The 271,949-nt window shown below is 41.0% G+C and overlaps 16 protein-coding genes and 1 long non-coding RNA gene across 29 annotated transcripts in view; 8 read left to right on the top strand and 9 right to left on the bottom strand.

Moving 5' to 3' along the window:
- Positions 1-283: 283 nt before the first annotated feature.
- ramp2 (receptor (G protein-coupled) activity modifying protein 2) lies at positions 284-5,109 on the top strand. Of its 3 annotated transcripts, none has more exons than XM_010737106.3 (6): positions 284-522; positions 1,073-1,135; positions 1,226-1,255; positions 3,071-3,103; positions 3,269-3,446; positions 3,559-5,109. In XM_010737106.3, the coding sequence occupies exons 1-6, from the start codon at positions 447-449 to the stop codon at positions 3,806-3,808; spliced, it is 630 nt and encodes a 209-aa protein (XP_010735408.1). In that variant the 5' UTR covers positions 284-446; the 3' UTR covers positions 3,809-5,109. The 3 variants fall into 3 exon arrangements, with proteins under 3 accessions (XP_010735408.1, XP_010735406.1, XP_010735409.1); XM_010737104.3 differs by having other exon boundaries at positions 1,070-1,135; XM_010737107.3 differs by lacking the exons at positions 284-522; positions 1,073-1,135; positions 1,226-1,255 and adding an exon at positions 1,287-2,837.
- A 6,775-nt stretch (positions 5,110-11,884) lies between these two features.
- Positions 11,885-13,621, bottom strand: apnl (actinoporin-like protein). 2 transcript variants are annotated; one of them, XM_010737103.3, is made up of 3 exons: positions 13,520-13,621; positions 12,834-12,947; positions 11,885-12,747 (listed from the first exon to the last, which is right to left on the bottom strand). In XM_010737103.3, exons 2-3 carry the CDS (start codon positions 12,935-12,937, stop codon positions 12,309-12,311), a joined length of 543 nt encoding a protein of 180 aa, XP_010735405.3. In that variant the 5' UTR covers positions 12,938-12,947; positions 13,520-13,621; the 3' UTR covers positions 11,885-12,308. The 2 variants fall into 2 exon arrangements, with proteins under 2 accessions (XP_010735405.3, XP_019114218.2); XM_019258673.2 differs by having other exon boundaries at positions 12,834-12,956; positions 13,520-13,591.
- A 607-nt stretch (positions 13,622-14,228) lies between these two features.
- On the bottom strand, positions 14,229-16,383 carry LOC104923907 (bryoporin). Its single transcript, XM_010737102.3, has 3 exons — positions 16,255-16,383; positions 15,783-15,891; positions 14,229-14,942 (listed from the first exon to the last, which is right to left on the bottom strand). Exons 2-3 carry the CDS (start codon positions 15,884-15,886, stop codon positions 14,513-14,515), a joined length of 534 nt encoding a protein of 177 aa, XP_010735404.1. The 5' UTR covers positions 15,887-15,891; positions 16,255-16,383; the 3' UTR covers positions 14,229-14,512.
- Positions 16,384-33,735: 17,352 nt separating this feature from the next.
- On the bottom strand, positions 33,736-141,259 carry LOC109138490 (uncharacterized). Of its 3 annotated transcripts, XR_003463332.1 has the most exons (10): positions 141,159-141,228; positions 122,747-122,783; positions 121,371-121,441; positions 120,597-120,689; positions 46,083-46,143; positions 45,786-45,954; positions 44,843-45,078; positions 43,535-43,615; positions 38,671-39,028; positions 33,736-36,022 (listed from the first exon to the last, which is right to left on the bottom strand). It is a non-coding gene; the product is annotated as an uncharacterized LOC109138490 (long non-coding RNA). The 3 variants fall into 3 exon arrangements; XR_003463331.1 differs by lacking the exon at positions 122,747-122,783 and having other exon boundaries at positions 141,159-141,259; XR_003463333.1 differs by lacking the exon at positions 122,747-122,783 and having other exon boundaries at positions 44,938-45,078; positions 141,159-141,259.
- Positions 52,576-66,727, top strand: c1ql1l2 (complement component 1, q subcomponent-like 1-like 2). The gene is made up of 2 exons (XM_010737101.3): positions 52,576-53,184; positions 64,835-66,727. The coding sequence occupies exons 1-2, from the start codon at positions 52,576-52,578 to the stop codon at positions 65,012-65,014; spliced, it is 789 nt and encodes a 262-aa protein (XP_010735403.1). The 3' UTR covers positions 65,015-66,727.
- On the top strand, positions 141,213-144,623 carry ccdc43 (coiled-coil domain containing 43). Its single transcript, XM_019258727.2, has 5 exons — positions 141,213-141,456; positions 142,578-142,671; positions 143,280-143,415; positions 143,586-143,641; positions 143,861-144,623. The coding sequence occupies exons 1-5, from the start codon at positions 141,283-141,285 to the stop codon at positions 144,046-144,048; spliced, it is 648 nt and encodes a 215-aa protein (XP_019114272.1). The 5' UTR covers positions 141,213-141,282; the 3' UTR covers positions 144,049-144,623.
- Positions 144,619-150,299, bottom strand: moto (minamoto). 2 transcript variants are annotated; one of them, XM_010739618.3, is made up of 8 exons: positions 150,171-150,299; positions 149,789-149,887; positions 149,092-149,267; positions 148,712-148,816; positions 147,117-148,566; positions 146,559-146,693; positions 145,951-146,128; positions 144,619-145,868 (listed from the first exon to the last, which is right to left on the bottom strand). In XM_010739618.3, exons 2-8 carry the CDS (start codon positions 149,849-149,851, stop codon positions 145,681-145,683), a joined length of 2,295 nt encoding a protein of 764 aa, XP_010737920.3. In that variant the 5' UTR covers positions 149,852-149,887; positions 150,171-150,299; the 3' UTR covers positions 144,619-145,680. The 2 variants fall into 2 exon arrangements, with proteins under 2 accessions (XP_010737920.3, XP_027141163.1); XM_027285362.1 differs by having other exon boundaries at positions 150,167-150,271.
- An 864-nt stretch (positions 150,300-151,163) lies between these two features.
- Positions 151,164-153,580, top strand: LOC104925888 (frizzled-2). The gene has a single exon (XM_010739628.3). The coding sequence runs from the start codon at positions 151,325-151,327 to the stop codon at positions 152,957-152,959; it is 1,635 nt and encodes a 544-aa protein (XP_010737930.1). The 5' UTR covers positions 151,164-151,324; the 3' UTR covers positions 152,960-153,580.
- A 9,214-nt stretch (positions 153,581-162,794) lies between these two features.
- On the top strand, positions 162,795-173,321 carry mylk5 (myosin, light chain kinase 5). Of its 2 annotated transcripts, XM_010739640.3 has the most exons (17): positions 162,795-163,307; positions 164,842-164,979; positions 165,528-165,680; positions 165,900-166,073; positions 166,519-166,554; positions 167,686-167,813; positions 167,919-168,072; positions 168,160-168,471; positions 168,561-168,669; positions 169,020-169,223; positions 169,333-169,550; positions 169,633-169,756; positions 171,641-171,793; positions 171,876-172,005; positions 172,102-172,189; positions 172,301-172,441; positions 172,781-173,321. In XM_010739640.3, exons 1-17 carry the CDS (start codon positions 163,175-163,177, stop codon positions 172,984-172,986), a joined length of 2,601 nt encoding a protein of 866 aa, XP_010737942.3. In that variant the 5' UTR covers positions 162,795-163,174; the 3' UTR covers positions 172,987-173,321. The 2 variants fall into 2 exon arrangements, with proteins under 2 accessions (XP_010737942.3, XP_019114289.2); XM_019258744.2 differs by lacking the exon at positions 162,795-163,307 and having other exon boundaries at positions 164,851-164,979; positions 165,524-165,680.
- A 3,398-nt stretch (positions 173,322-176,719) lies between these two features.
- On the bottom strand, positions 176,720-177,726 carry LOC109138481 (complement C1q-like protein 4). Its single transcript, XM_019258663.2, has 3 exons — positions 177,347-177,726; positions 177,138-177,272; positions 176,720-177,046 (listed from the first exon to the last, which is right to left on the bottom strand). The coding sequence occupies exons 1-3, from the start codon at positions 177,600-177,602 to the stop codon at positions 176,760-176,762; spliced, it is 678 nt and encodes a 225-aa protein (XP_019114208.2). The 5' UTR covers positions 177,603-177,726; the 3' UTR covers positions 176,720-176,759.
- A 993-nt stretch (positions 177,727-178,719) lies between these two features.
- LOC109138480 (complement C1q-like protein 2) lies at positions 178,720-179,379 on the bottom strand. The gene is made up of 3 exons (XM_019258662.2): positions 179,298-179,379; positions 179,092-179,226; positions 178,720-179,000 (listed from the first exon to the last, which is right to left on the bottom strand). Exons 1-3 carry the CDS (start codon positions 179,377-179,379, stop codon positions 178,720-178,722), a joined length of 498 nt encoding a protein of 165 aa, XP_019114207.2.
- Positions 179,380-180,116: 737 nt separating this feature from the next.
- On the bottom strand, positions 180,117-182,920 carry si:ch73-141c7.1 (coenzyme Q-binding protein COQ10 homolog, mitochondrial). Its single transcript, XM_019258676.2, has 5 exons — positions 182,650-182,920; positions 181,992-182,144; positions 181,455-181,647; positions 181,221-181,322; positions 180,117-180,586 (listed from the first exon to the last, which is right to left on the bottom strand). Exons 1-5 carry the CDS (start codon positions 182,751-182,753, stop codon positions 180,437-180,439), a joined length of 702 nt encoding a protein of 233 aa, XP_019114221.1. The 5' UTR covers positions 182,754-182,920; the 3' UTR covers positions 180,117-180,436.
- A 1,246-nt stretch (positions 182,921-184,166) lies between these two features.
- On the bottom strand, positions 184,167-190,357 carry hsd17b1 (hydroxysteroid (17-beta) dehydrogenase 1). The gene is made up of 7 exons (XM_010739661.3): positions 190,175-190,357; positions 187,517-187,645; positions 187,215-187,376; positions 186,955-187,134; positions 186,694-186,787; positions 186,418-186,601; positions 184,167-185,009 (listed from the first exon to the last, which is right to left on the bottom strand). Exons 2-7 carry the CDS (start codon positions 187,611-187,613, stop codon positions 184,854-184,856), a joined length of 873 nt encoding a protein of 290 aa, XP_010737963.1. The 5' UTR covers positions 187,614-187,645; positions 190,175-190,357; the 3' UTR covers positions 184,167-184,853.
- Positions 190,358-208,345: 17,988 nt separating this feature from the next.
- Positions 208,346-220,136, top strand: stk17al (serine/threonine kinase 17a like). Of its 2 annotated transcripts, XM_027285544.1 has the most exons (8): positions 208,346-208,470; positions 208,593-208,715; positions 212,000-212,212; positions 215,956-216,100; positions 216,801-216,927; positions 217,030-217,078; positions 217,414-217,593; positions 218,327-220,136. In XM_027285544.1, the coding sequence occupies exons 2-8, from the start codon at positions 208,603-208,605 to the stop codon at positions 218,616-218,618; spliced, it is 1,119 nt and encodes a 372-aa protein (XP_027141345.1). In that variant the 5' UTR covers positions 208,346-208,470; positions 208,593-208,602; the 3' UTR covers positions 218,619-220,136. The 2 variants fall into 2 exon arrangements, with proteins under 2 accessions (XP_027141345.1, XP_010737973.1); XM_010739671.3 differs by having other exon boundaries at positions 208,372-208,715.
- Positions 220,137-229,067: 8,931 nt separating this feature from the next.
- On the bottom strand, positions 229,068-242,202 carry atp6v0a1a (ATPase H+ transporting V0 subunit a1a). 4 transcript variants are annotated; one of them, XM_027285546.1, is made up of 22 exons: positions 242,082-242,202; positions 240,830-240,994; positions 240,301-240,379; positions 240,076-240,173; positions 239,857-239,985; positions 239,044-239,126; positions 238,606-238,732; positions 238,440-238,522; positions 238,265-238,358; positions 236,164-236,376; positions 235,002-235,152; positions 234,646-234,785; positions 234,347-234,513; positions 234,168-234,258; positions 233,934-234,052; positions 233,604-233,820; positions 233,403-233,510; positions 233,209-233,316; positions 232,575-232,619; positions 231,929-232,046; positions 231,660-231,831; positions 229,068-230,116 (listed from the first exon to the last, which is right to left on the bottom strand). In XM_027285546.1, the coding sequence occupies exons 1-22, from the start codon at positions 242,199-242,201 to the stop codon at positions 230,023-230,025; spliced, it is 2,721 nt and encodes a 906-aa protein (XP_027141347.1). In that variant the 5' UTR covers position 242,202; the 3' UTR covers positions 229,068-230,022. The 4 variants fall into 4 exon arrangements, with proteins under 4 accessions (XP_027141347.1, XP_027141346.1, XP_027141349.1 ...); XM_027285545.1 differs by having other exon boundaries at positions 232,575-232,592; positions 240,830-240,993; positions 242,048-242,171; XM_027285548.1 differs by having other exon boundaries at positions 242,050-242,158.
- Positions 242,203-244,087: 1,885 nt separating this feature from the next.
- Positions 244,088-261,512, top strand: cavin1a (caveolae associated protein 1a). The gene is made up of 2 exons (XM_010739704.3): positions 244,088-244,941; positions 258,847-261,512. Exons 1-2 carry the CDS (start codon positions 244,441-244,443, stop codon positions 259,597-259,599), a joined length of 1,254 nt encoding a protein of 417 aa, XP_010738006.1. The 5' UTR covers positions 244,088-244,440; the 3' UTR covers positions 259,600-261,512.
- Positions 261,513-262,566: 1,054 nt separating this feature from the next.
- Positions 262,567-271,949, top strand: part of stat3 (signal transducer and activator of transcription 3 (acute-phase response factor)) — a 13,002-nt gene continuing 3,619 nt past the window's right edge. For both annotated transcript variants that reach the window (XM_010739724.3, XM_010739716.3), the window contains exons 1-20: positions 262,567-262,805; positions 265,681-265,819; positions 266,491-266,734; positions 266,852-266,944; positions 267,069-267,150; positions 267,251-267,351; positions 267,599-267,750; positions 268,102-268,260; positions 268,679-268,771; positions 268,948-269,007; positions 269,096-269,125; positions 269,247-269,340; positions 269,431-269,478; positions 269,588-269,671; positions 270,790-270,888; positions 271,061-271,196; positions 271,290-271,342; positions 271,436-271,530; positions 271,672-271,811; positions 271,898-271,949. The exon at positions 271,898-271,949 is cut by the window's right edge and continues 170 nt beyond it. In XM_010739724.3, the coding sequence (XP_010738026.1) occupies positions 265,692-265,819; positions 266,491-266,734; positions 266,852-266,944; positions 267,069-267,150; positions 267,251-267,351; positions 267,599-267,750; positions 268,102-268,260; positions 268,679-268,771; positions 268,948-269,007; positions 269,096-269,125; positions 269,247-269,340; positions 269,431-269,478; positions 269,588-269,671; positions 270,790-270,888; positions 271,061-271,196; positions 271,290-271,342; positions 271,436-271,530; positions 271,672-271,811; positions 271,898-271,949 (1,943 nt within the window). In that variant the 5' untranslated portion in view covers positions 262,567-262,805; positions 265,681-265,691. The remainder of the gene's footprint in view (positions 262,806-265,680; positions 265,820-266,490; positions 266,735-266,851; positions 266,945-267,068; positions 267,151-267,250; positions 267,352-267,598; positions 267,751-268,101; positions 268,261-268,678; positions 268,772-268,947; positions 269,008-269,095; positions 269,126-269,246; positions 269,341-269,430; positions 269,479-269,587; positions 269,672-270,789; positions 270,889-271,060; positions 271,197-271,289; positions 271,343-271,435; positions 271,531-271,671; positions 271,812-271,897) is intronic.

Below are 271,949 nucleotides of genomic sequence, written 5' to 3'. Positions count from 1 at the left end.
GTTTCCATTCAAGTGACACATGCAACACATAAAAAAGTAGTTGTCAGATATTCAGATACCAGCATGATGCCTTTTAGTCCACCCAGGCTCACATGCCATTAGTCCACTTGGTGTGTGAACCCATTACTGACATCTAAATATTGTACGTACTGATAAAAGTCAAATCAAAGGTAAAGACAGAGAGAGGGAGAGAGGAAAAGAGAGGGTGGGGCTCTTTTCCAACTTCAGGAAGAGGGGAGGGTGGGATGAGAGAAGATAAAGAAAGAGAGAAAGAGAGTGATGGCGGTGCACCAGTGGACCACAGTAGTGCTAACCTTTTTTCGGAGGGTCTCTGTTCCATTGTGGGAATCCGCCCATCCTAGGAAATGTGGGCTTCCTGTTGTTTTAAAGAGCCTTCCTGTTAAAAGGTTGAGATATGTAATACCTACCAGGGAAGAAGGACACAGATGGACACATTGCCAGGCAAAATGAGAGCCACTAGTTTCTCACTTTCTGGGTGTTTTGTGACCCTTCTCATCTGGGGTAAGTAGAGGATTTACATTGTCTATTTATTCACTCTTATGGTATAACTTCTTTTACTTGCCCTCTATCTCACCTCCTAAGAGGAATGCTTAGGGGCTTTCAGTGACTGAGTAGCTTTTAGAAAGGAGCTTAGCGAATCTCATGATTTGAGTTTTACACTTTAACAGTTTGGTTAAAAGGTCATAGAATGAGTTAAATTAAGCAGAGACAACTGTTTTTTATTTAAAAAATGATTTTATGTTAGTAGTTGCTGAGAATACAAGCACCAGACTATTATTTATTTTATGATCAAATATCATCTTTCATTCCTGTGAGAGAGGAATGTGTTGAATACATTAAGATTTGCAGTGATAAAGGGAGGATGTATTGACCTGTTCACTCCCTAAAGCTTATCCTTGTTATTTCCTTTCCCTCCTACACTACTACTGAGTCTGAACTTTGTACAAAATCATATTTGAGTTTGATGACTCCTGTTACAAATGTGAATGTTGTTTTTTGTCTTTTTATCCCAGTATTCAGTTCTCCCATCATTTTATTTCTCTCATAGCAGGATGCACGACAGTGATTTGTTTCGTTGATGAAAAGTTATTGGTGCAACCAGCTACAACAATAGGTATGTGCACTTTTTTCTTACATTACTGTGTAAGAAAAAATATATATCATGCATTACCGCCAGTACTAACCTGGCTTCCTTTCTCTGCAGGGTATCACTCAACAGAGGTGACGATTGCTAGTAAGTTTACATCCTTTTTCTATTATTTAAACAGTCACCTACATGTCCTGAGAAGTAAAAGTTTTGTTTTTGATTTCATTTTAACTTAATAAATTAACAGAAAGACATGATTTTACAGTTACATATTGTGATTATATATCTGTGTCCACTGGGGGATTGTTTTGGATCACTTCCTTAAACTCATTTGCCTGGTCTGGAACTGACAAACACAGAAAGCAGAGCTCAGAGATTGTGGTTTCTGCCAAGATCTCCTTGTGAGTATTATCATGAGAATCCAAGACAAACTCCTGGGGAGGTCTCTACCAGTGAGGGGTCAACAGCAGTAGACACGAGGCCCATAATGGTTTGGGGTTAAAGGTTAACTAAAACCTCATTATGAGCACCCCCCACCTGGCTCAACTTCCTGAATTTGTTCGTCATTCACCCCATGCAACGTCTGTGATCAACGTATGAACTCCGAGTTGTGAAACAACTGGAACTTTGGAGCAGCGCCCCTTTCACTGTTCCTCATCCTGTGCCTTCCTTTTTTTTCTTTCCCCTGACTGTCCCCCTCCTTCCCCTGCCAACTCCCCCCATCTCTGAGCTCCTCCTTTGCTGAAAAGACACATTTCCTGATGTCATTACTAAATCAAAATGCTGCTCGGCAAACAGATGTTGTGAGAGGCCCAACATGTGGATTTAGTGACATAAATTAACAAGTTGGTCGTGAGAAAACATGGACCATACATTTCATTTTTCACTCAATCAATGAAACCATCTCTCTCTCTCTCAGTACTCTTTAAGTGTAGTGATAGTGAGAAAGTATCTTACAAATGTAACACAAGCTCCTTGTGACATGAAAAACAAAGGTTTCCCACACTTGTGGTGGAAATATCAGTGTGTTTTCTTTGTCTGTGTAAAGACAGTTTAGCGTTTTAAACAGCTGGTCAGCTCTGACTAATAACTTATTCCAGGTTTGGTCAAAATAACCTAAATATGAAACCATGGCTGTCTGCACAGCACACCCTGCAGAGTCATGATTACATCCACCCCAAAACGCTAAGCCCTAAATGTTTACTTATGTTTCCTATTTGGCAGAGGCAGCCCAAAAGGCAAATAAATCACATGCTGTGAGCTGGCCAGGCCTTCGACTGTGAGAAACTGAGACTAAAAAGCAGAACAAGAGTTAAAGAGTAAAGGGTTTTCAGATGTGAGTCCAGCCCAGCTTGGGTGTGCTCCCTTTTATTTGGGAGAATGGAGAGGACAATCTTTGTTGCCTCCACCCCTTTAAAAAAGGAAGAAAATCTAAAAGAAACGTGTGTTGGAGAGGGGAAGAGCTGCTGCCAAGGCACTGGGCCGTCAGACAGATCTTCGAAGAACATCTGCTAACCGCGGGTAACACTGTTTGGACATCTGGTAACCGAAGGTTACACTGCGTCTCTTCCATCCTGTCGGGTTTCCTGTTATGCCTCGCTGTACACAGTCTGAGAAGTTTAGGTTTATTATACATGGTCATCAGTTGGGGAAAACGCACCTTTATTCATTTTTTCTGACATGAAGGGAGCGCTTGGCTTCATTGGGGTATTCCTCTACTTTCTCTCCGGTGAGTGTGTGGTCTCCCTTCTACAGCTGCAAATGCCTGCCTCAGTACTAGGCATGTGAAGAAACTTAAAAGCTACAGTAGAGAAAACTGCTTTTTCAATAGAAGTTTGCTAGGAAGCATGTTGAACTTATTTAATAAGCTGAATTTAACAGGCCTGGGTTATTATTATGTTAAATGCCAGTAATCTACATTACTGTTTGATGTGAAGCTCCCAATGTTTTTCTCTGTTTTAGATGCCACTCAGGGAGGGCATACCTTGCCATTTGGTAGGTGACAAAACTTTATAACTACACATAATCATAAAACCTGATATTATTCTGTGAACAGAGAATTGAATGAGTACTTCTGAATTTAATTATTTTTTAATAATTTTGTAATCTGTGTCAATGTTTCTCTCTTTTCGACTTTTCCTCTATCTTTAATTCACACAGCCTGTGGGAATAATTCTCAGAAATGTATGGGCTATTGCAATATCTGTCACGATCTTTTCGGTGGACCAACCAAGGAATGCCTTTCTGGGCTGTTGACATTTCAATGTCTGTCAGTTTATGAGAGTGCAATGAAATCACTAAACAGCACTGACTGGTGCATTTGGGGTAGCGTGAGTGGGTAAGTACTATATGTTTAAGTTTGCAGTTAATAATTTTAACATCAAAAATAGCGTTCAATATTTGTCAGTGTCTGAATAATCATCCGTACACTTTCTGTCTCCACACTGCAGTTTGTATAGTAACCTAAGCCTTTGCACAGAGGATATATCTGACTGTCTCCTGATCCCATGGCCCAACTCTCTGGTGGAAGAGACCTTTGTGAGAATCCATTCTGAATTTTTCAAGGATTGTCCCACAGAGGAGCTAAGTGACCCTCCACCAGTCATTGTCTTTGCCCTGGTGATAACACCCATCTGCTTGATCCCTGTCATGGTTAGCTTGGTGGTGCTCAAGACCAAGAACGGGGATGGCAGCTCCTGAAAAACCTGGAATCTCTTCTCACAGTCCTCAAAATATTGTATTTTTGACCTATGCTCTCCCTCATATTCCAAGCCGAGGACTATAGCTTGTTTACATCTACACCACTGCTGTGCTTTCATCTCATCATTGACTTGGCAGAGGACTGAATCTTTCTTTACCTGTGCTTCACAACTCTGAGGAGATATCAGCCACAGAGGAAACCTATCGACGAAATGACACTGATTTGGAGTGAATGTCATAATCTGTGGCATCACAATTACAACAACTCCTGTGATGTTAACAGAGACCTACTGTGATTATTATAAATTCCTGTAACATACTGTGACAAATGTTATATTTTCAACCACCTGACTCGAGATCTGAACATTTATAGACTGGTCACATCCAATTTGCACACACCATTCAGAAAGCAGAGCTTGATTTTTACTGTAGAACCCAGTATTCAGGGTTATGATAACAAAAGCTCTGGAGCTTGCAAAAATAAAGGCAAAATATATTTGTGTTGACGCTCCGCATTATGTTGGACAGTGTTGATAAAAGACAAAGTAATTTTTATTGCTGAATTTTTTTGCTGCCGTTCACACTTTGCTCTGCTTTGAGCCATGAATTAGACAATGTATAGCATGTTTGCAGAGGACATGTGCAAACTAAACTGTTTTAAATCTGAATAGGATACAGGTATGTGTCCATGTAGGATCTATGAAACGATTCTCTATATGTGTAATGAGAGGACAGGAAAATGAGTGTAGTTGGATGCATGGATCTGGTTATGTGAATCATAGCATTTGTAAGGTTTGGGGTCAGAATTTACAGATGGGACACAATGAGTGGGTACACCCAGTATGAGAGATCTCTTTCCTGGTATTGTCTATTTTTAAACAGCAAATCCTCCAGCACTTTCCTCTGTCTGAACGACAATCCTCATGGTCATATGATGAGCTAACTAAAGCAAAGTTTATCTAAAATCTCCACCCAATTCAGACAAAGAGGAAAGTGGAAATGTGTGCGCAGTATAGTGATGAACACTGAGCGACGACAAGAAGATAAAAGTGGTATCTTTCGCCTGAATTATGATAATGATGATATGTATTGTTCAGTCTTGGTTGACGATAAAGCCATTGTAAGTGCTTTCTGAGTTCAAAAAGTGTATTTATATACTGTGTAATATTTCTGCCATAGTCAGGACTTCATGGACTTACTGCACAGTCTGAGAGAACACATTCTGCCTGCTCTCACACCATGTACTGTATGTATTTTGATATACCTTTTTAATATTTTATACAAATAAATCTACAGTTAGATTTTGGTCTGTTGCTTATTTCTTTTACTCATTTAGACTGTCAGATAAATTAAGAGAAACCGGTTCTTCAATCATAGCAGGAAAGAAGCGGGTTGTGTTCAGTTCAGCTCATGTTCACAAGGATACATTAACAGAGTTGCGGCATCATTTTGACAAAAGTACCCTTTAACCTTTGCCAGTTTTTGATTAAACACTCTTTTCCCTTGAGTCTAGTGCATATGGCACTGCTTTGAGCCTCAGGTAGTATTTCGCTGTATCTTCAGTGAGCAGCACAGTATTTTTTGGTGCACTTACAATGAGGCGCAAGTGCTGATGTAGTGAAGAAAGCAGTGACAGCAGTCATGTATCACACCCTCATCTGGCAAACACAACACTGCAGGGTGGGCCTGTGTTTGTGTATGTGTGTATGTGTGTGTCGGACAGGGCTGGGTGGGAAAGTGTGTTTGGTGACCTTCTTCCTCTCTAGATGTCGGGTCATCCTCGTCCCCACCCCCTTCTGATCTAAATCCAATTCCCTCCCTCTCCCTCCCCCTCGTTGTTACAGTAAACTAGAAATCATTTGTGATGCCATTATAACCAAGGCATGATTGCGCAAACAATATTCATCATATTTTATTAATCACATCATGTGCATGCATTCTGTATATTAATACCTAAGGTCAATATACAGTGCAGGAGTTAGTTTTCAGTCAGGAAACCTTGCCCTCTAGTGGTTATATATGATAATACAGCTTTGTGACTCGGGAGCAAGTTTTCATAGACCTCATTAGCTCTTACCAACATGACTAATGTCTCTAAAAATGATCAAATCAAAATGACTCACCTTATTAAGCAACAGCTGTATCACTATAACCCCCAGCTGCTGTTTATGTTTGTATATTCAGCATAGTTTGACCATCAAAGAAACTACTGAACAAAGTTAAGAACTAACTTTCTTATCTACTCTATGTTCTGTAACATGAAGTTCACGTCCATAGTGTTCCTAATCTTTAAAATAGACTAAATTTAGATAAGTATATACCCCCACCCCCAACAAGAAGTATGTCAGGGACAGAGCAAGTTAGGTAAAGGGTACAAATCTAACTGAACTGCCTATTAGTAATTCCTTTTTCTGTTATAATAGTTAGTAGATGTATAATAGTTATAATAGATGTTTATTTGTGACGGAATATTTCTAAAAACACAAAGTCACAAGTCACTGTTATCTTTATGTAAGTGACAGCACAATGGGCTTACAACAAACTTGGTGTTCTTGGATAGATCTGGGCATTTCTTTGAAACAGTACTGTAAAGTAGGCGTCACCAGGAATCCTTCAAAGCATATGAATCCAAGAGGTTATTCTCCAGACCCTCAGCTTTGCTACAGCACAATTATGTAACATCATGAGATGCCTTAACTTGCATTTCAGCTGATATGAACATAATCCCATGGGCCTCAGTTTCAATGATCTCTGCTGACACTGAAGTGGGCTGACTTGACGCTGTGGGGCTGGAATTACTCACTGTGATGGACCAGGGAGCAAGTCTGCTGTACTCCAGATATATTCTGTTATATAAAATGGTTTTGATTGACAAATTAGGAACATTAGGGGAAGTCAGGAATACTTTTGAACATTTTAACTTTTTAATTTTATTTTATGGTCATGTTTTATTGCTTCATTGCTGCCTGCCACAGTGTCTGCTCCACTGGAGGCATCAAAATGAGACATTTCTAATCCTAAACATAGTGACTTAGATTAAGTTTAGATATGAGAAAATATATGACACACCCAAAAATACATAGAAACCTTCCTCTCTGCTCATACTTGCGAGGCGCAGCTGTGTCTCCAGTTGCAGGGTGGTGGGTTTTGGCTCTGGAGCCTCTGTCAGGACTTTTGGGCCTTCTCACCGTGGGAGCCGATGATGTTATGTCCCAGAGATCTGGCAGAGTGGTTGGAAGGACAGCGGGTAAGGGCATCTGTGCATCAACTGCTGGTTCCTTTGACAGACTTAGTAGCGTGGCTGGGGACTTTGGCTGTGGAAATAATTGAGGGAACTGACAGTGTCAGCTTCACTGCTTCATATGACGGAGCATTCAGCAACACCTGGCCAGAAAAAGTCAGCTTTCTGGAGCCTATGCCATGTTACTGATGACTTATTGATATCTTATTGCATTTATAGATCTCTTTATTCATAAAAATCTTTATTTTGCATTACATGTTTATCTCATGTTCTCACTATTTTATTAGTTGCTGTAAACTGGAGTTTTGCCCGACTTGATGAAAATTAAAAGATTGCGTCCACTGATGCGAGTCATTGAGTGTGACATGAGTAATTACTTTGTTGTGCAAGATCTAAGCAGCTGGCACTGCTGTGTCAGAGCTGACCCTTCAGCTGGATGACACCACGCTGGCAGCAGATGACTGTACATTCAAGTAGGTTTGACATCAATACTGCCGCTCAATCAGTCACAATGAACTCAAAGAAAAACATAGCATGAACAACCGTGTTCCACTGCCAGCTAAAAATTGGAGTGACAAGTGGCAGAAATATCCTTCAATGACGATAGGAAAGGAGCAGGGCTCGCACCAACCTGTGAAGGTGAACATTATTGGTTTTGATGAAAATGCTTGTAGATTTGTCCCTGAAAAAGACTTGAATGAAGAGTTGTTTTTTTTGAGAAACAACTAGATGAACTGCATTGATATGCATTACTGGCCGGGCCACACATGTGTTTAATCATTATCCAGTACTTGACCTACATATTATACCACATCTGAAATAGTTGGCAAGTAAAGATCTGGCAGATCTGGGTCTTTTGGATCATCCCAGGCAAACAGAGTGCAACCAAAGATCACCACTGCAGACCTGAACCTGTGTTTATAGACTCTCTCTAAGGAATATTGTAAGTCTCTAGAAAGTTTTTACTCATGGTTAATTTAAATCTGCAGTAATTAGTTTTTCCACCACTTGGTGGCAGCGGAAACAAGCTGTGGATAAATGTAAATCCAATATTCACTCTCTTTTAGCTCTGTTGTTGGTCTCTGTGAATGCCTGAGGGCATTATCTGACTCTTTAACTGCTAAATGCTCCACTATATTCACCACGTACTTGCCAACTGCTGTTTGGTGCTGGGCAGCTCGCACACTGGGGTTTTTAAGTGCTTCTATGACAATGATAGTAAATGAAAGACTAAACCAAACAGTGACATTGCACATCAAAATATGGACTCAGTAAGCTGAAAGGACTTAACATACTCTGTCCTACTTTGTGCCGTGGTTAAGGGTGATGTGTTTTTGACATTTTAAAGCACAGTAATTATCACAAGATTCACCAACTTTACAACATTAGAAGAAGCCATGTGACTGGTCTTCCCCTTAAGTTATCTCTATTGCTACATGATACACTTCTGTGTCGTTCTGCATGATGAGAAGTTCCAAAATAACAAACTAACATGATGAGACAATTTCCAAAGCCTGCTCGGAACAACATGACCTTCGACCCTCACATCTCAGGAATTATGAACAGTCTGCGAAATATGACCCGCAGAAAGCTTAAAGAAGAAAACAAACACGCAGAACAATGCAATTCCAGCTCAGCTTAAAAAACATCTGACTTTATTGTTTTACCCTTGTAGACACTCTGGAGGGGGACCTGACTGAGACTGAGGCCTGTAACTGAGCTTGGATGACGGGGCTGCAGGCGGCCGTTGTCAGCCTGACACACATCAGGGAAGACACAGAGTGAACTGTTCAAGAGTGCCAAGCCCTGCTGGGTGTCAGGACCTGTTTGGAGCCAGGAATAGCAGGGGGAAGACACAGGGATAGTCACATTAATACAACTGTCTGATAATAATGATGAGGCTTAAGGGCAGAAAGACAACTTTTCCACTTAAAAACTAGTCTGTTCTGGGTTCTTGAGCACTCTGTATGCATTATATTTTATTGTCACTGTAGTACCCATGTAGACCCTAGAAAATATTTGGAGTGTTTTATAAATAGGTTTAAAATGTCCCTTTTTTCTGAGCACATTTGATCTGCAAATAGTGATAGATATCAAAGGTGGCCTCTAGATGGCAGTCTTTGAGAGCAAATTTAGTAGTTAAAGGAAGTCAAAAACTGCAGATTTTAAGTATACAGTACTTCTATTCACTTTGAGAGAGAAGAATATGCAGCTGTTTGTGTCTTTGGTTATGTCTTAGACCTCAGATCATTGAAATTATTTTTATGCTTGTGTTTGGACACGCCCTGTTCGAGTAAATAGATACAGTTCATGGGCATGAGAAACAGTTCTCATGCCCTGTGTGCTTAGTTTCAAAGCAAATAGAATTACTTTAATTCAAACAAACATAGAAGCTTCACATTTAATACAATATATATTTAATGAGCCGACTCTCCCACTTAATACACTTTGAGCTATGTGTTTATCAACCCAGTTTCTTTAAGAATGTGAAAGATTAATATGGATTAATAATGTTCTTGTTGTTTTTCAGACTCTAAAAAGACACAGCAGCTATACGGTCTTGATAACAGCTGGTGATGACAAGAGGGAAAAGAAATGCTGCTGTGTATATTTCACTCTTCAGCCCTTATAGTGTGAACACTACAGTAGCAGTTCAACTGAGTAAATTATAATTACAATAATTAATAAGTATCAGGTGAAAATGCTTTAAGGTAGAGACGTGTAGACACACATGGACACAGGCTGCGAGAATGCCATGATATTTGCCCTGATGTTGCTGGTTTTCCAGGCTCTCTCATCTTCTTGCTGTGAGTTTACTTAAAAGCTTACTGTTTTAGTGTGATCAGCTGGTTTTTAGGGCAGGAAAAGACATGCCAGCGTGTTCAGTTAGGTGACGGCACCTCCACTCATCCACCTCCCTTTCCTCTGAACATGCTGAAAGGGTTTTGACAGAAGCTTTTACCATGACAAACAGCTAGATTCACTCCACAAATTTCAATCCACAAATGCTGAGCTTCTTAAGTTTATCTTCATTGGAAAATAAATCTTTTGTTTCCTGTTTAAGAAGTCTAATCCTGCTCTGTCCTTGAAAGATCTTTTTCAGACTTACTAAATCCAAATCACATAATGCACAAAAGAATGTATTTGATATAATATATCTCATCTCTGCACGTGCAGCTGCAGGTGTATACCTGCACTCAGAGGTGCTCATCAAAAAATCATGCAAACACATATACTGTACGCGCAAGCACAGACACAAACACAAAAGCACTCACACCCAAACACACGCTGTAAACAGTATAATACAAAACATAAAAGACGACTTATATGCAGGTGTAGTAAACATTGAAGGAAAATATAAAAGCAATGTGTGCAAAATTATCCTCATTTTAAAGCCGTGACAAACAAAAGTTTCTGCTTAGTGTCCCCATCTGTTTATAGGGACCATATGTCATTTCTCCAATACAGTACTCGACAATGCTTCAGGGATTGAGCCTAGTTTATGCCTATATTATGGCTTTTATGCAAATGCAGCGGTGACAGTGAGAAAAAACCTTTGATCTGGGCGCCTTTGTGGCTGGATCAGTTAATGCAGCGAAAGCATCATGAATCTGATGGGAAAACAGAATCAGGAACGCAGTGTTGAGATTGTAAATAGAAACGTGATAACTTCATCTGCGATGTAAATTAAGAGCTGATATACTGCCTCCTGCCTTAGAACCTCATATTCCCCTAAGGTTAATGACTGTAGCTACACAAAATTGACTTTGCCATTACTGCAAAACAAGTTGTTTTCTTTTTTTGAGAGCGAGATAGCACATCAAGATTGTCATTTGCCTCCAATTAAAGAATTATAAAGCTTTTAGTAAGTGTAATGAGTTGCAGAGCAGTCATAATAACAGGGTCTTCACCTAAATTCATTCCTTTCTCATTCACCACTATCTCACAGTTCCTGCTATGATTATAATCTCAAACCAGAAAAAAAAAAGGAAAATAGCAAATGTATCTTTTCATTTTGTTTCTATTTTCTCCTTGTGTGTACTGGTTCAGAAAATGAACCAGTGAATGTGCTTTGAACAATAACCACATAACTGAAGATGTTTTAGTGTTCCCTCTGGTTCAGCCAGGATGGCAAAGCAGGCCTTTAAAACCTTCTTTATCGCAAACTGAGGATACAAACACCGTTCAACTGAGTCTCTTAAAAATGATTTTAATAACACAAGGTTTTATTTAGCCACAAATTGAAATGATTTTTTATTTAGATGTTCATGGAGACATTTGTTTGGATATATTTGTCACAAAATTGATCTTTAGCCAGTTTATGGACAGTTACTGATTTGTTTATTAGCTACTCTGATTTTTCTTAAACTGTTATAATCCAGGAATCCAGAATAAGAGTCAAACATTCATCATGATATCACAGAGAAGTAGAAAAGCAAAAATTTGTCGTCAGATGTTCTAAAAAATCACTCACAATGTTAATTTTGAACCAAATCTCAACCATTTTATTGACATTTTGCATCACTAAAACAGATTGATGCATGTTGAACCAACTTCTAGAAAATATAGATTGAACTTAAAATCACATGATCTTTGGTGTGCTTTAATGATTGACATGGGAAAGGTTGTGTCTTTGTGCTGCTCTCTTATAGCCCCTATGGAAAAAACTGCAGCAATTTCCCTCAAAGTGATCCATTACCATTATCCATTATCAACATACACGGATAGTATGCATGCACAAAAAGCTCAATTTGGTATTCACAAATTTAAATCTCATTTCTTTTTGAGCACTTCCGCGCTTTTCTGAACTCAATCAACAGGCATACACAAATAGCTCCAGCAAAAAGATTTATTTTATTCATCAGACTACAGTGTCAAGGTAAATACAGAGAAGCTCTCAATGTGTTTTATTAAGCTATGTGCCCTCGTCCTCTGGTGAGTCATCTTTTGATTTTCATTTCTAAAGGTGCCATTTTAAAATGGGATGCTATTGAAACAGACAGAAGCTTCAGCTACAAATGGGGGATATTTATGCCTGGATTTATAAACAAACTAAACTCTAAACTTAAGCAGATTTACTGAAGGGTAATACCCAGGTATACAGACACATGTCAGCAACAATACATCTGTTAAATCGTGCGTGTTGGCTGTATAAGAAACAATCTGCCAGGTAAAAGCTTGAAATGGAGGGATGAATTCTGCTGCAGGGACCCATGACAGAAATACTAGTTAGGACGGGTCTCTAGTGCGCCTGCTGGCTCAATGTGTGAAAAGCTTATCCCACACCTCCACCTTCATGATGGCTTTTCCCATTGGACACATGGTGGCCTTGATATCTAGGTAGTTGCCCGCGTAAGTGATTCCTGACCCATTGGCTTCCTCCCTGACAAACCCATGCTCTTGCTGATTCTTCTCGTAGTACATTTCTTTAAACAAATCCTTATCACAGTTACGACCTTTTTTATAGATACCCACTGCAAACCAGTTCTTGTACAGATTGTAGTCCCAGGGAACTGAGAACATGATGGCCAGAGTCTCAATGTAGTCGTTGCGTGACCGCTCGAAGAGATCGTAGGTCAGTACACCAATGCTTCCGGTTGCTTTTCCACTGGACTTGGTGAAAGTGCAGACCTCTGTCTTTAGAGGACGCACTGTAGGTTGAGGTGGGTTAAATGTCTGCCCATTGTCCAGGTACACCCTAACCAGCACACAAATAGGAACATTCAATACACACACACACATTTTTTTTGGATCAAACATGACTTCAACACAATTAGAGCTTACCTTGGTTCGATGAGGCAATAGTTGTTTGTGATATTTGAGATTTCAATGGTAACACTTCTCCTGCTTGCCACATCGGCTGCGACAGCTTCAGCTGACTCCGTCATGTTGGAATGGCTGTGAGATCCATGTGTAAAACAAAGGTAATTTAGATGTTAACCAGCTGAACAGAACAACATAACAGCTGTGGGTAGCACCTCCCTTCACTCTTAAACACACTGGGAATCATGAATATCACACTTATTACAGCATAAAATATGCTCCTGATCTCTGCTTTGCTGACATGCCGTATTGGAATTACACTGACCTTCACAAGCGCACATAGACTGGGTATGAATGATGCATTTCAGAGGCTAATGAGATTTCAAAACAGTCGTGAACAATCAGAGAATAGCTGCAGACTCTCTTTGCCTCATTAGAGAGTGTACCTCTTCAATTACAGCACTAAGTAGCATGCAATAATGAAGTTAGAGTGAAAACACTAGAGAAAATGATCCCCCCTTTTATCAACAGATATAAAATACAAATCAAACAAATGCCCCATCAGGCTTCTGTATGCTGCTACAAATTGCTTCTTCTTCTTCTTTTTTTTTTTAGAGACAAATTAATGAGCCATTTTCTGTACTGCCTCTTAGAAAATAATATTAAAATAGTAATATTTTTTGCTCCAAATGTTCAAAGTTACTAACCTGTTGAGAACCTCTGTCGGTGCTCCCAAATCCCAAAGTGAGAAAAGTTATCTCAAAGGGAGGTGCCGGTAGTTTTTTTTTCCACAACAAGGATGTATGCCAATACCCAGGAAGCCCTCCCACTTGCCCCAGTTGGGCAAACCACACCCTATGTCAACACACATTCACATGCACAGAATAAGAACAAATATTTCCCTTATTTTCTCCTGTGGGATGAAACTGCCGCACCCTAGTCTGTGGCGGAGTGTTTCCAGCAGTTTTCTATTGGACATGTTAGGTAAGCCAGGAACATCCACTCAGCGCACTCCTACAGGATTGTGGGCGCATGGATGTCTGACTGACTGTCTGACTGATGTGATATCATTCCTATGGCATTGTGCAATGGAGAAAAAAAACCCAAAACAAACTGAACAAGTTAAGACAGACATCTCTGTAGCTACTCTTTTTTTTTGTGTCTTCTGTTGATTCCCCTTGCATTACACGTACCACACAAAAACCACACACTTCAGAGCAAGACTGAGAGTCTCACAGCCAGTGAAGACCAATATTGTTATCATGCCGATTAAAAAAACATCTATGCAGATATTCCATCTGTTGCCACTCATTAGAATTGGATGGATCCAGCTAAGAGATTAAAAAATGATTACTGTTCATCAGTAATAATGAAAGCATACTGAGTGAAAACATATAACACACAACGCAACAAGCATTGGGTCTGAATATTTTATTGCCATAATCAAAGAAAAAGGGAGTGTGGAGTATACATAAGCCCCAGAAATAAGCTAATGGAGAATCAATGAGCTGGCTGTCAGATATTGATATCTTTCAGCAGACACAAAATACAGATGACAGCAAAATCAGTCTTCCTCTCCTCTGGATGTTTCTCTAGACGACAATATGAAACAGTAGTCAAATTAAATGAAATTTATTTATCCTGTTGGGTACAGAAGCAAGAAACTACATAGAGGAAGAACACCAGTAGACTCTTCTACACTATTGACCCATTTTATCATAGAGCTCCACCTTAACAATAGCTTTGCCTGTACTGGACATTGTAGCCCACAAATCAACATATTCAGATCTATATCTCATCGCAGAGCCACTTGTCTCAGAGCGGGTGAAGTTACTGAGGTCTTTCCCATCATACATCTGGCTGTACAGATGCTTGTCACAAGCATGGGACTGCGCAACCACACCCACGGCCAGCCGGTTCTTGTACAGGTTGTGGTCGTAGGGCACGGAGAACATGATGGCCATGCGCTCTGAGCAAAACCGGCTCTTCATATTGAACAGGTCATAGGTCAGCAAGCCAACAGCCCCCGTGGCAGTGTTGTCATCCTTGGTGAAGGAGCACACTTCAGTTTTGGTGGTACGAACTGTAGGCTGGGGCGGGTGTTGAGAGAAGCCACTTGACATGTACACCCTATACAGGAGAGGAGACAAATCCTTACCATCACTACCAGTCAGTTGATAACTTTTATGTCACACCTCCCAGACTTTTGATGAAGGAATATACTTTTGTAAGTTTTGTGGAGATTGTCAGTACACTTTTTGAGTGCTGAGCTTTCCAGGGTACCTGAAGTACCTTATGCTGATGGATGAAGTGTGACTGTACAAGCACTGCTGTGGACTTCTAAGCAACAGTGAGTATACCTGCATGCGATGTGCAATGAGGCAGTGAGTGTCACTGCATGATGGATAGGTGGATGTTCTCAGCAAAGTGATGTCACACATGAAAACCACCCATCCAAGATATGGTCTGTCCTGCCACAGCTAGATAAATGTAGAAGCATGGTAGAAATTCCAACAGACATGGGTATTTTAATCGATTTTATTGTTCTGTTTTTATTAATTTTCCCTTTTTTATTGATGAGAAATGACGCCAACCAAAACTAATAATTTATTCATGTTAAAAAGATGCTACACTGACATTACACTATGAAATGTTTATATTATATAAGGACATGCACTCTTATAGTATCAAACTGCTGATTTAGAGCTGTAATTAGGTACTGGAATGCAAAAATAAGTAAGCCTTATTTACAGCTAAATTAACAGATCTCTTGTGCAAACACAGGGCATGATATGCACAAAACAGCATTGATAAACAGACTCAGGTTACGTGCGCTGACCTTCAATTTGGAGATGCATTTTATCCAAAAGAAAAAATGTATCTTTATCTTTGCATGCACTGAATGTGGCCATTCACACATTTTTATTGATTTCATATGCATTAAATTGGTAAATACTTTTGCAGACTTACTTGGGGTTGATGAGGCAGTAGTTCGCGCTGACGTTGGTTATTTCTATGGTGCAGTTTCTGTTGGTGGTGAGAGTGGCTGACACAGCTTCTGCTGTTTCTGGCATCTTGGCTGCAAGAGGAACAGGACTGAAAGCTTCGAACTGTATATTCACTAATAGGTCACCATTGAGCAGGTATTGTGCAGGAAAAAGATACTTTTCTTTTCAAAGTTTAACAAACTTGAAGAAAAGACCTCAGTATTTAGGTCATATTGAGTCAAATATTTTTAAATCAGCTGCAAAACTCCTGAAGAGAGTTTATCAGGACATACTCTACAATATGTGTATATTAAAGGTGAACTCTTAGCTCTTAGCTTAAATGTATGAAAACTGTTCTTATGTACTGAGAAAAAATGTTTTTTTCTACACAATAACCAAGATCACAGTTATAAGTTATAATCGTGCTATATATAAATAGGAGTAATTATATTCACCTTTTGGAGTTAAACACGTAGGTTGTGCTAGACAGAAGCGTCAAGTTGCTTTTTCTCAGATCCAGAGAGGTGGCGAGAGTCTTCCTTGTGTGATTGCACCTCTATAGTTCCTGTTCCAACACAAGCACGGGCGTGTCCACCGTGAAATGAATATACACCATCCCCTCATGGAAAAGTCTCAAAAAGACGCACTTGGGCCAGTGAGTATCCCATCATCAGAAAATATAACCAACATTATCAATAATGCTAATTAGGTGAACTAATTCATGTATTAATCATGCTTTGTGTCAGCATATTTGCCTTCACCTTTGTATCGCGAAGGATTAGGGATTGAAGGTGATTTCAAGAAAATTATTTTTTAGTATAACTTTATCCAGCACCTTATCTACTCTGTAGGCGGAACTTTAGTAGTTAGGTTGATTTATTTAGCCATGTTCTCACCTGTTTGCCCTCATGGCACTTTTGTATTTCAGCTCATTATGTATGCATTTCATTAAGATAGTAAAACATTTCATGTCCGGGCCTGCCGGAAAGAAACTGTCTGCTTGTTGTTGTTATGAGTGATAGCGGCAGATTCCTGAGAGAACCTCCCTGTTGCAAATTTCAACATACTGTCTGACTGCCTACTCTGCACCCACTGGAGTGTGAAGTAGAAGAGGAGACACTCCCTTCTTCCAGGAGCACCTTACAAAAACAAAGTGTTAAGTGACACAGCATGATACTGCAGTGTTTTATTTATCCATAACATCATCGTCTTTCCAATTAAGTATGATTTGCAAACTTTTTGAGTATTTTGAGATGTGTCTATTATTCTACCAACCAATTTCAATTATATTATGGCAGCTGTTCTTTTCCATACATGAGGAGCCTGGAACTTGATTTAAATCCTTTAATTCCAATGCTTGAAGTCACCAGATGGCACCAAACATACATTTGCAAAAATACATTTGCACTACACAGACTTTGTCAGTTAATGCTTGCTTTCTGATGGTTAGCCAGTGACCATGGCAGGAAATCTCGGACAAACATTACATATGCAGCATGCCCTTCGTTATGTCCTGTGAAAGGGGCATGCTGCATTCAAATAGTCATAGGTGTTGCGCTCAAGAGCTCAATCAAGAGCTGAATAAGATCAATGGAAGAGAACAAATTAGAGCTGATATAAACAGATTGATAATAATCTGTCTAGAATTATTTTTTGCGTTCAAATGTAATTTTTTTTTTTTGTAAATATTGAGAGAGGTGTCTCACAGGCCCAAATCTCGCACAGTGTCTTTTGACCTTAAGGAATTTAAAGGCAAACAATAAATAATAATACTAATAATACAATAAATAAATGAATGAATCCCTGAACTTCCCCATTCACACAGAAAACTATCATCAGATCTATGTCAGAATAGATTCAGATCTCCTCCTTATTTTATGAAGCAGGTTTGTTAAATTTAATCACGCTGTAGAGTTATCTTTGCAGATTCTGAGAACAGTAAGAGGCAATTAAGAAGGTGACAAAGGACAGAATGTCAGCAGTCTCCATTCATAGGTCGCTGAGGCTTCTGAAGTGTTATGATGACAAAGATAAATGTACACTAAAGATGAAACCATATTTAATTATAGCAGCTGCAATATCAGTATCTCAGCCTCATGTCACTCACATCGCTTTCTTAGTCTGTTGCTAACGCTGACAGCGTTACCTTTACAGCCCTTCTCAGTCTGTTTTATATGAGAAAAGTGAGTTTCAGGTTAATGGCTTGCTGAAACCAACATTAATTTTTGTCAGAATCATATAATACATTACAGCAGCCATCACCAACTCCAAATCTGAATTAGAGCTGAACAAATTCGATGAATATTACTGAACACACTTTCATTCAATTTACTACTTTTTCTATTCAGCCTTTATTCCACTGTAAAGTGAAATGTTATGTTATGTGAGCTACCATGGTGGCTAATGGACTGCTAATTTGTTTTGGTTTGTTTCATAGCCTGTGATATAAAACGATAAGTCCTGTACACCTCTGTAGCAACAAGAAGTGTTGTAGCTGGCAAACAGTTAACTTTGCCACTGTACAGCATTTGCTCAATTTAAAAAAATTAACAAACCTGTCAGTCAGCAAACTCATTAGCTTATCCATTTAGCAAAGTTTACACACTTTATACAAATCAATGGAAGGATTGTACAGTATTGTTGGCTCCTGTCTAGTGATTGTCTGCAAACCATCCCTCTGTTGTGTTTTTACCCTGATGGAGGAGGTTATGGTACAACACCGGCTAATACGCCAGGATTGTTTTCTCCACTTTGGTCTCTCCAGCTCTCAGTCCCCCCCCACAAAGATCAACACTGTCAAGACGATTTGCTTGTGAATTTGTGTATAAAGGTTCATTAACTTTGTTTATTTAACTTTCGAGTTTATTATACGCCTGACTATATGTGCCAACTGAATTAATTGGGAAGATATTAACACATCTTTGCAAGACTTTTGGGGTCGGACACAGCCAAAACCTTTAGCTGCCACCTCACGATCTTAGCATCGGGAAATGGCTGACTTTTTTCCATGACATTGTGTTACTTGTGCTATCCACTGCCTGAATTATTAAAGCAAAATCCTTCACTTTGGAGATGTGATCAGATTCAGCAGTGCAAATAAAGAAAACTGCACCATGGACAGAGGAACAGTATACATTACATGGTTGAGCAGTCCATTGGAGACCATTGGCAAGGCTTTTGGGGGTGCTATTCAGAGGGATGTAACCACAGGGAAGGATGGTGAAAGATCAGGATGGCAGTGGGTTTTATGGTTTTATTTAATATATTGTATTTTGTCATTTTCTGTAAATAATGTTGCCTCCTGGTGTGACAAGCCAACAATTGGATAACTAACTGATATATAGCTATCCAGATTTATGGGTAATTAGAAGCAGGTGGAAGTAGGAAACGTGTCAGGTAGCAGACTGGGGACACCTGGTGGGCAGGTGTGGAATAGCATGTTTGAAACAGCAGGAGATGTTGGTAAACAGCGAAATGAATCACTCAGTAGAATCAGATGCAGGAGGAGCAGGGGATGGGGAGGATGGAGCAGCTGTTGCCACGGCAACGTCAGTAAATCATTCACAAATAATTCTGATAGCATGTAATAATATGTGTTGAAATATGAGACTGTCACAGGCTTTCTAATCTGCTTTATGATATTTGTCCTCAGATCAGGTGCAATTGTCAGAAGTTTCCATGATTGATTTACAGCACAAAGAAAAGTGTAAAAAATAAAAAAATAAACAAGACAGCAGCCTCCTCAACTCATCTGTATCAAAGAAGTCAAATGCTACATATACCTAATATACCACTGAGTATCAGCATGTTAATACCCAAAGGTGATCATTTGCACTCACACTGATTTATAGCTGAGTTATTAACTCAGTCTCACTGAATTAGTTTATAATTTTCAGTTCATACACTTAGGATTTGACACTCTTTTTTAAATAATAATAGTGTGTGTGTGTGTGTGTGCGTGTGTGTGTGTGGCTTACAATGTGTACATATTTGTAAATATTTGTTTTTCATATGGATGCCTACCAGCTCCATCAGACTCACAGTCAAGCCCTGTCATCCAATGCTTGATGTCTGATTTTGTTTTGACCTTTTCCCAGAATCATTCTTTCACGACTAAATGTGATATCGACATTATGGAGCTGTGGGATGTAGAATTGGCCACTTAGGACGTGTGAAAACAACCATGATCGTAAATTGCTCCTCCGGCGCTTGCTTAAACAGATGTGCCAGACCAATTTTAGATTTATATGACTTTGTACGTGTAAATATGTATTAAAAAAGGGCCTTACACTTTTAAATATTGCACAAGTTTAACACAGTGACCATTCATTACATTAAAGATTTAAAAGCATCTTATGATTTGATTGATTCCATCCCATCAAACCTTTTTTCAGCATACAAAGTCAACTGCCTTGCAGTTATGATGTGCAACATTACTGACTTCTTTCTCTCTCTCCTTATTTCTGCTGTCATACCTGATGATTATAGTTTTCCTGATGCAGTGTTTGTCGCATTTTAGTATCCTTTTATAAAACAATGCACATCCGAAGCTGCCATCTTATATATCTCATTCATGATGTAAAATGTGTAAAAGAATCTATAAAGAATCATTCACTCCAGTTCATCGGCTGTCAAGATCTTTCCACAATTTTTGTGTTGATGTAACATTTGAAGTTGTGTCCGATATTGCATCACTGACAACGAAAGAGTGAGTTGGCCACTAATTCGATTCCCAGCTCCCCCCAGGCCACGTGTCAGAGTGTCCTTTGGCAAGACACTGAACCCCAAAGTACTCCTGAAGGCTGCACACCATCGTTATGTGAGTGTGTGTGTGTGTGCGTGAATCAGCATTATTAGCTTTCTGATTACCAGTTGGCACCTTGCATGTGACTGTCTGCCATCAGTGCATGTGTGTGAATTGTTGAATATGACATGTTGTCCATTTAACATCTATCAAACACACACACACACACACACACACACACACACACACACACACACACACACACACGCACGCACGCACGCACGCACGCACGCACGCACGCACACACACACACACACACACATGAAGTAAGAAACTGTCATTTTGATTGTGCTGTTTTTCTAATCACAATTTCTGGTGATTTTACAAAAAAATGTTATTATTGTATTATTGTATATTATTCATACTGCTTGCTATCAGAAATAAGCATTTCATGTGTGTATTTGTGTTTGTGTGTTTTCTAATTATTATTTAAAAAAGAGTGCCACAGTGTCAAATCCTCAAGTCATTGTGGTTTATTTGTTTATTATATTGTTTGTTACAAAGGTTCAACATAACTGCCACCATAATGTAATATGTATGAAACTGAGATATGGTTGTGGTAAGTGTCTGGGTGTCTGCCTTTTTACACTGTATGGACTGCATAGCTGTATGAAGGTATAGATATAAGTGTTTATTAATGTACTGTATTTGTCAACAACTATAATTCCAACCTATGAAGACATATTTGACATTATTAAAACTTTGTCTTACTATATGCTTGTTCATTATGCTTTCATACATTTTTAGTGTGTTTTAAACCACTGCTAAATATGGAAACCTAAAGTGTTTCTGTGTTAAGTGTTATCTACAGTAGAGTAATGATCAGCATTTAGTTTTTTTTTGTTTTGGTTTAAAGCCTGAATGTTTTCAACATGTTTTTTTTTTGTTTATTGTTTATTTTATGTATCTTACCAGATCCCATATGTAATTTTGCCAAATAAGTGGGACCTAAAAGAGTTACAGCAGCTTAATTTAGTACTCATACTTTGGCAAGAAACCCAGACTCAGACATAAACAAACGGTGTGTTCTGTACTGTACTTTAAGACTGGAAATGTCATTTGTATGTTTATTGATGCACAATAAACAGAACTTCATTTAAGGTTGATTTCATCAGCATTTGCATTTGCATCAGCTGTATTCAACTTTAGGAGAGACAAATCGGTTCTATAAAGTTTTAATCAGGGACTAGAATCATTTTGTTGGCTGAACAGAATTGGCCCACCACTACAACAGAGTGTGTCTGCAACATGTCTGCACATTTTTACATTTTAAACAATGCACAGGCTGACAAACAAACAAAAAGATCAAATAATTTCTATACCTTTAGAGGGCATCGTACAGTTACCAGCTGCACATTTTCCATGTCAGTCTTTCATTTGTCTAGAAGACAAATCCATGATCATTACAATTAGATACTTTTTTTTTTTTTACATCCCATGAAATGATCACTTCAAATTGTCTGATGAAACCCTGTATGCTAAGTCAGATTTTCTAGGTCTCATGATTTAAGGCAGCATTGCTCGGGATGTTACGACGTAGGGCAATGTACAGTTTTCCAGAAGAGGGAAAATTGAGGACAATCAGTTAGGCTAGAGGGATCCAATCACTGAATAGAAATACCTCCTTTTTTATACATCATATTACCACTGCATAAAGTCTTACAATTTCATCAGCCTTGAGAATGGGAAATTCTGATTAATCCCTTTAGTCATCAAAATGGTCTTCAAAGGTAAAGGTTCGCAAACGTGGGATAATGGGTGGGGGTGTGTGGAGGGGGATTATGCAAACTTCACAGTGATTAATTTTGGCCTGAGACGTATCTCCACTGATGGTAGCCGGGAGAGGAGCATATTGATTGATTGCAGCAGGGGGCGCGAGGTTCTGCACATTTACTTTTTGATGAATAGGCTGTCAGGGCCACGAACAACCAAATATGGCTCCGTAAATGAATGTTTAAGCGATTATGGTATAAGTGTAAATATTACACATCCATTAAGGAGGATTACATTTGGTGCCACTTTGAAGAAGGGAGGAAATAAAAGGGACAAGCCCGCAGAATATCCCACAGCTGTGGGAGTAGGTGCATGGACAAATGTGGTTTTAATCTGCATGTATAATGTTTTAGAATTCTAAATAGGGAAGTCCTTGACATTAATCTGTGTGTCTATGTGTGTATGTGCATGCGAACAAGTGTGTATGTTAATGTAGGCTGGTGTGTGTGTTTTCAAGAGGGCAAGGACTGAAGATGGGGGCTTTAAGTTGACAGAGCATGCCAGTGCATCCACCCGCTCAAATTACCACATGATAAAACGCATCCGGGGTGTTGCACTGGAGGTGAAAGTGGGAATAAACGCCTGCTTCAAAGATGATTTGTGCTCAGCGTGGATTAATTCTCCCACCTAAGGAAAATCAATACCACCGTGTGCAATAGGAATACATTTGTGTCACCTCGTGGGGACAAGGAAGTGAAAACACAGCTGAGAAGCAGGTTTAGACAATACTCATCAAAATGACTAAAACCCAGCCAACAACTAAACTGGTTAGAAAGCTCATTCTGGAAAGCTGCCAGTAATTAAGGACTCTTTCTCTGTTTGTCTCACTGAATCTTTTTCCATCTCACAGCTCAATGTGAATTAAATATTCTTTTTTTTTTCCAAAACTGCACTTGTATAATCTTTAACTTTTGAAGCTTCAGCATTTGATCACTCAAAATATGCAAATATATTCAGCATATTCATCTTTCGCTTTTCAAGTAAGCACTTTCCATCTCGTTTTTGTCCCGCAATCCTTTACACTCGACCCTCGTGTCAGTAATCTATATAAATAGGAGACTATTTAGCTTGATCTGGAATTATTGGAAAGCATACAGTGCATGTGCATGAACTCACACGTGGATGCATGTAAACACAGACACAGTCATCGGCACGTCATGGCCAACACAAAGCCATTCTGATTTCAAACACAAACAGAATTTCCATTGGGAGAAACCGAGTGCGTGTCAAAAGACTGAAAGGAAAACAAATCTGTTATCCTCATTGTGGGCTCGTTCTGCCACAATACTGCTAATTAACAAATGTGAATATTTAATGCTTTTTCTGTCCGTTAACAGCTTGTTATGTTTTCTGAAAAACATCTTGGCTCTTTTGCCCTTTAGCCACGTTATCTTTCAAAGACATTTTGGGACAATATGTGTGCATCATGTAAACATGCTGTACTGCAAAGTTTGCTATACATTTCCATATCTCCAGGCAGAACGTCCTCATCCTCACATTGACTACATGATAAACACCATGGCGTCTGTTTGCCACCGATCTTCTGAAGAGAAGACGGACAGGAGATCAATAAGCATCCCACCCTCCATCCCATCTGTAGGCATTGGCTTTTCTTAACCACTATCCCTCCACCCAGCCCTTCTCTTTCCCCAAATTGTCACTCTGTCATCACATCCTCCAACAGCCATCGTGCAGCCTCTTTGATAGCTCGATCCTCTGCCTTTCACTTACCCTCCTCACACACACACACACAGACAACCTTCCTCCGCTCCGTCCTGCTTTATAAGAAATATAATCCCATTGATCCTAAACCCGATGGGAAGTGTTGATCTGTAAACAGACGAGTGCTCAATAAGAGCTGTCCAGTCCTCTGGAGAGGAGATGGAGGGATCGTAGGTGTTGGGGGTGCAGCTGGTACCAGAGAGGTGTGCTTGTGAGAAGGGCTGCTGTGAGAGGAGAGACGGTGGTGGTGGTGTTGTTGAGGGGGCGAGGGGGTTATATCTGTGTGTCTTAGCATCATTTATCAGATTTATTGCTTTCTTTGTCTTATTGCCGGGTGCCATCGCCCTTCACCTGGCCCTCCTGCTCCCAGTAAACCTCGTTCCCATCCCTGCCGCAAACTCACTTCGATAAAACTATGTTGTACCAATGCAATTAAAAGTCCACAGCTCAGGGTGGGCAGATGAAAGGTGTGACATTTTGCTTTTGACTGACGATGAATTCGGAGTGACGGGCCAGGCAGACACATCCAGGCACGGATATGGATTTATTTTTTTCCCTTATGTTCCCACACTCCTCACAACCCCTCCTCCTGCCTTCCCTGCCGTCTTATTTTGCCTCTTTCTGAGGTGTTGGGGCCTTGCTGTAAGGGAGTGTGCCTCACACCCTACCTCATCCTAAATCATTACTTGACAGTTTAAAAGGGCACAGAGCAATGGATGTGTTTTTTCTCTGTGTTTCCATGGTTATTTTCTTTCTCTTTAACCCTTTCTCTTTTGTTTCTTTGATGAAGTGAGTGGGTCTTTCTGTACTTGCGCTTCTGTGTCAAGGTCATTTGTCACTGAGAGAATGAGGAACAGCCAGATGGAGGTTGTTTTTTTCTGTTTGTTTTTTTTTACACTGGCTGGTGTGTGAGAGCTTTGAAATTAGGATTGTTTTGGACTGTTACATTTTTAGTTCAGAGTCAGAGGTGTCATTTCAGTCCCTCTGTACTCCAATACAGGATTTACCTCTTCCATCTAAACTGAACTTAACCCAAACCATCTCGAGCCACAGATGTGGGACGCCTATGCAGTAATGGCTTTTTGTGGTCAGGCTATTGATCTAGGGCAGAGGAAGCTGCAAAGTGTTACTTGCATGGTGAGAGTTGAAATAACACTCGGGAATGACCATAACATTCAGTAGAAAAGTCAACTTCCAAGTGAGTTATTGAAAATTGCAGAACTCACACAATTAATTGCATACTCATTATGCATCCAAATTAAATGTATTCACAGCCAGAAACTGCTGTCATGAAACACTGTGCATTGTTAGACTACGATAACAAATTCAATGTCATTTCTTTCTTTTTTAAAGTGTCCTCAGATCTTGTTTACTGTACCTTGATAACAGTTTCCAAATGATCAATCAAGACAGACGACGTGACGGCCATAGGAATTTACATACATATATATACATATATATACATGCATTATATTACACATTATATAATGTAGTGGGTGCAGTAGTGGTCTAACAATGCTTTGATGATGAACAATCTAAAAAAATAATTTTGATTAGTTGCACAAAAAAGTTGTAGGAGAAAAAAAAGTTCTGGTCTGAGACATTGATCCACACATCGGCACATTCATGGCCACACCAACAGTATTGATCGGAACAGTCCAGAGAACCAACAGAGACCTTAATGTCAAAGGCACATTCTTTCCAGTGACCTGTAAGGGAAACGCTACAGTTAAAGGTGGCATCAATACTGACATCTTGAACTCTACTAACATAGGTCCCTAACAGAGTGTGTGTCTACATCTCTGGATTCTTTAATCCAAAACCAATCAAGCGTCAACCCTGGAAGCACCGTGTGAAGCAGGTGTGCTGGTTGAAAACATCCTCATTACAGTGAAACTGTGACAGGCTTCACACACTCTTATGTATGTCTGCACACCTCTCTCTACATCTGCTCCATAATCAGCTGGATTGGAATTTAAAGAGTGACACTGAGCATACATTCTCACCATGAGCATGCGTTGAACACCACGCCACACATTCAGCCCAGTTCTTCGTCATAGTCCTACACAGGTGCCAGGCTTCTTGAAAATGTCACAAATACTCCAAACATGTTCCATATAGAGAGATCAGCGGCTCTCATTCTACTTCGAAATGGGGTCAGTGGCGGCCCAAGGTGTGTGCTTTGCACATGTGGTGAGTTGTTATTTCCAGTTTGACCTATAACCTGATTCACAATGGGCAAGGAGTAGCTTTTTGATTCACAATTAAGCACTGATGAAAACAGTCTGTGGTATACACATCACATAGGCACAGTGTAAGCTGTATGCACGAGACATGAATAGTTTCTGTGTATTGAGTTAATGGACAAATCACAAGTGACAAACCATCCATCAGACACCAACATGACCAGTCAGGATCATTGATCCACCAATGTTCTTAGTCAGCAATAATCAAGTGGCTCTAAAGGATTTCAAGCTTCAGATCCAAACACACTGTCACACTCTCAGAACAGAAATTCATTTCCATATGGGAGGAGGATTGCAGAAAAATATTCTTTAACAGAGACAAAGGTTGAAAACACAAGAGACTGATCCAAGAAGTGTTGGCAAAAAGCAAACCTGACTCAAAAACAAACAAATGCAAGACTATTATTACATGATTAAGAACAAGAACAATTATTATCATTTAATGTGAGAGGTTTATCAGACATGTGTTTTGTTTGTTTTGAAAATGACTCAAGCTTTTTGCGAAACTTGTAAGTTGTCCAGAGAAGATTATCTCACATAGGAGCAAAAGCCAAAAAAAAAAGAAAAAAAGAAAAAAGAAAAAAATAATAAACAGATTTTCTCACAAATCTGAGCTCATATTGGATATTTCATTATTATGGGTGTTGAGCCAGCTGTAACCTTTCTTTATTGCTGTTTTATTGTACTGTCTTAGATGATATTGTTTTTCTGCTATTACTATTAAGCATGACATATTGATGTCTCTTGCATTTTTTGGTAAATTTCTTACTGGCTGTCCTGCATTTAATGTGTGGAAATCAGCCCATTTGTGTGCCCTCTGTCTCTCAGTGTTGTTCATTTGGTGAGCAAGCAGGAGTAAACGCCTTCTTCTCTTTCTTTGACCGTGAAACCTTTAATTCTAAGTCAAATATGCACAATGGGGATCTGTGCAAAAGCATGGGAATGCAACAGCCTTTTAGTGCCATCATCATTTCAATCTGTCTGTATTGCTGGTAGGATTTGGTGATGCACACTTGGGTCTCTTTGAGCTGCAGTTAGAAGAAGCTTTGTGCCAGTGTTGGTCCTGGGATTCGTCCCAAGTATAATCAATATAGTGTACATAAACTTTCATTTCCCACAGTGATGTTGAGTGTAATGAATCGTGTCAATTCCAGTAAATTAAAATGAGTTTTGACAAGAACACATTTCACCTCTTTTTCTTTTTTCTTTTCTGCCATGTCATAACCTTAATAGCAGCGTTCTTCTTTTTGTAACTAAAATACAGTATTAATTCATCCAAACGCTGTGTGCGTCAGAACTCTAACAAAACACAGAAGAAAAACTATTTACGCTCCAAAAATGAGAGATCATCTGCTCACTCTTGATCTTTGTAGTAATCACCTCCTGCCCTGGTCAGGCAGACATCAAAGTCAACTTAGAAAGTAGACAGATGGATAATACATCTACAAACATATTAGAGCAACATATGGTCTGAAGTGAATATGTGTTATTTTAGTATTTTCAACTATCAACCAACAACGTTATGGTAGTCATACTGTGATGGCCTGTTAGCTCATTTTTATTTGTGTGTTTCTTTACAAGACCTACGAGATAAAGCTGTTGCAGGCATGGCGAGAGACCCAAGGAACAATGCAGTACAAATCCTCATGAAACACAAGAGTGAGTACAAATAGGGGAAGGTCAGTTTGATAGTCTAAATGAGAAGCTTGTTTTTGCTTAGGTTTTTATCAAATGTACCTTTATCCATCTTCACAACAATTGCTAAATATTTACACAATCTGTTTCCAGGAAGTCTTTTATGAAATAAAAAATTAACTATGAATTTCTTTTTAGAAAAGAGAAACAAAAAAGATCCAGATACTTAAGTGTTGCCTACAAACGTTTGGCATGGGAGGTTTATCCTGTCTGCAACATCACTTTAAACCAATGATTGATGGTGAGAGGTTTGGTCTAGCCTCTCTTTACAACAACAAAGGTGTTCAACAAAGAACACGAGGAGGTAACCTCTACACAAACGCCTGAGGCAAAAGAATAAATATGCACTGCCTTTTTTTACTCACTTACCTTTTGATTTTTTTTGATTGTCCTTAGTCTTCACTACACCTCCCTGCAGGCTTCTGAGCTTTAACTGAAGGTCTTTGATGCTGCGGGCTTTACTTAATTGTTTTGTTCACTTCAGAAAAATCATTAAGTGCTTCTGTGTGTGCGTGCGTGTGCCAGTGGGTGTGTATCACTGGCCATCTCTTCAGCCAAAGGAAGCTGGGGAATAATCTCAAATTGATCCATAGACATCCAGTAGAACTCCCAGGCTGTTTTGGCACCTGTGCAGATGGCAGACCTTAAAATATCAGTTTTCTCTCAGAGGTGAGAGCTCGAGAAAGTGAAGCACCAGGCTCCATAATAAAACTCACACCAACACGTTGTCATAGGAAAACCGAAAGCGAGAACATTGTGCAATGTGGTGCTCCGGCACTGTATGACATTGTTGGAGATCTTGCAGATTGTGCAGACTAAGTATAAAGAGAATGATATAGAATAGTTAGAAAATAGAAATCTAAATTATATAAATTATACAGTATAAACATTTACTGTAAGGTCGTTCTATTTCATTCATTGACATTGCTTACTACATTGTATGCAAAGGATTGTCTTTATCTAGGATTGTTTCTATGTTAGAGTTGTTCAAGCTACCATAAAAAGAAATGTTCAAAGCTGTTCTTTAGGAGCATTAGGAACCGTGTATGTTAGCAGGGATAGGATCCATTCTCTGCTGTTACTTAGCTGCGAGGTAGTATTGAAGGAGGGGAAAGTGCTGCAGACTGTGGCCTGTGTTTGACAATGGCGATACATTGGTCTGAATTGTCCTCTGGCATCAGCCTCAGACACCTAACTTGGCTCCAAGTCTATGTTTCCTATTCAGGTCTAATAGGCAATCTGTCCCTCCCTACTATCTTCACCGGCGTGATGGGCAGCTAATTAATCACAATTGTGCAGGGTTTTCTTTTTTTTTTAAACTTCTCTCACCTTCCATCCCTTTGTCCATGTGTTGTCTTTTCATCCACAGAAGCAATATTGCTCCGTCAGTTGGCGTGTTGTTCCAACACTTTGGTACAATGAAAGTGAAATATCTCGATAAATCTGTGATGGATTGCCATAAAATTTGCCTGCAGTCATTTATTCCCAGAGGAAAAATCCTATTATGATCGTCTGATCTCTCATCTAGTCCCACTAACATGTCAATATTTACCCTCATTTTCATGACAGGATTTCTTCATATCTCAGACATAATTTTGGCATTGTTATTTTTCATATATTTCTTCCAACCAGCGATTAAGTTTTTTGGTGTGCAGCAAGCATCAGTCTCTCTTCTTTTGTACTAATTACACTGTATTTATGAGAACACACGCCGCAAAGAAGTTTTAAGATTACACATTCTTGTGCATATATGTGTATGAATATACCAACAAATTACTGACCTGCATGTACAGACCTGAATCACTGTAGAACCTCTTGCAGAAGAGATACCAGTGTTGTGATTATTCAGGTAATTTCTGTCTGATAGTATTTTCTTAAAAAGGCGAACCACAGAATGCTGTTTGCCGCTTAAATAACAGTGACACAAGACAGACAGTCAGGCAGCCTGCGTGACAGAAAAAGAGAGGTAGAGGATGCCAGAAAACAGAAAGTGAGAGAGAAAGTGGGAGGCAGGTGGAAGAAGGGAAGAAAAAGATGGGCAGATGAAATTACACCTGCAGGTCTGTTAGCTTTAGCAGCCGGAGTCTAGCAGTGTGATGTCCCATAACATACCCCAAGGGTCCATGAGGAATAAAGAGTGAGTAAACCTCACATATCAAAGTTTCTTTTCTCTCACACTCCTGTTATTGCTCCTGTGCCTCTCCCTGACAGCCCTGTGATTCATTTCCTCCTGCCTGAAAGACGGGAAATGAATAGAAAGCTTGGATATTGTCAGGCGCTAAATGGGAAAGCAGTTGCTCTGGAGACACAATGCAGGTGCAGGTAAGAATGGTGAGTTCAGTTTAAAATGCCACTCAGTCCCACTACACAGCACACAGCAGCACCTGTCTCACACGGCTGGGGAAAAAAGGAGGGGCGTTTGATTGGGTGTATAACATTCACACATCAGCATGGTTTATGTTTGAGTGGGATATTCATCTCTTTGCTGTCAGACTGGAGGATCCTGACACTTTGTTATACCTGCACCTTGGAATCAGAGGGGCCTTTTTTTCCCCCCACATTTGCATTTAATAATAAGAATACAACTGACCTCAAAGTTGAACCTCTTTTGATAAAGAACAAACTGGAAACTGGTCAAGTCTGTGCGTTGCCTACAAGATGAATCTGAGATTTTCAGGCGTGCATGTGGGTTGAGCGTACCCACAACACCTCTAATGTTTCCTTAGCACCTGCTTAGATGTGCTCGGCGCTGAATCAAAAACACATACATTTGCCCACATGCTTAAACGCTCACATAGCAGGAAATGAACACCGCATCAATGAGGCAGAAATGTAAATGTGCATACTAGGGTTGAGAAGTGGGAGTTATCTAGTGAAAGGGCGAAGGTCATTTCTGCGTGGATCCCGGTTGAATTCCCAGCACAAAGAATAAAAACACATCATTATTTGATAAAAAAAAACGTAAAAGATAAAGACCTAAGAAGATAAGTCAACATCGCCTCCGTATTTTAGCAAAAACAATCAAATCACAGAGCTCCGATTTATGTTGTGTGGTGCCAGTGGTGGGCAGAATTATATTCTGTTTATGCCCCAAAACCACATGATCAAATTAGCTCTCTAGTGCCGTAGTAATTAAGAGCAAAGGAGGAAGTAAGATGACATTATTTTAGAGATCAGGGTGCACGAATGGGTTAACAAAACATCAGACTTTAACACAGGAGAGTGTTGTTCATTTTCCCATTCCCAACCGAGGGTCTGTTTTGTTTTGTTTTTAAGTCACGATCGTTCCCAAACCTTATTAACTACATCTTTATTATTGTAACCATGACTGCTGCTTCCCAGCTTTCTGAATTTGTCGCAGCCACTTCTCCTCTATAGAAATGGCAGCCGAGGCTCATACGTATCATACTGTAGTACTTTGAGCCATCTGTCATACCCAGGGATTAAATTGCAATTTGTTATGAAACAAAGAGACTAGGCCAGCTAATCAAAAATTTTTAAATTCAATAATTAATCAATAGTCAGTGCAATTCATTGCTCTCCATCTTGCATTGGTGTTGTAATTAAACGTTGACTGAAAGATTTAAAATAATGTGTGCCTATCATGTCCATGTATTGTCTGGTTGCAGCTGCTGGAAAGTTTTATTTCATGCATGCACATATTAACGCAGATTCAGGTTATCTTTTCCGAGCTGCAGTTTATATACACCGTTGCCCTTTGGTGTTTAACATAATACATAGTTGTATTTCACTCTTACTTCGCTGTCAGGCACAAAGTCACAGAACACAGCCCACACACACACAGCGAGAGATGTAGGAATGTCCAGTTAACTTTAGCGAGAGAGAGATGCACTGAAGTTAGTGCATCAACTTACATGACTGTTATTTGTTGACATAAAATGTGCAGCGGCGAGAACACAGGGTTACCTGATTGCTGTTCCCACAATTCTCTCTCTCATAATGTGTTTTTTCTTTTTTTAATGTGACCAGAAGAATAGTTCAGCTTCATCCTCTCACTGAAGTTGTAAACACTGATACCTGCTTTGAAAAAAGCTGAGCCCTGGACAGCCACAGTCCAATTTAACCCCTGCTCATACCTTTTTACAAAGAGAGACACTGAGGCTATAATTTAATTAAAACTCTGAAATTCTCATTTATAGTGAAGGAGATGTGTTTATTGTTTGAAAAGAATGAAAGTTAAAGGTTAGAATGTGTCTCAAAGCTGTGATGACTCACCGCTCAAGGCTTTGTCTGTACTTATAGGATAATGAGCCATATGTGAGGTCATCAAGCTTTGAAATGTGTCTGAGTAGGGTTGTAATCCAAAAGTACATCTGACATAATCAGGATTAACATCTAAAATTCAGGGGGGAAATTGTTAATACTATAAGTATAGAAGACATATGAACAGATGTTGTCAAGCCTTGTTAGAATAATAGATTTCATGTGACTTTGATGTTTCCATACATTATTATTAGGGTGAGCGGAAGGCCACACAGTGATAGGCTGACAGTAATATACTCTGACAGGCATGGAGCATACAAGGGATGTCCAGAATCTGAACCAAGGGCAGCACTACAAGATGTGATCTCTGACTGGGTGGATGATGCTGTTTGTGTTGGCTGGTTCAGCACGGTGTGTGACCTTCTCTCCACATGTGTCCTCCATTGGGTCTCACACTGTTTGTAATGGTACTGTTTTTTCTGGGGTGTGCTGCTCAGCATGTCTGTTCCTGAGGCGGCTACGTGCTGGGATTTGGACTCGTCTTTGATGTGAGGGAGTGAAAATGAATGTTTGTAAAGCTAAAAACAAATTGCCAATCTTGAGTTCTGGTCCATAATTTCTGGAAGTTGAGTCCGGCTCAACTTCTCTGCTGCAGGTCGTTGCATTTTTCATTGCGTAGAGTTATGCACTTCTACCAACATGGAGCCCAAAGTTACAGGGCGCAGAGTGGGAATGAAAGTCAGTGTAGCATCAGCAAATGATCAGATAATGTCTTTAACATGAGTAATGGAATTAGATCAGAGAGCAATACGTCTTGTATGACACACAATCCAGTGCAAAAAGATATTTTTGTCACATAAAAAAGCTGATAATTTACATCTAGAAATTATGTTTATGTAGTAATTCATTAAGCAAAATCTACCTATATAGTTCTATATCTACCTTAATGTTCTGACTATTAATCCATCTAAGTATTTGGAAAGATTCATAGTTAAATGGTAATGCGTAGTTCTTGGGAGTATGGCTGGTGGGATGTTTGTCACTGATTTGGAGCAGCGCATTTTTGGCATCTCTCAAATCGTTCAATATTCCTTCTTTTTTTTTTCTCTCGGCTGTCCTTTATTGGCTGAAGGTCGCAAAAAACAAAGCTGTTTTATCATGACAGCTACTACTCAATTTTGGCTCCGCTTTGAGTAAAGCTGGCACATTTTAGGATGCTGAAATACATGGCCCTTGCAGTGTCAATTAAGGCTTTCATGGTCACCACAGGCTGGTTTCTTCTAAACTAAATTATTAAATCAGAACCCAGTGCACCATAAATTTGTTGAGGTTTTTCTTTGTAATTATTTTGTCTGCAGAATTACTTAATTCGCAAGGACTTAAAAAAGAAGAAAATGCCGTTATCTGTCACAAATCTGCAGTAATGTTTAATAACTGCCAATAAGTAACAAATATTCAAATGTAATCATAATCAATCACAAGCAGGTTGTTGTTCTAGGGATAAAAATCATCATCAAGTTTCCATCGACCATAGAGCGAGAGCAAACTTTTACAGTTACATACTAATTAATTCAGCTGTAGGATCAGTGATTCCTGGAGGGATTGTTAAGAGTCTCGTGGCAATCATGAAGACAGAGAAATCAGGGAAAGAGGATATGAGTTGATGGATTTATTGAAACGGGAGATGAGCAGCGGTTGTAATTCAGTGGTGAAAAAAAAAAAAAAGCTCTTGTGTCCCATCTCTGTTCAAGACAATAGAATGAGAGATGGAGCCCAGAGAAAGAGCATGCAGGGAATAGATGCAGCGTGCATGACAAAAGGTTTGTGTAATGATGTCATTATCAATTACTAACCTCTGTCACCCTTGGGTGTCATGCCTGAATTTTCATCCTGAACAAAAAGACTCAATCAGAGACATACATCACAGAACTGGGCAGATTTTACTGCCGCTGTGCTGCTAATCGACATTTGTTTGTTGAATTTTTAATCAAACGAAACATGTAATAACTACAGTATACTGAAGTGTGCATCGACACTTTTAAACTACGGTACTGCACTGTGAGAGAGAGAGAGCGTGCATTATTGCTTGCGACACTGGAGATTACATGTAAGTTTTGTCTGTGCCAGAGCCTGCTGCTGCAGAGCCGGGCCGAGACTAGATTTAAAAGTCTTCATGCGGCGATGTAGAATTAAACATTGCATGCACGCCATCCCCAATCTGTGCCCCTTCAAACATTCCAAGAGTGCGTAATTAGTCACGTGGATCTGTCTTCTCTTTGGGAGACATGACACACTGAACACACGTGAGGCTAAAGTTGGGATTACTGGATATAGACAAAGTGTCCCACAAAGAGGAAGGACAATTATGACAGCTTAAATCCCACAGCATGTCCAAACGGCTGTCGTCACTTGTCCAGAATGTTTTCTCTCCAAATTTGTCGCTACTGCTGCTTTTTTGACAATCAAGCCACCTGTCAATTACCGTAAAAATACACGCAGGGAGATGACAGAATACCCGGTGGAGACACTGCAAAAAAGTTATTCTCTTTCAAGCAGGATGCATGGTAGTGAGGATTTATGACAACCCTCTGAAGAGGAGAGATCAAGATCTGTGCTTCTGGTGCCACAGAGTCAGAAGAGTCAAGTACCCCCCTGTAGACAAGCCATATGGCCTAGGAAGAGTTTCATGGGTGAATATGTGTGGTAGCAAGCACCATGCCAGTCCCTCTGCTGATTTCTCATTATCGAGGAATAAATAGAACAAGACAACAAAACAGTGGCCCTGTTGTGTCATACTCATTCTGACATCGGTGTGAGACAGATGGTACAAACTAAATGGCAAGATTTGAATAGTTGGGAAACTGGGCAGACGCGCTAAGCACAACAAACAACAAACTGTGATGAAGAGATTCTGCCTATCCTGCCTCTTTTCTTCATATTTTGTGAATAACGGTTAAATTTCCTTTCTTTCTTTGTCACCTGTTTTATGCTGCATAACCAAGTGTCACTTTTAACAGCAATCATGACTGCGCCCGCACTAGTTCTCGCTTTATTGCCTGTGCAAGCAGAGCAGTGTGTGTTTGTGGCAGTGGCGTGGGAGGCTGTAGGGGAGTCACAGGGAACAGCAGATGCCAGGTCTCCTCCAAGGTGGCTGACGGGCGGGCAGGCAAGGCAGACAAGCACAGGATGCAAAAAGCTGAGGCAGAAAGGCTACCTGTAAATATAGCACAGCAGCTCAGAAGCTTCGGTTTCCATTAAATAGCCATGTATTTCCCAGCTCCTGGCTTTATTGCACCGCTGCTTCGGGAGTGGGAGCCCAGGAGGCTCTTCAACATTATTAGCAGCTCACAGTACATAATCCCACAGCAGATTCTCATCTATCTTCAGACCAGACTGAGATATACAGAGAGAGAGATGAGGAGCAAGAACAGGGAGGGTGGTTTAAGAGTGAGCAAAAGAGGGAGGGAGGGTGGCAGTTGCCAGTCTTTGTGAGCTCAAGTCATTGACGCAAAGAGACAGAAAGAGAGGCAGACATACATTGTGAAGCCTCATCATGGTGTCAAGCTTATTCAGTGACAGACACCAGATGGTGGCCTGTCTCCAGAGGTCCAGTGTGTCTCACTAAGTCATGAGGCCAGACACAGTGCCAGGGCCCTCCTCTGCCATTCCTTTAAATCTGCGTCCCCAATGTCTCGGCCTGGTTCCACTTCTGACGCTTGCTGGACACTCAGGTGCTGTTTGGGGGATTTCCTGTTCATCCTGAAAAACAAAATATATAGCTTTAACACCTCCAAAATCCCCCATCTTCATGTCAGAAAAACATAACTGACTCATCATCATTTATGCAATACAGGAGAAACACACTAAATGCTAATGCAAAAACAAAAATATGAATATCTCTGTTCAGTGTTTCGTAGACATTTACTATGTTTTTATTGAGGCAGGTAGCCCAAATTGTATGTGAATTTATGAACAAATGAATGAATACGGGAGTACATTGGTGTCCTGTCTAACTCACCACCAACATACGCACTTCAGATCTGATCAAAAGAAATTTTAGTGAGCTATGATTTCTTATTGACTCACAAGAGGGGATGAAGTGTTACATCTAAAGGCGCAGGCATCACAGAGGCTTTTATATTCCATGTGTTTTCTGATCAGCCAGGTCATGTGTCATAGTAGTTTTTAAAGCGTTTGCTGTCATTTGGGTTAGAACGCGTAAGCGTCTTTCACAGACGCTTCAAAGCATTTGATATGCAAGTGTTATTTGAGTGTAAAGAAACTAGATGAAAGTGAAGGAGAAGGGAAAATAAAATGGCCGTCACATGAGTACGTGACATATTCTTGAAATAGACGAGCCATCAGGATTTCAACATCTCACAATTAGGCACTGTACACACCAGCTCATCGCACACTGTGTTGCTGACATCCTGTGTCAGAAGGTGAAGATACAATCTTAATATCCTTCAGCGAAATGTCTCATTAACATTGTTAACTCATGTGGTCGTCACGATCAGCCTGTTATTAGATAATGACTAGATTAGAAGCAGCGAGGGACAAGACGCCTGAGAACACACACACACGCATGGCATCACAACATGCCTCATAGCAAAGGCCTCTCATGTACGTCGGATGAAGAAAAACGATTTGTTGCTATGGCACAAAAAAAAGCACCTCCTCATCCTCAGAGGACTCTCTGTGCACTCTGTGATTATATGCCACTGATGGCACAAATAAACGGTGTCAAACCATCAAATGGCCCACTTGCTGACTGTTTGCTCTCCTCCGTTTAGTTTGTCATGTATAACCTGTAATCTTGCCCACATGAGTTCGTGCTTTTGTTCTCTCCTGAAATTCAAAGCCGTTTATATGCGGAAGTACTGGAAGCAGGGTTTATTTTCAGTCACTACTTTTGAAAGGAGTTTTAGCTACAGTATCATAAATGATTATGGGCAATCATAGTTCATTTCCACTCAAAGCGCTTTTTACACTACATATCTCATTCACCCATTCACACAAATTCATACGGCATTTGGCTGCCACGCAAGGTGCCAACTGCTGATCAGTTTTAGGAGCCAACCATTCATACACATTCACACACCTTCCGGAGCAATTTTGCCCAAGGACACTTTGACATGTAGACTGGAAGGGCCGGGGATCGAACCACCAATCATTTGGTGGACGACCCACTCTACCGCCGAGCCACAGCCGTGTGTTTCAGGAAAAAGAAAAAACTATACCTCTAATCATGATCACCTTTTCTCACCACAGCACGAAAGATAATTATAAAAAATCTTTTCACAGCTCTAAAGCATGAACATAGTTTATATGCACGTTGGGGAATGACACCCGTGGTCCTCCTCAGGGAATGCACATTAAGCCTTCTGTATGTGCATGTCATTGTTTTGCATGTATTTTGCCTCCCAATTCCCCCGTGGCAAAACCTCTGTCTGCCTCAGGCTGGCTGTTCTGCTATTCCGCTTGGCACGATCACTATCACCGCTCACCACTTAGCATCTGCCTAGTAGCATCCCAGCAGCATTTCACGTCCTCCCCACTTATCCAACTTCTCTTCCCCTCCCTTCAACGCCCTCCTCTTGCTCTCCCTGCTCATTTTACCCGCCCCTCCACTCACCCTTCGCTCGCACTCTGCAGCAGGCCTCTCTGCTGGCTGCTGTGACATTTGCCATTTAGACGAGTGAAGAGGGACAAACCCTTATCCAATCGCTGACCTTTCTCCCCCCCGCCCCCCTCTTCCTCTCTGGTGTTACTGACGCATTCAGTGCCAAATTCACAATGAATTTCAGAGACTAAAAATAAAAACCCAAGATTTCCATATATTACTGATATAAACATATATATGTATATATATTTCCGCTTGTGCTTTGGGCTTGTTTGAGCTGAGTATCTCTATCCAGTGATGTTTATCTGATAACCTGCCTGAACACAGTACCTAACTGCCTTACTTAATGCAGGTAACTGCAGCAGCAGCGGTAAAGGTTAATGAATGCTCATTGAATGCCACATGCCAAGGGCCGCTTTGGGGCATTATGTATTCAGCTTATTCAGTAGTTGGCCTACTGATGATCTACTGTACATTTTCTGTCCACAGCAGAGCTACTAGAAATATCCTCTTGAGACGGTATAAATATCTCATTATGTCCGGACTACATGTGAAGGACAAGTGCTTAAAGTTTAAACCCTCAGCATTTTTTTCTCCGCCATATTCTAACAACACCTTTACTGCCAGAGCGGTTAAACAGGCTGACTATAATCAGGCTGACTGACATTACACAACAGGTTGCTGCTAATTTGAGTGGTAGAAAGGCTCAAGACTTTTCAGTAGAAGCGTGTGCCAAGATAAGGTTTTACCTGACATGTCAAAGCAGGAGCCATCCAACAATCACCTTGTCAAAGCTGTGATCTCCTTTTCCTTCCCCACAGCAGCAGCAGCGGCAGCAGCAGCAGGGTGCTGGTGACACATATGGCCAATTATAGGTGGAAGTGGAGAAGATGATGTGAGCTGAAAGCTTGTTCACACGTGGCGGGTGTCCAGACGGCCAACGGCTGCATGGTGGAGGGCCGTGGGAGAGAAAAACTCATCAATAGCTCAGCTCTCTTCTCCTCCTCCTCCTCTTCTTCCTCCTCTTCTTCTTCTTCTTCTTCTTCTTCTCAACCTCCATTCTTCCGCAGATCCGTGGAAAATCAAAGACTACTTTTAGGCCGATCAATACTGCCCCTTAACTTCCCTTTATTACTCCGCAGCTGGAATAAGGGTTACAGAGGGAGATGCAATATTCAGTTCATAAATCATGCAGTAAAAAAATGTCAGGGGGGTAATTGTGGTTTTCTAACACCCTTTAAAGGGAGGCAGATTTTATTAGTGGGTTAACGTCGCCGGGCGACCCTCATTCCTTCTCATTATGGGCTCATGGAGGCATCATCAAATCTTAAACGTTACAACACTTATCAGCGTACACTGGCATCATTTCTCATATACACACCTATAAGCTGAACATGCAGATACACAAACAAGTGAGCGGCTCTAAACATGACGTACTCGCACAAGAAATCCTTTGTTTGTTCCTAATACATGGCAAGATTGTCTTGGTCAAACTCATTGTCTGTTTTTTTTTTTTAATTGTAAATCATTGATTTGTTTTGTGTATTACCTTTTGCACAGCTAGTTTCCTGAACAAATAAATAGCCTCCTTTCTACTCCAAATAAATAGCACAAATACCTGGAATGACCGCCTCATTAAGGTGCTACAGAACACTGTTTTCTATAAGTCTTACTCCGCTCTTTCTGCTTCCCTTCCCTCTCTCGCCAATGAATTTAAATTGGCCAATAATTTTCCACCATATCCCGCGAGTTACAGCGTTTTTGTCACATCTTTTAGTGATTAAATGGATCGATTTCTGTTCTCTGTGGGTGATTAATCCCACAGGGTTAGAGAGATTACAGAGAGGGAGCCACGGGGAAGCCTTATAAATGGATTCACACAGAGAGACTTCCATTCATGGAGCTAATGAGATTGGATTACAGGACCGGGGCTTCAGAGAGGAGAGGGAAAACTCACAAGAGAAAACTCATGTCCAATGGGATCAGATTTAGGAAAAAAGAAATGGGTTTTATGATGAGAAACATCTTGGCGTTAAGAGTCACAGGCAAACAATGACCTCGCCCGGTGAGATGTCCGAGTGACCCTTCTTCTTTCTCTTACTGGGACAGAAAAAGTTAACACCTGCTTGACTGGTGGGGGTTCATACCTCAGCGTTTATCTCATGTGATATTCTTGCAGTGAAGTCTTGCATATGATTGATCATAGTCATTAATGCAAGGGATCATTGCAGCATGCCACTGTAGCTGCTACAGTCATTCGAGTGTCCCACATAGCCCAGCTGTTTTAGGCTGCAGTGAGGGCTTTTGGATGTTGGGGACAGTGGGTGGGGCCTTAAAGTCAAAGGCTCATATCTGTCCTTCACAGCTGGACACAGAAGCAAGAGGGGAGGCTGTGACTCTTGTGGTCCAGAGGACTGGAACTCTCCCTCAGTCTGGCGATCTGTGTCACGCCCCAAAGCTTAAAACCTCCTCTAAAGCTCTGGATCCCAACAGGAAACAGGAGGCAGGAGGTGGACGGACTAGAGGGGAAGGTGGAGGAAGCAAAGCGTGTCGTTGAGTTTTAAAACACATGTATGACCCACAGGGGAGATCAGAGGCCCCAATCAAAACTGGAGGTCATCCGTGTTACTGGGAGGGAATAAGAGGCGAGGCTGGCTGAAGCCGGTTACTCCAGGTCACCGCACAAGCGATAGCCCCATTTCATCTGGAGTGTATAGACTAAATGCCCACAGAGAGTGACAGATTACAGAGCCGAAAAAGCGCACTCTTTAATCTCTCTCTGGTCTCTCAATGGGTCTGTGGGTCTGACAAAATGGCATGTGTGTGTCTGTATGTGATATTTGCTGTGTTTTTCATAATGATTGTCTATTTTCTTTAGACCACACTTTGTCTCAGCTAGGAGGGTAATACACACACAATGAACAATAAATCAGAAGGAAGCGAAATGAGGAACTAATATTTGTTAGCATAAGGTCATAAATAAATCAAATCCCAAAGTTTGTATATTTGGTTAATATTTAATACTGTTGGAAAAGTCAAAGAAATACAGACACTGTATTTCCACAAGGCAAGTTTTTACTTTGTGTACATGATATTAGACATATCATAGGACTAATTTATTCGGTAAGACTTCAGAGCATGTTTCGTATCGGTCATATTGCTGTACTCAAATGTGTAGTGACAGGTCATGAGGGGACGGGGCAATAAAGATGCAAACAGGACCCTGAGGTCACGTTTCATCCCAGAGCAAAGGGCCGCTGCCGATAGGAAACTATGAGCCAAATAAAAAAAGAAAACAAGCGACTGGGCGCTCCCAGCAAGGAGTCACATACTGTCCCCAACCCACCCTGTCTGCTGCAGCCTGGTCAGGATACCCCTCACATCACTTGGGGACATCATCACATGCCTACACACTCACAAACAAAGACAAATGCTTGGTCTAGTTCAGAGGATTTCAAACCTCCCTAGGCGGGCATGGAGGGAGAGATGTGATCTGCCATTCACGTCAAAATGTGTACTTCTTCTTGGAGTCAAAACTTCCAACGAATATTAATGTATTTGGAACACAATATATTGCTACATAAGCAACAATCAAATGAACGTAACGTAATGTAACGTAACGTAATGTAATAAAATATAATATAAAATAATATAATAATATAATGCAATGTAATATTTGTTTTGTCTGGATTGCATGGGTGTGATTTTACACACTTGATGGACAGAAACCAAACAACTGTCATCGGATTATGATTTAAATGTTGGGACAGAAGTGTGTGTATGTGTTTGTTAATTGATATGAACAGGTAAATAGTGACTTCAACAATATGAGTAATGATGGAAGTAAACAAGGGGAAAATGAGTTTTAAAGGTAGGTGTGTAATTTTTAGGGGGCTCAATTTATAGAATAGAATTAATTTATGGCAGAAATTGAAAAATGTATTTATAACTTAGTGTATAATCACCTAAAATATTTTTTGTTGCCTTAGAATGAGCCTATTATATCTACAGATGCTGTAACTGCCATGTTTCCACAGTAGCCAAGAAAATACAAACTTAACAATGTCTCTTTCACACGTTTAGCAGCCACTGTAGTTTCTCTTTAATGTTAGGAAAGAGAGGGTGTAGCACGGGGCATGCAATCAGCAACTGCACGCAGGATCCCACTAAATCCCACACACAAATTGTCTTGAAATGTGCAAAGTGACTTTAAATAACTCATTCACATTTCCGCTTTTTTCTTGAAAAAAGAATATTACTGCAAAAACACACACAGAAAACGTTTGCTGTGAAATAATCAGAAACAAACTTTGTGAAATCCCCGAGGTACGACACTTAGAATAAAAGAAGAAAACTAAATTAGTGAAGCTTTTATGACTCATATGACTCAGAAATCTGGGCGAGCTGTGCTTGTGTGCTAACCCAGGGTGATTTTTTGGAATCCAGTCCAAGGTTAGTTTTGTGTCACACACTTCTGACGTCAGGCGAGTGCAGTTATGGGGGCTAATTATGGACCAGCACAGGGGGATTTCTGCCTCAGATGAAAGCTGCTCACATGGAGGGGTTAGTCGTGCTGCTGACTCTTTGAAAAACTGTCAGTGTGAGTGAAATATATATATATATATATATATATTATATTATTATATATATATATATACACATACATATATATCTGTACACTCCATATATACACACAAACTAAGTGTAGCCTATATTTTTTGCAGTGCAGAATGTCTCCAGGTAGAGAGGCGAGAGTTTTCCCTCAGTTGCAGAAGCCATTAGTCAGAATGGAGGTGATTTATGGGTTGTCTCCTTGCAGAATTTAAATTAACTGCCATGCTGTATGGAGGGAGGAGGGAGGGTACCGCTGCTTTTTGGGCTGCTCCCCTTTGCACTCCACCTCTCACTCTCCCTGTCTTTCTCTCCCACTCTGTCTTGCTTTCTCTCTCCCTCTCGCAATCTCATGGGAGAAATTTGGACCGTTTTCTGGATCCAGGTGTGCTGTCAGGTGGTCAGCTCACTCATGGAAGATTTCACTGGAAAATATGCTCAGCCAAGCCAAATGAAAACATTTTTTTTTTCTTAGAGGGAAAAAATTAAGCAGAAATCTGAATCACAAAAAAAAAAACCCACATACAACGCCAAGGTCAGCAGTTACTGTGCGGAGCGTGCCGTCTTATGGACCGGCATATACTGATGCAGGCGTCCTGAAGCTGCAGTAAAAGCTCTTAAACCACAAATATATACAGGTACATTGTTTAATGTAAATACTGTTAACATATACACAATTCCCATGCTTATTTTTAATGATTAATAATAAATGTGTGCCCAATTGTGAAGATAGAGCATTACTAATCATGGGTTTCTCATTATTTCAGGATGTGCTCTCGCTGCTCCCAGATCCATATTAATGAATTTATATTAATGATGTTTTGTACTGTACTCCTTCTCTCCTCCCTGATGGCTGTATGATATATAACTGAGCTAGGAGACAGGCCTGCAGTGTGACATAGGAGCTTAAGGGACAGGAACTTCATTAGAGTTCATCAGACATTCCCACCACGTTGCGCATGATTCACTGAGAAGACTTCATATACATAAATACATAGTTATTACATAATACTTAATGCTGTGCAGATGGCCCATACCGTGAGACGGGAGCTGCAGGGTGCGACGAGTAGCTGGCTGGGGTTTGAGGTTGGAGGTTGGGGCCCACAGGTAATTGGCACCTGGAGGAGGGATGAGATGGAGGGGTGAAGAGTGAGGATGACTCCACTTGACATCGCACTGTAAGCAACCCAGAGAGTTTTACATGACATATTAGTGCTGTAGATAGATAGATAGATAGATAGATAGATAGATAGATAGATAGATAGATAGATAGATAGATAGATAGATAGATAGATAGATAGATAGATAGATAATTTTTCATTATGCAGCTCCTTCCTGTATATAGAGCCTTGACCTTTTGTGTACTTGTGCAATTTTGTTGCTGCTGAGCTAAGAGAGGGGTGCAATTATTACCTTATAACTTGGTAGTTTTAATATTAATATCAGGGTACATTCATCATTTTTGCATAATTTACAGTCGTTCACAGGTTCACTATGTTTTACCTACCGATGTTATTTAAGGACAAAAAAGAAAAGCAACTAAAAACAAACACTTTGAGTATGAACATTATAACCTGGGCTGCATAATAACAACATACAAAGTGGTATGTTGGCTACATAAGATAGAGGGGGGAAAAATGCATGAATGCATCTGTGTAAATATTTTAAAGGGAAAAGTTCCCCATGTTAAAAAACAGGCTAAAATTGTCTTTCTTGTTGAGAGATGAGAAGACTGATGCGCTCTCATGTCTGGAGCTATCACCAGCTAACTTATCCCAGCATGAAGAGTGTGAACAGCTGTCCTGATTCAGTTCAAGGGTAACAACACCTGTCTACCATCCTCTCTGAAAGCTCAATGATTAAAATCTTCATCTTAATCTGTGCAAAAACCAACATGAAGTGTAAAAATGATAATTAGTTGCAAGGCAACTGGTCCTAGCCCAGAAATAGCTTGGTACATGACCCCTAATAAAATGGAGAATTGTCGTTGTTTTTATGCTTAAATTTCTGCACTGATTAAACAAACAAGATAACACTTTAATCAGTTAGTTTTAGAGTTGCTGGTAGGCAGATTTTGTTGCTTTCACTTAGCCCCCACCTTCCAGTCTTTGTGCTAAGCTTAAGCAGCTGCTGGCTGGAGCTTCATATTTAATGTACTCTCAGCAAGAAAGCCAATAAGTGTATTTCCCAAAATGTCAAACTATCCCTTCAAGCTTATGTTGATCCTATCACTGTAATTGTAGTCAGTCAATTAACACAGTGTTGCTGCTTATTAACCCTTTCCCTGCGCAATCCTTAAACACAAGATATACAGTACATGTTTTTTTGTGATAAAATCATCTCACTCCCAACGCTCTTCATCTTCTCCCTTCACTTCCCCTCTGGAGGTGTTGTCTGTTCCACAGAAGCTTGATCCTTTTTCCCCCAAGACAGAATATACCTCTGTGGTTTCTCTGCTGCAGCCCTGCCATGCTGGGAGCAAGACCAGGCCACAGAGAGCCTTCACTGGATTCCAGATGAGGTTTTGACAGCCTCTTGTCTTCAATGCTTGGATGAAGGAAACCACCCTGTGGGACTTCCCCTGGGTCAGACAACAAGAGGAAAAGAAGGAGAAAAAAAAAACACAAAAAGAAAGCAATACACATACACACACACACACCTCAAAAATATCCTCACATTTCAACAACAAACATTTCTCAAACAAAGATATAATTACATCACTCAGTCTTCAGTATGAATTATGCAGTGATGCGTGTGTTCAGAAACAAATATTTACCCAAGTTGTTTAATCATAGCTTATCAGAGGGATCTTAAAATGTTGAATTAAATACGATGAGTGTTGCGTTCCAAAATACACTTGTGCAGGGAAAGCTTTCACACTCTCAGGACTAAAATAACAGTTCGGTAATGTTTTTCTGTACTACATTGCGCAAACACACACATGTGCTAATTAAAACAATTCATCTTCACAAATGTAATCAAAGCACCTAAAAAAATGGTACTCCCTATGGATAGACACACATTTTGAATTACATGACAATGAAGAAATATTAAGGATCTGGGTATTTTAAGCTTTTGACACATAACACAAAAAACATTTTTTTATTTTTTTCAGTTAAGGGATGAGTAGAATCCTGGTATCAGAAATAAAATACTGAGAGTAAACTTCAATTCATGAATATCTTACACTATTAATGATAAGTGATAATGGCTGTGTGTAGTGCTTCAAAAACCTAAAGCACCGACAATAAATACTGCAAATATGCTGCATCCCTATAGATTTCTGACCTTCCTTGTAGAGCTTGTAGATTTAAATCAGATGCAAGTGGAGGAGGAAGGCAGATTGTAGAGCGATGTGAAGTGTTTGGTGGGGAGACGAGTTTTCAGCTCGCTTTCATGCTGTGAGTGGCACTGCAGTCCTGGCCGAGGTGGAGAGGTCAGCCTATCATTTGGAAGCCTGGAGGGAGAGAAGTCAAGACGGAGTGAAGCCACAGCCAGCTCGCTGCAAGCAAGGCAGACTGAGGGAATGCACAACTTGCCCCCACACATACATAATACAGCATATCAGCACAATCATTATGATACCTGGATATATTAGCCAGCCCTGCAGCAGGTCAGTGAAAAAGCAAGCTCACTTCTCTTCATTCTGCAGATAGAAAGACAAAGCGTTAAACAACAATGTCCCCGGAGCTCTGCTGCTCAGTCGAGGAAAAAAAGAGACAACGTGTAAACAGAGACTAAAGATCAAGGCACGTTCATGGGTGACAAAATTCAGCTACACTGAACATCTTCACTAAACTGTCTGAACAGCGTCCTACTCTTGGCTGATAAGCGTGCCTGTGAAATCAACTAGTAAATATTTTATAATCTTGCATAGAGATCACGCAACTGTTATCAGCTCATCGCACTGCAAAGTGCATGCAATAAGACCGATTTGACTGCACATGTGACATAACATGCAGAGTGGTTACAACACATCAGGGACTACCGTGCAAAAGTGAACCCCTTAACATGAAGGAACACTAGGCTGACTTTGGCTTTTACGTGGACAACATTTGGACATAGTCCACATATTATGTGGTGTAAAAAAAAAACGCAGTCACATGCTTTAGTAAACAAGACAGATGTCAGGCTTGATAGGACCATGGATGCTGTAGTGAGAAGGAACACATGGCCTCAGGGTATTCTGTGTATACGTGTGTGTGTGCGTGTGTGTGTGCGTGTGTGTTGCTCGTTTCCTCTGGAGTCATGTCCTTCACTGTTTCTGCATTCACCTGGATATTCTGTGCATTATAGTGCGCGTCAGCAAGAAATCACTGAGGCAGAGAAGGCTTAAAGCAAATACATATTAATTTTCTCAGCACATATATAAAACAACACCTCCCCAGACTCAAAGATTGCCCTCTTCTGCGTTCTCTGTTTCTCTTTCACTGTCATGAACAAAAACACACACACACACACACACACACACACACACACACACACACACACACACACACACACACTTTTATTCCACAGACTCTTTGCTGTGGGCAATTCCCCTCCGAATTCAACCTTTTTCCTTTCCCATTTTCCTCTAAATGCACAAATGCACCATCTCCCCTTTACTCTCCATCTTCAATTTTGACTTCCTCTGCCTTGCCTTCTTTGTTTTGAAACCCAACCCCCCGCCACTCCTCCGCAACCCCCCCCTCCCCTCCCCACCTCCAAACCACCTCAGTGGGTGCCAAAGCAGTCACAGCAGTGGCTTGATCGTGGCACTTATGAAAGGAGCTCTTTGATAAGCCTCGGCCAGGAGCAACACAAGGGAAGCAATCAGAGACACAAACTCAACTAGAGATGAGGCATCTACTGTGTTTGCTTGTGTGTTTGTGATGTTGTTTTGTTTCTTTGACCTGTTAAACTTTCCTCTTGAAAAAAATCAAATTCCTGAAAGCCTTTTTTTTCCCTTCTTCTTTTTGCTCTTCATGTTTTATGGTTTTCCCTTGCGCACTTCTGAAACTCTTGCCTCCCTATCTCTTTGTAACCAGGGAGAACAACAAAGCTATTAAAAGTGTTTGAGGTGTGTTTGGATGTGGCTGATGCCTGGGCACAGTGCTACTGACATTGTAGTTTCCTGTTCTTGCCTTGTCCTCACATCCGCACACTTATTGTATTTCAAAAGCTTTTTCTGTCCTGACAGTCCAGTCAGCTGGGCTGCACGAAACCCGTTACAGCTCTCTTTTAATAACAAGCAACACAGGAATTACAGATGATGCTTAAAATCATCCCTTTGTTTAGATCTAACTTTTGTTGGTGGTCATGATAATTTACTCACCATTACGGCTGCTTTGGTGTCATTTTTGTGCAGTTTTTCAAATGATTGTATCCCCATGCTGCTTATACGCATGAGTGATGCTCAGTTAAAGCGTGTTGTTCACCTTCAACGTGTCTTCTTCTCTAACAATATGTGGACAGATGGATTTCAGAGTCTCACATGCACTCCAACAAGGTGTTCTCGTCAATGGTTGAGTTTGAGTGAATAAATAGTTAAATGGAATGAAGACTAAGTTGATGTAAATGGAATCTAGAACTTGAAAATAAATAAGTTTAAACCAATTTGAAGGAGCAGTGTCTTCATTGCTGTTTGCAACCCACTCACCTCCCTAGCTTGTCCGTTCTGGGCTATTGTATTTAACATAATGGACTCTATGGAAAAGGACCTGAGGCATCTGTCTCATTCTAATGTAACAAAGTCATAACATACTGATTTTCAGGTGATTATATACTAACAAGAACACAAACACATTTATGTGAATATTATAGTCCATTTCTGCCATATTCTGTAAACAGAGCCCACAAAATCTTACACAGTAGACATTTAATTTTTCAAAACACTAAAGAACATATATGTGAGAAGAATATTTACTTACAACTTACAACTTTTAGGGTGAATGACATTTTTAAAGCGACATTATATAACTTTTCTACCTTAAATAACAGCTTCAAAATCATTTTAACGCTACACTGACTTGTAATAGGGTGAATGGTGCCTCTGGCATTCCCACACGTTCTCACTGGCTCACATTTTCACTGCTGGAAGGAGGAGGGGGGGGGGGACGCTGGCAGAGAGCGGTGTCTGTGTTGTGCCAGAACCGGACGCCGGTGAGCAGGCGATGTAGTCAAGCTCAGAACCGGTGAAGAGACCGATGACACTGATAGAGGAAGATAAGTAGAGCAAAGAAGGGTGACCGAGCAGGAGGCTGTGAGACAAGAGTAAAGCTCGGACTAGCTTTAAGTCATTGGTGAGAGCTTCATTAAATAAAATACTAGTTTGGGTTGGGCTCGTTGCTAAGTAGCAAAGTTGTCAACTCGCTAGTTTTTGATCATAAATAATGCAATCATAACGAACGCATGTTTACAACTGTCCATATTTATGACAGCAGGTGAACTGCTCTCTCAAACTTGGGGTGCCAAATTGCAAAAAACAAAACAAAACAAACAAAACAGATCTTATATAATATTGCTTTAAAGTAGCTATAATCAAAAAATTGTTGGGTCACACAACTATGTGCATGTGAAAGGGGTCGCTCACAGTGACAAACCCAAAAGGACTTGACATTCAACTCTGGGGGTTTCCTCAGGTCTTTAGAACATTTTAGCATCTTTCAGCTCATTGTTTTGGTTGTACAAAATTACAGTAAGTACTAGTAGGAGTTGTTTGAGACCAAAAACTATCAATCAATTACAACAATGACAACAACTGCTGAAGTTAACAATTACAAAAAACTGTCCCTTTTTTCTGTTTTGTAATGCTCAGTCCATAAACACTGCAGTCCTTATCACAGCTGCCCAGTTTGGAGTCTGGGGAGGGCAGTAAACAGATATGTGCTTCCTCCATGATACATAGTGTCACCAGATACCTTTTTTTTTTTTTTTAAAGTGTCAGGACTGAGATTCATTGTGGTGTAACACATGGATGTTTCCCCATTGAGTACTGCCACAATGGACCAGTAGGAATGACTAGTGCAACGTAAAGGTTGAATCTTTACCTTGTTACTCACCTGCCAACAATGCAGAACGTGTTCACTTGACGCATCATATCCGAAGTGCCACAAATAGAAGGCAATTTTTTTGTGGTGGGCAGGAACTCTGCACCTCCATGTCACTGTTTTAAAACTATGACATTTATAAGACAATGCAAAAATACATCTACCACATGCAAGGATTCAGGGTTTTAAATCACGTCACTTTCATTAAAATACTGACACTGATGGATTCTTTCCCTATAAACTCCAACAAATCAAGCAAAACAAACCAGCTGATATAAAGCTCAGCTGTCACAGCAGTTAACTTCCTCTCCGTGTTGTACCTCTTGCTTTGCTTCTGCCTCTCTATTGCTTGTCTCCCCATCTTTCTCATCTCTCTTTCATCGCTACCGCACTGTTTGTCCTCTCTAGTGTGCATTGATCTCTGTGGTTCAGAGATTTAGAGATTTGGGGCACAGTGATCTGACTGGCAGTTACAGCAAGCAGGTGTGAAGAACAAACAACGGCCCCCTGAACAAACCCTAAAACCAATTTAGGGCTTGTGTGCTTCCTCATATAGGCAAACTCCATGTCTGTTATGAGGAATACAACAAAACAGGCAAATATGCATTGCAGGCACACCTGGTGTGCCAGTTATTTGAGTATGTCTCACAGACTCTGCTCAGTGATAAATTAGACAACCAACTGGTGATGCCATAAGTTTGCAACTGAAGTTTAATGATGATGAAGAGAGAGAAATGCAGCAAAATAACTGGTGATATGTCAAGTGTAGTGGTGACAAATAGTCAGGCATCTTGCTCGTTGATCCATCTCAATCCATCACAAGAGCTTGGTCCAGCTTACGCACAAACCGTCCTATCTAAGCCAGGAATAATCAACCATTTGACGTGGAAAGCCAACAATCTGCAGATTTTTATTCCAACCAATGACTACACCAGCTGATTTGACTAATTAACACAAGTTTTGGCAGTGATGAACTGATCAGTAAAAACACCTGGTGAACTAAAAACCCGTAGACTCAGAGACCTCGGAGCTGACCTCACCCGTCAGGAAAGAAACATACAGATAAAGATGAAAAAGAGAGGACACAGAACATGTTCACTGATTCAAACAGCCACTCCTAAAACAGCACCAGATGCTTACTTTTCAGACACGATTGTAACAGACCGAATATAACCGATAATTTCGGTTTTTGTGACCTTGAACTGCAGCACACTGGATGGTGTGTGGTATTGAGCTACCAGATGTATTGGCTTGAGTTTTATGATTCAAAGCCAGAGATATCAGTGCAAAAGAAAAATAAATAAATAAAGAAAGAAATGCCCGCCTCTGCTGTTTTTACCATTGCCTCTGTGAGGCTGACATGAACACTTTTCTCCAAATTAGCAGCTCATATTGACATGTGCCATATTCTCACCATCCAACTGGATTTATTTGTCCATCTTGTGTTCTGAGCTGTACAGTATTAGACCAAAAAAAACACAACACATATTTCACACGACGACTGTGTTAGTTTGCCGTCTACGGACTTTGTCATTTGCTTTCTTACTTTACCATTCATCACTCCAAGGGATGAAAATGTCAAACAAATGACATCACTGCCGCATATAGATTTTTTCCCCCCTACCAGGACCCTTAATTTGATAAAAACCATGAAATCAATACCTAAAAAAAGACACCAATAAGAAATGGTGTCAGCGCATTCAGATAGAGAAATAGGGTTATTGACACGGGGAAAAGGCAAAGAGGGGAATAAAATAACAGCAGAAGAGCAGCCTTTGACAGAAGGATAAATTTGCTGCTCTCACCTTTTAAGTGGTCCTATGTGACGTGCCACCAAAAAAGGTTTTAGAATAGTTCTTCTACATGAGTGGCTGCATATTTCATTTGCATCATCTACAAGCTTATGAGTTAATTCTTGGCATTAACTTTTGTAATTAGCACCTTTTTTTGAGAAGCTGCACACATTTCCTGGCACAGCAGATTTAAGTGTTGTCTTGTGTCTGTGCACATACAGTCTATGCATGAATCTCTAGAACCCACCTCCAGGAAAAAAAAAAAAAAAAAAAAAAAAAAAATGTCTTTCCACAGCTCCATCTTTATTTTTAGAGGCTGGATGCTGATAAGAGAGAGGAGAAAGCAAGGGAGTGAGAACCGGCATCAAAAGTGGGGAAAAGGAGGGAGAGTGGGGAGAGAGGAAAAGAGGAGGATGAAAGAGAGGGGAGCAAGATGGTCAGGGTGGAGGGGGGGGGTTGTGTTAGCTCCTCCGTGGTTCAGGAGAGTGGTAGAAAGAAATGCAGTGTGATGAGAAGTCCTTCCTCTGAGTGAGCCGGAGAGAGAGAGAGAGAGAGAGAGAGAAAGGGACGTAACCACACCAACCTCTCACTGGATGGGGGAGCAGAGGGGAGGTGTGGAGAAGAGGGGAAGGGAGGGGAGGAGAGGGGGGGCTCCGCTGCTACTGCCGTATAAAAAGCCAAGCCTGAGAATCCGGCACCACAAACTCACCACACATACATACACACACACACACACACACACACATACACACACATACACAGATCCACTGGCTGCTCTCTCACACTCACCCACTCTCATCATTTTCTCTCTCTCTCCCTCTCCCTCTCCCTCTCTCTCTCTCTCTCTCTCTGTCTCGCTCCCTCTGTCTCTCACTCCATTCCTCTGGGCTCTGCATCCTTGTTGCTTCTTCTCACAAGTCAGATTGTGTTTGTAAGTACGCGCTGAATGTCTCCTTGTGTATGCTTGAGTTTCCTTAGGTCTTTATGTATGTGTGAATGACTGGTTGCCTACTTTAGTGTGACTGAGCAGAGCAGAGTGGAGTACCAAGTGTATGTGGGTCTCTGTCTCACCCTCACACACTTGCCGGTCCTCTTGCAACTCTTTTCGGGATCTCTGGGTCCCTTTCCTCGGTGACAGGCTCCCCACACCAAGCAGTCACCATTTCCGCCCCCGGGAGACCCACGCTGGCAGCGCAGCCCCTTCCCCGACTCAGCATCGGGAGGAAGACCCTGGTGGCGGCTGCCGTAGGGGTTATGCTGGTCCTGGTGCTGGTGGTCCTCATCCCCGTGCTCGTCAGCTCTGTGGGTACAGATGCCAGCCACTATGAGATGCTGGGCACCTGTCGTATGGTGTGCGACCCCTACCTGAACAAGGGCACTCCGGCCAGCAGCACCAGCTCCACCGGTCTCCAGGCTGAGGCAGAGGCACTGAGCGACCACAGCAACGTGCTTCCACCCTCCACCTTACTGCAGGGCCCACAGGGGAAGCCTGGCAGACCAGGCAAGCCAGGACCACCCGGACCGCCCGGAGAACCGGGGCCACCAGGACCAGCGGGGCCTCCTGGTGACAGAGGGGATCAGGGAAGGACTGGGATTTTGGGTCTGGGGGGGAACGGAGCTATCAGCACGGCCACCTACAGCACGGTGCCTCGGGTGGCCTTCTATGCAGGGCTTAAGAACCCCCATGAAGGCTACGAAATCCTCAAGTTTGACGACGTGGTCACCAACCTGGGCAACAACTATGATGGCCTTTCGGGCAAGTTCATCTGCAGCATACCGGGCACATACTTCTTCATCTACCATGTGCTGATGAGAGGAGGGGATGGAACAAGCATGTGGGCAGACCTCTGCAAAAATGGCCAGGTTAGTCCTGTGAAACTTTTTCTCACTTCCTTTCCTCAGCATCCCTGACTCCTCTGATGCTCACTCTTCTCCTCTACGCTCTCTCTTTCAAAATCCAAGTTGCAGGGCAGCTAATTTTCCAGAAAGCCAGTGAGTAAAAAGTGACATTGCGAGGAAAGCGTGCGCATCTGCCGTGCGCCTCCAAAAAGCCCAGAGCGCACAGCTGTGGCACCTAGCGCGCCCTGGAGATAAAGATGTGTTGACTGGTTGCAACCCGCGTCCCCTCTGTGCATGATGCGTCCTGACATTGCCGCGTCCCGCGGACCGAAGGACGGTCACAGTTTGAGCTGAACGGGGAAGTGCGCGCTGATCTGGTTTGCCTTTGCACTGTAAAATTTGGAAGCCGATGAGGCGTGCGTTTTTTCTCCTCCTGATAATTATCCAGAGGAATTTAATGACAGTTTGTGCCGGTGGGTCGGAGTTTATGGTCTTTTAAAATAAAAAAGCTGGAGTTGGAAATGTTTGATGTGGTCGCCTGACATTTATCAAGTGTTAAGAGTATTTTTACAAGCGATTATACTGTTGTGTAATCTTTTATTATTATTATTATATTTTATTATTAGAAATGCCAGTGTGTGCATCTAATTTAAGTCTCAGATAACTTTGAGACTATGTGAGCTTCGGCAGCTTATCTGCGCTGGAAGTGTAAAGAGAGGAGGGGAGGGAAATATTAGACATTTCGTTTTACAATAATCAGACTTGTCCATACAAGCTCACCGGATTACGCAGCCTGTCCGCCGGTCCATCTATCTTTGCAGTGTGTTAAACGCATTAGGACGTCTACGTGATCTATTCTCGGCTTCTTTGATGCATCATTATAATGGGGCTCTAATTTTATTTTGCGCCCCGGAGGGTCTTCTCAGGTTGGTAATGTGCGCCAGTGTAAGTTTGCAGCTTTCCGATCAGCCGTCAGATCTCTTATCTTCAAAGTGAAATGCGTTTTGCTTGTAAAAAAAGAAAGAAAAAAAGAAGAAATAAATATGGATGTTAACACAACAGTTATTGCAGATATTGTTTGCTTCGTTAAGGTTGCGACTGTTTCTCTACCACACAGTTTGTCTCCAGTATGACAATAAAAAAGAGTAAAAATGTAAAATCAGCAAAGAGGTCATCTAATTTCAGTGACAACAATTTGAAATACTTTAAAAATGTAATAAAAGCTTGTGAGAAAGTTTAGGGAATACCAACATTGCATTTCACACTTCTTTTCTGTATAACTGCACACTCAGACTCAGACTGCAGCTGCACTTTATTTCTTGCCACCATAACCTTGTCCTCAAAGTGTGTGGTGTGTATGTATATTAGATTTTACTGTAGTAAATATACTGGGTAACAGGAAATGCATTATTTAAAGTGTATTTCATTTCAACATTTGGAGATTCATCAGCATCAGCTCACTCTACAGTCAGACACACCACAGCCCTGCAATATGAATTAAATCATAAAAAGTAAAAATCCACCAGATCTGATCCTCCAACTGTCATCATTGCCCAGAAGCATCCCTGACCTCTTTCATATCTGTTGGCTGTGATAAAATATTATTTTTGGCTCATTTTCATTTTCTTCTCATGTTGTTGCCAAGTGAATTATATATATATATAAAAAAACATGTCAATTAATGAACACAGAGTTCGATTAAAGCAGAAAGCTGTTGGGGGTCTTACATTACAAGTGCTGAGAGACCATGATATATGTACCTTGGAGATAAAATAACAGTTGGCACCAGCTCAGTGGCGTGAACCGGCAGTCTCACCAAGGCAGCTAGAGGTTAATTCTTTTACCCTCGCCAAGTTCACACCCAGCCAGAAAAAGTGAGTTACAGCAATCGCCTTCTATATATAATGTCTCACTCAACAGTAATGTTTATGGGTGGGCGTAAAAGCATTGATATATAATAGGGGAAGAAGAACATATGTTCCTATAAAACGCCGTCTGTTCTCGCTTCATTGTGCTCCCAAGAGGAGGGTGCGGAGGTACTTAAGTTAGACGCACACAGTGTGTATCTCCAGAGACCCAAGTAATGTTTATAAAGTGGTAACTGCCTCTCTTTCTCCGTCTCCCCCTGTCCTATGCACAGCTTATACATAAAGATGCAGTCCTCTTGCTGTGGTGTTTATTAGGTTGTGTGCTTGGCTGATGGAGAAGGCCCCAGAGTCTTAGTCTGTGTAAATGACTGTGAATGGTTATAAATGTTGGGCCAACTTATGCTACATCATTGATGAAGTGCTGAGAGTCAAAGTGAAGCTCCTACACTCACAGTGGTGCTTTACTCAGCTCATTAAGGCTGCAAAAATGCTACATTGTGAGATGGCACAAAGAAGGCCAGGGAATTGCAGACAATACTAGTATTTTATCATCTTTTGGCTTTAGTGAAGCCAGCAGGGTTTCCAGGCCCTGCAGTGCCGCCTTCCTCCAACATGTGCTCCTCCCACTCCAGGGGTTCTTACAAGCTGTGTCTAACATCACCATCATCCATGGGTTACTTTATTTCTTTGCCTCTTCTTTCCACTTCCTCCTTTTTTTTTTTTTTTTACTTGGCAACACAAGGATCGCTACACTGTCCCCAGAACTTTGACACTTTTCAAAGAGACCAAAAAGTAAGCTTCCTGCTAAACAAGCAAATAAGAAATCTATTTTCAGCACAGCACTCTTTATCCGCTTTCCAAGTTCCTCTCCACACACACTCTTTTGGCTTCTTCATTGCCTTTTCTTTCACACGCATGCCAAATATTCCAACCGATCCTAAACTCTCCCCAATAAATCAAGAGAGAGACACAGCAGAGACAATGAAGACAAATTCATTGGACGCAGTAGAACGGGGAGAAAGAAAAGAGGACAGAAAAGACATAGATATTGTGCTATTGTGCCATCGAGTCTATTTAATTGTAATTAAAAAGCTTGAACCAGATCCAGGATGTGTTTGCGCTTCTCCTCTCATTCCCTTCTTAATATTGTTATTAATCCGCAAAACCGTTTCAGAGTTAATTAAAAGCAATGACTTCAGCGTCAGTCTCTCAAGAGGACCATAGTGAATAATCACTCTGTCTCCTCCTTTAATAAGCTTCAACGTCCTTCGTGCACATGGCTCTTCCCTAGCAATTACCAAGTCTCCTTCTCGCGTACACACACATTCACACACTCGCACGCGCGCACGCTTACACCCCCCCCCCCCCCCCCCCCCCCCCCCCCCCCCCCCCCTCCCCACTCCACCCTCCTAACCCACTGCCTCAACCCACCCCAACTGTGCACTGCCCTCCATCTCTCCTCTACATCCGGAGCTCACTTTTCTAAAAAGGTGCAGAAAGTTTTCATCTTAAAAGGGAAAGATTCCAGATTGCGCCATCACAGGTTGCACTTTCTAACACGCAGTGCCATCAATATTCTTCATTGCTCTCAAGTGATGCATTGCACTAGAATCCTTTTTCTTAAATTTTGTTTTTGCGCTCACCTCGCTTCAACGAAAAGATTATTTTTTTTCACCCTAAAGTGTTCAAGCTCAGGTTCAGTCACGTGTCATTTCCCCGTTAAACCATTTTCCATCATAAACATCTTCTGGTGTACATGAACACAAGACTGTCTATCCTGTTGCTCTGTATCCAGGTGAAACCCACGCATTGTGTTTAGCATGTGGTGGTGTCAATCCCAACATTAAACATAGGAGCAGAGCCATCTGGATGAGGGTCTGCTCTCTTTAATTCAGTTATTGACATATGCGCTGAAGAAAGGTGTGGATAACAAAAAGGAGATTCAATTCAACAGCTTATCGCTCAGGATGGGTTATGGTCTTTATTGATTTTTTTTTTTTTTTACAAGGCAAAGGCGGCAGATTTCTGGCATTTTTTAATCCAAAAAATTAAAGAAAAAAATGTGAGCGACCTTTTGCAAGCACTAAACATGCGAGTTATCTCAACACGGATACAGCAACACTTAGACTTGATTGATTTTAACATTCTGGGAATGTTCAGACCTGCTATTCTTCATCGTGGTCTGACTTCAGCACTGAGAGGCCTCTGTGTGTCTGCCCAGTGTAACAGAGAGACTCTGTCTGAAATAGACAGGCTGGGTTTCAGAGAACCACCCTCAGTCCCTCAGCCTCTTTGCCTGCGGTATTGATCCCCTTATGTGAATGCGTGCATGCGTGTGCGTGCATGTACGTGGGTCTCTTTCCTTCTTTTTGACAGACCCATTTCTTTCTGTGTGATGTATACCGTGGCATTTCTTCTATAATCAGCCAGAGAGGTAGTGGAGGCGGACCTTTGGCCTTGATCTGCTGTGTAATTGGACATTGGATTTGACACTCTGCCGAATGGAACATTAGAGCTGGCCTAATTAGGTGCGAGGGCTATCAAATGAAGATTGGCCCATGTTGTTAGGAAATACCACACAGATTGGAAATGTCAAGCTGACATCACGCTGTCATCTGCAAGCACAGGGAAGAAAATCTATCAGTTATTGGTGAAGTTTCAAAACTTGCTTGAAAGCTGCCCACCACTTGTCTGTAATGATTTTATCACTTGAAAACATTTTGAACTGAGCTCTTCAAATAGAGAGCCATTAGAGCCCAGGGACGCACACACACTCCCCATGTTGGCATCTCAGACTAAGTATCTCATGAAATACTGCTATAATGTCTCGTGTATTGTGAGAGCAAAAACATACGGTCTAAAATTGGCTATGGATTGTCTCCTGTGGCTGGCTGACTCAAGGATGCTATGGTGTTGACTCACAAGGCTTCTTCATTATAATGAGGGCCATATGGGAGACAGACAAGTGCTCCTGGCCCTCTTATGCAAACATCCCTCTCTTCCCCTACGCCCCTGACATTTAGCCGTCCCCCTGAATTCAGTTTTCAGTGATCCCAACAATTATCCCGTACTTCTTCACGGGGAAAAGCAGCAAGTCATTCAAATGACTCACTGCTACATAACTCAATGCGTTTAATACCTCCTGCCGCCTCCCCTCTTCAGATGATTATGGGTGAGACATCAACAACCGCTCCAGTGAGAAAGGATGAATCGGCTGTTGTATGAAAAATCCACGTCATAGCAAAGCTGACAGTCTGCCTGTCATCAAACACATACAGAAACTCACTTTACTTTACCTATTTTTTTATTTTATTTCAGAAAAAGGAAAGGAAAAAATTGCAGTGCCTCTGGGTTACTAGAAAGCACAACTGAAAAACAGGCTTAGTGTGAACAAAGGTTGAAAATTTTGCAGTGAAAGTCTCCCCTCAGACAATGCTGCGAGCAGCGACTGTGGCTTTGGTGCCAGAGGTAGACAGTGCTGTGTATTGCAGTAATTAACTGAGTGTGATGAGACGCACACAAGAAAGAAAGAAGTGGCTGGATTGCAGGTCAAAGTTGATGGCTCTTTTTTTCCCACCACTGTTGTCCTCCTTCTTTCAGGAGAGGCAGCCCTGATTTCATACTCTTTGTTGCCACTGTCTGAATTACGGCCTGTTGAAGGCTTCTACAGTGTTTGGATCAGCGGCACATGTGATAAACGAAATGTCTGAATCAACTCCCACCATTAATGCAAGCGACTTCATAAACAGCCATAGGTTGGTGCAGTAAAGTCAGTTCTGTTTCAAAGGAGGCTGAGCAGGTACAAAGAGAACAGCTGGTGAAATTAATTCAGAAAGCCGTTTTCTACTCTCGTCTGACAGATGGCAAATCTCCGGTTACCATTTCATTCCTCTTATCATGTTTTCATTTAGTTTCCTCTGACAAATAAACCCGCAACACATGGGAGACCCGATGCTTTCTGACATGACAATTCTCTTGCAACCCACCGTAGTTCCCTGTTCTCATTATTTCAGTAAAACTGCACCCTGTGTGAACGTGTATGCACAAAATATGCAAGTTTATGTCTCTCCCGTGTGTGTCTGTATGTGTGCTGTAGAGAAATGTTGGACCGGGCAAGATGTCTAAGCTGCTATTAGGCATGCAGCTCACGGCTGGAATGTTCAAACACAATTAGGCAGCAGTACACTTTGATTTAAAGAGGACCAATAGACTCGTTGATCCAAAATGGAGGATCAACATCAAGTCAACAAATCCCTGTCAGAGAAGCTACGAGACATGTCCTTGTCACAGTGACAAAGCCTCTTGTAAGATCGCTGTCCTGGTGGGACGTTGCAGGCTCCTGCTGCACCAGACACAACAGATAAAACTTCAAACTGTCGTGACTTTTATAAAGAAGCAATCCAGCCAAACGTATAATCCTGGACATAACACGCCTGAATGAAAATAATGTAAACTATTATTCAATATTATATCAATAGAGGCCTACTGTAAAAGAAATGACATTATTGTTGTGTAGTGAGATTCACATTCACAGTTGTTGAGTGCTCACGTATTATCTATTAAGCCCGAGCGCAGGCTCGAATTTGCTGAATATCCACTCAGAATTTTATTCAATCACAGCCATCACGTTGATGACATGATGGGATGCAAACACGCACGAGCAGCCACAAGGAAGACAACATCGCATGACACCTCATTTACCATGGCACGAGCCAGCGCTTACAGCCTCATGCTTTGTTTGTCTTGTCAAAGTTCCTCTACATATTCCGAGTCAAGGTCACGCACTGCCAGTTGGCTGTTTGTCCTGCTCATCTCTTGCTATACATCTGCCATACCCTGGATCCGAAACACTGGCTTTTATCCCTAACAAGTTGTGTGCACTGGAGACAAAGAAAGAAAAGGGAAAAAAAAGCTCAAAAAGGAGCTCCCTGATCATTATTTCAAAAACAGTGAGAGGTTTTATTCATGCATGCTTATCATTGAAAGCGAACGAAGGAGGCCTTGACTGCAGCAGTTAGTCTCAGAAGGGGATAAAAACCATTAAAGCAGAGAAACAAAACAAAGCAAAAATATCATTGTGGCAGAACCAGAAGGATTTCATGGAGGTTTCTTTCACCAGGGCTTTCCTTATTCTGTGTCTACTAAAGGGCAATCTTATATTTGTATTGTTTCCCTCCTCTTCCTTCCAAAAAAAACATTAATTGTGCACTTAAAGAGCAAATGAAGAGAATAATTTAAGCAATATTACACATCTGTGACATTGCCTGAGGTTTCCAGGTTCTGTGTGAACACCTAGAAGGCAAATATTTTGATAAAGTTTCATTAAAATCCCAACTGACAAATCCTCCTGAGCCATCATCACCTGCTCCTCCACCAACCCAAAGCGGTAACCCTCTAATAGGATGGTGTTGACTTTGCACGCTCAGGGCTCATCATATCATATTAATATGCACTGGACGCCGGCATCTCGGAATCAGAACAGGAGGCTTTGTTTGCACATTGATATTAGCTGTGCACGATTTAATCAGGAGGATAAACAATAAAAAAATAAAAAAAAGAAAGTACAATATTCCATATATTACTTCTGCATCTTAAAACCTCTCCTCAGAATTTCATTATTCAGATTACACTTTATAGCGCTCGCACATTTCACACCAACGTGACTTTCTCAACGTGAAATTTGAGACGCCCTCCAAACCTTCACCTTTTTTTTTTTTTTTTTTTTTTTACACATAAAGAAGGTGATTTGGAAGATATAATAAAGTTAGTCTTGTCTCTATGCAACCTGAGGGAGGTCATTAACACCGAAATGTTGCTGTAAATAAATTATTCTCTGCACAAATATAATTTTAGGTGTTGTGCCGTGCTCGATGTTCTTTTAAATTCTTCTGACTCACTATGAAAGTTTTGTTTTCACATACTCTTATTCATTTCACTGTCCATCACAATTGAGGTTTAAAAAACAAAACAAAAGACTGACAATAAAGCTGTTAAAAACACTTACTTAAGAGGTGTCAGGTGTGATCCTCTCGCCTCCACAATTCAATGGTGTTGTGAGGGAAGTGAAAATCATTCAAGGAATCGAGTGTCTGATGGTTAACAGGAGGACTTCGTAGGAATTCGGGCTGAGAATATTGGGCTGTGCCGAGAAGCACACAAAGAAAGTACAATTTACAAGAAGCAATTCAGATTGTGTAACTTTTGAGAAATGTTTTGCAGTCCTTGTATTTAATGCCGAATCATAGAAAATCTGTTTTAATGTTGGTCATAAATAAGCTGAATAGTTCTTCGTCTCACCAATGGACACTGTGGCAGCATGGACAACATTGATTTCTGGGGATTACTAGCAGAAATGTTCTCTCATCTCTGACTGAAAGATCTGCAGTGTTACCGGCATAGTGTTTCATGCAGCTTGGTTTATCCAGGTTCAAAATAAGGTGTCACAGATATGGCACCTTACCACTTAAAAGCTTTTTACAGTTGTGATGCAGGAAAGACTCACTCTAGCCTGTCTGTCTGTCATTGTGGTGCTTAGGAGAAAAGTACTTACATCTTACATACTTCTCTTAAGAAATGTTGTTTCTATAATAGTTTTTTTTTTTAATTATTGCACAATTACCACACAAATTTAGAGAACTGTTTCTCTTTCCTGTCATGTACTCTTAACAGTGACTCAAACCACTGAATATCCAGTTTGAAAGCTTTACATTTGCTATTTTAATAAGACTTTGCACGCCTCTGCACATCCTCTGCACACTTTTATATTTCCAACAGCAGGTTGCTTAAAATCAGCAAAGGATGAGCTGAGGGTTTAACATTATCACTGATAGCTATTGTGCCAGAAAAGACAATAGGAAGGAAGAACATCCTTAGTACAATTTAGCCTCATTAAAAGAATCCATAGACAAGACATTAAACATAGTGGATGACTAAGGAGTCACATCTGTATGGAGTAAAAATACACACAAACAAAAAAATTTAAAGAAATCTTTAAATTGTGCAAAATTATATAATTTCCGATTTTATTATCCGAATGTCAAGAGACCCGCAGCTCTAGACTTCCTGTTAGGTTTGGCAACGGTTATGCTCTCTATGCAGGAGCTCTCTGTCAGTAGCTGGCCTCTCCTCACATTTGTCAATATGCCTGTTGTGTGTACTCCTTAAATAGGCCAACTAATTATTGGGCATCCTCTATGCCGCCTGTTGGGCCAGCTTGTCGACACCCGCTCGAAAAAGCCCCGATTTAAAGCTGTGTGGACAAACACAGAGCCAAGGCGAGGGCCAGAGTGGACTTTAGAGACCCGATAATGGGCCTCAAGGAAACACTTCAAATGTACGTAAAATATTGATTTTGATTCAACCCCACTGACCAGAGACTGAAGTGACTAATTGGCTTATTTAACCAGTGGCTACTTTAAAGGATGTACAGTACATTCCGTTTTCATTTCAGAGCAAATAATGATCTTTTCGTTCGATTCTGTACCATTTAAGTTACAGCTGGCGCGGTTCTCCTTGTTAGTAGCTTTTTAATCGCACTGATGTACAGTGCAGACTGTAAGCATTTAGAAAGTGGCACATTTTTTATTGTCATGCACGACCAGCACATTGGGCTTCAGATGAAACATTGCCTATTAGGTTAAAGTACCAGCTTTCAGCCAGTGATTGACAAAAACACTGATCATGAAACCTCCTTGTTTGTCTGTCCTTATACTGCTCACCCAGTGTGAATGTGAACACTTCCTCAGAGGTTTAAGCTCATAGTCACTGTCTGAAGAGGAACCGCACCAATTGTACACAAATCATCGTCTATTTACAGGTCTGGAGAAATACAACTACATCATGTAAAAACATTTTTATAAAGCCTTTTGTGGCTCCGGAGGGAGCTGCACAACAGAGCTGTTACCAGACCTCTGTAGCTCGCTGCTCATCGCTGCTTGAGGCTTGTTGCTCGAGGCTATACTACACTGCTGCTTGTATAACACACCCGAATGCTGGTGGTTGGGTTGCACTGTGGGTAATGTAGGCACTGGGTTTTAACAGGAAGAGGGAATGCATGTGATTAAAAAAAATAGAATTTCTTTTACATATCAAACCCAAAGTGCTGGAATTCAGACAAAACAACAGAAAGTGCTGTTATGTCAAAGCCCAAATACTTAACAGACTGCCCTGTACATAATAATAATAATGTTTCTGGGGCATTATATTTAATCAGGCCTATTTGCTTGGCAGACAAAGGCACACACTGTATGCTGGCAACATCCAGTCTCGACCTTCACTGTGTGTCGCCGCTCATTTCTCCTAACATTCCTCTCGCATAGCTTAGATTTTATTATGCACTGTATTTGGCAAAGAGAGGCTTACTGTACAAACACTTACACGTCTTGAAGATACAGCATATTGTAATAGTCACTCCTAATGATAATACGCTCAATTAGTCTCTGCCACACAAACACACACGCGCACACACTTGAAAACACAGCTATTGTTTCAGTGCCCATTTGGCACTGCAGCTACACTTTCCTCCCCAGAGAGAGAGAGCGTGTTTGTGGTGGAGGTCTTAATTAGCCAGGACAGGTTATTTAGAAACTGTTCCAAACGTCTTATAGCCAGACTGGCAGAATATACATGCACACACACACACACACACACACACACACACAGACACACACACACACACAGTCAGACATAGGCAAACATAGAGATAAACACCCCTGGAATGAGTCTGCATAATATAAAAAAAGAAATCTTCTCATCTCATCACTCCTTGCTATAAGTTATAAAATATTTTTGCTTATATTCAGTGTCTGTCCTCAGTGTTTCTTTTTTAAATTGTATTTCCTCCACAATGAGAAGGCCCTGGAGCCTGCCCTGTTGCTGAGTTTCTGAGTCTTTCTCTTTCTGTGGACCCTTTTGTTCCAAAGTTGAATATTAGGTCTTCTGTGAAAGACCACTGGCTTGATTGAAACCATAAATCTGTTTGACAGAAAGACCCGAGGTGACTGACCCTCTGGTCGATCCTCTAGGTTTAATATCAATATGAAGAACTATTTGTGCCATTGTCGTGTCCAGTAATTCATTTAACTCCAACATGAAAAATTTTGTGAGATTTCCAAAACAGTACACTGAAAACTGAGTTTTTACTTTGATATTCCCTGACTAATACATTCTCCTTCTGTGCACAAAGCTTATTCTCTTGTGGCAGCAGCAGCACGGCGAATTATCAGACTGGTGACAGATTTTTTTCAGGTTCCTTCATCACCTCTGCCAAAAAGTTGTTTTTGTTAGTTTTTCTGTTTTATTGTATTGATTTTGGTCTCATTTGTCTGTTCGCTAGTTAATTAGTAAAATATCTCAAAACCTTATCAATAGGTATCACTTTCAGGCCATAAAGAAAAAAACAGATGTTACTAGTTTTTTTGGTGATCTGATTTAAGGCATGGTCCAGGATTTATTTTATTTTTTTTTATCATTGGAAGATAGTCAACATATTCACAAATGCCCTATTTTCTCATAAACTCCGAGACTTTCTCTAAACTAAATAAATAATAAAAACTGGTTTTTATCTAACCAGTGAACTAAAATACAAAGCTCAGAAAAGATTGTGTAACCTTGTTAAAAACATGTGAGAGCTTTCAGGCTGTAATGGAGAATTGAACAGTGCAATACAGCATCTGTCTACCTGTATAAGCAGTATGAGAGGACGACAACCTAATCCTTATGAATTAATTAAGCTGATGTATTAATATGTTCTGTAGCTAACAAGCTTGACTGTTCTCCTACGTCTTCATCTGTCCCTGTTCTTGCAGGTTCGTGCCAGCGCCATTGCCCAAGACGCTGACCAGAACTATGACTACGCCTCCAACAGCGTCATCCTCCATCTGGACGCAGGGGACGAGGTTTACATCAAACTGGACGGAGGCAAAGCCCATGGAGGCAACAACAACAAGTACAGCACCTTCTCTGGCTTCATCCTCTACGCAGACTGAGAACAGACAGACACAGAGACAGTCAGACAGGAAGAGATTGAGAGAAAGAGTTGTACGCCGGGGGGTGGGGTGGGGTGTGTGTGTTAAAAGCTGGAATGCTTTCTAGTTTTCCTAATTCTCTCCATCATCACGGACACCTCTGCTTCATATCCATCAGCAAAGACATCCAGGCTCTGTAGCCTGAGCCTGGATGCAAAGCTCCTGAGGACGCACTGAGAAGGGCCCAGGCGGGAAGGTATGTGAGGAGATGGGCTGTTTTTTTTTTTTTTTCTCTGCACACCTCGCCACTGCCGACGTGTCAGAAGCTCCTCGCTTTCAGTGTCTCCTCCTCTTCAGCTCTGCTCCATTGCACAGAAATATCAACAAAAATGAAAACCCTGCAAACGTGGATGATCTCACCTCTTCTCTCCACAGTGGCAACAGTCAGCTGTACTGTCTGGACTGTACTGAGTGGACTCAATTGACTGAAACTTGTAGTGTTGTTCTGTGCAAATTTTCCTTAGATTGTGTTTTTATTTTGTAGACATGCATAGTATCCTACACAGATGAGATTTAAAAAAAAAAAATAATGAAGAAGAATATATTTGTCCCTTGTGAAGATATTCTGTCTGACTGAGAGAGCGGTTTTGTGAGATGTTATATGTGACACAGCTCAGAGATCTAACAGCTGGAAAAGAATTCTTTAAATCAAGACTGTCAGTATTTCATGGCAGTGGGTGTTTTTCTTCATCGCTGGGAACAGCACGGTAACTATATATTGTTCATGTGGAGAATAACAATACATTCTGCACTATACCTTCCAATGTATCTGAAAAATGAAACATCTCATTATAGATATTATACTTTCCACAAACAACGCTGTTTCGCACACACACACACAGTGTCCTGCTGCTGTTCGGATTAAAAGTAGAGTTCAAATCGTCTCTTCGATGTTCTAGTTTTATGTAGACGCTCTACGCGACACAAGAAGCTTTGTGACCAAGCAAAATCTCCAGATTCAGAGGTAACCTAGTTGAAGACCTCACCTGTTCTTTCTTCTTCTTCTTTGCTGTGCCGACCCTCGAGCCCTCTTGTGAGGTAACAAAAAAAAAGAAAAAAAAAAAGTGGCTTCTGGTAGCTGAGGGAGGGAAAGTGTCTGAGATGGGGCGAGAAGTATGAGGTGAATGAGATGGTGTGGAGGTAGAGGGGAGGGGGTTCAGGCACAGTAGTGAGTGGGCAATTTTTCTGTTTCAGTGTCTCTGAGCTTCACTGGATGTCATCCATTCATTAGCCGCATATTCACTGAGACACAGGCATTATGGTAATATTTACTCAACATGGCGGCCTGACAGCTTGCTTGAGAATGAAATTGATTGGATGAGTGACTAGGTCTATTATGACTGCACGTTTGTGTGTGTGTGTGTGTGTGTGTATGTCTGCGTGTGTGTTTGTACGTGTGAGTATGTATGTGTCTGTGCATACCAGTGAGTGTCTGCATTTTAGCATGTGCCGTGCCATAGCTACATCGTTCCTTTTCAGAGTTAATCTGTGCTACAGCCAATGACAGATATTCTACTCAGCAGCCAATGAGATTGTGCTCTGTAGGGTGGGGAGCCTCTATAGATATGATGAGAAGAACAAACAGCTTGTAAATGAAATCTATGACATGTTTGTCTATCTTATCTTTTGGAATTGTTGAATACATTTAAATAATAAATGGGATTTTTTGAGTGACTTGTCTTGCGAGAATTCTTGTATCTCGAATAGGCTAATTCGGGAAAACGGTCTGTAAAGGATCTCATTTGTTCTGTGAGACTAACTAGCTGCAGTGCAAACAACATGAGTGAAAATGTGTGTTTCTTTCTCTGTTTAAACTACAAATTTTAACAATGGCCTGTCAGTGCAAACATTAAAAAAAGATCCTATCAGCAAGTCCCTCATCTCTCTTTTCTCTCCAAAAACTAAAGTATATTTAGGATGATGTGCGCCGAGGGAAAGATGTCTGTGTTTATGCTCCCTCCTTCGCTTCCCGAAGTGATCCTGTGAGCTTCTCTCCATCTGTAAAGGTGTGCTCGGAGATAAAGGCCTTCCAACTTTAGAGTAAAATGCAGTTCTCGAATGCTGATGAGTCCTTAAGGAAATACAGCCTATTCCTCAATCTGCAATCACAGCGTCTTTTCTCAGATTCTCATCAACAGAGGCATGATATACCCAGTGAGGAAGTGTGGATGAAGGAGAAAAGACAGGGGGAGGAAAGATTGAGCGAGATAGAGGAGGAGCAGTATAAGGTTTGACAAAGACAGATGGAGACAGGAGAGAAAGAGTAGGCCACTGAAAGAAGTAATGGGGAAGAAATAGATACAGAGGGAGGGTAAAGAGAAATATAAGGAAGATAGACAGAAGGAGAAGGGGGCCGGTGAAGATTTGGGGTGGAGAGGGAGGAGGGTTGGATTGTTTTCAGGGTAGAGTGATTCCCCGTCGCGGCTGTGTGAGGTGTCAGGAGAGATTAGCTGCCGTGATGCTGGAGGAGAAAGCTCGAGATAGCTTGGATTGGACAAGTGTCAGGGAGTGGACATTCCTCAGACCTGGCAGGAATGGGATGTGACAATGGCTGTTACGTTGGTCTGCACTACTTTGCTATTAAGGAAGGCAGTCACCCCTCTCTGTATCATTTCATCCATTTCCCTCCAGTAAAAAACAAACTAATGCATAGTGGTGGCAATAAGAGATGTGTGCGCCTTGTTTAATGGTTCTACAATCTGTAAATCATTTCCGCTTTAATTTTCAAAGAGATCATTACTAAAAACAGGTCCATCACTGAAAAGAAGCATCTACCAGCAGCGTTTTAGTGTTTGACACCAGGTCAGGTTTTGTTTGAATTTTTTTGCGGTTTGTACAAAGCAGCACAAAATGAGAAGCGGCTGCTGTTCAACACAAATGGACTTGAAGCTGTCAGAGATTCTTGCAAACACAGATGGTGAAAGAAGTAAGAGGGGCAAAAGGAAAATTGATTTCCTGTTTCATCCTTTAAAAAAAGAAAAAAAAAAACGCCTCCGGTTTGCAAGAAGCTCGTGGAAAAAGTGGGTCTTGTGCTGTCACAGCTCGGCTCTACGAATAAAGAGGGTTTGGGTCGAATCTGTAAAAATAGTGGGTTAGGGAGTGATAGATAGACTACGTGCACAATAAATGAAATATGTGCTGTGGTGTATTTGTGACAATGAGAATCTTAGCAGTGCCAAAAATAACCAAAACACTCTGGTGTGTTCAGAGACGAGATCTCTACTGGACTGAATGCTGACCCAGTCTTATAAAGTTTATCATTACTTTTTCATGCCATTAGACCCCCCCCATTACCACCACTGTGTGGCGAAACAAACAATGACACACGATGGATGCAATGAGGGGAAAATAAAAACCCGATTAACATGAAAAAATTAAGAATGGATAATGATCTGGGTGACATGTCACACAGTCAGCAGTCTGTGGGAACGTTGAAATGTGGCCAAAAACAACTCCAGAGACTGGAGTATTTCACTCATAACATACCTGACAACTTCCTGTAATGGAGAGACAGAATTGTCTCACTAAGCTGGGTGATCCATTTGTTTGTCTTGTCTTCAGCAGTCAATCAAAACCTCACGTCAGAATTCTTTCTAAATCTGTTCAGAAACAGCTCCTTAACATTTCAGCAACGTTCGTTTTTTTAAGTAGGTTTTTTTTCCTGTGAATGCACCTGGCAGATGTTCAATGTTTGCTTATTTGCCACTCAAGAAAGGAGCAAGGAGTGATGTCTGGATTAGTTATGTCATCTGCATATTGTCATGACAGAAACTGGGCCCAGGTGTGTCTCATGCTGCTAATGGGGTGCTGTTTTATAAACCCCACACTCTGCAGACAAGAAAACATTGGCAGCATCCAAAGTCACTCCTTATTTACTATGTAGTGCTTTCTATTTACTTGTTTATATTTATTTGAGTGTCTGAAATCTGAGCGTGAATTTTACACATTATATCAAGCTGTGATGCTTCAAACAATGGAACAAAAAAAGGAAAATTACCGTCATGCAACTCTACACCTGTCACTGTTGATGCAACACGATCATACGCGATAGAGTAAAGTATTTAGTGTCTATTAGAGATTCAGAGTTTATATTTTAACTCACTGCAGGTTTGGTCAAATTTAAAAGTTGGTCAAAGTTGAATGAGATGACGGGCAAAAAAATATATAGCTACCAAATCCTGTAAATCCTGCTAATTAAAGTAAGGTGCTGATTAATGCGATCTTGATGGTTAGATTTAATTTTATGAAGCAATTTTAACAGCGAAGTCTCACAGCAGCAGCAGCAGCAGCAGCCTGTGAGTAGTTTAGCTGGAGAGTACTTTGCAGTGATAACTTGTGTTTGACATGCATGCACCATCATTGTCTTTCCATGTTCAAAGCCTGACCTTTTTTCTCTCACTTTCTTTCTTTCACCTATTTTTCTTTTCTTTTCTCCTTACTATGTCCTGCCTTTAACCCGGTATGACACGCACAAAGGTTAAGAAAGCAGACAGCTGTTAGTGGACCGGTAAGCCTCTTCCTGCCGCCCCAGAGCCACTATACGCACACACAAGCATAAACGTACACACAGAAACCTCTGCATGATAGCACAGTCACACATTAACACTGTCAACCCTGTTCTGTTTGCTCCTGCCACCGCACATGATTCCCTTTGTCAGTTTGGGTTGCGGCTGAGGAGGAAGCCTTTCCCAGTTGTCCCTGGATGGTCTGAAGCTGCCAGGCCAGGTGTACTCTGCAGTCACTCCCTGAGCTGGGGGAGCCGGCTCGCTATCTCCAGGCCAACCCTCGGAGTCTGTGACACTGTGACCCCCCATCCTCGCCAGTCTACTTCCTTGTATACACTTATTTAGCAGTGCAACAACATATTTCTGGCTGCAGCAGAATGAAAGTTTACTTACAGAACTTCAGACACCTCTGACCCTCATTTCTTTCTCTGACTTCAACTGGCTACAACTGCTGTCTAACACACACACTACTCCTGTTGTACTACCGTTTCTTCATAAATGTCTGATCACGGCCTGCGTTGGCCCTTACTCGCTCCAGGCAGAAACAGACAGGATGCAATGCGGCCAGTGTTTCTCACTATCCTCATCTCCTCCTCGCTTACGGTGAAAACACCATGCTATCCTCACATGTTGGAGCATCGCATCTCTAGAGAACTCACTGTAAAGACAGATGAAAAAGCACAAACAAACATCCAACATGCCTTTTTTTATTCCCCTTCAGCAGGCTGAGTGCATTAGTGACCTTTTAAAGCGCTGTCTCCCTAGTGCTTTATACACACCCCAAAGAAGAACACACTGCTAATAGGGGTAAAAAGCTGACACACTTTAAACAAAGATCAAACTATTTCTTGGTTATGAGGCAGTGCTCGCTACATTAATGGTATTCAACTGTGTGGCCAAGACAAACAAACATCTCTGAAGATAAACAGCAGGCGAATGTGTAAATGCTTGTGCAGAATGAGGACCGCAAATATGTAAAAAAAAAAAAAAAATCTTTTTATCTGCAGTGTTAAGTGTTGCAGTCACTTATTGTTCTATAATTTTACATCTAACACTGCATATCTATTCCATCACCTCGAACATCATCCACGACTTTTTCATTCACCTGTTTCACATTTAATTTTTTCATACAAATTAGACATAAAAGGCCGGGGATTCTAAAGAAACAACAGCTTTGCAGATGGAGAGAGATGAGGACACCGTGAAGACAACCGTATAAAAACAGGTTCAATTTACTGTTCGGTTCAAGGAAAAGACAGGGGTGTAGAGTACATTGGAAAAGTGGCAACTTGCAGAAATGGAAGTATTTGTTTTCTTCATCTACAAAATGACCTTATTGGTTAGAAACGTGGGAGGCAGTAAGCTCACACCATGTGACTCTAATTGCAGCGAATCTGTATGTGTGTGTGCGTGTCTGTGCTCGTGTGCGTGCTCGTGTTGTGTGGAGCGCAGTGGTGTTTGCGTGAGCGGACATCAGACGGAGCTACAATGCCTACGGCAGGGAACCGCGGCGAGGTGGATAAGGTCAGAATTGCAGAGGGCAAATGTCAAAGAGGAGATATTACCCTCTACATTACTCCCACTCCACCAGGATAGGCCATTACACAGTGTATTTCACATATTAGCATACAGAAACAAGATATATTGACAAGTAAGAGAAACAGTCACCTTAGCTGGCAAATTAAGATATTGTTAATAATATATGAAGCCTCAACAAGACGTCTGACGGAAACAGCTCTACCCGGAAATAAGTAATCACACCAAACTTCTAATAAAATACAGAAGCCTCCAGATTCTTGCATAACTTTGAGCAGTCGGCTTGTACTGAGTAATAACTCCCCAAATTTAGCTCATTTTGCTCTCTCCTGCTGCTTCTCACAGTCTGATGGATGTGTGGCATGCTAGTCATGCCGCCTTGTGTCACCTGTGCTGCGGCTCACTCCGGGCAGGGAGACAGAGAGAGAGCCATGGGAGGTCTGGAGGAGGCCAGAGAGGGGGAGAAATAAGACATCTGTGATTAACACATACAGACACGTGTCAGTGTGGAGCATTCGCTGGGAGGCGCGCTGGGAGAGACGCTCACACACAACCTGCTCCTGACAGCACAAGTTTAAATAAAGACACAAATAAAAAAGGATGAGAAATATCTGAGGAGGCCCATACCACATAGAAATGTTAGCTCCGGCAATACAGGAGTGGAAATGAATTAATCAATAAGTGAGAAATACTTTTCATGCTGAAATGAAAAGCATGCAGCTGTCTGCAGATCTCACACCTCCCTTTGGCATGTGCTGTAACAATGACTGATTTAGAAACATGAAAGGACCTCTGGAGACATGCCAACTTAAAATGGTTTGGGGTTTGAAACAACAATTGCATTATTCTTTTCCGGATACCATATGTTCAGATTACACAGTACTCGCTTTGCTTCGTCTCTTTGCATACTTATGAAGACTGCACTGTAGCTGCTACAGGCAACTTTAACAAACGCATCTATATGTCCCATCACACCCTCACCCTCCTCTTCGGGTGTCTTGGAGAAACTATGGTGGCACTGGAAAAACAGAGAACGGTTAGTTTGTCTGTTCTGTTCTGGAAACATGGTGATTCAACATGACAGACTCTGTGTAAGAGGACCCACTCTCCTTAGATAAAAGGAGCTCCAACAAAAACACAATGAAAACACGCTTCTGAACATTATATTCCATGTCAATAGATCCTAGGTTTGGTCTTCATTCCTATCAATAATAACAACACAAGTTAAGTTATGATCTGGAAAAGCGATGACATTCATCACGGCATCACATCAACACGATATGTTTAAATGATTTATAAACAAAGCGAAAAGATTAAGTCAAGCGTGAACTCTTGTACTTCTTCAGTCTATTGCTGCGTTGTGCAAAAGCTTCAGCAGAGAATCCACTGTAGCACCCAGGCATGATGGACCCCACTCAGAACCCTATGGAGATTAGGAAGGAGAGGGAGACAGACTTGTGGTGTACGGGACGAGTGCAGAATACAAGAGTGAAAGAGTAGGAGAGGACGGTTGAGGTGTGGTCCTGAAACTCTGCTAAAAAGCTTCAAAATCAAACATCATACAGGTTTTAAACAAACCCCCAGATCATCCAAGTGAAAACTAAAGTGGTCAAATTATTACCCAAAATGTCTGTTGGAAACATCCATTACAGTTTACATAACAAACCTCTAGATTAAACTTTGACCTGCTGTTCTTGCTGTATCTGCGTAGGCACACAGTTTCTGTGCAATAAGAGACATAACTGACAGAACCAATAAAAAACGATGGCCAAGACGGCAAAACTAAGAACCAAGTTGTAACAAACCAAAAAATATCCTTTAAGAATCACAATTAAACGCCTGACCCTAACCCCTAACCTAAACATGACACATCACAATACACCTGCACAAGTAGGCAAGGCTGTATTGTCTGCTAACTGGGTATAATCAGACTAGATGATTGTTGCAGCTCCACTGGGCTGGATTTACAGACAATTGCAGAGGCAACAACAAATGTTAAACATCTCCTTAACCGAACATATTAACCTGATGATAAACTGGGAATAAGACATTGTCTGAAATAAACAGAGGAGGTAATAAGCCCCTGCAAGGTGAAGGAGACCACGTCGGGAGGACTGAAGGGCAAAGGAGGCCAAAGAGAGAGAGAGAGAGAAAACTAAAACAACAACAATACCCCTCACCTGCATCTGGCTTCCAGCTTCCAGTGCTGATCCTGATGTAAACTTAAACTGTTAAGAGGACGCTTTGAGGAGTCTTTGTCTCTAAGGAATTGCACAAGCAGAAATACACACACGCACACACACACACACACTTGAGGGAATGGTTCCACGGAGAGATTCAGTGAGCCATCTGCCAAAATTAGGCCATGAGCCATGAGCCCACAACTTCACTGTTCTATTCAGTTTTCAATTACTGGGCTAGAGGCTTAAGCACAAGGTCTGCAGACATGCATCTGAACACAGACACACATGAATCGATTCTTCTTTTTTCCACACGTGCATCCAGTATGTGATAAGATGAATGCAAACACAAACACGAGTTATTCATAATGTTTTATAATGGATAACTAGGTAACATGGTACCACTACTTGTTTTGATTTTATTTTTATTTTTTTTAATTCAACACATGTAATGTAGATGCACAGTGAGAGATGCAACAGCTTGAGTGAGAAATGAGCTCCCGGGAGTAATAAACACATGACAACATTGATCTACGTACATGCATACACGTTGTTTAGCTTACAATAAATTCATTGGCAAACACATGAAGACGCCTCTGAGAGCTGCCTCACAGTACCCAGTGTCAGCTCCGCCCCTCCCAAAATGTCAGAGGCATACATAGCACGGAGGGTGTGAGGTGATAAACGCGCCCGACTGAAAATGTCAGAGTGTCACCCGTTGCCGTGACAGCCAGCAAAGTTTGGCAAGGACTAGAGGCTTTCAGGCAAAGGCCAGATTATTTGCTATGGCTAATTGAGTCTGTGGTTTCTAGTAGGACTGTATACAGACGTGGGCTATAAATAAATGCTGGAAATCTGCATTTCTTTGTATTAATTAAAAAAACACAAAAAAAACACACAAAAAAAAACAAAGAAAGAAAGAAAACAGCACTCCTACATAACAAGAGTCTGCCAATGACAAGTAGTCATTCAGAAAAAATGAGTCACAGACACCAAAGCAAGTTGTTACAAAAACAGACTGAGACATATTTCAGAATCGGGGTGTTGGTGAGGATTGGAGAGTTGTTTAGAGAGTAACCTGAGGGAAGTGGGCAGATGGAAGGAGGTGAAAGCTATTTAAGGGAACATTCGGGGTCTCTGCGGTCCTTCGTGTTGATCAGTCATCAGTAAGCCCACCCTAAGGCCGCAGTTACATGTAAAACCTTTTAATGCAGCTTGGTTAGGCCAGCCAAGGTCATACAAAGTTGCACTATTGAAACTACAAAGTTGAAACTGGTTCAGCTACGTTCAATGACATCTTTTTTAATGTGCTGTATAATATTCACACCAGTGAACAGAAATATAGAAACACCTGTATTATATGATACAACACAGCTAGCTTGAGTTTTTGTTGAAAGTACTATTTTTGATCAGAAATAAAGTATGATACATCTTGAGGCTGTACTTTGTGGTGTTGTCGTATATTATTTTGCAAAATATACATGCAAAACTTTATTTACACATATGGATGTTTTAGTTGCCAGGATATCTCAAAAGCTAAACAGATTTTAGTGACATTTGGTGGAAAATTACTTACTTACTGATTAGTCGACAAAACCATCTCAAGGGTCCTCTTACTCGCTTGTTCTGGAGCTTTTGACTGTGTAACATGGTCTCCATCTGCAAATGTTAATCAAGCTGGAAAATTATGAACTGACATGCAGAAGCATTTTGTCCCCGTCCAAACATGTATATTGGCATATAGGCCCCTGACAATTTCGGCAACATTGATTATAATCTCTGCAGACACTCAGACATTTCATTTAATTTGGTAACACAATCCGAATTTGGTAACATATGTGGATGAACCAATAACTGTTTTATTTAAACTGAATTCAAATAGTTTGATAAAACTTTAACCTGCATTTCACTAAGAGGTAAAATAAACATCTTTATTTCTCCTTTGAGCATTAAAACACAAAAGAATCTGTTGTAAATTAAAATGGAAATTATTTTCCAAAGCATTTATTTTTTTCCAAATGACAAAGTGTATTATTTAGAGTTGGTGTTTGGTGCTTTCTGGCTGGGTGAAGCAGCTGCTGACTGTGTTCCTGGAGGCAGGAATGAGTCTCACAGTTGACTAACTATTATGGAAATGTGATAAATTACAATAGTTGGCTGAAACCTTGTGGTTGTCAACAGTTACAAATGTTATGCTACATTCAATGTGCGATATCACTACCTAATTTGAAAGCTTAAAGGCAGCTTTTGGAAGACTGAACCTCAGTTTTGGGGATTTAATTTGCAGTTGTATTTTATGTTCAGGTTAACATACACAATCTGTTTGACTGACAATACATGAACCTGACTGATAACTGTGAAACATCATTAAAAATCCAAACCAATGACATGCTTTGTTTTGTCACAAGTTCCTTAAGCTTTTACCTACATGCAGGATATTCAACAAGTACCAACAAGGTAATGTATGCATATAAACATTTACAGTGATGATTGTATTTATGGGCTATCACAGAAAGGTCAGCAGACATATTACAGAGAGGTTATATCAACAAGAATAACGACAGGCAAACAGGCCATAACAGATGGATGAATATTAGAGTTGTATTTGCAGACTGTGACACTGACCAGCTGAGGAGCAGCAAGATAAAATACTCTTAATTTGCAGACTGTAGCTTTAATTAAAACTGTAACTTTGTTTCCTCCAGGTACTTCTATATCCTCTGCGTGATCCTGAACAGGATAGCCTGATGTAGAAAATGGACGTGTGTACTTTTTTACCTCCTAGAGAGAATTTGGTTTAATTACCTTCAGATTATTATTATTATGCATCATCTTCACAGGGAGAACAGCCATGTTTCTCAGATGTGGCGCCCTAAGGCTGCAAATAGAGGTAATGAATCTTCATTAATTGGCTGAGGATCTTTTATAGTAGTGTACTGCACGTCCCTGGACACTGATTACTGCATAATATCCCATGCGATATATTTCTTTATATTAAAAGCCTCTGCTATGAAACATGTAAACATTTGTGCATAGGTAGAAAAGTTATTGCTTTCGCACTGTCCTCTTTGTTTGCATGAAATTCAGGTGATAATCCTGTTAAAGCCCCAATTTATAATTCATGTGCTCTTTAATAGTTCAGATACACGTGAGTCCTGAGAAAGTGTGGACAGGAAAGTGAAGACCTTGCAGACCTTGTGCTGCAGCTTTCAGAAGCTTTTGCAAACATGAGTAATAAGAAATGCCTGAAAATGTAAAGCTTTTGACGGAAGAAGTCGCGGAGCAGCACGCCTCACTTTGCATTTAAGGAATATTAATTCCGATGTCTATAAGTAACTCATCAGTTTTACAGCATGTTGTGATACCATGATCACAACCTTTAATACGAGCAGAACACACTGTTTTTTCACATCATAGGTATGACACCTTAAAAGGTGTGTGGAATGAGTTCCTGTCAAACTTTAGTTCAATTTAGTTCTTGAAATACTTAAAGAAGAATTAAAACATTTAGTTTGTATCTAACAGTGAATTAGAAGTTGGCTGGCAGCACACTAACACTTCATCACAGCTATAACATGTAGCACAGGAGAGAAGATTGGAGCAGAGCATGATTAGAACTTCATACGAGCTACAAAACCATGGAAAAAGCGATCAGTGGGTTTTTCTTTAAAAGCAGCACCTTCTCACTGGCACAAATGGGGTGAGTGGGCTATATGTTTTTCTTTTTCCTCAGGGGAGAGTAGTCTGGATTTTTTGACAGCACATGGGAGGGTGTTTTTCTCCTGATTTATGTTTATTTCCACTCTATACCTTGCAAAGTTGTGAGCAGTGTGCCAGCACATTGACTTTTGAACCTTTTTACATATCAACAAATTTATTTTTTCCCCTCAGTCCAACAAATATACTTTTAGTATAATTCCAGCGAGTTCTCTTGACTGGATTGGATTTTTTTGCTTGTATTGCTCTTATCACAATGAGTAAAAGTCGCGCTGACAAGATGTTTTTTTTTATCCCTCATATCCCTCTAGCTGTTTGCTCATTACTTGATGTGAGTTGACTCAGCCCAAATAGAATCAATTATGAGGATTTGTTTGCTTTGTTTACTTTGTTCTTGGAGAATAGACAAATGCCCAAAGCTCCACCACTCTCCTGGTTAATACGGGTCAGTGTTAGTGTAAAGACTGAGCTGGTATAAATCCAGAGGTTATGAAAACCCTCACACACAGAAACAAGCAAACAGATGACTGATATTCTGACGCAGTAATTCTGACATCGTACGCACACCAGCTTGTGCAACACAGTCAACGCAACCACCCTCCTCATCCACAAAAGGTCAAGCGTTGACTTTGACAAAGGCCAGATCGCTTTTCACTCTCTTCCAATTCCCTTCCCTCCGATTACTTTCATAGCCGATTAATTTCCTGATTATATTCTCAGTTAATTGATTAATCAGTTTATAAAAAAAAATGACAGAAAATTGTGAAAAATGCCTGTGTCAGTTTCCAGGTCACGTCCCAAATGTCTTGTTTTGTCAGACCAACAATCAAACAGACAAAGATATTTAATTTATAATGATATAAAAGAGAGAGAAGAACACTGAACACTACTGTGTACTAACTCAAATTATTAATCAATTATCAAATTAGGTGTTGATTGTTCTGTCCACAGACTAATTGGTTAATGGACTAATCGCTGCAGCTGCACTTTAAGTTTGATGAAATTTGCAGATTTATGTTAGGGGCTTTTCCAGTATAAGAAATCAGTTGGTGCGACAAGACGAAAACCTGTGTTGGCATCAAAGTCTCCAGGGGATAAATGTCCAGTGTACCTAATGCTCTAACTCTGCCTGGCTTTTACCAGCCTGTGTTTCTGTCCAGTCCACTGGCTTCTTCCAGGATAAAATCTTTTCTCTCTCTCCTCGTCTCTCCTGGGCTGTTTTCTCTGAGGCGCCACGGGGGAACAGTGAGACCAAGAGTGAGCCTCCGAGAGCAAATTATGTACATTTAAATGAACCGTTTCCTTGAGTCTGCTCAGCTCAGCGCTGAGAAAGAGTTCAGACGGAACGGAGCTGGAACAGGAGGTTGAGAGGATGTGTGTGTGTGTGTGTGAGTGAGAGAGAGTGTGTGTGTGTGAGTGTGTGTGTGTGTGAGAGAGAGAGAGAGAGAGAGAGAGAGAGTGTGTATCGGGGATACATACAGTGCAGCCCTGAGTGTAAAACTTGAGTGGACCCCAGGCCCTCGCTTAGCCTTAATAGCTTTCCTGTCCACCTCCTCCTGCCGCATTAGAGTTACATTTCCACTCTGGGGGGACGTTCCTTCTTTTATATATTTATTTATTCTATTTCCTATCCTTGCCCAAATGCACAGACTTCATCCACACAGTCACTTCACAGAGGTGGTGCTGCAGGGCTCGCTTCAAAAGCTGCCTAAATGCTCCTGCAGGGGTCTGGCAACGATGGAGAGACAGGGAAAGTTTCAGCAACCATCAGTCCTGCTCAGACACACACGCACACCCAGGCTTGCTTGCTCGCTCGCTCGCTCGCACACACACACACACACACACACACACACACACACACACACCTGTGGCTTTGTTTCACATTCAGACAATGCATCATGGAGCCTCCTTTGTTTGTCAGGCTGTTCCATTATTTACCTCCTCCCCTTTCCCATCCACCTGGGCCTTCTGATGCCATTTATCATCCCTGAGAAACCTTGCGTCCGCTAGAACTTGAAAACCTGATGAATAAGTAAACTAGTTCCTCCACACTGCCACACACTTCCTGTCCTTTTCACAGGAACAAAGACAAAGAACTGGGATGCAGTGGTGCAGTCACAGCTCAGAGTGGACTCCACACGAAACTAGACCACTTCACTTCTCTCCAAAAAAAAAAAGAAGAAAAAACAACAACAAAAGAAACTATTCACTGACCTCCAAAAGAAACCTTTTTGATTCTAACTGCTTTCAGATGTCATTAAAGTCATTAAGCTATACGATAAGACAAACTTAGAAATGGTGGTAAATTGGTCCCATGTGAGATTGCACCACCACTTAACTTATCCGCTGCTCATACACTATCTGTACTGTAGTTTAGACTCCACGTACAACCCCGCCGTGAGCTTCAGTCTTTAGCTCCAGCTTTCTCCACCCAGCTTCCATACAGTCTGCCGTTTGCCAGCCTGCCAGCCAGCGCTGTCTAAGCATTCCTGTCTATCCGATGAGCTGGAGTCAGCCAAATAGTGATCTGCTGTTAGTTATTCAATTACTTCACCCGGCTGGCCTTCACTCCCTGGGGTTGCTGGTGGGGGGTACCAGAGAAGATGGGTGTGCTGTATGCTGCTGCCTGCTCCCTGCGGGGAGAGGCGGGGAGGCGTCCCTGCAGTATCACGCTCATTTCCCGCCATAATAGAAGAGAATTAGTACGGATTTAGCCAATTAGAAAAACAAGAGTCAGTTGTCATGTCATTTCCCTAACTGCAGCCAACCTCTTTCCTCTGATTTTTGGTCTTGTGGCTTGCGGTGAATGTGCGTGTAAATCCCTGCGAGTGTCTGTGTGTGTGTTTGAAGTAATTGATATCGTGAAAGTATTCCCATGCGGACTGTAAGCTCCGAACAACTTTTAGGCACACTAATACCAACAAGGCTCTAAGCCGCAGGCATACCCTGGATGAAATATCTGCTGTGTCTGCCAGGAGACAAATCTATTCTCTGCTTTCAGTAAAATACTGTCTATGCGGCAATATCTTATTTGTAGGCTGAGACCAGAGTCTCACAGGGACCAATTGAAGCTAGCTCTTTCCATCCCTGTGCTTTGTGTGCTAATTACAAGGGTCAAAAAGACTGATGGCTAGAACAGAGAAGGTTATAAGATGAGGTTATCACTGTCCAACTCCTTCTCTTCCTTCCTTATTCTACCACTTTTTCCCTTTTTGGTCTCTATTTCAGGCTTTTCTGCTTCTCCACGGGGTGCTCGTGGATGAATAGACCATCTCAGCTGACTAGAAATATCAAACCCATGCGCTGATAATGGCTGACATGGGTGAATTTCCATATCCTCTGGACGTCATGCCAATGTTTGTGCTCCAGGTAGCACCAGTGGATGTACATGGAGGTCATGTGAAGGATCTGCCTTCTCACCCGCTACCCTTCTGCCCCCTCAGGGGGTTTTTGCTCTCACTATATCTTTATGTTTCATGCTCTCTCCATATTTTTTTTTCTTTATGTTGACAGAAGAGTAAAGCTTCCTCTTGTGCTGCTCAAACCCAGTGGGGATAAAAAGTATGGCATGAAGTGTCACACCACGCTCTTGCACGTGGTGGTTCAATTAACGCCCAAATATTAACTGGAAAGATCTTCACCCAGCGCGTCGCAAATACAAATCAAGCAGCACGTTACAGCTTCCTTAAATTTATAACCTCCTCTTAACCTTGTCTGTATGAGAGGGAGTTAGAAAGGAGAGTCAGAGAGACAAAAAGTCAGACTCAGTTTTTTTTTAACCTTATCTTCATACTTCAGAGATGTTTCTGCCTCTGCTGTCTGAACGCATTTCACAGTCGGCATTTTTCTTTTCTTTTTTTTTTCATCTTTGAGAAATCAGCTGTGTGTCAGCAAACACGGTGCAGTGTTCAGTGTTATACGGTCTAACCCACCAATTATATCAGAGTTTTATAGCTGAGATATGCAGATTGCCGAACATTTACCCTACACACATACCACTATGTATTTTCACTCACCCATGCAGCATAAACTCAATATTCATCATCTCAAACAGCACATATTAAACTATTAATGCAACGCACGCCCTCGCCCGCCCTCTGAATAACCTAATTAGTCTTCAAATGAGATGTCGGCTGGTCTCTCATATTGTCTCATTTCACAGAAATCAGTGGGGGTGTCCACTGAGACAGCAGCTGTCTTAAGAAGTGCTTAACTAGACCTCAGCACCATGAGGGATCATTCATAGTTACACACACACACAGAAAACACACAGAGAGATAATGATGAACATACATTCTTCAAGAGCAAATGCAAACATGCTACTGGCACACACGCCAACACACGCTCAAGCTACAAAATGCACAGGCTGGGTGGGTGTGTGGGTGGGTGGGTGTGTGGGTGGTGGGGGGTTTCCCAGTCCCCCAGAGACAAGCTCGTGCCCTCAGGTGATAATTAGCACAGCAGTTCAGTGACCTTGCTGAGGCTCAGCCACGAGAAGAAATAGCCTTGAAAGTTTCAGCCTGACATATTGTTTCCCACATACAATCCAAAGAAATTTAAAGAGTGAGAAAACATGAAGAACGTATTCGGTTTGTTATTGATTATAGCAGAAGAAAAGAATAAAATATGCAGGAAGAGCGTCAGCATTTCAATAAAGAGTCAAACCCACCAACAGACAGTGGGAAACCATTTCCCCCACACGTCCTTTTAAAGTTTTGTTTTGATTCAGATTGAACAGCAGATACTGGTCATAAGGATATGATTATTGATGCTACAACTTATTAGGAAAGAACTGACAAACATTCACATGTTCCAGCTTCTCAAATGTGAGGATTTTCTGCTTGAAATGTGGAGGTTTTACACAAATCAAGCACTTTGCAGCCATATCAATGCATAACACAAGTATCAATTAAAAATTAAAATGACAGTTATCATAGTTAGAGTTTAAAATTAACTATTAAAACTATTTTCTGTCAATCAACTATTGGATTATTTGTCTAGAGCTCTAAAGAGAATTACCCATATAAACCCAGTGACATCCTCGATTTATCTGTAGCTTAACTGTATGTGGTGCTACATGCATATACGCTACTTAGAATAAGACCTGTCAATATATTTCCATAATCCAACCAGTAAATGAAAAATATAAAGAGCATTTTCTCCAAACAGCATTGATATTTCATGGAAACAGTCAATCAACTACTTAATAAATAAGAAGTGTTGTTTTATAGAAAAGGCTGCGTTCGCTTCACTCATCAGTCAGCCAGTTGAGTTTAAGTCTACAGAGCTGCTGCATGATCGAGCATCAGAAACCATCACTATCACTCATGATCGCCTGTAGCCATCGCTGCAACTGGGCACGTGTGTCTCCCAACACCCCCGAGTCCCTCGGGGTCACCTCCACCCACCTCTCCTCTCCACTGCAGAGCTTCAGCTGTTGTGACAGCCCTGCTGCCATGGGAGCATCTATTTTGGCGTAGACCTTGATCTTGGATGATTTCACATTCAACCCTCAGTCTCTGATCAGATGTGCCCAGATACACCCTGGCCCAATCAACTGCAGGATCTGGAGTATGTGCAGACCCCATGGTCTCTGATGGGCCGAGGTCTACGCTTGAGATGAGTCCTCTGACCAACTGTCTCAGTAGGATGTAAGAGCAGTCCACCTGCTGCCAACTTCCTGACAAGCACAGATTGAGAATCACTGATTGGCTTATGAAAATGACTCTGGAACAATGGAGATAGCTAACTAGTTAGCCTACCATCACCAACACTGATCTCCTTTTCTCAGTGAGTCACCCTCGTCAACACACACATACACACAAATGATCAAACTCTAGTGTTACTGCAGATGTCCCACCCTCCACAGGCGGATAATTACAGTGTTAGTGATGGGGTGAGGTGGAGGGTGGGGTGTGGGACGACTGGGAAAGAGGAGGGGTTGGGTGGGGGGGGGGCAGCACAATGATTCATCACCACAGCGCTCAACGCACACTCCTCCTCGGCAACATGCCCGCTCCAACCCCCCGCCAGCAGTTTGGCAGCATGCCCGAGAGTGACAAGGTGACACTGGCTCTTTTTTCATGCGCTGCAGCTCCACGCCAGTCCAATCAGGCCGTGAGCAGCACCTCTGCTTCACAACAACACACCAGCCACTGACTGGCAGGAGGAGAGGCGAACCAGCGCCGCGATCAGACATAAATCATTCGCTCGTTGACAACTGCCGCCAAATGTTGATTGCTTTCTGGTTATCTTCAAACCCCTTGTTTCATTGTCTGTGTTCATGGCAACATATGTTGAACGTATAACAGACATTGGCAACACAAATGAATACATTTATACAGCAATGCAACATCTACTCTCTACTGTAATTGAAGTCTTGTGCAATAGCACGTATTGTAGTGTGCTCACACTTTTACTAGAAAGGTTGCCATGTATAAGGAAGCAAAACAAGGGGGTTGCATTAATGTCCATTGTATCTGAAATGTGATATGTAATCAAGAGCTGACCGTCTTACCAAATTGGACATTTATTACCTCAACGCTTTCATAGCTGTTCACCAATGACAATCATGAATAGTTTCAATTTTTGTTCACCTGTTCAACAATCAAACCCAAAGATAAGCTCCACTGAAGAAAGAGCTGGCCCCACTTCTTATAATTCAACATGGGACAACTGGGTATTCATTCAACACCCTGCCATATGTTAATGTGTCGCTTTCTGGGCTCTACAGTCTGTGATTTAAAAGAAAAGACAATTTTTGTAGCTCAAAATTATTCACCAGAAAGAGAAAAATTATGATTTTCCTGGCCAGTATCTTATTTCATAAATTTAAACTAATAGATGATTTAAGTGACATTTTATTGTCTCCCAAAAATAGATACAAGGTGACACCGTAGTTCAGAAAGAACAACAACAACATCAACACTGCAATGTCTTTTGAATACAAAGATTCCTAATATGACATTCACCATGACTCCCTAATGATTCTCTCTAATGCGTCTCTGAAATGCAGCTATTGACGATGGCACTGTCACTTTACCATGAATTGTTTCAGGGTTGACCTAGTACTGAACTTAGCTTCTCTGTTTGGCCTCTTGACAGCTGTATCTCTTACTATGTGCATCACGATAATGATCAAACAACCGAGACCACATCCCACATAAAGAATGATGATGATGCTTATGCTCAGAGGATCATTTTCATAGCCAGACATGGCCGAATTATTCACTTAAATTACCAGTTGAATCGTGCAGGTTTGAGACTTACACACTGCAGTGCTAAGACAACATTTAATATTTGACTAAACTCAACAGAAGTATGGGTTATACTGTAAAATGGATAGTCACTCACAGCAGACGATGAGTCAAACTTCACAATATACTGTAACTTACAGTAGTTTTCCTGCCGATGTGTCACAGACATAAAGACCTAAAAGTGAGCTTATAATGACGAATCCTGAACTTGTATGACCTCAGTTAACATGGCAAAAAGTATGTGAATATGAGTAAAACAAGTGGCCCAAAAGTGGGCTGTGGTAATTATAGGCAGCTAAAGAGGAAGTCAAGCAACACTATTATAATGCAACTATGTCTGCCATGACCAAGCCATTTTTGTGCCAGACTTTAACCAGATGCTGGTCCAGTGTTGTCACATTTGTAATGGTTTTGAAAGGCACAGAGAAATTAAATTGTTCTGCCATTCTGGGAGGCAAGTCAGCTTTATGTGTTGGTCTAGCATTTTTCACAAATGACGTATTTTGTCGTTTAATTTGGAGGACCTGTCGTCCTGGAGAGATGTAGCAAAGACAGGTGGTACATTTTCCAGAAAGAGCTGGAGATAAGTGGGCTTCACGAGGGAGTAACAAATGTAAGGGATTGGATAGTATGTTTTTAATGCATCATTAGTCCTTTTACTCACTCTACCACCTCATGTGGACTGTAACCCAGGACCGCAGCAGAGTTAATGTGGGTTATGTTATGAGGATGTACTACCAGATAATCTGTGCCCCCCTTCAGTCCTCCTGACAACATCTGAAATTGGCATTTCCCCAGTTTCACCTGCTGCCCTTTTATTATGCAATGTTATTACTGTGCTACTGGACAGTCATTCACTGTCTTGCTTCTTAAACCCTCCATTACTGCATTTCTATTTTTCAAATATGTGTTTGTGCATGATTTCAATAAAAGCATTTTTACAGGTCACCAGTGGTCATGCTTTTACAGCGGTTCACTTGATCAATTTTTACAAAACGGATAGTCCAAATCACTCAGAGAACACCGTAGCACTGTCAACCATTAACTACTCAAATGTCACAGACGATGATCAAACCATCAAACCCGAAGGCTGAGTGTCTGAAACAAGCTTTTCAGTGCACAGTGCAGTATTCACTCTTTCAGGACATGGAATAACACACATTAAATGAATATGATGAATGAATAAAAATTATTTAGATTTAACAATTAGTTCAATTCCCTGTTGTGTATTTAAAGCATACATCCAGTTTTATTCTTTAACAAATCATCTTTTCTTGTAGCACAAAGTCTCTTGAGCACAATTGGGCAAAAACGACGTGTTCACATAAATTCTTCTATCACGTCACAAACCCTACAGAGGTTATTTTACTAAGAAAGACTAACAACGTGCTCAACACTTTTAAAACAGCGAATAAAAAAAAAATCCTTCTGCCACTGTTAAAAACTTCTAATAAATGCACATGAGAAAGAAATGTCCCTGTCTTGACTAGACACTCTCTTAAATGTTCAAGGATACTGTGTGTGCATTTCTTCACAGCTCAAACAGCACTAACTACTTCGTTCCCACCCAGGGATATACAGTAACAAAGGGTCAAAGCCTTCCGAAGTGATCAGATACTGCAGCTCCTCCACCATAAATGGACACTGCAGTAATGCAGGACGGATTGATTTCTACGTATCGAAGACAAACAGTGTTACCTTGTGGGAGGCATTGTTTTTCTTCAGGCTGATGCTGATTAAAAAGTGTAGAAAAGAGTGGATCAATTTGCATCTGACAACCCGGAGGTAAGCAGAAAATGATAATGAAGGATTTAATTGAACCTCCTGCGCACAGGAGAGGAAATAGATAAGGAGCATGGGAAACAATGCTGTATAGAGTGCTGAAGTCGAAGTGCAGAGCATTATTTTTATAATTAATACACTTGGTCTAGGTGCAATTTTATTGTCTAAATGGCAAGACAAACCTAAGTGGGCAATTTAATTATGGTTTGTCTAAATAAGGACAGTTCAGCCACACACACACACACACCGCCACACATCGAAAGCCAAATCTGCGCGAACGGTGGGAGGTGTTGTAACAGTTTGCCAACAGGAGACATTCACGCTTTGGTGCATCTGGAAGGGTGCTAGCTAACGCCCATGACTTCCTATCCCATATGAGAATTGTGGATGACTTTGTTCGTCATTAGCCATTCACACAAACCACCGCCTCTGCAGGTGAGCCACTGCTCCTCCGTCTCCCACCGAGATCTCCTCTCTCTCGTGTCTAGGCTCACACCTTTATTCTCTCTCTTATCAAACCCACACATCACAACACAGTATGCGACCACATGACATGTCATCTGCCGATATACCTCTGTTGTCACAGGCAGCAGGTGCTGATTACTAAGGATGTCACCCATTGTGCCCTGTGGTATCACACAAAAGGTATGTGATCACGACAAGCTCAGAAACTCACAGTGTGTGCCCAGTCCAACTGGGAGACGCAGGAAACGTTCTGGCAAACAGACGACTAATTTACAGCCTCACACGCAGGTAATACTGTGCGCTAATCGTTTGCCGTGTCATGTCTGTCTGAACAGTACGTGATGTATAAGGCAGGGAGGGTTTCTTTAAGATCCTGACACATTAAAAGCAAAGGAGGGTTTGTGTGCAGTCACACCAAAAAAGTGGCACAGCTCAAGTTATTTCTACATCCTTGCAAAATAGTTAGTGGTGGTGGACTACTTGCAGGACCTAAAGCAGCTCCACTTACTGAAGAGGAAAGTTTAACTGGAGTGGCATGTTATTCTGTAAAAAAGGGATATGTTGTATAAAATTTAGTGGTGCAATGGTTAGTATGATAGCTTTCTCCATTTTTGTTACCTAAATGGGCTCCACCGTCTACTTGGTTGGCAATTGGTCAGCAGCACAAATTCAAACACCACAGACACAAACTGATCACAGCAGATTTCACTCTGAAACATTGCTAATATTATTATTATTTAAGAAAAATAAAATACTGAAAAAAAAAAAATGCAAGCAGAAGCGCAGACATTAATACTGAGATACTGAGGTGCTTGATTTCGAAGAATGTGAATAGATTTAAATGCAGACGTAAAGTTTTGTTATGGACAATGTGTTTCTTAATAATATTTAAAATGTTTCCCCTTTCATAGAAAGATGTAAAAGTACAGTTATTATAATCAATTAATATAGAATAACGTAATGAATATTGCTCAACAATTAATAATTGATTAATGCTCTCTTGCAGAGCATACAATGCAAAGCGTTAACTGGAGGAACTAGAATCTAGTCAGCCGGACAGATCATAGCGTTACAATAGATTGGTACGTGCTGTAATAAGAAGCAGATATGATGGCGACGAAAAAAGAGCATGAGATCAATATCCTCTGATGTGAATCAGTGGATATTTTTGAGTGTGACCAAACTTTATGCTGGAGCTGGTGAGTGAAAAAGTTGGTGTGACATCAGCAGGGGTGTGCTCAGCACCATTGCACATAAAGCAGCCAGTAGCCTGTGCAGTCGGCTGTGGCAGGAACCAAAGAACTCTGCAGAGAGTGGTCTGATGAAGCTGTCCATGGTGTCGTCTGCTGTCACTGAAGAAAATGTGGGCGGCTGCTTTCCTTTTATAAGAGCAGCACCTCGAAGGGTTGAAGAGGCTCATTCTGACTGTGTGAGCCTGAAACTGAGTAGATATAAGCAGACTGGTAAGGTAGAGGTTCTTGTGTAGAAATAGAAGAAAAAATATTGATTATTATTAACAGATATTAGATTAGATTATTCCTTTTTCTTTTACTGCTGTCTACTCTCCTACCACCCTGATCTGTGCGATGCAGAGTCGATGATTTAGATCCAGTCATGCAAGTCGAAATCACTGATGTACCAATGTCTAATCAGCACTGGCATGTTAACGTTACCTTTTGTTTTCCTACCGTTGTAGTGAAACTGACTCGTGTGTCTGTGTGTTTTCAGGTGTGGAGAAAGTGCAACATCACTCATTAAACGCTCTGCACTGTGACATTGTGATAAAGGTCCAGCCAGTTGCAGTCCTTTAACAGAGTCCAACAGACTTTGCCAAATGTCATTATAAAAGCTGCAGCAGCCGACTCCATCCTGCTGTTGTGTTTGTGCAGGCATCAAAGTGAAGTTCAGATACGCATAAGCCATGTGCAAAAGGAAAGAAAAGGATTAAATTACTTGTCCCTTCTGGATGTGACTTAAAGGGCTAGTTTTAGTATACGTCATATCCTTCCAACAGGCTACGGGCATTTAAAAATCACACATCTAAAGTCCCACTGATTTCTGTGTCTGTAGATGCTGCCACCACCACCTCTTTCAAACTGTGTACCATAAAGAAAAAAGAAAATGTTCAGGAAAATAAACATCTGTGTCATTCTCATTTTTATTTATTCACTTCTAGGGAAGACAGTGGTTAATTTCTTTGATGGGACTGTTATCGTCGCTACAATTTCAAGAACAGAATGACGATTCATGAGGAACTAACTGAGTACAGTTGTATCTATATATCAGTCTGTCCTCCTTGACGTATTTTAAAGGACCAAAGTGTTGGATTTAGTGTGATCTAGCGGTGTGGCTTATTGCACCCGCTTACTTCTTTTGCTCCTTCCACCGTTAAGGGAAAACTAAGGTGGCCGTAATAACTGTGAAAACCACGAAAGGCTCTGTCTAGAGACAGTGTTTAGTTTGTCTGTTCTGGGCTACTGTAGATGGTGGTTCAACATGGCGGACTCCATGGAAGAGGACCTGCAGTGTCTGTAGATATAACGTTTATGTCCTAGTCAGTGTTTCAAACCCCACTGGGCCTGCCGGGGTCTGTTTCAGAGGCGTCCCAGAAGCGGTCCTCTACTCGCGTGAACTACGCGGCTGTTCCAAGCTGGCTGAAAGCCAGACACAGGAACGGCATAGAGAATCCGGTGTTTTCTAAATAAAACACCCAGTGCAAAATGCCAATCATAAAAACAGACAAAAGGGAAACAAATAAACTACACATTAGTTAGTTGGAGATAGCATATTTACACATTTAGAAGCACCTAAACCAAAAAAAAAAGACCAAATCTGAGGAAGTTAAAGTCTGCCAGACTAAACGCCCCGCTTCTGAAAGTGTCGTGGCCGTGACTCTGCCATGGCAGAGAGGTGACCTGTGGGAATTCAGGGTCATTCTAAGGTAACAAAAACATAACAATTCTTACTTTAAAACACTGCACACTAATATGCATATTATATTCCATTTCTGTCATATTCTGTAAATAGAGCCACCCAAATCTGATCTAATCCTCTCCTTAACCAATTTTCATCTCTTTAATCACATGCTATTATATACTTAACTTGTGGAAAACCACAGTGCAGTTGAATAATCAAGAGTGACGAGGATGAGATTTCTGTATGTTTGAGTCTGCGCTGTATTCCCATTCCTGCATTTAAATCTTGGCCAAAGAGCCACAGCTCAAATCCCCAAACACACTCCGACATCCAGACAATTCTTATATTTCATTAAGTTTTGATTTCAAGTGGCAGAGCTGTAGATATTGAGGTTTATCGCCATTATTCATGAGAGAAGAATGCATATAGCGCAGCCAGCCTCAGCCAAGCAGAGAGAAAACAAGAGCTAGAGAGAGAAAGATAGAGAAATAGAGGGCCAAGAGTGAGGGCCCATTTTCATTTTAATCAGTCAGCTTGTTGGTTCAGTTGGCTATGAGCACTCTACAATCAAAACCAAATGGCAGCTCCTGGCACAGAGAATGGGGCACAGAGACTTTTAGGCAGAGAGATGAGGAAAGAAACATACAGAGAGGGTGTTTGGGAAATCAAGGTTTCATTAAGATGGCCAAATATTAAATCTCGGTGATGATCAGCCACTCCAACAAACGACGGCTGAAGACAAAAACCAAGACCAAAACCAGAGGTTTCTCTTGTTTGAGCACTACAGTGTCTGTGACAATGACTGAACACACTGCAGGAACAGACAGGAAGAGAAGTGTTTTATTACTTAAATGAAGGGCTCAGATAAGCCAGGTTCTTCACTGTCTATTTGAATTGCTCCATATGGTTAATAGCAGGGGCAAAACAGATCTATGAATGACATGTTTAGAGTCATAATGAAGATAAATGGACTCCTTCAACTACTATGTCTGATAACCCCTGATACTGATAACAGCTTCATTATCCATTCTCCTCTTCCTTCCTCATCTACTCGTTTTAGACAGAGCCACAGGTCCACAGGTCCCAGGGTGACGTCTGTATCAATCACCACGCTGTGATCTACAGAACGAATGTGCAGGTCATGCTACCCAGCCACTTCGACTACATGTTAAACAATTAGTGGAAAAAGCTGCCTTTGCACCCGTGCTTAATTGGGAAAGCGTCAAGCTCCCCAGCTGAAAGCAGCCTGACATATTACCCAGATTACTGTCTCACTTGAAGGCTTTCCCATTACCTAAGGCATGTCTCCCTGTCTCTTTCCTCTTCCTCTCACCCTCCTTCTCCCATCGTTCTCTCCCCGTCCTGCTCCTCCACTCAGAGATGGCTCTTTGCTCCTCCATGTCAGGACTGCCCTTTTATATACCTGAGAGGCAAAGATAGCATACGGAAGAAATGTATGCACGCTATTCCTAGCCCTCCATGATATCTCGTGTGAATTATGGACATTATTCTTTTCACTGACTGGCGTTTGTAAAAGTTACTGCTATGCTACAGACGACATCCAGATTTTTTTGGAAATTAAATACGTGAGAACACGGCATTAAAGGAAAAGTTCAACATTTTGTGAAAAGTGCTAATTTGTTGCTGAAAGTTTGATGATGAGATTCATACAACTCTGACATCTGTTCACTAAATATGAAGCTGCCTAGCTAAGCACAAAGGCTGGAAACAAGGGGGAAAACTACCATGGCTCCGCCTAAGGGGAAACAGAGAGACTGGTGTCGATCTTCTTCCTTTCCCACCTCCTTTAATAAACAGACTTTATTACTATGGAAGCACTAATAAGACTCAGAACATTTCATATTTGTTTATTGCTTCACTGTTGGTAGTAATGTAATCACAAAAAAGTGGCTAAATATGCCAGTCTTGGTTATCCAAAGACAATTCTTCAAGTCGACCTCCCATGTGTCCATTCATTTCCCCCAAATCTCTGAAGAAAATGGTTTGTTTATTTACAAGAAAACTCACATATACAAATTATGCAGCAAATAAAAAAGTTACTCTATCATCCCATTCTGAGTTCAAGTCTGTCAGTGTGACAAAAGTGTGGATTTTGCAGGTCATACTTATGAAACTATTCACAGATCGAATTATGACTTCTCTTTAATTCCACAAATTATCACAAACACAACAGCAATAACTCAGCTGCTTCATGATAATCGGAGTCTCATTCACATTTGATCAATTTTGCAAAACAACAAACAAGCTCATTTCTGTCACAGCCCTGGGTTTATTTTGCATTATCCATGTTTCCATCAAAAGTCCCATCTCACCCTAAACACACAGTGCCACCGCCTGAAGCGATGTCCCGCCACGATAAACATTTTTAGACTTTGAACTCTTTGATAAGCAACACAGCACAGTCTCTGAAGTCTGATAGCCATTTATGTAACAGGGTTTAAACAAAAACAGGCAAATTTCTGGAACAGCTGCATAAAATCTGTGCTGATCAAGATGAATTTGAGGCAAAAACGCAGATACTCCTGTACTGATTAGATAGAATTGTTTTCATGGTGTAACATAATCCAGCCAGCCCCGAAAATTTCAAACCAACTCTCTCAATACATTTGAAAGTGGCTCTCTGAACTACTAACTGTCATGCTCTGGACGTTTTCAATAACCTAGCAACGGTCTTCACAGTTCACTATAGTGGATGCTGCACAAGCTGTTTCATATTGTTTGTTAAGTGTTCAAGATTTTAATTTGAAGAATGAACACTCAAGGCCGAGGACAAATAACTGCATACAGAAGATTCAGGACATGCATCACTACAAATAGATCTTGAAAAACTTACTAAGTGCTTACATGTACAGAGATCTCAGAGGATGCTACATAAACTAAAAGGACCTCGAGTCTCTTGGTTTAGGTGATTTTGTTAAAATGTCCCTTTCCATCCCTGATAACTGTAAAAAATAATTTTTTATTTTTGTTTTTTCAGCTCGTGCAGTTCAAATCAACTAATTTATTGATAAAATTCTCCAAAACTTCAACAACAACAAAAGCTACAACAGACCCAGTATTTGCAAGGAAAAATGTTTATCTTAATAATAATCTTCTCTGTCACATTCAATTTTGAGTGAAGCCTACCATTTAATACATGGTCCTCAGGCTACTCACTAAGTAAACTCTCCGATGTCTCAAGGAACTTTCTTCTGACTTGACACTTTGAAGGGAGGCGAGCTGATAGAGGATAGGAAAGGCTTGAGGTTGAGTCGGACAGACTGACAGTTGACGGACACTTCTTAACCCCTCAGGGACTCACTGCATTTGTCTACTTCAGCTTGTTGTACAAGTCATTGCTTTTTAATCTTGAAGTCAGACCTAATGTGCTTTCTTTTTCGAACACAGCAGGAACATCAGCCTAATGTTTTCAGACATGTTTTCACACACGTGATATACTGCATACAGCATAGGATAAAAGTTATGATGAGCTTGGGCCGCAAAACATCTGAAACATCATCGAAAAGACAATTTTGGGGTAAAATAAAGTTATAAATACACACAGACAGCGTGTGTGTCCTCTTTCATGTGAAATCGTTCTTTTGAAAACTAAACCTACCCCTTTAAAAACACTGTATATCATACAGTGACTAGGTGGTGCTTACCCATTCACTAATACCATGAATAAAAAATGAACTAACAGGATAGAAAGAGGTGGACAGACTCACATAGATGTTGCACGGCAATAATTTCTCTGGACAAACAAACAGTAGGAAGAAAAAAAATGTTGTCCTTGCTCTATAGTTTGGGAGATGGGACCAACGACAAACTTTCTCCTGTCATTAAAAATCAGAGCATAAGACAATAACAACGCTTATTTAAGGAGTTCCTGTCTCCAACATGCTGACTCAATCCGTAAGAACATCCTCTGTCTACTAAAACTTGAAATAAATATATTTAAAAAAGATTTTCCCTAATAAAGAAATCATAAAAACAGATACAGTTGAGTTTTTCTGCAGCTCCATTTGAACCTTTCTATAAAAAGAATCTGCAGGAGCGCTGACACAGGTCAGCTAGGAAAGGTTTGGTATGCAAGATCTCATAAATAATTTGTCCTCTGCAGTTCTAATAGTATGGAAAGTAGCTGATTATATTTACATATATTTAAATACCTACTGTTTTCATCCTTTATCACCAGCTGACACTTAATTTGATTGTATTTATGTTTACACTTGCTATTGCATGTAAAATGTTTGTTAACCTGTAAAACAACAGCATGTGCAAATTAGATGTATATAAGACTTTTTCCTTGGACTCAAACATGGAATTAGAGTAGAGCTAAGCTGTCCCGAGGTGTTTGAACATTTCTAAGCCGGGAACAGTGTGGCCTTTGCACTGTCAATTAAAAAAACATTTTGTAAGTCAGCATGAAAAATCCAACAGTGTTGGACCACTTAATGTCTACTACATTCGGCTCATTGCACACATTCTCACAAAATTAGCCTTATAATACCCACGGTATGTATTCATCTAGTTTTAAAGGAGCATGCGGCAGTTCAATATGCTTCCATCGTCAACAAATTAATTTAAAGACAGGTTGCATTTCTTAAATAGTGACATTTTTTTGCCTCTTATCTTGCCTAGCAAATAGTGTACTTAGAGCAGATGGAAGACAAGTCCTGAATAAATGTCAAACTCTGAGCATTTTCTTGGCATTACCCACTGACCCATAGAGAAGCCCCTCTCCCAAACATTTCCCTGTAATGTAGTGCTCAGCCTTTCACAGGAGCCATCTTCGGAGAGTGGGACTGTTAACATGCTGGAATGAACATCAAATTCCTTTTAGGGAGCTAAAAATCTCCAATGGTTCCATAAAAGCCTGTCCTTTTTTAATGATCTGAATCTATTTTTTAAGTATTATTTTCACAGCGACGTAAACCGAGCCCAGTGTAGGAAATATTTCAACGCTGAGCTCAAATTATTTTCCTGCAGAGTTTCTACATGCCAAAGTGTGAAGGACTTTGGCTAATGAGTTTAGTGAGGGTGTGAAACGTGTATCCTCCTCCAACAGAAAAAGGGCAGGACCAGACCTAGCATCTGTAGAATCTGCCTCAAGATCCAAGCAGCACATGTTATTATTTATTTAGTTCACCAATTAAGGACTTTTCTGGTGAAAGACACAGAAAGCCTGCACATTTCTCCTCCGCCTTATCTTCTTGTTGTTAGAGTGGCAGATTGGCACAGTTACTACTAGCAGCAGGTTTGTAAGTTGGCTTAATTAATATGTGGAAATGGCTGTGGTGGGTAATGAGGGATTTACACACGCACAAGTTCCTCCTCAGCCAATAACCCCTCTTTGGTCTGACAGCCAGCCAAGAACAAACACACTATCATTTGTAGTCTATGTGAAGATGTTTTTTCTCTCCTTGTGAATATCAGAGGATTTACAGTATGTGTATCTCTCAGACGTCCACACAACTGACCTGGCGTTTTTTATATATACTAACGCACATAAAGTTTCGCCATGTGAAAAAAAAGTTTCTGCAGGGTAAACAGAGAAAAATACTCCTACTGAACTTCTGTATCATAAGTTTCTGTAGTGGCAAATGTTGAGCTAATCTTTAGCTCAATCACCAAGGCAACACAAGGCAGCAGTAACAGCAGTGTTTTACTGTCTACCGACACAGACTAAACACACCACAGAAATAGCAATGGACGGTAACTGAGCTGTCTGTGTGTGTGTGTGTGCAATGTTCACTAATCGATTATCAGGCGGCGGCAAATAAATCTATTACTGTAAAGTGCTCTTGAACAGCAAGGATGAATTTCATCACTGTGTATGCAGGATAATGTGGGTGCTTGACAGCAAGCAGAACCACCAATAATCAAAGTGAAGTCAACACTGCAGACTACAGACTGACATTGTTGTAAATATAGCTATTGTGTAGGTGGTCAAAACTGCTTGCAAATGAATAACAAGCACAGACATGACCCAGAGGAATCACACAATGAGCATGAGGCTACTGCAGCATGAACATGGTACTGTAACAGCTCACAGGTCCTATCTGTCACTGAATGTACTGTAGGGGTGTGTACGAACAACAACTCTTGTCTATGAAGTGTCTCTGGAAAAAGAAGGAGAAACAGGAGACAAAGCTGATAACAAACACAGAACTTTATTGCTGGGAATCCCTTGTGGGCAATGGCATCACTCAAGCATTTAATTGGATGGGAGTGACATTTGCAGAGCAGGGTGTCGGAGCATTTGTGTCAGTGCTGAGGCGCAACTTGCTGCCATACACATGTATCGTGCTCCACTGACTCAGGAGGGGCAGTTTTCTTTCTCAGAAAAGAAAACTCACAGTCACACTCGTCAGAGTCAAACACATATGCGCTCACTTTTCATTTAATGGCCAGCTCATGGAGACATCAAGAGGCGTCTGGAATAAAAATCAATAAGCGTGATCAATCGGCCTACACGTCTCAGCCCCCCCGTGTTTGAAGACACTCTTGACTCTCAACTTCACACAAATGTCACAAGGCCCATTAATCAACTTAAACTGATATTTAAGTGCCCTTGACTTATCTGCTGTATCATTCTGTAATTATAATCCTCGTATTCAAGATGAGAGGGAGAAAATGGCAAATGGTTATGCAATCCGCGCCTCTCTAATTCAGACTGGCTCTATACTGAAAGATTTAAGATGACACTTTGCTCCATTATTCAAAAGGCAAAGACCATCCATATAGCACTGATGTTTAACCAGGAGAGACTAAATGCATGGACAATATTCATTTCTGCCGCTTGACATACAGAAAAGCCTCTTTCATAGACAGAAACAAGACAACTATGACTGGAGAGAAGAGGACAAGAAAGGACAGCGATGCAAAGGTATGTTATTAAATTCAAATAAAAGGTTTGACATTATTTGTCGCACGCTCGCAGCATGATAAACATTATGACTTGATTTGTTTTAAGGTCTCAGGCAGCTCTTCGTCTGTGAAACAACAACTATTCTTGATGGAAGACTTCCTGTCATAAAGTGTAAACAGATCATTAAATGATGACAGGAATGCAATCCAACACTGTCAGTTTTGGCTCAGCGTAACATCGACATATTCTGCAGCACCTGTTTTTGTGTAAAGACTTTTTTATACTAATTAATATAAGAGATCAAATAAAGCTACAAAATAACGATATATTCAATTTAAGTTGTTTCTTAGTTCAATGTGACAATCCAGAGAGGTGAGCATTACTGATTGGTATTTTAAGTAACCTTCACCAGTAATCATGGAAGCAGCCAGTTGAGTCAAGTCCAGGTAGCAACTCCCTCATGACTACTGCTATTTTAATCTTCTCTCTAAAAAAAAAAGAGAGAATAAAACGGGATGAGACAGAGGGAGGCAGCACAACAGAGACAGCAGCTGTCACAGAAACACACTGTGTAAGTAATGCCATTTATGACATTTACTGAGAGAAAACACTGTTATATACTGGAACCTGTGAGATCTGACACATGCCGTGTGTGATGTGAGAGAAACTTTGATGCCTTTTACATATGTATCATGATGATATCATCTGTGGAGTTGTTGTTGTTTTCCCTTTTTTTTTTTTTTTACATCTCTCCTGCACTCAACAGACACAGCTGAGACCCTCAGGATGTATCTCATAGCTCTTGTCTTAATAAATCATTGCTTATGCTCTATGGATGGCTCAATGTTGGTCGTTCACAACTGAAATATCTGTAGGAACTGATCAGGACTGAGACTTGCATTTTAAAGTCAACATCAGAATTCTTCTTGCAAAACTGCAGAAACTAAAATGGTAAACATTAACTGTAACCTTTCTATCTCAAACATCTTCTTTTTGATGTTACACTGAATTATAATGGAGTAAATGAGGCCTCTGTCATGTCTGCCCTTTCCCTCTGGTGTCCTCTGGATGCTCCAACTCGACTCAGTTGAACTAGTTAAGAGTCTGTCCATGCTGCTTGGACTGCGTGCTCAAAGCAACAGTGTAGTGTTGTTATTTACATCACTGGCAAAGGTATTTTGGATTACCGGGAAGAAGACTGGGACAAGGGGGACTCGAGTGGGGAGTGGGCATTGTAACCTAGCTCAGCAGCGTCTTCGGGCCATGGCATTATTATTATTGTCTGTTTATTGGAATCGAATGAATCACCAAAACTTTTAATTCCAGTTCCTGTAATAGGAAATATGGAAGTTTGGATGTATATGTCTTTCTGTGAGTGTATGTGTGTTTGCAGCTGCTTGACTGTCTCAGGCTGTGTGATTACATAAAGTCTGCACGCCAGCTGTAACCGACATCGCTTTATGCCTGGATCTAATAAAGCCAGGCTCATAGGCTCAGTGTGTTTCCTCTAGCATGCAGCTTACCAGGGTGTGTATAATACCTTCTGTACAAGCACCAAATGCTTCTCCTTCCTTCCTGATCCCACATCACCTTAACTCAACTTCCCAACTCTGAAGTTGGCCACATGAGAGCTTGTTCACGCCACAATGAGAGGAGCGCGGGGGCCACAACAAACATACGAACAAACAAGCGACAGCAGAGTATATTACAGTACAGCAGAGAGGTCAGTGTCCAGGATTTTAGAAATACAGGGTTCATTCATGAGTCAAGATTTTTTAGATTTTATTATTCAGTTAAAGAATTGTATTTTATTTTATATTAGTTAGTTTACTTTTAGTGGCCTGATTTTATTGGATTTATTGTGGTGAACTATTTTTAACAGTATGTCAAAAGTGTTTTTTTAATAAATAAAGTATATTATTATTATATTATTATATATTAGTATACATTTTAGATGGTGTTTAGTTACTGTTCAAAGGTTTGTGTGACTTTGAAATGCTGAACGTAAAAATTCTAAAAACTCAAATACAAAAAACACAGAGGCCACGACTAGAATAGAATAAATACTTTATTAATCCCTCGAGGGGAAATTCTTCTTTCACTTCACCTAATTGTTTTAAGATTCTTCAATCTCACCTTAACCTACCTCAACATCCAGTATGAGCTATTTCCTCTATGTCACAATATATAGCTGCTGGGAAAAAAAAGAAAAGAAAGAAAACATCTCCCTGTCATCACACGGGTATGTACCTGCCCTACATCTTTTACTGCATCTCCCCTCCCCTGTGCTCCTCCTCCAGCCCGAGCATCTAAGCAGGTGGAGATGATCCTATTGAGGGATGACAGACAGCCTGCCCTCTCCGAGCAACCAGTCCCCCAGGCAAAGTGGAGCTCTTTTCATTGTATGTAATGAAGCATTACCTGCAGCACCACTGAACAGGGCACACTGTTAGGGAAAAAGGCAGAAAGTGGTAGATATTTTGGAGCTGTCATAAGTGAAGCCGTGCACTGCATTCACACTATTCAATATAAACAAGACAATTACTTCAGCAAAAAATATATACCATCATATAGAATAACACATTTTTCTCTTGGTGACAGAAGAAACCCAGAGAGAAAAAAGCAAATGAACCGTGTGGTTATTGTAACCAAATAGGCCAAGTGGAAGATATGAGTTCAATGATTTATAAATAAGGACGTGTACTTTCTCACTTCCTAAATGGGTGGCGGGAGGATGGCCAGGGAAGGGAATGAAAGCAGGAGAGAGGGAGAGTGCTGCAAACGTTTATCCCTCCATAAACACAGAGTTTCACTCAGCTCGCACATGTGGAATTGCTTCTCTGGTCAGTGTGACGCACTGATGGAGATAAACCATTGTGACATCACGCTTACATTTGTGGCGGCTCAACATTCTCCTCCGTCTCTTCTCTCGTCCTCTCTCTGTCTCCGACCTCTCAAGGGCAACTTGCCACTGTGAATAAAGACATGGCTGTTGTTCTCCTTATTTCTCCCTCTCTCTCTCTCCATCGCTCACTGCCTCTCTCACCCCATATCTTGTTGACTCTCCGCTGATTATCAATGCAACACCTCTAATAAGATCCATCAGCACAGAGCTTTCCCACCCACTTCATTTGCACGCGAAGGGAGAATCAAAGACAGCAAATAATTTGGGATAAAAAGAAGATGGATGTGCCTCCCTGTGAAAAACATGCTTAGGAGAACCCACTGCAGGAGATGGAGAGGAGACGACCTTTGAGTTACGGGACTTGTTAGAGCCATCCGATTCTTCACTCAGCAGACTTTATTTTCTAAAAATGGACAATTACCTTCACCAATAATGAACAGCACAGAAGAGATGTAACATTTTGAAGGTGTCACATTTGTATTTTACTATCAGAAAATCATACTGAGACATGTAAATGGAGGACCACAGGGAAATATCTGAAACGATATCAGCACTTAATAAAGCAGTGACATGAAGTAGAAGCTCTTTCTCTTAACAATTTGCACCTGCAGCACCCGGCACACAACACTCTGACCCTGAATTTCCGGTTAACAGAATTAAATCAGGATATTTCTTTTTTTTCCCCCCCAGCATTCCAGTGGGTCAAGTATTCCACCATGATTAAGGCCCACGTCTGTATTCTTTCACCTGAAGTCACAGCGATGCAAAATTGCCACATGACAAGCACATGATGAGCCAGATGGACAATGGTGACAAACAACATTTTCTCTCCTCGCTGTCGATGGGAAGACAGGATGGGTTCAGCTTGGTTTCTCACCACAGAGCTGATCCCAAAAATGACATGCCATGATGGCTCGGTGTCATCCTTTGTGTGACTATTTTTAAACGCAGGATGGCAAGAAGTGAGAAATATTGAAGAGATCTCCACATACTGCCATCAGCATTCACAAAAAAAAAAAAAAAAGGAGAAAAAACAAACTTGCCACCGTGGCAACTAATCTGTCTTATTGTCAGTGTGAGCACATCAGTACACAAGCTGCTGATAAACATGCAGTGACAGCTATCAAGAAATGTCTGAATATCTGCACTATTTCTGCTTTAAAAATCAATAACACATTGCTCCGCAGCCTGCAATGTCCTTGTATATATTTTATAGAAAATACGTTGGCTCATCTGACCTCATTCATTGCAATACGAAGTCAAACAGATGCCACGGCAAGTGGCAGAAATTCTTTGGTCTCCTAGCCTGCAGACGACTCACACAGTCTACAAGTAAGCCGCTGTTGGATCCAAATTGAGAGGCTGTTAGTGGCTAACGGCATCATGAATAGATAAGAGCAAAAACCTCTCAGTAGCTGTAAGGACCAGGGTCAGTAGCTTCTCAGTAGCGTATGAGCTGGAGGCACTGACAGAAGGAGCTGAAAAACACGGCTGACATCATGGCTGGAGATACAGAATCCACGCACGTGTAAAATAGGCTGCGGCGTGTACAAGCTCAGGAAGCAGTGCAAATGAATAATATACTTCTGGGATGAAGGTTATCATAAATAGTGCGGCTGGCGTTGTTGGTGCTGGTCCACCATGATGGGTCTAGCGGTGAAAAGTGCATCCCCCACAAGGCCCTGTGACATGGACAACTGCTGAAGGGCTGTCCCCAACAATCACATCTTCTAACAAAAGGCCCGGGCCAGAGAACTAAAAAACACAAAGGGCAAAAGCCTAAAAATAATTACTAAGTCTGTAGAGAATCACTGCTAAATACAGAAGGCATGAATGATCATCATCAAGGCTTCAGATAAAACAGAAATAGAATGAAAGGGGGGGTATGGGGGTACAACACATATCCTAATCTAGTTTGTTTTTAATGCTTCTTGTTGAGTCTCCTTCACCTATCTCTCACAGCGTCTGTTCTCCAATCAAGCAACGACCTCTTCTTAATTAAAAACGTAATTTTCAAGCCTCTGAAACATCCAGTGCTTTGGCAAACTAGTCAAAACAACTATTGTATCTCTGCAGCCTCCTGTGGGCCACACTCGCTATCTTCATTTCTCTCACACCAGCTCCACTGCTCAACCCCTCCCTCCAACCTAACACACGCATGCATCCCCTCCTATAACCTAACCCTCCTGTGTTTGCCCGTGGACACTTATCATCGATGCACACAACATCTTTTCCTGCATCCCTATCGATCCCCTTATTGAAACAAGCCTCATTTGCAGTCTCCTTCTTGACATTTTTTCCTCTCCCGTCTCTTTCTTTTCCAAACTCTGACAGGCTGTGCAGATTTTGGCAGTTTGCTGTTCTCCCCTAATCCTTCGCCAGACTTTCCTCCTTCACAAATATACAAGGATTTCAGAGAGAATGCATTCAGACATCAGATGGTCACAAAAACATTCCTGCGTGTGATATACAGTTTTTAAAATTGTAAAAAAACTTCAGTTACGGTTCAACAAGGTGTCTTGGTATTGAAAAATAATGGAAAAGCAAAGCCTGTATTCTATATTGTGACACATGGGAGTATATTGTCGCTCAAAAAATGAGACAAAAAAAAAATCACTTTTTGAAATGTCTTGAAATATTGAATTGTTTTGAAATATACAATATTAATAGACACTTGACAGCCAGTATTTCATGGCCATTGTAAAGTATAATGCAGTGGTTCCCAACCTTGGGGTCAGGACACCCTGAAAAGACAAACTGAAAGGGTGACGAGATGGTTACCAGGATAGAAAAGAAGAAAATATATATTTCTTCTGCAACAAAACAATTGTTTTTTTTCACACTTTCCTCTAACCTTTGTTTTTTTTCTGAGACATAGTGTATTGAAACAATACAAATAAAAAAACAAGGACACAAAACACTTTGGTCATAACTGGCGTATGCAAGCGTTGAAATGCAGCTGGGGATGGGTGCAAATGAGACACAGATGTCATGTCTGTCGTGTTGGTGCACTTTGGTGTCAATCAACACACTAGAGGACAAAGCATAGTTAAATGTAAATACTGTTGGATAAAGTGAAGCTGAGCAGGCCACACTGGAAATTTGTGGCGAGTATTCAAAATAGAGAGAGCTGATGGTGCTGACTGTGAATCTTCAGTATGAGCTACAGTAGTTTTTTTGTGTGTTGTTTTGTTTTTCTAGAAAATAAATGCTACAGCTTCTCAGGAAACAGAGCAGAGTTCATACTTTTGTTTACCAGCAGCTGAATATTGTGACGTGGAGGTTAGCCCAGAAGTCATCTACAACTTAGCAGTAAAGAAATCTCCAAACTCCCCACTGACAGAATGGTAGTCATAAACGTGTTATTCAGATCAATTTGTATAATTTATCCATTTGAAAGTTGCAACAGATACACAAAAAGAAACAAGTTCTGAACTGCTGTTTGTGGTAGGTAATAAGGAAAGAGGAAAAAGTACTTCAGTCAGAATACTCTGAGTAAATGTTAATGTGTTACAAATAATTCTGGGGTGACGGGGGTCTGATACAATAGCTTTCCTCTGTATATAGCCTCATTAAATTCACCAGAAAACAGAACAAAACTCAAATGATTATTAATAAAAGTTGCTTTGGACAATGCAGCTGGTGCAAAAAGCAACATTAGGCTACAGAAATGAAAGAACTGCCACTTAAAGAGCAGAATGAAAAATTACCAAAGCAACAACACAGAGATGTGTAAAGTCCACAGCGGCTGCAGCCACAAACACCTTGTGCACTGCAAAGTCCTCAGTAATTTGCTCTTGGTTCGACCAGCTGATAGAATAATGTTGTCTGCTTAATGTTAAGCTTCTGTGTCTCACTAGAACTAGTCATCCTCTCTGTCCCACTGCTCTTCTCAAAGTATTCAAACACTCTGAGCTGAAAAAGGCTCTGTAGTCATAACTGTGACAGAAACTGTCAGGAAACAGCAGAAGGGCCGTACGCCATGGAGACTTCATCCATATTTCATAGGGGAACTGGACTGGACCTCACGCATCCCCTGATGCTCGGCCAGTAAAGTAAAGTTAAATTACTGGTTTTAAATATACTATAAAAAGTATACAAAAATGACTGTTACACTTGATATTATAAGTCATAATCTATGATTTACATACATCGTAACATCAACAATCAGTCATGACATTGATCACAGGTGCTGTTGCCTTAGTTGGGAAAAAGTGATTACTGTATATATTCAAGAACAATACTGCAATGGTAACTAGATGATATTATATTTTGAGTAATCTCAGTCAATATTGTAACAATGCATTTCCATCACTGTAGGGTACTGGAAAAATACAATTTACAGAGCTTTGAGACGATCTAAAGAGCTGCAGCTCCATCAGTACATTTAAAACCAAATGAAAAAGTCTGCTAAAAGATACTCAGCTCTGTAGCCACTGACATTGCGGGTGTATGTTGTGTGCTATCGTGTGTAACTTTGTATTTTGTATTATGTGTCCTGTGTGTTGTTTCTGTTTGTTATTGTGTTGTAATATGTTAAAAACTAATTTGGTTCAACTGTCTCAGATGTTATAATAAAGCAGAAGAAAAACTGATGCTGGGAGCATCTACCTTTCCGGGATTTCAGGATTGTCTGTGTAAACAATCTGGACATTGACAAATCATCGCCTTTTAGGTATTTAGCTTAAATACGCTTAATGCTCCACTCTGTTCGTTACTGTAGCTGCGTCTGTCTGACTGCTGCAGCCAAAATTAACACTATGAGCAGTAAACAATGAGCTGAAAGAGGCTATAAAGCTAAATAGCTATGCAGGGAACTGCAGTCAGGTAACAATTGTCTGTTCATCACTGCAACTGTTTTTTTCCCCCCAGTAAATGTAGTAATGTGATGCATAGTTAATATAAAAATACAGTTTTTAGCTTCTTATAACACATATAGGAAGATGAAACATATTTGGATACTGTGTATAAGCCGAGTAGTGGGGACACACTGAATTTAAAGGTAAAATCTCTTTTTTTATTCTTAAACTACAGCATCCTGGATTACCTAAAAGAGGGGGCATTGGAAAAAGCACTAATCTGCAAGCTGAAACACATTGTCTAACATCCTAAATCCCACTGCCAAGTCAACCAAGATACTTCCTCTGGAGGATAAAAGATATATATATTTTTTTCCACAGTTGAGATGCCATACCCGTAGACTCAGAACAGCAATGTCCTCCCTTTTCCTTTTCCTCCTCGCCTTCAGTCTAATCCAGAAAATGCATATTCAGCCAGAGGAAACAAAGCAGCAGAGGAAGAGAGATGAAGCGAGTGATGTTGCGACAGAGAGAAAGAGAGAGAAAGAAAGAAAGAAAGAAAGAAAGAAAGAAAGAAAGAAAAAGAGAGAGAGAGACTGAGAAAGAGGAGAGTCCTGCATCTCAGGCCCTCTAGAGATCAATTGTACAAACTTCTCCATGAGTGCTCTCCCTTGCCCTTGTACACTCTGAACTGGACAAATCAATGGCCAGGCATCTGTGTTTGTGTGTGCATGTTATTTAGACAGGCAAGGAGCTGGGTGCGACAACTTCGAGGGTGGGAGAGGAGGAGAGAGAAAATGAAGAGAATAAGAGAAGCAGCAGTAAACGATAAGAAATTCCTCAGATCAGATATTCTTAAATGTCACCGAGCTGAAGTGTCTCTCGATGGTGTCGTGTGGAATATAAAGGCTTCTTGGCGGTGAAGATGGCTCTCATTGCATTCATTGCTGTGTTTCACAATGGGTATTGCTCTTTAACATGCAACAAAAATGTTGGGTTTTTTTCAGGCGTAACCCCCTCCAACACACACACACAAACACACACACGCACACTGCTCATCCCGCTCGTCATTTTCAATGATCACGTCCTAGTTCGGGAAAATGCTTTTATTTGCAGTGGAAACATGAATGTCGTCAAGTTCCTGCATGGAGCCTCAAACAGCATTAAGATTTAAGCACATCTATCACATTCCTCTCACAACTGTATTGTTATTGTAACAGAGGAGAGGACCCATTGTCTGTATCCTCCCACACACTTATAACACAATGTGATTTATGTCTTATGAGTTAGTAATGATGATGTGACTATTTATTTCTGCTGTGCCCCCCCACTTTGAATATTCTCAATTCTCAGTGAACCCCTATATGCATATGCTTTTGTTGTTGTTTTTACTTACTCTTTGGTTACATACTGCTAGAAAAAGACCATGGGGGATGGATATATTACATAAACTTCTTTGTGATTTTTTCACTGAAGAAAGCAGACGATAGAGCAGAGTGTCTCCTTTATTAAGGCCCCCTCACACTGGGTCTTAGTGGGAGATTTTGGCTTCACGCCTCCCTGCCACAGTTACAGCAAATCGGCTTTCTGTGGCCATGACAGTCATTAGCCTTGCCCCTGGCAGTAATCCTCTAGTTTCTGTCTCTAATGGAAGCAGGAAGGGTTAGTAGCATTCACTCCGTTACTTTGCCTGCTGCAGGGCCCCATAGGGAACCTACAGGCTCTCAAAGCCGAAGCCCGATGCAGCTCCTGCTCCACAGTACGAACCAACGCCTAAAAACACCACAGGCCTCTCTCACAGTTGACGCGAGTTGTTGTTTAAACAAGTTTTGGACAGAGGTAAGTAGATTAATTTAAGGAGTGAACTCAAGTAAAGTTTGGGGTACTTTTCCATTTCCATTTTATGTTACATAATACTTCCACTCCACACAATAATCCAGAAAAATCTCTAATTGCCTATTTCTTACAAACCTGCTGCATTCATGGCTACAGTGATGTAATAGCTGTTATGTTTTATTGCATGTTTAGTCACTGCACAATATTAACAGCTTTGCCCTGTGTTCTGGATCCACTCAGAAATTTGATTTCTTCTTTGGCCTATGCTTTAACCTTTCAACAAGTTTTATTAACATTGGGCCAGTAGTAGCAAAGTATAATCTCTTTGGCAGAGGTAATAAGTTTATTTTTCAGAAAATTCAAAAACAAAAATCTTTCACAAAAAAGCAACGATTAGAATAAAAGATTTGTGCAGCAGAGCTTTGTATTTTCTTTCTTTTTCTTTCTTTCTACTGACCCTTGGGAGAGGCCTCGGTTGGAAACCAAAGGACAGTGGTGTTTACACATTAGTATTTTACAATTTTACTGCAGAATGAGTACTTTTTATTCTAATAATAATATATTTAGTTACAAAACTAATACTTTTTATTCTAATAATAATATATTTAGTTACAAAACTAACTGATTTTACTTAGGTAGGATGTTAAATGCAGGACTATACTCTGTAACAGAATATTTTTACATTACATTACATTGTTGGAAGAGTATTTTTACTTAAGTAAATCTTCCTACTTCTTCCTCAGCTGCCTTTGGAAAACTAATGAAGCATTCATTAAACGTGCTCAATTTTGTCTCAGATGTATCTGCTGAATGGCAATTGTTCTTGTTGTTAACTAGAGTTAGACATCTTAGAGAACCCAGAGAAAAAAAGTGATAAATGGAGAGTACTCCAACTCGGTGACGAATGGCAACCTGACCCAAAAATCTATCATTTTTACAGTGTAAGCAGTAAAGTGACAACAACTGAGAAAAATTACTAATGCAAGAAACTGCTGATGCTGTCCATGCTGTAACATTAGAGGCACCGCTTTGATGAAATCAAGAAATAGTCTGACCTCAAGCTAGAACGGAGTAAATGTTGATGAGAACTCAAAACAGGCTAACTGATGTTTATTAGCTACAGATGGAAGGCCGAACACTGACCGAGGGAACAAAAGAATAGACTGTCATCATCAGTCAGACACTGATTTAATTTAAGCAGCATATCCATCAGAGCTCAGACCTGCAGGCTATATACTGATGGTGTTGATCTGAATTGTAGCACATGACAGGACCTTTTATGTCTCCGGTGTCCAAGCAAGTCCACCAGCTGTCCATGAAACCTCAGTGACATAGTGCAAATTGCATGCAAGAGAAGGGGTCCGTGAGTGGGTCAGGGCTGTCATCATCCATGCCATCAGGCCATAGTTTCTATCACCTATATGTAAACCTTTAGTTTGTTTTGGCTGTGTTCAGCAATGGGATGAGAGCGATCAGACAGATTTTAAATGGAAAAAATAAAATTCTTGCTGATACGGGAGCTAATATACTAAATCTTTGAGTGCTGACATTACTCACTTGCTCTGAGCTGCTTACCACAGTTTTGTACATCGTGGTTCACTCTTTTTGGATGAACTTTGTGGTGACACTACCACAAGCATTTTCCTCTGCAACATACAGTACCAGAAAAGAACAGTTTTCATATCAGCACATATTGGATAACATATATATCAATACCAATGTGTCTACAATGGGCCAATATCAGCTGACTGGGCTGTACTATTTTTTGCTTTTTTATGCTTTTATTTTGGATAGCCAGCAGAAGATAGACAGGAAACTGGGTGGATAGATAGTGGATGATATGCAGCATAGGGCTGGAGGCTGCACTAAGCCTTGTTATAAGGGGTACCCTATCAGGTAAGCAAGCAGGGTGCCCCAGAGACCTACTTTTTCTTCAAAAAGTTTTGGTTATTTCACATTAGATATTTCTGTAGGCCTATACCTTTTTTCACTGATCTAATGTAGGCTAGCACCAATCCGGACACACTTCAATTGAAATGTGATTGGGTTGTTTGATGACTATAAATTAAATCTGATCAACCCACAGCCACACAGTCCGGATGAAGTACATTGGCGTTGGAGTTTTTGAGCATTAGATTCTCAATGTTAGTCAGATATTTGCTCTCTTTTAGCTCTGTTTTTGGTCTCTACCACCCTCCGGAATGAAATATCTGTCTTTTTAGCTGCAAAATACTCCACTGTGTTCACCAGCTAGCGTTGCTAACTGTGTCAGCCTCCTGTCTGGTGCTGAGCAGGGAGTGTACAGTGAGCTTTTAGAGCTCCCTGCTGCAGCTGAAAATGACACTACGAGAGCAGTGACTGAAGCAAAACAATGAAATTGGGCCAGGACAGCAAAACAATTGAGTTGAGGCTCAAGATAACGCACAGAGCTGAGGGGAGCTGCAGATTAAGGGGATACAGGCGATATTTTGTTATATTGTTTTTACATTGTCATTTGATGTGTCCTTTGTGGCCTTTGACTCTTTTTGATTTGTGTCGGTTCCACTGCAGAATAACGGAATTTGATATATTATAGTGCCGCCTTCGTAATATCATCCACCACATTTGGGAGTTTGTGGTTGACAGATGGCTGTGATATGTGGTCCACTCACACAACTCTCTCTCTGGACTGTCCAGGAAAGTGAGAGCAGACAGCACTAGGACATGCGAGGAATGGCTGTAAACCTTTTTAGTCATCTGCTGAGTTCAGACTGGAGGATTTCAGTCAAGGATTACAGTAAAGCACATTCAGGGATTCTTCACCTTGTACAGACCCTAAACAATCAGTTCCTCTCTGCTCACAGCTGATCAACTTAATAGCTTTGTCAGATTTGAATGCATGCTCATGAGATTTTGTATCATAATTCCTTATTTTGATAAATCAGTTGGGCACGTGTATACAACTGAAAAGAGTTAACTATGACTGTGTTCATATTACTATTAATTACTTACTGTTACTACACGGCTACTACAACTATTACTACTGCTTACTATATTAAGCAACACCCAAGTCACACACCACCAAATACTTCAATTATTTTGTTGAAACTGGATCATATTTGCACAATGTCACTACCACTTGCACAATGTCACTACCTCAACATAGTGTTATACTGTTGTTGTTGTTCTTCTATTTATTGTATATACTTGTTTTTTAAATTTAAATTTGCCTTTACTTTTATATTTTACTATCTCTCTCTTCTCCTCTCTCCTCTCTCTCTCTCTCTCTCTATATATATATATATATATATATATATTATATATATATATATTATATATATACACACACATTACACATATATACACCACACACACATCATATATATATATATATATATATATATATATATATATATATATATATATATATATATATATATATATATATATACACACACACACACACAACATATCACACACACAATATATTATTAAATAAACCAATTTCGTTTCATCCCATGTTTTTACATGTGCTGTAATGACAATAAAACTCCTTGAATCCTTGAATATTTTAATGGAGAAAGTGGTTTCCCCTCTGATGTACTTCAGTTGCTCTGCAACAGCTCTCTGATGGACAATAAAGTAAACTGCTGTGAAATACAGACGCTGTTAGCTAATGTTAGCTTAGTTTGTTAGCTGGGCTGCCCGGACTGTGAGCTCTGAGCATTGGGGGAGTAATTGTTTATACCGCAAGCGTTTTGGACCACCGGGAAGAGGAGGTTCTCAGGTCCGGCGAGAGGGAAATGCTGAGTCAGTATCGTGCCAGAACTGGAGCAGGCAATGTAACATTGATGGAGGAAGCTAAGAAGAGAAAAGGAGCGTGACCGAGCAAGAGGTCGCTGGACAAGAGTAAATCTGGCACTTTGGCAAAATAAAAAACCCGAAAGACAACAAATTGGGCGTCTTGCAGTTGGACTAGTAAGTAATGTTATCTGGCTGCTATCTCTTGTTTTGCACACCGGCTTGATGCTTTACTGTTGTCGATTTGCTGATTTTTGACCATAAGTAATATGCATAACAAATCTACAACAGTGGTAATGCTCTGAAACTAGGTGCACTAAATCGCAAAAATACTAATACACGTAATGTCACTTTAACATCAAAGTAGGTATAAACATATATTCAGTGTTTGAGTCTGAGCTTGGACTTTAATCATAAACCTACCTACAGCCTCTTCATTTATTAGCATAAAACATTTGTGCCTTCCCAACGGCTTCTGACATTCCCCTGTGAGACATGTTCAGTAGATAGAGCATGAGTGCACGTTCCTGTTTTATCCCCAACTTGATGAGCGATTAGACAAAGCCTTTAACTGTCAAAATGCTCGTTCTGCCCTTTAAGCATCCAACAGCAGAGAGAGGACCTTTATTTTGAATAGAGATTCTGTCTGAGGAGATTACAGACAAACAGATTGTAACTGATACATGCACACACTCCCCATCCCCCGTGCTTGGATCTGTGGTCCATTCATTAATTCATTTATTTGTTCATTTAGTTCTTTGTTTGCTCCTTTGTTTTTGTTGGCTCATTTATTCTTCTGTTTGTGCGTTCATTTGTTTTATTGCCAATTCATTCATCTGTTTATCTGCCACACATCCTGAAACAACACTGATCAGATTTTGATGAAACTTATAGTGATGCATCTAAGCTTTGTGTTGATCATACTACCCTAACCATCCCTGATCTCATCATCTGCAAATAGAAGCTTAAATGGGCAAAGATTTTAGTTATTTATTGGCCCAGTAGAAGAGTTCACCATTTGTTGAGAATGACATATCTAGTGTTGAAATGTTTGTTAGTAACTGTATTTTACTGTCTGCACTTCTTGGTCAATGTTATGAAATTGAGTCATTCTTGTTGTCCTTCTTTTATGCTTTCTTTCTTTCTTATTCACCGTCATATCTGAATGAGCTTTGCAGTGGGGTCACTCCTTCCTTTTTCATTCTACACTGTCACATGCATTCAGTATTTTTCGCCTCTCTTTGTTCTTCTTCTCTTTATATTTCCTCGCACAGGCTCTATGAGAAACAAGTCTTTAAGGTTTGAAAGGAACTATTTGTTGTATTGTGGTATCTGCTGAATGCCACAGGCCTGACATTATCGAACAATCTCATGGCAAGAACAGGACATACACAGCTCCAGGCAACACCACATGTGAATACATGTGAACCCAAACACATACTCACTGAAACTAGGGTAAAAAGTTGCTCCAGAGAAGTGACCAGGGCAAGGACAAAGTGTGGCTGTACAGAGCATCAGAGATGAAAGTGGCTTTCATGGATAAAAGAACAAGCATATTACAGAAGCCACGAGATCTCACCTCTCACCCTGTTGGCTTTGACAGCCCAACTCCAACCCACTGCTGACTACTCATAATCAATCACATCTCAGCCTAGGCCCTCAATTAATCAATCAATTAAAAACCCACACAAAGCCACAGTAGTGTAATCAATCAATCCAGCCTCTGTGGAGGGCCGTTATTGAGAGCCAGGCATCAGATCTATAGGTGCCGGTCCCCAGATAATACTGACTTTAGTCACATGCCTGGGTCTGTAATGGGAAGCAATAGAGAAGAATACAGAGGTGAGACAAAATGCTCAGGTGTGATCCACTAAAGGGTAGAGAAGAGGCTCTCAACTCTCCCATGATACACCACCAGCAACTGAATATTCATGGTGAGGAATCGGGCACCATGGAGGCACTCAGTTATTCATTATGCTTCTGCAAAAAGAAACACACCATTGTCCCACTGCGATGGAATATTAATAGTTCCCATTAATAAAATATCCCCCTCCCCATCTTAAGTCCTGTCTTCAACTTTCTTGGCCATTGCACATATCGAGACCTGGGACATTTGGGATATGACCATGGAAGTAAGCCAGACAATTGTCATTTGGCATATCTGTACACCCCCCAAAAAAAATGTATGTACTTTACATCGTTACCATCTGGTCCATAGTGAGAGGAAGTGTCTTGTTCCTCATTTGGCCAAAGCCTTCTATGTGAAAATAGAAAAATAGTGTGGGAGGGGATGGCAAGAACAGCTCTATAGCTGTATACTCAGAGGGGATGAATGTTTAATTTAGAGCAGCCTGAAAGTATGCTGACATTTCGCCATTGTTAGGAGAGATGAATACATGGGACACTGTCTGACGGAGAAATGGAAATGTGCATCAAGGCTGTTAAAAATTCAACTTCTCCACCCAGACATGCAGATCTAGGCTCAGAATACAGTGGGCGACTTACCATGTTTACTACTGTAAATCCCCTTTGATTTAGTCAGTGGATGTTGTTGTAATGTCATAATCTTCATGTAACTCCATGCCAGTAACAAGATGCATGTTTATGTGATATGAGCACTCCTGCATTTGCTTTTACTCACCCGCTGAGCAGCAATTCCATCTCTCCTCTCCGAGGCCTTTGACATCAAGCCACTCACAAATTATCCTGGGACCTTAACCTCAGCAGTAATGTTGCATAGCATGCAGGACTGCACACCAGCAAGATAAACACCACCACGAGGGCTCCTCCACTGTATTTATTGAAAACAAGGGGGAAAACACAAGCTACAAATGCCGGCGTACTACAGCGCACTGGGACTGTTAGTTCCCTGACAACACCCAAGAGCCTTTGGGGCGAGAGTGGTAAGCACGTGGCGGAGCAGCGACGCAGGGCAAGAGGGTGAGAGAAAAGAGAGAGAAGAAAACAAAGAAAAGCCAGAGAGAAGGTCAAGTACCTGCCCCTCCTGTCAAACACTTCTTATAACAGCTGAGCTGTGTCCAGCAGGGTGGCTGGCTGCTTTCAGGGGCTTTCATCTTGCAGAGGTGACGGGTGATGAGAGCTCCTCTTCCTCACATTTAAAGTCTGTCACAATACATCCTCGCAGTCTTGGTAACTTCAGGACACCGCTGGGCTGCTTGGGCCTCTGGGAAAATGTTTGTCTGCCGCTGTGACAAGACGAAAGGCGGCGCAGATACTTAATAAGGGACAGTCAGTCTCACATGTCAGTCCCATCTTAAGAACCCCTGTTGTGGATGTTATTTGTTCTGTTAAACTCCAAACAACAGCCTTTCTTTGCACTGGAGGGTTTTAGGATACAAATCAAAGGGGAAATTTAGCTGTTGTTTATGCTGCTATTCTGCTGTCAAGTGGTTTCAAACTGATGTGTGTACGTGCAGGCATTTGTGCTGTGCTTTTGTGGAAGCAGAACTATCGCTGGGCTCACAGGCCTTACACCTTGAGGCAGGAGAAACAACTGGACCGATGGTGTGACCGGTTCACCACAGAATCACAGCCCTGGATCGGAAACAGAGAAAGAGGCTCTGACTCAGACTGAGGTTTTCAGAGTTGAAAGAAGTGTCTGGCAGTCAGGGAAACATTCAGACAAAGACACCAGAAAAGAATGAACTCCTGCCTGACCACTGAAGCTGCAAACCAGCAGACTGTGACTGACTGACAGACTCTGAGCCGAAGATGGCGTTGCGGTCACTGCGCCACACCAAGCCAACTGGCTCGCTAAAACAGGATCTGTTTTTCCAACTCCATGGGGACTCAATGAAGAACTCCCTGCCATCCCTATATCTGCACCCCGCTCAGGGCTAGCGCAAAGAGAGAATTAAGAACAGGGTTTAGTTTTGGTGGGATGTGCTTTTGCCACGTCAGCCAACTGAGTTTAGTTCTCAGAGGTAGCTCCAGATAGCCTCATCTTTAACCCTCCAATCCTCCTGCTCCCCCATTCCAAAGACAGAGTGTCAGAGGACATATGGTTGGAGCCAGAAGCACCTGGCAGACCCTCCAAACCAGCATGCAGACTGAAATTGTCACAACAGGGGCTGGGAGCAAGAAGAAAGGCCGCAGATATCTCCAAAGAATGGTCTGGAATTTTTGGGCTTACTGCCACTGAGAGCACAGGGATGAGAGGATAATGATGGGATAGCTGGAGGGGAAAGAGGTAAAATGGGGAAAGAAGGAAGGAAAGAATGGCGGCTTTGAGGATGAGGAACTAAATCTGACAGATATTAATTATATGTGTAGATATGTAGATTTTTTAACAGTTTTCTCTCAACATAAATGACACATTTCCATCTGAAAACGTGTTGGACGGCACACACATCTCGAATTTTGAAATGTCGTGGGCATCATCAAGGACTGTTGCTCACTGTGGTTGGATGGTTGCCATGTTGCCATGGTAATGGCAATGTTGCTATGGTAATGTTAACATGGCCACTTCCTTTAAGAACCCAAACGTAATATAGAACAAGGAAGAAACCAATGGAAAGCCTGCAAAGAACGAAATATCATCACTTACATGATCCGTTATTGAATTTTCTAGCCTTAGGTTACACAAGGTCACGTGTGGGCCTTGAGGTCCTCGGCAGTATTAGTTGTTTGGCTTTGATTGGGAACAGTAGGTGCCAGTCTATCTCAATACTGTGGTGGCCAGGGTCGAAGAGACCTATTGCTGCCTTCCTAGTCATAATACATAGCTTGCTGAACACTTTCTTCCTTCCTGACCTCACCATTGACCTTTGATTCCAGAAATTTCGCCACAACATGATCGATCCACGAATGAAAAGCATTTCAGTTCTGTGACCACACCACTTACTCTGTCTGTCTATGTACTGTCGCTAATGAGGGCCTACACACGTTTGTTTCATCTATGTTACAAACTGTGATTCTGTAGATCCAGCCTTCAACGTTGAACGCTGATATTTTACTTCAGTGGCGGCTCTTTCTGTTTGTAACTAAACTCCTGTCTAGCTTTGACAGATCAATACACAATAAGACTTTGGCCGTGTTTGCTTCATTACTTATTTCAGTGCCATGTAGCAGTCCATTGTGCTCTAACTAATAAGATGGATGTCTACTAAATGAACTTTGTTAGAAGCGTTTCCACCCTCATGTTTCAATTTACCAGTTTTTCAGCATTCTAAACAGTGAGAGGTGTCAATACAGAAAATCACAATGCACATCACTCACTAAGGTTTCAACACGGAGCGGCTCCTTGAAAGATGACTTTCTTTTTCCCTGCAGTGGTTAAAATTAAGAAAATTGATTATCAATATGCACACTCATAAATGTGCACACTCTATATCCTCTTCTGTCATGCATCATCAGCATCATACCCTGCTGTTTAAAATAGATTACTGTGTGTACTTGTCATAAATGATGGATTGTCATGAACTGGATCCATGCTCTCACAGAGCATTTTGCCAATGAGCAGGGAGTGACAGAAGGAATAGATAAACACAGTGAAGCTGACAGAGGAGGCAGCCGGACAATGTGGATTACACTGCGGACAGAGGAAAAAGATGTTGCTGTGTGTCCTCCATCTTTGTTGGCTTATGCTTGTAAGGCAATAAATGCTGCCATACACACACGATTTTACAGTAAACCTGTTGCAAAAACATCAATTTGATTTAGCAGTAACATTTGTAAATGGGGGTTTCAAGAATCGACATAGTCAAGTCAGACAACAGTGTCTAAATATGCACAAAGATATATAACATAAGAAAAATGTCCTCATATGTCTATCATCCTCATAAGGGACATACATGCTTTGGGGGATTTACTAAGGGGTGGGTACATTATTAATACTTATTATTATTTATTTATTCTAACAAAGTCTGGGTTTTTGTGTGTACGTTTTTGAGTAAAGTCATGGTAAATGGTGTAAGAATGAAACCAAAAGAAAAGGAGTCAAATCAGCAGCTGCAGCAGAGGAGAAGCTGCTGGTGTGTCAGCGCCCGGCGCAGAGCAGAGCTTCAGAGAGGAGACGCTCTGCACTCAGCTGTCACTCTGGAAAACACACATGCCCTAAATGTATACGTTAGCTGGCCAAGTGGCGGGGCATTTGAGGCCATATGTACATAAATTATCAACTGGATTAATGCATCACCCAGTGCCAAATCAAATGTGGCACGCTGGGTCCGGCTAACATGATAAATGCTGTTGTTTAGGACAGATCCTCCAGCAGTGTCTTCTGCAGTCACTTAGCGATTTATACCTTCAGTGAGGCCTCTTTGCTGTTTATGACAATGATCTCTGTAACAGTTGTTTGTACAGTTGTGACTGCTCAGCAGGAGAGCCTGAGTGGACTGGTTACTTTATGCTTTGAATGATGATACAAAGAAGCTGATTGTGAAGGACTTTGCAGGCTCACCTGCCGTTCAAACAGGTGAGCACAACTCAATGTGATGATTGTAACTCTTCAGCAGAGGTGAAGCAGGAGAGCGTCAACATCGCTGAACATACTATTCATGTTTCAATCTTTTTCATTAATAAAAAAGAAAATGTAGAAAATATGCAAAAGAAAGAAAAAATACTTGCTCCACACAGACAGTGGCTTTTTTCGGCTTCCCCTTTACATAATAATCATGTGATGCTTCTTCTCTTTAGTCATCTGCCCTCTCCTCTCCTTGGATTTACTGAATATTGGCTCACATCAACCTTTTATGAGCACTAAAAATGGGGAGCCCTGTTTCCTCAAACCCAAGAGTCCTCTTAATAGAAGAACATTTTTATAACGACATGGCTATCGTCACTTGCAGATTGCCTCTTACTGTTTGTTCCTTCCCAGTCCAAGGACCACTGCGTCCCTAGACTAGGTTTGTGACTGTATTTCTAAACAGAGTGACAAAGGCTATGAAAGTCTTCAGACTGAAACTTTTAAAAAAGGAAAGCCCTCGTTGTTGAATTCTGTTCTTCTGTATCCCTTTTTTCCGTTTCTACAAAACGCTTCACTTGTCACCACGGATTCCCAAGCTCCTTTAATAAACGCTGCGAACGAAAATATCTGGCTTTGAGTGGCAGAGTGTGACTGTTTAAAACTATTGGGATTCTGGTGTAATCCTACTGAAGAAGCAGGCCTTGCCCGACTTTAAAGTCGCCTTGTCGCTCCACATTCAAGCAAAGAACCTGGAGAAGAGAGGCTACGGCTTGTGAAGAGAGGCTCTCGTGTAAGGAAGAATCAAGTGTACATTTTGGCTTTCTAGGGAACCAAACGCTATCTGATACATGTTGAGTGGAGAGACCCATATGTTTTGGTAAGGCCTTGAATCTGACATTAAGCTTAAAATAGAGTGAAATGTGGGTTACTTCCACTGAGGGGGTCCCACGGATGAAACTTTGAGGACTGTCAGTCAGTAGTTGCAGCTTGCATCAAGTGAACAGGTTGCTTAGGAACCGATCAAGGAGAGAACACTCATCGTCAGCACGGCTCATTAAACGACAGTGAAATTCTACAATGCGAGGGTTTTTCAAAGCAGGGCAGAGACCCGTGACTCAAGGACTGAGAATGGTCAACAGGTTTAACTGAATGCAGCTAGAGATCTCTGTGCAGTGAATTGCCTCCATTTTAGTTGTTTTTCACGCTAAAGGAGGAAAAACAACTTTCCCAAACTTTCCTTTTCCTTTTTTTTTAAGTTCTCTCATTCCTTTGTCTTTTTAGCAGACAGCTGTCTGAGACAAGATGCTGCTTCCACTGGAGACCTCACTCTCTTCGCTCACACGCTCGCTGGTTCCTAGTTGCCATGGAAAAGCCCAGAAATGGGGCAGATAACAGTTCAATGAGGGAGCAGAGACTTTGGAGGGTCTGGAGGGAGGTAGCAAGTTTCTAGGGCCTGTCCTGTCAAACCATCAAACTCTTTTGATACGTGAAACAAAAAAGGAGGACCAAGTGAGAGAAAAAAAAAATCTTGAAAAATTGAAAATGGGAGGATTTATTGACTGAAGTAGGATTTGTGTGGAGAGTTAACGGCATTAAAAAAAAAGATATATACATTTTTAAAGGAAAAGCTATCAGGGAATATTGTAAGACCCAGGTGTAATTTTAAGTAACAGATTGAAACCCTGATGAAATATGATCAAGACAGTCAATATCTTGCAGCCAGAGAAATGACTCACTGAAATACAGAAGAAATCGTCATTATATCCTGTCCCTGGTGTAAGAATTAACAGTCTATTATTAAAGTATTAATAATTTCATAAGTACAGTGTTGATGATTAATTACACCACGCAGTCAGTCAGAGCAAGTGTAAATTAGGCTGGCTGGCACCAAAGGCCTATTTATCAAACTAACAAATCAAAATGTAATCATAAAAAACAGAAAAGGGCGACGTTTTCAGAGGAAACTTTGAATGTGCTTGCTTCAGCTGAAAGATTTAGCTTCAATAAATGTCAGAGTATCTTTAACATCCTACAGCCGTGGTGGAGATCTAACCTGGGACCTTCTTACTGTAAGTTAAAGCAACAAAGGACAAAATTACATGCATTCCCGCTGAAGCCACGAGGGGAAACTGGTAACAAATTGAAAATTAAACCACCACCTTCAGAGAAATGACTTAACACAAGACTTACTGATTATAAAAGGCTGCCCACAGCCCCAACGTAGGAAATAAGACTATGAAATATGCAAACAAACAGATATGGATGAATAAATAAATACTTAAAAGTCTTGACGCTCTCTGACACATCATAGGGGACTTGCTGGTGACAGCCCCACCTCACTTTTTACAGAAGGTTTTGAAATAGGACTGTCAGGAGAGGCCTCTCAGAGGTTCTTGAGTAAAACACCTGACTGAAATCAAATTCCCTTTTATTTCCCTGCCTCCCAGAGACTGAGGAGCAAAGACTATGGGACTCCATTGTCTGTTACAAGCACACAGCACCACAGCACAGCTGGCATTCTGCTCTATGAAGTTTTTTTTTTAATTTTCACTTCACTTCTGACGCATTGCTGATTTTCCTAGGGATCACGTCAATATTAAATGCGTCTAGTTCTCTGATGTCTTTCTCCTTTTTTTGTTAATGCAGCTTTTCTTTTGTCTCTTCAGTCTCTGTGTCTACTGCTGGTAATGTACACAGACCAACATGTACAGATGAGACAAGCTGCTGCTGATGTAAGATGCTTCACTTCTGATAGCAACACTAAAACTTTCATGAACTGGGTATAAGTTGAAACACTGTTGATGATGAATGACGAATAAACAGTACCAGACCAGAAATGTCAGCAAAGAATTATCCATATGCCTGAAAGTGGACGTTGTGTGGATGGAATGAATATATGAATCAGATTGTGCTGTACCAGAGACGGTTCAAGTTACTTAAGTTTTATTAAGTTTTTATCGATGATCTTTGATGAACTATGAGACAGAAGAATCACTCATGATCTGTGCTCACTTCTCCTGTTAGAGTCAATGAACGCAACACCGCTGTTAGTCTCCTTAATGGAAGTGGCTTAAACCACCTGACACAGACACAGGAAATGGCTCTTCAGTGACTTGTTTCTTTTCTTAGCCGTCTCATCCCCCACTCCCATCTGTTCTCACAATGGCGACACCTTCTTTCTGACACACTAAACAATAAAGATATGCATTGTTTTTGTGATCACCACTGTGCAGCCTTACGGAGCCGCTTGCATTACTGTGGAAGCTTGTTAAAGTATAAAGCGTAAGTCAAGACCTCACCTAAGTGTAAAAGAGTTTGTGAATACCACGCAGAAAACCTGAAGCACTGACTCACACTACACACACACACACACACAAAGTCTGCCACTTTGTAGTCCAACTTCTGGCAATGATTAAGATGAGAAGAGGTCAAAGAGGATGGGTAGGAGGATAAAGTTAGATGATGAATGACGTGAGAAGAGTGAGTGCATTTATAGCAAGGAGAGATTGATTCTTCTAAGACACTAAGGAGAAACGGGGCGGCTCCAGCTCTGACACTGAAGATCCTTCAATTCCGGCTGTGTTCATCCCTCCTTCCTTTACCAGGCCAGCAGACGCCATTGATTGACATCATCCGTCCATCTCTGTGATTACAGCATGTCGCCTTTCCCTCCTCTGTACTATCTGTCTTCAATCTAAGCCCCAAACACAGCCATCTGACGGGCCTTCTCTGCCGGCTCTGTCCGAGGAGGAAAGCAGGCATCAAGAGATTGTTAGAGAGAAAGGATGTGTGCGATCAGACAGGCTGTGACACAGAGCCTCTGAATTTGTCAGTTTGTCACAAACACTTACACCTACAACCACTAGACCGTCTCCAACACCAAAACTGCTCATGCGACCACAAAGATCGTGTCAGCTGTAGTCTCGCATATAGGGGGGGAAAACAGACGTGAATAAAAACTCAAATAATATACAAATAATTTCTCAGCAATCCCAAAAAACTCCTTTTTTATCCCCTTTTCTCTTACTGTTTAAAACAAGTGGAGAGGCCCTTAAGTGATGACAGAGAGCACTGGGGGAAAGAAAAAGAGAAAGAAAAAGAAAGTATGATGAAAGACCGTGGACGAGAAGAAATGGCAAGACACAGATGAAAGGAAAATGTCACACTGGGTTGTCATGGGACCATCTTACAGGCATGCATGTCCGGCAGGCTTGGTTTTCCATGTGAGAAGATGATGGAGTGCACAACAATGGCCTCTGAGGAGCAGCCATGCTCTGAGGGCAACAACCAGTAAGGAAGCCAAATCCCAGCAGTGCTAAACAACACTACTACCCTCTGGATTTCTGAATTTTCAGGCCGTTCTGACTGTCCAAATAAAACTTGTCCTTGATTTTTTTATATATACTTTAAGGTGTCTTGTAGATGCCTTTCCCTTTAAAATTACATAATCAATAAAAATTCATTCTGATTTTGCCTCAGAATTTCTATAGTTATTTTTTTCATAAAAAAAAAAAAAGATACAGGATCATAAATCAATAAGAGGGTGTGTTTGGCAGTGCATTTACCTTGATGGACGGGTCTCTTGACACTCGGCCTCGGTGGTTGTGGTGCTTCTTTCTACCTCTGCTCTGCTGCTATCTCACGCTGTGGTCAAGTAACTGACAAAAAGAGGGCACAGAGTGTAAATCCAAACTTAAGGCTTCAAAATGTACATTTAGAGAATTATGGGTGATGTAAAACAATGTGTCCATATATGGACAGTGTAAGTGTAACTGGATCATATCTTATTGAAAAAAATCTTTTTTGCTTTCCCTCTGATGTCTTTCACCTGCTCCGCATCAACTCTTGGTGATTGACAGAGGTTCCTGATGGACAATAAAGCAGTAAAGTAAACCGTCACCAACTGTAGCTGCTGTTAGCTAATGTTAGCTCAGATAATTGGCCGGGCTGCCCAGACTGTGAGCCCAGGGGAGGGAAGTTACCTCTAGTACAAACAGGGGTTAGTGTTTGTACCACAGGCACTTTTTAGCAATGATAAGAGAAGGATTTCAGGCCAGGGACACTGGTGCGGGCAAGTAGGTGGCAGGTGTCATGCCAGAACTGGAGCTAGGCAAGTGATCAATGTAACCAGATAGATATACTTTATTGATCCCAAAGGAATTTCAAGCATCCAGTAGCAGTAACATACATTGAGTTACAGAGGTAGTCAGACATGGCAATGACATCTTTCTTCAGACAGAAGAAGCTGAGAATTCTCAAATCAATTCTTGCTTTCTACAATACCTGTGCGTGACGGAAACAGGTATTGTTTATCATAAAAGTACTTGCAGGCAAGTCACCTTTGTCGAGATTTCCACAGTTACTTTCTTGCTATCTTCTTTGAAAGAGGAAGTAGAGAATGGTGTGGCCGCTGCAGACAAAAAAGAAAAAAAGAAGACATTTTACCTCTGCACCTCCTTCTGTAAACTCAAACATCATCGACCAATGGGAAATCAATGCACTGACTGCTGCTGTGAGTGTCTATGAAATGTTTGGAGGCGCAGTCCAAAAAATGCACCCACGTGGCTTCAGACTCAGACAGACAGGAGCAAATGAGGACACACACACACATGCACGCAAACCTATCCTCACATAAACACACACAGAAGGACAATTAAATAGGAACCAAATCAACAGGGTGTCTTTTAGGGAGATTTCTTCATTGCTAGTGATTTTTTTCAGGCCCATGAGATAGTCTTCTCTAAGTGTTTCCATATTAAGAGAAAAGACACAAGAAACCAATTTCAATCCAGGGATAAAAACTAGACACAGAAAAAGTTTTAGGGAAAAAGTGTTACCTGTTTCACTTGACTTTGTAAGGCTTTTCTCACTGTCACACCAGGGTAAATGGAAGATACAGCTCTGTACTGTAACACGTCGACTGAAATATGACTCATATATTTCTGAATACCATCTGGGTGTTCTTAACATAACCCCAACCATCTGTGTCAGCGCACGAGTCCCTGACAAGAAATTCGACTTACAGAGGCAAATATGATTGAGGTGAAATTTAACCTCAAAACACATCGACACTGAAGAGAACAGAGGTAAACAGTAGAACAAGGGATAAATAAGTGAGGCAGAAGAAGAACAGAGAGAATTTCATTGGAAACAGTGCAGTGATACACTGAATAACACAACACTGGAGAAATAGGCTATTTTCACAGAATAAAAGCAGTGTAACATACAATATGACAGTATAAGGAATGGGCCATGTATAAGTGACGTCATCCACAGGTTACTGAAGCACCGTTTTGAAGCTGAAAATCTGTGATGCGAAGCCATGTTGGCTGTACTGCCTCTTCCGCCTCACAGCTAATCTAAACATCAGCAAAGACGTGGATCATTGATGGACCTGAAATGACGCCTGGGTGGTCCAATAAGGCATCTGTACCTACCTACCTGTCAATCAAAGTGGACATGCTCTTAATTATGCAGAATTTTAAGCCTTAACATAATTTGAATGGGTGCGTTAAAAAAAAAATCACACTCAGTACAGTCATCATGAACGTTGAAATTAGTTATAAAGACCAAAAACGTTTCTTTAGGGGTAGGAGAAAAAAATCGATTCACATAAGTATCAGGATTTTTTTCTTTTTTAAATCGATTCTTTTGTTCAACAAATTTAAATGCTTCATTTTAGTTTATTTAGGTTGAAATATTTTACTTCAACTACCTGGTAACGTGACGTCGTATCCGTTTGCAGGAGAAACCTAAACAGAATGCAAAGAAGAAAGATAGAGAGAGAAAGAGAGAAAAACCTCCATCAGCACATTTTGGATTTTTTGCTTTGAAGGGAAAAGCAGAACTGGACACGTCGAAAGCTATTTGTAAAGTCTGTAATGCACACGTCGCATACTTCAGAAACACGACAAACGTTACTGCCCATCCGGCAAGACACCACCCTGAGGTAAATGCAGAGCTAACAACCAAAAGATCTGCAGCAGCAAGCCAGCAGACACCCAAAGCAGCATTGTGCATCCACTGACTGAGCAGGAACAGCTAAATAAGCTAAAAACTTGAGAAAAATATATTTTTTTATATTGTACATCTGTTTGCCTCTTTTACATGCAGTCCAGGCTTTGAAAAGAGAGTCTAAGTTCACTTTATTATGCAGTATGTTAATTTAAAGGCTCCTATTTGTGTTGTGTGCAGATAAATGTAGCAGTTTACATCAGAAAGTCTACACTTTTAATTTGTTCTGTTAGAAAGGTATAACCCTCAGAAAAGTATACATATTTTTATATACTACTTCTTTTATATGCAGTCCAGGCTTTTGAAAAGAGAGTGTAAGTTCAAATGTAGCAGTTCAAATGGTTCAACTATATTGCTGCTAAATAAATCTTACAAACTGACTCACATGTGATGTGCATTTTGGGGGGAAATATGGCTCCTGATATAGTCTGTAGACATCATCATGATTCAACTTTTTCACATGGTTTGGTGTTAAAAAAAAAGTTAACTAAAAATCTCAAAAATCGGCAACATCGATGAATTGCAATTTAAATCGAATCGGCACCCAAAAAAACCTAAAAGAATCAAATTGGGAGAAAAGCATATCGTCCCAGCCCTACTAGTAAGCTTAGCTTGGTTCTGTCAAAATGATAACAAAATACAACTCTAAAGGTCTAAACCTCTAAAAACTACAATTTGTCTTTTTACAGGGGTTATACGCTGGGCAGTGGTAGCTATACCCACATCTCAGTCTCGGATAGAAAGTTTTTTTTCCAAAAATACTGAACTACTCTACTACTGCTTTAACAGAGGGTATAAGAAATAACACTGTTAATACAGGATTGAAAACTCATTTATTTCCCTCCAAATATGACCATCAACCTCACAGATGGTGCTAAGCTATGTATTACATGCGGTGGGAATATTCACAATTCTTGAACAAGTCATGAGTAATTCATTTTCTCCGGTAAGGAACTCTAAGCTGTTAGGGATCATCTTCATTTTGCTGATGTCATATAGTACACACCAAGATTTTACCGTCTCCACTGTGAATAAACAGCTTGAACACAGACCAATTAGATAAGTAAAGATTATTAGAAAGATAAGCCAGGGTCACTAGCTGTGGCCTATTTGCCTGTCTGGTTGTCTCCCGAGCTGCTGCCTTCTGTTGTCTCACTCTCACTCATGCTGTTCAGTTCTTAATTTAGCTTTCACTGAGCCCAGTAAGATTACAATGGCCTACAACAGGGCATGGTGTACTTGGTGTGCAGTGCTGTACAAGCAGGTAGTAGAAGAGGGACAGGGGGGGTAAATCAAGATACATCCCTGGGTTGATAGATGCTGAATGGAACCGATAGAGAACATAGAGCAAGGTCGGCATCCATTAGCCATGCCTTGAAGTCACAGACAGATAACTCCACAAAAGAAGGGTCAGCCGGTGCTGTTGCCGTTAACACCTCCGTCTCACATTGGATATTTAATGGCGTCTCACAGCATAACACGGACACACGCACATGCACAGAAGCATGTAGACATGCAACAAACGTGTGTGCATCACACATATGGCTGGCCTGGTTTCCTGTATTGATGCCATATATTTGGACCATTTGCTTGTGTGTGAAAAAACAACAGCTGTAAACATACGATGCAGCCATAATAAATATGCATTGGGCCAGAGAAAGTGATTCTAAAAATGTATTGTCGAGCTCTACTTCCCCACGTTGTGTCAAAATATAATCGCCAAACAAAGAATCCAAATTAAACTCTGCTGTTTATTAATTTATTAAGTAAGTATGCTATTCACACAATTAAAATGTACAGTAACTAAAACAGTACCCACAATTCAGTTATGAAAACCATTACTGTATGGTCCATGTCAATTCATAAAAAAATGTCAATGAATAAATGTCAGAACCAACTTCTATTTTGCATTTGTTTCGAATGTGATGCTATTTTTTCATAACAAATGATAACATCAGCTTAACAGTTTGTTGTATATCTCAGAAGATGTCCCCCTTTTGCATGTGCTCCATCCAGCATGGACTACATAAGTTTATGTACAATCACGATGATACGTGTTATCTTGGCATTCCAAAGAGCTTCTTGTGATGTCTCGAAACACTTGGCTTTCTCAGTCTTTAAATGTTTTAATGGGGTTGAGTTCAGGTGACTGTGGAGAAAGGTCTATGACAGGTCTTTAGTCTTTAAGTAATTCTTCCAAAGCTTTGTCTGGGATCCTTATCCTGATTAAGTATGAATCTTTCTCCACAAATATAGAAACCAGAAGGTAACGCATGTCTCACAAGAAGACAAGACTTGAATATTCCTACCACCATGTTTCACTGTGGGTTTGATACACTGCTACATCACTCTCTCTCCTGTTCCCTTACTTACATATACTTTCCAGTTATTGCAATAAATCTCAAACTTGGATTCATCAGTAAACAGCACTTTTATCTATTGTGAAATGCTGGTATTTCTTAGTCCACCTCAAGTGTTTGGCCTTGTTATCCCTCCTGAGAAGCGGTTTAAAAACTGCTACTTGTCCTCTGAGACCACTACAAGACAACTTTCTTTTGACAGTCCTTTTTCTGATTGGAGTCTTGCGTTCTTTATCCTTATCTCTAAGGAAACTAAGCTTGACGTATTGATCTTGTGGTCACTTTTGGTCTGTCTCATCATGCTTTGGATACAACTTATCCAGTTTCTACAAAGCGTTTTAGAGTTTCATGCACTGCCCCTTTAGAAATTTTTAGTATAGCCATGATTTGACACTGAAAAAAATTCTCTTTGCTTAGAATAACAATTTGAATGTGATGTGAGACTTTCATTTAAATCCTCAAATGTTCTGATTAATTACAGGTTCTCTGAGAAAATATTAGAGATTTTTTTATGTGGTACCAGACCCCACTGTACATATATGTATTTTTTAAACAGATATTGATCCACTGCATCTAAAAATCCTGATATGACACAAAGTTTTCACTTTACACAGACAAAGCTCTTCCCATCTGACAGGAGAGCAGGTCTTGCACTGACAAAACAATAGATGCTTCTTAGCTTTAAAAGGCAGATTTGGCGTGTTTTAATGCCCGCAGTCCTCCAGGATCCCAAACCTGCACAGCAATGACGGCGCCAATGTCATGCTGTCACCTGAGCTGAGCCATTATTACACAGGCATTCTTAATAGCCCTATAGATTAAAGTCCAGAGGAACAAGACACCAACAGATTAAAAAAAGAAAGATAGGAAAGGGGATGATGAATTGCCTCAGATTGCCAGGCAATCATGCATAAATTACTAGGATGTGCTTAGGTATAATAACCAGCGCTGTTTTAAGTGATCACTCACTCTTGGGATGCTGTTGTGTAAGGAGGGGTGGGTGGAGATGTAGGGGGTAAAGAGATGGGTGGCGGGTAAAGAAAGGAGCGGGTCGCGCCTGTCTACTCAATCACATCACCGTCAAGGGTATCGCCCTGACACTGTCTCCACTCGGTGCCACGAGCATCCCCACAAATCTCCTGATAGACAGATGCAGCAGTCAAACAGCACCCTCATCCCCCACAGCCGGGGCCCCCAAGGTTCCCCAGGCATGTCTCTATGGCCCCACATGCTGCCACCGGGAGCCCCGGCAACAACTGATTATTCAGGATGTAGGCTAACAAGAATCTGCCATGTGTATCTCAAAACAACATGTTCTGGTTGTGAATACATCATGAAGCAGGGGGGACAGGCTGTCTTCTGCTTCGTTCTCCCTGGATGTGCTGCACTTTGAGTTGCTGAGTAGATTTGGGAGTAGAAGCTTCAGGTAGGAGGATTCAAACCAAACTGTTGATTGTATAGCATTTGGGTCCACATAGCACATGTTTAGATTGTAGAGAGCAATATGTGGAAGATTCACAGGGAGATACAGCTGCTTCACCATGTTAACCCTGAAGAGATGGACATTTTGTGCCATTCAGTTTTTTCAAGCCATTTTGGCTGTTTTGAATGAATATAGCTCATATTTGCCCTAGGATATTCATTTTTTAATTTCTTTTAGAATATTTGTTTCATTTCCTTAAATTAGCCTAAAATGGCTAAGCTACAAAAAAACTGACACATTTGTTCTTAACGACAAAAAATGTTGAAAACCACTGAAAATGCCATTTTTGATCCCACGTTTAACTTAACATAAACTAATGCATTAATTTATGTTAAGATTAGATTTTGGACTACAAGCTTTCAATTTTCATTTTTTTCTATTTGTCCACCAGAACGTTACTTTTTCCCGCAGCAAATTCTTTTGTTTTCTGCAAGGGCGCCTTGCTACTGAAATGATAAGTGTGTCACTAAAGATTTGGCCTTTAAAGGGTTAAAATCCAAAAAATATAATGAATATTTGTATATATATTTTAGGCAGAAGTAGTTTCGACTCATTTAAAGTGGAAAAAAAATATTAATATATAAAAATATTTATATATTTATTTATATATAGTTTTGGGGAAGCTGATATTTTTTGTCATTAGGGGTAAATGCGTTTATTAAAGTTTATTAAAGGACCTTTTCAAAGTTAATAGAAGGTCCAAAAAGTTTTTAAGTATTGAGGCGAATGTGCACTTAGCAAACCGTGATCAAAATATTACACTTGTCCCTGATCAATTATTAATTTTGATGCTACATAAAAAGAATACGTTGACTGATAAGGAACTTGAACAATCCAAATTAGGAAGACTAAACATTAGATTTTTAAAAATGTTTTATTAAGTGGCCAGCAGAGGTAAAAATAAATAAATAATAAAAACAGTGTATCTTTAACTCAGAAGTGGATGTAATCAAGCCTGTTGTTGCAGGCAGCCACATACATGAGCTCTGTATCATCACATATAACAATCACAGTAAAATAGGGAAAACAAACCCTATGTATTTGAGTATGTTATTATAATTATTAGTATTATTATTATTGTGTAATACTTGTCAAAATGCCATTTATGGGCATATGATAAACAAGTCCTTATTGTTTAGCTGTTTTACAGCATTTTCTTTTAAATGCCAGTGGCCAGCCATAAGTTCACAAAAAGTATCCTGACATGCTGCCATGGAGCACCAGAGCAAAGATTACCCAGCACACATAGATGCTTTTAATATGTCCACTCATCTCTAGATGGGTAAGCTGATCAGCAGCTCAGTCTCATTCAATATAGATGGAGTTTTTTTCTCCTGTTCCATAATGTGTACCTTGCCACATCAGCGCTACAGTGTGCCATCTGCAACAACTCAAACAGCCAGTGAGCTTGGCAGGAGTTCAGGCTAGCCACGGTTCACTCTCCACGCAGGGGGCCTCACAGGGACCATCTCTCAGACTGGTACAACACTTCAGGGCCCAGGCATTCGTCTCCCTTCACCACATCCTTCTTCATCAGCATCACTTGGTGTGCTCCTCACTTAATACATGATACTGCAGTCCCTGGTTCTTTAAATCCCTGTATCTCTCTCCCTATGATTGCTTACAGCCAAAGTGGTGTAGTAATGCTACAATGCTAGCACAGCAGGGAGTTTGGGGAGCAAAACAAACTTAGGCCACTTAACTCAATAGTATTCACAATGGCAAATTAAGCAGAAATATAAAAGTGGTTGCCAACCATCCCACCCAATCAAGGACATGCACACACACACACACACAGGCAGAGCAGGAGAGTGTGTTTCTCCTCTGTGACTCATTATATGCCTGATAATAAACTACAAAAGAAAATGTACATGAATGGGCAAAATGGTGAAAGGATACAATGTACATGGCACTTTGTCTCCATCATATCCTATAGACCACGGTGCAGAGTGAGAAAGGAGGATTAATAGTTCAATTTTTCTTTCCATTAATCTATGAAGATGCTATAGAACATCTCCCTTCCTCTGTGTTTTTTTTTTTTGTATATCCCCAATGACCCTGAGTTCAAAGTAAAACTACAGAGCAGTGTTTGTGTTGGTACAGATGAGGGCTCTCACCAGTGGTATGTGAAGGAAATGAGAAGGCAGAGATGAAGTCTGTCAGCCCTTGTCTCTAAATAGCAGGTGGCAAAGAAACGGAGAGAACAACAGAGTATGTGGGGAAGAGACGGGGGGTCGTTAAGGCAGGATAGCCGGGGCCTCGGGGATGAGTCAGGGACTCAGAGAGCCCAAGTATAAACATACAATCAAACACCACATGCGTGCACAGAGGGCTCATCTGGCACTAACAAATTTAGTGCACATGACTGCAGCCTGAGGTTCATCTTAGCCTAACTACGTAGCTTAAGTCGGTTAGGCAAGGTTTACTCCTCTGGAGTCTAAATGGATCACACCAAAGGTGTAATGTTACGCACAGAATGAAGGGCCACTAACCATGGAACCAGTTGCCAACTCTTGGACAGCTAAGGCGCTGTGGTGTACTATCCAGGTTTGGCTGCACATATGTGCAGTGTTGCCATCGCTTCTCTCTGCAACAATCACAAATACTCCAGGCATGCACACAAAGCATGCAGCACAAAGTGGCCGCTGACCTGAGAGGTTTGAGCACGCCTCCGGGACAGAAACGGTCACTATCTGACACATGTACTACGAGCATATAATGCACCAAAGTACACACTCAGTGACCCAGACAAAGGACACACTGGATCTATGTCTGTTTTAGGTGGCAGTTCACTACTGTACCATCAACCTTGGAGAAAGGAACTAATAAAAGTGCGCTTTTGTACCCTTTCCTTGTCTCTATTTAATTTGTCCTTTAAATGAATTTCCCCAAGGTGCTGTGTCTGATTAGACCTAAGAATAATGCAGGAATAACACAAGTATTCCACTGGTATTGTGTGTAACGTTTGCAGGAGTTGATTCTGGTAGGGAAAAAAAAGAAAAAAAAGGAAAGCAGGTTAGAGCACAAACAAAGGAATCATGCCTGCCAGGAAACAATGGTTTGGAAATCAAATCAAAAATAGGTTTCATCACAGCACTTTTGGTTTTGGTTTAGGTTATGATTGGCCAGCTGCATCGCCGCAACACTTCTTATTGAAAAAAGAATCAATGAGGTTGGATTTAATTTGCAGTGCACTGTAGTCTCAAGTCTCTGCATGTAGGATGAGATATCGAATATTACAAGTGTCCTGCCTTCCTTTGGTGTTCTCCACAAGCCACCGACAGTCAGACAGTGCTGGGAATCAAACCTGTGCACAAGCTTCGACAAATAGAGAAGGTCAGGTGGCTAAAGAAAAAGTAGGAGACATAAGCAGGTAAAAGATTGATATACATCTCTTTGTGCTGATTATTATCTAGGTCCAAATAGGCCAGATCAATAAAAGCCCGGAACACAAAAAGCCTCTCTTCATCCAGAATAACAAGTAATAAAGGCAGAGCGAGCGAGAGATATTTGAGAGAAGGGCAACAAGAAGAGCAAAGGGCAAGGAAGAAGGACTCATGCTTCGAAAGGGTGAGCTCGTTAAAAAGAGACGACATAAAAAAGCACTGGAGGAGCTCGAACACTCTCCCACAAATGTATAACACACATATTCATGTGACAGGCGTTCGTGTCCCTGAGTATATTTGGAGAATGTGTCCCTGTAACATCAATACAACTGGATGGAGAGTGTCCATTCTGCACGTCGTCCAATAGACCGAAGCTTGCACTTGGTGGACAGAAGAATGGAAAGGGGGGAAGGAAAGAAAAACAAAAGCGATTGATATAAATGATCTGCCGGCCACGAGAGGCCCCCAGGCAGGGGCGAGCGAAGGTCCGCTCGATACCAATTGATCGTGGGAGGCCCAGGCATTCGTCTTAATTCTGACTAATTAGGGCAGTGGCTGACGAGGAAGGGGGTTAGAGGGACAAGTTGTTGAGGCGTGTGTGCGTGCGCATGTGTGTCTGTGCGTCAGCGGGACCTCCCAGATTACAAAATCAGGCCACCATGTTTACAAAGCGTGGAACAAGTGGAGGATTAAGAAAATCAGTTTAGGAAACAACAACCGTCACCACATTAGTGTTGCTGCCAAAATAATTCCCCAGTCTCCAGTGGGTTGCCTGACAGGCAGGATGGGAGTAAATCCTCTCACTTTTCTTTTCCTTTTTTTTTTTTCTTATCTTGTTTGTGTGAGAACTGCTGATTATCTTCTGCCAGCACAAGTCTGGCCTTTGGTAGCCAAGAGGCAGCAGAAGAGAGATGCTTTTCTAGCCTCACACATTCCACAGATAGACATCAAAGCCGTTTAATTGGCAAGAAAGAAAAGTTAGGCTTAAACACTGGATAAATTGGGGGGAAAGAATGATTTAGGTGCATGACCATCAATGCGGGAAACGATAGGATGTAGGCTCCTGGTGGTGCGGGTCTAAAAGAGACAAGACTGTGGACACTGTGCAGTCCAGTAGTAGATAGTGGGAACCTGAAAATGGGCGATGTGGGCTGGGACATGTCTCAGAGTCTAAACGCAAAGCATTTTCTTTTATGAAATCACAGCATCTGGGAGCAGATGCTGCGCTGCTGAGAACCCAGCTTAGATTCAGATTTCTATCTGTCACTCCCCGAGGATGTTGGCAGCGTGAAAGTGGAAGTCGGCGGGTGGGAGGTATCGCCATGAACGAGGGGCAGCGGCTGGGACAATTCTACCTGACTGGAGATCACAATCAGACGACAGAAACACACCAAGGTGAAGGTCGGATGAGGCGGCCTCGCACAGGACTGGCCGCACAGACAAAAGTGACAAAATATCAGTGAGTAAAAGTAAAAGTGACAGACAGGCAGCATATCTGTATCAGACAAGATCCCATTGTCGAGGAGACACAAAAAAGCTCAGACAGGCCGGGCTGACCTGCGCCCTTTGTCACTCACTCTCAAAGGCCAGGAGAGACTGACAGATATACTTGAATATCAGCTACCCGCTCTTGTTCTTTGACACATAAACTTCACTGCCCTTTCCACCTCCGGCACCCCGTTCCCTGCCAGCTATTCATATCCCCGCCCGCCTCGCTTGCGCCAATGCCCTCCCCCCTTGGGCAGTGATCTATCAGGAGTTTACGAACAGAAAGCACACAAACTTACGGTGGGTGGTTGGATATCCTCAACCAGACTATAAATACCACATCGGCTCCAGTCGCAGTGTCATTCCACTCACATCAAATTAACCAATCAGGGTGGACATGTCCCCTGAATTCTCAGCTCGTCAACTCAAGTGTGATGTCCTAATGACTGCCTGGCCGTCGATACAGGTCCACATAACAGTGGACCCTGAGGGGGACAATTAGGGAGAGTAGGAGATGTTTTCCTTGATAAATGTTGTCACTGCTGGTATTGGTACTAATAAGCTGTAATGTGCTGTTGTAGACTCTGATGACACAAAGTGTAACAGCACAACAGTTGGACAGAAGGGTGAGCCTTACAGGGCTTTACATTAAAGTGACACAAATACTTTTATTAAGTCAGAAGGGTCCGATCAACACATATGTATGTTAGTGTTGTGATGTGATTAGGCCTGCGTGACATACTGATACTTCAGCAAATGTGAAAAATTGTGCAGAGGAGGAAGAGAGAGGAAGACAAATGTCATTACCCAGTCCCAGCAGGAGGTTTGTTGTGATTATTGCAGCCCGAGCGGCAGCATCTCCGAAAACAACGTGATGACATTGGTGGTGGTGATGAATAATTTCTACTCCATTAACATGTTTGCAAAGAACTTGTTGTAGCTGGGCTTGATTTTATTTGATGTAAGCTTGTAAGAGTGCTTTAGAAAGTGTGGCTGCAAACGGGTGTTCATGGAGGGAGCAATAATGTGCTGTGTGGCGAATGGGTCCTCGCGAGAGATTCAGATTGTCCCCTTGGAAATATGTCTGTGTACAAGAACTCATGTTTATTACAAACGGTGCCATTTGCTATATACGCCCTTGAAAAGTCAAATTCCTCTCTGTTATGGTTTTCAGCAGCAATTTATAATAAAATGATAATGATGCATAATTTTACATAAACTGTAAATTAACTATTCAATTAAGGGAATCATTTCGTGTTTTTCTCTCTTTCTTAAATTGATGTTGTTCTATTTCATATGATCGCTATAGTCCGTTATGACAGTGTTCAAGGGGGCACGTTATATCTACCTTACACCACTAGGTGACTGGCTATATTTGCAAGCTTTGTCATGATTTGTGATTTATGCAGAGAGTGATTATTGGTTGATCTATTTGATTAATCAGTGCGCATTCGAATTTATCAACACTGAAAACTGTCCAAAAACCCAAAGACGTTTAATTTACAATAATATGACAGTAAGCAAAGCAAGTCCTCACATCCAGGAAACACTGGTTATGGCACTTTCCCTTGATAAATGGCTTTAATGATTAATCTATTGTCAAAATGTCACAGGTACATTTTCTGCTGATCAAATTATCAATGAATCACCTACTCATTAAAATGCTGCTTGACGGCTGGAGTGCGTGTTCTGTTCTATCCCCAACCAAACAATGCATAAAGAAGCCTCCTTATTGGCTGGAAGCAGAGAGACCAGATAAAGAATTGGAGACAAATCATCATCATCATCAAGGACACTGTGAGAACACAGGTGGCGTGAGACTGCACCACGCTGCCTGATATGTGAGTGAGTGACGGCTACCAGTAGAGCAGGGTTGACTCAGCCCATCAGCAGACGCGACACCAGTGCCAGTCTGAGGAGCCAACCAACATTCAGCACGAACGGCTGAGGATAAGCCTCGCCGGACTGCTCTCCCTCTCTCTCCAACTTTTACTTTCCTCTCTGTGACACCACCCTGCCAGAACAGTGATGGGAGGACGTGCGATGTTGTCAGCGTGACAAACGTGGTGTCGCCCTAAACTGTCATGTGCTCATTCGCCTGAGTCAATATTTACCCTTATTTGAGTAGCCTTGTTAGGCAGTCATCTGACAGCAATTCATCTGATTACAGACTTATTCAAATGTGGCATAGGCGAGGAGAAAATACATGAGGAATTGCTTAGATCGGCGGTGCATTTGGGGAAACATAGCAAAATATGGGAGCTTGCATGTAAACACCCATGGCATCATCCTGACACTGTTTTGTGAGGGAGAGGAGAAAATTGCATTCAGCTTTCAACAGCGAAATAACAAATCATTTTAAAATGAGGTGACCGATGTGTCACAGTGGATAATAAGTGACGACTGAGGGGGTTGTTCTGCTTTCAAGCACACCAAGTCAGCACATCACGCATTCATTTACAGAGACCCGTAAACGCAGCCTAAGTACAGCTAAACCTACAGTATCTATTTCCTTTTTGTATCATCTGAGAGAAGCCCCCAAAATCCATCCTTTATGCCCCATACCAAGCCAGGTCTTCAATTTAATTCCCCATCTGTGGCCAGCTTGAAATATTATCCAAGAAATGAGATCCGTGCCCCTGAATACAGAGTGTGAAGCCGTATAGGGAGAAGGATGGAGACATGGCCTGATTCTGTGGCTAAGAGGCATGCCTTAGTGGGGGGAGGAGGCCTGGATCCCCTCCCCAAGTGGCATGGCTAAATATTTGCCCTCCTCCACTTGGCTGTCTAGACACATCCACTCAGCTCCCTTTCCCATCACTCCTCTGTTCTGCTCAGAAGCAGCGAGAGCTGGCGCGGTCAGTCAGGCAGGGCGCCAAACCCACGACAAAAAAAGTTTCTCCATGCTGCCAGAGGTCACGGAAGTTCAACAACCTGGAAAGAATGGGCTTTGCATTTTTAAAACCTCTGGGCCAACATTTGGGGAGTCACATGCACAGCAAGCGAAAAAAAAAAAAAAAAAAAAAAAAAAAAAAGCTGTCAAATGGTCTTTGTGCTTTCCAATGATTTGAAGAAGGGAACCCTCAGAAGTCGTCGTGCGGTCTCTGCAGACTTCTCCGAGTTGGTGTTCCATATTCATTACCTTTTTTTTCCCACCCTTACAAGGCAAGGTTTTAATTGCCTACAATTCAGACTAAAAAGCTAGATGAGCAGAGTGAAAGCACCATAGCTCCTGAGAGGGAGATGTGGGAAGTCCACCACCACCAGCACACTCAACCTGATAAACGCATAACTACTAATAAGAGCCCTCATTATATTTAACCAGATTATTCCCTCGGCTCTCAGCTCAACTCGATCTTTTCTTTTCCTCCAAAGAGACACACAGTCACTGAGCTTCGCCAACTTGATGAACCAGTGTGCATCACTGCTATATAGCCCCTGAAGATTAAATCCATAAACAAGCCAAACAAATCTTTAATTTATGACTTTATGACTGGGCTCCTCTTTATGCATCATATGAGTCGACTCGAGTCAAATTTGAGCCACAAATGTGGGAACTTCAAGACAAAAATTGACAAGAACCAACGATTTGGCTTTTACACCGCTGACTCATTTCTTCACTTGGGCTTAAACTTTTTAATGGAAATGTCTTGAAACCATCCCTGACCACAGCTGTCGCTCCTTGTAAGAGGACACTAACAACTTTTAAAGAGAGAGTTCAACTTTTTGAAGAAAACACTTATTCACAAATACAGAGCAACAGCCAGCAGCTGGTTAGCTTAGCTTAGCACAAAACCTGCAAACTGGAGGAAAAAGCTAGCGTAGCTCTGTAACATAAAAATTTTAAATGTTTTTTTTTATACTTCCATTTGTGTACAGATTAAATAAATAATATAACATGTTAATTAGTGAGCTTTAGAGGTGTGTTGAGCCGCATTTTGTAATAGCGGTGCATTTTGTAATAAACGTCCAAAATGTAATAACTTTTTCATTTCATTGTGTAATAAAGCCGCATTTTGTAATAAACTGCCCCAACGCATTTTGTAATAAATTTTGCCGCATTATGTAATAAGTTATTACATTTTGACAAGATTATTACAAAATGCACTTGCAACTTTTTTATTTTCTAGGAAATGTAATAACATGTTGCATTATGTAATAACAATTCTAAAGCATAGTTTATTTGTTTGTTAATTGTATTTTATTTTACTTTAAAGTATTTGTAAAAGCTAGGCCTATTATTAGTATCACTGTATTAGCCTAGTAGCAGTACTTAGCAATTACTATCAGTACACTATTCAAAGGTTGCATTAACAGAGAATATTATGTAAATTGCAGATTTTTTGCATTTGGTAATAATCTTGTCAAAATGTAATAACTTATTACATAATGCGGCAAAATTTATTACAAAATGCGTTGGGGCAGTTTATTACAAAATGCGGCTTTATTACAAAATGAAATGAAAAAGTTATTACATTTTGGACGTTTATTACAAAATGCACCGTTATTACAAAATGCGGCTCAACAAGGTGCTACGCTAGCTGTTACACCCTGTTTCCAGTCTATGTGCTAAGCTAACCCGGTGCTAGCTGTAGCCTTATACTTAATGTACAGACCCAACATATTGAACTATTGCTTTACATACTTAGTTATGATACTACAGAGATTAATCGTCTTTAAGCTGAAGTAACATTTCTAGTATGTCACCTTTCACACTGTAAATGCAGTGAGGCAATATTGGCTACCAAGATTTGATATCCTTTATGTGGTCCTGCAGAATCAATAAGCATTCAGCAATGTTTAATTATGACAATCTGACACTGACAGATGCACAGAAGCAGCCAAATGTTACTTCTGTTGCTAAAATCACTGACGCTGTAACAGTAACATGTCTCTTACTTATTACTCTTTCTCTGCTAACCACAGACTGATAAGAGTTTGTGTCTCTAAGTGTGTGTTGCGTGTGTGTGAGAAAGAAGGTGAGCAAAGGGAATGAATATACTGTAGAAGAACAGAAGTACAACGCCACAACAATTAACAATCACAGATACAACATAACTTAAAATGATGTGAATTATTATTTTATGTTGTTGCTTTAATTACTGTTTACATTTTAAGCAACACCAGGGACTTATCCACTAAGCCCTCGTGTCTTCTTTTTCTATCACTGACGTCATCCAGTGCTGAAATTACGAAACTTATTTAGACTTTATCACATTCAGTGGCGTAGTAGTGCCTGAAAAAGACTATTTTTGCCCCATTTTTTTTTAAGTGGCACGTTCAGCAAAGAATAAACGCCCTGTGATCTAAACAGTGACACATAAAACTACTCTTGCCTATTCATCTCTCCTAAAAATGGGCCAGTAGTATTTGAACAATGTGACTTAATGTGACTTACTCTGCTGCTTGAATTCAGGGCGTGAGGAGCATTACGAAATAAATATTAACCACAAAATGGAGCAATAAGTGCTCATCCACAGATGGGTAAGACAGCTACATAATTATGCATTTTGAGTGAATTATTTTAAAAATGGACAACTATGTCATGCCTTCATCATCCTAGGAGAAAAAACACAGGACACCATTGAATGATGGGCATCAGGGGGGATTTAGTGAGTGTATTCCAATGCCAACTTAAAAAATAATGAAGCATACTGTATGCATGTGTATACCCTGCACTATTCCACTGATCACGCTGTTTTAACACTGCCATTATTTGATTTAATTTCTAATTATCGCTTACAATTGAACAGAATTAACTGAAACGTTATAAATGGAAATACAGGTCTCTTAAAAAAAAAAAAAAAAAAACAGCACCAGCTGATTTAACAGGCTCATTCAAGTCAAGTCCATTTTATTTATGCAGCCTCAAGGCAGTGTGCAGCATATTATTCATATTACCAGCATTTTAAACTTTCAGCATTGCTACAAGTGGAGCTCCCATGTGATGAGGAAGCAGTCTGCTAGAGAAGATGAGGAAACATGCCTGTTACACATGCTGTGTTTCATTCCTCTGCGCTGCCTGGTTGTTCTGGGCTCTGGTGATATTCTGTCACATTAACGTTGGAATAGAGGATATGTTGACAGAGAGAGGACATTGCACATTGAGACTGTAGGGCTTTTCTAGAGCTGGTGGCATTGGGACATGAAGACAAGTGTGTATTTCCGTGTGTGCGTGTGTGTGTATGTGTGTGCGCGTGTATAGAGAGAAACGGTTGCCTGTGGAGTGGAGCATGTGGATGCCCACCCACTCAGCGGCCTCGCGGCCCTCGTCATTTCGCATCAATCCACAGCCCCTCAATATAAATAGGACAGGCGTCCTAAAGCTATGCGGTGCTAAGAGAGGCAATGGCATTATGCATCGACCCTGGACCCCTCAGACTGAAATATGACTACGCCTGCGTGTGGCAACAGCACTTTCCCTTTAACTTGCACTCCACTCTGTTAACAGGGAACTATTTTGGCAGTTAGTATATATAAATAATGTGGCTACACTAATACAAGGAAAGTAGTGGCCGACGCACATTAATAAAACTGTGACATTCAAAATCTACTTCCAGTTTTAGGTTTGAAACAAGTAAAATATTTTTCTAAGAGTTTAATACTCTCTTTTTTTTGTTTCCTGTGCTGATACTTCTTAACAGCACTTACCTGCACCTTCATTTTTACTGAGTGACTCATCAGCACTTACATCATAAAGCATGCTGACAAATACTGTATTATTATTATCATTATATATACTTATATGATAGAATTGATGCATAGTAAACAGCTGGGCAGATGTTCTAAGTACTGAGCATTGTGCACCAACTTATAGGTCTGGTTTCACAATTGTTTAAGGGTGTTTTATGACAGTTTTACCAGTCAAAAGTACAAAGAGAGCTTAACATGTGAGCAAATGTGTCTGCGCTGTAAGAAGTTGAAGGTGGTGCACGAAAATAGAGAGTACAGTTCCACACGGTAGCTTCCCTGTGGCGTCACAGAAGCTTCACACTTCATTACTGCAAGGCCAGCAACGTGTGAAGCCATTATGTAGGAGAAGTGGGAAGGGGTGTGTGTGTGTGTGTGTGTGTGTGGGTTGGTGTGTGGCTATGTGCATGTTAGGGGTATAGAAAGTGTAGGGTGTGCGTGGTGGGCGGAGGACAAGGAGGAGCAGGGGGGGGTAACTAATAACCCCCTTTTGCTCAAAATGCTTTCTGGAAGCAGGATCAACCCATTCACATGGAAACATTGTTTAATATATTCCAACAGCTGGGAGGTGTTGTCTGCTGTCCCGGTGTCAAATGAAAGAGGACGAACAAACAGCTGGCAGGGCATTTTCTTGCTCCACAGCACTGCTTACAACTATACTTTAACAAACAGAGTCTGATGCACATGCATGGAGCAATTTGCAATGAATCACGCACTAAATAAGCTCCAAACTGTCATGCAACTAAATCCAAGACTCAGCTGTATCCTCTGTCTCTGCCACGAGAGGAGGGAACAAATCTGTGTCCTCTACTTCCACCCAGAGGACAAAAGCAGAACATCACACTTGTTATGCTATTTTTTTGATAGCAACACATCTGTATGGCCTCCATTTGCCCAGTACTGCAAAAATTGACGATATATCTTTGCTAAAAATACGTACCGACTTACCGACTTATGTCTTACTCAACCTCAGTGCCAATAATGCATTGCAACAATCACACAAATTAATCGTCAAAGAAGTCTTCCTCTCACTTACAAACAAATAGTTTTTTCCATATTTTGGTGTGCTGTCATAATGATTATGTTCTGCCAAAGACCGTTTGACTGCCAGCTGCCCACTGAATTTAAAAAGAATGGCTGATTATTTTGAAATCAGCATTTCAATTAGACCAATCCTGGCAGGCGTATCAGTGAGTGCACGAGTACTTCTGTAAACTGTGGGACAATCGAACATTAATTTTCAATCAAGAACTTTGGGAGTTGTGGCAGTATCCCAGAGCACTTAGTGTATGTGACTGCCAACGATGAGCGTTTAGCACTGATTGAAATTTTGGCTGCTGAAATTAATTCAACAAGCCAGGCTAGCAGCAAGTTATCACAGCCATTTATATTCAAATGGACGGTTGACAAGACCTGTGTTCACAGACTGCAAGCTGTAATTTAGCTTGTAGGGTGCAACTCTTGAACTTTAGTTTTCAAAATTTACTCTACGGGAGGAGGGGAGTACACATCAACGTGGAACAGACATCAGAGAGGGGCAATCAGATGTGGGCGTACTGTATGTGGTGATTTGGTAAGTCTGAGAAGTGGTCACATAGGATGGGGAAGACACAGAGGGAGAAATAAAATACACAAGCTGCCTATGACGGCCATCAGGATGCTGAACTCCCTCCCAGCACTGCCCCCTCTTCCTTCTCCACCTGCTGCCCCCACAAACTCTGGACACTGCTGGCCCCCCCGTTGCCAAACCAATGGCACCTGCCACTTTACTTTACAGACTCAAAAAATATATTTGCACACCAAATTTGCACTGTGTACAGTCTAATGTTCACATATTTCATTGTTGATTGTACATTAACTGTAAATAAGTAAATCCTGTCCATACGCCATACTACCATACTTATATTTTAGATTGTAATTATTCCTATTCTTATATATATATAATATATTTTTTACATCTTTTACTATACTCGTGTCCATGCTGTTTGGGATAAGAGAGAAACGTAAGTTCGATGCTCTGTATGTCCTGTACACATAGCAGCATTGACAATAAAGTTGACTTTGATCACAGTAAGTGACATGTAGGTGGATGGATGGATGCGGCATGAGATTTTTGTCTATTTTCAAGGAAAATTCTAGATGCAAGGGAGATGATTGGATAGTTAACATTACATTACTAGTAGATTTAAATTTACATCAATTTGTTTTATTGCGGCATTTCCTGATTAATCAATAACAGCTTTTATTTTGAATGTTATTCGACAGCAAGTATGGGCTATACATTTTAGGGTGAAGATTACAAGAGAGGAAATTAAATATTATATCAAATATTAAGCGAAGTGATACAGATTTTTTTTGAAAAGGGACATTGTTTTGAGTGCTTTTACAAGACAAATAACGTTTGTTGCATGAATAGGATAAACTTAAATGTATAATCTGATGTAATTATTGTAGAAATTCATGTTTTCAAAGTATAAACAATGAAAAAAAACTGACATAGCATGCTAAACTGGGCCACAAACCATGATTTCCAGAAGGGATCCAGGTGACGCTTCTTTATTTATTTTATTTTTTTTTACCTTTTTTGTGTTGACACCTGGTTGCCACTTGACAACTAGGCCCACAAATCATGATTTAATATTGTCAATTTATACACGATTAAATTATTAAACGACTTATTATCAAATGGCAACATTAATCAGTTACCTGGACTTGGACGCCCTTTTTCTTGAAACGTCAAACACGTGCTTTTTTTCCACTCCATCTTTTTGAACAGGCAACGACAAAGGACAGCCGTGCGCCATAACGAAAGACCCCAGAAAGAGCCAAGATGGCTGCGCCCCTGACAGACGCCGGGGAGTTTGAAGTGTGGCTGCAGGAGCGTCTGGACTCTCTGGAGCTGGACCGGGAGGTGTACGGGGCCTACATCTTAGGAGTGCTGCAAGAAGAGGAGAGCGACGAGGAGAAAGAGGACGCGCTTCAAGGGATTCTGTCGGCTTTTCTGGTGAATATCCACAGCGGCGTGTCAGACACACTGTGTGTGTGTGTGTGTGTGTGTGTGTGTGTCATGTGTCGCTGTCAGTCTTGTTGTTGTCGTTCATGGTCGACATTATCCACGTTAAACGCAGCAGCGTGTCTCCAGCTGAGGTCCACACACACACACACACACACACACACACACACACACACACACACACGAAGCCCATTCACAAATGTGCAACACGCCTAACATGGTTTCAAACGTGTCATATTTTAAGCCTGCTCTGTAATAACTTTTGTATTTACTTTATTCAACTTTGATTTCACCTTATTAACCTATTTATATGCTGGGTTTATTAGCCTATATGTGTCTCATGCGTAATTATTGTTGGTTAGATAGATAGATAGATAGATAGATAGATAGATAGATAGATAGATAGATAGATAGATAGATAGATAGATAGATAAATAGATATACTTTATTTATCCCAAGCTGGGAAATTATAGTGCAGCATTACACAAAGTGACAAGTGACAACAAAGAATAAAAATATACTATAAAGCAAAATATACATAATAAAATATCAAAAAAGCAATAGTAAATACGATAAAATTAAAATTATTAAATTAATATATATTAATTATTAAGTTATTAAATGCCAGGAGCTGTGTGTCTGCTGTTTGTAGTCTCTCAGTTATCTGCAGCTTCACATTCACCATTATTTTGGTGAAATTTGTCAGTTATTATGACAAAAATTGCCGGACCCCGCCGTGCAGTATCTCTGCGGACCCCCCTAGGGGTCATGGACCCCTGGTTGAAGACCCCTGCTTTAAGGTGTTTGGACATTGCTGGCTATGAAGAGGATGAGTCCTGATATTGAACAGTTAATGCTCACACAACTCCCATCATATAAGTATGATATCCTTCTCCTTGTAAAACTTTTTTTTGTGTAACTCAAAGTCTGTCTTTGCACTCAGCCTCTAGGTTGACAGATATTGGATCACTGTATGCGGCATGTACTGGCTGTGAATGAATCCACCGGGTGCTGTTGTTCCCCCCGTAGAGAGTTCATCTGTGTCTTAATTATCCATCGCCTGCTGCGTGTCTAAAACGAGCTGTTGCTTGTCCTTTTGTGTGTGTGTGCAGGACGAGGACTCCGTGGAAGATGTCTGCAAACAGATCATCAAGCATTGGACAGAGTGGCGCAACCGTTCGGCAGCCAAGAGAAACGCCGATGATGGTATTTATGTGGCTTTGATTCATTCACGCGCAGAAAGAGAGAGTTCAGCTGTTCGTCAGGGAATCGGTTATGAAGGTCGGCAGCATCTGGGCGAATCTTGCAAAAACATCCAGGTGCAACGCACTCAATGAAAAATGAGAGCGACATAAGAAACTTAAAAATCCAAACTTCCACAAATGTAAGAATTCATACAAGTGTTTCAAAAAGGCAGCGGTCTCACCAGCTCATTTAAATCTTGACTAAACAGCGAAGACAGCCTGCTGCCGAGTCTGTCTTCGATACCAGTTAAACATACAGAGGGATTCACGCTCTTGAGTTTTAAATCTTTTGTTTTGAGTTTAGAGCAGAGTGCAAGACGCGTTTATCTCCGGAGAGATTAACGTTCCTAAAAAAAGAAAAGAATAATTCAACAAATAAACAAAAGAAGTCCCAGAGACTGCAGAAAGTTTTAGTGCTTTGAGGGAAGTGTTTATGCCAAAGTTTGTTTATTACTACATACATAAACCAAAAAATATCTGTATGCTGTGTGTGTAAGGCAAGCAGGTGCTTTTATTGCAAATAAATGAACTACTAAATGTTATTATGTTTTATTCATTCCTTTTCTGTAGCTGAGGTCCAGGCCATCGCCAGCATGATAGAAAAACAAGCTCAGATTGTGGTGAAACACAAGGAGGTGTCGGAAGAGTCGAAGAAAAGGAAAGAAGCCCTGCTCGCTCAGTACGCTAACATAACGGACGAAGAGGAATATCCTTTCATTTGCAAACAGAGCGGTCCACCATTCACTTCACTTACCGATGTTTCTGACAGATCACACATGAATATTTTCATGAGAAGAAAGCAAACGTTTCATGTTGTCTCATCCAGTCATTGTTCCCTTTTAGTCATGATAATCTTCGATTCCTTGACAGTAGCACTGAAGCTGAGGAAGAGGAGCCAACAAGTGGAAGTAACTGTGTTGGGAATGATAAATGTATCCTTTTTAAAAGCCATTTATGACCACTATTTAAAATCACACCAAATCCAGTGTTAATTATTGCAATATGAATGGCTAATGCAATAGTTACATAACCGTGACTGCACGATACACTGCTCCTAGTACTTACACCTACACGTAATGGTAATATGCAGGAGTGATACATTAGCAGAGTACGCTTGCTTTCACCCAGCTGTCCTTTACTGAGAGTGTCAGCCCTGTTTAAGAACACCAACGTGGAAGAGGTGATGAGCAGACAAAAGCAAAAGCGGGACCAGGCTCGCGAAGACGCTCACAAGAAGAAGGAAACGGACAAGATGCAGCGAGAGAAGGACAAACTAGCCAAACAAGACAGAAAAGAGAAGGAGAAGAAGCGTACACAAAAAGGCGAACGCAAAAGATAAAACCGAGAGACGGGGACACTTTATACGTGGGAAGATTTTGCTACAAGACAAGAATGAAAAACACGGTCATCGCCTCTTTTTAACTAAACCCCACTGGCACCTTCAGTATGCTAACATGTCGTCATCAGACCCTCCTTGTTAATCACTTGCTTCAACTCGTTATAGGGAATCTTTAAATGATTACATTTGTGACTGAGTCGGTTTTATGTCACTGATCTCTGCTAATGTGTTGTTTGAAACATGTAATGCTTTGACACAGTTGCCCCTGAAATGATGATATCCGATTGTAAAGCGACTCAGTCCACACAGTTTCTGCTGTTTCTCCTCTGTGCCGTCATCCTGCAAATGCCTTTTGTCACTACACAACGTCTAAGTAAAGGCAAACGTTCACGTCAGACTGTTTTTGCTTTCATTCATAGTTTTAGGTTTTACCGTCAATGCATTATGTCTGAGAATCAGAACAAAGGAGCGGTCTCTAAAGTATACCTCGAATATATCATGTACCACCATTTGAATGTTTATAATGAGGTTCAACATCTTTTTAAATTAATAAAAAAAAACAAACCTTCAAGCCATTTGGATTGCTTTATTTTGAAATCTGTTTATAGAACAAGTAACAGAAAAAATAAAATAAAAGACAACATGAACTTTAAAATGACAACTGCTCCTACTCACAAATCATAGTAAGAGAAGTACTACGGACTTGCTGGATACAAGCTTTGGTCCTTAGACAAACTGTCTCACTGTTAAGATTTGATAACGCTCTCTGATAATAATAGATTAATACAATTAATCATATATTTTGTTAGTGTTAACAGAAGTTTCAGAAATTAACGTGAACACTTTGAAAAACAATTTATAAGTTATCACATGCATATTAAACTACTGATATAGACCAAGTCTGATCTCACTTTTTAACTTGGCTATGTTACATTTCGCTGGTAGAAATCATATTTCTTAATGTCGTGTGTTTTTAATGTGATTAATACATTTCAATTTAAGACAATGAACTTCTTTAGAAGTTTGACTGTCGGTTCAAACTTGCAGATTTTTTTTCTGATTATAGCATGTTAAGGTAACATAAGAAAAACTGTAGCTGCAGAAATTAATTTGAACATTTTTAGAAAACATTTTAATATTCAGCATGTTCATTTTTTCAAACTGCTGCCCTTATGATTCAATTATTGCCTGGGAATAGCTAGAACTGGGGGTTCCATTACATTCCAATAAATAAGTAAAACAATGAAGAATTCACTGAAATCTTCCTCATAAATAGTGTCTTTAAATATAACAGTGATGGAGCGAGATTCACGTTAATTTGGAACTGACACTAATTGAATGAAGTGAAGTTAAGATGGAGCAGGACAAAAAAAAATTACATTTCATGTAACTCCTACACAACGTAACAACAAAAGCCACCTGGAGCTCCCGGGTGCTAAAGGGTGCATCCATCATTAAGCTTCAAACTGCTCGTCTCATTTTCTGCGGTGATCAGTGTTGCAGGTAAAATGTCACAAGTAACAATTGTTTGTTTTTTTACGGCACCCTGTAGCTTATGTAGAATTTATAATCAGGGTATGGACTGGTTTTAATGTAATCAACACCTTTAACTCATGCTTGTTGCCTCCTAAATTAAAACCTAAAAGAGTATCCCTCCATTGGAGAGGGGGGCCTCTCTGTGACTGTGGCCGCCTCGGTAACGTGGTGGTCCTGCTTGACAGGTGTTGGTAGTGTCGTCTGGAGAGCGCACCACAGGGCGTTGCGGAGTTTCCTCGTGGTAGCAGCTAGGTCCTTCAGTGCAATGACCAGCAACAGGGTGTCTACGAAACAAGAAGCGAGTTAGGAGCGGCAGCATTTGAGAGAGAGAGGAATGTAAAAGCCCGTCGCTGCCGCACGAGTCACCTCTGTCCTCTGAGAAATTAGCTCTCTGCCGCTGGTGTTTGGACATGTTGGTGATCTCCTCCCTGCGTCTCGCCTGGGCGATGCAAAGAGCCTTATGATGCCTGTTCAGCGCTGTCTGGATGTTGACGTGGAGGGTTATGTTGTGCAGACTCTCCATTCTTTCCAGAAGGCTTGCCACCTGCAACACACCAACACAATCCATCAAAAATGGATTTCTTAATGTGATATTCTGCGTACATAACTACTAGAACAAAACACAAGCAATATTTATGTTGCGTATCTATGTAAATGAGTAAATAATGTAACATTTTTATTAAAAAATAAGTAATAAAATAACTAACTACCCACAAAGCTGGGTCTTGTTACTCCACACACAGCCTATTAACGAGGTATCGCACAAATTGCACAGAACTGTGTCTAATTTAGGTCTTTGAATTTGTATCTAAGTATATTATTATGGGTCCAAATTAATGAAAATTAAACCATCCTCCTTAAAGCTTCAGTGTTCACTGGCTAGAACTGATCCAGATGTCAGAACATAACAAGGCTGCTGTGACCAAGTTCATCTGTAGATGGCAGCATGGAAGCCATAAATTCAGAGGCCTCACCCTTGCTTGTTCTCTCATCTGGTTAACAATGAGGTTGTCGACTCTTGTGGCGTTTGGTGGCGTTTTGGGCAACTTAGTGTTGGTCACCGTTGCAGTCCTTTTCCCGACAAATGTCTTCGCGAGGATCATCTCTGTCTGTAATAATTAGAATAAAAAACAAAACAAGTGAGGACGTGACAAACAAACGCACGCACAACAGCAAAAACAGCAAATTCTTCTAAAGTTCATTCTTGCAGACAATATAATAACAAAAATGAAAATATATATTAGAATTTGCAGTGCTCATCTAAAACATAAATGTTTGTATCTTCTTTTTTACATTTGCTGACAGGGCATAAAGATGCTGGCAAAGTTACACAGTAATCACTTTGTAAATAAGTTGCTAATACCTGGTCCCTCTGTATGCCGGACAAATAGCTCTCTTGTTCTTCTGACAATATTATGTTGTAGTGAACAAATCACAGTGATGCAAACTATAATAATATTCAATCAAACAAATATATTTATTTGATTTTCTGTGATGCCATTTTTGAAAATCACCCCTGAACACAAGCGTACCTTCTTTCTGTCCTTCTCCAAACACCTCCACTGCTCGTAGCACTCGTCCAGGTAGTAGTAAAGCTGGATCATAGGTCCTCCTTGATTCATCACATTTGAGGCCATGCCACGATGAGTGCTCTCTCCTTTGCAGGTCATCATGTCACTGACACAGGAGCTGAAAGCTGCAGGCTCGTTGGGCGACGTCATCTCACCCATATCCATGCCAGGAACGCCACCTCCGTAGGGTAGTGGGGGTCTGAAGTTTAAGCTGGAGGAGTTGATGGGCATGCTGGAGTGTCTTCTGGGGTCATTAACAGGATACATGATAGGAAGGAGCTGCTGTGTGTTTCCTGCACTGACTCTGCTGTTTTCTGCACCAAATCTCGGAGAATGCATGCTCCCCAAGTGGTCAAAGTACATGTTCTGTGAGATGACCTGCTTCTTATCGCCCCCTCTCATGTTAGAGTTGGTTAGGGGTCTTGTAGAGAAGCCCTCCCCCGGAAAGCCAGACGTATGCATCCTCTTCTTTTCCTTCTGCATCTGTGGCCTGATCCTGTTCTGTATCTTGCCCTGCTGGATGTGATTCTTTGAGTACTGGTTCATGCTCATGTTGATGGGGAGTGAGCTGTTCTCTCTGTGAAAGGTCGTCTTGTTTTGGTACTGGTTTGGGAGGTTGAAAGATCCCGGGAATGGTTGGTTTGGCTGCTGGAAGTTTTGGGGGCTGAAAGCAGGTACATCTTGAAAGGCATTACACTTGAACGTTTGGTTCCTCGCGTCTCCGTTTCTTTCCATCTGCGCTGTCCCAAATTCTCCCACCAGCTGTTTCTGGGTCTGCATTGCAGGACCGGTGATTTTCCATTGTTCAGCCATGCTTTCCTCATGGCGCATGCCTGTCTGCCTGTGCATGTTTGGAAAGTCTCCACGACATAAGCCATCGTGCTCACCAGCCATGAACGACTGAAAGCTGCTCACCAGGTGGTTAATGTCTTGTGGCATGTACTGCTCACTACTGGTGGTCTTTGCACTGTTCTGGATGTAGTGGTCTTCGAAATAAGGATGAAAGCTGTTATTTTCACTTTGAGGTAAGAAGACATCACTGAGGTCAGGGAAATGATTCTGACTATTCCCTCTGTCTTTATCGGCCGACATGGTGTTTTGTTGTATCTGTGACAGGCATGCGTTTCCTACGTTGGACACTGGTAGACCTGGTGGTAGTTTCTGAGGACGCGGGGTATAGCTGTCCCTGTCTCCATTGGGCAAATTAAAAAGCCACGGTTGACTTGTAGCGAGGCCATTGGAGTGTTGAGAAAACTCTTTGTCCAGTGACTGTCCCTGCGCTTTGCTTACAGACTCACGAGACGCATAATTCAAAGGGCTATATTGCATTTTAGCCTCCGACTGAAAATACTGTAGCAGTTCATCTCTCAGTGTCTTTGGAGACCAGACAGGATTAGACGTGGGAAGACACCTGGAAGAAGAATTCCTTTAATGTTAGCATATATAAATGAAAACGTGTTCCTCTCTGTGGTATCACAGACATAAAACATGCATTACATTCAGTCATAAACTATATACCTATCTCTACCATATGAAAACATCAAACCTTGACATACCCTTCACTGTAGTAGCTTTCCTGTGAATCTGCTTCATCCAAAATATTTGACACTAGACCCTGCAGATCAGTCTCCCCGTCACAATCAATGTGTTCAGTGGGTTTCCTTCAAGCAATAGAAAACATCCTTTAGAGTGATTTTCTTTTCGCATTAAAAACATTAATTTAACAGCAACAATAACAACTCTATTTGTTTTTCCATGACAAATAGGCACCCAGTGGATTTAACCGCCTCTAAATGAATAAAACCCAAAACCTCTTTAATTGAGACAGAACAGCAGCAAGGCTGCTGTAATAACACTGCTGAAGTGCACTTACAGTAGGATAGTGCTCATTATGAATAATCACACATTTATACTGAACATAGTTAAAACCGAATACCTGCTTTTAGTGCTGCTCTGGGCACAGCTGATAAGGCCATAGGGATCGTCATCAGTGTTGTAAGACCAGGGTACGTAGGATGAAGTGTCCTGTTCCTGCAGTGAGACACCAGGGATGGAAAAGGGCAATGCCGCACCATCGTTGTTTCCACCACCACCACCTACATTTACACCGGCCTAACAGAGAGAGAAGCAGGTCACCTGAAAAAATCTTTTCTACTGTATTTTAGAAAATAATAATAATAATAAAAAAAGATTTCTCCAGCAGATCAACACGAACTACAAAACTTCAAATGATTTCAGAATAATGCTAAATGTTAACATAAAAACACAAACGAGATCATTTAAGCTGAAATGATCAGTTCACTGATTGATGAGATGATTGGTAAACAATGACTCAGCAACTATTTTAATAATAAAAGAATTTATTGATTTCATGTAAATTAAATACTTTGGTTTGACTGTGATTTTCTGTCATGTCACAGGTCATACATTAATTGAGAAAATAATCAGCAAATTTATTGAAAATGAAGATGATCATCTGTCCCAGGTTGTGAGATAATAATTTCTGCTATGGACCAAGATTTAAACTAAAAGTTAAAAGGATCATGGGCTTGTTAACGAACATGGATAACTATGATAGATGAATAAAAAAGTTGCTGATAAAAAACGCCATGTCATATAAAATGAAAACTTACCCGAGGCTGGAATGTGGGAAAGAGTGAGTTTGCAAATGTGCTCTGATTCCCCTCGAATGCCATTCTCAACTTGACCTTGTTCTTTACTCCATTACTGGCCTGCCAAAAACACACGATACTTATTATGATTAATATTTGATATGACTTTATATGAGGTTTTGGGATCACATACATTATACAACATTAGCTAGCTAACTGCTACGTCAGAGACGTTGACGTTAGTGGTTTAAGCTAACGAGCTGTTGACGCTGCCTCGGCTAAACCTGGACTCAAGTTTCGTCCTTATTTAAAAAAAAAAAATGTTTTAGTGCCAGTCAACTTTGGCTTAAACTTTGGCCTAAAACACATCGAGTCATGTGAGTGAAATACGGGACTAACCTACCTCGGTCCGTTAAATAACGGGAACTTTCGGAGTTCAACAGTTTGTTTCACTGCGCGTACATTATCCTCAAGTGCTCTCGTGCGCCCCTCAGCTTGACCCTAGAGTTCGATGTTGCCCCTCGCGACCTGAGCGCGCATTGGCTGAGCCTCGGGGAACTGGATTTTTCTCGTCCAATTAGAATCGAGCAGAAAATCCGAGCGCATAGTAACATCTGTGTGTATGTGCGTGTGTGTGTGTGTGTGTGCCCATATTTTCGGTTATGTTATGATGGTCCACAGGTGGTCCCGTCACTGTGATGTACACATATATACATAGACTTGTTATTATAAGAATTATCATCATCTTTCTTTTTTCTTCATTGACATTCCGTCAGTATTTAGCATATTTGTATTCAATCAAAGGGTATTCAGTCCAATTTAAATCAAATGTATATACGTAAGTACCTTTTATTAGATTACTACATATATATACACACACATAAACAAACGCATACTTTTAGATAGATAGATTTTTGCTCGACTAATTGATCAGATGTTAATGTTGGATATGAATATGACATGGACATGAAAGTGCACTCTGTGGGGAGGTCCACCTCCACCTCCACCTCCTTCTCCTCCACCTCCACCACCTCGTTTAGAGGACTCTGGCTGGGCCACGCAATCCAGCTGTGGAGTGAAGTTTGATAATATTAGCAAAGAAAACACGACCAGCAGGCTACGGGAGCGACATTACCTTCAAAATAAAAGCATACACTTTGCCAACGTTAACGAGATCATTGCCTTTTATTCAAATTGGATAGTATGAACTATTCAGAGAACATCATATGAGTATGATAGTATTTAATTTGGTTTAAAATGTTTTGTGTTAACTGAACGTGGATTGAAAGGATGAATACTCGTATATTTAGGATGTTATTTTGAAAGCTGTAACCGGAAGTTGATCTTTTTATTGTCGCTGCCTTTACAATGGTGAAGGAGTTGTCGAAAAGAAAAAAGTCAGCCAGCAGTGTTCAAAGAGACCAAGCAGAGAGAGAGAGAGAGAGAGAGAGAGTAGCGCTTATCAAAACTGATAAAAGAAAAATCATTTCCAGTACGTTCGCCGAGCTGAAGTTGTTGTCTGAGAAACTTTGGGAAACTTTGGGAAACTTTGGGAAGATGAGTTTTTGGAAGACCTGGTGTGCTGCACTGCTGCCTCTGCTGATATCAGCCCAGTACCAAGGGGACAACGGGATAGTCGTCCCGGAGCATGGTTTTTGTCAGCCGATTTCAATCCCTCTGTGCACGGACATAGCCTACAACCAAACAATCATGCCAAACTTAGTGGGCCATTACAACCAAGAGGACGCGGGGCTGGAGGTGCACCAGTTTTACCCTCTTGTGAAGGTACAGTGCTCGCCGGAGTTGAAATTCTTTCTGTGCTCCATGTATGCGCCTGTGTGTACTGTGTTGGAAAAGGCCATTCCTCCGTGTAGGTCAATCTGTGAGAGAGCCAGACAGGGCTGCGAGGCTCTCATGAACAAGTTTGGCTTTCAGTGGCCGGACAGACTGCGCTGTGAGAACTTCCCCGTGCTGGGAGACGGACAAATCTGTGTGGGCCAAAACGAGTCCTCCCCGGCCACTGTACCACCCATCATGCCTGTCCCAGGGACACAGGACATCCCCATGGTCAGCACACATGACAGGCCTTTCCGTTGCCCCTCTGTTCTCAAAGTACCCCCTTATTTGAATTATAAGTTTTTAGATGAGAAGGATTGTGCAGCTCCCTGTGAGCCATCAAGGAGTGGTGGCAACATGTTTTTCAGTGACAAAGAGATTCACTTCTCCCGCATATGGATTCTGATCTGGTCTGTGCTTTGCTGTGCGTCTACATTATTCACAGTGACCACATATTTAGTTGACATGCAGCGCTTCAGATACCCCGAGCGGCCTATCATCTTCCTGTCTGGCTGCTACACCATGGTCTCCATAGCCTACATAGCTGGCTACTTCCTGGGGGACAAAGTGGTGTGCAATGACAGCTTCAGCCCAGAAAGCTATAAAACCATCGTCCAAGGAACCAAGAAGGAAAGTTGCACCATCCTCTTCATGATGCTCTATTTCTTCAGCATGGCCAGCTCCATCTGGTGGGTCATCCTGTCTCTCACCTGGTTCCTGGCAGCAGGTATGAAGTGGGGCCATGAGGCTATAGAGGCCAACTCTCAGTATTTTCACCTGGCAGCCTGGGCAGTGCCAGCCGTCAAGACCATCAGCATCCTAGCCATCGGGCAGATCGAGGGTGATGTGCTCAGCGGCGTCTGCTTTGTCAGTCTCAGCAACCTGGACCCTCTTCGAGGCTTTGTGCTGGCCCCTCTCTTCATTTACCTCTTCATCGGTACCTCTTTCCTGCTGGCCGGCTTTGTGTCACTCTTCCGAATCCGCACCATCATGAAACACGATGGCACCAAGACCGAGAAGCTGGAGCGACTGATGGTGCGGATCGGGGTGTTCAGCGTGCTCTACACCGTCCCAGCCACCATTGTTATCGCCTGCTTCTTCTATGAGCAGGCCTTCCGAGCCCACTGGGAGCGCAGCTGGGTCAGCCACAACTGCAGGGGCTTGGCCATCCCATGTCCTATGCAGAGCGGGCCCCGCATGACTCCAGACTTCACTGTCTACATGATCAAGTACCTGATGACACTGATTGTTGGTATCACATCTGGTTTCTGGATCTGGTCTGGAAAGACTCTACACTCCTGGCATAAGTTCTACACGAGGCTAACAAATGGCAAACACGGAGAGACGACCGTGTAGAATAAAGGGACATCTAAGTGTTGCTGGGACTATTTTGTCTATTATTACCTGTTTCTTTTGTGATAGGTAAGTAGCACAGAGAGTAACTATAGGTTCTTACACACATTTGTATTCACCTCAGCTTTATAGCCACACATGTATGCCGAACTGAGGGTCAGGGTTTGACAAAAGGGCAAACTGGATAAACAAGGACTAAACCTGACTGTCTGAACAAATAACAAGCATGACTATGGACGCCATGTGCTGAAATGCTCCCCCCTCCTCTCTCTCTCTCTGGCTCTTTTCTTAAAGCCACCATAAACTCAAAGGGAATGATGATCCCACAGCCAAGAACACAGAGAGCGGGCGGGGAATGAGCAGTGGAAGAACGGCAGTTTATTCTCTCTGTAAACATTTCATGAAAGAAATTGTAAATAGTATTTGTAAAAACATGAAATTATATATTTGTATTTAAAGAAAGTAAATACTTTTCCTCATCTGCCAGTGTACCTGCTTTACTTTCATACTGTAACAATGCCACATATTATACTAGTCATGTTCCTTTTTTTTTTTTATGAACTGCTGGTCATAAATTACTTTTTATGGATTAAAAGAATGTCTACTCTGTTGGATCGAAAAAAAGCTTTTTTTCAGTTTAGCCCACCCTACTATGACTCTCTAACCAAAAACACATCGAGATATCATCAAATAACTATAAATCAAATGCTTGATATGAAACTGAAGTAAGTCCAAAGGGTGTTTTTCTTTAATTGTCTGCTCTCCCTTATGTTCAATATACCTTTATGATTAAATAATATCTTGATGACAAGTTATTTTCTTTGATAGAAAAAAAAAAAAAAAAAAGCAGCCATGTTGTTTTCCTCAAGAGGGTTCAGGCTGTGTCACACCTGAACATCTGTTGCCTCAGACTGGCAGGCAACAGTAAAGGATTACTGGAATTCTTAATGGAAATGAGTTTCTTACACAAGAGTGTAGGCATCTGGGAAATATAAGGAACGAGTTTGTTAATCACTCATCATTACAAATTGTCACTCTATTCTGAAACATTTCACATGGACGTGTTTTGTGTCTGACAAACTGGTGCCAGCCTGTATATGTGGCAGAGGTTCCTCACACGCGTACACTAACATCCCCTCAAAGTGCCAAACAAAACAAGAAATTTTTTTTTTTTTTTTTTTTTTTTTTTTGCACCTCTTGTGAGGGAGGCTTCAGTCAAATCAACAGGAATCATCTGGCAAGCAAAAAAGTCTGTGCTGTTGCATAGGTGTGAAAATGTTCCTGCCTGCCTTTTTTTGGTGGAGAGGAAAACAAGGGTTGTCCAACTTTGCTGTAGTGTTACTTCTCTGGATTCACTCTGCCAAGTTGGAATCCCCCAAGCCATGCATGGCTGAAATTGAACCTTCTCTGCGGTGATGTCATGAAGTAGATGGGTGTGTTGGAGAAAGTTGATCCTCTTGCCTCAGAGCTGGAGGCTCTAGGCGAGGAGCGGGCGTTAAAGAATTGCACGCACATACAATACAGCAGTGTGCATCCGTATCGTGGCTGCAGAGATTTAGAGAAAAGCAGCACGTAATCGCTGAATTCACCACTATAGCTAACAGATTCATGACTGACAAGAGCTTATAGCAGAGCTGTCCTATCAATTGACGTCTCTTATGAACTGTTGGACAAGTTGTTTGTCTTACTTGCCTCCTTATCTGGGGCTGAATAAAGAGAGGTTATAATAACAGGCAGGTAAGAGTGATTAAAGGTAGGAACAGATACTCTGAGGGGGGAAAAACCATAAATCTACCCTCTTACACCCCCCCCCTGCCTACACCCTCCTTCCCTCTCCCTGCTCAGATGAATGGGGGGAATGCGAGTGAGTCAGTGGAGCGGTGCTAGGCCTTTGCCTAGTGACAGACAGTCTCCTGTGTGCTGCTCACTTCAAAGCGCCGCTGAAACCTGACTAGCTCCTTGTAAACAGTGCCGCCTGGCCCGAAGGCCCACTTCCTGCGCTTAACTCAAGTTAATGGCTGGCTTGTTTGGCTTTGCACTGAAGCAGAGAAACGAATGAAGAGTGAGAGAATGAAGACAGGCGGCATGGGGTGGGGTGCTAGTGGTGAAGAGAGTGCGATTGTTTTGTAGGGTTTACGGGAGGAGGGGTTTGGAGAGCATGATGGAAAATTCGGTATTATTTGGTTGCTTTTGTCTTTTTCCAGAGGGAAACAACAAAGAAAGAAGGAAAAGGATAATCCAAATGAGTAGAGACGTGACTGTGATTTTGTGAATATTTCAGCGAAATCTTTGGATCTCAGACTGTCAAAAGTAAATGGAATCAGATGCTGTGCATTTAACTTGTGCCAGGAAAAAAAAAACAGCCTTTCACAAAGTAACTTTCTCTCAATAAATCTTGATGTGTATGTTGCACGACCCATCTGGAGGAGTTTTATATACTTGACCTTTTTCTATATATGCAGTTTGGAAATGTCAGACATTCTGGTTTCTAATAAAACACTGTGCAAACCTACTTCACCCAACAGCTCATATTAACTGCACAAGAGGTGGTAGCTATGTAGAGTAGATTATATTCGCTTTAATGTTGGTGCCCAGTTTTTCAGTGGCAGCCGTCTAACATGTTGTTGATCTCAGATCTTAAATCTTGCATGGAGCCATTTCCTGCTTGCTTGAAGGCAAGAAGGGACAAGCCAAGCATCGGGGATAAGACAGGAAGAATGCTCCTTGAGTTGATATTATGATGTCGCTCTTATTGGAAAGAGGCCTTGGCATGTCAGAAAAAGGATTGTGTTGTTAGCCACAAGTGCCAGTGTTCTCACTGTAACTGTGAAGCCATTGTTCATGTTTGTGCGAATGTATCAGTACTTTTTTTGTCTCTGTGTGAGTATATCAGGCTTATGAAAGGGCTTAAAAAGAGACAAAGGAAATCAGGACTGAGGAGAAGAGAAAAATCGGGGGGGAAGAAAAGAAAAAAAAAACCCAGACATGTAGTAAGACTGTTTCTAATCAAATCTTGGCACAGACTCAAGAAGAACTCATGCTCTGAAGGCTAACACTAGATTAGTTGCAGTCATACATTATCCTAACCATAGGAGAGCAGCTGAGATTTTCCAGAGCACACACTATATCTATCTGTCTTGCCGTCCCTTGAAATCTCAACAGGAAGTGCAATATGTTCTTTCTCCTCCTATCATTGCTTTCAGAGGCGGCCACTGTGAGTGGGATGGAGCGTAACAAGTTGGCAGGAGACTGAAGGTTTAAATGTGCATTTCAGTTTCTGACTTTGATTCAGGGCCTCCAGCCATAAATACTGGCCCTGACAGTCACTATGAGGAGGTGTCCTGCTTTTCTCCATTTATCTTGTGTCCACTAAAATTATTTCTTTAACTTGACGTCCGCCTTACTCTTGTTAACTTCAGGGCTGTGTTTTTCATTGAAAAGTATGACGGATGCCTGAAAACTTTTAAACATCAGAACATATAAAAAAAAAAAATGCTGCTCCTCGGCAACTGTGGTTGTTTTTCTCTTGAGGAACTACACTGCTAGGCAAAAACTAACATCACTGGTTCTCCATAAAATATATCTAAGTTTGATTTTTTCCTTCAGGTCTCTTTTAGGCTTGCATCATGCCCTTACAAGAAGTCCTGCTGTTCTTAAAACACTTAATACACCCTCATACCTTATTGCCTAAATAATCAGATCAACATGTGGTCTTCATCTTTGCAGCAGAGACAAATGTAGCAGAAATTGTGGCAAGCCCACCGCATTTCCTAACCTCTTGGCTGCTCATTTTCATGCCTCATGCACAGCATTTGTCCGCGGCTTTATTGCAGTGCAGAGCTCTCTCAGGGGTGGCTTTGACAAGAAAACACCCACAACAGACTGGGAGAGAATGATTCTGCAATGTTAAGGAAGTTTGTTCTACCCTCTGTCCTTCAGGCCAAGTGTGCACTGTATACGGTATCAGGGTAGGAACTGAGGGAGTGCCTCGGAGCCTCTCCAGCTGCTGAGCATAGAGGTGCCGACAGCTGCGTGACAGATATTTTGAGAGCCTGCAGCACGCCTGGGATAATAATGGGCTTGATTGGGAGGAGTGTGTGTGGCGGGAAGGGAATGGTTAATGTGCATCCAGACACCACAGTGTGTACACAACCATGCCACTCTCATAAACTTTCGGGGTGATGGCGCAAGGATAACAGGAGGAGGGATGAAGTGTCTGGTGTTTTAAGCTACTGTGTTATGTCATTGTGTTCTTTTTTTTTCTTTCTTTCTAACTTTTCACAGTTCAACGAACTCAAAATTGTATTTGTATTTGCAGAGCTTTAGATGAGCAGCCGTGGAGACTAGACAAGTGTTTACCTGTTGAAGTATTATTATCACGACATATCATCATCCAAACTGCACAAGAGTTTGGTATAACGATATCTGTGGTTCTGAGACATGAAGCTACAGAGATAGATCATCTTTTAGACTATGAATACACTGATAGCCCAAAGCATTCTGTTTGATGTGTCATGTTTCATCGTGTCCATGTGTCTTGTAATGAAGCTACAGTATGTTTGTCCCTTACCGAGTGTGTACTTTAACAATGAATCAAACATATTAGTCATAGATGCATAAACATGCGCGATAGCAGTAGATATAATTGTACCTTTATTGAATTCTTTATTGAAACAGTTGGAGCAGTCTCGCCTCTTATACTGTGAAATATTGCAACAATAATTCTGAGTTGTTAAATATTATTTTGGCTTGTGAACAAAGCCTTTTCTAATCCAAACAGCCAGTGGGTGTAAGAGAGAAGAGATGCAGGATATAATATATAACCTTCTGACATAACAATGGAGTTTTCTTCCTATGCAGAAGCAGGGGATAAAAAGTGAGTCTGGAAAAGCAACACAGCTGTGGAGGTAATCACTGAGCATTTAATTGAGGAGTCAATCAACCCCCTGCAGATACCTTACAAGGCAGTAAAATCATTCTTATTTGCCCATTAATGCAATATTGCAGCACTCTGAGCACCTGCATCTGTAGGTAAATAAGGTGCCTTAAACAGAACGAGCTAGCTTTAATCCAGTCTGCGGCTATAGTAACTCTCCCGTGGGCCCCACTAAATTGCCTCAGGCTTCGAGGATGACTTATTGAGTCGGCTCCTCTCTGGCGAGCGCCGGCCCCCCTGTTTTAATGGAGGCACTCTTAACAGCTCTTTCTGAGGAATTTACTGCCCTGGCCCCGTCCCACTCCAGTCCAGGAGAGGGAAGGCAGGGAGGGAAGCACACTGCAGACCTTGTCCCAACAGAGCCAGTAGTGGAAATGTACAGCTTCAGGCAAGGTGGCAGCAGAGCTCCTGTGTGCGAGCATGTGTGTGTGTGTGTGCCCATCTGTCTCTATCTGTGTGTGTGTGTGTGTGTTCACTTGGCTCTATGTGCTTCTGAGCTTGTGTTCATGTGTGCAAATCCAAGTGAATGAGTGAGTGGTTATAGGAGGGCTCCAGTTCTGTAGGTTTTCTCTGTAATTTCACTCTCTGCACAGCGTAATCGCTTCCATGTGGGACCTCACCAACAACAGAGTGGTGGAGGGCCTCATTGCAAAGGTGGGAGTGAAACACATAGGCTCACAAATGCTCTCTCAAAGAAAAGACTGCCAGAAGGAAAGAAGATTTCTTTTCTCTTTTTACAATTGGTCAGGTTATTAAAAATTAGATCAGACCGGGTGGTATTTTAATCCTGTGTAATGTAAATTTTTGAAGGATTTTAAGAGTTGGGTTTCTGAACAGAGAAATACTGTGCATAACTGTTTTGTCAGTGGCATATCAAACCAGAAATGTCTCAGACCTGCTTGCAAACAAAAGATAAAATCTTATTATTCCAATCTCTCAATTTGTGAAATAGCAGGAAGTCCAGAATGGCTAGTTTATGCTCATTAGTAATTTCCTTTAGAGGTATTCAAAAGTTTTGTGGTTTCTTTTGCATCCTGTGTTTTTGTGTGGTAACTCCCACCACACATGTCGAACTGTCGGCCTGGAATGCCCTGAGGACTGCTGGGCCAGACAGTCACGGTCAATGTGTGAAACCATCAGAGCGAAAAACAACAGGACCTTTTGCACAACAAGAGTAGGCATTAAAAGACACCTTTTACTGAGATGATTTGCTATTTCAGCTGCAGGGAAGAGAAATTATGAGGTGCAAGAAATCCTGATAGAAGAGATGTTAATATGCTCAAATTAGGAAAAAACAAACAAAAGAAACACAGGCAGTCTAAAGTGGTATGAATTTAAAAACCAACATTTGGAGTTTGAAATATTTCATCCAAAGATCAGATTTTTAGTAATAGTTAGCTTTAATACAATAATGGTGAACAACACCCCCTGCTGTATGTGCTGTTTCAGCACATACTGCTATAACACACACTTGAAAAACACGAGAAAAACAAATCAACCATACTAATAAATCATGATGAAATGGTCCCACAGCAATAAACTAAGCAGTTATTTGGTGTCCTGTTAGTTGTGACCATGCATAAATCTATGTGCAAATGCTGGATGAGTGTTAATTTGACAGGCCATTATTTCCCAAAAGAAGGCTCTTTGCAGAAACACATCCATTTTTATTGGAATAGTGAGTGCTGGTATGGCCAACAGGCCACACAGCAGTTTTGGCCTCGCAGTACTGCAGCCAGAGGCAATTTATGACTGTTTGTCTTGCCAGTCTGGGAGTTGCTGTGGGAGAAGTCAGGGGTCACTGTTCAGCTTAAGTGTTACATTTTTCACGGCACCTTGAAAGCTTCATAGGATTCTACTATAACTGGAAAGTTGTGTATGTGTATTGTTTTATAAAGGAAGCACAACATGTCTGCAGGTTCCTGAAGTCACAACTCTAGCTGCCAGGATGTATATGATGCAGTGGTGGAAAAAGTACTCAGATCATTTACTTAGCAGTACCAGAGTAAGTACCACTCATGCATTCAAAAATGTAGGTAAAGTAAAAAAAAGTACAAGCAGTAAAAGTACTTAATCAAATATACATGAATGCAGGTGTAATAACAATATTTAATAGCTTTATATACATTAGTGTAACACCCACAGGGGCCTTATGTTTTATTTTAACACTTAACACACAAGTATTTTCCTGATTATACTTTAAAATGGTAAATGGACTATAAGTACAGTCCATTTACCATTTTAAAGTATTAAAATGGTAAATGGACTGTACTTATATAGCACCTTTCTAGTCTTCCAACCACTCAAAGCGCTTTACACTACATATCTCATTCACCCCATTCACACTGATGGCATTGGCTACCATGCAAGGTGCCAGCTGCTCATCAGTTTGAGGACAGTGTGGTATTAGTACTTTTACTAAAGAATTACAATACTAGGAGAATATTTTAAATAACAATTTCACCTTTAAGCAAAAGCTTTGACAAAGTAATGGAAGATTGTTGGAACCATGAATTTAGTTTTTGTAGTAATAGTGATTTGCAGTAGTGAATAGTGAATGCATCGTGTTAGTCAGAGGATTAGAGTGCACACAGTATTAGAAACCTGGGAATTAAGTAAGTAAATAATATACTGGTTGCATGTATGTAATTGGCCTCTAGGTGGTGCCAGTGTCTTCTGTCTGAGTGAATGCCTGATTGCTGCCAACAGCTGCACTGTGTAATAAGCTGAGCATGAAGTTTTAGATCATTTTTTTTTCCAAATGCATGTTATGATTCCTCATTCAACCTTTTGACTTTTTTTAAACTCAGTGACTGATTATATTTTACTTTTTTCTATTTACTGGAATACCCTCAACTTGACTCAACTTGATGCAGTCACAGCACATTAACATCACTTGTGGCAGTAGGTTTTGTGAAAGCAAACAAATTCTTATCCACTATTTGCTGCTGTATGAAACATAAAGTTTTTTGTATATGGCTTGATAATGTCATAAATATTTGCATTGTTTAATCAGTTGTTAAAATTGTTAATGACCTTGCAACCCTGACCCCTGAGGATAAGCTTATGGCAGATGGATGGATGGATTAATTGTTATTGCTTGCAAGTTATGTGCGGTAACTCCCTCAAACAGATCTCAACCTGCATCTTGTTGCATTGTATTTGCAGGTTATGATCCTACATTTGTACTGCAACAATGTGTGATTTACATGTGTTGCATATACCAGTTACCTTTTGCTCTAGGGCGTGCGTTCACTGACATCGCATCACTTTTTTACATTCACTTTTAAAGCACAACAAAGATTCCTATCCCCCGAATGAACCCTTTTTTTTCTATCTGCTGGAAAGATGGAAAAACAAAGACCTTTGGGTTTTATCATAGCAGTCACTCCAGGACAGAAAGCAGACTAGACTACATTTATACCATCGACTGGTAAAAGCTGCAGCATGCAGAGGCGGGCGGTAGATTAATGGGTCAGTCAGCATGTCTCCCGCCTGTTCTAGACTCTATTGTGTGCAGTTAGTGGCCTTGTGCCCAAATTACATTCATTATGCTCCTATGGGCCAAGGCTCTGTGGGAGAAATGCTGCATTATTTGCTCTGTTTTCTCTTAATGAGCAGTTCTGCAGCTTTAGAGTATCTACTAACCTTCTCTGTGTGTGTTTTTCTTTTCCCAGGAAGCTGTCATGTCTAATTTAAAGCTTTGTGTCAGACCTTGTTAGATACTGTGTCTATCATAACATGCTACACATATAAAATGGTTTGTTTTTGTGCTTTGGCGCTACAGGACAATTCCTAGCTTTACCTGGAAGGCTCATTAACACCATTACAATCAGATCAGCTTAATTGAATCACTCGCACGGTGTCATCCAGTGTGTGCCATTCCAGTTTCCTGAGCACATGTGGTGTAAAGTGCTGTGATTATTCGGTGGAGTCATCAGTCGATGCTAACTTTGCAAGTTGGAGCTTGTCGTTTTGTGGTATGCCCAAACAAGGCATGGAGGATGTCCAGAAAAGGGTTTTGTAATCTTTTGAGGAATGTCTATGGCGACTTTTCATTTTAACAGTGAAGTTCCAGTGAAATCAAGTAGTTTCACCTTCATCTCAACAATGACACACACTGCTTTAAACTTTACTGCTACTTTAGATGATCTGCGAATTTCACAGTTTTAGCCAATGGTACAAATGTAAGCAAAAAAAATCAGCATAAGAGCATCTTCACAATGGTGCCTCTCTGTCTGCAATCCTTTGGTAACTGTTTGATTTTGGAATTCTTCCCTCACAGAAACTAAAACAAGCCCCTCACAGTGTTATTCTCTGTGATCACTGATGTGGAATTTAGGAAGCTGGGATGAGAGTGGAGTGGAGTGTAAAAGGACTAGTTATAATCACCTCAGTGGGTTTCTGTTGTGCTCACTGATCACAACAGGTTGATCATTTGTTCCATCCAATAATAAGCAAAGCAGATTGTGTGATCTATTGGGTCTCAACAACATATGTTCGTCATGAGAACAATAAAAAGCCCCTCTTGAGACATCTCTATCACCATAGCAGCAGGTGGGTCTGTTGAAAGGACGCTGTTACCCTAGAAACGGCCAGCTTCTGTGTGTGTGTGTGTGTGATATACTGTACCGGGGCAGGCGCTCACACTTAAAGCCACATAGGATTTACGAGCCTGTTGTTCACAATCACAGCTTTTACAAGCCACAGGCGTGAAATGAACCTTTGCTATGTCACTGGCATCACAAAGTTCAGTTGCAGCATTGATAAGTGAGAGGGCAAACAGTAAAATCGTTACACTGCTGCGTATTCAACAAACATCACACAGTACGACCTTTGGCTGGGTGGGTAGATAAGCCCAACCTCTTCCTCCCACAATCCTTCTTTCTGTCTTTTCTTGTTTATGTGTAGAGTGTGTGTGTCCATGTGGGTGGGGGATCTGGTATTAGAGTGACTTTGGTAAGATAAGGAGATGCTCGCCTTGCCTGAGGAGGAAGAAACGATTTGTGTTGTAGGTGGAGTCAGTATAGTTCAGGCGAGGGTGAGAAAAAAGGGCCTGAACATATGCAGAGAAGTGTGAGGAGAGGGCAGGCTTAGTAGTGAGTGTGTTTGTATGTGTGTGTGTGAGAGAGAGAGAGAAAAAGAGAGAGAGAGAGGGAGAGAGATACACACACACAGTGTTGTTTTTACAGAAGAGAGAGACAGGTCAGACCAAGACAGCAGTGGTGAAGAAAGGAAGTGTGACAATCAGCTCGGGAAATGACTGAGTGACTTATACAGAAATGAACGGTGATGGCAGCAAACAGCGTTATGTGTCAACCTTCAGGATGCACATCAAGCCGCCCTGTGCAGCGTCTGCACCAGAGAACGGGCCAGGAACTGACACCAGAACTTCAGACAAATGTCCTGACACAGGTAAGAGCTGCATGAGAGAGGCAGAGAGGAGAGATTACTCATTTTAGGGTGTGTGTTTGTGTTGGAAAGATGTCAACAGGTAGCTTTCACTGTGTTTTTAATGTCAGTATTTGATTAGACATTAGTTCGTACAGGGTGATGCCTCCTGCACTGCAAAACAGACTGCAACAAATCAAAAGTTTTATTTTTCATTCTACTGTAAAAAGAGAAACTGAGGTCACTCACTCCAAGTTAATATCCGGTGCTTGTCCAAGTATCTGATTGTTTATTGTGTCAGGGACCTTTCACTTCCATGTCAGCTCGCACTCAACACCAAATGTCCAATGCTGTCAAAGAGTGAGAGTGCACTTTGTCTCTTTCTTTCTTTCTTATCCTTGTGAGCTTGTGGCTTTTGCTCTAAAACTGTCAAGTGTCCATTTTAAACCCAAAACAGCTAAGCTTAATCTTTTGTTTAGCTAGATTTGATATACTGTATATGTTTCCATGTCAAGTATGTCTTGTAAATTCATTTTTGTCAGTGTAAATTGTCATGGGGCAGACATTATTACACACATCTGTCTGTCAGATGGCAAGTTTGTACAGTATCCTTGACTTGTCAAAGCATGAATAACTGATTTATATCAACTTGACTATGGTTCAAGTTTTCGGAGCAACCTGTAAACTTTTAGTTTCACTTAGTTATGACTGACACCACTGACCTAATAGCTTCAAGTTCTTGGTAAACCTGTGAAAATCCCCCCTTTAGTGTTGGCTTGTTTTAAGAGCAACCAGTGCACACATATCAGATAAAGGATAAAGGTTGATAGTAAAAGCATTCATTTTGTTAAACCATATGGCTTTGCATGACATCGCAGCACAAAATTTCGATGAAGGTACCTTGTTGTACTAGTTATGCCACTCAATGTCAGCCCATGCTGCTGATAATGTGCTTTACTGGATGAGTGGGAGTGTAATACTTTGGAATACTCACAGGGCTCAAGAATTCAGCTCCAATTTCAATGAATCCATATTTAATATAACAAGTCCTGGAAGACTTTAAAAGGAAAACACAAACAGTCCAGATACCATGAACTATGTACTTTATATTAAGTTAAGCAGAGAATTCATGTCAGTGGTGTGGGTTTCCGGGCAGCGGTGACATGCATTTATGTTATGTGTAATGAGAGAGAAAAGGAAGAACAAAGAAAGAGAAGTGAAATGTTGTAGTAGAAGAAGCAATAGAACATTCTCTGTAGCACGTTTAGCAGGTGTTACTTCAACTAGGTACTAATTTTAAGAAAGCCAAGGCCACAGTATGAGAGTCAGTGTGTGAATTAATTTAAAACACATAACCTTTAATATTTGTGTGTTTTATTTTTAAGATGTGCATGATAGACATGACCAAAATGAAAAGGGGACAGAAAATGAACTCAGAAGTGAAGTTTTGTGTTCTAGAAACAGGCACTGATCACAGTTCAGGTCGCTGATAACACTCTCACACATAAACCCTTGATATGTATGTGTTGCTCTTGTTTTCTGCGTCCTCCATATCCAGACTCGTCTTGTAAACGCCTGGATCCACCCGTCTTCATAGAGCCCCTGGAGGACTGCAGCGTGGACGAAGGGGGTGACATCACACTGCGGGGGGTTATTGCTGGAAGTCAGCCAATCAAAGTCACATGGTTGCACAATGGTGAGCAGGGACAATTTACACTGCTGCATCCTGATGTTTGCTTCGGCTCGAGTTTTAAATCCAAATAAACATAGCATAACACAATATTTGATTTCCAGTGTATTTTGTTATTCATTAAATAACCACAAGCAGCAATTGCTCATATTTGGTTATTTACAGTTTGTGAGGCCTGTTCTAACTCTGATCAAACCATTCAACCACTTGAACCCTTAAATTTTGCCTTAAATGGCTGTAAATTCTGGGATAAATATCAGCTCTTAGAATTTTGCAGTCTTCTGTTTATGTTTGCTCTTCACTCAGCTTGACATATTCAGTATTCTTGGTTTATTATAATTCAAACCAAAGTGTATGTTTAAACAATAGTTGGCCATGCAGCAAGCATTGTGTAATGACAGATCCACAGCAGGGTTCAAGAGTTTATTTTCTCCTGTATCCGGCATCCTTGACAGCCCTTCCTTTCTCACGTGCTTTCTCTCCACTGTTCTTTCATGCACATTACGCTAGTAGAAGAGAGTGTTTCTAGTTTGTTTGTTTGCTCCAATGGGCAGGTGAAGTGGCTCGTTTTGGGAAACATTCCTTCAATGGCAGGGAGATGACTTTTGTGGTGAAGGAGTCTTTGCCCGAAGATGCGGGCGCATACACCTGCTTGGCAGAAAACAGCGCAGGGAAAACATCCTGCTGCGCTGCTGTGTTTGTCAGGGGTGAGCATACAGACATCTTCCAAATCCAAACACAATTTGCTCTTAATTATAAACTCTGCTATAAACTCTTTCTTCTTGCAAGTTGTAATGCTGGGTTCCTCATTCACTGGAATATTTAGTTGGTTATTTTGTCTGATCCCAATAAACAGGAGTTAGCCAGTTTCATTTCTGATGTTCTGTGGTCTCTTTGCCTTTTCCTCTTTCTGAAAACCAATCCAGACTTTGAAACTATCTATGCTGTGCCGAATCGTGTCTCAAATGTGGCCACTTCTGCATTCAAGAGCATTATGGAGAATGGACAGTCTCCCAAAGACGAGCCAGCAGTCTTCCAAGGGACTATTTCTTCGTCCCCTACAGACTCTGATAAGCTTAGCCCAGTCTCAACTCCAAGAGGTAAAAAGATAATGATTTTTACACATATATACAAAGCTTTTATCCACCTCAGGGGTCAATTTATTGATGCTAACAACATATACAGTGGAGTTTCCTTCCTTACAAGTTTTGTCACACCAAGAAATATATCAGGCTCCATTGTTTGAACCTCTTCCGGATGTCCATGTTATATTTTTAAATGGGGAGGAAACGCATCACTTCCAGTTCTTGTGTGATTGGTTGTCAGCCAGTCAGGAGTCACGCAGGACTTCCACAACCATATAGATTTTTGATACACCCACTAAAGCTCATCAGTCCCAAGTGAACACCATGTAGGGGAGTGGACAAATGCACAGTTCAGTGAAACTTGTGGACTGTAAACTGATAACCACAGAATAAAGCAGAGCCACACCTCTGTCCTGTCCCCACCTACTAAAACCTACCTGCACTTCATCTGTCTCTGCAGAAGTCATCCCAAAGAAGAGAGCTAACTCGAGGACAGGTGAGAAACACAGATTAAATCTTTTTTTTCCTTCTCCTCGTTCACTATCTCTGCCAAAATGACCAAGCAATGCACCTGTTTTTCCATCATCCGCTCGCCCTTTCTACTTTCTCATTGTTCACTGCTATATTGTCTGATGTGGCTTGCTTGTTAATGTAATTTATTTGTCTTTATTCGTCTGTTTTGTGTGTGTGAGTTGCTTCTGATGCTGTTGTGGTTTGTCCCTAGAGGTACGCCTTCTCTTTTAGCTTTTGTTCTTGTTATAGTGCTCTAAGCTATTGTGCTGTGGAACTTAACCCTAGGGTGTAGGCTGCATCAATAAAAGCATAAAAAGCACACACAATAAGGTCTGAAAGCCTGTTATGTGTGCACAGGATACGCAATATTGTTTTTTTTTAAATGGTGGTTATGTTGTTTATGGTTGAATGAATTATATATAAGTGATGGCTAGATAGAGAGAGGCAATAATTTATCATCAGACTGCCGGTTGAGAAGATAAAATGTAGATATAAAGCTATTAAACATAATTTTATCAGATTGTTTCCAGTCAAATTCATCATCCCGATGCAACAGTATTTGAATACTGACAGCATGATATGATATTGACTGCAGCTCATATATGGAATTTTCTGACCTGATGTAAATGCGTGGCACCATTATATAACTGGCGGGTACAGTGCAGAGAGATGTGAGCTGTGTGTTTGTCATTTGTCTAGGTAAATAGTTTAAAACTCATTATGCATACATGATGCATAGATGTCTAATATTAACATTGTTTAACACACTTGGTTACACAAGGACTGGTTGTACTTGTGTTAGATATGTCATCTGTGTTTAGTATTTGTTTCCACTTGAGACATTTGGTTTGTTGTACTGTATGCTACAAAAATAAGGGTCTCAGGGGAAGTAATACACTTTCAGTTTGTAGAGGACAAACCACAGATTGTGTAATCCCATCCCACCACCAGACATTTTCTCTGTCCCTCTGTCTTTATCTCACATACCATACTGGATCGTTTCCTTCCAGCATGTGTGTTTTTAGGCCTTCAACCCGATCGATAACACTACAATACACTACAAAACAGCAGGCAGGCTGCGAGTCTAAACACTCACTTTGTTTTGTCTTTGCAGGTCCAGCATTACGCTTTGAAAACCCTCCGCAGCACGTCAAGGTAGAGGTGGGGCAAACTGCCCGGGTGACCTGTTTTTTCACCTGCAGTCCTCCTGTAGTGTCGTGTTGGATCAGAAACAAAGAGCAGGTGTCGTAATTTTAAAACATGATTTTATGCCGTCCAAGTGTTATTTGTTTCCGCTATCTCTCAGCATTTATCTTTCTGTTTTTCTTACACACTTTGCATCTGCAGATAGTGGATGGTCCAGAGCTGTGGGAAGAAAATACTGATCAGAGCAGTACACTGGTTATAGCAGAGGCTAAACCACAGCACACAGGACGCTACACTGTTGTAGTGAGGGACCGCAAGAATTCAGCAGAACACACGCTCACTCTTTCTGTCATAGGTAAGACAACACACACTCTACAGTGTCAGAACCATGTGAAGTAAGTTTGCATTTACTTGAGCATTTTATTCATCATCATCCCAACAGAGAGGCCACAGCCTCCTGCCTCCTGTCCTGTCATCTCCATCATCTCTGACACCAGCCTTGTGCTGTCCTGGTCGGGCCCCTGCTACGACGGAGGCAGTGCCATCCTGGGTTATGTGGTTGAGGTAAAGAAGCAGGGACTTCTTGAGTCTGGGGATTGGTGTGAGCTCACATCCCAGTGTGAGAGTACTTCCTACAGAGTGTGCTCTGGGCTGCAGCCTCAACAGGAATACTGTTTCCGAGTGAGTGCCTACAACGAAGTGGGAAAAAGTGAGCCAGGACCAGTGTCGCCGGTGGTCAAGATGGAGCAGAAAGGTGAGGCGATATGGGTTATTGATACAAGTTTGAAAATAGAGGCAAATATACTGGTGCTTATATTTCAGCTGTTGTGTCTTTGTGTGTAGATTTAAGCAAACTGCAAGAAGAGGAAGCTCCTCAAGCCTTTACCTGTGTCACTATTGACTCTACTCACAAAGTCACAGATCACTACAATTTGCAGGAGAAACTTGGAGTGTGAGTATCTGTCAGGAACCCCATTTTCCAAACAAGTTTTCCCAGGTAGCGTCAGAGAGTTTAACAAGAAACACTTGACATTACCTTTCGTCAGGGTGAGTTCTCAGAGGTCCTGCCAAGTCTAACAGAAGGCGGTTTAACATACATGCATGTAGAGACATGGTTCCACTTTTGGAGAACAGCAGTGGTTGTTGTTAATAAAGTCAAGAGATATATGCCACTGTTTGTCTTAGATTAACAGATGAAGACATTGTAGAATCACATATCTCAGATGAAATATTATGTTGTGTCAGTCTCCATTTGTGAGAAATGGTCAAAGATAAAAATGACTATACTTGTGTCTTCTTTAGGGGAAAGTTCGGCCAGGTGTTCAAGATAACCCACAAAGAAACAGGACGTGTGTGTGCTGGGAAGTTCTACAAAGGTCGGCGAGCCAAAGAGAGGGAGGCTGCCCGTAAAGAGATAGAATTGATGAACTACCTCCATCACCCCAAACTTGTTCAATGCCTCGCTGCATATGATCACAAGCCTGAGATGGTCATGGTCATGGAGTTGTGAGTATCATCAGGAAAGCCCAAAGTGGTTGAATTCCTATAGCACCTACAAATGCTGGTCAACAACAAAGAAATATAATGATTGTCACTGTGGTTTGTCTGTCTGTAGTATCGCAGGTGGGGAACTGTTTGAACGTATTGTGGACGACAACTTTGAGCACACAGAGCCTGCCAGCGTGCGCTACATGCAACAGATTCTGGAGGGGATTGCGTACATGCATCAGCAGAACATTATCCATCTGGACCTCAAACCTGAAAACATTGTGTGTGTTGACACCAGTGGCACCTCCATAAAGATAATTGACTTCGGATTAGCCAGCAGGATTGGTATGTAAAATCAAACTCTTTATGGCTACTTGTTATTCTATTGTATGTTTCAATATCAAGTTATGCTCTTTATGCTTAACAGAGGGTAACACAGCTCTGAAGGTGATGCATGGGACTCCAGAGTTTGTGGCACCTGAAGTGATCAACTATGAGCCTGTGTGTTTTGCCACTGACATGTGGAGCATTGGGGTCATCTGTTACATATTGTAAGTACATTTTCTTTCTCTTTTTGGGAAACACTCTATTGCTTTCTTGTCGAGAGTCAGATGAAAATTGACTCTCTTGAAATGAAAACTCTCTTGTCTGACTGGGAAAAAGGGGGAACCACTGGACAGGCTTTGTCCAATAAAATCCATCAGTACCTCTAAAGCTCTTTCTGGAGTCTGCTGTTTGCTCTCCCTAAGCCACACAAATTTAAAATAATAATAATAATATTAAATCATTCATATTTTCAATATTTGTGTGTTTAAATAAATCAGTCGCTAATTTAAGGTATGAACGTCTGACACACGATTTAGCCAATCAGCTTCCTCAAATCTATTCCAGAAAGGGTGATTATTTTATCGCCCCAAACCAGCTACGGCTAAAGTCAGGGTATTGGTAGAACGTTCGGGAGCACAGTACAGTTGGTGACAGCTTCATTTTTAAATAATATATTATTTATGGCCTATGCTAGGATTGTCAGATACTGTATGGCTGGAAGATTTGGCTTTTTGGTTAACATAATGAAGCATTTGAACCTTTAAGGACATAACTGTGTTATATATCTGTAGATGTAACACAAAATATTACTTTCTGAATGATCTTGTGAAAACCAAGAGCAGAAGTGATATGTTTTAAACTTAAATGTTAACAGACTTTGCATTACTCATAATAAGTCATGTTTAAAGAGATTAGATTTGTATCAGCTTCATGCAAGTTTAACGTGTTCATACAATTTATTCTTTGTTTTTTTACTGTTTTTTAGATTTGTTCACGCCTAATTGAGGTCAATCAGATTTGGTTACATTGTCATTAAAAAAAAAAAAACAATTAAAATAAAATTGTTACAAAACATTTGTATCTAACTTTTATTGGTAATTTTTCCATTTTTAAAATGTTATATTATTGGACCAAGGGTATCTTCACATTGTCAAATCTGGCCCTCTTTAAAAAAAGGTTGGACACCCCTGATGTAGTTGGATCTATCTACAGTGTTCAGATTGACAGTAACAGTGCGTGTGCCCTCCCATTTATGGATCCTGTTTTTACTATATGACTAGAGGCAAGTTACGTTGAGGTTTTAAAAAATATTTCGAAGGTATTAAAAAGGTAACCTCAGGATTCCTGCATAAACCCTGTTATTATTTCACAGAGCACTGGTATCCTGCAGTTTGTGTTAAATAGTATCGGGATGGGATGGTTTCTGAAACTGACTGAATATGGCACAGTCCCATCTAGAATATTTTTCACAAGCTGCCACTGTTGCCAGACACTCGAGGAGTTATTGCATTCAGCCAAGAAAAAGGGGTCACACAACTCTTAATACCCCAGCTTCATTCGTACTGGCAGGTGGATTTTTGTCACCATTAGAGCTGTGCTAGCTGTTTCCCCCTGTTTCCAGTGTTGGTGCTAAGCTAAGATAACCGGTTGCTGCTGGTGGCTTCATGTTTACCTAACAATGGGAGTGGTATCAAACTTCTCATGAAACTCTCAACAAGAAAGCAAATAAGAGTATTTACCACAATGTAATACTACTCCTTCAAACAATCTCTTCTTTCATGCATATTCAGGGTTGGGTCAGAACACAAAAGTTTCATACAGTCATACAGACAATCTAACTATGATCTAATTACACTACCAACCCGTATTTTTTAATCTAAACTGGTGAGGGCAAATTTTCTGACAGTGACTGGCAACTAGGATTGAGTCAGGTGGGCCAGTGTATATCAACCTGACCTAATTCACTTGACCTCTTGGTCAAAGGGGCCCTTAATCAAGTGCATCTCTCTGTGCTGCCTGTTGTTTAAATGTTTTTACTAACTTCCAATGCCCCCTAGTGGATGTAAGTTGAAAAATTATAATGATTTTCTGTCTTTCATACTCTTCAGGCTGAGTGGTGAGTCTCCATTCCAGGGTAACAGTGATGCAGAGACCCTGGCCTTGGTCACAGCTGCTCAGTTTGAGTTTGATGAGGAGAGCTTCGATGAAATTACAGACGAGGCCAAAAATTTCATAAGCTCCTTGCTCAACAAGGACACCAGGTGATTTCATAAAGATACAGCTAAGGAACAGCCTCCATATACCATTTACACTTAACCTCTTATAAAACTGTGTGTTTCCAAGGCGGAGGATGTCCTGTGAAGCGGCACTTGCCCACCCTTGGATGGCAGCATTTGATTCTGAAGACCTGGCCACCACAAAGAATCTGTCCAAGGAGAAGATGAAAAGATTTCTAGCCAAGCAGAAGTGGAAGGTGACACTTCAGCACAGTACTTTTATGTTTTTCTTTTATTTTGAGGTGTTGTTTTGGTTTTCTGCTACAGACCTTTTACATTTTTTTCTTAAACAGAAAGCAGGTAAGGCCTTGTTGGCCCTGAAGAGAATGGCATTGCTGTCTAAAGGTGACAGCACTGCATCTCCTACCAGCCCCAGAGAGAGTAAGATTTCTTCATTTTATTATCTTATCTGGACCATTTTAGTTTTAATCTCGCTGTACAGCAATCCACGGCTTTCTACTACTTCCTCCTTCCTTCCCTTCTTTGTCGTAGACTCACCCCTGAGCCCTGAGGCAGAGCATGCCCTGCAATCTCTGGAGCGCAAGATGCAGGGGCCTCCCCAGTTCACCCAGAGCCTAGAAGACCAAACAGTAGCTCAGGGATCCAAGGCCCGTCTCTCATGTAACCTCACAGGTAAATATGACCTCAAGAGCTCAAGCAGTACCAAAGTTCTTCTGTGTCATTTTGTTATCGAACAGTGACTTAAAAGTTGAACACAAGTTGCACTGTTCACAATGAAGACTTGAGACATGACTTGCTTGACTCCACTGACTTAAAACTTAAATAAATACCTATTGCTTGAAAAGAAATCTGTTCACATTATGCCATTTAATGGTCAACATGTAAGCCTGAAACAGTCTTGACTTACTTGATTTACGACCTGACCTTTCCGCAAAAGACTTAAAAACAATTGGTTGCAGTTTTGCTTCCTTTCAGATGTTCTGTCCTCAACCCTCTCATCTATCTTGGCAGGATATCCTGACCCAGAGGTGGTGTGGCTGTGTGGTAAGGAGCCTGTGGAGGAGTCACCTACAGTGCAGATAGAGTATGAGGAAGATGGCCGTTGTACTCTGGTTCTAGTCAAAGTTGGCCCAGAGGATAGCAACCTTTACACCTGCAGAGCCACCAATGACCATGGGGAGGCATTCTGCTCAGCCAAACTCACTGTTCAAGAGTAGGTTCATATGTATGCAGAGATAAAATGTATGAATATAATATTCTTGAGTGCCTTGAACAGTTGTATTGTATATTCTTGTTTTAAAACAAACTATACATCCTGTACAGTGGCTGGAAATATATAATACACGTGCTATTGTACAAAATATATGAACAGATGAATATTGTTACAGAGTTGTGAGCATAGATAAAGTAAAGATTTCATTGTGGGAGTAAGATATGGTTATTCACTGACACAACACAAATCTATTTCTTATTTGTTCATGGATAATAATTAAATTCAAGATTCCCTTCCAAACCATCAGCTGACAATATGAATAAACTAAGAAATCTGTTTAAAAAAGCAAACAGGCCTGAAATGATGTTGTCTGAAACACATAGTGAAGATCTGACATGTGATTTCTGATATACTTTAGGCTTTCTTGGGGATACATATTTGAGAAAAAAGTTAAATGAAATGGTATGAGTAGCAGACATTTTCATTTTTTTGCATGACCTCAAAATATTCAAATGATTTTTTATGATTTAATGGTATAAAAACATACTATAACCATCATATGGTGCATACAATTGTACAATTATACACTTCATGTTATATTTTCACAATACTTTTTTTTTATCACAATCAAACCTCAGCATTAGTAGCTTCAACAAAAGTCAAAGTCTAATACTGCGTGTTCCTCCACTGTTCAAAAACACACAGGGGGTCATTACCATGTTGCTGCTGTCAATATTCACTAGCGCACCATATCAGCAGATGAAAATACCAATACCAATAAAAAGTCTGACTTGTTTTTTATATATCTATCCTGTTTGAGTAACGTTTGCTAAAAACTACAGTCCCCAGCTGTAAGCATGAATATGGACTGGCCTAATACGTAACAAAATGACTGTAATCCATGGCATTGCCTATGTCAGACACAACACTGCTGCTGATCTCACTTAAAGCGGGTTTCCAGAAGTCGTGCATCAAATGCTTTCGATCAGGTTTCTCATCATGAACATGTGTGTGTTGGGCGCCATGCTTTCCAGTGAATAACTGTTTTTTCTCATCTTGTCAGCAAAAAGGTGTTTCACTTCCTTAATGTTTACACAATCCTGGAATTCAGGTGCTAAATCGACCCTTTGCAACACATCATGTGAATCTTTTGTGTTACCCTGATGGAATTTGTCTTGAAGTGCATAGAGGTGGCCCGGTTCAGTTTTTTTTGGAAATCCGTTTTCTTCTGAATCCTCAGATTTTTCTCTGAGCCGCAGCAGCTGTGCTTTCCGTTTTCCACAAACAGCTTTAGCGCTTTACCAAAGTTCTCCTCTGTCTGGGCTGCTAGATTTACTCCATGTGGATAAAATGGGAGGGTCAAAAGTTTGTGAATTTGTGTATGTTGCCAAACCTTTTACAGATTCATAGAGGCAAATATTTGGGAAATGTTTCCATGACAGAAGAAGGTCAGGTGAAATCTCTTAGACTGTCTGTTTGCAGGCTGAATTTTGGACTGTGCCTTCGGGGCATGCAACTTACTATAGAGAGGAGGAAAAAAAAATCATGTACATTTTCTGGCTTTTACTCAGACTTTTTATTGGCACATTTAGTTCATACTTACCAGAGGCACCATAAAAAGACAGTGACGTTCTCCTTCAGCCAGAAGATCAGATCTGCAAGACATCAACATATTTCAACAGCCCCTAATAAAAACTTAACATGAGGTTTTACACTTTGGTTGTTGTGACGGACTAAACAATGTAAATAACGTAAATTTGGCATCTTCAGGGGTGCTAGTAGTTGGATTTTGTCCTGTTTCTGTTCTTTGTGCTAAACTCAGCTAACCGGCTGCTGGGGGTATAGCTTCATATTTACCGCATGAGTGGTATCAATCTTCTCATGAAACTCTCAAGAAAGCAAATAAGAGCATTTACCATAATGTAATACTACTCCTGTAAACAATCTGATGTGTCAGACATATCCAGTGTTGAGTTAGAACACTTTGAAACTTTAAAATCAAACATTGAAAATCTGACCCAATCTACTTGACCTCTTGGTCAAAGGGCCCTTGTGCTGTGATGATGGATCAACTGCCTGTTGTTTGAATGTTTTACTGACTTTTAATGCCACCTAGTGGGAGTAGGTTGAAATATCATTATGACTGTCTGTCTTTCATCCTCGCAGTATTTCATTCCCTCACAGGTACATTTAGTCCTACCAGAGGCACCACAAATAGATGCTGACACGAGTCTGCTGATTCTTCAGTTTCTCCTTCAGTCAGAAGATCAGCTCTGCACGACATCGACTTGAATTGAATTGATACATGTTATTCTTAGCCATGCATTTGTTTTAACATATTTTAAAAGAACACAATAAATGTACAGAGAGAGAGCATCAGTATGGCAACTTTTTTATAATATCGTTTAGCCCCTGCATGCTTCCTCTGTACATGGGCAAATGTACGCGGTAAGATCACAGTTTCATTGTATCAAAAGATGCTGCAGCAACCTCAACTGAAGCCCTGGGTAAACAAGCATTATTCTAGATGCCTTTGATTAGGAAGCTAGGGGAGTATCCCTTGATACTGTTACACTATTGGGTGGTAGAGAGAAACTGGGAGTAGAAGTGTGTAAAAATTATCTTGATGTACTCGATAGTACGATACTTCCAGCAGATCCAGGAAGGTTGGGTGAAGCTAATGTTGTGAAATGGGTGCAGGTGATTGTAAGAGGACATGGATGTTTTGAAATCTCCAGACAAGCAGGAATGCACAGCTGTGATGCTGATGATAGCAAGTGCGGTGTCAATGTCAACAGTGGGGGAGGTTCACTTTGGCACCCAAACATGTCAGTCTTCATACATTCTTTCTGTATTATTGTTTTTGCACAGTAAGGGCAGTGATAATGACCTGTTGATCTGCACTGCCGGTTGCATCTGTAAGGAGACAGAGCTTTTTTTTATATATATCTGCAACATATGTGCTAGTTTCACACCTGTGATATGGCCATCCACATGTCACTGGATCTACCTCCAGCTCATTGTCTCGAATCTGGGACGGATATGATAGTGTCCTGCTGACATTTGGGGACTGTATTTCAAACCGCCAGTCCTGCCTGAACTTGTTGGGTGGGTTTGAAAAACACCGTTATAGTGTGTATTGCAATTTTAAGATATCCTTTTCACAAACTGTACTTGAATAAGCAGAACAGGTGACTGACAGACACAGGTCTGCACATACATAACATTTCTACAATTATATCATAAAGCAGGGACAGAATGAAAGAAGCAAATATGGTTTCCAATTACAGATATTAATTAGGATGCTTCAACTTTCTCATGAAATAATTAAAACAATATCCGACATTGTTATTTTAACATTATTGCTTTGAATCTTGCATTTAATGACTTGACTGCTATTTTGTCCATAAATATCTACAACAGCTAACCTCATGAAGGCACAGAACATACAAATATTTTCATCTTCATTTATTCAGTGTGACACATACATTATATTTAATCAGAATGTTCTTAGATTAAAAAAAGAGATACAGACATTGTACAGAGAAAGCTTGAAGTGTATTAGGATAGACACATATTTTTGATATATATAGTTACATTTTCATTTTGTATAATTTGCTGTTTGTTCAACTAAATTCATACACTGCACATCATTAATTTGTCTTGTGTGCAAATGTTGTTTGACAAATTGCACCAGTTAGCATGATTAGAGTAAGATATTACTATTTACTGTAAAAGCATGGAGACCTATGCAGACGTGAAATCATGATGTTTGAATTACATAGTGAAGAGCAGAAAACCACTGAAGGTGTTGTAGTTCATGCCATTATCATAAACTTTTGTGTGTGCATACAGCTCAATATACACATTGTCTCCCACCTCAAGGGGGATGACCACAGCGTTGCTGCCCATAACATTGGCATTAAATCCTGATCTGCCCCAGACAGAAATCAGCCGTTCACCGTTCTTCATGAGGCCCACAACAGAGTTGGGAGCACTAGCGAGGATGTTGAACATGGAGAATCGAAAGAAATACATTCCTTTGACCATCACTGTGAAAATACCTGCCAAAATAAGGAGAATTATTTAAATGTCATGAGTTCTCATTAGTCTCTCTTTCTTTCTATATCTCTTCCCCTCTCCATCATACTCTACCTGTTGAATTATTGTAGCTATTGCCAGTGTTGGAGAAAACCTTCTTATACTTCAGTGGGGTATTAGTGCTGAAAGGTCCAATGTCTCCAGAGCCAGAATCCCTGAGAGCTGCAGAAAAGGCCACCCGAGGTGTGCCTGAGAGCATAGGTAAGAATAAATAACATGAAGAATTATATCACATTGTTATATCCCATAAAAAGCTCTGTTACCTCCAATCAGGCTGCGCAGCTCCTGGGCATCTTTTTCAGTGTTTTGCAACTTAGCCTCCAGAAGTGTTATTTGTTCTGCCATGTTTGCCACCTTCTTTCCCATCTCTCCCAGACTTTGAGTTATGGAAGTGAGGGAGCACATGTCACAGGAACTGACTGATCCTGAGCACGGACAGTCTGTGCCATTGTTTCCATCAACTTGCGCTTCACATAGACAGCAGCAAAACGCTAGAATAAGGACTGCAATCTTCTTCATCCTCGTGGTCTTGAAATCTCTTCTTCTATGCTGTCTGTCTCTGTCAAAACTCCCCCTTTTATACTTTATACGACAGTGTGCAAAACAAGAATGTCCAGTCTCAGGACACCGAAACTTGAATAAACTGGCCTATATTGATGTACCTGAGAAAGCTGGGAAAACACACAAAAGACCATCGCATGAATAATAAAAATAAAATGATGACGAATGATGATAAGCCTGGTCAAGTCAGACTACACCCGGGTTAACAGGGAACTAAACGATGTATGTACGGTTACAATATAAGCCTTGCCATAATCAAACAGAGGAACAACATTTTCTTTTCACTTGTATTTCTGTCTCATAGCACGGAATAGTTAGAATACGATAATGAATAGCTCCACAATTATTTTCTCATGCATTGCTTTATGATCGCTGCATTCCACTTGGAGCAGGTCGTGCAATTGTGTGTGCTGGCTGACTGTCACTGTTACTGGACAGTTATTTCAACTGAGCTACTGTTACTGGTATTAAAGACACCTGTGTTTTCCCTGCTATGATAAGTCAAAAATAAGACAAACAAAACAAAACAAAAGTAAAGGTTGGAACATGTTTTTGACATGTTTGGCCTCATTTGAGTACAACAGAGCTGCGTTCCACTGAGACCTTTTTCACAGCAGCCATTTTGACATGAAATAGTAAACAGGTGTTTGCAATGATACTAAATAATGTTGTGTTCCATTCAGGTCAGACGGAGTCAGGGTGCTGCTGTTGTGCACGTTGGTTCACTGGAAATCTCTGCAGCGATACATAGAACTGAACCTGAAAGATTCTGTTTCCATGCAGAACAATAATGCATATGCACAAAAAGTCACAGGCACCTGTGTTTTCATATTTTATATTGTATTCTGTTTTGTTTGTTTTTTTCAAACATAGGACACGAAACATGAAGTTTATTAGGACAGACAGATATTGCAGATACAGTGTCTCAAAAATAATTGCATTTATATAACTTACTGTTTGTTAAAATAAATTCATGCACAGCACATTGTTAGTTTGTCATATCCCACAATACCAGTTAGCATGATATAAGATATTCATTTACTGTAAAAGCAGACGTGAAATCATGATGTTTGAATTACATAGTGAAGAGCAGAAAACCACTGAAGGTGTTGTAGTTCATGCCATCATCATAAACTTTTGTGTGTGCATATAGCTCAATATACACATTGTCTCCCACCTCAAGTGGGATAACCATAGCGTTGCTGCCCAAATCGTGGTTATCAGACCCTGAGGTGTCCCAAACAGAGCTCAGCCGTTCACCATTCCTCATGAGGCTCACAACAGAGTTGGGAACAGTACTGACAAACATGGAGAATCGAAAGAAATACATTCCTTTGACCATCGCTGTGAAAATACCTGCAAAAATAAGGAGAATTGTTTATATTTCATGAGTTCTCATTAGTCTCTCTTTCTTTCTATATATCTTCCCCTCTCCATCATACTCTACCTGTTGAAGGATTGTAGCTATTGCCAGTGTTGGAGAAAACCTTCTTATACTTCAATGGGGTATTAGTGCTGAAAGGTCCAATGTCTCCAGAGCCAGAATCCCTGAGAGCTGCAGAAAAGGCCACCCGAGGTGTGCCTGAGAGCATAGGTAAGAATAAATAACTATTATTATATCACATTGTTATATCCCATAAAAAACTCTGTTACCTCCAATCAGGCTGCGCAGCTCCAGGACATCTTTTTCAGTGTCTTGCAACTTAGCCTCCAGAAGTGTTATTTGTTCTGCCATGTTTGCGACTTTCTCTCCCATCGCTCCCAGACTTTGAGTTATGGAAGTGAGGGAGCACATGTCACAGCAGCTGGCTGATCCTGAGCACTGACAGTCACATTATTTCCATCAACTTCAGCTTCACATAGACAGCAACTAAAGGCTAGAATAAGGACTGCAATCTTCTTCATCCTTGTGGCTTTAAAATCTCTTTACGTCTTTCTCTGTCAGAACCTTCTCCCTTTCATACTTTATATGACATTGTGCAAAACAAGAAAGACCAAAGTCTGAAAAGATTGATGATGACTAAGATGATTAATGATCGTAAAAAGACGACAAAGAGTTCAGACAAAGACAAAGTTCAAAGAGATGATATCAGATCTGCTTGTTCATGTGTGTGTAAATGATAGCTGCATTTCACTTAGGGGAGGTTGTGCCACTGTGTGAAGTGGTTCACTGATACTGGGACACTTAATTGAATAAAGCTGTTGTTACTAGCATTAGGTCCATGTGAGTACTTCCTGCCGTGACTAAGCAAAATGTCTCCTGTGCAACCAGATGAGCCGTAAAATCAGCACGTCCTTTCACAAGTTTCTTAACATAAAAACAGATAACCGGCACCACTTGTGTCTATTACAGTAAATTAAACAGTATATTAAAAAAAGATGCTACAAATGACACTTGGACATCGGTTTATCAAAATAAGAGCTTTTTAATTCCATTAAAGTAAAAACAAGAAAAAGCTTTTAACCCTTATGGATGTTTCAGCAGTCATTCATTTGTACATTATCCCACAAAGAAAACATTTGTGTTCAACATAATATTTGAAGCCATGCATTCATCCCTGTCCCTAAAATAAATAAATATATATAAGTACAAGAACATAAATAAATTAGCTTGTGGCCTACAGATAAGCAGGTTTAGATATATTTTGTGCATGTCAACTCAAGTATAAAATATGTGTGAGTGCAAAAAGAAGATCCGGTTTCCTCTGTGAGACAAGTGTTGATAGAAGGTAAGCTGGGTGTGGTTAAAAGTCTGAGTGGATGTGGATGAAGGGGAGTTTAAACGGGTTGCCTCATGTCGACTGCCTCCTCAGTGGTGCCTTCTGGTTCCTGTAAAGCGTCGCTGCCCGTGACTCGAAGGCACCGACCATCTGCTTAACCACTTCGTCAAAGAACACGCTGGCCAGCTGAGAGTGCAGAAGAGACCTGAACTCAAATGACACCTACAGAAACACAGGAGGGGGGCAAACATGTTAGCGAACCGTTTATCTGATTGTGATTATGTCTTTCAAATATCTGAATATAACCCAACAGACTTTTGTCTGGGGGTGGCAGAGTTAAGAGTCTGACTTTACTTTTACTTCACTGTTTATTGATAACCAGCCTCCCTTATTTACCATGTTCTACTGATACTGAACCACTTCCTGGCTGACCCTGAGGTAATCTGAGCCAACATTGAGGTCAAACCTCTGTCAGCAGCTCTTTAACACTATTTCAGGTCCCCAGGGACACCAGCATGTTACGCAAGACTAAATTTAGAACATAATGAGATTTTACACAACACTTCCTTCAGTCAGTAATCCATTCATATAGCTCCACGAACGAAGACTTGGAATTAGTGTCTCCTTCAGCATGTAATCTGACCTCTCAAGTCTTATGTGATCAGTGTTTTTTAAATTTTATTTCATGGATTCACTCTCATTGATGTTTTATTTATTTAATTGTTTATAATATTCTATTTTCATTGCAGAACTCTACTTTCTCCTCATCGTTCCTTAAGTCAAATTACTGTCAGTGCTGAAAAAGACTTCTTCATGGCTCTTAGGGAGAGATATTCATTTCATCTCATACACTTACATAGAAGTCCACTTTGCAGGAGGCGGGTAGGTCTTTGGCTCCAGGTGCAAACCTCCATATTGTTTCAAGGTGGCTGAAGAGGGATCCATCAGTGCACACGGCCTGTTTCAAAAGAAATTGCCTTTTATTTACCATTGACTTTAAAAAAGCGGTTATAATCTTTATTCCATGAAAGAGCACAGAATTTTGTATTTGTAATGGTTATTTTCTGAAGCTATGACAACAAGGACTGACCCTGACTCTGTGGTTTGGGATGACGGTGACTTCAGAGGTGTAGCGCTCCACGATGGGGGGGAAACCTATTTCAAGCTCCGCCTGGACGTCACCATTTTGTCCCTTAATGACCCGAGACTTCTTGCACCAAGGAACAAAGTGTCGATACTGGTCCACACTGGCAACCACATTGTACATCTGCTCTGGAGTATACCTGAGCACATGAAGAGTCACATGAAGACAGAGAAACATCCAATAAGATGACATCACCATTTTGATACAGATGCATGAATTTAATTCTTGAAGTTGTTTTCAGTTTCTGAATTTTTTTTAGATTAAAATTTCTTAAAGCTTAAAAAACCCACAAATACTCACATTTGAGAAGTTGGAATCAGCAAATTTTGGGGCATTTTTGCTTGAAATGTAACTCTTAACCATTTTTACATCAAAATAGATGCAAACTAACTTTCTGTTAATTGCTGTAAACTAATGAACTGACTTGAGGAGTCAAAAATGTTGGTTTACCATATGTTGTGTCAGTTATCTCGGGGCACTCACCCTAATGTCCGGCACTCGGTGTACTCCATCCTGCGGGTGGTGATGGGAGCAGCCAGGTTGATGAAGCTGCGGGTGGGTGTGCTGACAGGGATGGAGGGTGTGAGAGGCAGGCTGGCCTTTCTCACTACCAGGGCCCCACATGAGCCTAAGTGCCTGTGGGAAATAAAATAAAACACAATTATATTAGATTATATCCATAAACATATTAGAACACTTTTTTTTTAAGTTGTGGGAGATATGAAAAGAACTTCTCAGGTTTACTGAGAGGTCCTGTGCCATCTGATAGATCAGTTTGTATCAATAATATGAATTATTATTTATTTTCTGCCAATATTTTATGTAATAAAATAAATAAACTAACTAATTGGATTAACATTTTCCTGCTGATGATCATTAGGTTGATACTTTCACATGACATTATTTGTCTCACTGAGGTAAACTACTGCATCATTGAATAAAACCACTAGAGGGAGAAAAGAGTGCAGTGACTGCAGGTCTGTCAGCTCCACTCCTCAGACAAAATAACAAAATATCTCTGAAAGTTTAAGAAAACAACCGAATAGTCTGTGTGTCACTGACTCAACAAGCACAGATGGACTTTACTCGGTGTTTTTCTTACCTGTACGCACCTCTGTGTGAAAGTCTCCTCATCACTCACCTGATATTTGCTCTTTTACTATTTCCAAGCGCAACTTTTGAGGAGCGGGCTTCAGACATCTCCAGCAGCGTCTTAAAGAGCAGATGTGTCGTTTTGTTGGTCATGATAAAGGTACTGTTTTAAAACTAATACAGGTTTTTAAGAAGAGAGTAGGAGACAGTATTTTTGTCCCCGGCAGTAACAACCCGGCTTTGTTCTGACTCAGGAGTCGCTCCACTTGCCCATTAAGGACAGCAATGACGTAACAGGAGACGCTTTTGCCCCTGGCCAATCAGAGAGAAGGGTTGACGAAGTTGAGATTGATCGCTTACAGGTCATTTTGAAAGGTGATGTGACAGGTAACTGTCCTAAATAACCAAAAGAACAAATTCAAGATTTTTTAAGGGGGCCAAACAAACTAAACAAAATTTTTAAAAATATATCAATCAATCAAAAATTAAATGTCAAATATTTGTCTGAATCTTTTATTTGTATTGTTTTTATGGGGTGCACAATGATCATCTCAGAGCTATGATCAATCCTTACTCAGAGTCTGAGGTTTACATTATAAAGTTGTGAGGCCATGGCAGTTTCACTGGTCACCCTAAAATAAATAAGGAAATACCTTGCTGTTGCCTTCTTTGGAATACGTGAGTCATCTGTGATTGAAACGCTGACAATATTTGTCATCTGAGTTCACAGGATTTTGAGAGGCTTCTGTGAGAAAGCCAAAGTCTAAATGACACGTGAAGCATGCTGTGCACTGTGCATGACTTTGGTGCTATAGAGGAATAGAGGCAATCAAATGTACTGTGCGAATCCGAGGATTTAAAGTATCACCAAATATAATACAATTCAAAATGTTAATATTATGATAGTAAAACTAAATTCTCATTAGACTGATCTGCATAATGCCACAGGCACCTCTAAGTGTATTAAGCGACTGTGCGGTAACACAGGCGGAAATGGTAATACAGGATACATTTCAGGATCTTAAGACTGGAATTAGGGCACTTGATCCGATCTAATCAGAGATAGGACTGAACTGTAACTTGTAGTACAGACAAGCTACCTGCCTCAGGTTATAAGAGAAAATACTCATGGGGCTATTTAACCCAGCCTGATCCAATAATCACAGGGGGTGGATGTTGTTCCAGCTGGCCTTGAACTATATACAGTTGAGTGATTTGAAGGCCAGGACATTCATCAGGACTGGACGTCTCAGGACATTCACCTAACTTGCTAAATTGTGCTACACTTCATGAAGTCATTGTATTGATGTCACCGGTTTGTGAAGATGTCACTGGATGTGCATTTTGAGTTAACAGATGTATTAATCATTGACAGGTCTTTATTCAACTAATGAAAGAACTTGGCTGTGTGTCTATACAGTATATATGTCACCAAAGATTACTTATAAAGCATGTACGACTCTCATATAAAGATCCATAAGGACTCCAGTCGAAGGATTAAACAATTCAAATCTCTTTGTGTGTTCCTTGTGGCATTTGTACAGAGGATAGACTCCACTTGTAGGTAAAAGGATATTTTCCGACTTCGTGCTTATACTGTATCTCCCGATTGTTCATTAAATCACATACTTTCTCACGCTTGTACAACACAATCTACAGTGAGTGTTAATACACATTATTTTTGCAAAATCATTTCACTTCACTTTGCATACTTTATTCATTTATCTCTCGAAGGGCATGCTAAGACAAGCGATACAGCAAATACTAGAAAAGAAGTTAAACATGCAATATAATTCATTTATGTTAAAATCATGCACATTCTCCTTTCACTAACTATTACATTCAAAACTATTCTCATAATTTTGTCCAGAAGCTTGCCTATCTTAGTGGAAGTATACTGACCAGTGTGCTGAGAACACTATCAAACACAAGGAATGCAAAAGATGTTTTGTTGATCGAAGAATGATCCTTATGAAATATTTCTCAGAAAAAAATCTCTCTCTTTTTTAAATTTTTATATTGGTGGCATCCAAAAATAGAAACATGGAGTTGCTCCCTGCTGTGAACTCTGCTCACCAATCTCTGAACGTACTGCCTTTTCCAGTTGAGCAACCACAGTGAGTCAGAGTGTGTCAACTTTATATCAGAAATAAAAAATGAATGAGCAAAATATTAAGCTCTACAGATAAAGTAAAAGAAAGACAGGTCTGCACATAACAGGCTGGCCTGGCTGAAAACAAGGAACATGTACAATTATTGTTCCTCAGCTGAGAAAATGATTTTGCCCATGGCACTGATGTACCGCGAGCCATCTGGTTCAGTGATCTTCAGTTTGGCGAGAGGTGGCATGACACCGCTGGTGAAGTATCTGAATGCAGGGCTGGGTGACTGGATGGCCTCGAGAAATACCTTGGAGACAAAAACAAACCCACCGCAGCGGTTAGATGTAGAGGTGCTCTTATTTTGACACATTTATTGTGGTAAACTCAACCTATATGAAGAAACATATTCATATTCATACATTCATACATTCACATTTATAAAAACTATAATCCTCTTTTATCAGACTTTTATTGAATCAGTCTTTTCCCTTTCCTAAATGTATTTTGTTTTTGTGTCATCTTAATCTGTATTGCTGTGATGTCTTGTTGGTACTCTGTGTACTAAAGTAATCATGAACCTTGAATCTAGTTGGATGGGGTGGAGTTGATTCTTTGTCCAACCCTGTTTCCAAAGATTTTGACAAGCTGTGAAAAACATTAATAGAAGCTAAATGTGATGATGTTCAAAACACTGAAACCCCATTTTTAATTAAAATTAAAATTAGCACCATGATAACTTCTAAAAATTATTTGGCCATTTTAAATGTAATGCGAGCTACAGGTTAAAAATAAATAAATTAAAATAATAAATCGGTACAGCAGCAACAAAAGACAAATGTTTTTAGTGAAACAATGGTGGAACGTCTGATAGTTAATGAGGTTAACTGGCAAGAGGTTAGTAACATGATCGTGTATAAAAAGCTCACCCCAGAGAGGCTGAGCCTTTCTAAAGTAAAGATGGGGAGGAGGTCACTACTCTGTGAAATACAACTACAATATAAAAGTAATGTTTCTCAGTATGAAACTGCAAAGAATGGATTTTATTGTCTACAGTAAAAATAAAAAAAATCAGAGAATCAGAAATCTCTGTACAGAGACAAGGCTGAAAACCAACACTGTATGATCTTTAGACCCTCACCCTCAAAAAAACAGCCACGATTCTGTCGTGGACATCACAGCATGAGCTGAGGAATACTTCCAAAAACTATTGCGTGTCTGTTTATTTAAGATGGACTGAGGTAAAGTGGAAAACTTTAAAAGTCAGTCATGCACAAAGTGTCACTGACCTCCAGCATGATAGAGACTCCTCACTATCCACAGCTTGTGAACATTATTTTATTTACTCTTTAATCTTTAGATAGCGGAGCAAAGCACATATTTCAGAGTGGTGTGAAAGGGTTCAACAGTCTGTAAGCCTGCAGTTAAACTTCCCCCACACACTCAGGATTGTTTCATTGACATTTTAGTGTTTCCAAAATGTTCCCTTGTCTTTCTCACACTAAAAACAACTTTAAACAAAATACAGGAGGTGAAAATCTACTGATTTGGGATTGTGTATGGATATTCAGACATAAATTCTGTATAATTAACTCTGATACAAAAATACTGGCACCACTATCAGCCATTAAAAACACTTAAATTGGTTCAACCTTTCCCCAGCGTTTATATATATAACACTAATGCAGTTTTGACTCACTGACAGACACACAACATACCTTTACAATGTCCTCTGTGTCTTGTGCTGCATTTTGGAAAACAGAGCCACAGTGCTGCAGGTATTTTTCATAGAGGCCGAGTGTCTGGGTATCAACTTGTTGGAGAGACGCATCCCCGAGCTCTGCCTTCTGCAGGTTGACCAGAAAGTCAGTGTTGACCGGACCACACTCAATGAGACTCACACTGTGGGATGAAGAGATAAGTTAATAGTCTCTCCTAATGATTATTTACAGTTAATAGAAAGGAAACAAGAAGCAGCACATTTCAAAACTCACTGGATATTGAAGTGTTGCAGGAGGACAGCCAAACTCTCACATGCTCCCTCTATTGCAAATTTACTGGCACAGTACACCTCATTAAAAGGAAGACCTGTAAGAGGGAACATGAAATATGAACATGTCTTATTTTGTCAATTTCAAGCATGGTAGCAAGCATCAACATGACTTCTGTCTGTGATTTATATGAAATCACGACAAAATGGCACGTGTGAAATACTGCTGACATTCAGTGATTTCTCAACCATTTGCTTGTCTCACCATGAAGCCCGCCCATGCTGCCAGTGACTAGAATGCGGCCCTTGCCCTGAGCCTTCATGTCCGGCAGGAAAGCCTGGATGGTTTGGATGGTACCAAGGAGGTTGACCTCTAGAATCTGCCTCATTGAGTCCAAGGACTGCACCTCCAGCGGCCCCATCAAACCCACACCAGCATTGCACACTGCAATGAGGAATCAGGATAAGCACATTAACACACACAAACTACAGTCCTAATGAGGGAACACTGACACAAGAGCATACCCAGAATGTCCACTCGTTTCTCCACAACCCTGTCCCTCGCATCCAGGATGGACTGCCAGCCGGTCACGTCCATCTGGAGTATGTCCAAGGTATCTCTGTGCAGGCCTTTCACACTCTCTAAAAGACGCTCCTTCTTGGCCAGGTTTCTCATCGTGGCATAGACTAAACAAAAGTAGCACTTATTGGAATGGGTTAAAAACACACATTGGATTCACAGAATCATATACATCCTTACCCAGTGCATCTTCTTGAAAAGACACAAACACAAGACACAAGAAAAGACCATGATTGATCAGCTGTACCTTTAAATGTTTTGTCGGGATTAGAGGCTAGCCGAACAGCCAGGCTGAGACCAATTCCTGAGGAGCAACCTGTGATGAGTACAACCTTCTTGTCCATGGAGCCGAATGTTCTGCTTCAATCGAGAACAGCTAGAGAGAGGACGGGGAGAAGAAAGGGGACTGTGGGAACTCTTTTTGTTTTCTGTGTTTTAACACATTTGCAATCACAAGGCCAAACATCTTCCTGTTATCAGCCACCTGGAATCCTCCAATGTTTTTCTTATTATGTCCTTGTTACATACAAAGAAGCCACATTTTGCTTTAATAATAGCTTCGCAAACTGTTGGCATTCTCTCAGTCAGCATCATCAAGTAGTCACCTGAAATGGTTTTCCACCAGTCTTTAAGCCTTTAAGAGTTCCCAGAGGTGCTGAGCAAGCTTTGCCTTTACTCTTAAATGCAGGTGAATTCAACCATGAAGGCCTGTCGTCTGAACAGTCAATGTGGTGCCCTTAGTTTTGCAATTTCTGAGGCTGATAACTGTAATGAACTTATCCTCTGCAGCAGAGGTAATCCCTTTCCTACATATGAACCTGTTTAATCATAGTATTTGATGGGCTTTACAACTGCACTTGAAGATATATTGGAAGTTCTTTTTCAGATTGACTGACCTTCAGGTTTTTAAGTAATGATGAGTTGATATTTCTCTTTACTTAGTTAAGTGTTTCTTGCCATAATATTGATTACTACAGTAGTCAAATAGGACTACCTAATTACTGTATGGCAACACTACCTCTGGACAACACAACTGATGGTCTCACTGATGGACACATTAATAAGGCAAGACTAATTAACTTTTGACAAGGGACAACTGTTTATTTTTTGAAAAGCATTTTGGGTCATGAAGCTCTTGTTTTGTTTGCACTTTTTTCCTGCTTACTACATTATTCCATATCACTTCATTGTGTTGATGTCTTCGGTGTTAATCTACAATGTAGAAAGCTTAAGCTTAACTTTAAGAAAACCTACACACCTACACACTACACTTCAGTCTTTGTGTTGCATCACTAATATGAGCACCAGGTGGCAGCAAAACATCATACCATCAGTCTTCGAGCACACTATGAGTTAAGTTACATTGACCTCTGGCTGCTCCACTGACCACAACAAGACATTTCGAGGCAGAGAATGGCCAGAAAAGGGCACAATGGTTTGTGTTAAATGAGGGAAATCGCTAAGTGTTGTTCTCTTTAGGCTTTCGGTCGAGAGACTTGCATCCTTTTCCCAGACTTGTATTGAGGGAAACTGTTATTTTAGGTTTTAGTTTTAGTTTTATACAGACAAACCATCCTGCAATGTATATTCTTATCTCATCATCTCCTGCTGAAGTATATATGTAAGTGGACCTTTGAGTTGAGATGAATTATAAATAATGATTTTTCTTTAAATTGTGTTATGATACAGTAAATCAATGATTTTACAAGGCCCAGATGTTGAGCTTAGATACTCTTCAGTGTCTAAATTAATCCTTATAAGTCTTGTCATGATAAGACTTGTGATCACAAGCTTTTTGGATTTAGGCATGTCAAACGAAGACATTGCAAATCCGCAAATAAAAATGTAGCTGCCCTGAGAAGAAACTGAGGGGAAACTTGGCCCATTTTAAAGCAAGAAATTCCAACCAAAGTCCAGGCCCAGAAGTGTCTATTATTCAGTACGAGTAATCCATCATGCAAGTTGGTGCAGTGGCTGGAAAATATGTTGTGTGATTACGACGTCCTCATGTGCATGTGAGTGAGATTTCACTAGGTGGCAACAAATCCTGAGGTACAAACCATTAATCTACCAGAGTTTGTGTAGAGCCTAGTAATTCTGCACATCATCTAACAACACCAGTTATAAGTTGTAAAGAGACACTGGTGCTGGATTTGGGTGAACTCTTAAATGAAATTTGACTAATTTCTGTTCAGATACTTGCATAAAATTAATTTTGCAGCTTTGATTCAAAGCCTGCATTTATGATATTATGAACAAACCTCATGTCTAGCAATTGTTTTTAAGTGTCACAGTATTCTTTCTTCTTCCTCCTCTTCCTTCTTATTGTCTTGTTATCGTGTTTCTGCGTTTTAACTGGTTACCGTCCCATGAGCGTTTTCCTATACAGCTAAGTGTCAGACCAATAAAAATAACTTGCATCTTTTAAACAACATTTCTGCATCCTGATTTGAAAGAATTTCTTCTGCTGATGGGAGCAAACCAAGTAGGAATTTCCTGCCATTGAGATGGCATCAGCTTGGCTGCTCTCCCAGAGTCTGTAGGACAGATAACAGCAGGCCTTGAACCTCTTTCAAATATGTACGACTCCCAAGCATTGTTAAAAATCTTAAACTGCTTGACCTCAGACATTATTGAGTTTTAGCTCTTTTTATGGTACTCTGTATGCATTTATTCATTATGTTTTGTTACATCTTGTTCAGGGTCACGAAACTTGAATACAAAGCACTTTGTCTTGTGTACACATGTTTTCTTACTATTTCCATAGGAGAGGCGATGAAGCACATCCAAGTTTCTGTGGCTACTGTGTGCAAATTCTTTAAGTGAGTGAAAAAGAAAATGACAACAGAACATTTAAACTTGTAGTATTCTGTATTCAGCTTTCTGTCTTCTTACACTCTCTCACCTGTGCACAGTAAGGCAACATTTAGAAGTATGGGCTGCACTTCATCCATTGGTTGTCTCTGAATCCATCCTGACAGCATGGTACAGTCTATAGTCCGTGGTCTAGTGTAGTTTGGCAGTTTCTTGCTACACATGCCCTACAGTCTCCCTGGGGCCCAGTAATTGCCAAGAGAAGGTCAAATGGAGGTGCACAGTGGTCTGGAAAAGCCTTTAAAACACCTCCTTGACAAAATTGGCAAGACAGCACATAGAGTAACCAGACTTCTGAAGATCTTAGAGTTGCTCATGGAAAGAGCAAGATCCCACGTGCACAGTCGTGTATCTTTGTGGCATTTTTGGTAGAAAAATGAAGCATTTGTTGGAAGTGGTGAAGGCAGCAGACAAGCCTCATGCTCAAGGGGGAAATGCATGAAACAGAGCAGTCATAGATTCTGCACTGTGACTGCGGTGCCAACAGCGAAAGAAGTATCTGCTACCACTTCAGGAGAAAAAGCATAGCAGCTCCCTGCTGTCAGCCCATTCATGCTCTCACCCTGTGGAGGACCGGGCCAAGTGAGTCACATTGAGCTGTGCTATCCCAGGGCAAACAAATGTAATGAGTACATGGCGCAAACACAATATGAGGTTTATAGCAACGCTCAGTAGCTTCACAAGCAGATGTACTCGACAGGATGTCCCATGTGAGAGTGATGAGCAGAAGTGAAACAGCTGAAGACGTGCTGTGGTGGATGTGGTACAGCTGAACTGTCACACTATAGCTGGTCAAATGAGGATACTTTTACTGAGGGCGTTTCGGGTGAACTGAATTACGCACAGCACACATTTCTCAGAGTTGTCTTGTCATACAGGTACAAGATAAGACAGTTCAATGACCTTTTCAAGCTGATAATATCAAAACCGACCTATGAGCATGGATATAGGAGGTTACAAATCTATTCATTTAACTGTACATAAATGCTGACAAATGCAGCCGATAATAATAGACATCCCTTAGAAGACAGAAATGTTACATTTTGATTGGTGTTTTTGCCTGGTGTTATTTCCATTCAAATTCATACTACAGTGTGATATCAAATTAATTCCTCTCTACCTGTTTGAGAGGTTTTGTTTCACTTTTTAAAACCACACTTTGACTACTTTCGGTCTAGACTTGATGGATTTTATTATCATAACTCTGCGTCTGCTTCTGATGAGATAGAGTTACTTGTTACGTGTTCTCAACCTACTGTGAAATACATTTAATATAAATCCTTTTCATCAACTACGACTCTAATAATTTATCAAAGTCTGCAGCCTCCTTTACTTGCAAAATGTTTTGCCTTGATTTCTGGTGTCTTTCCGGAGTTTCTTCTATTTCACTATTGTATTTATGCATACTCTAGCTCTTTGCTCACTGGTATAGTAAATGTCAAAATTAAACTGTCAATGTTTGAGAGAAGTTTTCTGCTTGTGTGCGTTGCTGTTGCACATGGCGCTCTTATATTAGATGCTGCAGAGGTATGTGGTAAAAATAGAAAGTATTCTCTGTTCTGTGAAACCTATCCAGCCTGCAGGACAACTGGGACTGGAGTGAGAGATCGAAATAATTCCCTCCTCTGTGAATGTAATCTGGGATGACAAAAACCCAAACCAAGGACCCATAACATTATATGCCTGCTTATAAATTGATGACTGTCGAGAGATGTGGCTCCGACTAATACTGTTCTGACGACGTGCGGCAGGTTTGCCTCAATAAAGGGTAAAGAGAGAGCCTGAGAAATCCACAGTGCATTTTTCACAAGGTAATATAGAGGCAGTGCGGCTCGCTCCTTCCTGGTAAAATCATCATGGCTGAAAGAAGAGAGGATGTGTGGAAAGTATGAATGGTTTTAAACACACAGAGGCAGAATCAGCAGATTTAAAAGTCTAATCTACAGAATAGAATTTCCTGAAGCCATTTCAGTTTAACCAGCTCATACTTGATTATTATAAAGATTTATTCCTTCCTCACAGATACTTGTACTCACATGCAAGTTATATTCATATAAAAGAGAGAAATTCAATCTGTATCTCAAAGTATTATTAATGACAAAGGCTGCAAGTCATTTAATGTGTCCCTTGCAAGACAGAAACAAATATATAGTCATATTTCAAGTGGAGAAACATTACCATCTTGCACAAGGGCCCAAGGGAGGGGTCTGGCCAAACTTGCATCCCAGGGTAAGATCAAAGGTCACTCAGGTCCAGGCATCATATTTTATCCATGTATATTTTCCCAGAGTTTTTGATATACGGATGATGCAGGGTTTATGGTGGTCTACTGGACATAAGACGTCAACTGTAACCCTCAGGGTCGCTGCCTGACCTGCCGGTTTTGCATTCCACAGCACCAGTTTGTGTACAAAACCTCAGAGCTCCAGGAAATAGCAATTGTGTCATGGGAAATGTCCCGTCCGCCTTGAATCAACTGCTCGAGGCATTCTTTCTTTCTGATACATCGGGGACATCCTGTCCCTGCTCTTTTCTTGGCCTTCAGGCACTTGACTTAGTACTGAGACTAGACCTGGTTTTAATTTAGCTCAGAGCGCTGATGTTTTCGTCAAGACCTAAACTGGAGGTCAGAGCAAAACACTTTCGATGTGTATGCATACCTCCTGCAGCTGCACCATAATGCTACACAAACGTATCTGAACTATGTATCAGAGACTTGTTCCATTGCAAGATCCAGTTTGTTAGATAACATACACAGGAAGATTTAGACTGCAGATCTCATCAGTAGAGGTTTGGGTCAAGTCCCTAGTCTGGTTGGGAAAATACAGTGAGAGACAGCAAACAACTATGGTTGCAGTGGGCAGCTTCAAGGGGTCAATGGTTGAACGTGAAGCACGGAAGAAGAACTCTTAAAAAAAAAACCTTCAATATTCTTTAAATATTTGATTTTATAATTTTGTCCAGTAGGACACATTCCAGTACTTTATCTTTACTTTCTTGGCTCTCCGTTTCTTAACTCCAGGTGCAGCAGGCGGAGATTGCCAGGCACTCCATGCATCAGTACCTCACCTGTGATGTGGTGAAATTAAGTGATGGGTGGTGTGTTGGGGCACGGAGAGTGACTCAGCCATGCTGGTATATATATATATAGTTCCTGGCAATCAATGCAGACATGTTTTAGCACTCTAACTTGGCACATTTCTCACGCCAAATAGCTTTCTTCTTCTTCTTCTTCTTCTTCTTCTCCTTCTTCTTTTTCTTAAAGCGCTTCTCTTTTCAGCTGAATCATTTCTAAATAACGTTTCTCCATGTGCATTCTTGCCCTCACAGAGACACTGATGAAATCAGCGGTGCACTCCACCCACCACCTGGTTACCTATGTTTACAGCTGGGTCTGGACACACCGTAACTAAGTGTGTAGACATAACATGATGCATCGGGTTAGTATGCATGAGAGTAAGTGGCAAAGACTTTCCCGCAAACGTAAACAGCACACATTTCACACCTTTTTTTTTTAAAGAAACATTTTCATTTGCATTTTGCAGTCATATGTGACCATGTCTCTGTTTTTTTGAAGTTCTTTCCTGTGTTCTCATGTGCTTACCAAACCCACTTCCCCTGACTCTTAAATGTATACAATTCACACAAAAGGAGATTAACGTGCTCGGAGGTTTTGATATGCAGCCTTAGACCTTTATAATGAGGTCTTGTCCTGCTGTTTGTTTTAGCGTCTACATTGTTGCTCTTTTGTTTTCTGCTGGTCAAGGATACCCCACCTATGTTATTAACTGGCATAATCTTGCTGTTAAAGGGAAATAGCAGTGATACCTTGCCAGACAGTCTGTCAGTGACTCTTAAGAGAACACAACCCATACCCAGCCCAAACCACAGTTGCATAATCAGTGCTTAGGCTTTTAGTTCCCAGGAGCCAAGAGCACAATGACATAGGTTCTTGCACCTGTGGCATGCAAAAAACACTAAATGTCTAACAACATGAACGCTTTTTCTCCCCTATTCTCTAGTTGACGCATTTAGAAGATCATATTTCCTCAGCGCCCTTTGTCATTGGTTCTGTGCACAGGCCCAGTGTGTCCCACACTCCCACAGTTGAGAGTTAATCCTTGTTATTACTTACCTCAACAAATACTTCTCACACACACCTGAATAGAAAGAAATGTCACCTGACTTCATTTCTATCATACCTGTTTGGGTCTGTCACAGTTTTTGTCCAACGCTGTGCTGTGTGTTCTTATTGGTTCATTCCTAAATAGTTTTTTGTTCATGCTACATTTGAAGTGAAACAGACCTAAGCTTGTCCTGCAATAAGAGCTCCACCTCATATTTCAAGTCTGCTTCGAGTATCTGGCTAACATGTGTTGTTTGTTTTTTATGTTTCACTTCCTGTTGTAATTCCTGTCAATTTCAATTACATCTAAAGTAAGTAAGTAAGTATTTAAAGTAAGTCCTATGATTTCTTTTAAATTCCCAGTGTGATCAATGAAGAAGATTAATTCTGAGGACCACTTCATGCACTTCATGATAAAAGACTGGACACAACAGTAAGCCTGGGAGAAATACAGCATGAAGGGTCATAAACAAATAGACCTTCTGTGTTCCATTAAAGCAAGACAATTTAACTTAAACCAGACATAACATAAATTATTCTCTTACAAATGAAATGTTGAATTACTGAACATTAAAATTAACTTTTTCTCAGTTCAATACACTCTTTGGCTGGGGCTTTGGCTGCTAAAGCCTCACTTTGTCTGGAATAGCATATGGTTAGCAAACTAGATATTGCTGTCTGAGTGGAATTCCTAAGTAGGATGGAGGACAAGTAAAAGTCAAATGCCATCAACGCACATTAAAAAAAGCAAATTAAAGAAGAATAATAATATGTCTCTTAAAATCTGAAACACTTTTTGGCTCCTCTAGCACCAAAGAGAGTTATTTATTATCACAGGAAGTATTTTTTTTAAATTCCAAATAAGCAGTGGATTATGTAAATGTACTTGATTGAGCTAAGGATGCATATACAAAACATTCCCAAGGACCATCTGGCTCTTATCACCTCTCAACATCATTTCCTTCACATGAAATGACCAAGACCAGGAGCCAAGTCCCTTAAGTGCTTGTGCTGACTGTAAATGGTGCTACGTGCTTATCACACATCACTCCATATTTTATCATGTCAGTCACACTTTTTATTGCTAAAGATAATGTACTAATATTCTGTCCATGCCCTTTTGCTGTTGTCTCTTTAAGAAACTAGACAGAGAGTTAAAGGCTAAGGTACATTTTGATGGAGATAGATGAGGTCACAGTGACATGCTGGTCAATTCCTCAGACCTCCTTAGAGTAGACGGTGAATGAATCTATCTTGCAGTTATGAAATAACAGTCCAAAGGTTAGTACAAAGCTCTGGGAAACGTGCTGTACTGCATGAGCCTATAAAAGTCTGCCAACACTAGCAGATCACTCGCTGTATCTGGGGCGAACATTTTTGCTGACGATTTATCATACTTAGTAATTATTACATAAGGACTTTTTGGCCTATAATTTGGGTTTAGAAAGCAGACCTCTGTGGAGGCAGCAGATAACGTAGCAGGAGGAGGAGAGAAGCGCATGATTATTAGCTGTTGGTTATATAATTGATTTTTCCGTGCGTTCTCCAACCCAAGAAATGAAGTTGAATTCTCGGAGTGACATGCATGGCAATCTTCATGATGGGCATGACGGGAATGCCATGGCACTACAGCCTAATATGGGCATTATACTGACCTGATGGGCCATTTTGACTGAGTAAAATTCCAGCTCTACTCTACTTTCTGTCATTAAGCTGTTATGAACTCACATTCCTCCCTTGTTTACAGCTCATTTCAGGACTAAATTGAGATGGGTGGCGTCCATGCCTTTCACACCCTTTCACTCACAAGAAATGAGAGCATTTCTGGACAACTTAATTAACACTGTAGTTTGATCATGACTGACTTGAGAGCTTTTAAGAGTCCTGTTGTTGTTTAAACAGCAGGCGTACTTTACAAAGTGCTTGTAATAGCTTTAATAATACTAAGTAATTATTTAAATGTATAAGGACAATTGCCAGATTCCAGCATTTGGCTTTGTCTTGGCTGTTGAATCTATCACAAAAACTCCTCCAGGACATTTTGACCACATCTGGAAAAGAGCTGCAGAGAATCCAGGGATGGAAGAAGTATTCACATAATGGGGACTCTATTTACAGAATATGGCAGAAATAGACTATTAAATGCATAACTATGTTTTCATGTGTGTATAATCGCCTGAAAATAAGAATCATTATGTTTCTTAGCCTTTTATATCCACAGATGCTGCAGGTCCTCTCCCACAGAGTCTTCCATCTTTCTACAGTAGTCCAGAACAGACAAACGTCACAATCATGTTTTGTGGCCACAGTAAACTCTTCTTCAAGCCAGGTGATAGTAAATCCTACATACTGGTCCTTTAAGTAAAAAATACAACTATAAGAAAATATAACTATGTAGAAATACTCAACAATAAGTCCTGCAAATCTAACTTAAAGGACCAGAACAAAAGTATTATCAGCAAACTATACTTAAAGCATGATAAGTAAAAGTACATATTCTGCTGGAAAATGGTCCCTGTGACTAAACTATATGACACTGTTAGATTTCTTATTATTGATGCGTTTCTGTGTAGCTGCTCAAGGTGGAACTAACCACCACAGAGGATCATGCCTATTAATAGGGTCACAAAATACAAAAAAACAAAAAAAACAAAAACAAAGTTCTGATGCACAAATATGTTTTTCGTGTTCCTCTAATCTTTATTGTGAAATATTGTATAATTTAAGCAGTAATTTAAATGAAACGATGCAAGAAATGTCTTTTTAGTTGAATTGCCATAGAGTCATAGAACTAAAATAATCTCAATATAATAAGTAACTATCTACTAAATGTGTCATATATATGACAACTATGAAGCAGCAGGATATGGAAATATTCAAGCACAAGTGACTCATAATTTTACCTAAATGCAGTACTTAAATACACACACACACAATTATTTTAGAGAGTTCCCAAATTTAACAATCTGTTACAAAGTGAGAGTTCTGACTCTTTATTAATAATTTCTCAATGTTTTTAACTGCAGACATGACAGCGTCTTATTCTTAAGAGAAAATAAATCTGCAGTTGCAAGGTTAAGAAAAACTAAGTTTTGGTGGAGGACTAAAATGAATGAAGAAACTCGACACTACCTTGTACTTCAATTGATGATTTCAGGATGTAATATGTGCACATCTGAGAAAATCATTCTTCTCTGGGGTTTTTGATAAATGCTTCGGATCACATACTTCAGTGGACTTAGGCTGCTCTCCTCATTAATCCATTATACTGCAGATAAAGGTGAATTAACATCAAAGGTGCTGGAAAACTCTAATGGATTAGGGAGGTGACTGTTTTTTAAAATGAGATTTATATACATATGGGAGTTTATTTTTGTGTGATTGTAAAATCTCTAAGCAATCTACCATGCTGCTAAAATGTACATGTTAGTTAAACAACAAAGTGATCTGTAGTTTCCAAATAATTTATCTGGCCTCAGCACTGGAGTCTCAGTCCTGCCTCTGGTTTAACGGGGATGTGGCATCAGATTCCTCTGGCCTGGCCTTGCGTCAGCAGGGGGATTCCTTGAGATCCAGCATCTGGGTGCTGCATTCTTGCTGTCCCTACACATTGCCATCGCAACGTTCACGAGACACGACAGTTCGGCAACCACAGTCGCAGACAGTCGTTTCCTGTCCCCCAGCTGGAGTGAGGGGTGTGAGAAACACGCTAACTGAGCTCAGAGTTATGGCCGGAGAGGCGAATGGTTGCACAGAACCAAATAACCCCATCCCACATAGACGATGGTCCCCTCTCCAACAGACACTCCACTCAATAGAAGAGGAAGAGGGACAAAGAAGCAATTCAGTGTCTGTTAACACAAGAGGCCCTGTCTATAATAAATACTAGGCTATGAATGAAAGATGGGTAGGCTTTGTGACCAAACATGAAAATCCAGCCTCAGTTCTACAGACAAATCATTGGAATTGATTAGGAAGATTATGTTAAAACCTAACAGATGGTGCTAACCCTTACCATTATTTGTGAGGTTTCAGGGTTTAGGCCTGTCAGGGGTGGATGTCCCTTCAAAGTGGGGACACGCCTTCAGTGCGGCCACAGACGCTGAGCTGGAGGGCGGCTAACTCAGTCTGAATTCCTGCCAGAGTGTTTTATGTTCCCATTCAGTCTGAGGAAGGAGCTGCAGACCACTGGAGGCTGAACGCTCTCCAACTCTTTACATATTGTTTGAAGGGAAATTACTTTTACATATTCCAGTTACCAGTTGCCACCAGTTCAACATTACAATATATGTTCATCTAAAATCACAGGGTTGTAAAACAGGACTGTAAAATGATCACTTCTGTTTAAAGGCGGCCAAAGAAATTAGATTGTCGAAGTAAAGTGTGTTGAGAAATGTTTGATTCATCGGCGGCTGTGGGTCACTCGCCTGAATTGTGATGTGATCAGCTGAAAAGCTGAAAGGGGGGCGATAAAGAAGGCTGTTTTAACACAGAGGCCTTCAGGGATGCATGAATAACTGGCAGTCCATGTCAGCCATAAGTCATAGCTGTGGGGTCCTCGAGTGTTAAGCTAGTGGAAACACACACACATATGAGCGCATACACTTAAGGTGTCTCCCTGGGAGGTCTTGTAATGGTAAAAGCAAAAGAAGTAAAGAAAGTGGGAACAGAATCTAAAGTTATGGGAGCCGGATTCTCGTTTAAGTTCATGGGGGTCTCCAGCCAGCCTCTGGATTTACTGAGGCCAAAGAGGTATTTGTTTGTGTCAGCGAGAACAAAACATGGCAAAACAGTAGCAGGCCGCTGGGTCACAGCCAGGGCTCAACAAAATGGAATGAATGATGTCTGCGGAAGAGGAGAGCAATAATCCAAACCCTCGTCATCATTACTTCACCTTTCTGGGGCTTTGCAGGAAGTCATGGATCAGGTTCTTACACGAGACCTCAGGTAAGGAAACGGGTACGATTGTTTCTATAAATCAAGATGATTTTTTTGTGTTCCTTTTGCGCCTTGTGTGTTAAAGTTGGTTGGTCTCTGTCCAACTCTTCGCGTCCACTACAAATCATTTCAAGCCAGAATCCACGGAAACACTTCCATGTCAAGGTATATCAAAACCTTGTCTTATGCTCATAAATCCTTTTGAATTTAATGACCCAAGGGGATTTTCTTTATCAAAACCCTGAAGACAATAAATATGTAAAAAAAAAAAATACTGTTGAACTCTTTCATATTGTTGAATGTAACTTTGCAGCCAATATTTATAACTTGTGTGAACCACCTTTCTCCTGTTTCCAGTATTTGTGCTAACTGGCGACTTGCTGTTGCAGACAGATGCAAGAGTGGCGTGATCTTCTTATCTAACCCTTATCTAAAAGTGAAGAAGAAGCGCGTTCTCCAAATTGGCAAAACTCTTCCTTGAAGCACAAAAGAAAGTTTCCTGCGTTACACGGTGCACCTGTTCACAATATGAATAAAAGAGTGTGACAGTTGCAGCAAAAGAAGGAGATTATCCACTTTGTTTGACCTTTGACCCAAACCTCCTCCCACCTTGTTCCTCATGCAAGTCACAAAGGGCCACTCAGCAGCAAGCTGCCCACTGATTACATGTGGTCAACCAACACAAACATACACAGGAACAGGCACTCATGCACAAAACGGTGGCTTTCATGCAGTGTAAACTGGAATGAATTAATACTCTGTACAGTGCTGAGATATCTCGTGCAAACCTGTGACCTTGGAGCTCATGACATCTACCTTGTGCAGTTTTTATCTCAGTAAATCCATTGCCATTATATTTTTTATGAAGCCTGTTATGATTTTTCACATCAATTTAAGATAAAACTCATAAACCAAAAACCACAAAGCTCTCCCCAATGACCTTGTGGTGGGATAGGATATAAGACAGAGGCTAAAGTCTTTAAAAATCTACTTGGCAACAGTTTAAAGCAAACTCCTCCGTCAGCACACATTTATTCTCGAGGGGGGGAAAAAAAATCAAGCATTCAGATTAGATTAGAAGTCATGACACTCTTGAGCCATGTTTTTATTTGATAATAGTTTTACAAGACTGTATATTGTTTCACATGAAATATTTCTGGTTAATTTCTGATCTCATGGCCAAGAAGATGAAAGATGGCATGATGCTGACGGAAAGTGTGTGTGTTTTTGTATGTGTGTCCGGCCTGTTGCGCTGTCACCACGGCTACGCAAACAAACACAGAGAACCCAAGCGGCGCGCTTCAGCAGGTAATCATTAGTAGCGGGCCGACCTTTGACCCCTGCCATGCCTCAGATGACATATGGTTGCGTCTACCTGCTGTTACTGGAGTCACTGGCCTGTGTTACCCAGTGTGATGTAAATGCACTGACCAGTTGGATTTGTTTCATGTGGGCTGCAGGCGTGCAAAACATTTACAACTTGTTCTTTAAATCTATCGACATTTTCTCCCCCAGAGGTGTCGTGCGTCTGTCTGTCATCTCCGATAGCTTTGTGGGGGAATATTTCCTTTCATGAAACAAACCTGCTTTTAAAAAATAATCAGGAAATTCCCTTGGCAAGAGCCTACCACAACAAATAGTGCAGAAATGTTAGGAAATGACTGTTGCTGATTTCTTTGCAGTCATTCATTGTGCGTGCGTGTGTGTGTGTGTGTGTGATTGTAAGTGCTTGTTTAGAATTCTTAATTTCAGGGTGTCACAAGGATTTTCTTTAGAGCATCATGAGTTTGAGTTTTTTTATTGTTGTCTTTGTTCTCCGTCTCAATTTGTCTTTGTTTCTTCCCTTTTTTTTTCACACCCTATGGTTACCCTATTCCTTTATACTTACCACCCTACCTCCCATGCTCAGTTGCCAATTAAAATACTTTTTTCCATTTCTCTCCTGAGTCAGACATTCCAAATGGATTTCTGCTCTTCCCCATTTCCTCTGTTTCTTTCTCTCATCCTTATCCGACCCACTTGCATGTCTTCTTCTACCACTCTCCTTCACATTTGTGCCATTTATTTACATTTATATTCCTCTTTCCCCTGGTGACCATAGTTTTATCGGACTATCTCAAAAAGGAGTAAAAGAGCCAAATTCCCTTTGCCGTTTTTATCTCTGGTTGCTGGGAAATCTTGTTTATTACGAACAGGCGGCTATTTCTTTTTTTACAACTTTGTTTTTCCATGTCATCAAGCCCCAACTGAGACAACAGTAATTTGTTTTGGCAACCAACATACACAGATAAGCTTCTGATGGATGGACACGGGTGCAGGACTGTGTTGGCCAGTATTTTTCATCAGTTCCAAGAAGGTGTCTCCTTTTTAAATCCCTAAAATTGTACTTAATCCCATCTGACATTATCTGAATAATGCTAGTATTATGTTGGCATAAAGCATGTACAGTCAATTGAGCTGTGAAAAGATTCATGTCGCCCGTTGTTGGATTAATGAGACAATGATGTGGCTGTGAAGGGGGGGATGGAGACCGGAGACAGAAGCAACAGCTGAGAAAGCCCTTTCAGTTTCTAAGTCTGTCTGTCTGGGCTGTGTGTCTGTCCATGGTTAAGCCTGGCTGCATCTGTTAATGCTCACACCCCAACAGCTTTTAGGGTGGTGTAATATCTAAATCTGAATGCAGCTATTTTGGCCAGTCAAGCTCTTGCATGTGGAGTCAGCAAAATAAGCTCATCAACATGCAAGCCTTTCTTCTACACTTTGTTGAGACAGATAAAAGCAGATTTCATTCTTTTTATCCTACGTGAATACAGTGATACACGGCTATTGTCACAGCGTTACTTAAACAAAGTCTCACTAATTCATCCGCCTGTGTTCAACATGTTTACGCTGTTTTTTCTCCCTTTTTTGCCTGAAGGAAATAAGCACTTCACCACAATCACAGCCTTTACGTGCAAACACTGTCTAGCAGACGTGTGCACAGCTATGGTTATGAATTCCTCCGGTCTGGGAGGTCACGTTGCCAGAAAGCGAGGCAGGATGTGGCAAAACGTCTCTTGTGCTGCAGCTTCTACCTGAATGCAGCTTTCATCTTCTCTCTCTCTGTCTCCTGCTTCTCTTCCTGTGCTCATGCTTTGCACCAACCCACACAGTGAGTTTCAAGAAAACAAATCAGTTGCTGCAACCAGGGGAAAAATGTTTGTAAAAAAAAAAAAAAGAAAAGAAAAAAAAAGCCAATTTCATATTTGTGGGCAAAAAAAAAAACGATGTGCAGTTCACACTCAAGCTTTCCACTGCAATCAGTCGGTCTGCAGTTTTAATAACACAAGCGTTCCCACTGCTCTCCTCTGTCTTTCCTCAGTGTTTCCCATCTGTCGCATTTATCCTGAACATCATGTCAATTTTTCCCTATTGGTTTTCTGGTCAGGAGAGATGAACCAAAACCAGCTGTTCAGACTCGATTAACATCCATAAATTGTTGCCCCTTTTGAAAATATTAGTAGCCTACGCTGAAGGTGGCTGACCTAACTCCTGTTGCTGAATGAAGCACCCATAGTGTCAAACACGGCTGTTGTTTTTGGCTGATTTGTGACAGAAGTGCACATAATACATGTATGTAAGCCTGCAGGGAGGCATTTGACAAATGAGGCTCCACTGGGTTCAAAAACATGTTTACTTGCTCACTTGAGACATCAGGATGCAGGCTTACTGTTAGAACATGGGCCTTAAATGTGCAAGACCTTTTTTGGGGTTTTTTTTTGGGCCACATGGAGACAACAGAAACAAGTTGTGAACGTATCACTGACATATCATCACCTTTATATATGACTAACCTGTTTGCAAGTACTTGCTTATTCACACATCAAGCTGTTTTAGAGCATCATTGGCATTCATGAGGAATCTTGTTTCTTTCCACCTGACAAATTTAGGTTAGATTTTAGCTCTGTTTTTGGTCTCTACCAACTCCTGAGGAAATCATGCTCCATCATATTCACCAGCTAGCTGTTAACTGTGTCTGTCTGTTGTCTGGTTGCTGAGCAGATTTTTCACTGAAACCCGCTGAAACTGAAACTCGCTTATGAATCAAGCTGAGAGTATATGGCAGCAGATTTTGGTGATATGTCTATAGGTTATCGTTTTTTTCTCCCCTACACTTTCGTAAGATGAGTAATTGTGAAAAGCAGAGTCTGTGCCCTGTTTGAAAGCTGAAAAGAGGTTCGATAGAGCTACAGGTCAGGCAGGTTTGCCCATTGCATAAACATTTGGGAAAGACAGTGCTCATCTTCTTAATCCTGTTTTTCATTTTACCTGCAGCTTAGTCTTCAAGCCACACCATCCACCTACACATACAGGAAGATTACCCATTCACACCGTGGTGGACTGTTCTCTCAGAAGCTGCTAAAGCCAATTTCACATTATTAAAAATGTCATCCTTGACTTGAGGACTCTCGACGAGGCCACACACCACTTCCTTTCCAGGGCTGTTTGCCATGTGTTGTCTTTGGATTACAAACAAGGCAATGAGATCTCAAGCCTTATTTTTATCCCTCCTTCAGTGTTTTTCTCTGTTGCCAAAGGGATTAGGAACTTATCTTTTAATACTATTCGAGCGTCAGCTCTGCACGTCATCCCGCAGTCCTGAGGTGAATGGCTTCAAGCACCAATGTTTGGGAACCCGCTGATCCTCCAATGTCAGGCCACAGAGGAGATGACTGTCTTTTGTTGTTTTGTTAACCACAGTAGTTGATGTGGCAGAAATGCCAGCAGTAGTTGGGGAGAGGACATGGGTGGTGTGTTAAGCAATTAAATCAGCTGTAGCTATTGGGCTGTTTAGTTTTATGGGGTGCGAGACCTTTTCTGCTCCATTCAGACTGCTTTACATTGAGGTCACCGCAAACAGATTAGAGATCACACTAGCGTGTGACCTTGGCTCACCACCATTACAACACAGCATGAATGATTTATAGAGTAAATGAAAGCATGACATCATGTATTAAATCAGCCTGCTGTTGGTCCTCTCTAACCCTGTAAGTGGTAACATACACGCTATCTACCCAAGAAAATTAGGGTTTGCCTGTGCAACAACATGGAGCTTTTTTCCCCCCAAAGCATCAGTTGCTTGTTAATTACAAATTGCACAACACATGACAGATAAGATATGCATCGAAGTACGGTATAAGCAACCAGAGAAGACAGGGAACACTTATTGACTGAGGTGAGATTAACATGTATCCCTCCTGAGTCTGAAGCCATTCATTACATGGAATCCTCTGACTGCATAAACAATGGTTTACGACTAAGAACCATAAACAGATCATTCACACAGCTTGCAATCACGCTCTGTAAGGATTCAACATTTTACAGTTTTGCAGATGTAGTCTTCTAGGGCCATGACATAACAGGCCATAACAGGTACATTTCTGAAGAAAGGTTCATGGCTTTTGATTCTATGAAAGCTGGTATCAGCAGTCATCAGGATCAGGCGCTGTCATTCAGAGACGCAGAAAAACAAGATTAACCGAGAAAAGAGACACTCAGGAATGTGTAACCAGTAAGAGCAGTTTGACTTTCATCTACATTACCAAACATTGTCTAACAAGGACTTCACCTAACAAGGATTTACTTCCTCAGACATACCTCCTCCATGTTATAAGCAAGGGGTGGAAACAGTCATTGTGGTCCTTCAAACAGAAAGGAAAAGTCTGGGATGTTATCAGAGTAGGGGATCTTAACATAACTGTACTCTATGCTCTTCTAAGCAGACTCATAAAGGAAAAGCAGCTTTTAACAGGACGGTGTCACAAAGTCAAGAGAGAACACTTACATAATGGGACCCACACACACACACACACACCTTTCTTTTTACATGCCCACAGCGACAAAAATGAGAGGGGAGAAAGGATATCTTTGAAAACGTGGACAAAAGACAGTCTATCTCTGTAACACACTTACCAAATGGAGTCATAAGAGAGCTTAATGGTGTACATTCACTCTGATCCTGCAATGGTCACGTATCTAACCTTTGTCCCTCCACTCACAACCTCTCACCTCCCTCTAAAAACAAATCTGTGAAGCTGTGTTATAGTCAAGTGTGCACGTCACGATCATAAATATAAACTCAGCCAAAGGTAGAAACATTATCACATACCCTTTAACCGCAGTTAAAGCTATCTAAATCCCTCTTTTATGTCAGTCAGATCCATATTTTGGACGTGTATTTGGAACCGACCCAGACGTTCCTCTACACAGGCAAAACACAATTTTTCTTTGCTCCTTACAGATGTTTCATCCAGGCTGAGAAAAGTAACAGGCTAGCCAAAGATGGCCCAGCGGACTCACTGACTTTCTACTTAGTCAAAACTATTAATATTTAAGAGCAGATTCTATGTATCCATGCAAAACAATTATCTATACACAAGGATCCACAGGCACCAGTGTTTTTATATATTTTCTATTGTGTTTTGCATAAACATAGGACACACTATTGAAGCTGCACAAGAAAACAAGTGATTAATGATCATCTAACGATGACGAATGACGATAAGGCAAGTGCTTTACAGTAACACGTAATAAATCACTTTGTATGTCTAAAGAGATCTGATCAGGTTCAAATAATGATACCGATACTTGTTCAAACAGAATATTTGTTAGTACTGTCCAGTTAAACTGCACTCTGGTTAAGAAGAAACTAAAAGATGTCTGTATTGTTACAACATATATAGAGGATCAAGATCAAGATCTTCAGCTTTACCTTTGGTCTTTGTATCTCTGTATCATAGTAAGAAACTGTCAAAGACTAACCACATCCTGACCTAGATCTTATTGCTTATGTGTGTATTTATGTTAGCAGCATTCGACTTAGGGCAAGTCCTGCGATCGCGTGTGATGGTTGATTGTCACTGTTACTGGGACACTTAATTGAACTGAGCTGTTGTTACTAGTATTAAGTCTACCTGTGTTTTTTTTCTTTTTCTTGTTGTGACATCATATTTGTTCCAGTGGCTCGAAAAATGTTTGTGTTCTCCAGGTCATGGCTGAACTTCTCATATTTATGTTAGCTAAACTGAAGGCTGGCAGGGTAATTCGCTGGTATGTGTTTTCATTAGGTCTCTGGGGCCGGGTAGAGCTCCCTCACTAACGTGGCTCCTCTGAACTCTGACCCCCCCGGCTTTAATGGAGAGGCTGGCAGAGAGGGAGAGAGGGGGTCAAGGCTTCAGAGTGGGCTCACTTAGACTTTTTTTTAACAATTTGAGGGAGGCGTAACAGGTTATGTAACCTTGTCGCTGGACGCTAATGACTCGGTAGGGCCTGAGGAATGTCTACTCTCAATAGGTCTCTTTTACATCAGTTGCTGTTTGTGGCAACAAAATTAGCTTTGGTATGGTAAGATTGGACAGATCCTGCTCTGTGCGCTAGATAACAGCTATGTAGGGCATGTGACCATCCACTAGCTATGTGCTCAAGCATGGGCCATAAAACCAGCACAGAGGGGAGACCTGTCATCCTGACATCCTCTTCTTTTTCTTAACTCCTTTCCTTCCCTACCCTCAAGGCAAACACTCATGTCCTCTTGTAGATTCATGAGGATTACAGGCATGAACACATCTTTTCTTCGGGAAGATAACTGTGGCCACTTTTATAATGATTTTATAATGTTAACCATCACTAAACATTTTTAAATAAAGGATACATTTCAAACCTTTTGGGTTGAAGGCAGTTGGTCAGACAAAACAAACAATTACTGACTAAATCAAGATTAGAATAATTGTTATAAGTAGCCTGAGATGGCAGTGGCTGATATCCAGCATGAGTCTGGCTTCTTTGCTACAGTGTAGAACAATACGTCTGACTCTAGTAATCATCCCACGCTGTCTCATATGGTCTCCCTTACCTAAGGTGTAAACTGGGGCAGAAATCAACCATCAGTTCCTTTATCATCCCGAGGAGGTTTCCTGTGTTTGTGTGTGTGCTCTTCTGTTTGCTCAGGGTCAGTCCAGGTCTTGGTCTTTCCAACAGCTTCACAATTTCACAGTTTTAGCTTCAGCAAGCCCCTGTAGCTTAGGTGACACATTTCCCATGCAGTCCAGGTCATCGTCACATTTGCCAGCTCTTCAGGCCATAAATACCAATCACTCTTCCTCATAGGCTTGTGTTTATGTTCGCTACCCTGGCTACAGGATATCAGGAGTTTTCTGTTTGAAAAAAAATCCCTGAATCACCTGAACATGATCATGACCGGACTTTCCGTTCCAAAGCGTCATTAAGCATTTCTAGCTGTGGCATGCACGCTGATGAGTCGTCTAATGGGATGCTTTGGATTCTTCTTTAATGACATGCAGGTTCAGAGAGCAGACAAACAACTCTCCCACAGATAAGGGGGGAAGAAAAGGACTCTCATACCCTGAAGGCAACATCATTGTCATGACTGAGCATTGTGTGAGAAAAAGTCTCACCTGTAGTGCGGCCAAGCCCAGAGAACGCTGCTGGTAAACACATACCAACAATAACCTCAGTCAGTGTCAGCACAAGTGTGTGCATGTGTTTTCATTTGAATATGAAAACGCTGCGTTTCCTTTTGCCATTGTGTTTTCTGTCAGGAGTAAACTTTGGGGTTAGGTGGGTACAAGATGGGGTTAGAAGTAAGTAGGGAAAGTACAGTCAATGTTGATGTTAGATTACTATTTAAGAGTCGAATTAAATTAGATAGAACAAACATATTTTAACTCTTTGTGTGCCTTATTTAATTGGATAAGAATTATGACAACTTAACTGAGAATTATTAACTATTAGACTACTGTAAACTTTAAATTAAACTGTAAATTAGACTACTGTGTACTTGTAGGAGTATAAAATACAATTTGACCATGTTTATGTTGACATATTTTATGTGCATGTTAGGAGGCTGTTCATGTTTAACCATTATAATGAGTTTATTAGTTTAAGTCATCATAATAACTATTAAACTGAAATTTATGAGATATCTCTGTTTATGTTGTTGTATGTGTACCTGCACCGATAAGCTCCTGTTCAAGGAACGCACCACTTGGCAGCTGGCTTTCACCTTTGGTCCGTCCTCTGCAGCTCATTTATTGGCTTCTACTGCTGAGCGTCAGCGCAGAGGGCTGGCCCGGACGAGGAGTTTATTGTCAGGAATGTGTAGTAGCACTCAAACTAATTTAGCGCACTGACTGTGTCAGACACAGAGAGAGAGACAGGACATCAACCCGTTGTTTTGAAGGACGAGCTCACTGGATTATCTCCCGGTAGTTTGACACAACAGTTGTTTGCTCCAATCGATCATGCGAGTTTTTACTTGAGCGGATCAGAAAATATCGTCTCTCTTTTTTTGTTGTTGTTGGTGAAAGAAGATTGTTTGACTTCACAGCACGACTTCAATGCCAAATTCAGCAATGATGAGCAAAAACGGAATGGTGACAAAAATCCACACGAGGATAAGAGCTGACCCGTTCACAGCCAATTACGAGTTGGTCGGCAAAGAGCTGGGCAGGTGAGTTTTGTTTGTTGCATGAATGCTTTTCCAGCAGTCACTGATGGAAATCTAATCTGTGCGTGTGCCGTCTTTGCTCTTGTACTGGTGGAACAATGTCCCATAATCTCATGTAAATCTGGCAATCATATTAGATTTGCTTTCTGCACGTGTTAATGTGAAGCGTGCTAATTGAATGTTTCCAGTCCTGCATTCCATCCGCGGGGAAAGGCGCAAATGGAGATGCGCTTTGGCACGCGTAATGGTAATGCGCTCTTGTGCGTCTTGGGTTTTTATTTTTGAAAAGTTCTAAGACTTTCTGAACTGTAAGTTTCCAAATAAAAAAAAAAGAGAGAAGGCAGTCAAGACTTATATGAATTTGCAGGCTGTGATATTATGTGAGAGGTCTACGCAGGATGTTTCCCTGCGTTTTGAAACTTCACAACCTGTGTTGACGGTTTCTGTTGATGCTCACTAGTGTGGTCTAGAACTTATATGCGCTTTTGGAGACATTTCCTGAAATCCATTTGGTGTTGGACCTACTCTCCTGCCCCATACGTGTTTTCCCATGAGATGCAGTATGAAATATGACATTTCCAATCAGCCTCTTTTCTCTGTCTCTCCTCAGCCAAGTGAATTTTGTGGGTCACGCTCAGTTCTGTGTGGATCCCAGATACAGAAGTGCACATTCCAGTGGTATCTAAGTGGGGATTCCCCAATGTCCCAGACAGTAATGACTTTTCTCAAAAAGCGTGCTGAATTAACACAAGGAGCTGCAGTTGACTTCTTGGGTTTCACTTAACTCGACAGCTGGTTGATTGCTGTTTGGGCCAATTCTGCATCTGTTGCTATAATTCCACTTTTCACTACAGGTTTGCTCCTCTGCAAGCATGCAGTTGGACTGGCTAAATAAAGAGTCAGTTGGTAGCAGACAGTTTTCCTTGTCAGACACCCTGGGACATCCTGGGACAGAGCCAAGACTTATGAAGTGTAGACCTCTGTTACGGCCCCCTCACTCTGGTACCTCAGCCTTACGTCCTCCTTCCCTCCTCTTCCCACGAGTCCAACCTAACAACATCCTGAGATTAGGCCTCATAATCACATTAAGTGCAGGAATGTAGATCAGCTATATGGTCTGTACATTAGGTGGGATGTTGACCATATTAGAACTTGTAGGTACTGAAGTTAAATTCTTCCTTCAACTTTGGTTAAAAGAGCGATTAAGGCTTATTGGCTTTATTTTCAAAACCTTCCCATCATCAAGCTTTGACTTATGAGTTGCGGTCCCCTGTGCACAAACATATGTTGTGGCCAGCTTCGAAAGCAGGAAGAGGAACTCGTGTTGTGTGTCGGTTTGTCTGTAAAACAGGCAAATAAGAGCTGTGAGGGCTGTCATTTCTCCTTGCACTTCAGACATGAGTCAGTGCCCCGCTGAGGGAGACAAAACGCAGACTCCACAGGAAATCAGTTTCTCAATCAAATTATCACAATCTCCACTGTTTGAGATGAATCGGTTTTGTGTGTCACAGTAAAGTTCATGATGACAGACCGGTTTCAGAAAGTTTAGACGGACCCCTTTCTTCGAAAGATAACCATGCAAATGAGCTGTTTGATCTGCATAATTGTGTTTGTGGATGCAGGCAGCATGTTTTAGAGAGCACTCATTTGTGTAAGACAGAGTTGGGTTGAGTTGTTCTCCTCTAACAGTGCTGTGGCTGTTAATGCTAAAAAGGAAACAAACTTGATGTGTATAATATTACTTTAAAGCACACTGATGTTATGTATGAGTGTGAACGTAGTCGGCTGGAAGATGGCCGTGTTGAGTAACCTCTGACCTGTTGTCAGCTTTTGAAAAGACCTCCTGTTGGTCCTTTCCATGGCCACCGATCATTCCTTTTCTCTCCATATGTAGTTCCCAGCCCACAGTGAGCTGCTCTGAACTTGGCTAATTAAGGATGAAAAGGCTCTGATGGGTTTTGCCTTTTCACTCTGAACAATGAGTCGGCACCATTCTGCAAGACTGGGAAAAGGCAAAAGGAGAAGAAACAGGCCTCACAGCAGTCGGGGTGGTAGCCAAAACAGAACCAGGCTTTGGCCAGAACAGTTGCTGTTTTTGGTCTGCAGCACAGTGGGCTTGGAGTAACACTATGTGGGAAAATGACCGCACCGGGCTGGACCTTTTTGATTTGGCCAAATCATTTAGATTCTGCCCGGTTCATCTTTTCACATCTGTGGTCACTTAAACTTAGCTCATTACACTTTAAGATTTTAGTTGGATATACAGTAGATGTTGAGGTTACAGTGTCCATTTTAGCATGCTGCTCAGGCTCCAACCTGACTGTAACAGCAGTGACCCCCTGCTTGGCCTCCCCAGCCTGCGGTCAGGTGGGTGGTCCTGGTCTCGGGTCTGCCTTGTTAGCTGACTGGTCAGCTTTTGTACGATAGTCAAAGGAGGAGCAGGCTCTGGCCGAGGGTCTGGGCGGTGGTGTCAACACAATTCCATTTGTCCGTGCTGCTGTCAGCTGTGAAGAAAGGGAAGTGAACAAGGCCTCATTATCAGCCTGGGAGAGACGGCTGGTGATTTTGGTCGCCTTGACACAGAGAGGCAATTCTGCACACATCGGACATCCTGCCCACACCCACGGCTGACCCCTAACACCTCCTATGAATCCATCAATATATATGCAGAAGATGAATAGAAGTGATGAGGTTGTAAAAGTGAATATTCTTTTTTAAATCTTGTGTTACCGGTGTCATTCAACCACCAAGCTTGCATCTCTTTGTTTTTGTTTGACCTATAAAGAGGCCTTAGCGTTATCAGCTCCCTGCCCACTATTTAGCGGCTCTTGCCAAAACTGTCAGCCTTATCAGCCTCTTGTCAGACTCTCCTAAAGTCTAGAGGAAAAGGAGGAGATCTAGGGGAAATCTCTACCGAATGACCAATGAAGTCTCCTCAGCTGAGCATATAATTCAAATGATGCCACTTCTTATCTCTGAACTGTTCTTTAACCTCGCCCACAGTGTTGCACTCGTGGCTGGTTGGCGGGTTTTTCCAAACGTCTTGCACTGTAATCTAGGTTTCACATCATAGCAGTTTAACTGTCATGAGTATGTCCAGTAATTTTAGCCTTTCATTTGCTGCAGTTTTAAATGAACTAAATTTAATCCAGTGGTCCAGTTGGCTACTTGGATACAGAACAGAACCACCTCTGACCAAATGTATTTGAAAAAGCCAGTAATGTGGTTGCGATTATTCAGTCTCCTCACTAATCACTCTCTCGCTCTCTCCCCTCTTTGTTTCCCAGGGGAAAGTTTGCGGTGGTAAAAAAGTGCATTGAGAAGGCAACGGGGAAGCAGTATGCTGCCAAGTTCCTGCGAAAGCGACGGAAGGGCGCGGACTGCCGCATGGACATATTAAACGAGATCGCCGTGCTGGAGTCGGCCAAAGCAAACCCCTATGTGGTGGCTCTGCACGAGGTCTACGAAACCAACTCCGAAATCATCCTCGTTCTGGAGTGGTAAGACAACACAAAAGTTCACTGAAAGAAAGAAAAAAGTGAGGGTGGTAATCTAATGGCCCTTTTAAACTTTCCTCAATTGATGGTGTTTAAACCATGCCAGGAAAACTGGAATAAAATGATTAGGTCCTCAATCATTAGGGAGATAAACACACAAAAGTTTCCATGAGTGGAGTTTTTCTCATGCAGTATGTCTGAGAAATCAGAGAAAGTCAAACTTCTAGAGAACTCATACATAAATACATGGTAATTCATCTTTGATTTGGGTAAAACCTCTGATGAAATCTTACGTACACGTCATGCAACAACCTGCATGTTTGAATGACGGGAATGTCACTGCTTTGGTGTTTTCTGTGAACTGTCAGCTTTTACATATCTGTGAAAAAAAAAAACCCTTCTGGTTTATAGCGACGTGCTGAGGACACAGCTGCATGTCGAGTTTTTCTCACCTCAATATATGTATCTAAAAAAAAAAAACACCCACATACACACGTGTGAAATGTGTCGCCATGCACTATTGTCATGCACGCACAACCTTAAATGGAAATTTTTTTCTCTCTGTGGTTGCCAGTCTCGTCAGGAGCTGTCACTTTAAATGCCGTTGTGGCAGAATCGCATCGTGCTCGCTGTGTGAAAATAACAGTGCTGCGATACAAATGAGTCAGTCAGACCCTACTGTGAGAAAATATTGCTCAGTACTCAAGACGGTGTGTGTGTTGCCTGTCAACATGCAGGTGAACTGGCGAGATGTTAGTTCAGTGACCCAGCAACGTCATCCCGTCTGTCTGGCTCTGGTCTGTTGTGGTCTGGTGTTAAATGACATGATGCATACCCAGTAAGTGTTCTCTGGCATCTATAGTGACAGCCTCTAATTAGGTTTGGAAAGGACACTTAGCATCTTAATTACCTTACTTGCCTCATTACAGGGAGATAACGCTAGGCAATTACACTTGAACCATGTTCTGACCCAGCTCCTGAACTGCTTGCTGTTCAGGCAGGAAGCCCTCTCCTGTCCAGAACTCGGCCCCCAGCCCATAGAGACATGGAATGCCATTGCAGAACAAAGGCCTCTTTGGCAAGGGGGGGGTATTTGACCTCTGACTAAAGTGTGAAAGGGGAAGTAGCACCACAGTTCACCCCTGCATGCCTGCAGAGAAAACATAGCAGGAGGTCAGTCAGCACCGGTCCACTGTTCCTCTTTAGCTGCCAAATGGAGCTGCAGACTCTGCAGACAGAGCCTGTGCATGCAAAAATATTTTAGCACTTTTAAAGAGCTCTGTTTTAAAATTTCGGCTCATGCTTTTTGTCAGTTATTATCTATTGCACCGTAAATTTGTCCTAAGTGCATTTGTCTTAAACACATTTAGGACAGTGCACAGTGACACCCTTTGGCCACTGAAAAGCTGCGTCTACTAACTGTCTGACCTCAGCATGAGTTTTAAGAATTGCAAACCATTTTCCATTTCCTGTGGCTTTAAATGTAAGCAGCAAGCAAGGCTCCCAAAAGTAGCACACCAGCACGCTGGTATAAAGTGTCGTGCACACGCGCACACACACACTTACTTCACTTCTCGTAGCCACAACCACATCCTTGGTAATGTTAGAGAAATGGAAGCGAGAAGTTGAATTCTAATCATCTTTGTAAGTGTAGCTCCAGCTTGCGTCAGTACCACAGAAACCCCCAGTATAATAGCTAGTTTGAGAGATGGTCACTTTGATGAAAAATGACTGTGCATCACCTCTGAGCTCTAAAACCTTTTTGTGCACAGTAGCTGAAACAGTCACGGTGATGAATTTACCGAGAAGCACAGCCTTTCATTTCCTGCTTTTTCTACATATACAAAGTGTTACACAAGGTGTATTGTAAAAATTGCTTTAGGTGGAGTAAAAGTGCTGTGTAGACAAATCAACTGGCAGACTTGACACGGTGCTGATAAGGTGACGTCAATGAGCACCAAGATTGGTGGTCAGCCAAAAAGGGTTTTGACCTAATAGCTTGTCTTGAAGAAATAAATGGTTGTTTAGCTTCTGCTTTTAGCCCTCACTCGTGTTGGCTGCAGTAGGGTTTTTTTTTTCTTGCAGCTCTGTGCACTGGAGGTCTCCTACACTCAGAAGTAGTGTGTACATTAACTCTCTTGGAAGGAGAGAGAGCTCGGAGACAATATTTAGACTCCAGTTAAGTATCCGATCATTCCTAAGTGCTTGGCCAGAATGTGTGCAGTCTGTTTGAATTTAAACAAGATGGCCTTTTATCAAGATATAAAAATCTTCTCAGGCCTTTTGCTGACAGCTTAATGAAGCTATTGAAATACTTTGCCGTGTGAAGCCTTTAATTTTTCAGACAGGCACAGCAATAGATCAAATCCATGTTAACTCGACAGAGTCAAGTTCATTTTTTAATGAACAACTCAACATCAAGGCAATAAAAGCATCTGTCAAACTACACTCATATGTCTTTCATTTCCTTTCCACAATGAAAATACTAACACGCGGCTTGCTTGCATTAAGTGTAAATGTGCGGATCAATGTAAACATTGAGTGCAGAGTTTCATCGTCTCTCTAACTTTTTGTTAAGTGGGATTGAGCATGTTTGCAACAAGTGGGGTAGTTGGCAGGTCAAGTATTTGGTACTGGAAGCAACAAAAAAGAAAAAGAAAAGATTACCAATGACGGATATCCTCAAAATCCCCCAAAACATGTGTGTTATTTTCACAGCTGACGATAGTAACGAGTGCGGGGTTAGGAGGCTAACAGGGGGATTGGGTGGTGCTGGTTATGTAACAGTCGTGCCCAAGGCTTGGTCCCAAAGTTTTCCTCTGAAGATAAAAAGCATGTGTTCCATATAAATCCCCCACACATGTCTCTAGTTTTTTTTGAGCGAACAGTCAGCTTCGGGCATTGATCTGACTAATGGAGTACCCACTGTATTTTCACTATGTCTCCACTTGACTTAACTTAGTTACACAAGCGGCAAGACCAGGCAGGAATCTGACTATTCCTTCAACAAAAATGGGAGAAGTCGCCATTGAGTTGTCTAATAACTAAATTCCAAAAAAGCATAATCCCTTACATGTAAGTTGTTTTGCAGGCTGAGGCTAGTGCAGTGTCTAGTTACCAACTTGGCAGTACTCCTGTGCCACCCCAGCTATTTCTTTCTTCTTTTTTTTCCTTTTTTATCTGTTTCTACTTGAACAAAATCTTAAGGCTTTGATTAGTTTGCTTCTGTTTGCCCTGTTTTGATTTAGTAAGTTGACCTGCAGTAAAACAGACTATATAGGGCTTTATCTGAACCTTCTGTAAGCTGATATGATCATTCCTATCTCCTGTAATATTCCCGGTTAGGGAGGCGGGCACCTAAAATGATATTGCTCCACGTTGGACTCTCATGCTGTGTGTAGATGTGGACGGACTTGTGTCTGCAAGCCAAAGTGCACTAATGAGGAGGCGGTGTGTTATGTCATTTTCAAGAAAGTGGAAATGACTTTGGGGTTGTTCACTAAAAATGTACTAATGGGATGGGTTGGAATTTGCTATTGTCAACTCTGTGATTCAAACTGAGAGGAAGGGCGTGTTTATACAGTTTAAGACGCAATTTATTATGACAAGTTTAAAACGATAAAATAATCCGAACTGAAAGTAAGCCAAACTAAACTCTACTGGTTGACTATCCATGTACAGCTCCTTTCTTCTCAGCTTATCCTTGTTTTGTTTTCTCAGTTTTCCTTCCTCTGCTTTCCTTCCAGTGCCGCTGGTGGCGAAATCTTCAACCAATGTGTTGCCGATAACGACGACGCCTTCACAGAGAAAGATGTGATCCGGCTGGCCAAGCAGATCCTGACTGGTGTGGCCTTCCTGCATCGGAACAATGTGGTGCACCTGGATCTCAAAGTAAGTACACTGAAAGACTATATGACAATATAGGACAGGCTATTCCCTCGAGTGGCAGGCTGAAGGAGTTTTTTTTTTTTTTTTTGTTATGCAACCACAACTCAGTGTATTATGACCTTGTTCCCATGAGGAATCAATCTGTAAAAGGAATCTGACTGAACGATCATGTTTTCCTTAAATGGGCCCTGAGGTAACAAGGCAGTCGTCACTGAGATTATCTTTCTACCTAAGCCTCTCACAAATTAACCAAGTATCTGATTTCTCAAGTACTCGTCAGTCACTTCCCTTGTGGTTTGAGAGACTGTAGTGGTGTAGGCCTGATAGCAGGCTTTGGTCTGTCTTCACCTTTATCTGTGAGGTTCAAACCAATTCTGTCATTAGGCCAGTCTGACCCAGGATTAAGAGGAGTTGTACAATCGCTGCAATATTAACACACACAAACCTTTAAGTCATCCAAATGGTTGGCAGGGATATCCTACCGTCTCATCTGATGAGGCTTAGAGGATGATCTATGGCTAGCAGCTAGATGTTGACTGATGACCCAGAACCCAAATCCTCTTGGTACCATTTACCTCAAATGCTTCGACTCATTCACACTCTCATCTAATTAATGACCTCAGATGTCAATCCTCAGGCATCCTGAATAATCATTAGTCATTGCGTAACATACCTTTGTCTAATCTGTGTGTGTCCTCTTCAGCCCCAGAACATCTTGCTGACTAGTGCCAGACCTCTTGGGGACATTCGTATTGTGGACTTTGGCCTGTCCAGACGCATGGACAACATCACAGAAGTCAGGGAGATTCTGGGTACTCCAGAGTATGTGGGTGAGTCCTGCATTCAGTCCTTAAATACCCAGAAGTACCTGCGTCTTTTCAAATTCAGTGCCATTTATCATGACTAATTGGGGGCATGTGTTTCTGTTGCAGCACCAGAGATCCTGAGCTATGAACCCATTAGCACTTCAACAGACATGTGGTAAGTGTGCTACTGTAGTTAATGCCACTATTTCCACTCATTTTAGTGGATGTCATGCAGAACTCGTTTAGTCAGTGCTTTACTTCAGGGAAATGCATATATTCAAGATGATGACATCACCTCCCTAATGTGCAAAAGGAAGTCTAGACCTTTGACCACAAGATCATTTTGACTTTGCACTTGCAGTTAGTTAATGACTGATTACAGCTGAGTGGAAAGCAGCCAAATATGTTAAATGTGCTAAAGTGCGTCACCGGCACATTCTGCATTCTGCAACATCAAAGATGACAGATTGTCTCATAACCTCCTGGCCTTTCTTCCTCTTTGTTTAACAGGAGTATCGGGGTCCTGACATATGTCATGCTGACGGGCGAGTCTCCATTCCTGGGTGACGGCAAGCAGGAGACATTCCTCAACATCTCCCAAGTTAATGTAGACTACTCGCCGGAAACATTTGAGGGAATCTCCCCTCTGGCTGTTGACTTCATCAAGTCCCTGTTGGTTAAAAACCCCAGGTAAGGCTGATCGGATGTTGATGATGATGATTGATGATTATGGCTTAAACTAAAACATTTCCGTCAGCATCACCATGAACTGATTTGCACACTAAGGATGTGAGTCAGGTTCATACTGGCACGGAAGTACATCCGTTTATGTCTGAATGAGTGTATGTGGTAACAAGATTTACGTCAATAAGGCGACAAGTCATTTCCTTTTTTTGCAAAAAGTGGTTGTAAGCTCACCTCTTCTTCTTTTTTCTTCTACGTTTTTAGGACAGTATCTTTTGGTTTTTACCTCACACCAAACACTGATGTTATCAGAGTCAGAAATAGCTATGTAACCATATATCTGATGAACTTAAATCTAACAATAATTCAGTTTGAGGGCTCCAACAATGAGCCCTTGATTTGTCGCTACCATTTGTTGATGAAAAGCAACAGCAGCTTCTGTTTCGCATCCAGAGCCGTAATCTCCAGTCAGTGTTGTTTAATTGCAGTAGACTGGTAGCGCTGGAAAAAGTGGAAGATTCCTCAGTGTTTGAGTAATCGTGAGAGATGGAGGGGGAAAATTCTTGAGAGCAAAAAGTGCTTTTTCTGTGGTTTTCCAAACCAAATGTTGAAAAGGAATATGGCCGACGTCTGCAAGAGAACGGATTGAGTCAATCGGAAGATCCAGGCAATCCATCGGTTATGTAAACTCTTCTGGAATTTCCACTCATCCACAGTGTTATTGTGTTTGTGTGTACAGGAAGAGAGCCACAGCAGAGGAAGGTCTCAACCACCCCTGGCTGAACTCGCTCCCCCATCCCCATTCTCAACCGCACCTCCTTGCTAGGTCGGGCTCCTCATTGGACGAGCCGGAGACAAGCCAATCTGAGTCGGAGCCTGAGAGCCCGGCTCCCTCCCCTGAGCTGGACTTGATCGGGTCGTACCTAATGTGCCCGGGTAAGGGTGAGCTGAAGACGGGCCGTGACGCCTTCTCCTTCAGCGAGCCCCCCTTTCCCACGAGAACTGAGATACAGCAGGAGCTGATCTGCTGAGTGACGTTTCACAGGTGGAGAGAGATTGAAAAAGATTCATACTCCACGGAGCAGACGCTGAACGCCAGTGAGCCTGCAGCTTCTTCAGGGCCATATGCTATATGGATGCTGTATGCTTGCCGCTGGCTGCTTCTACTGCTGTGATGTCTGTGAGCTGGGCTGTGTGTAGTTTGATACCTCTGTGTGTGTGTGTGTGTGTGTGCATGTGTGTTTGAATAATACACACCACTCCGTGCCGATTTATGATTGCACGGAAGGAATGTGAGAGGAATGAAGAAGCAGGAGAAAGGAGTGAGAGAAGACACACAAGAACTTTGTCGCAGGACTGCACTGCTGCCTTAAAAGTGACAGAACTGAACTGGGGTCAGCTTAACACTGTGGCTAGTTCACCCTTTCACGCACACTGGTTTCTCTTTTTACCCAATTAGCCTTTTTGAACTGGGTTTGAGAAGTGAGGCAGCCTCACGCTTCCTTGAGAAATGACTTCACCCACTGTGTGCTCTCATCAAAACAAGTTATGCTTCAGCTGACCCGGACATACCTTCTATGATGAGTTTTGTTGAAGGAAGTAAAGGGTTTTGACAGATGGTTCTACTTAAAGAATTAAAGGACAGCACATACGCTGAAATCAACCGTTCCACTGTTTTATATGTTTATTTATGAGTGTTTGTTGTACCACTTCACCCCCTTGAATATTCAAAGCCACATCAAAGCCTGCGTTTAAGACGGAAAATAGTAGCATTCTTATTTTTTTAAGGACAATCTTAAGCACTTTTTTTTATTTTGTTATTGGACTTCCGTGTAATAGTAAGAAACCAAAGGCTCATCAAGCACAGTCAGCTGTCACACGATGTACTGTACATATTAACCATGTTCCACCACCCACTGTTTTTGGTTTGGTCACATCAACTTTTTTTTTCACAAAGTGCCACTTTTCAACCTCACTTGTGTTTTTAATATTGCCATTTTTCTTTGTGCATTTTGTTTTGTTTTATTTTGTTGGCTATTGCACAAGTTGCACAAGTTGTTTTTGTACTTAACTGCGAGGTTGCCACTTGATTTTGTGCTCTTCAAACATTGTGAAAACATCAGTCTCGGAAAGAGGGAATGGCAGGGGTTGAACGCAACAATTTAATTTTGAATGAAACAATGTCATGATCAACTGAAGGGCTCAGATTTGTATAAATAAGTGATGTTTGCCTTCAGATGCTTGGGAGCAGAGAAACTGGGAAGAGATTAAAGTACTGAAATGTATATTGTGAGATAGTATTAATCTGAAAAGATAATTGATGTGTTTTTTTTTTGTTTTTTTTACTATTGTATGAATGTTAACATCATTATATCATGTCTTGTTTTGTATGTTAACTTTTACTTATTCCTGTTTCTCTTTCTGCTCATGAATTTCAGGCAGGTTTGCACTTGTCCTTGTGGACGTAATGTTAAACTGAATAAATGTTGTTGGCATGCATTGCAAAATGTAACGAAGAAAAAAAAATACATGCATTTTGTATCAAACTCTTCTGCTCATGTGTGTGATTTTTGTTTTTTAAAGCAACAAAAGCAACGAACATTTGGCAGCGTTACTTTCTTTTCCGAGCTGTTTACTTATCACTATTTTCCCCAGCGATAAATAAAAATAAATAAATAAATGCAATCCTCCAAATTACAACAGTAAAAAAATTTTTATCTTAGACTTGGGCCACAGACTGTATGAATATGGACATTGTATCCACGATGTCACCTACAGGTTTCTGAACAGCTGTTCTGAAGTAGCAGTCCTGGCCTCTGCCACCTTCTGGCTAATAAAAAAATCAGCAAAGCCATGGTCGGTGGAGCTAAGACAGGCTGAATGAAGCCTATTTGCTCAAAAAAGCCACCTGTGACATATTCCATCTTTCAATCAAACCAGCCATGCTCTCAGTTATGCATACATTTAAGCCTTAATATATTTTGAGCTGGTGAGTTATATAAGAATTCAGACTCAGGACAGTTGTCATAAACAGTGAAACGATTACAAATTGATGATTTGTTCTAATGACTTTGGTTGACATTATGTTCTGCTGCACTTTAGGGCTAACATAATAAAATAATCATAATCATAAGGCCTACCTTGTCTTGTTAACTGCATCTTATAAATGAAACACAAATCTTTCATAAACCCAAATTCAAGTAAGATATAAATGGTGAGAATGTCCGCATGGATACTCTGAGCATAGTTGGTTAGGACTCAATGACATTGTCAGTGGGCCTCTGAATCTAGGTACTGTATGTAATTTATTTGCACTCAGTGGCATTTAACAATGTAAACATAAGTGAGTATCCTCAGGGATAGTGGTTTTCAACTTTTTTGGTAAGTGATTCTTTAAAGTGACGCAATGTCTACTGGCAGCCTCTCATCAGAGGTTGCATATGTCTACGCCTGGCTAGTAATTTAACCAAAGCTTGAAATTCCACGCTCAGATGGTTTCATTTGAAATAGTTTTTAGAGGCTTGACCAGGTAGAACTCTAGTATTTCATAATAAAAAGCAACAATAAAGAAAAGTCAGATTCGTGTAACAGATTTCCTTTCTCTTCTTCTCTTGCCCCTCAGAGTGAGATTACAACTTTTTTGTATTGTGTTAAACTTTAAACTATCATTAAACTCCCATACTGAAGTTTCTTATTACCCCATAGTGCTGATGATGAAGACCAATACCTTTCAGTGTTTCTGTTTACCGCTGTTGATAGTTCACCTGTGCGTGTATACAGGAGATTTCATACAGATTACCCATGTTTGGACCCGATCACATGTGAGGCATCTGCTTTTCCTTTCAGCATGTCTATTTAGAGTAACAGAGTATCATAAAGAAAATAAAAGTCCTCTCTCGGGCCAGTCTTCCATAAATATCCAGCAGCCTCACTGAACAGGAAATGCCAGCATCCTGTGAAGAGGAACACAGGGTAATGCTTTCCACTGTAGTAAAGTTTCTTTCTCTTTCTGTCCTTCCTTCTCATGCACACACTCTTGTGCTTGTTTACTCGTGTCAGGTTAAACAATATCCTGAATGCTTGCTTTAATGTGCTCTTCCTCTCTTGTGGTCGGCACTGAGCCAGTTCAACTCTGCTCTGGCCAATAAGGAGAAAGCAGGGCTCCCTGCAGGGTCCTGCTCCAGTGGCTCTTGGCTGGACCGACCACTTCCCCTATAGAAGATCCTGCTGCTGCGTGGAGCTGAGGAATGCCAGAAATGTTCATAACTGGGCTCCTTCCGTTTGTCTTTTATGCCTCTCTTCCCTCCTCGCCTCCGTATGGGGGTTTGTTTTCTCAGTGGGGGGTGGTATTGTTGCCATACTACACAGCACACACACATACACACACACACAAAAACATACCCAGTAATTGAAGTGGTTGATTAAGTGGCTGCTTCTCAGACTCTTAGGATCAGTTGATGTGACTTTGATATTTAAGGTGACCATTAGAGGATGATTTAAGACAGATGTGGAGGCAGTTTGTGCTGTCTCCTTGGCTCCTGGAGATCCAAACAAATACTAAAAGTGCACAAAAAGCTTAGTGTGACATCTAGATAACCTGCCCTCAACAATCTCAGTGGATTGAAACTAAGGTCCTGCTTAATGGGTTTTTGAAGGTCATCAGTCTGCTTTCAAACCCCCCGATGAGGCTCTGTGAGCTCTTGAATCTGTGTTAAAACAGATAGCATTAATTCAAGTAAGTATAGATATAGATTAAGTATAGATTTTCTTTGCACTACATGAAACCTGCTGCTGGGCTGTAAAATGTTTTTGCTGCAGGCGTTTCATCACCTGCTAACCAGCCGTGCATTGTAAAGACAAGTCTGTCAGCACCTGGAGCCCGTACACATTGATCCCTTGAGGTACGTGAAAATCCGGAACTGGGATTTCAAAATGTAAACCTCCTGCAGGCTACGTTCTGCACTGCACAGTGTTAAAACGATCAATTATATAACCAAAGGTTGTTTGACAAGCAGGCTGAAATTTTCACTGTGGCTTTCTCATCTCAGTGTCTCACAGAGAGCCTAGGAACGCACTAAAAAATGGTAATGTGACTGCAATCAAATATTTGTTCATGTAAAGCACTTTTTGTCCTCATAGTCAAATACGTATCTAGAGACAGACACGGCTCCTACAAAAATATCCAGACAACTTTTACATGGATGGTACAGATATTCATGGTTCCCGGAGGATGAATCTGAATGCCTTTGGACACTTTGCCTTCACCAGCAGTTCAAATATTTCATCCAGTTTAACTGCATGAATTGTCGCAATATTTGATACTGGCATTCACGGTTCTCAGATGCTAATCTATAATAATTAAGCACACTAACATGCCAAAATAAAGCACCGCTCGCATGAGACTGGTATGACTAAAAGGACCCTTATGATTTAGAAATTAATCCCCATGTCTGTCTTTCATGAGGCGCTTACTTGTATTTACTGACATTAGTCCCCATATATGATGTCAAGGCTCTGCGTAACATAAGCTACCACATAATAACTGGTGAGCCTGATGAAAGATGGAAAAATGTTCCTTACCGCATGCTGCCATGCACGTCATCTGTTTCATCATCTTTTGAGATTTTTGCTCTTCTGATGGATTTGAGCTTCCTACAAATGGGTCGCCGTGCTGTGTAGAGAGATGAGCCAAAGAGATGAGGGGAAAGAGGCAGAAATATGGGATTAACCATGGGACTGATGTCATCATATGCCATGAAACTTTTACTTTACAAATTATGGAAAAGGATGAAGACCACAGATAACTTCCACAATTATTCAAAATTATTGGAGGTCCCCAGATAAAACACAGTCCCCTGTGAATCGTGCTTAAAGCAACAGCAAAGCATGGCATCTGTGACAGTAGCATCACTGTACATGGTTAGACTAGTAAGTCATTTTGGGGGCTTTTTGAACCTTTATTGTATAGAAGCAGCTGAAAAGTGACAGGAAGGTGCGGAGACAGAGACATTCAGGTACTTTGTGGTGATACAAGTAGAACTTAACTATAACCAGTTATATACAGAGGCTTGTACACATATGTATATGTTTAGATGTCCTACTGGAGTGCCCTTGATTCTTTCCCATCCTAATGTTCTAGGCCAACCTGGTGGCCTTTTTCCATCACTAGTTAGACATTAATGAAGTGTTCCCAGCTCCTCACAGCGTTCCCCTCTCTCTTTCAGCCTGACCCTCTGCTCCGGTTGTCTCTCTGCGTCTCCTCGAGCTGTCATGTTTTTTGCTCTCCCTGTCTCTCTCAATCTCACTATCTCTAGATCTCTTTCAGTGCAGCGCTTTTCTCAGAAGTAGTTACCCTCGCACCTTATATAATGGGGAAATTCCTTTACGCTTATGTTCCTGATTATACCGCTGTTGTGGAGAGAGTATGCTGATGTCAGGGAACTCAAGAAAGTGTGTGTGTGTGTGTGTGTGTGTGTGTGTGTGTGTGTGTGTGTGGGGGGGGGTCAGAAAAAATATCTATCTCCCAGGGTTTGGAAAACCTGCAACAGCCTACCTCTCCAAGTCTGTTCATCATTTATTTTTAGCTCCACCATCCTTTATGAATTTAGTGATATGGGTTGATAAACTTGATTATGGGGCTAATCAAATAGTCTTCACCTCATGTCTTTTGGAACCTGTCAGACACCCACAACACTTTGACCTTCTGCCACATTCCAGCATTGATCTCGGTGCAAAGGATCTTGAAGAACCACAAAAAGCCCGCAATAAATTCAAGGACTGTGGCCTCTTGATGCTGATGGGTATCAGTGGCTGGTAGAAGTAGGACCTTAAGAAACAAATCCACACACTTTCCCGGGATTCTTTCTCTTAGTCCCAAACTGCTGTGGTATTTCATAGCGATAAGACCAACCATGGCAAATCAAAACATGACTGTAATTCTCCGTGTTCGTATACCAGGTGTTGACCGGGACGAGCAATGGGGAATGTTTCTTTCACATGTCCCTGCAATGCTTTCAAAGGAAAAACAGAAAGAAAGCGAGAAGTTCCAGGAGAGGCAAAACACTCGTAACCGCTGGTAATATGTTTCTTATGGTGGTACTTTCATAGCAGCGAGGGAGGCAAATGCCTTTGGTTAAGCAGAGCTATTTATTCTGTCCTTGGAAACGGTTGAAGAACAACAAAAGCATTCTCAACAAAGAGTAGCACAACCTGATGCTGCTGCCTGTTTTCCTCTGTCTGCGGTGACTGTATCCTCCCTCAACATGGGGGCACTGCTGGCAAACATTGTACTCAAAAAGCCACACAATAGGCACACTCAGCTCAGAAAGAACTTTTCAACTCAAAAACTGTGTAAGGAACCCAACCAAAATAAGGGACACTGCTAAGTTGATCCATAAAAGGTTGAATTTCAGTGTGGGTAAGCTCATGGAAAGAAACAAAAACACTGCCAGTTCTGTTGTTTGGATTTGCAGGCCGCAGTGCACGCGAATACCCACTCACATGTACATGACTGTAGCCTATACTCACACACACACGTTCACCAGAGTACCCACAGTGAACTCTGTCCGCTGACTCGCTACAAGCTTGGGAGGCAATCCAGGTTTTCAGACTGACGGGGAACAGATTCTGGTGGTCTGGATCTTTTCGAGCTCTTGATTTTCAACCCACGGCGCACTTCTTGTTTACTACAGTGCTGGATTAGGGAGTTATTTGGAACACATACACACACATACACAGGCAAGTACCATACAGTCAGGATTCAAACACATACTTTACTCCACGAATCAGTCAAGATGATTTTTTTTTTCTCCTTGTTTCATCCAACTACATCCATATTTGTTTAGAATATGATAATTACACGTTATGTGTTGCATTTAGTGTTAAACACAGGAAGTCATCTTTTAAGCAACATTATGATGACACATAACACACATAATAATTTGCACAGTACAGCTGATGGAAATGTCATTAGCTTTGCAGGAATTTACTGGACGAACAAATTGTTACCTCATGATGGTGCTAGATGAAAATGGGATCATTTATTACAATAGATTTTGAGGAGGACATGAATGTGTGTGTACAAAATGTCCTGCCATGTCAAAGTCAGAAGAGTTCATCCTCAGGGAACCACGAATGTCCATAAAATCTCATGGCAATCCACTCTGAGATTTCACTCTGGGCCAAAGCCGTCAGAATAACTGACAGAGTGACATCGCCATCCCTTGAGCCGTATCAATAGCACAGCTAAGATATTTATTTTGGTACATGACTCTCCTTTAATTTAAAAAACATGCATGACTAAACAATGTCCTCTCGAGTATTTCTCACACACTTGTAAGAAAAGGCACTTTTTGGCAGCTGCTGCTGGCTTGTTAAGCTTACTTTGTGATGACAGCATGAGCTGTCACTCACTACTCGTGTAGTAAAAAAAAATTGAGATGAAGAGAGAAACAAACATGTCCTTTTCTGGGACTTGGTAACTTTTCAGTGGAATTTTTTTAAGCCTCCAGGAATATTTTAAAGGTTTCCTGGAACAATTAATTAGTCCAAAAAAAAGCCGGCTGTCACATTTTTTTTTTATGCGATTGTCACTTATTTTTTTCTTTCTCCTTATTTTCCTTTTCTCCGGTTATGCAACTCTCTTCCAGAGAGTCATGGAGATGTGTGTGTGTGTTTTTGTGCATGTGTGTGCTGGACATCGTCATTGCTGTCAAATTTTCATATTGTCTTGAGGTTTCCTGATGTAATTGGCCAAATCAGTGTGTGAAAAAAAAAAGAGCCTGGAAACAATAGCTGAAGGTCAGACGGGTCGTGGAAAACTGTTTGAAGAACAATGTTATCTGGAGACCTGGTAATAAAATCCCAGTAGTGTGGAAAGGTACAAGACCTTTGAGCAAAGAGCAGCTTCCGTTCTCCCGGTCTCACCTGGGCTTTCTATTAGCCGAATGGACCTGCTTGTCAGTCATGTCTGCATGAACAATTTTACCTTTCTCTGTCTGTCAGCCACGATAATTCCTGATGTGGCAGCTTGTGGCAGTCTGTCTTGACAACATGACAGGTTTTATTTCTACTATGCTGCAGATGAATGTCAAGAATGATCAGGAGTCAGGACTTAGAAATATGAGTACAGAATGTTCAGCACTTTGAACACTGAGAATCAAACAAACCGCCACCCATGACGCTACACACCTAAAGCCTAATGGAAATACTGGTATGTTGACTGGTCGCTTTGGTCCAGACTAAACGTCTCTATTGAATGCCATTGGATGCTCCAAAATGTTTTGTTTTTTTTAGTGTGTGTTATTCAGTGTTATTACTTTCCTTCCATTACAAACCTAAGCTTTAAAAATATTTGGTTTAATCCGTGTCAAACACAATATTGCATAAAAGTATAATAATATGAGTGATTTATTCCATAACAACAGTACGGTGGCCTGAGATGTGAGCTGCTGTTTGTCCGAAGCTCTGAGCATGAAAATGTGTATGGGCTGAAAACAGAAGAAGAAAAGAGAACATCAATATTATTCCACAGCTGTGTGAGTGTTAGTGCACACTAACTTAGAACTTAAAAAAAAAAAGAAATCTCTCTCATCCCACAGAGATGTGAGATGTTTGAGTCAGATAGATTTCTGTGAGGCAAGCAGCATTCTTATTTTTCCATACAATAAGGTATGGAGTGTATTCCTGTGAAATTTCTGGATCATTAATTGGAAATACAACATCTGAAAACCCCTGTGTGTCAGGACGAGGCCCGCAGGCCTTGCAGCACTACAGCAGCTGCAAAAGCATCTCTGTTATCCCAGCGAAAAGTCTACTATAACCTTACGAGAAACACAACATTCCTGGAGACACGTTTCTGCCAAACTAAAGTGCACTTACTGTTTGCCTTAGATAGAGGAGCAAAGTAATAAGCTCAGTCTCATTGGGGTTCATGCTTTGAAAGTGCAGAGTAAAAGTTCCTGGAAGTGTAAACATAGAAGGATTTCTCGGGTCTCTTATACAAGCTTACTCTCACCCCTGGTTATACATGACACGCTGGGAAATATCAAATTAGATGAGCTTGTCCGAAAAAACTGTAAGATAAATAAAGATCTTTGGGATGTTGTGGCTAATAGCAGCCACTCCTGCTCAAAAACACGAACAGAGAACACGATGTTCCTCATATCGGAGCAGCTGAAGGTTTTCATAGCCGGGTCTCACAAGGTGCTGATAAGATGAGACACTGTTTCAGACTTTATGTTGACAGTCAAAAACATTCATTTACATGTTACATGTTCATGGGCTGAAATATAATGGTGGAAAGTACTTGTACTTTATTTCTACTTTTCATACACTTTTTACTTTTTAAAAATATATAAATATTAAAGTGACACATTAGTGCATCAATAATTGTAATCCAATCATATTATAAGTGAATATTTTGTACTTTGGTATATTTCGATGTCAATACTAAAGTTTATATATATATATATATATAATCTTTACTTGTAATAGATTATTTCTACACTGTGGTATTGTTCATTTTAATAAAGATCTGAGTACTTGTTTCCACTACTGAAAATATAATGTGTCAAGCTGAATGTTTCCTGCTGCCTTCGACAGGACTGAGAAAGCGGATACTTCCGTTTGGACTCATTATAACATAACTGCCTGTAGACTGCTAAACTGAGCGAACCCAGTCGATTACTCACTGATAAGTGACATGTTAAAGAAAAGGCCCATTATGCACTAAATACATTACTGTACGTTTATTTACAATGCAGTAAGAGTCCTTATGGGTAATTTCCTCTTAGTTTGCCAAATAAATACCCGGTCTCCTATTTCGGGAACAAAGTTCAGCAGCAGGTAATAATAATTCATCTGTCATAGACTGCAGACTGTAGGCGCTTTTAGTTCAACTTCTGCCACAGACGGGACAAAGAACAGTTGTGTCTCGTGGAGTAATTCACAGCGTGTTCTATGGCACCACCAAGAGGAGTAACAACACAAGGGAAGGGTTAGACTCTGCTGGGATTTCGAGGTACTTGTTAGCTTCACTTCACTATATTTCAAAGCAAAATATTGAACATTTCACTCCACTACATTTAACAGCTGAAGGATTTATAGTATTTTTATATTTTATAATAGTTTTACAGCATATTACAGCTTAATATACTTTAATACAAACTTAATTGCGTCAATAATGTTCCAAAATCAGGTTTTATTTTTCATAGTTCTTATGCAATCTGCTTTGGTTTCAAGTTTCAAGCTATACTTATTTATAGAATATATTTTTATTACAAACAAAGACAAAGATTTTCACATTTGGTACGGTCTGTTGACAGTACTAAGAAGTACTAGTACCAGTCGGACGACTTTTTGCTTGTAATAGAGCATTTTTGTGGTTTTACTTAAGTAAAGCTTTTGAATGCTTTTTCCACCACTGCTGCAGTTTAAGCAAGAAAACTACAGAGAGGAAATAAAACCAAAACCACAACTTATTCCAGATCTTTCCACTTTATTGACACAGAGATACAGATTAGAATTAATGTGGGTGTTAAATGATTTCTGAGGAATGAATTCTACTTGAACGTGTCTCCTGTATGCCGTTATGACTCCCTTCTAGGTGTGACAACACTATTTTAAACTTTAACATACAACTGAAATCAGCACAGGGAACAAAACTCAGTACGACTGACACTGTTGTGTTCTGTCGATCGATAGAGAACAGAAACACGAAACACAAACTGCATTTGTGGCAAAGTTAGAGCACAACGCAGGACGAGACAGTCACTTCATCTCCATTTACAAAGCACTGACTGACATCCTGATGTCAATTTAATTGTATTCCCTTTGGACCTTTATAGCTGTGTGTGTGTGTGTCTGTGTGTGAGTATCAGTATGCAGTGCAATAGAGGTGTCTGCGTGTGCAAACTGGGCATTCTGTACACAAGATGTTGAGTGTTGCTGAAGAACAATGCCAACACAGAGAGAAAGAGATAAACTGGATACAACGCGTTGATGACGTGAAAGTAGGAAAGACTTCTGTCACTTTACTCTGAATAAGCATCTGTCAACGACACGACATCCGCACATAACAGATCTCATTTACAATTCGCAGTGCAACATTGCCACGCACAAAAAAGTGGAGGTTTTTATAAAGGAATAATTTGTATAAATAATAATAAACTAAATAAAACACAGGTAAAACAAAGTGACACTAAGACGAGACACGACAGGCATGCTACTTTTTTGCACGAATGGATGAATGAGATGTAAATGTTCCAGATTTAGATGCTGATTCTAAAAAGGTAATGTTTAAAGGAAGATGGCAGTCTGACAGATTGTCGCAGACTGCATCACACACACACACAAAAAAAAAAAATCACAATTCAACACCACGCAGATTCTCAACAGGTAAGTGACATTTAATAGATGAAGAGCAGTCGGCTGATCTCAGTCCTCGAACCTTCCATCCAGGATGCTGTCGAAGGTGAAGGGGAGGAACTTGAAGCCCTGGCCCGAGTAAAACTTGTTTTGGAACTCCACCCTGTGCAGAAAATAAAGAAGCAATTCAGACAAAACGAGCAGGAAGCGTCTCGCACAAGTGGTGATTGGCTTTCAGGTTGGGTAATGCTGAGCAGAGCAGTCGTGGCTGATGACCCTTGCTCTTCATTCCACACCCACCTGCACCCACTAATGTCCACATCCCTGCTGCTGGACCCAGTCCTCGGGCCAGACACCTAAGCTTCTTCCCTTCTGGAAAATGATCAGGCTCTATTTTTATACAGGCCAACGGTAAATGACAGCAGGATGACCTTTTAACTGAGAAGCCACAAATACCTGCCATTCTATAGTCTGTCTGGTGGAGGAAAGCAGACGAGGTGGGGATAGCCCTTTTACTCTATCCTGCACCTTTTCTTCTCAGGAATAATCCTAAAAAGTCTCTCCAAGTCTGTACTGAATTATCCTAAAAATTCACAGGCCAAATCCTTGATGCTGTCATTACTCTACATATACTGTAATTTAGTATATCACTGGTTCATGGTTAAGGACTCCAGGGTGTGTCGAAGAAAACCTGTCGACACATGACCACCTTATGGTGGGGAGAGCACATTTTTGTTAACCTCTACTCTTTGCAAACCGACGATACATGGAAACACTGGAAATAAAATATCATAATTGGTGTTTTATGACCTTCTGCACCTGATTGTCCCTGGAAGCCAGTTGTTGTGCTGAAAGTGAGTCACCTCGCATTCCTGTGTACAGGATAATTATAGAGAAGAGTGGCTGCAACGCAGGCATGTCCTGTAAATGTACCGGTGCGGTTATAAAACCCGGGATGACATTCAGCGAAGACATTGATGAGGAGACAACAAAGGCTCATCTTAGTCACGGCGAGGAGTCGCAGACAGTTCTGCGCGCCACACATGCGGCAGAAATGCACCGACTACAGCCAGACATGTTCCAGGCCACGGGCCAGGAAAGAGAGCGGGTGAAGGGAGACCAGGATTTGTTCTAATTGGGACACGCCATTGTTGGCTGGCAGACACACCCTGGCACTGGGAATGTTGTGAACTGTTAAACCTCCTAAAACCTCTTTGTTAAGTGATGTCCAGCTATACAGACTCCATTTATAATACAATGATATCGTCTGATGTCAGTTCATATTAATGAACTGCTCTCTATGATGCCATTTTTACAGTTAGTACAGCCTGGATTTACACAATAAGTGTGTTTTTTATCATTTTTGTTTTAATGCAAAGAAACTGATCCTGGGTCCTTAAAAGAAATCCACTAATATGGTCATCTATAGTGTAAAATAACAAACAGCATTAGCAGTAGTTTCTGTGCAGCCTGAAATAATCTTCTGAGGAACAGCAAAGTAAAAAACTAGCCAGCAGGTGGAGCTATAAGTCAGAAAATGCAGCATTCAGTCACTTAGTTTGATGATTAACTGAAGACCAACAACCATAAGTATCAATTAATAAAGATTCACTGAATAATATCTGGATAAAAACACGATACTGAGAACAGCACTGATTGAGAAAAAAGAAAAACAACAACCAAACAAACACAATCACACATCTCACCAGTGCAGTCGCAGTGCATGTAAGAAGGCTGACAGGCCTTCCATAATGAGAAGAATGGCGACTGTGAGAACAGCAAAGAAGTAAAACACTATGGCCAGAAGGATGAAGCCTGCGAGGCTGCGGGTAGACAGGCCAATGTGCATCACCATGGACCACAGCACCTCTGACAACTCTGCATGGAACAAAGAAACAGGTGATGAACTTAAGCGAGCATGTATTTTATTTCAGTTTACTTCCCCCGTAATAATAATAAATTACGTGTGACTTACGTGCATGAGCCAGACTGAGGGCCCAAAGCCTCAGATAGGATGCAGTGTTGGAGATACAGCCAAGGCAGTACTCTATGGTGTGGATCGCCTGATGCACTGCCACATCTGCAAAGATAAACTGTGGGACAGAAACAGAACATCAAAACGTTACCGCATCTCAGCATGAACCTCTAGAAAACAACCTCTCTATGACAGGTCCAGAGGTCCACATAGGAGGAGTTTGGTTTAATGTGTGTGAATGATCATTCGGGGTATTAATAGGAAAAGCTATTCGCCACTGTAGATCACCAAAGCCCCCCTAAATTAGAAGAAGAGGCAGAAGAGGTTCCCATCTGTGAACCCAACCAGCTGCACCGTTGATGCCTCATGCACATCACCACATGACTGTAAAGAAGCATCGGCCTGCTGGCACCCACTGCTTGAGGAATCCCTGCAACCCATGTTTCAACAAGTGACACCTGGAATACACCGACCACATGCCGACTAAACACGCACAGAGACAGACAGACAGACACAGCTAACAGCAGCAGGCAATTGTTGACAGTGTATATAAATAACAAAGCGAGGGGGCAGAAAGAGACAGAATAGCTAGACATGCAAGGGGGGGGGATAGGTTGCGGGGCAGAGGTGCAGCATCCTGTCCTACCTCTTCCTCCTCTCTGGCCTTGACAGCAGTTGACAAAAGGCAACGCTTGGTTATTGATAACACACGCACACACACACACACAGATCGACAGACAGGCAGATGTCAGTAAACAGAAAAGTAACGAGAGAACACAGTTCCTCTTAAAAGGGGGGAACCAAACATTGCAAGATGAAACCATGAAAATGATGAAAACTCTGCCCACAGTCAGTCATTTTAGTAAAGTAGGGCAATATATCGCTTTATGTTTTATGAGGCCCGCATAAAAGTGTAACGTTTCCTTTCAAAGATGTTTTTATCAGCATGGCAACAAGAAACAGAGCGATTCCATAAAGTCAATTACATTTCTTAAGTCAATCCTTCAATAGCATTTATTACAATCTAAAGGACGGCAGTGTGGAGCTTGTTAAACCTTTTCCCCACATGGGACCTTCATCCATAATTGATGCTTTTCAGTGCCACAGTGGAAGTGGAAACATTAGGTATCGATTTCTGTTTCAAACTGTGGCAGAGTGATTGAATTATTCAAAGATGGGAGTAGATCCTATAACTCCTTTCTCCCTCCTTCACCAAACTGCTGGACTGCCGTTACTCTGGCTTTGTGAGCAAGTTACTGACGAAGACATGTCTCATTTACCTCAGGCTCGTCGTCATATTGCTGCGAGAGCTGGTCGTGCTGGATGATTTCAGCCTCATCCTCGGTGGGCCCGTTGCCCACCCTGATCCCTGCAAAGTTTTCTGTACCCTGACACAGACGGGTGAAATAACAAAATGAATTTATTGTGTTTATAACTGAGGTGCAACGTGTTATTTCAACTTGCTTCATCTTACCAGGTTTTTCCGCCACAAGTGCTGTCTCCGCAGCACTAGAGTTTTCACTATTAACATGCAGGGAACACAAGCCAAGGCAATTAGCACCAAGAGTATTTGTATGGCCTTCTACAGAGAGAAACAGAAAGAAAGAGATTAAACAATGACAACTACATTACAGAGCAAGAAAAGGATGGACATACATAACTAGCTGTATCTAACCTGTCCTCTGTAGAGAGGTTTGTTACTGGGGTCGTTGTAGTTGAAGAGGAACATGTTAATAAAGGCGATGAGGAGACTGGGGGCGTCCCTGGATGAGCGTGCGTCGTACGAGACCCACTTATAGAAGATCAGAATGACGAGGTAGCCAAACAGACTGAACATGAAGACGATCTCTGGGATGAATCCCAAGTAGATATTCAGGGGCTTCTTGAAATACCTGCAGGAAGCCACAAAAAGATCACTCCGTCACCATGGCAACTACACAAAAAAATTTAGAGACATAAATAAAGACGAGAAGTGGAACAATAAAAATGTGGATGATAATCTCACAGGTGGTTGAAGAGACTGAGAGTGACTCCGAACAGCATGTGGATGACTCCCAGGATGACGGACATCTTCATCTTGAACGAGTTCAGGAATGTCAGCTTGTTGGTGGCCATGTTCCATATCTGATGGATAATAAATGGACAAAGTGTGAGTGAGACCGACCAAATCAAATATCACGTATGTGGGTTTTATCTTTTACAGACAGAATTAAAAGATTATAAAGACACTAATATTTACCGGATCAATGCCAATGGGATACGGCCCTTTGAACACTCCATCTACTGTTGGGTCCAACTGCAAAACTTTATTTTCTGTCAGTGTTTCAAACCTGAACAGGATGAGAACACTGATCAGTACTGTGACTTGAATTACTGCATTACCTACAGCAGTAGCTGGGTGATTACAATGACACTTACGACCAGTTGCCTCCTAATCGACTGTCGAACATGGGCCTGACGCTCCAGCCAGAGCCAAACACATTGAGTGACTTGGAGAAGCAGTCGTTGTAAATGATTCCAGTGTAGACGGAGAAGATTCCCATCAGCAGGATGATGTAGCGCCCCGCAAACACCATGCTGAACATCTGCCACAAATCACAACAATACAAGAGTTTAAATCAAACCGTCAAACCACTGAACCCTGTAGAGCTGTGGGGCTGGTGTTTCACCGGTAACGATGGTGTAGGATAATGAGATGGCCATGATGGGACCCATACCTCGTTATCGTTCTTCTGGGCCATCAGTCTGCTCTCTCTCAACACAAGGTACAGGGCAGCACAGGTCATGAGCACCCCGTGGCCAAAATCACCAAACATGACGGCGAATAGGAAGGGGAAGGTGATGATGGTGTATGGCGCTGGAGACAAGGAGGCAGGCATCAAATGAGGGGAGGGTGGTGCGGCAGGTGAAACAACACGGGTGAAACGCATGACATGTTCCAACGAGGTGATAATGGATGACGAGGCAGAGTAAACAACAAGCCTCTCTGACTCAGCTGACTGTAGTTCAATACTACAGGCAGCTGGGTGAACAGACTTTTATGGATGCACACAGACGAGTGACACACGCTTACCTGGGTTAATCTCCCGGTAGCTGCCAATACCATAGGCATCCACAATGTTTTGGAAGCCCGAGGTGAACTTGTTGGTCTTGTTATAGGTGGGTGGGGTCTGCTTTGTCTGCATCCTATTGAGGATTGAAGGCACAGTGGAGCCGCTCTTCTCCTAAAAAGGTCATGCAACACGAGGTTATGATAGACATTTTCTTTCACAGCCCTGAACTACTGAAACATTTCAGAAAATTCAGAATTCTCAAGTTTTTTTTCACGGGAAAGTAACCACGATGACACATCCTAGATTCATTTTAATATCCTACTAATCTAAGCGCTGCCTTCTTTAAAATCCGAAAAAAAGAAGGTGAAATTATTTACACAGCCTGTCAGGAAGATCCTGATACGGTACACCGGGCCTCACGTTTCAAGACAAGCAGAATAAGGACAGCTGAGAGATAAATTGAGTGTAGCGACAGCTCCATACCTTACAGGGACAAGAACTACACCAAACGCACAACTAAATATCAAGTTAAAAGAGCACTCCTCCAATTTAATAGTGCACTCCTATCACATGGTCAGACTCATGATTAAAAATCGGTACAGTTGGCAATATTCTCCTTTTTTATTTGACATATTCTTCTTTGGGCTACGTCTTTGTCTGGTTTTATAACACTTCACATATACAACAATACTCCCCAGACAGACTTTTTCTAATCTGAGCACAATGGGTCATGCATGACCAAAAGAATTTAACTGTCTGACAGAGAAAATGAGGTCACTGCACCGTGAGTAGCTGGTTTAACTCTCAATTTGTTGCAGCCAGAATAACTTTTAGATACGAATGAATGGAACTCAGTAAGAACCTGCATGTTGTGTATAAGCCCCTCTGGTTGGTGACGACTGGAGTAAATAACCACACCTTAACTCAACGTTATTTTAGCGTATGTACACACAAAGTATACCGCCAGCGGGGTGTTAGCGCACTGATGAACTTATGACTTGTTGGTTTCAAACTGGTTCTGCTACATTCACAACACAACAAGGTAAACCTGAATCAGAGTCTACTTCTTATTAGTAAATAGTTAAAGTGGGGTCTGTGTGTGAGTGTGAAAATATTAACTGGAGCTACTAAATAGTAGATATTCTCCTTAAAACATACACCGCATGGTGCTCGGTTACTCACCGTCCCCCTACGCAGGGCAAACTGGATGGAGTCCATGTCAGAGACCGGACACCACACCTCAGCGATCAGACACTTCTGAGTGACGTCGATGTTGCAGAGGTTGAGGGTGTGGTAGATGGCCTTCATCTTCCTCACCTTGATGAACCACACCCTGACTGTCTTGGCTGCAGCCTGCAGGACCCTCTGCCGGTGATCTTCAGTCTGGTTTAGCACCTTTAGGGGCAGACAAGAGTAATAAAATCTTTTACCTGACTGTATCAGATGTGTTAATCACGATTTTATAATCTGTTGAATCATGATTTTGTGGCATATTTTGTGTAATCCGTTAAATGTTATTGCTGCCCAGCTTGGACAAGACTTTACGAATAAATACATAAATCTCTCTCTGAGGCTTTTCTGGTTAAATATAAATTAAAAAGTAAAAAGTCTCTGCTAGATATTGACAACTCTGGGAAGATTAACTTAATCTCTTCAGCTCTGGAGCCAAAAAGTGAGAAGACAAATGTCCGCTGTGGGAGCCAACACATATTCCTGCCAAGTACAAGAATTTCAGAGGGAGGGTGAGTCATTTTTCTCTGAATGAGAACACAACAATATTAGCCAGTATGCTACTGAAGACATTTATCAAATATAATATAAAGTCGATGTGAACCGAAAACTAAAAACAGCAGCAATGAATCATGCATTCCTTGATATTCATAGAGAGGGTTTACATTTACTAGCAGTAAGTCATATGTTCAAGAGCAATGGGCTGTCTAATCCATTAGGTTTTCCCGAAAGAGATATAGGATATTCCCAGGTATGCTGCTGCATGACTCACATTTAAAGTCCAGTCTCATGATCAGCAAATAGCAAGATATTTAAGCTCTGTGCACACACACAGTCTCGCCTGCTGTCGAGGGGCTTAATGGCCCACTCGTATTTGATCGGTGTCCAAACAGCATGACATTCTTCCTCGCCCATGCCCTTCTGTCATTTAGCTCTCTAGCCCACGTAGCGACAAGCATAACACAGCATCCACAAACAACAAGGCCCACATTCCCCGGTATATGAGGCCGTGAGAGGATATCAATTGATTTGTCAAACCGGGGCGCATTTCAAATATCAAGTATCTGTCTCGTGAAAGCTGTCTGTGGCAACTGTCAATGATAATGACTGATAATATCTAAGTACATATGACAGACAGGTCGTAGCTCAGGCATCACACATAGTAAAACAAATGTGATCTGTGATGACGGGTGACGTAAAAACAAATGTGCAGATAGATGTGGACCTCACGAAGAGCCACCGCTTCGTCAGTGGCAGATCCAAATAAAGAATGAAGATGACACCGTGTGAAGCGTCAAAAGAAAGAGGGATTCCCTGACGCTCTGCCTTGTGCTGGATAAAAAGTCTCCAGGGAGGAATTCAACACTGAAGGTACAACAACAACAGTGTAGTTTCTATGGAAAGAGTCTGCCTGCAGGAGGACATTTGTCTGAGCCAAAGCTGAAGTTGCCCACAAGTGGTAAAAAGATACAATTGGCACATTTTCTGTACATTGTCTGTAAAAAGAGTAACTGAGAAAGAGCTTCCTGCTGATAGAACAGTTAGGATTACCAAACATCCTTTAATGATTCAGCTCACTCTCTCTTCGGAGGATTTTTAACCTTAGCTAGTGGAGCTCTTTTTTTTCCTATGATTCACTGCTTATATAATATCTGTCGTAAAGAGCTGACGGGGCAGGATGCTGGGAATGAATTGTAAAGAGCCGATGTGGTTACTGTCTTTAGACCTTATTAAATTAGCTTTTCTTTGACTTTCTGGTAAGAGTTCTTCCTGGCCTACACACAAAAAAATAGAGAACTAACCAGTTCAGTTGTGTTTTTGTGCAAGTCAGCGTCAATGAGTCAATAATGTGCATGTGTTCTCTGGAAGCGTATTTACACTTGGAGTGGCAGTCGTTCAGATCTTGGCTGGTTCAAGTCCACAGTACAGAGTGTGGTTTGGTAGCTGAAGAGGTGGAAGTTACCCCTTAACTTTGGCACCTAAATATGCCCATCACTGTATGTGTATGGGTTCTTTACGTGTGCGTGTGTGTGTTTGTTGTTCTTCTTCTTACCATTTGCAGATCGTCAATGCGTGCATTCACGCCTGCTAGCATCTCTTTCCTCTCCTGGGGTGTTTCTGGACACGGGTACAAGGTGGCTCTAAACCTGAAGAAGCACAGATGAGGATCTGTTGCTCAAGAGAACATTTATAAAATAAAATGATACAAATGTTGAATGGTCACTTACCCCTCGCAGATCTTCTTGACTCTATTCTTCAGCTGGTCTCCCTGGAAGAAGATGATGAAAACAGACTTGTGGACCTGGTCACTCTGTGGAAACATCACACAGTTAGTAACAGTAATGAATCATCTGGCCAACTTCACAGGAAATCAGTTTATTTAACTGCACTCACTGTAGTCGGGTCCTCCAGTGGATCTTCAATGTCTGCCTGCCTCAGAAACACATTTCCTCTGCAAACTCTCCACAGCATCCTCTCGAATGTGGGAATACGTTCCCTGCTGATGACTCCAGCCACAAATCTACAATAGATGAAAAGGTTTTGTCATTTTTTTGTTGGTTATATTCATAAAGCTTAAGATGCCCTTAAAAAATGTGATCAACGTTTCAAAAAAGTCTTATATTATCAAATCTTATTAAAAAAATATGAGTTAAGCGTTCTATATTTAGTCTCATTCAAGACTTTAAATGTGGATCCTGATTAGATTTACACTTTAGATGACCTTTGCTCCATGACTAAAGTGCGTGGTTGGTTTGTTGTAACGCTGGTTTCCGACACAGATGACAGAAGTGCACAGAATGGAAATCTCCAAGAAAAACTTCATAAGCTCACCCGAGTCTCAGAGGAGCTCCTCGGTTCGGGTCATTAGGATCCATGAGGGTGGACGACTCCTCCAGTAAACTGGGATCCTCCATCTGCATGAGAGCCAGTTAACACATCATCAGCTACAATGGCACATAATCATAACTGTGTTACCATATTGTAAATACATATATACACATATAGAGGTGAGCACTGCTGTTTTAAAACTTGTCAGACAGCTTTTTTACAGGAATGTTGACATTTGAACCAGAGAAAGATACAAGAGCCGGTTAATGATTGAACAGTGGAGTGTTTAGCTAAATGATTCACCTCAATTAACACTGACAACAACTTGTAAAAGAGGACCTTAAAATTGTTTGTCGAGGCAGTGAAGTGGAATCGATGTCGGGCAAAGGTGCACAGGGAAATGAACAGAAAACTAAAGTATGATATTATACAGCAGAGGAATTACAGGATACTGATGTGAACAGCTGGTAAAAATAAGTCAAGGCCATGTGAGCAGCTATAAACAATCACGAGTGAGACACCTTTTGCCAAATCAAGCAACAATAAGAGCTCCTTTGTGTGTATGTGTTATCAGCAGAGTGTGTGTTACACCAAAGCAAACCAGAAATGCCAGAAAAGTTCAGACTAACAACAGTAAATAAATTAAAGAGTTAAAGATTTGTTTTTTCAATCAACTCAAGCTGTACAAACTATACAGCCATGTGGATAAACTATTATAAGTAAGAGTCCTACTTCCTCTTCAGGCAACCACAAGGCTGATAAAAAAAAGATCTGAGTTCATTGTTTCACAAGCCCTGCATACACAGTCGAGCTGACCTCATCAAAAAACTGCTGTGTGCGACGCAGGATGTGCTTGAGCTCCGTCAGTTCCAGGAAGTTCTTCTTCAGGGCTTCTTGGTTGGTGTTTATTTCCTTCAGCTCGTTCTCGAGCTTCTCAAAAGTGGCCTGCGGATGGACGTACAAGAAGGGTGAGCAGAGGGAAGCAGCAGACAATAGAGTTCTCGGGTTTATCTTTAAAGATTAAAGAGCATTCACCTCCATGTCGATCATGTCCCTTGGGAAGGGGACTTCAGGATTCTCTCCTGTGTCAACTATCGGGATGTTGGCCTTCTTTATTTCTTTTTCCACAAATCCTGCAAGATAGAGGGAGCAAGGTAAAAAAAAAAAAAAAAAGAGGGGTACACCTACCTACCCCTGATCATACGCACAGAGAGGCCCGGCCCTTTAACAAAAAATGGTTATTATGTTATTTTCACTTACTCAGTTTGCGATCCATCTCCTCGCATCGTCGTACTTCATTGACAAACTTTCGTTGGAACACATTCACATCAGGATTTAACTGCAAGACAGAAGAAATAAAGAAAACATCACATCACATCACATCACATCAGCAAACTAAGCTGCTCAGATAAATATTTAACGAGTTTCTTTTAAGAAGTGTAAAAAACAAAAAAAGCTCCTTTTCAATATTATCATTTGAAAATGTTATTTCTTTTTTAAACTAGTGGAGGGCAGCAGGAGTGACTAAGATACCAGTGTTGGCGCACAGACTTGTTCTGTTACAGCCCATTCTGTAGTCTAGCACAAAGCTTCCCTCAGGCCTCGTTAGGAACGGGCTTTCTCATGCGTGGAATGAGGGATCAGCTGTGAGCACATGATGAACATGATGCAGAAGGCATGCACTCTCTCAGCAATGTCAGTGATGGGGGCGCTTTACACAGCAGGTACCGGTCTTGGTGAGCAAGTTTCAGTTGGTAGAAAATGGCAAACGGGAGAACGGTGGACTTACGTCACGAAACTGCACCATGCCGATCTCTCCCAGTTCGCTGACGCAACAGTAGGCAGCTTCCGACTGGAGGAAGAGCTGAGCCAGCGTCATCTCTTCACTTCTGAAGAGTTCCCCCATGTTGCCTGAAGGACGGGAGTGCTCGGCACCCTTAAAACCAACCGGAACCTGCAGAGGACAAAATATTAACAAATATTAGAGAAAACCGTGCATCGGAGACAAACCGCAGACATGCAAGGCTTTACTCCTCTTGGCACACTGGTGTCAAGATGACTAATTAAGGAGGCCTGCATCAGTTGTGTGTTAATTAGTTAGCACCACGGTGAGAAACCATGTGACGACACATGAAAAGAAGAAGCTTGTCCCCCATGCTGATCCCATGATCAGCACAGGAATGCAGCCCAGCTCTCAACCTTTCTCTTTATCAATATTGAGCACATTTAAAGTGGCTATAGTTTGCATCATGAATGCAAATCACAAGTTTAATAGCTCAGCTTGTGTAATTCCTGTCATGTAATGCTAAAAGGTTTCCACACAGTGTCCTGCAGCACAGCTTCCTGCTGTAAAACGACCACACAGGGCTTATCTGTGGATTACAAGGTAGCATGTGACCTGCAGCCTGTGTAAGCCTCGACACTCCCATTGCCATCAACGCAAAAGAAAAGCAAATAAAAAAAACACAGAAAAACAGGTTTACACGACAACTAGTGTCCTACACAGTCTAAACATGTGAGTCAACACGACGGGACAGGTACATTAAGCAGCTTAGCGACAGCCTCACCTGTCAAAACCGATGTCAAACAGCTCATGGCTGCGGATACTGACAACAAACAAACAAACAAACAAAAGTCCAACACGTCGCTGTCACACAGACTCGGACATCAGTCACTAAACAAGTATTGACACAACGCAGGGATGTCAAACACTGTTAGCTCATTAGCTTAGCGATAAAATATGAAGTGTAACGTCACTAATCTGATTAGCAACCCGTCGGTTAAAGTTTAACTTTGATAATGCGAACGACAGATTACAAACCAGCATTATTACACGTCCAGAGGTTATTTGTTTACGTGTTTGTTTGTTTATTTGTTTACAGGTTGTTAGTTAGCCGCTAACCTAGCTCGGTTTGTCATTTATCAAAGTGTAACTTGGCGCTAAATCGCACCTGTTGCTCTGTATTTACTTTTTCTAAGCCCACAATAATGACAACACTAATAATCTACCTTTTAGTTAAGTGATAATGTCGGGTCCTTACTGTCGAGGTGGAGATAGTGTCTGTTTCCTCTTCTCTTACAGCAGCTCGCTCTTTGGAGGCGACTCCTCTTCTTCTTCTTCCTCTGCTGCTGCTGCTTTGACGTCGTACTACAGTCTGCATCCTCGTCCTTGTATTTCTGCCTCCTTGTGGCTGGTTTGTGTAATTACAGTAATTGCAGTATCTTTGAGACTCTCAAATATAGATAAGGATCAGTTTTATTCCTCTATGACTGAATATCTTTTGGTCGTAGGCAAAACAAGGCGTTTGAGGATATCACCCTGAGCTTCTGGAAACATTTTCTGACCATTTTTGGACCAAACAAGTATTTGATTGCTTGTTTTAAGTCAGGTTTTAATAGGAAATTTGCTCTTTCCTTTAGTCCTCTATGGCAGTAGAATATCTTTGAGTTGTGGACAGAACAAGACACTAGAGGAGTTTTCCCCCCCACATATTTCTGATGTTTTATGGAGCAAATAAAATAATTGTTAGTTGCAGCGCTTCGTGAGTTGCACTGGAACGCTTTAATTTTGCGTCACATCATCAAGAGTCAAGAGTCAGGCACATTTCCTCGACTCCTTAAGCTTCCTCCTCCTGTAAGTCAGAGGTATCCATCAAAACATTCCTGAATCTAAAAAAAAACCTCTTATTGTCCGTGTTTGCATCCAGATTCATAGTCGTTATGTGCTGACATAACGGGAATACTTGACATTAGATCATTTTAAATTATATGACTAACTATCATATGGCTGATATCAAGGACATATTACCATGACAAAACAGAAACATGCAAGAATACTGAAATCCTTCATCTTACATTGTGAAAGATGTTGATTTACAGTAAGTGTATCTTATGTGCAATATACTGTGGGCACATTTCATTTATTTCTTTGGCTTTGAATTACGGTGATTGTTGGGGAGGTCCCTTCCTGGTTGAGCAAAAGATGTGGTGGCTGAGGGGTGAGGACTTGGGTTTAGTTAGTTTTGCCTTGTATTTAGCTGTTTAGCCCTTGTGTGTTATTTGGTTTGGCAAAACCAGTGTATATGTTCCCTCATGTGGCATGTTTAGGTAAGGTTGCTCAGGTAACACCTTGTTTAGTTGAAATTCTATTGAGTATGGTTGTATTTCATTGACAGAACAACAACCTACCTCTATCTATTCGGTGTTTGTTAACTCGATCTTTTATATTATTTTACAAATACAGAAACACTTTGCTTGTATATACAGACCTTATATGTTTTAATAGTTAATACACTGTTAGCCCAAAAACATTATCAACATTCCTTTTTTTATTTATACCTCCTATTTTTCCAAGTGACCTTTTGCATGCATCACAGATAAGAAAGGCTGCTTCTGCAGGACATACTGAAGCTCTGCGAAGGACTCACCTTATTTAATTATAATATACAAAATGACTAATTACTCATCTCCATTAGGCTACGTTCCTGTTTGGTTGCTGGGGGAAAATCCAACAGCAGTTACACAGATGATGCCCTCAGTAGCATGCAAATGAATCTGAATGATTGTCGATGAATGTTACAAAGAGGACCTAAGAAGTTATTATTTCACTTTGTAAACACTTATCAGACATTACTTTATAAGTGATTTTAATGATTTAGACATTATTATTATTAATTATTATTATTATTATAGACTCTAGTGCCCTATGCCCTCAGTAGCATGCAAATGAATCTGAATGATTGTCGATGAATGTTACAAAGAGGACCTAAGAAGTTATTATTTCACTTTGTAAACACTTATCAGACATTACTTTATAAGTGATTTTAATGATTTAGACATTATTATTATTAATTATTATTATTATTATAGACCCTAGTGCCCTTTATTTTAGAGACTCTGTAACATTTTACTGGTCTGAACTGATCAGTCCTGAACCTGTGTGTCATGTCACCATAAGAGGTGGAGTCTACAGATATGCTGCCCTGTGGGGACATAATGGGGTGGAGCCCCAGCAGCATGGGTGGGAGCCAGTGGGCTGGGGTCGGGCGTAAGAAGGGAAAAGTTGAACTGGGTAGTTTCACAGCGAGCAGAGAGGCATTTGAGTCAGGGCACACATGCCTCAGCTGTGAGAGGCCCTACTCCCCTAGGCTGGCTGGCATCCCAGAGCAGAGGCAGAGAGAGAGAGTGAGAGACACACACAGAGTGTGAGACTGAGGGTGAAGAGAAAGTTTCAGTGTAAAAGTAGGTTAGGAAGAAGCAAACAAGTGGTTGAGAAAGTTGTCTGAGAGAGAAGAGAAAGGATTAGAGTTGTGAGCAGCGTGGCTCCTGCAGGTTGTTTTTCACTAGTGTATTTTTATCTGTAGTGAGTGTGCAGACAGTTTGTATTTAGAGTTGACAGCCATGGCGGATACAGGTGTCAAGAAGGAGCACGCAGCCCTAGAAGAAGTGCCTTATGATGACGATGAGGTAGCCCTGGTGGGTGCTGCCACTGAGCCTGCAGTAGATGATGACGACCCTGCTGGGGAGGTGGACATGCTGCTGACCACTGGCTCTGGAGGCAAGAGTGAAGCACAGATGAACGGGGCCATGGTTCTGTCTCTGCTAGACAAGATCATCGGGGTGGTAGACCAGATCCAACACACCCAGAATGGGCTCGAGGCCCGGCAGGAGGCTATGGAGAAGTCAGTGTCATCCATTCAAGGGGAGCTGGCAAAGTTGTCCAAGAACCATGTTGGCACGACCAACACTGTCAACAAAATGCTGGAAAAGGTGCGCAAGGTCAGTGTCAACGTGAAGACGGTGCGCAGCAACCTGGAGAAGCAGGCAGGTCAGATCAAGAAGCTGGAGAGCAACGAGAATGAGCTGCTCAAGAGACGCAACTTCAAAGTCCTCATCTACCAGGTGAAGTAAGGGGACACCGAGGGTGTCTGTGAGCTTGTTCTTTTATCATTTTAAGCTGATAACCTGTGATTGAGAGTGTGCTGCTAATACTTTTAACACAAATTCGTTAAAGTTCCACTTGCAGTACATGTTAGTGTTGAAAAAGGGGTGTGCTGCATTCCCCACATCACAAAGGAAAGTTGTTAGGGAGTGTGAAATGTACCTGGGAATCTATGAAACCATCAGGGCAACATTTTGACACCAGAGAGAGTTAGAGTCACACCGTGGCACCAGCTGACCCTTGTTAGTGAAAATGAAAAGGGGGGCCACAGGATATCATGCTGGCCAAAGCCTCGGCTCTGTGGTTTCCATGACATACATGTCTGAATCACTTTCTCCTAAAACTCAGACAGAAATCAGACTCTATAGTATAGTTTGTGTGAGATGGATTCCTGCTCCCGCTACTATTAGTAGCTTCCATGGAAAAAAATGAAGGCAGATAGTGACCTCTCCCACTCTACGGGACTTCATGATTACCCAATGAAACTATATAAAGACTAGTGGGTGTAAATACGAATATAAGGCCTATAAACACAGGCATGAAGGGCTACTTGAGATAGAACCTACGCCCAACCTCAGAGAGCTCAGAGGGCAGATAGTTGGCAGACTGCTGCCATGTAAGATGATGTTTTTATTATGAAGATTTCTCAGAAGTGGGACCACATTTTCATGCACAAACACTCAAGATCAGAATCATTGATCAGAATTGTAAGTATTGGGATTGGGTCAGATTTATTGGAGGTTGCACAGTGGTTGATCAGTCAATCAGTAGAAAATCAGTAAATGAAAAAATAAAGGACTTGATATGAAGGTGTGATAGCGGAGCAATGATCATCTAACTGCAGTTATGCATCTGATGCTCATCCAGAGAGTTGAACAGGCTTTCATGCACTTGAACTTGAACTGCGTAATAAAAGTCTTGACATAGCCTCTGATCTGGAATTTGTTATTAGACCCCAAATCAACCAACAGCTCAGGATATTGCCAGTGGTAACCACCCCAGGCAAAAGGGAGAAGATTTTCTTTAAACATATTAGCGCAAGAGTGAATCTATGAGTTGCAAGGCTGTCATGAGTGGAGGTTACTTCAGGATCTGCACTGGCAGCCAATCATTTTCACAAACCGCTCCTGGGAAGTCCACTGTGGGAGCAAGTTACACTATAGGCATCTAACAGAAATCCAATCATAGCTACTAGATCTTAATAAATTACTCTGTAAAGCAGGTGTCTCCTGCTGTTTATGACATTGCGTGGTTTACTGCAAGCTTTTTTAACTGCTCGTCCGTGTGCAATTGTCAGTGTAGGCCACTCTTATGATAGTTTGCATGTGTGAAAATCAAGAACCTGTACAAAGAGTAGGACTAGACTGTTTCTATTCTGATTGTGTTTCATTCTAAATCATTTCAGGGCATTTCCTGTCTGTGTTGCCTCAACTACAACACTCTAAAAACTGTCTAAACTTGGTCGCTGTTATGTATTCTCGGCGGTTGTAGGAGCTGTAGCTTCCATGTTGCAGTAGCTGTTTTGGGCTCCCACAGGCTATTTATTGCTAGAGGATGGCTGCACCGTGTCCAGTTTAATTGTCCAACAGATAGGTCGGGAATTGGCAGCACTACAAATCAACACTGGCTCTCAGTCAGGTTACACCCCTTTCCACTGTCTGTTTGTGTGTTAATGTGTGTTAGAGTGGGATAAGTTTAGAATTGGGCTAAGGATGAGATCAGGGTTAGAATTGGGTATGTAGAAGGTATGGATAAGGTTTCACTGAATTGATGTAAGCCAGTGCAACGTCCTCCTCGGATACCAATGTGTGTGTGAGCGTATGTGTGTGTGTGGCCATTCCTTTCCTATATTACCTTACACCCACAGTGTCAATGTCAAGCAAAGCTAAAATTTGAGTAAGACAAGTGAAACATTTTCAGAATTACCTTTGCTGCGTAGGATCTTTTTAACTGTGCTTTGTTAAACCGATACCACCCTGATCTGTAGGTGCTGTATTTTTCTCTGCTGTCATTCTGTCTGCACACACTGAGAATATACTGCACAATTTCAAGCACGGAAAGACTGTGACAGTGAGGCTTTATAATTAAACCTGCAACGGTAGTTGCATGCAGGATCCCCCGGCAACAGCAGGGTGGGGCAATGAAGACATGTTCATTGAATGTACATCACACATTAGCAGAGAAGTACTCATATCTGTTACTGAATAAAAGTAGCAACACCAAGTATTAGCATAAATCTGGATTATAATTTTATATTATAATTATTGATGCATCAATTTGTAACCATATATGCTGCAGGGTGTCTTAATTTATAATGTAATAATGTAAATATGCAAAGTAATGAAGAACTGAAGCTACCAAGGAAATGTAGCGTAGCATTCCATCACTGCATCTCAGATATGAATCACAATGTTTTTAGCAGATCTCAGTCTATTTATATGCATTTGAGTAATGCTAAAACAATGGTGTTACAGTGGTTTCCCAAAAAATAGGCCTCAACAAGAAGATAAACATCATTTCTCTACTTAATTTTAGTCAAATGTGTGTACTTATTTATATTCTGGTAGTTTAGCGCCAACTGTTGCACATTTCCTCCCTCATTAGATGGTGTCATTCTGGAGTTAGAATAGCAAACCCCTTACTGTAAATGACCTTGCAGCAGCTGAGGATCCTCCCGATGCACAAGGCACAACCGGCCTGTCATCACAGCTCTGTGGGCTGACGCTTCTCACACCCTTCCTGCGTTTCTCTGCTCTGACTATGTTGCATCTAACATTGCTTTCTTTTATAGACCAATTGTCTTCCCAGGAGAAACATAATCTTTCCAAATGAGTCCAAGTTTATTTCCTTATTTCCTGTTGATCTTATATTGCTGGGCGTTTGAATGATTTTTATTTTTCAAGTCTAATTTCCTGTGTTTTAGTCTAATAATAATAATAGCTGTCAGGAAACACCCTGATGAAACCTCAAGATAGTTGCTATACAATTATTGCAAATGTTATAAATCTCCCTTTCCGAGACATTTCCTTTTTCTTTGTTTGTTTTTTAACAGTTGAGAGGTGATTTCTGCTTGAAAAATGCCAAACAATTAGTTTCTGAGCTGCATGGGGGTGGGAGGAGAGACAGCTGCCATACGGGTGGTGCCCTCTGTCCCCAGTAGCTGAGCCTCCTGCTCATCCTCAGTGGAGACCAGGCACCTCCACTTGGACTTGGAAGGGGAAAGGGTGTCCTGTTGTGAGACAGTCTCAGTCTGTCAGCAGATGGATGAGGCTTCGTGCTGAAGGAAACAGATATGTTGCTTAAGACAGAGGAAACTTTATTCTTTGGCTTTTTTACTTCCATTTAAGGTAGTTCTGTTAACATGCCTAAAGCGATCATCATCATATGAAGCAATAATTTCCTAGAAAACCTTCTCATCCCTAAAACCTTACACATACATTAGTCACAATGCAACTGTGTGTTAGACTAGTAGTTAACAACCAGCAGAAATAACGAGCTGGTAACCTCATTTCTCTTTAACCCGACACCCCCAGATTTTTCTCATTTTCACACTTGTAGTCTTCAGTCCCAACCGACCCCGACTCAACGGACCGTTTGAGTCATTAGATCTCACACAGCTCTCTCTGGAGACACAAAAGACTTTACACAACTTTTTTCATATGCACAGTTGTACTTCATAAGACCTGTAAAGACTTTGATGTGTAAAATTAGTTGCCCTTTTGGGTGTCATCATTCTGTGGATTTATATACAAACAACATGGTTTCCATGTGATACACACACTATTGTAAGTGCTCGTTTGAGTGAGTTTTATGACTGGAAATATGTGCTTTAATTGGATACAGTTAATTATAACCGTGGGTCACGTGTCTATTTCATAATGTGCATTATTTATTTCTTTGCATGGATTAATCTAGTTGCTATGTGAGAGTCCATCAGAGTGTGAGACAGTACTGCTGTGTGTCTGGAATCAGGGTGTGTTTGGCTACAGTTCAAGAACAGTGATAGCCATGTGGTTGACTCTATCAGGGCGATGTAAGACTTCTCAGTTACAGTCTACTTATTCCACGCCAACCTCACAGAACCTCCAGAGCTCAGATCTCAGCCAACAAGCCTCACCACCAGCCCCAGCCCACTTTTCTTTAATAGCTTTTAACCGTGCTCAGACTATGTAATAACTCAGTTCCACTTAGCCCAGACACGGTGATCCAGCCAAGGCTTTCGGCTACTTCAGCTGACTGAATCTTTAAATCAGATCTGTACAGAGAGGGTAGTCATGAAGAACCAACCCCTACCAAGAGCAACCAACTCGACCAAAAAGCACTTGACCAGCAGCACCAAGTTAGTGTTGTGATTCATCTCGCTGGCATCTCCCTGCCTCTCCTGCCAACATGCCCACTTGTTCTCTTCCCTTCCTCTCGACTTCTCTTCGCCATCACTCCCACTATCAACATAGCCCTTCTACTCCCACTCAGTCATCTAATTTAGAATCAAGGACACATCTCATTCAGTATTTGCTACAGCACTTGTACACTTGTTGCCCTCTTCCAGTCTCTTCTATCTGCCCTTTTCTCCTGCTGCGCCCCTCCTTCCCAAGCTAGTGGAAAGATATCTGTCAGGCTCCACATTTCACTGTTGCATGTCAGCTAAGGTAGTTCTGAGTTTCAGGACTCTGTGGCGTGTGAGCCAGTCAAGAGTCTCATGACCAAAAATAAAAAATAAAAAAAACGAAGAAAAGACAATCCACAGTGAAATTTCTTGCAGAGATGAGATGATTGATACCATTCTCACGTCTAAATATGAGGACCCAGCCATCAAGCTGTTAGATTATTAGCACAAAGACTGGAAACATGCAGGGCATTTGTCCAGAAGTAACCAGAAGTGCCGACCAGCACATCTCAACGAACTCAATAAATCTGAACTTTAATTAACATGTTATGTCTTATTTGTTTAATCATTGCTAAAAACAAAAAACAAAGTGTGACTCATTACTGGGCTGCTTCTTCTCACTACCATGATTTTCCAGGCAACCAGGGGAATAAGAAATAATCCTGCACATAATCACATTCAAAGTGGCAAATTCCACTGACGTTTTTGTACACATTAAATAACTAAGAAAGTGTGCTAATCACTTAGCTTGCTAATAGTTGGATTTGTTGCCTTAGGACAGAACCAGGCTGGATTTTTCCAGTTGTTTCCAGGTTAAGCTTAACTTGTGGTAGCTTCATATTTTCCATCCACAGTAAATAAGAATATTTCTCAAAATGTTATTCCTTCTAAAGTCAAGCTATTGCTTTGTTTTGGCAGTAACCAACAACATCTTGGAGCCTGAACTTTGTTTCTTATTGGCATTTTTTGCCCACATTAGGATGTTGTAATATTCTGACTCTGACTCTCTCTCTCTCTCTCTCAAATCATGTAAGTCCAACCCAAACCAAACTAAGTTGAAATTCTTTTAGGAAGGAAACCAAAATCATTGTCCTTGCTTGTCAGGGGTGTACCAGCGAGAATCATTTGCACATCTGCTGATATGGTTGCATAAAAAATGTAAAGGAGATTTACTATTTTAAACACTTAAAGGTCCAGTGTGGAGAAGTCAGTAGCATCTAGCATCTAGGTGAGCATGCAGATGCAACCAACTAAATGCTGCTTGGCTTCCAACCATTTAGGAGAAGCTACAGTGGCTGAAGAACTTGTGAAAAAGGTGAAACACCAGCCACCACCCTCTCTCCCTCTCAATACAAAAGAATCATTCTAAGGTAATTGTAACACAAATATTAGTTTCAGGTGATATATACTAATGGAAATATGAATATTATATCCTCTCCTAAATGTTACATACTGGATCTTTAAAGCTAGTGGGGCATAATCAGACAGACTTTGTAATTTATATACTAGCATGCAGTACGTTTGCTCTCTGCTATGCTTTTTAAGATCAAATGTACAACACTCTGTGGTGTGTGTGTCTGAGATATAAGAGGCTTTCCTGTGCTCCTGTAATAAGGATATACAGTTTGTACAGCAGAAAGATGATCCCTGCTATTCCAACAGGCGGAGGCACTGCACATCTAAATGATCTATACATTATTATTAGCTTCTGTCCGTCTAATATAGTTATTTTTCTTGGTTATGTAATTCTACCTACAAATTAAGTCTCCCACAGTACTTATGTTTTAGATGATGGGTGTTTTACATACTGTACATTTAGCACTTCAAATATGTTGTGCGTTAAAGGTATAGATTGTTGCACATCAGCGTATTTTACTTTAAAGGTCTTATACTGTAGAACGTAATTATAAAGCAGGTCTAGGTTCTATAGCCCATCCCCAGCATAGCCAATCTGGACCAACTGTCCAGGTAGGATACAATGTGCTATGGTTGTGTGAGAGGGGAGATGTAAAACTATATTGAGACATTCACCAAACACCAAAAAATCACCAATGTGTGCAGCACCACCTCAGTGTGATACAGCCCAGCTGATAAGCTGTTTCTGCAGGTCACCCTCCACGCTGGTCCCCTTAAAATAACTAAATGTTAGTTATTTTGTCCTGATGTCTGATCTCTGGCTCCAGCTGCCATCTTGCTGCACCAAACATCCACATCCCACAGCAGCAGACAGGATGTACAAGCTGGGAGACCGATGTAAGCTGCCCCTCGATTCGAACAGTCGTAGTTATCATCCAGTGTCTTGGCTGGCTAACAGAAATGTGTCCTCATTCCACATCACCACTCGCTGGTATTTGCTGATACCCCCCTGCTGTTTATTCCAAGATTTGTAGGCACACCCTTCATCTACGAGGCCACAGCCAAAATAAAAAGTTGGCCAAATTATCTGAGATGATATATTAAAGGAAAGCGCTATGTTGCTTTTGATTATTAATACCTCAGCAGTCATGGAATGGTGCAGTGTCCTGTTTCATTGTGTGCGTCTGAATTTAGCAGTCAGCAGCACCAATTGATTGATTAATTGCATTTAATATGCGTTTGTGTGGGCTTATTTCTGTGGATACTTCAAAACGTTTGCAGATAAAAACAGAAACTGCCTGTAAATAGGTACTACAAAAGATGCTTTAAACATTTTAGTAAGTTGCTGTTCACTGTTCACTATTAATATTAGTAAATCTTATAGCTGTAACTTCAGAAGTTGCGTGTGAAAGTAAAGTTTGGTATGTGCAAACCTTCAGTCTGAGGAGCAACAGTCAGGTTACCGTGGCGGTATATTTCCCGCTGCTGCTGCTGCTGCGGTGGTTGCTGTTCTTGTCACTAGCATGTGAGTTATAGGCTGTCACTGGGAGCGTGCCAGGATACTCTGTGGTTTTTTGTACCCTTGGGAGTAGACTTTGAATGTTTAGGATGATTAATTTATAAATAGAAATCATCTCAGTTATGTTAGCAGACATTAAACATTAAAATGCATCCTTATTTTAACCTTATTTTCTTAGTTTCTCACACAAATACACAATTTTAGGGACATTTCTGAGTGCAAGTTAATATCAGGACAGCTGAGTGGCTCGTGCTAAATTAGAAACAAACACAGAGACAGAATAAAAGCTCTACAGCATGTCAGGTTTTCCATTTTATAATGTCCCAGTTATATTATTCAGTAGCACACGAACAATATCTCAATTCAAAACAAAGCAAAGCAGTGTGTGTGATTGGCTGGTTGCCTTTCTTCTCGTACCCCTATGTGTCATTTAGAAGGAGTTATTGGTCATTACTGATTATATTGGCCTAATGTAATTGAGTAGTTATAGTTTCCTAAAGTTGGGCCCAGTACTGTTTATTCATGCCCTGACTTGAGCCACACGACACATTTCATGCTGACTGCAACAAGCATGTGCAAATTTATGTTTGTGCCTTCCAACTTATACTTACCGTACACCATCCGTGTAAATATGGATGGCACCATTAGAGAAAAAGGGATAGTTATATAATATATTACAACAGTGTAGCTGCCAGTTTACACAGACGTAAATGGAAAAGCAAATGTTCAATCTTTGCGTGGGACTAACCCTGGGATTCCAGTGGTTTCAGAGTTATGGATGTGGGAACGCTGAGTTGTGGAAAAGGGCTTCCCCTTCAGGTCCCCGTGTGTGAAATCACAAATCACTGTGACAGAAAAACCAAGGAACTCCCTTCCTGTGGTGTGCAATCTAACATGACATCGCCATATTGGCTATGTGGTACACAGAGCCCCTTTCTTTGAAAGAATCTGTCTATAGACAGAGTGGGATTGGTTGTAAATGTTTCCATGGTCCACGAGACACCCAAACATGGCGCCATCTGAGTGGGTTGTACCAAAAGGGATAAGAGACCTTCATGAAACAGAATTTGCATTGTGCCCTCAGTCATAAGAGTCACCCCAAAATGCCTGAGGTAGTAGGCGGCTGGAGCAGTCATCTGTGAATTGTTTGAGCCTTATTTAGTGTGTAGAGTGTGGGATGCATCAATACTAATGACCACAGCACATTAGAGTCCTTATTTTAGCCTCCGAGCACTCTTTAGGGATCAAAGTGTTGCGATTCAGGGCTCTTACACGCGAACCTCCACCTCTGTTTCATGTCAATCTCTCATTTGGCCTTCTCCCATCCTGGAGGGGCACGAGGGTCAGTGATATCACTCATTGTGAAAGCTAAGTGCACAGCTGCAAGCACTGGACAGGATCAGGCAGCTGCTCCTGTGACTCACCGGAGAGGCCTTTCATCATGCTGCCTTACAAGGAATGGTGTGTGTCTGTGTATGTGTATGCGTGTGTATGTGTTTATCTACAAGCCTGCAAGTTGCTAAATGTCTGGATGCATGTAGGTGGATCAGGGTGGTGAATGTTAATGGATTTGTTATCTAAACAAAAGTCAAGCCGCTACTCTGCCTTAGCACGCAGGTACTGAGGACAGAAATATTTATAAAAATGCTCAAAAAGTAAGTCATTTATTTAATCAGAATGACGTCCTTTTGGATTTGCTTGGATTATGTTGACACAAATAGGATCATTCATTTATAGTATACATTTTGATAGGTGATACAAACTGAAGGCTGCACACCCACCTTGCAATTATTAGCACAAATCGCAATCTGGTTATTTTTGTGCAAAACCACTTCTTTATTTAGAAACATCATGATATCATTGTGGGTAACAACGTTTTAAATAACTATATATGACCATTTGATTCAGTGAAGGTCTTGTAACAGCAGCTAGAGAAACAGAGAAGGTGATGGAGAAAGGTAGACGCCAGTGGCTATAGAGCTGATTAGGAGCGCTGTTTGCACCGTTGTCCATGGTAACAGTCGGTGATTAAATTATCCCAGAAACGTCGTATGAGTCAGACAGAGGATATTTCGCCTCTGATAATATATAGACAATGCAAAAGCATTGCTGTTGTTACACGAACATCTTTAATTTGCAGTTAAATTTAAGGAAGATGACATCATTTTCGCCATAAGTTGACAAAATTCTTGATAGCGATTTGAGCTGTTTACCAAAATCTTTCCTCTCAGTCTTCTGGGGCTTTTTAATTGCATCTCCTGTGTTGTTCCTCCCTCTGAGAGAAGGCTCAGACAGTTGTTGGCCTGTGCGAGCAAACCAACACACACACACACACACACACACACACACACACACACACTCAGAGAGTTTCCACGCTTTCTAGCCATCTTTTCCATGAGGTATGATTCACACCACTCTTAGAGAAAAGAAACATTTGCAGCAGACCTCTTTCTCATTGAGGAGAGCACACATACACTCAGTCATCATTCCCCTGGCACCTGTCAGTAAATGGACACACAGACACACACACACACACACACACACACACACAAACTGTCGTCTTTTCCATTGCTGCCTTTGCTGGTAAGTGGGAGGAAAGAGGAAGGTAACACAGACTCACTAATGGACTTACCATCTCCACAAACTCGAGCTTTGTAATCAGGCAGGAAAACCCAATCAGGGTTCACTGATTACACTGATTTTTGTTAGGATTTCCACAGGTACTGTTGAGTCAAGAATGTAAACAACAAAATGTTCTAACATGCAATTTCTTTGTTTTGTACATGGGTTCCCACGTGCCTTATAAAATGTAATACGCGATTGAAACACTAAAAACTAAAAAATAAGTCATCAATGTGCTCCCTGGGAAATCTAGACTAATAAATCAGCCGTCAGAATCTGTATTGGTTTGCCATCTGATAAGATTAGTGTGAGAGTTATTAGAGAGCTGACAAGTTGATTATTTTGGTGTAAAATATTACAGTCACTAAGATATCTCTATCAAGATTGTTGTTTTAATGTTAGATATTCATGTTACAATCGACCAGTATAATGTTATCTATATCAGTGTCAGTCTCAAAAAAACATTATCAGTCGGACTATGCTCTGTTGTTACCACCTAAACAATGTTAATGCATTAATGTAATAACAGACTTCATGAGTGAAAAACCTGGAATATTTTTTTTATTTACATTTTAAGTTATACACTTTCATATGCACTTTATAGAAATCTTTCACCATATGTGATTTATTTTCTACAATTTTTATGGTTTACGTTGGTCGGTGATGATCTTGATTAAGCAGTGCGTAGCTTTAGTGAGGTACGGAGCTGACATAGTCCTTGAGGACCATGTTGTAATTTCCCTATTTTGTATGACCTCAGCTCTTCCCAGGATGCTGTGCACTGCTGTTTTTCCATTGGTCACAGAAGCTGCCTGTTCAGACCACTATTTCTTATGAAAGGTGTTCACAGTTTGGCTTTATGGAAAAACCTGTATATAATTGCATTTCTGTGTGCGAGGGTGGGTGTGCTTGTGTCAGCATGAATACTTGTACTCATGCATAGTTATATATTTGTGTGTGTGTTTATTATGAGTATAGAAGTTGTTGTTTTTTCCAGGAACCCAAGAGATGCACTTGTGTGTATATATATTTTTAAGTTTAAGATTAACACACTGGTTTTAGACAAACTCACCCCACAGCAACAAACATAACAAAGTTTTGTCATGTACATATGAGGTCACCCGAACAGCTTCTTGTTCACAGTTTGGAGTGTTTTGTGTACTTTATGTCCCTGTGAGTACACATATTTACTCTGTGTGGGGTTGCCTTCAAAACTGGCCACATTTCAGCACTTTGTGTCTTTCTCTTATTCAGTTTTGTGCATCATACTCCATCATTCTGACAGAATCTATGGAAAACCCTGTGGTAGTTATGTGCTCATGCATTCAAAAATATCTCTTGTGAATGTTAAATTAATGCAGCTCATCTTCACCGTGCATGTCTGCAAAGCAGGTGCAGCATTTATTTTAGTTTAATTGTAATACACAGAGAATCTCATGTCCGTACAGTATATTGTTGTAGAGATGTCAGCTGTTTATCCAGCTACATTTCACCACCCACAAGAGACAACATGAGCAGGTGGTTGCCACGGTGACAGAGTGCTGTGTTTATCTGTTGCTGTGTCGGTGGGGAGGGCGTTGTGTGGTTAGGGGCGGGGGGTGAACGCTGCAGTGGCCGGTAGCCAGAGAACGGTAGATGGAATCCAGGGAGAGGGAAAGGCCAGCCCAAAATAAACCCATACAGAGCCGGTCGGCCAGGCCCACACCATACACGGCACCAGATAAGGAGGCAATGTCCATTTTATGAGAGGATCATATGGCAATATTTGAACTGCACAGGGAGATACGCTGTTATCTGCACAGTGCAGATAACAGCACTGAAATCCAGTTTGACTACAAATATTGCTATAATATATTGTTATTACTGACATAACACTGATATTAACAGTGGCAAATCAATACATGTCTCAATCCTTGCTCAAGAAAATCTCATAACAGGTTAGTTACAGTAGTTAGAAATTTGATAACGTTTAAGTCACTTCCTTCAAACACTCATGCCTCCTTTCCTGTGCTTTACTCTTTTCTATAAGTAATGTGTATCTAATCTACTGTAGCGTCAATGCCCTGCAAGTCAAGGTGCTGTGTTGTCTTTCTATAAAGTGAGTGGCCACATTTCAGGGAGCAGAGTTTTTTTTTTTTTTTTTAAATAAATTGATAGGTAGGCTTAACTGGATGTGAGCAATGATTTGATCTGAAGTGACAGCTAGGTGGGGAGACGGAAGACTGATTACGCTTCGAATGAGATTGGATGATGAAGATACTCACTTGTGTCAGAGGTGATGCATAAATTGAATCTGTCGACATGGTGATGGTGATTAATTTGACAAGTTATTGCTGCCTTATGCGTTTTTTTTTACAATACTCCCAATGAATAGGTGTCGAACCTTTTTAGTTGAGAAGACAAACAGTGCTGTATGTCTGTTTCATGTGTCTGTGGGAGATTCAATCTGCATGTGGCAACAGACTGACAATAACCACATTTCATGACCTTCACTGGCTTAACATTGGACAAAAACAGTATTTATACATTTATTGTTTTTCATTTTTCTCAGATTCAGCTCAAACCTGTCAAACCTAAAATCTAAACTTTGAAGTTTAGATTGTGAACTAGTCAAATAGTCGGCACTATGATACAATTCTCAGTTATGTTGAAATATAGTGAAGACACAGATAACAATCAAAGCACGTATATTTCAATATATGAGGTTATTTGCACATAAGATTCACTAAATCATTACATTGCATTAAAGTCTAATAGCAGTTTTGGAGGCATTTTTACCCTAACAAGTAGAATATCTTGAAAGTCAGTATGACTGCTCTGTTGTCTGCAGTTTGAAGGCCACAGTGACTCAATCCCTTATTTCTACAAATTCAGTGAAGGGAAGCACTGAGGTCTCTCTAGGGGTCACATCACCCCGTTAGTGGGGTAACATTCTGGGCATTGTGCTGCTACTCCCTGTGGGGTTATCGGGTACCACACTGACAGTGTCCTGCCAAACAATATGGAAATAGTGTTGCTGCAACACTGACTGACTGGTAGCTGTCAGCATTACAACATCGATTGCTGTCTGAACAAGTCATGCTGTAAAGACATGCAGTGGAAAACCCGCTTGCACCAAGTGGTAAAATAAAACTCTTGGGAGGAGGTTTTACAACAGCTTTTCTGTATAACTCTATGTAGAACAGATAGCATGACCTTATGTGGTTCAGTTTTACTGACATTTTTCGATGAGGTGTGAAATTGTTGTGCTGCTGTGCTAGATATCATATGATTTAAATTTGACTGTCCTTTAAAGTTATTTTTGTTTGTTTACTGTTAGACTTTACATTAAAATTAGACTTTTAAGCCACAACAGTGGAAGTGTGTGAGTTATATAGTTTGTATAGAATGATAGCAAAAATGGCAGGCAGCCTGAGAGTGGTGCTTGCACTGGAAGCATCCTCACACTGGAGGTCTGCAGCCAGACCCCTCTCAGAATGGCAGGAAATGGTGGTTAGATGTAACACGACTTTAGTTTCAGTATGACTGTTCATGCATAAAACATAGGGTTCCCGTAGGTTTATTTGTGGTGCCGAATATGTAATCATACCTTTGTTCTTATATTTCTAAGACCATTTCTGATAAATCTGAAATAACTGGGTAAAGCACTTAATTGTTGGCACATGATTGACACCACTAGATGGCACTCTACACTAGCTTCAAGCAATGAAGTGTTGCGTGCACTGAATATGTAGATCATGCTCTCATGCAAAGGGCATTAACTTTTCTCAGGCTGATATTTTTCACATGACATATTGAATGAAATTCCGTAATTTGCAGTATCCAATCATACCATACAATCAGTGTAGCACAATGTCTGCTAATATTGTAGTAAATGTCAAATTGAAAATGTTATTCAAGTCACACATTGTGTCTTTTTAATATGATGCTGCTGTGGCTTCATGCTCTCCTTTTCTTATCTTTTCTATTTTGCTTCCTCAGGATCAAGTAAAGCCACCAAAGACGTCCAAAACCGAGACAGTCGCTGAAGGTAAAGCTGTGGAGGGCCTTGAGCAGATACCTGAGGAGGGACGAGAAGGACTCCCAGACAATCTGAATTCAGATGAGGAGGTGGAAATTGAAGAGATAATCGAGGAGTCTCGTACCAAGCGCCTCCAGCGCAGCACCAAGCAGCAAGTGGATAACATAAAGAAAGCCTTCTCCAAAGAGAAAATGGAGAAAACCAAGCTAAAAACCAAGGAGAACTTGGAGAAGACAAAGCAGAGAACTCGTGAGAACCTGGAGAAGACAAGACAGAAAACCCGTGACAACCTGGAGAAAACCAAGCACAGCCTGGAGAAAAAGATTGGCAAGCTCGGGACCCGCATGACCCCAAACCAGGAGCGCAGGATGAAAATGAAGACCTCCAAAGACAAGGTTAAGAAGTCCCTTACTCCTGACCACACGGTCTATGCTCGCTCCAAGACCACCGTGTACCGCGTGCCACCCTTTACCTTCCACGTTAAGAAGATCCGAGAAGGGGAGGAGGAGGTGGTGCAGAACACAGAGCTGGAGGATGTGACCGAGGCCGAGGGCCAGCCAGGAGGAGAGGAGAATGGGCTGGGCATGCATGAGGAGGTGGAGGTGGAGGAAGGGGAGCTGGTTAGTGTAGACAGCCCTCTGTTAGAGGTGACTGAGGACTCTCAGCTGGTCAGTGTGGAGCCTGACTACCTAAAGAAGGCCCAAAGCGAATAAAGCACTCCAGCTCTGCAGGGCTGTGAAGGAAGAGCTAAAAGGAAGAAGAGGGGGAACCGACCCTTGATGAATGAGTCACAATCACAAAGACACAATATTAGTCACGGGATTTTCTAGATGTGATCACAGTCTTTGACAATCTCAATGATTTCTGATTTCTTTTTACTGTACCCAACAGGGATGACTTTCATATTTTCTCATCTTTAGCACACAAATAAGAAAAGCAAAACTAAAAGTTAGCTTTTGAAACATGCTGCAGGCTGACTGGTTATTTTAGACCTGTATTCTTATTGTATTTGCTGTTTGTTGCTGGTTTGATAAATTGAATGACTATGTGATTTAAAAAAAAAAGGTATAAATGGTCATTGCTATTGAGATGTAATGTGTAATATAACATTTGCCATGTATGATATGCACATTTAAGAGGTATGGTAACAGGAAGTTGTTGGTGGGATTTTTGTTTAAATGGATGGTTTCAGTGATGTAATGTGCACATGCAAAACATAAAATAGTAAGCAAGGTTTAGGCCTACAGAAGAAAAGTGAGGAGGAACAGTTTTCCTCCACTTAAGAGTTTACAAAAACATTATCCCCAACACGCAAAAAATATTAGGACATAAATCTTCCAGTCACTCAGGCATTGTGCCAAATGCTACTTTATAATGTTTTTCAATGTGAATTATAAATTTAAGTCACTGAAAATAGGACATAATGCCCGATCAGTTATATTAGGGAGATTAAAATACTGACAAATTGTACTTTCAAAATATTTAAATACTCACAGATAGCATTACACTTACTCCTATGAACTTGTGATAATACTTTTAAGATCTACTGTTTTTCCTTTTCAAAAGCAAGTTAATATTTTGCTTTGATTAAAAAATATATATATTATGTGTGGAAATATTGTCTATTCTGGGTTCTTAATTGGTCCCTCATTTAAAATTTCAGCTATATTATAATTAAATACTCAGAGCTGGTATCAGTGAAATTTAGAATGTAACCTTTTCTGCGGTGTATCTTTACAATGCATGCTTAAAAAACACGGTTTGATCATCATTTACTGCAATGTTTTGATATATATTCACCGTGCTATATTTATTGCATGTGGACATGCTGTGCTCTTCCACAGCTTTCACAGAGCACAACACGCACAGAGGAGAAAAAGAATTACTGTTATTCGGGTCAGAGCTTATCACAGTACATTTGCACATCCCTATTATATTTTCTCAAGGTAAACGCAGGCAGAGAAATCATGATCTGAAGATAAAAATGACAGTTTAATTACTGACTATATAATAGCTGGAGAGTCAAGTATCCTAAGAGTGAGACAGCACACGGCCAAGTCTTACGAATGGCATGGCACTTTAATAAATGTCAGAGCATAGGATCAGCGTGGTCTAGTCCACAACGTTTTAGCAGAAACCATTCGCGTGTACTTCCTTTGAATTATAAGAGCAATGTCCACACTGAAGCTCTCTGATCATAATTCATAAATCGTTGTAACTATATAGAAGACAATGATGCAGGATTAGAGGAAGCTATGACAATTGGATTGTACTTATCTGAGCCTGATGTCAACTGGCAATGGTAATGTTAAATCATTGCCGCTTTTGATCATGTAAGACAAGCACACAGAGCTCCAGACAGGAAGACGGTATGGCTTTCATTTTCCTCCCTGGACACTGTGTGTGATCTTGATGTGGTGTAGGCATGCAGAAGCCCACAGTGTAGCACAGAGCACCATTAAAATAATCAATGGGCTGGGGAATGCAATTAAAGAGAGTGCTCCCTCTGAGGACCGAGCAAGGTAAAGAACAGCGAGGAGGACAGAGAATAAGGATGTGTCTGTATGTCAGTGTGTGTGTGTGTGTGTGTGTGACTTGTCTGTCTGTCTGTCTGTCTGTCAGTGTGTGTGTGTGTGTGTGTGTGTGACTTGTCTGTCTGTCTGTCTGTCAGTGTGTGTCAGTGTGTATGTGTTTATGATTTTCCTGTCTGTCTGTCTGCCTGTGAGTGTGTGTGATTATGAAGAGTATGTATTTGCATACTAGTATATCCACATTTACAGTTTGATGATTTGATATCAGCAACAAGTGAAAATTTCATAAAAGAACAAACAAATCAATTACAGGCTTATGAAATCACAGGCGTACTAATACTATAGTATTTTTTTTTTTATTGATGTTCTTAAAAGACTAAAATGTCTTTATTGTCTAGCACACAACACTGAAACATTTGTAAGATACTGGTCCCTTTTAAAAGAGAACGTATGTTTTGCCACCATGTATATTTTGCCTTATTTTGAGCTTAAAACAATAAAAACCAGCCTGCTTAAAAAAAAAATGAAAAAAAAATTAGCAGGTACACTGCTGCAACGCAACGTGACACATAATTGCATTTGGTGTTACTGATTGATACTCAAATAAATGAAGCTTGCCTTTCTTTTCTGATGTGTTTAAGGCAAGGTGTGCCTAATCACTTCATTATAAATAAAAGCTTACTGAATAATACATACTGCCTATTATTGTTTTTTATTTTCCATAGCCTTTTATGATTGTACTATTTGTGTATATGTACTGACTAATCACTTAGTGTGAGGAGAGCTTTGGGTAAATCAGACAATGAATTATGATTAGGATCGATCAATAAAGAACAGCTCTGGTGTTATTAAACTCTTGATGACGTCGACACTGCCAGTAACTCAGATGACTTCCAGGCTGGCTGTTCCGTCCAACAGCTCGTCCTCCCTCCGCAGCAAACGAGCGCGCGGTTTTATTCCGTGGGGAGGGTGCGCATGAGCGGAACAGCACGGTTGCGACAGCAGTAAACACGACGTTCTCAACCAACCCCGGCGTGAACTCCCGCCTCTTTCGGCCATGAGCTGGATTCTGATTGGCTTGAGTAGAGACGGCGGTTTCTTATTGGGCGTTAGGGGTGTCAATAAGGTAATGGATGGGGTTTGTCTGGCTGGAAAGACTGCAATGTAGGAGATGGGCTCGGTGGACAGGCTCGTACGATCGTCGGAGAAGTGTTTCCCGTGTGGGCAAGCTAACAAACAGAGTTAAGGCATTTGTCTGCGTGTTCTCCCACGCGTTTTGTGTGCTCGTTTTTTTTATTTTTTATTTTTGGTACAAAAGTCGTCGCTGACTGTTATTGTCAGAGTTAATTTTCACGGATAAACTTTCCAGAGGAGTATCAGCGAGCTAGGTAAGAGACTATATCACCACTTCTGCTTTTGCCCTCTACTAAACATGCTTTTCTCCGAAATGCTGCTTGTTGTTTTCATTATTACGGCACGGCAGACCACTTTAATCCACGGATGACTCTTTTATCCATAACGCTGCTCGACTACACTTGCAGCGGCTGTGACGCGGTTTTTAATTATTCACCATCCTGTGTTACATAAGTTATTAAGTGTTATCACGTCTTATTTGTGGCCACTCACTTCTCTACTTGCTCTTTAACGAGTTAATAACATCACAGCAGAGGCTATGAATCGTGTGAAATATTGTTTTTCTGTTTTATTTTTTGGTTTTAATAATGCTCGTAAACACGTCAGAGGCTGTTAGACAGGACCTGGTTGCATATTTGGATGGTTGGATGGATTTTTCTTTGAGCTGTTGTGTATCAGGTTTTGTTATGTGTCCTCTGTTGTCACGCCCATCTCCATCCTGCCCGCGGGACAACATGTCTGCCACCTTGACATGATGCTATCCTGTCATCGTGATGTATGGTGAGGTGTGTGTGTGTGTGGCAGGATACAGCTGTGGAGTCACTGCATAAAATGCACACACACATTAACAGTGTGCACGATAGTACTTTTGTCGAGTTTACAGAGACCATAAAATCTAAAGTTGGCATGGTTACTGCTTCTTTTGTTTGTTCAAGGAAGTACTTACTGGAATATCAGCTTCATGATTTAAAGGAATCACATTGTGCATTATTGCTGGTGCCACGTGACTACAGCACAACTGGACAAACAGCACATTTCTGATGTTTTTCTTACATACCATGAGACTGGCTTTCAAAACTGAGACAAACATGTTTTAAAATGTGGTGTTTAGGCAACTAAACTCTTACCTTGCCATTTGAATATAAAGATATTTATGAAAGATTTGCATCTTTTCAGTTCTGGATCCTGTGACTATGTGCCAAAAAAAACATTGTTTAAAATAGTTGTCATCAACAGTAAAAGAGCACTGTGTTGCTTCTCCGACTGTGCACGACTGGATCATTGATGATCCTGCATGTCAGAGCAGTCAGGCCATTTGATGTAGTGATGTAGGTTTATTAGTGACTGTAATTCAATACAATACATGGAAAGATAGTGGAAACAGATTATACAGTAGAAGTCACATTGTGTCAAGGGGTTTGTAAATTGAACTTCATGAACCTTTTCTTTCCTTTTGGCTAGTGTGGCTACTTGGTGTGTCAGAGAAATGTAAAATAAAATACCAAGTTGTGAAGGTGACATTAACCTAAAAAAACCCCAGAATTAGAAAGTGGTAAATATTTATTCAGCTGATGCAAGATTAAAAGAAATCATCACATTATTGACTCAGCTCTTGGATCTGATGTGGTTTTCTCATGCCCATACATTCACACCATCGCAAAGGACCATTTTCATATGTCGGTGAAAGAGGAACGATGGTCACATGAACCGTTTCAGTGATGTGCCTTTCATGTTTAACCCCTGTCCTTGTCATGTCACTGATAATAATTCCTGTAACTAAATTATTGTGGCTTCCCAAGTTTGGAAACTGAAGTCATTTTAGGTGAAATGCAACACATATGTTTCGTTTCAGTTTTCCCTGAATCAGAAATACATGCAAAGGTTCTTTATACTGTCCAATACAATAGATGATATGCCTTTTTATTCAGTGGTTATTTTGAGTTCTCAGTTTCACACTTATGAAATTAATAAAATGTCTGCTGTGGCGGAAAATGAAACGACAGATATTTCTGATTACGTGTTCAGTTTTTATTGCTGCTGTGTGATAAAACTTGATTCTTGCTGTAGCAAATATTCAGGCTGTGGTTAGTGGTGGTGTTAGATGTACTGTATTAAGATGTTTTTTTTTTAAATGTATATGAATAGGCAAAACACCGAGTGTACAGACTTATCAGTGACAGAGTTTCTGAAAGTGCAGAAACATGTAAAACTGGTATCAGCACCATCTTTGGCGTCTGTCTCTCTTAGAAGCAAGAGCAATATCTTTGCTCCTGGAAACAGAAAGCAGATTCTAGTTTCTTGTTGAAAACACGTCTGAGTCATCAGTGAGGCTTACAGCTGAGCTAAACTTCTCTACTGATATCTACATTTATCTTTCCTGTACACCGTGCAACACGCTTTTATGCAATATCTTGTAAAGCTTGCAAACCTGACTTTGACTTTGGACGGCAACAGTATCTATGCGTTCTGCAAGAGATTTAAAGGCCCCAGTTGGTCATTTAATACAGATAAGAGGAGACACCTTTTTGTTGTCTGCTTATTGTTAGTGTACCATATAAAACCCTGTGGGGAACAGTGTATCCTCTTGTTGGTAAGATGAGATGGGTGGTTCAGTCTACCATGTGGATCCGATGTGTGATAGTTGTCTCTCTGAGGATTAACACGAGTATACTGTTCAGGTTGCATTGTGTGCCACAGAAAATTTTGATAAAGGGAAATTAAAAAAATTTGAATCTTGACAGAGTTTCTCTGGTTACACACCTAAACCAACAGGAGCTTTTCTAAAGAAAACGAAATGTGGTTTTGTTTCTAGCGAACACAAGCAGGGCAGAACCCCGGCCAAAGATCATTAATTTTTAACCGCTTAGGGAGTCGACAGCTGTTCACGTCGGCCTATATTTCTTGGTGTAGGCGTAGTGTTTCTCTGAACAGGAAGTGACTGTGCTCAATAGGAGGCCTCCCGGGGACTTATCATAATAGAGAAAACCTGACATTTAGCTATTTTTCTCTGATCAGGGTGAGACTTTATGTGTTATTATTATCAGTATGTGCCTTCCAAAGCATATTCTCTTGTCATACTGTTTAATTTATGGCGTTATCTTTTTTTTTTTTGTGTGTGTGGGCTTGTAGGAGGTGTCAGGATGGCCCAGTGGAACCAGTTACAGCAGCTGGAGACCAGGTATCTGGAGCAACTGTACCACTTGTACAGTGACAGCTTCCCCATGGAGCTACGGCAGTTCCTTGCCCCCTGGATTGAGAGCCAGGACTGGTGAGTAACAATTGAATTTGTGGGCTCTCTTATGAGAGCATATTTAGTTTTTCCAGTCTAGTAGCATACGCCATTAAGTCATTATTTCTTTTAGCCTCCACTCCCTCTAGACTGGCAAGAGGCCATTCACTATGACTTGCTGATACCTTGGCACACAAACGGCTTTTGTTTTTTATGTCTACCTTTTCACTCATGACCCATTTCAGGGATCTCATGCATATTATGTATCACACTGCACCTTCTCTGGGTCAAAATAAGTTTCCCGCAAGGATTTTTTTTTTAAAGGCTAAATGGAAAATTAATAATAAATAATCAAATTGCAGAATATCTTAAAAACAACTAAAAATGTTTCAGTGAAATTTGTTGGAAAGTTACAAGTGTTTAGTTCTAGTGCGGACTGTTAGTTTGGCATTAAGGAGTTAGGCATTTTGCAGAGATCATTGCCACCAGCAGCCAATCAGCATGGTTGTCTATAACTGTATATTTATGTAAACCTGGATTTGGATACTGTATTATCATTAAAAAAAGAAATATGCCAATTATCACCTTTCCCCCTGGGTAGTCTCTTCCTCATGTGGGATACAGGATGTTTAGTCTGTTTTATCAGTTTTAAGTACGAGGAAACAGAAATAATCCTATCCTTAATTAATCTTTATCTTCTCCTTTACAAGGGCTTATGCTGCCAATAAGGAGTCACACGCCACACTGGTGTTCCACAACCTCTTGGGGGAAATAGATCAGCAGTACAGCCGCTTCCTGCAGGAGAATAATGTACTCTACCAGCATAACCTGCGCCGAATTAAACAGCATCTGCAGAGCAAGTACTTGGAGAAGCCGATGGATATTGCCCGCATTGTTGCCCGTTGTCTTTGGGAGGAGCAAAGACTGCTGCAGACTGCCACCTCTGCTGCACAGGTAAAGAAGAGCGACATTAACCTAGCTGTGGCATTCATATTACATCAAACAACTTCAGTTTATGAATTTTCACATCATTCTAAATGGGTCAGCACTGTCCCTTGTCTTGTCTCGCAGGATGGCCAGGCAGCACATCCCACTGGGACGGTAGTGACAGAGAAGCAGCAGATCCTGGAACACAACCTTCAGGACATCAGGAAGCGGGTGCAGGTTAGTTTCATGTAGAATAAATATTTCAATATGCAGTACAGAATCCTGAATATCTTTTAACTTTTACAAAGTTGGTCTGTCTTGTATAATAAAGAAATAAATGAGGTGTTGTTGTTTTTTCCAGGACATGGAACAGAAGATGAAAATGCTTGAGAACTTGCAGGATGACTTTGACTTCAATTACAAGACATTGAAAAGCCAAGGAGGTATATTCTGATTAATATTTTATAGCTCCAGCAGTGATATTTAACTCTCCGATGACACAGATTAAATGAAATTGACCGATGACATGTCCACTCCCTCCAGAGTTGTCCCAGGACCTAAATGGGAATAGCCAAGCAGCTGCTACCAGACAGAAGATGGCTCAGCTTGAGCAGATGCTGAGTGCCCTGGACCAACTCAGGAGGGTGGGTGTCTGTGCTTTATCATGTTGTGAGTTCAGTCAAAAATACACAAAAAAAGAACAGTTTAGTAAAAACTGTAAGTATGTATTAATAAGAGCAGGCTGTGCACCTCTACGTCCTCCAGCAAAAAGTGGTGGTGAGCCACAGGCACAAACCTAGTTTGCAATTGTTGGTAGAAGGTTTGCACCACAGATTGGAGATAACTGAATATGTTCAAAGTTTAATGTTTACTTTTTTGTTTGTCTAACAGCAAATTGTGACAGAGATGGGAGGCCTGCTGACTGCCATGGATTATGTTCAGAAGAACCTGACAGATGAAGAACTAGCAGACTGGAAGAGACGGCAGCAAATTGCCTGCATTGGAGGTCCACCTAACATCTGCCTGGACCGCCTTGAAACATGGTAACTATACATACATAAGACTGTACAAATATTTAAGCAATATCCTAAATCAGTCATTAGTCACATAATTATATTATATATATATATATATATTGCTGCTCATGTTCTGCATGTCCAGCATCTGTAAACATAGAAGCTTTACCACAAGGAAAGATTTCCTACAACACTTTTCTTTTCCCTTCCTTCTGCATAATTCTTTCCTTTGTCCCGCATAAGTAAATTTGTTTAAATATTTATGCCTGACATGCCTTTCAGCTACACTAAAACACATAGTGAGTTGTATCATTTTGACAGCCAGAGGCATATTTAATCAACATGTTTAACTTGAACTGGTTGTCATTTACTAACCAGGATCACGTCCTTGGCTGAGTCCCAGCTCCAGATTCGTCAGCAGATCAAGAAGCTGGAGGAGCTTCAGCAGAAGGTATCCTACAAAGGAGACCCCATCATCCAGCACCGGCCCGCCCTGGAGGAGAAGATAGTGGACTTGTTCAGAAACCTGATGAAGAGGTACTGCATGTGACGAATCTTCATCGTGTTTGCAGTGTTAAACACTCACAGGCTAGGCTAAGTGTGGGTCCTCCTTGCACGTGTGTAGACTGAACACTGATTGTGAAAGTGAGCAGTTATATTGATTGCACTTATTCATAATGCTTCACCATGTGAAATCCATGATGATGACATTCTGAGATCAAAGTTTTACTTGCCAATGATATAGAGCTTTCAGTCACATCTAAGGATTTTGTGATGACATCTGAGCATCTCCATTTTCAGAAGGAGAACCGAGATACATTTAAAAGCTGCAGATCATTAGGACAGGGACCTTTTGACCTCTGGCTCTCTTCACCATCTGTTACTGTGACTATTTTCTGGATTTTTTTCTTTTCTCTGAAACATGATCCCCTCTATTTTTTATTTTTTTATTTAGTGCTTTTGTGGTGGAAAGACAGCCTTGTATGCCCATGCATCCAGACAGACCTCTGGTCATAAAAACAGGAGTGCAGTTCACAAATAAAGTCAGGTAAGATGCAGACTTGCGACACACATCAGAAACATACATATCATATATACATACATACATACATAATACATACATATTTTTATACGTTTCAATAAGTTTTATGTGGTGAGCGCATCATTTTATATCCGAGTGAATTTTGTTGATAGTATTCTTGTCTCTGATTTTTTTTTTTTCAGGTTACTGGTGAAGTTTCCTGAACTCAATTACCAGCTGAAAATTAAAGTCTGCATTGACAAGTGGGTTTTTATTTTTTTTTTTTTGTTCTTGTATTAAGTCTTCATCAGTAAGACCTGACTTTGCTGATTTGAACTGTTTATTTTTCAGGGAATCTGGAGATGTGGCTGCAATTCGAGGGTAAGACTTGAAGACTTTTTTCGAGCCGGGCCATTTACTGTATTTTCTTTGAGAACAGTTTCACTTTCTGCTGCTCCTTGATCATTTTTTTAAATTTTTTTATTATTATTTTATTGTTTAGGTCAAGAAAGTTTAACATCCTCGGTACCAACACAAAAGTTATGAACATGGAGGAATCCAACAATGGCAGCCTGTCAGCAGAGTTTAAACACTTGGTGAGTTATGGAGGCAAAACTCTGGTTGACAGTGATGAAGAGCTCTGATAAAAGCCCGCTATGGAGCACTGACTTCCTGTTTTGTTACAGACCCTGAGAGAACAAAGGTGTGGTAACGGTGGCCGGACCAATAGTGATGTAAGTATCATCACTGCTCTTTAAGATATCTGTCTTTTACGTGTAAGAATTCTGTGTTTTGGTTTCTTGACTTTTATAAACAAGTGGTTTGATTATCTGTTTTCTCTAGGCCTCTCTGATTGTCACAGAGGAGCTCCATCTTATCACTTTTGAGACAGAAGTCTACCACCAAGGCCTGAAGATCGATCTGGAGGTTAGTATCATGTCTGTGCATCATGAATGTATATATTTTTCTGTATTCTCAGATGAACTTTCACCAGAAGTCAACAAAACCGTATAAATACAATGTTATTCTTTGACAACCCATACAAAGTAAGTCACCAGACAAATGAGTCATAAACAAAAATCTCCCACCTTCGGGGCCCAGCTTCTAAATGAGCTGTAAACCTCAACCCAACCATGACCTAAGTTACTCCACTGATGAGAGGGTAACTGACGCTGAATGATTCTGCTTCCCACACTCCTCTGAAACATGTTTCCTTGTAAATACACACACCAGACTCTCAGGTGTTATAATAGTATACTATGATGAAGTTACCATTTCTGTCTAATGTATCACGTATTATGTATTTCCTCTAACTTCCAATGCGCCTTAGAGCCTTCGTCCATAGGTGTATGCCTGTGTGACGCTGTGTCAAAATACAGCAAGTCGTGTCAGCCACATAGAAAGATCCACAGCATGGAGACAAATTAGCATCAAAAGACACAATGTTATTCACGTTTACTGTCTGACTTTTTATATGCAAATTAAACCTTTGATTTGTTGGAACACTAAAGTGTACATCTTCGGGTAGCTTTTACATCATGAAGGCTGTGAGTGACCAATTACAGTGGTAGATCCATCCTTTACCTCAGGGTGCGACATCTGCGTGGGTTGCTTCACAACCTTTTTCACACCAAAATATCAGCAGCATGCCCACTAAGTGTAAGAGCAGTAATGATGAGGGTACATCCCGAGGAAGTCTCATTATGACACAGTTTACTAAAATAGAAGCAGAAACATTTTCTCGCCATTGTGAAAGTGTAAATGTCAGCGAGGAAAAAGCAAACTTAAAAAGAAAAGATGCTGGGGTGGTGTTTAGCTCAGTTAATAGAGCAGGCGCCCCATGTGCAAAGCCTCAGTCCTTGCTGCTGAAGCCCAGGGTTCGAATCCAACCTGTGGCTCTTTCCCGCATGTCATTCCCCGTCTCTCTCTCCCTGCATTCCTGTCACTCTTCAGCTGTCTCTATCAAATAAAGCTTGAAAAGACCAAAAAAAAGAGAGAAGATGCTATAAAGGTATTGAAATTAATATTTCTTCTATTTTGTGCAGACTCATTCCCTGCCTGTGGTCGTCATTTCAAACATCTGCCAGATGCCCAATGCCTGGGCCTCCATTCTGTGGTACAACATGCTCACTAACCACCCAAAGGTAAGACAGCACCCTCTGGTGGAAAGGGGCGGCTCAGAGAGAATGTTTCAATATTACAGGTGTGTGTCTGTGTGTGTCTGTGTGTGTCTGTGTGTGTCTGTGTGTGTCTGTGTGTGTACGTTTGGTGGAAAACACATCTTTCATTTATGCTGGTCCGGCTGTCTCTGTACAGAATGTGAACTTCTTCACCAAGCCTCCTGTGGGGACGTGGGACCAAGTGGCAGAGGTCCTAAGCTGGCAGTTTTCCTCCACTACCAAAAGAGGCCTGACCATTGAACAACTCACCACACTGGCTGAGAAATTACTAGGTGAGCTGTCATGCCTAAAAGCCTCCAAAAACATCTAACTTTGCACTGTGTTGATTATAGTAACGTGATTTATTCTGTAATTGTCCAATCTAGGGCCTTGTGTCAACTACTCTGGCTGTCAGATCACTTGGGCCAAGTTCTGTAAGGTACTACCAACCACATATGTTCATACGGTTCAGTCTGCCATCTTGCCATTGTATTGCTTCAATGTGAGTTATTTTTCTCCTTCCTCTTCACAGGAAAACATGGCTGGCAAAGGCTTCTCCTTCTGGGTGTGGTTGGACAACATCATTGACCTGGTGAAGAAGTATATCCTGGCACTGTGGAATGAAGGGTAAGAGGTCGTCCTTTGTTTACGGTCTGACCTGTTATCTGCCTTTCATATGATAGAAGAGGTGTCGAAGTAGTTTTAAAATAGACTTGCTATTTTAAAATCCAGCATCTATTTACATGTCTTCCTGTTGCCTTTCTGCAGGTACATCATGGGTTTTATCAGTAAGGAGAGGGAGAGGGCCCTTCTGAGTCCAAAACCTCCCGGCACTTTCCTGTTGCGCTTCAGTGAGAGCAGCAAGGAGGGGGGCATTACGTTTACGTGGGTGGAGAAAGACATCAGCGGTGAGTATTTTTAAACTTGCTCTTATACTGTCTCCAACATTTACTTAATTTTCTGTTGTGATACTGAGCTTCTCTGTTGTTAACAGGAAAAACCCAGATCCAGTCTGTGGAGCCTTACACCAAGCAGCAGCTCAACAG

The sequence above is a fragment of the Larimichthys crocea genome, chromosome XII (genome assembly GCF_000972845.2).
Source record: "Larimichthys crocea isolate SSNF chromosome XII, L_crocea_2.0, whole genome shotgun sequence".
NCBI classification, from domain to species: domain Eukaryota; kingdom Metazoa; phylum Chordata; class Actinopteri; family Sciaenidae; genus Larimichthys; species Larimichthys crocea.
The sequence above is the reverse complement of the archived record's forward strand: the minus strand, read 5'-3'. Positions and strand labels throughout refer to the sequence as shown.

Coding starts and splice junctions, on each gene's coding strand:
- ramp2 (XM_010737104.3), top strand. CDS start 447: ATGGACACATTGCCAGGCAAAATGAGAGCCACTAGTTTCTCACTTTCT. Junction 523..1,069: donor TGTGACCCTTCTCATCTGGG/GTAAGTAGAGGA, acceptor TTTCTCTCATAG/CAGGATGCACGACAGTGATT. Junction 3,447..3,558: donor ATTTGGGGTAGCGTGAGTGG/GTAAGTACTATA, acceptor TCCACACTGCAG/TTTGTATAGTAACCTAAGCC.
- apnl (XM_010737103.3), bottom strand. CDS start 12,937: ATGACGGAGTCAGCTGAAGCTGTCGCAGCCGATGTGGCAAGCAGGAGA. Junction 12,748..12,833: donor TATTGCCTCATCGAACCAAG/GTAAGCTCTAAT, acceptor TGTGCTGGTTAG/GGTGTACCTGGACAATGGGC.
- LOC104923907 (XM_010737102.3), bottom strand. CDS start 15,886: ATGCCAGAAACAGCAGAAGCTGTGTCAGCCACTCTCACCACCAACAGA. Junction 14,943..15,782: donor TACTGCCTCATCAACCCCAA/GTAAGTCTGCAA, acceptor TCTCCTGTATAG/GGTGTACATGTCAAGTGGCT.
- c1ql1l2 (XM_010737101.3), top strand. CDS start 52,576: ATGCTGGTCCTGGTGCTGGTGGTCCTCATCCCCGTGCTCGTCAGCTCT. Junction 53,185..64,834: donor ACCTCTGCAAAAATGGCCAG/GTTAGTCCTGTG, acceptor CTGTTCTTGCAG/GTTCGTGCCAGCGCCATTGC.
- ccdc43 (XM_019258727.2), top strand. CDS start 141,283: ATGGCTGCGCCCCTGACAGACGCCGGGGAGTTTGAAGTGTGGCTGCAG. Junction 141,457..142,577: donor GGATTCTGTCGGCTTTTCTG/GTGAATATCCAC, acceptor GTGTGTGTGCAG/GACGAGGACTCCGTGGAAGA. Junction 143,642..143,860: donor CTGTGTTGGGAATGATAAAT/GTATCCTTTTTA, acceptor TGAGAGTGTCAG/CCCTGTTTAAGAACACCAAC.
- moto (XM_010739618.3), bottom strand. CDS start 149,851: ATGGCATTCGAGGGGAATCAGAGCACATTTGCAAACTCACTCTTTCCC. Junction 149,268..149,788: donor TTCCCACATTCCAGCCTCGG/GTAAGTTTTCAT, acceptor TCTCTCTGTTAG/GCCGGTGTAAATGTAGGTGG. Junction 146,129..146,558: donor AGATGAGAGAACAAGCAAGG/GTGAGGCCTCTG, acceptor GGTGTGTTGCAG/GTGGCAAGCCTTCTGGAAAG.
- LOC104925888 (XM_010739628.3), top strand. CDS start 151,325: ATGAGTTTTTGGAAGACCTGGTGTGCTGCACTGCTGCCTCTGCTGATA.
- mylk5 (XM_010739640.3), top strand. CDS start 163,175: ATGAACGGTGATGGCAGCAAACAGCGTTATGTGTCAACCTTCAGGATG. Junction 164,980..165,527: donor AGTCACATGGTTGCACAATG/GTGAGCAGGGAC, acceptor TCCAATGGGCAG/GTGAAGTGGCTCGTTTTGGG. Junction 172,006..172,101: donor TAGCCAAGCAGAAGTGGAAG/GTGACACTTCAG, acceptor TTTCTTAAACAG/AAAGCAGGTAAGGCCTTGTT.
- LOC109138481 (XM_019258663.2), bottom strand. CDS start 177,602: ATGAAGAAGATTGCAGTCCTTATTCTAGCGTTTTGCTGCTGTCTATGT. Junction 177,273..177,346: donor GCTGCGCAGCCTGATTGGAG/GTAACAGAGCTT, acceptor CTATGCTCTCAG/GCACACCTCGGGTGGCCTTT. Junction 177,047..177,137: donor TAGCTACAATAATTCAACAG/GTAGAGTATGAT, acceptor TTATTTTGGCAG/GTATTTTCACAGTGATGGTC.
- LOC109138480 (XM_019258662.2), bottom strand. CDS start 179,379: ATGGCAGAACAAATAACACTTCTGGAGGCTAAGTTGCAAGACACTGAA. Junction 179,227..179,297: donor GCTGCGCAGCCTGATTGGAG/GTAACAGAGTTT, acceptor CTATGCTCTCAG/GCACACCTCGGGTGGCCTTT. Junction 179,001..179,091: donor TAGCTACAATCCTTCAACAG/GTAGAGTATGAT, acceptor TTATTTTTGCAG/GTATTTTCACAGCGATGGTC.
- si:ch73-141c7.1 (XM_019258676.2), bottom strand. CDS start 182,753: ATGACCAACAAAACGACACATCTGCTCTTTAAGACGCTGCTGGAGATG. Junction 182,145..182,649: donor AGTAAAAGAGCAAATATCAG/GTGAGTGATGAG, acceptor TATTTCCCACAG/GCACTTAGGCTCATGTGGGG. Junction 181,648..181,991: donor ACCGAGTGCCGGACATTAGG/GTGAGTGCCCCG, acceptor TCATGTGCTCAG/GTATACTCCAGAGCAGATGT.
- hsd17b1 (XM_010739661.3), bottom strand. CDS start 187,613: ATGGACAAGAAGGTTGTACTCATCACAGGTTGCTCCTCAGGAATTGGT. Junction 187,377..187,516: donor TCCCGACAAAACATTTAAAG/GTACAGCTGATC, acceptor ACTTTTGTTTAG/TCTATGCCACGATGAGAAAC. Junction 185,010..186,417: donor ACACAGAGGACATTGTAAAG/GTATGTTGTGTG, acceptor TTTGTCTCCAAG/GTATTTCTCGAGGCCATCCA.
- stk17al (XM_027285544.1), top strand. CDS start 208,603: ATGCCAAATTCAGCAATGATGAGCAAAAACGGAATGGTGACAAAAATC. Junction 212,213..215,955: donor ATCATCCTCGTTCTGGAGTG/GTAAGACAACAC, acceptor CTTTCCTTCCAG/TGCCGCTGGTGGCGAAATCT. Junction 216,928..217,029: donor GGGTACTCCAGAGTATGTGG/GTGAGTCCTGCA, acceptor TTTCTGTTGCAG/CACCAGAGATCCTGAGCTAT.
- atp6v0a1a (XM_027285546.1), bottom strand. CDS start 242,201: ATGCAGACTGTAGTACGACGTCAAAGCAGCAGCAGCAGAGGAAGAAGA. Junction 236,377..238,264: donor GCATTGACGATCTGCAAATG/GTAAGAAGAAGA, acceptor CTGCCCCTAAAG/GTGCTAAACCAGACTGAAGA. Junction 232,620..233,208: donor AATATGACGACGAGCCTGAG/GTAAATGAGACA, acceptor TCAATAACCAAG/CGTTGCCTTTTGTCAACTGC.
- cavin1a (XM_010739704.3), top strand. CDS start 244,441: ATGGCGGATACAGGTGTCAAGAAGGAGCACGCAGCCCTAGAAGAAGTG. Junction 244,942..258,846: donor TCAAAGTCCTCATCTACCAG/GTGAAGTAAGGG, acceptor TTGCTTCCTCAG/GATCAAGTAAAGCCACCAAA.